Source organism: Hippopotamus amphibius, chromosome 10, assembly GCF_030028045.1.
Source record: "Hippopotamus amphibius kiboko isolate mHipAmp2 chromosome 10, mHipAmp2.hap2, whole genome shotgun sequence".
NCBI lineage: Eukaryota > Metazoa > Chordata > Mammalia > Artiodactyla > Hippopotamidae > Hippopotamus > Hippopotamus amphibius.
The window spans coordinates 81996577-82284934 of record NC_080195.1 but is presented as its reverse complement, the minus strand read 5'-3'; positions in this window follow the sequence as shown (position 1 = coordinate 82284934).

The window sequence follows — 288358 nt, the reverse complement described above, 5'->3', positions numbered from 1 at the left end:
AGCCTGTGAATATGTTACCTCAATGGTAAAAGGGACTTTGCAGGTGTGATTAAGGTGAGGCTCTGAGATGAGATTTGCCTCGATTATCCAGGTGGACGCAATGTAATCACTAGCATTCTTATAAGAAGGAGGCATGTGGGTCAGTTGGTAGTAGGAGCTGGGACTCACAGTTGGAGTGAAACTAGGAAGGAGCTAGAAGCGAAGGAACACAGGCAGCCTGGAAGAGCTGAAAAAGACAGTTTTTCCCTGAGGCCTCTAGAGAGAATGCAGCCCTATTGACACCATGATTGGAGACTTCTGACCTTCAGAACTGTAAGAAAACATATTTATGTTACTTTAAGTCATTAAGTTTGAGGTAGTTTGTTACAGTAGCACTGAGGAATCCAACGCAATATGTAAACTCGGTCATGCCCTGCATTACTTAGGAGTCTTTTCTTCCAGGAACCGTATAAATATTTTGGCTGCTGCTGTTGTCATAATTTTGTGGGTGATTAATTATGGAACTCATTTGTCATATTGTGTTCAATGTGGCAGAGCTTTCAATCTGAAAATTTAAATTTTAACTTTTGAGGGATATTTTTAATATGCCACTTGTATAAGCTATTTTATTTTTTCTCATCCATGTGTAAAACTCAGTGATACAATGCAGTTGCAAGGATGCGACATTATTTGAAATATGAAACCAAATAAATTAGATAGAAATGATTCATATTTGTTATTATGAAAGCCTGAGATCAGAATATAGTAATAGCAGCAAAACATTTGCTACTTTTGACAGGCTAAGAATTTAATTTTCAGCAAAAGTACATTCTCAAGTTTCACTTTTGTTTTGTAATAAAATCTCAATTTCAGGAGATAGTGAAAGGTAAACAGGAAATAGGTGTCAGCCTCAGGTGAGACCTATATCACACAGTATACTTATTTACACGAAGTATTTCACAGTTGTTATCTTTAAACTAAATAATCATCCCCCTGATTTCTTCTTAGGACTAGACACAACTTTTGTACGTGCAACACTTTTATAGTTCCTTTTAGGGATACTAAACACCAGTGAGGAGACATATGCCAAGAGTGATGGATGCTGGAAACAATCTTGAGCTAGGGAACAGCATGAGGAAATTGAAATGTTTGAAAGATAGGTTATATCGGATGAAGAGAGAAAAAAGGGATATATTGTATTTTAGTTAGCTATCTCCAGTCTCTCTACATTTTCTTTCCAATCAAATACTTGGTATCTTCTGAAGAAAACAAAAGAAACAGGCAACAGTGGCAGCAACAAAAATAGCAAAAGAGAAAAAAAAAGAGCCAGAAAAACGATTTTGATGTTAAACATTGTCACAAAATAAATTTTTGATAATTAAATGAATGAGAATTAAGATTGTATTTTACAGCTGTAAATAATTGTAACTGAGGAGACAAGCCATACCAGGAGCAGATTCTAAATTGTTATAGAAGAAAAAAAGAAAAAATTAGGTGAAAATATGAAACTCAACTCTAGAAAAAATAGATAAAAAATAGGAGGGGAAAAAAGCTACCTAATCAGACTACAAAAGTAAGGGCAGGCCAAACAATTGAGAGAACTAGGCCAAATAATTGATAAACAAGATGTTCTATATTGATATCTTTTCTTACATAAATTATCTAAATAATTTTTTATTTAATAATATTTATTATCAAATATGTGCTACAAAGTATTCTAAACATGGCTTTCATCTGGTGATGGATAAGTGTCCAGACACATGTAAACATGTAAATATTTTTGCTTCATAAAGGTAATGAAGTAGAAAAAATATATATAAAATGTGAAATTAGAGGAATGTAGTCATTTTAAAGAGAGTTGTCAGGAAAAGACTCTCAGATATGTTTATATTAGAACAGAAATATGAAAGAAGGTTAAGATGCATGGTATGGAGAACTGTGGGGAAAGAGCTAAAAGCAGATAGGACCATATGTGCAAAGGCCCTGAGGCAAAATCATGCTAGATGTGCTAAAATAATAGCTAATGTTACTGAACTAAATCTTTACCCATGCAATAAAGCTACCACTGACATGGGGTTTTGGTTAAGGAAAATGTAGCATTTATTGCAGGGTGCCAAACAAGTAGTCCCAGCAGCTAGTGCTTAAAAGACCCAACTCCCTGATGGCTTTAAGGGAAATATTTTTAAAGGTGAGGTGAAGGAGGGGGGTTGTGGGGTATGTGATCGGCTCGTGGACATTCTTCTGATTAATTGGTGCTGAGGTAATTGGGAATCAACATCATCAAACTTCTGGTTCCAGCTGGTCTGAGGTCTATGTCTTTGTGGGCAGCATACAGTTAACTTCTTCCACCTGGCAGGGGATTTCAGTATCTGCAAAACAGCTCAGAGGATTTGGCTCAGAACTTTGTCTATACCCCTTGAGGAGGAACTAAAGGTCCTAAACTATTATATTGTCTTGCTTGACTCATTTCCTTTATTTCTGCATTTTCTCCCTTCTCTGATTAAATTTGTTCTTTGGAACTCAGGGAAGGCCTAGGAAGCTAAAGTTTTTCTACAAACAAGAGGCAGGTAGAGGACTTGGGGAAGACCCCATAGGGTTCTGCTTGGTTACACTAGGGATCCACTGTGGTTAGCGTAGGGAGAGGAGGGGTGGGGTCCTGGAAGGAGCCTAGGCCAGAGAAGTAGCTCTGGAAAGATAATACAGGCCAGCAGTTCAAAGAAATAGATTGTGTATTTTATTCTGAATGAGATGGAAATACTTGGACTCCCTTGAGCTGAAAAGTCATGTATTAAAATTTGTTTTGAAAGAATAACTTTAGATATTGTGTGATGCGTGAGATAGTGTTCCAGTCAAATTGGAACCATCAGGCACAACTGCAACAATGTGGGTGGGAGATAATGGTGTCTGTATTAGTTTGCTAGGGCTGCTATAATAAGATACCACAGACTAGTTGGTTTACATGACAAAAATGTATTTTCTCACAGTTCCAAAGGCTAAAAGTCTAAGATCAAGGTGTTGTCAGATTTGGTTTCCTCTGAAGCCTTTCTTCTTCGTTTGCAGATGGCCACCTTCTAGCTGGGTCTTCCCATGGCTTTTCCTTTGTTCTCATACATCTCTGGTGTCTCTCTGTATGTTCCATCTTCTCTTCTTATAGGGACACCAGTCCAATGGAATTAGGGCCCACCCTAATGGTCTCAGTTTAATTTCACCAAATCTTTAAAGGCTCTATTTCCAAATAGAGTCACATTCTGAAGTACTGGGGGTTCAGGCTTCAACACGGGAATTTGGAGAGAACAGAGTTCAGCCCATAAAATATTGTAGACTCAGGAGGTGATAGTGGAAATGATGAGCAGTCAGATCTGTGATAAATATTAGAGCACATAAAAGATTTGCTGATTGAATAGGTATTCCGTGTCAAAAACATAATGTGATGTTTTTGATCCAATAACTGAAAAACAAAATTGCTAACAACTGGGATGTAGCAGAACAGGAAGGGATAAGTTTGCAATCTGAGTTGGGTACCAAGAATTTAATTATTATGATATAAAATTTGATACACCCTCTAAATATCCAAGTGAAGATGTTAACCAGATAACCAAATATACACGGCACCTTAGAAATATCCCTGCTGGAGACTATAATTTCATGAGCCCAGCTGTAATGGGAGCTTAGCATGGGAGTGAGGTAAGATTAAGCTACCTAATCAGGTCTAGAGTATAGACCAAGGAATTCACAATACACACCACAGGTTTCTCTTCCTGGAGCCTAATAGAACAATCTATATCTTTATCACCTTCTCTTCACATTTTCCTGAAAAGATGATGAGTTGCCCAAATAAAACAAGAAATGATACAGTATTTTCTGTAGGACATCTTATTTATATTTCTGCCAAATATTGCCTCTTCTGCACAGTTTTTATTTTACTTTGAAATTTAATTTTTCAACATTCATTCCAGAATAATTAATGTATTAACCTTTTGTATGTGTTAGACACTCCTTTTTACAAACCCTAGTGGGACCAGAGTTGCAGACACCAATAGGAAGGCTGATTTTTCAGAAACTGTAAGAACCCCTTAACATGCCAGAAAGGAAGAGGCTAGAGAGTATGAGGTATTGTGCTTTCTAGAAAACCAATCAAAAACAGGAACAAACAAATATAAACATATGTTAAGAGCCTGATGGTCTACCAAAAATATAAAATATGTTTGTAATTGTAAATATTAGAGGGGATTAATTTATTTAAACTAAAACTTCAGAAAGGCAGTATTTTAAAGTGGACCTTAAATAATAATATTTTATTTTTTTCTTGGAAATTTGTAATAATAGCATTTATTATTATCATCAATCACTAGGTGGGGCCTTAACAATTTTTGTTTTTTTTGTGTGTGTTTGCATTTACCTATGGTCATTTAAAAACCTCTGTCCATATATTTGAGTCACTGTAAAAATTATTTCAAAAGGTAGAAAGAGCATGTACTGTAAAAGGCAAACAGAATGTCAAAGTTTCTGAGTGAGGAAAATACTAGTCATAAACACTTTTCCTCCTTGAGGTCAGCATCTGTTGGACTAAAACAAAGTTAATTCTTGGAATTATAATTTAAGTTATTTTCAGGAAATTTATTCTAGTAATTCAAAAATACTTCTGGCAAGAAAACACGATATCTAGAAAGGCCAATTGTCCACAATGGTACCCAAGCAGTTAATCTTACAATGTCTATTTTAAAAAATAAGTTGAATGGCTTAAAAAGTTATCTTTTCACTTACTGTATAATTTCAAATTTAATTAAGACAACTGCATAAAATAAAGCATGTTAAAACTCTGAAGATCATTCAACTGGCAAATTTAAGTGATTTTGAATTTGGGTAGTAGAATAAATCTATTCGAAGTCTTTCATGTTACTTAAGTGGACAAGAAGTGTAGCAAACCTCAACCACAATGAAATAGTAACCTCTAAAGATTAGGTGAGTTTCAAAGTATCAAAAATATTAGAGTAAAACAAATGCAGATAATCATTTCAGGAGTAAGATCTACTTATTCTTTTAATACAGATGAGATACAAAATATATTTTGAAAAGTTAATCTTAAAGTGATTATTGTAAAATTTTCATATTTCCTAATAATGTCAATTATTAAAATAACACTTTAGCTGATTGCTCTTTTATGGTCTATCAGAATTATGATATGAGGAACCCTGGCATCAGTAACTAAAGTTAGAGAAAAATAGCTATCATCTGTAAATAAAAATATTGATTTATTTTTCTTTCTTCAGTCTTCATGTATGAAGACAGAGGACCACAGAATTATAAATATACACAAACCCATCTATATTGGAGTGGAGGGATATTTAACATAACGGTAACACACAATTTACCAAAAAATTGTAAATGCTAAATTTTCAGAATGAATAAGTAGTATAAACATTTTTGGGGGAAGAAAAAGAAATTTGTTCTTGGATCTCTTGTTATGTAAGTACCTGCATAAGAGATTCAATGTCACCTCCTGTCCTGCAATGCCTAAAGAATTTACTATTTGGCTCTTTATGGAAGATGTTTGCTGACCCTTGGTCTAGGGTTTTTCAGTATTTCTATATAACATATTACAGTATTTGTTATTCAGTTTTCTCCAGACAAAATAAATTCACCTTCCTACTAACCAGGAAAGTATTTAAAGTATCTAGATGTGATTACCTTTAATAATTTTGGATAAAACACCATCACTTTTTAGCATTCAGTTTTTCAACACACAAAAAGATACATTGGTTAATTTTACTTTACTTTAAATTTACTTTACAGGCAAAATAGAAGTTGGTTTTATGATAGATTTCTCAAATATAATCTAACATTTCCCGAATATTGATTTATGAGATGGTAGGATTAAATCCTTTAATTAGCTGAGTTACAGCTGTCACACATTACTGGATCTCTTCTTATTAAAGGTTGAAAGAAAATCAAGCATGTCCTAAAACTGTCAACATAAAAAGTTTCCCCCCTACAGAGTTCTTTGATTTTTATTTTGTTCTATGTAGGAAAGTAGCTAATTTGACTTTTTCTTCTTTGGCAAAGAATCAATGAATTGGAAATTTTTCTGACCATTGGTAAATTAGGTGATGTCAGTGTGACTCCTGGGGTATTTATTTTAAGTCAATCAATGTTGGAAGATGCAGCTCAATGGGGTTGATATCTGTTTGTACAGGATCTTACAAACACACACACACACAAACACACACGAACGAGGTATTTCCTTTGTGCACTTCCATTCTACTTAGAGTATTTTGCTTAAGTAACACAACTATTACAGCATTTAGCAGATGTAACTGTATACTCTAGATTTTTTTCAGATATATCACTCTCTGTAGGAAGCCAATTCACAAGCACTTTTCTTGTTTGTGCTTAAAAAGTCCAACTTCTGGTATGCTTTTAGGTCTTGGTTCAAATACATGCTTTTTCTTGAAAATAAAGTCTCCTTTAACATTAATTTCAAATGCCCATCTTTTATCAATCTTAAGAGTGCATTTTGAAGTAAGCACACCCTGTGCTTTGAAACAATTGTATGTGGGCAGAAATAATGTGCCAGAGGCTGCCACTGATCACATCCATTGCTACTTATATTCTACCTTCACTGTAAGAGGCACTTGGGACCAAATTACTGGATCACAGTGGGGACTATTTTAAGGAAGAATGAACATTAAGGCTGTCATTCCTTTGTTGTACCAAATATATTATGCCTTGGTTTCCCTTTTCCCACTCTTATCCATTTATATTTTCTGTGTTTAGTAAATCTGATGTCTGTAATATACATTCTCATGCTGTTTTATATCATTAAGCACCCTTTATCTTTTACCTGGTTCATCTCTTAGAAATACTTCTCTATTCATTAGAGATCATAGTAATTTAGGACAGTTATGGATTGTGTACTAATGCTAAATAGAAGAGGGAACCACAGTTTTCAGATTATTTTTATACATTTTTATGAGATTGTCACTTTTTATATTACATCAGTCAAACATACTAAAGCATGAGAAGGCTCTTGTGTCAAATAAAGATCATCAGTTACTTCATTAAAGATAAGAGAAATTTATACACATACATATATGGCACACACAATACTGAATTTGGTACAGTCTAAGTTTTGAAAACATTTTTGTTATTTGGAGTAGTATGAAACTTATAACCATAAGCAAAAACATTCAAATGTCATCAGACCTTATCTAGAGCTTTATTCCTTTTTCCTGCTGCAGTAAATCAAAGTCAAGTTAAGAGCATATAATGAACCCATATCTGATTTTCTTTTCTACTTATATTTAATTGCTACATGACATAATAGACTTCTTAAACACCAGGATCCATTTAGATGATGTCATAAGGTCTGTCAAATTAACTAAATGATTTTTCAAAATTTTGATGTCAGATAAACTGATTAGTATTCTGTACTTCCTAAACTTCTTTGAGTAGAGGGACATATAAAACTATGCATTTAAATGCTAGTATCAAATAGGCAACAGACCCCCATTACAAAATTTTTACTCATATCATAGCATAGATTTTTAACTCTATGTGTATAGTTAACTATAACTAAATCTGAGTAGCTGCAAACTTTCACACAGCCCTGAAAGCAACTTGTATATATATTTACCTTTTTCCTATTCAGATAGCATTATTATTTTTAAGTGTGTGAATTGCCCTAGGACAGAAGTAATGAAGAAAGGCATTTATGTTTATAATTATAAATTGTATGAATAAGCAACAAGGATATGAGAAGATCTGACAAATCTGCATGAATTAGTAGGATATTGTTGAAAAAGGGGGCCAGAGACTTGAATCCTTATACAAGGAGAATGTATGAGAAAAAGACTAATAAGTAAAATTTGTAACATGCCAATTTGGCTTTCAGTGTGATTAATAAAAATGAATTATTTTTGCTTACTTGATGAAAGGGATACCACCTATTCAAGAGACTATTTAGATCACCAGCATCTTGCTTTCCTCAAGCAATAAAGTAAATAAATCAAATGTGAAAAGACAAATGAAGCATGGACAAAATCCAATTCTTCACGTAGGCATATGGACTTTCCCTGGCAATTTAATAAGATTCGCACCTCCAGAAAGGACTTGGAAACCCAGGATCACTTGGGTAGTAGTAATTAACTGAAGTGGCTAAGGCCAGATCTTCTATGTTGAATCAGTTATGTGGCCAAGTATAATTCTGCTGAAACTACAATGGGAACCATAGGATTAAAACTTGGTTGCAGCAAGAAAGAATACAATAAAGGTGAAACATTAGCAGGATTAAGAATCTGGGAAGGCTATTTGGAAATTGAGTATTTTTTTTAGAATCTACATTCTCCCTTATTATATTCAAAATAGGTTGAGAGAAATAGAGATTGAGAGAGAGACAGACAGAGGGAGGATAGAAAGATTTAGACAGACAAAAATAAAGTCGAGAGATTGTAAAGAGAAAAATCTCTGGAAAGCACAGATATACACACATGCACACCCACACATATTCCACAGTTTATTATACTTATTGGCATATTTTATATAATACCTTGAGTTCCTTGAAGGAAAGGTGTTGCAAAAATGCAAAAACAAAAATCTTAGTGAAAAAAGTGGGTTAGTTCTAACAGGAAGAAAATATTTTATTTTTCTTAGAATTAGAAATTTAGCAAAAGAAAGAAATTGCAACACAAAGCAGAGTGCTCAAAATCTTTCAAGTTACTTATTACTTCCCTTCTCTTAGCCAATCATCCTTGGCAAGTCAAGGTAAGTAGCTTCTCTTTTATAAATGTATGTGAGAAAGTGGAGAAAAAGACAGTACAATTTCATTGAGAGTATCTCTGTATTTAGGAGATCTGCAGTCTCTTTGAAATGCAGTGTTTTCTAACATTTGCTACAGAAATTTAACACATCCCACTACCTTCTTCCCATGCTTTTTACACTATAAGATTTTGTAAACAGGCTTACTCTGTCCCTCAACTACTTTATTTATATAAGGCATGATTAATGAACCCTCTGTTAAGCAACTAAATCTGGTTAAAATGTTTAAAATAGAAATATTTTTTAAAAGGTCAGGATGCATAGGTTAGGAGCTTCTTTCATCAGATATGTTGGACCCATAGGTATTGTTAAGCTTTCATCTTGATCATTGTCAGGAATGGGGTATATGGTGAAAGAAAACAGCTGGCATAGGGCTCCTATATTCTTAGCAAAATAGAAGACACTGAATTTGACATTTTCAGAATCACTTTAAATCTAGTATATTTTACTTACTTGCTGAATATAAAAAAGAATTCCACTGACTGGGGTATGAGTAAGATGAATCAGGTAGGTTCCTTGGCCTCATATGCTGGTATGATATAGGGCAGCAAACAGACATGCATAAAACTGATACAGCCAGTTGGTTGAAAGAGAGTAAGGGAGAAATGAAAGTGTGGATTGAATGTGAGAGTGTTCAGATTCATGATTATAAACTTTGTGTGGCACCTAAGAAAACATTTTGTGTTCTGCAGTTCTTAAACTTGTTTGCCCTTAAGTCTTTATAGGGAAGAATAATCTTCCACTGTCAGTGTTTTTCAAAAATAACTTTGAAAATGGTAACAAGATATATACATATATATGTATACACACATATGTATGTGTTATTTCTTCTCCATCTCCTTCTCCTTTAATAATGACTACTCTTCCTCCTCTTTCTCCTCCTTCTCTTTCTCATTCTTATTCTCCTTTTGTATTTATTTATTTTTTTTCCCAAGCAGTGTGTTTCAAAGTAGATGCTCTTGTGCCGAAGGACAGAAGAGCATGTTGGATAAATGGGGCTAATTTTAAATTCCATCCTAGAGGCGTGACCAATGCAGAAGAGTCCTCAGTGGTTTAGAGAAATCTTATAAGGGATTTGAACACCTGGGTGGCCAGAGACTCATTTAACACAATATTTAAACAACTACCACATATAGTGAAGGCTTTAGATACTCAATTTAGGAAGCATTGATGCATAGAAATACACCCCAAAACACATACAAGATGGAAAATAAAAACACTACTTTTCTGAATGTTGTTTCATTGAAAATTTCCTGACTACTCTGTTTTGCCTTTTTTTTTTTTAAATACATTTGTCCAGAATCTCTCTGAATTGCAAAGACTGTGTGTACTGTTAGAACAATAGCTTCAGAAGGGGCTAGTGCAACTACCTAAAGGACACTAGAGTTTTGTGAGCATGTTTTTGATAATCGTTATTTGAAGGACATATTGCTGGACACCTTGCAGTGGTCATGGTGGGCTGTCTTGACAAATGATTATCAATCATGTGTGTGAAGTGTTGCTTAATAAGACTAGAAGATAATAACTTGTGCAAAAGTATTTGACTTTTAAGTATAATTTTAATAAATACATGGAATTTTCCAAGAATAGAACTAAAATCAAGGGCAGCTTGTATTTGATTTTTTTAGGTTTTCCTTTGAGTTTATCACTATTTTGTAGAGTCATGTCATTAATAGCAGCAATGTTCATGATATTTGAATCATGAGAACATCACGTCTTTCTGCATTGGTAGCTGTAGAATTAGGTGTAAGCATTTTACTCTGTCATTATATTTTCTACTGTACAATAACATTGACTATTTGCTTATTGGAATTTACATTGTTTTACTTTTAATTACCTTCTTTATTTTATTGGTAGAATAGTATATTGATGTGGATTTTTTTGAAATGATTTGTGCAGGTTGGTTGTAGTATCTATGACTTTCATTCCAACATAAGAAAGGAATGGTACAAAATATGTGTTATACAAAGGGAGTGAAAGGTATTACAAGGTTGAAAAGTGCTATGTATGGAGAGGTCAAAAGTTCTTACCTCTGTTGATTTCCATAGGTATAAGAGATTGCTAGACAGGATAAGAAGGGATCGCCTATTCCTAAAATGAGGACTGTGAGTCCTAAAATGATTAAATTTCCAAAGGTGACATAAAAATTAGAATAATGATGAGAGTAGAAAATATCTCTTAAAACAGTGGTCCCCAACCTTTTTGGCACCAGGGACTGGTTTCGTGGAAGACAATTTTTCCATGGACAGGGCGGGGGAATGATTTTATGATTCAAGTGCATTACATTTATTGTGCACTTTATTTCTATTATTATTACATCAGCTCCACCTCATATCATCAGGTGTTAGATCCCAGGGGGTGGAGACCCCTATAAAAGTAGAATTTTCAACTTAGACTGACATGCAAGCCATGTAGATCAGAAACTTGTTTCAACAATGAGGAACTGGGATGGGAAAACTTGCTTAGATGGAGTTATGTATAACATACACACTTGCCCCAGGTTCTGCAGTCAGATGTTTCACTACAGTAGGTCTTTATGCATTTGTATATTTTTTTCCTGCTTTATATTATGTGCTGGTAATGCCAAAAATACCGATGATTACTATGATAAGTCAAACACATAGTAATTGTTATTATAGTTATTAGCTTTAAAGACTTTGATTCACATTCAGAAGTATATAATAAACTCCACCAGTCACACATGAAACAAGTTGGAAATGATTTTCAAACGTGTGATCAAGTTAAACACACATTTCCATGTTCTGATCAAAGGACTGAAGTATCAAATAAATACCAAACAAAAGTGGAAATTATGTGTTCACACATAAAGGATAAAATAGCTTTCCATATATTATGGTTTCATTTGGATTTGATTTCTAAAACTTCAGTTTATCTTTCAATGTTGTTACAGTTATTATAAATTAAACCAAATTAGATGCACCTGTTATTTATATCATACTGCTGAATTAAAGCAATAGTAACTTTTTTTTTGTTAAAATGGCAGTGTTTTCCTTATTTCTTATTTCAAAAGGTGAAAGTCACTACACTTATAATTGAATAGTGGCAGCAGAAAGTAGAAGATTTATGCAGTCTCAGGCAAGAGAGAAACTATGAATAGAAAAATCTGGCTCAGTTCCATAATAGATTTCCAATTTTTTACCTGATTAGTTGTGAGATAATTCTAAATGGAAGTAAGGAGTGCTTCACCTTCTAAAATAGACCAGAAAATGCTGATGAAATTCTTTGTTCTCATTACCAATATCAATGCAAATAGGGGAGAAAAAGTATTTTCTTTTCTTCTCTCATGTGAAGTACATAGAGCCAATAAAGGAATTTAAAATATTCTATGAAGTTATATATATTTAACTTCATATATATGAATATATATATTTATATTTCTAAATATATATTATATATATTATATCAGAAATAAAATACTTCTGAAAATTGTTAGTTTTTACTATATTTATTTGGAACAACCCTAAAGACTATAGAGTCTTTCAAACATGTATGAAATGATATTGAATTTTTCATCCAAAAGAGTAAATTATTAAATTTAAATACAATCATACTGCATTCACAGTTTTGACTAAAAAAATACCATGTGTTGGCTCTTTCTTCCAGGAAGCTAGAGTAGATATATTTCTCCCTATTCTGCCTCTGTTAGGGAGTTAAAAAGAAAAAAAAAAAAAAGCAACAACAACTCTGCCTGTTAGTATAAAAACCTTGGGTATTATGTGTAAAACAACGATAAGAAGACTGAGAAAACTGGAAAGAAGAAGGTGGAAAAACTAGTGATCTCTATATAAAGACCAACGTGGTTTCGAATTTTCTAGCTTTTCTTTTTGTCTCAATTAACCCAAATCAGTGCTGGAGAATCCAATAACTTGGAAATACCAGTGGACAGACAGTAAGAGGCCCAACAAAAACCTGCACTTTATAGTAAAAGGACCAGGAAATGGGGAATTTAGCTAGACTGAAAACCTTTAGAAAACGACTATGCCATCACAGCCAAATACATATATATATATATATATAAAACAGCAACCGTGGGCCACCCAGTCCCAAATCACCAATAAGTGCGGAGCACAGACTTCTACTCTTGCTAGGCAATAAAGACAACCCCTACCCACTGTCAACCTCCCATCCCACTAGAGTAGAATCAGAGAAGATGAAATAAGGAACCTGGACTTTCACCCCTACCTGGCACACCTCTTCCTCCCATTGGTGTCGGAGAAGCCCATGTTGGGGAGTAGTAACAAGGAATTCCTAGCTCTCTTAACCAAGGAAGTACCAGTGGTTGGCTACATGGGAACTGAAACTATTATTCCCAGCCAGCAATGATAAGAAGTCCTCCCTCCTCTGACTGAGTGGAAAACTTGGGCTTCTGTCCCCACTGGGCTATACCTAGATATCATTCCTGTGCAGGGTCAGAAAAAGCTACCTAAAATAGAAGGTTTAAATAAGATCCAGAGTCATGACACTTTAAGGATTCAATAGAAAAATCACTCATCATACTATGAACCAGGAAGATTTCAAACTGAACACAAAAGACAATCAATAGTTGCTAAACCCCAGAGATGACAAAGATGTTAAAATTATCTGACAAAGATTTTTAAAAAGATACTATAATGATGCTTTGACCACCAATTATGAATATGCCAGAAATGAATGTAAAAATACCCAGTCTCAGAAAAAAAATAGAAAGTCTCAGCAAAGAGATAAAATATGTAACGAAGACCCAGGTGGAAATTTTAGAACTGAGCTTGAAAGCTGAGCTGCCAGGTGTAGGAACAGTCAATTATAACAACAAACTGAAATGAAAATAACCCTCCAGTTTTTAATCACTTACTCCCATGGTATAAGCAAGAGGCCAAACCTAAGAAATTGTTGGCTGTCCCAACATCCATTTTTCGCCACGGAACAGCTCCAGGTCTGTTCATCACAGACACAAGGATCTTTTCACTTCCAAGGGACATCTGATGGTCAATGGGGAAGAGCAGGGGCATGGATTAGGACTAGAAAAGTGCCAAATGCTGAATCAGAGTGGAGAAAAATGTCTTTAAGTTTCTCTCCAGTTCCCTCTATAAAATGTTCTCAGGAGAAGTGCCCAGGGAAGGAATGCAGATGTGTATAAAAGCATGGCCAGCTGAGGACCCTGAATCCTTGACTGCAGCTCACTTGGGAGACTGCAAGGCAAAGGCTGTGTGAGTCAGGTGCCCCATGAAGCCTGCCAGGTACAGGCTTTGTAATTGCCTCTGGTCAGGCCTGAAAAATCAGACACAGGCTATTTAGCCAGAAACCAGACTCCTCACTTACTAGCCCATGAAACTTTTTTTTTTCCCTTTTTCTTTTCACATATTATTGAATCATTACTGTTTCATTTATTTGATTAAATAGTTTATAACTTCTCATTTAATATGGACTATCCTGGCTCACTCAGATTTGAAGAAAGGGAAAGAGACAAAGCTTTCACATTTGCTTCTGGGCATGGAGGGATCGAATAGCAGATTGTGAATGTAAAGAAAGGGAAAACAAGCTCACTTCAAAAAATGGAAACTTTTATTCAAAATATTTAGGTTTAGAAGCTTCACCTTAAAGTGTAAATTGCCTCATTTAAGCAGAATACTTAAAAAAAAGTTAACTTTCTCAGTTGATATGGATTTATTTCAAAAATCTAAAACATATTCAAAAACATGTCTTTTCTTAAACATCTGACAGTGGTGGATCTAGAAAAAAATTCTCTCGACCGGCTTGGTTTCCAGCTCATATTTAGGGTGTTAGTAATTGTCACCAGTAGAAATCCTCATACTGGCTTTGGTCACAAATATACATAATGTAATTCAGATGATTATTTTTCCCCAAAGGGAATATGAACTCAACTGAAATGCATTTTCTTACAGCTGACAATCCTTTACATAATCCTGATATTTTGATTAGCATTTTGAAGACTTTATAAAAGGACAAAAAGCAGAAAATATCACACATATGGTATCTCGATATGGGATTCAGATTGCATATCAGATAATGTGAAGCACATGTCAATAAAAGGATTTGATTTTCTTTCTGTTGCTTAGTTTCTGGGTCATGGTGCATCAGTTCAGTGCTTCATACAGAGGTCTTGAGAACAATTTTGAGTTTTTTGCTTTTAATTCTTCAATAAATAACAGTCAACAGATGTAACGATGTACAAATAAAGTACAATGCAGAATAGGCAAAAAGATACACAAATCCATCTATTTTCTCTTGTCTTCTAAAATAATCCATTAATTCTATTTTGAGTATAAACTTTATTTTCATGTCCATAAACTTTGCCTTGCACTCAAGGAAACTATTTAAGTTTCATTATTTTCACTGTAAAACTTCAAAGATTTTGTGAATTTTAATGAAGACCTAAAACTAGGGCTACAATAAAATATTTACAGATATGAAGCAATTATTATTTTACTCAGACCTCTGAAGGAATTAGAAATTACGAAGGCACACACCCACAAACACATGTAATATTTAGTTATTTCAGTTTAGAATATCTCTCCTCTTCCTTAAAAATATTTCTGATGTCTCACACTCCGTTTAGAATTTCTGATCATACACAGTAATATTTTGTTGCCTCAAATAAAATGCCATTCATTGGATATGTTATAAAGAATACTATTAACATATTTGGAATTACAGAACTGAAAATGTTATACAGAAACAATAATAATGAGTATTTGAAGAAATGTACATGATATGTAGAGAAAAGAAAATTTGAGTTTAAACAATAGAAATCACACAGCTATTACAAAAGATATTTATTATGCATTGCCTTTTATAAGAACTACCTTCCAAAGTCACTAATTGTTAAATATTTTTTAAGCACAATTGAAGATGTCAATTTTCAACACAAAATGGTCCACTCCTCCCAATCCTACTGAGTATATAAACTTGGAAAGGATATGAAGCAAAAATAGTGATCCCTTTACGTAGAATGACAGAAACTGGCTATCCTGAAATGTGTTTATATTTGTGTATTATAATTATATTTGTATGTTAATTCCTATAAAAATATTTGTATTTAACAGAAATGTATGTGCATGTGTTTGTGTGTCTCTGTGTATATCTAAACTTTAAATGTGTGTTTTTTTCCTTTAGCGATGCTGTACTTTAATTTGCAAATAGTACTTTTGATTATGTACCTATGTTTCATACCTTTTTTATTATTGTTTAATAACAAATAATGGTAGCATCCTTGTTATCTTTGTCTAGGATATCTTAGCGCTTTATTGAATTTAACTCCATTTTGTCCATGGTATTATCTTAGGTATTAAAATTTAAACTCATAAACTTGCAATGAATCAATGAATTATGAAGAATATGTGTATATCTAATGATTGTTACTATTCTATTGATGGGTCAGTAAATTGAATACTTTCTCATGAAACTAGAAATCATTGATTTATATGTTTTATAATAGATGTTACAACCAAATTTTCATGCCCTTTCATTTATTATATTAAGATGCAGACACAAAAAGATAATTTATTCAAGATTGTATTTAAACAATGGAAATCATGCAGCTATTACAAAAGATATTTATTATACATTACCCTTTAAAAGAAAATACCTTCCAAGGTCACTAAAACAAAATTTTCATTTTTCCTTTTAGACCATGCAAAGGGTCAATTATTAATTATACTATGGTTCAGCATATATTATTTTAATATATTGATGAGACAAAATAAATCTTAAATCATAGAAGGATGATTGATATTAGCATATATAAATAATTTTGTATAAGATGAATTGAATAAATTTGTTGGGGAAAGTCAAACAGCAGTTTAAGTGATTCTTGCTTCAAGCAAGTGTTCAATTTATTAAGTGATATTTTATGAGGTATCATTAACATTTGATAAAAAGCATTATATTTAAATTGTACCAATTGATGAGTTTTGACATACATGATGAAACCATCATCACAATCAATAGAGGGAACTTACCTTCACCACCATAAGTTTTCTCATCCCCTTTGTAATCACTCCCATCTCCCCTGTTCCTCTTGCTAAACAAAAATTGATCTGCTCTCTGTCACTATAGGTTAATTTGCATTGTCAGATATTTGTATTAATGAAATCAAACCAAATATGCTTTTATTGGGATTGGCTTCTTATACTCAACATAATTCTTTTGAGGTCTTTCCATGTTGTTGAATGTTTCAGTAGCTGATTAATTTACATTACAGAGTAGTACTTCATTATATTGATTTACCAAACATTATTTTTCATTTACCCATTGATGGGCATTTAAGTTGTTTCCAGCTTTGTCTATCACAATGAAGTTACTATAGACATTTATGTACAACTATTTGTGAGGACATATATATTCCTTTCCCTTGAGAAGATACCCAGGAGTAGAACGGATCTCTTTTATGGTAGGTATATGTGTAATTTTTAAGAAACTGCCAAAGTTTCTTTGTTTTTGAAGATTTGAAAAACTTCAAAGTTTTTCAAGTTTGTGCCAGTGAACATTCCCACTAAGTGCTTGACAGTTCCAGTTCTTCCACATCCTTGGCAATTCTAGATATCTTCAATCTGTAATTTTAGTCATTTTAATAGATGTCCAAATATATATCATTTGTGGCATAATTTTTCATTTCTTTAATAAGTAGTGACATGGAACATATTTTTATGATTTTATGCCACCCATATATCTTCTTAGTAAAGGAATTTTTCAAATAATTACTAATATTTATGTATTTTGTTCTTCTTTCTTATTAACAAGTTTGGATAAGAAATACTAGATAAAATTTTTAATTAGATGCATGTTTTGTGAATATTTTCACCCACTTCGTGGCTTGTCTTTTACTGATAGTATGTTCTGAAGAACATAACTTTTTTTTTAGATTAATTGATTAATTTATTGACTAAAGTGGGTCTTCATTGCTGCCCCTGGGCTTTCTCTAGTTGCAGCTAGTGGGGGCTACTCATCATTTGTGGTGCGTGGGCTTCTCGTGGTGGCTTCTTGTGGTGCATGGCTCTAAGCGTGTGGGCTTCAGTAGTTGTGACACGTGGGCTCAATAGTTGTGGCTCACAGGCTCTAGAGCGCAGGCTTAGTAGTTGTGGTGCACAGGTTTAGTTGCTCTGTGGTAAGTGGGATCTTCCCAGACCAGAGCTCAAACACATGTCCCCTGCCTTGGCAGGCAGATTCTTAACCACTGTTGTCACCAAGGAAGTCGGGAACAAAATTATTAATTTTTATAAAGTTCACTTTGTAAGTGCAATGTTCTTCATCCTTGTGTGTAAGAAATAGGTCACAAAGAACCTACGTTCACAAAGAACCTAATGTCACAGATTTTCACTTATTTTTTTTCCTGGAAACTTTATAGTTTTAGGTTTCATTTTTAGGTCTACCATCCATTTTAGTTAGTTTTTGTATATGGTTCATTTATTTGTATAAAGTCACCCAATTGTTCTTACAATATTTGCTGAAAATAATTATTATTTTTCTCCACTAAATTACCTTTGTACTTTTGTCAAAAATTGTATAAAACTGATAAAAACTGAGTAAGATCTGTGTTCTAGTTAGCAGCATTGAATCAATGTCAGTTTTGTGGTTATGACATTGTACTACAGTTGTATAAGATGTCATCATTGTGGGGAGTTAGGTGAAGGATTCAAGGTACTCTATTTTTTGCAGTTTATTATAAGTTCCTAATAATGTCTAAATGAAAGGTTAAAAATTTTGTCCATATATTTTTGGATATACATCTAGATTCTCTATTCTGTTCCACTGATGAATTTTTTTCTCTTCATGCCAATACTACACAATCTTCATTGCTGCAGTTTTATAAGAGAACAAAATTATGTACAATTAACTCTCTGACTTTGTTCTTTTCCAGTTTTTGTTGTTGTTTTTATTCTGTTTTTGTTAGAATTAATCAGATTTCCTCTTTCTGCAAAGAGCCTACTGAAATTTTGATTGGGATATATATGAATCTATAAACCAATTTAAGCAGGAATTGAAATCCTAACAACTTTGAGTATTCTAATCAATAAGGCCAGTATATATCTCCTTTTATCTATGTCTTCTTCTCATATCAATATTTTATAGTTTTCATTATACAGACTGCAAGCCCTTTAATCTTGATTTCCCACAAATTATTTTATATTTTAGATGCTGTTATTAAAAGATTTCTATGCAGTTTTCAGCAACTCATTGAAATATGCTAATAAACACATAGAAATACAATGATTATTTTATGTTGGTCTATTATACTGCATCCATGCTAAATTCAGCTTTTTTGTTTATCCATTGACCATCTATGGATAGGGCAATTTTCTTCTTACTTTCAAACATATATGCTTTCACTTATTCTCTTGATTTATTGCACTGGTTAATATCAGCAATAAAGGTTAGACTTGAGTGATGAGAGCAGCAATTTTAGTTTTGTTATAAAACTTAGTCTTCATTAATTATACAATATGATGTTCTCTGTTATTATTTCATGAATATATTTTTTCAGTGTAAAGAAGTTCTTTCTTTCTATACCTATAAATGAGTGCATATGAGTAGTTCTTATTTAAGAGTTGATTTTTTTTTGAGCAGTTTTAGGTTCAGACCAAAATTGAGGAGAAAGCACAGAGATTCCCATATAGCCCCTGCTCCCACATATGTATAGCTTCCCCCATTATCAACATCCCCCACCGGAGAGGTACATTTGTTTCAACTGATGAACCTACATTGACACATCATACTCAACCAAAGTCCATAGTCTACATTAGGGTTCACTCTTGGTGCTGTACATTCTATAGGTTTGGACTAATGCATGATGACATGTATCACACTGATTATTTTCAATGACCTGAAAATCCTGTGTTCCACCTATTCATCCCACTTTGCTCCAACCTGTAACAACCACTGATCTTTTTATTTTCTCCATTGTTTTACCTTTCCCAAAATGTCGTATAGTTGGAATCCTACAGTATGCAGCCTTTTCAGATTGGTTTCATTCACTTAACAATATGAATTTAAGATTCTTCTATGTCTTTTCACGTCTTGATAGCTCATATCTTTTTAACTCTGAATAGTATTCCATTATCTGAACACACCACAGTTTATTTAACCATTAACCTACAGGAAGAATCTTGGTTGCTTCCAAGTTTGGGCAATTATGAATAAAGCTATTATAAACATTTTTGTGCTGGTTTTTGTGTGGACATATACTTTCAACTGCTTGGTAAATAACAAGGAGTGTGATAACTGGATTATATGCTAAGATTATGTTAGTTTTGTAAGAGAGTATCAAACTGTCTTCCAAAGAGGCTGTGCCACTTTGCATTATCACCAGCAATAAATGAGAATTTCTGTTTGCTCCACATCCTCATCATTATTTGATATTGTCAGAGTTTGGGATTTTGGCCATTCTAACAGGTATGTAATGTTCTCATCTTTGTTTTAATTTGCATTTCCCTGATGACATAAAATGTAGAAAAAATTTTAATATGTTTATTTCCCACTTGTATATCTTTGGCAAAGTGTCTATTCAAGTCGTTTGCCAACTTTTAATCCATATGTTTTTATATTTTTGAGTTTTAAGATTTCTTTGTGTATTTTGGATAATAGTCCTTTATCATGTATCTCTATTGCAAACATTCTCTCATTCTGTTGTTTATCTTTTCATTCCCTTGACATTATATTTTGCAGAACAGAAGTTTTTTATTTTAATAATGTCCAGATTATTAATTATTTCTTTCATGGAGCATACTTTTTTTGTTGTATCTAAAAACCCATCACCATACCCAAGGTCATCTAGGTTTTTTTCCTATGTTATCTTCTAGGAGTTTTATAGTTATTTTTAGTTATCTTCTAGAAGTTTTATAGTTAGTTTTACATTTAGTTTTACATTCAGTGTTTTCATCCATTTTGAGTTAATTTTTATGAAGGGTTTAAGATCTGTGTCTAGATACACTTTTTTTGCATGTAGATATCCAGTTGTTATAGCAACATTTGTTGGAAACACATTCTTTCCTCCATTGTATTGCCTTTGCTCCTATATCAAACATCAGTTGGCTACATTTATGGGGGTCTATTCCTGAACTCTCTATTTTGTTCCATTGGTCTATTTGCCTATTACCTCTCCAATACTACACTATCTTGATAACTGTAGCTCTACAGTCTTGAAGTCAGATAGTGTCTCTCCTCCAAATTTGCTCATCACCTTCAATATTGTCTTGGCTATTCTGAGTCTTTAGCCATTCCATATAAACTTTAGAAAAAAATTATAGGGATATCCATAAAATAACTTGCTGGGATTTTGATTAGGATTGCATTGAATCTATAGATCAAGTTGGGAAGAACTGACATCTTGATAATATTGAATCTTCCTATCCATGAATATGTAATATCTCTCCATTTATTTAGCTCTTTGATTTTGTTCATTGGAGTTTGTAGTTGTCCTTGTGGAGATCTGTACATAATTTGTTTATTAGCTTTGTGTCTTTCAACCTTGCTGCAATTGCTTATTAGTTCCAGGGGTGTTTATGTCAATTCTTTCTGATTTTCTACATAGAAAGTCATACCATCTGCAAGCAAAGATAGTTTTATTTGTTCCTTTACAACATATACACATTTTATTTCCTTCTTTTGCCTTATTACATTAGCTAGTACTCCAGTACAATATTGAAATGTAGTGTTGAGAGAATGTATCCTTGCCTTTTTCCTGATCTTAGTGGGAAAGCTTCCAGTTTCTCACAATTAAGTATGAGGATAGCTGTGGCATTTTTGTAATCTATGTTATCAAATTTGTGGGCATAGAATTATTCATACTATTCCAGTTTTATCCTTTTAGTGTCCATGGGATCTGTAATGATGACCTCTCATTTTCTGATATTAGCAATTTATAACCTCTTTTTTCTTAACTGAGCTAGAGGCTTATCAATTTTATTATCTTTTCAAAAATATACTTAAAATATACAATTGAGATATAAACAATGTTCTTGATGGTTGATTTTGATCTGTGTCAGTTCTGAAATGATTTCAATTTATTTTTTTTTCTGCCTCATGGCATCACATTTTCCTGCTTCTTTGAATTCTGCATATTATTTAATTGATTGCCTGATGTGATGGTTAATTTTATGTGTCAAATTAGCTAGGCAACAGTGTCAAGATATTTGGACATACATTATTTTGGATGCCTTTCTTTGGATGAGATTAACATTTAAATTAGTGGACTTGGGTAAGGTAGATTACCCTACGTAATACGGTTGAGTTGCATTCAATCAGTTGAAGGCCTTAATAGAACAAAGACTGACCTCCCTCAAGAAAGAAGGAATTCTGCCAGGAAAATGCCTCTGATTCTAGTTGCAATTCTTCCCTGGGATTCCAGCCTGCTAGCCCGCCTGGGAGATTTTGGACTTACCAAACCCTTCTACAATCACTTGAGCCAATTCCTTAAAATATCTCGATAGATAGATACATAAATGAATAAACAGATATACACATATCCTGTTCTGTTTCTCAGGAGAACCATAACTGATACACCAGACATTGTGCATTTTACTTTTTTTGTGCTGATATTTTGTAGTCCTACACCTATTATTGAGTGCTGTTCTGGAATATAATTATGCTTAATTATTTCTTGCTTTTAACAATTAGGTGGGGCAAGAAGAGAACTTAATCTAGTGTTAATTATCCCCCCATCCCCAACTGAGGCAAAATGATTCTGGGTAGTTTCCCCAATATCCTGTGAATTTTGAAGGCTTCTTTTCTGAGTGTCAGGTACTATTGCTTTTAATCCTTTTGGATAGTTCTTTCCATGTGTCTTAGTCAGTCTGGGCTGCAATGACAAACTACCAGAGAGTGGGTGGGTTATTAACAACAAACAAACAAGGAAACAAAAAACACAGACTTTTTTTCCTCATAGTTCTGAGGCTGGAAGCATGAAACCAGGGTGTCAGCATGGTCAGGTTCTAGTGAGAGCCCACTTCAACTTTGCAGATTACAAACTTTTGTATCTTCACATGGCAGAAAGGGAATAAGCTAGTTCGCTAGTCTTTCCTTATAAGAGCATTCATCCCATTCATGAGGACACTACCGTCATGATCTAATTACTTTTCAAAGGCTCCACTTCATAATACCGCCATGCTAGGGATTAAATTTCAATATATTAATTTTAAAGGGACATAAATATTCTGCCCATAACATTCTGTCCCTGGCCACCAAAATTCATATCCTTCTTACACGAAAGTTACATTTTTTCCAGCCTAACATCCCCAAAAGTCTTGACTCATTCCAGCATTAACTCTAAAATCTAAACTTTCATCTAAATATAATCTAAATTAGACATGGGTGAAACTCAAGGTATGATTCATCTGGAGGCAAAATTTCTCCCCAGCTGTCAACTTGTAAAACCAAACAAGTTATATGCTTCCAAAATACATTGATGGGACAGGAATAGGTTAGACATTCCCATTCCAAAGGGAGAAAAAGGGAAGAAGAAAATGATGATGGGTCCCAAACAAGTCCAAAATCTAGCAAGGCATGAGATCTTAAGTATTGAGAATAAACTCTTTGACCCCCTGCTCTGCCCTTCAGGCCCACTAGGGTAGTAGTCCTATTGCTACAGGAGAGCAGGAGAGGTTCCTGTCCCCAGGTCTCTGCTGGGTGATGGTCAAGGCCCCATGACTTTGGGTGGATGTTGACTGCCCTTTTGAAAATGAAGCAGCCCTGATAATCTTTGAATCATCTTAGAGGTCATTCTTCCCTTATATTAAAAACTAGAGTACATCCACAGCCAAATATCTCCATCGTCCCATCCTGTAAATCTGTGAAGTCTCACAGCCTTTCTTAATTCTGTCCTGTCTCTTTCCTCTTCAGTTAAAACTGTAGTTTTCTTGTTTGGGTAGTTGACTATGTCCAGGGTTCATAAGCATACTAATCTCCTTATCAAGTTGTTGCTTAGCCACACTCTTCATATTATCTTCTGAACATATGTCTTCATTTTTTGCAATATGGATAGGCTGAGAATTTTCCAAATTTAAGTTCTAGTTCCTTTTTGCTTAATAATTCAATCTTCTAGTCATTTTCCTCTTCTTATGTTTTACTATGAAAGCAGTCAGGTGGACCAAAGTATTCCTTCAGTAATTTTCTCCTCGCCTAAATGTCTAATCCCATTGCTTACAAGTTTTACCTTCCACTCAACATTAGAATGGGAACACAATTTAGCCAATTTCTTAGCTTCTTTGTAACAAGGATCGCCTTTACTTTACTGTCCAATAACAATTCCTCATTTCTGCCTGACACTTCATCAAAATAGCTTTTACTGTCTGTGTTTCCACCAACATTCTATACATGATTATATGTTCTCTAAGAAAACAAAAGCTTTCTTTACATTTCTGAAACCTCATCAGATTTGCCTTTAAAAATCCCTTCATAACAATCTTGGCTTTTTCTAGAATGCTTTGTAATACTTTCCAGCCTCTTCACACTACCCAGTTCCAAAGCTGCTTCCATATTTTTAGGTATTTGTTGCATCAACACCCTACTTCTCAGTACCAATTTCTGTCTTTGTTTGGACTGCAATAACAAGTTACCATAGACTGGGTGGCTTAAGCAATACATATTTATTTCTCACAGTTCTGGAGGCTGGAGGTCCAAAATCAGTGTGCTGGAATGGTATGATTTTGGTGATTTTCAATTTTAGACTGCAGACTCCTTATAGTCTTATATGGAGAAAAGAGAGCAAGCTAGCTCTTTGGCCTCTTCTTATAAGAGCACTAATCCCATTCATGAGGGCTCTACCCTCATGATCTAATTACCTCCAGTAGGTGCCTAATACCATCACACTGGGGATTAAATTTCAACATGAATATTTGGGAGACACAAATATTCATAATTACATATTTTCAGGTAGTTTCATTACATGCAATATGATGATCAACATTCTGCTGAGTACTCAAGAAATACATTCTGCTGAGTATCTGCAGATTTCTGGATTTCTTTCTCTGTACCACTTTTAATAATTGGTACTATATCCTGCAGCTCTGTGGTTTCCTGCACTCTTAACTCTGTCTCTTCAAATATTGTGATTTCTGGGTTCTGCTTAGATTATTTCTCCTGGTGTCATTTCTAAAACTGTCCCAAAACAGAAAGCAATATTAGGGCTCTCCTCATCTCTTTCCAGTACCCAAGGGCTCAATGCCTTCTGTTGTTTGATGTCTGTTGTCTTGAAAATCATTGAATTACATATTTTTATCTGTTTTATTGTCTGTGTTTTTGTTATAGGAAGAAGTGTTAATATAACTCATTACTCTATCTTCATTGGAATCAGAAGTCTATTTAACAGTATTTTTTAATTTTAAGAATTAAAGTAAATAATAGGGAAAAAGGATAAGGAAATATTTTATTTGCCACAGTCATGTATCTTCTTATGAGCTATTAGGTTGAGAACCATGATGCTCAGATGTGAAATATTTTGGCTACCGCTAAAGTTAGGGAAGTCAAGACATAACTTGAACTAATCTGAAGAAAGCCAAGACCGTTATAAGACTAAATTTCTAAACTTTAAAGATAGTGTAGTGTGTCAAAGGGTGAAATTCTAAACAGTGTGAAGCAGTGGCTTTAGCCATCTAAGCAGCATGGTATCCTGAAGATTGTCTTGTCATGCTGGAAGGTCAGGTTCAGAAGGCTCACTAGTGAGGTTTCTCCCCACAGAGAGAGAAAAAAAGAGTGGCAGAAGTTTTCTGCATACTGTGAAGGTGACTTTGTTCTCAGTGTGAGAACAGGGTGGTCACAGCTCTCTAGGTTGAACTTGCTGTAAGCCTATCTATAATGCCTATGCAGGGAGCAGAAAGGTCAGTTTGGCTCTAGCCTTTTTCCCCCCAACTCGTGACCCGATAGTATAAGTCTAGCTTCTTTTCCCAAAGAAAGATGAAGGACAGGGGACACCAAAAACCTACCCAGGATTGGTACATAATTTTACATAAGGTAAATAATTGGTACATAAGGAAAATAAAATCATGGCATGATTCTAAGCAATGGCATGAAATGCAAGGGGAAATGGAAATGAAGTAGAATGCAAGCACAAAAACTTGTAGAAAAGGGGCCATATTTTTAAAAGTCTATAATATTGGAGCCAATTCCTCTGAATTACTGCCTCTAAAACATGTTAAAGTTGAGGTCTGTGACTTTTTTCTGTCAATTTTATAGTTTAGACATTGTAAATATAATATATTGCCAAATACTGTTAGTACGACACCAATGTTTATGCAATCCATGTATGTGTTGAATGGCATTGGATGGCTTTCTCTTTGAAGTATTTTCAGTTATTGATCAGTCTTTAAGATGAATTTTGATCATATATATATATAGATACAGATTTATATAGATATTAATATGTGGATAAATATATAAAAATATGTGTGTATTAAAATAAATTTGAAATATGTTGACATCTTTCACTTTCACACTCTGCTTATGAACTATAGATACTTTGCTTCAAATTAGTGATGAATTTTATTGCTTAAAAATTTGTAATAGTAAGCTTGCCTACTTTCTTCCATTGCTTAAGCTTGTTTTACCTATTTAAACATTTAATCTGTTCATAAATTAAAGTTTAACTCTTCTTCTGTTAAAGATTACAAGAGTGCTTTCAGTGGTGTATGGTGACATTTATGTGTCAGCCATCTTGGAACCATACTGGAACAGCTGTTTTGGGATCATTCTCTTATAAGCTTTTCAACACTGTTAACTATGGCATTGTGAATTTATACTAGTCTTGCTTTGTCTCCCATTATGTATTAAGATTCATTTTTGTTCTAGTTGCCTGATAATTACACTTATGAGTTTTTCATTTGAAATTTATTTTCCCATATACAGTGCTTTTTATTTTTATTTTTGGAACATGCTTTAGCCAGTGACTTTTATCCAGTCACTGAAATTATATATAAATATATCATTGGCACATGATCCCCAATTTATATTACAAGCAAAAATCTTGGTCTAAAAGTATTTAACTAACAAACTAAAAATGAGTTTGAGTATGCTTCATTTCAAAAGCCTTAAAAATGAACCTTGAGAATTCACAATTTGATGTGTAACTTGCTTTTGTTGCACTGTATCTGAAATAATTTTAATTATGTTTATATATACAGTGGTTGTCAGGTCAGTTGATTTCCCCCTTTAATATAATAATAAGATGCTGTTTTGACTTTATTAAATAAACATTTGTTAAGTGGAGCACAGGGTGTCTGATGGTGAAACATCATTCAGCAAACAGACTGAAAGAAAATAGAGAAGTTTATTACCACAGTTCTTAAGTCCTGGAAGAATTAAAGACATGTCTTGAGGGGCTATATGGCAAATCAAGGGAGAGTGCAGACAGAAACAGGAATTTGGGGCACAAGTGTCTTATTAGTGTCCACAGATGGGGTGGAGGCTTTGGGTGGGGGCATAGCTATGGCCTGATTGGTCAATTTAAACCAAGAGAGTGGGGTTTTGGTAAATCCTGCAAGGGTCACATGGGGCATACAGGCACTGGGGAGGCAAGAGAGACTGTTGACAAAAGGGCTGTGAAGGAATTATCTCAGGTACTAATATTTGCTTGTATCTAAGGTATGAGCTTGCATGTGAGGGCAAATGTCAGTTTAAGATCCCTGCAAGCCCGTTGGTCAAACAAAATGGACACAAGGATCCAATCCCAAGGAGTAGCCTAGCTAAACACTCAACAGATGCATGCAATGGGATTTTAAGAAAGCAGAGTGAGAGAAAGGAGGGATCCAAGGCTTTGGGATCACCTGGTTCTTCCATTGTCAAGATTACCTGTGTGACCTCTGATAGGTCCTTTACCATTGCTGAAGCTTTACAGAATAGTGTTCAAAGTGCCTGGCACAAAGTTATAAGGCAATGGGATTTTTATGGTTCTTTTATATAAATTTATGATATTAGATTCTCTTTATCTTCCTTCAGTTGATTTGTTTTCATCCAGATCACAGTAGTCTTGGAGGGTTTAGATTCTCCCTAAGGTGACCTAGATAGCTTAGGCTACCAATCCAAGCTAAATGCCAGTGGCACACCAAACACCATGAAAACCTAATCTAAATTAACTTGAGCACATGGCTAATTCTTACAGATTTGGATCAATATTAAAATTACTTTTTGGTCACTTAGTACGTTTTCACAATTAGATACAGAAGCCTTTCTTTTTTCTTGTTGGACTAGTTTAGTCCTTGTTAATTTAAATCACCAATGAATTAATTTTGGTTCTTTGAGAAATGTAAAGCAATTAGTTGGCAAATAAGAGATTTTGTTTTGTGAATTTAAAATTTATAAATGTGAAAAATGTGTTTCTATAACATAAAACCTTTTATATATTATATTAAATTAAACCATATAAAAGTGCTGCTATTTGATTATTTTTGGAAAAGATCAAAAATGGTAATTTAATGTTTAAATATAATCAAAGATAATTATTCTACAAATATATAGCTTGTTGCAAAAGGAAAACATGGTCATCGAAAATTTCAGAAGGGATACTGCTAGTTACTTTCAGAATCATGGAAAAAAACATTTTATTCTAGTTGCATTTGAAAAAATAATATTCTGGCCTATCAGACAATTTAAAATATTTGGCTTTGTTACCTTGCTGCATAAATTGGCATATTTAAATATATGTTCATTTTTTAAAAAACACTTTTTTCCTGGAAAGCTCTTGACACTCAGTGGCATAACATTTCCAAGTTTCAGGCTGTCAGACAGTCACATTGGCACTGTCAGGCAAAAGGCTAATGAGTCTGAGATGGTCTAAAATAAGGACTAAAACATTTGGGAGGCCTGGCAGATAACATTAAATAAATGGGAAATAATCAGCTCTAGAACAGTTGATTAGGAAAGAGGGCAAATTTTACTTGCAAATAGGACATAGTTGGCAGGTTAACCTGAGCAGGTCTCAGTGCTATTGAAAGCTCATAATGGTGCTTTGTGAACACTAGCTCTTAAGCTTTAGCATTTTATAATTAAGTTATGTGGTGTATTGTTTCCTTTTGGGGTGATGGACTGTTTTGGGGGGGAACCTTTAAGAGTGACTAAAATGCTTTCAGTACATTAATATAAACAAGAATCATTAGGCTAAAATAAAATCAGCAAATAACCTTTTGGTTTTCTCTTTTCCAGTCTGTACCATGTCTACAAAGTTGCAGTTGTCTTTTTTCTTTCTCCTTTTCTTTCATTTAGTAGTCTGGGAGATAGTTTGAAAAAATGAATACCATTGGAAATCCCTCTTCAATTCCTCCTAAATATCAGAGCTTGAATGGAATTGCAGTAGGTTGCACTAAGCCATTTGTGTTATGACCTTATATTTTGAAATTTTAACTGATAGACTAAACACTGTATATGTTGGTGGAAAAAAAATGTATCTGGATGACTAGAAGAAAAGTTCTTATCCTTATGTCATATAAAACTGACTCCTTAAAATTTGAGGAACATTATTTAATATTTATTTTCTTGTATGTAAAATGAGTGTTCTAATTTCTTGCCTATGAGAAAAATTATATAATCAAAAATATCACAATTTAAAAATTCAAATATTCTTATATAGTTAAATTGAGATATGACATTATTTTAGGATTTCCTTTGATATGTTATGAGTAAAGTAACTTGGAAATAACTTGTGTCAGTTCCACACCTGTAATTATGTGGAATTATGTTAATTAGACTAACTAGAATGTGTTGAACATTCATGATTAATGATAAGAAAGAAAAGATCATAAAAAGTCTAATAGGATTCAAATCTGATCTAGATTGAATATTTTTACACAAAATGAATATTTTTACACAAAATGAAAGGAGTTATGCCAATAAATGGAACAATTAAATGCTAATAAAAACAGCAATAGGTTAAGTATAATGATCAAAGTTTAGATTCCACTGGAAATTTCAAGTCATTGATATCTCTCTACTAGACAAGATGAAGTCATACTATAGTACACTGTCCTTCAACTATTCACTTTATAGTTTTCATATGTATATTAGTCTCATTTGTTCTTAATGAGAACCCTGTGGCAATGCTAATTAAACCATAAACCACACCTCAAAGATGAGACACCAGATCCCCATGGTGCACAGTGATGGAATTGGAATTATGGGTTAGATGGTCTTCTAAATTAGTAATAGAGCTTCAAGTAACTTAAATGATACCAATATCATTTCTGTAAAATAATGATCTAAACAAAGTGATAGTCTAGATATGATTATAATATAAGATCTAATCCAGATATTGATCCTCTACTTTTTCAAAGGCAAATTCCTATTGTGTCTTTGGAAAAGGGAGTTATCTCAGTTCTAGGCTGCAACTTCTTCCTCTGGGACTCTGTTTCTTCTGATATCCACTCACTTTGTAGTTCCTCCACCCTGTAACTTGGTCTAAATGCCACCAGCTGATTATTTTTTTCTTTTGTATATATACCTAGGATGAAGGGAATTATGCTTTTCACCGAAGAACAAATTAATTAAAAATTGAAGTACAGTCTTATTGTTCTAAAAAAGTTAGGGTACTTTCCTGGGGAAATAATAATGCTTTGTGTCCTTGTCCAGATGAAAATATTTGCTTTTTATAATTTTTTTCCTGTATCTCAACCTCTGTTATCATTTATTAATAAGTGATCATTAGGAATTTATTGTGTGTTTTTTATGCCCAAACAGGAGAACTAAATGGTCAAAAACATGTACTCATATGAAACATAAACTACTTGATGAAGTTGTTTGGGTATGAAATCTCTGCATTATTGGGCAAAAAGGGAAAAGATACTAAATATATATCCATATCCTATTCTTTATTAACTACTCCTTTATCATTTGTCATCCAAATTTTTGAAAAGTACATACAAAATTGTCCTTTTTTCTTAATTTTAGAATCTAGATAAAACTCAACTTCATCACTTTTATTGATAATTGACTGAGAAAAATATTAAATAATTTTTTGTCAAGGGAAATATAAAATAAGAAAAATCCTTGAACAAACTTAGTCATAGTCCTATTCAAAACCATACATGTGTATGTCATTCAACAATGGAAAAAGTAGATATTTTACTTATTTATTTATTTTTATGTTTATTTATTGGCTACATTGAGTCTTTGTTGCTGTGCACAGGCTTTCTCTAGTTGTGGTGAGTGGGGGCTGCTCTTTGTTGCAGTGCATGGGCTTCTCATAGTGGTGGCTTCTTTTGTTGCTGAGCATGGATTCTAGACATGCAGGTTTCAGTAGTGGTGGTGCATGGGCTCAGTAGCTGTGGCTTGCAGGCTCTAGAGTGCATGCTCAGTAGTTGTGGAGCATGAGCTTAATTACTCTGCATGCGGCATGTGGGATCTTCCCAGATCAGGGCTCGAACCCATGTCCCCTGCATTGGCAGGTGGATTCTTAACCACTGTGCCACCAGGGAAGTCCTTATTTTAAAATTTATTATTAGGATTATCATTCCTGGGGTCTTAAATATATAATAGCAAATTATCTAATGTTTTTCTTTCATATAAAATTAAATTAGATATATATGTAAATCCATAGATTCTCCTTGAAGATGAGAAGGCATTTTTAAAAAGTACATAAAATATCACATATGAGAAAAAATGGATATTAGAGGATTGGCCAAATTAAACACAGATCAATAAACTAATCAACACCAATTTATCCCCAGTTATGTACAAGTTACTATTATATATGCTACAGTAAATAGTTAATGTATAAAATTAGAGGAGGTATGTTTATTTTTCTAGCAAAGCTAATAAACCAGTTGTGCCTTACCTGACATGGCTTCAAAATACTTGAGAAGATGATCCCACACAAATTGCTTTCTGAATAATAATAATGTAGTGTCAAAAAAAGTACAGCTACGTAATGCTACATATTTAGCACATAGACTAAATTCGCAGTCAGTACAGGAATGAAGAATACACTGTATAATTAAAAATGAAGAACTCTCTGGAAACCTTTAGCTTGGATTTGATTTTGAAGGAAGGGACTGACAATAGATCATCTAACTTTGTGGCATAGTTTCATATGAGTAAAATTGTGAGATACAAATGAGAAAATAGTTGAAGAAAGAATGTGCTTCTTTCCATGTGCTGATTCACCAAAAGGAAAGCTAGAATATGTCTATAAATGTATATTATGTCTGTGATATTTTAATCTGGCATAGAAGTTATTTCTAGGCACTTAAATTGTTTCTACCTCTACTACATATTTTCAAAATCAATTATGGGAGAAGATGAATTAAAACAAGACCTCCCAAATATTTGTGTAACAATATCACATAGCATTTCTTGCCAGACCTCAGTGTTTCTAGGTAGAACCAAGTCAAAGGCTATTGAGCCAGATAGTATCCATGTATGTGCTTTCTATTGAAATTCTAACATAAATTGAACATGAACAAAGTGAATATAAGAAATTCCAAGTGATGCTGTGAAATATCCAATGACTTCTAGGCAGCAGAATTTGTTTAGTCAGCAAGCATTGCCAGTGGAGTGACTTAGAAAAATGGGCAGTACACATTGAGAGACTGCCTACATCTACAGGCGTAAATGATAGAACATAACTACCCCTCATAACCAGGAAGGGTACATTGACAGATCACACACGTATATTTTCATTCACCTTAATGTGCCAAAGTTAAATAAATGGTAATTTTAACCATGTATGACTATTAAAAGCACATATATTCCTTAATTTATTTCCCTTATAAGGTTGGATAATATTTAAAATTGATCATTAATTCATGCTACTGTGAAAATATTTTTGGAAAAAAAGCACTTCCAGAATGAGTTTAATTTTTCAAAATATCAGATTAAAAATGTCTCATTTCTCTGAAATACTAAACAGTGATATATAAAATCATAACACTGCTAAATTAATTTCAATATTTAAATACTATGAATCATTCTCATTGGAATTTCAAGAAAAAATATCATCTCTTTTATATCAAATAGAAAAGAAAAATTTAGCATCATGAATTTTCTCAGGCTTTTGCCTCCACACATGCCTTTTGTAACTTCTTTCAGATTCTAATAAATCATAACAGTTTTGTATGATGTGAGGTAAGCATAAATTTCCTGTCTCAATATTATATGGATTTTAATAGGTATAGGTTAAAGTCACATAAACTAGATATTCTATAAACATCTTTCTATTATAAATATGGATTTCATTTCAGAGGGCCCCCTAACATATTTCAGGACAATTAAGAAAAACATTATGTAGTGACTTGCAAACCTCTTCAATTTAGGTCACCATTGATACAATACATATCACTAGAAGATATGTTCTAACAAATTAAAACATCAGTAGAATCTGACATTCATTAACTAAAATCTTTCAGTATATAAACACCATAACTGTGCTCAGTGGAACATAACACCTTAGATTCTGATTTTCTATCACCATAAATTTGAGGAATATTATTTGAAAATCAAGACTATTTTGTATATAATTGGTTTGTCAAAGAAGCATTAGATGATAAAACTCCGCAAATGGCAAATGATTGTAATTTTAATGAGTACTTTCTAAAGTTCTTTTTAAGTTTGTCAAACATATTGAAACCCAGAAAAGTAAAATGACTTGCCAAAGATACAAAATACACATGCTACTTATATCTTTCCATATGAGTTACAAAAAAAAAAAAATCACTTTATTTAGAGGCTGTAGGGTAAACAGTGACTTGTCCAAAATTCCAGAGACACATGTATTTGTTTTATATTTGCTAAATTTTTAACTCATTTATTCATCACATATTTATTGCACACTAAAATTTCCAAAGGCTAATGGCTTAACTTGGGATATAAAGAGAATACTGAATTATACTTACTCTGCATAAATAGAATGACAAATAAAGTGCAAGGTAGTTTGTACTGAGATGGAAGTGTTTTGAAAGCTCCAAAGAGAGATCTCTGAACCATACTAAAAGATAAGATGAAGAAACAGGCTTAATGATATGTAAATATGTGTGTATGTGTATTTTTTCCCTAAGATTTTTTTTTACATAATTCAGTCTACAATCCTCAAATGTTGTAGCTCTGTCTATTAGAAGATATATATCATGAGATGAAGGCCACTCATCTTCTGACCATTGCAGTCACTACCTTGCTGGTTTACACCTCCCTAGTCTGCATTTCCTGCTAGTACAACAAAAGCAATTTTCTGATTCCCTCTGGGGGCACATCCTCCACCTGAGATCTGGATTTCACATGGACTGGACTACAAACATTGTGTATAACCTGCTTCACCTTCTTTTGCTAACAGAAAATTCTCATCCACGTGGAAATGTGCATTAATCCTACTTACTTTGAAAAAAATAAACTTTCTTGATCCCATGATCCCCTGTGTTCCACTCTGACCCCATTCCCTTCCTCTTCAATTGTGGCCCAGTTTCACAACATGGTTAATATTCCTCTTATTCACCCCTCTTCCATCCTAAACCTACTTCAATTGGGGGTCATTCCTTATCGCTCCACTTAAACATCAATGGCCTCCTTTTGTGAAGTCTAGTAGTCTGCTTTCTGTTCTTATCTTACTAAATTTTCCCTCCCCATTTAGCTGTTGACCACTTTCCCTGGATATCTGTGAAACCACACCCTCAGGTTTTCTTCCGCCTTCTTGTTCTCTTGCGACCTTCTCCAGCATTTTTCAGGTATTCTCAGAACTTTAAATATCGCCTGTATGCAGATGACTAATGTATCTCCAACCCTCTTTTCTGTTTCGAGTTTTTTCTCAAGCATCTCCATTTGTATGTCTAATTAACTTCTCAAACTATCTTCAACATAGAATTAGATGTTCTCTCCCACACCACCCTAGCCCCATACCAATGCTCTTCACCAGTCTTCCCCTTCTAAGTCCATGGAACCTTCCTTTCCCTAGATGCCAAAAAGAATGTCAGGGATTTTAGGTTTGCCAGATAAAATTTAGGGTACCTAGACAAAATGTAATTTCAGATAAATAGTAGATAATGTGATATATGTATGTTCCAAATGTTGCATGGGACATATTCATGCTAAAAATGTTATTTGGAGCACTTTATTTTTGTTTGCTAAATGTTCCAACCTTACTCATGGTCATATTTGTCTCTATATCAAATGCTAATATCTTTAAACTTTATCAAGACTTTTACAACTTCTCATAAGCTCCACTGTGAAATACCCCAAAGCAAACCCTTAAAGCTCTCTCTTCCTCTTGGGCTTGTGTAACAAAGTCCAAACCCTAGACCAAAGCCTAAAATGCCTCACCTCATCTGATCCCTGTATATATCTCCAATGTCAGTTGCTATCATTCTTCTCCCTTGTTCATGAAATTCTAGCCAAACCCTTCTTGTGTCTGTGCCTTAAATATACTGCACATAAATCTACCTCAGGGTCTTTGAACTTGCTATTCTTTCTGCTAGAACAATTTGCACCTCTCATCTTTTGCCATTTAAGTTTCAGGTCTATTCAGACAGGAGCTTTGTTACTAGGCTCTGTAAATTAGTCCTCATCCTACAACTCCTAAATGGTCTAAAATTTATTTCTTTAACATCACTCTTATCATCTAAAATTGCCACATTTTTGCTTGTTTCTTTTATTCTCTATATGATCTTGGTAGAAAATTTACTCTATGTGTTTCCTGCTTTGTTAATCTCATTTATTCCTATATCTCCAGAGCCTTAGATGGTTACTGGTAAATATTATGTTTTCAATTAATATTTGTTAAAGAAGTGAGTGGTTTCTAAAAAGTAGTAGTTTAGCTAGGTGTCTTGATATCATCAAATCAGAAAAATATATTTAGTCATTAATAACAGAATCTTGAAAAATAAGCACCAGTATCACATCACAAATCTTTTATTGCAATTTATAAAATACAATAATAATTAGGTTAACCTTATTAATTATTTACTGATAGGCAACATATGTGTTTTCCCTATATAGTCACAACAATACACAAACAGTAGTTTTATAATATCATTTTCAAAGCTAAACATTCTTATGTGGTAAATATATTTCAATAGCAGTGATTTTTAGAAATATTACATATGTTCTCCTTAATATTAATATTAAAGTGAGAGTTCTCTCTTTTCAGACATTTGTTTTATAGTAACAGATAAGAAAATATTAGAAGTGTAGCCTCATAATTTAAGACAAAATGCTAAAATGAAGGAAAGAAACTCTACATCTCATATTAATGAGCTAGCTTGGTATATTTATAAAGTTTTATTTTAATCAAGTATTTTATCAGATACTAAATTAATATAATTCAATATTTTCTATGAAATTAAAAATAATTGATACTTCCATGTGAAAGATTTTTTCAAGACTAAAGTGTAAGTATATGGATTTTAACTGACAGCTGTAATCCAAAGACTCGAAATATTGGGTGGAAAGGTTGAATGATTTTTCATAATCATCTCTTTCTCTGTCTTTCACATCACTCCATAACAAGAAGCCATATAGAAAACTTTGAAAGAAAAAAAAAAAACTTAGAAAACTTTTTTCCCCCACATTGTTCTATTCCTTAATTAGAAAGCTGACTGACAGTATCAATCCTTTGTCAAACCTTTATACAGACACACACTCTCTGGCTACTGGATTATAGAACTCTTCTTATTTTCTCCAAGTTTTGGTTTGGTCAAAGGCTAATTTTATTTCATATTGGGGGATCAAACCAATGTAAAGTTTGATCAGAAAATATTGCTTTAGTAAATTACACAGCAGTCATTTGGAGAAGATATATAATTGGGAAGCCTTTATATGTATATACACCAGGAATGGGTAGCTCATTTTTATTTTCACATTACCCTTCAAGAAAAGTCATTAGCATACTTGAAATAATAACATTTCATCATGGGAAAGCCTTTTCAGTGTAGAAATTTGTGGTTTAATAGGCAGCCCTGAGGCAGAAACACCAGACAGGCAGGAACACAATACCTGCAACATATTCCTTAAAAAAATAATGCTATGTGAAAAAGATATTTCTATATATAGAGATTTGAGACCCATGGAGAAGAATATGAATGCCTATATGGAGGCTAACTATGGAATCCAGATGCAAAATTTCTGAAAAAAATCTAAAAATAAAAGTTTTCAAAAGTCCCTATAGCCTGAGGCACTGGTTGAACACAGCTTTTGATTTATTTGGTGGTATCTATTGTTCATCTCTTTTTCTGAAAATCTATTTTCTGATTGTTGTTATTAAGTTTATGGAACATTTAAGATTGTTGAGAATACTCTATATTAAAACTCCCAGAAAGTATGTCTAAAAATATATTTAATTAAACTAAAAACTGTATGGTTTGGTAAAAATGCATAGAGCCATACATACAGCAGCTGGATAATTATTGGCAAAGTCAAACCTAATGTTTTTATTCCCTCTAGACTGATGGAAAAGCTAGTTTGAAGTGAATTTCTGCTCAAAAAGTTTTTTTTAATAATGTAAAGTCACAAATTAAAAGCATTTGTTTACACAAATATCTGTTTTGAAGTTCTAAGGATTTGATTGTGTGAATAAGTTCTTAAAGAGACCTTAAAGACATAAAGAATATTTGTCTCCTCTGCCCCCTTTTATTATTTGCCCCAATATACAAAAATGTAAAATAACTTACCTTTAAATTACCTAGCATTGCTCCTTCATGTGTGGGATCAGAATCTAACATTCATTATTTAAATAAAAATTTTTTTTTCTCATCAGCTAAACAATTCACTTTCTAATAAATTCTCAAAGAAAATTGTCAAACATAGATACTTATTTAATATTAATTTTTATCATTTAATATTAATTACAGTATTGGTAGAATATAAAATGTAAGTATATTTTAAATATTCTTAATATTTCCAGTTATAAAATAGCTAATTACATTATAATACACATAAAACTTTGAACAATATATACCTATAAGAACAATATTAAAAGGTTAAATTACATAATACCTTGTTAAATTAACAGACTACAAAATTGCATGTACAATAATATATACATGTGTCTGTGTGTCTGCATATAATAAACATGTAATATATTATATATAACAGTATATATAATTTTATAGTATAATAATATATGGCTTATGTAAAATGTATAGAATTATATTTAACATTATTATTTAATAACATTATTATTTAATACTATTAAGCACATCTGACAAAATAGACCTATCTATACCAATTACACACATATACACAAGTATGTGTGTATAGTACATTTAGAAAAAAAAATTTTTAATTTAAAAAGTAAAAACAGAATCCAGTAATTTAGCAATAAATATTTTCTTTAAATTATTTTCAAAATATGTATCAAATTATTAGGGTGTATGAAGTATGAAGTTAACTTTGAAAGATTGATTATTACATTTTGTTCTAAATTTTTTTCTTAAAAAGTGTGTCATCTGGTGTTTAAGCACCAGATGCCATTTCTGGCTAAGTTTGACATAAAACTTAAAAAAAGAGAAAAGAAAAGGAAAAAAATTAATAAAAAGTAAAAAATGGCCCAAAGAATTCAAAAACATGTTACAAACAATGATTCTTAGTAAAGGGACTATAGTTAGCAGGAAATATTTCTAGGAAACTCCCACATGAATTAAACAAACTCATCATTTTGCAGCCTTATGTATCTGGAAGATTCCAATTCTCAGGGTCAAGATACATTGATTGTTCTTGCCCATGTCATGTGCCCATCATTTTGCCAGAGTGGGATGGGTACCTCTACTGGCATTCTCAACAGGCCTGTGTGTGATGGAGCATGTTTATAATAATAGCTTCTGAAGGAATATTATGGTACAGATAGCAAGAAAAAGGTAAAGGCATACTGATCGGGCTGGCAAAATGATGCTTGTCCTCTACATGGAAACTGATGAATAAATGCTCTCATTTCTGTTTCATTTTACAAGCATATCTACAAAGATGGGTGCCTTTGCTCATTAAATTACACTATAATTCTCGATCTTGAGAGGCAGAATACTCACATTCCAGGCACAGATAAGCAATTCAACTTCCCAGCAGAATTATTCACAAAATAAATCGGCACAGAACATGGGAATAATATTAAGTGTGGACTTATGCAGTAAAAGTTAAAGGTTGTCTTTTGAATGCTGATAAACAGTGTATAAAAGGAGGAAGTTTAATATTATTTGCACGTTGTGTGACTTTATGTCTAAAAAAATCTATAATAAATGAAATATGAACCTGATTAATAAGATAAATTCGAAAATAATAAACACAAAGCAAATGATTTTTACATACATTGTGTTATCAATGAGAATATACTATATTTAAACATTGTTTTCAAAAGAGCAATAGGCTATATAATCTAGTGTAAGGAAAAATAAAAATGCATGCTACATATATTAACTCAGCTAGAAATTTTATTGACATATATAGTTAAATACATTTCACATGCATTTACTAATTATTTTATATTATCACAAAAATAAGACAAATATAATTGAATAGAGTGGAATTTCCAGCAGTAAAAGTGGTACAAAATATAAGAAAAAAATCAAATTTTTTTATTACAAAAGAAGTGGACACATTGCTGGACATCGAGTAAGGCTAGGAAAATGTTTGTAGCATGCATAGCAAAATTACTATAAAATTTTTAAAATAGGCACTAATAGAAATGTGCAATAACATGGAAAAATAATACATTTCATGTGAGATGTACCCACTTACACATTTACCCAGCTATATTTTAAAAAAATCTATATATGGAAGGAAAGTAGAGCAAATATGTTGAATACACAAATTTTTTCCTTACTACTTTTCTTCATTATTCTCATATTCTATAATGAATAAATATTCTGTAATAAAAGTTAAAAAGTCGCAATAACCCACATAGATCATTCAACTCCTTTACAAAACAATGTTTTCTTTATGAGGCCATTCTTTTTTTTTAATATTTCTCAAATTATTCAGAGAATAGCTTTCTGAGGAAGAACTGTTGTAGAAATATTAAACAGAAATGTGAATGCTAAGTTCATGGTGAACAAATATAGTATTAAAACAGCATTGATAAAAGGAAATTAGGCTCTATCTAGGACTCTTGTCTATGGAAATAGCCACAATGAGATGGATTTATCCCAGGAATTTGGGACAGGAAGGCTGTAAATACCAAGGAACAGAGGATGCATAGGTTTCCTAAAGTACATTTATTCTGTTCAAGTCAGCTTTTCTGAGAAATTATGATTCATCAGTCATCTTGGTTTATCATGAAGCAGTGAGGTTTTGGACTCATATTTTTCATGCCAAAGAAATGACTACCTCAGTATTTTGTATGTAAAACTTACATCCAAGTACATCATGAAGCATTTACAGCCATGCCCAGGGAATCAGTTGTCCAAGGAGCACATCTGGTGAGTTGCTACAAATACAACAGAAGAATGAGCTGAAAAGGTCAAACAAGCTTCTTCCAACAGGTGTTGGCTCATAATGGTGTCCCGCAGGTAATAGAAAAAATGATTCAATTAAAAAACTGAGATGCAAATTTTTCTACCACCTTAGAGCTAGAAAAACTAACTTTGTGTATCATTAACAACATTTTCCTTGCCTCACGTTAGTGTATATGTGGGAGCCCTGAAGACCAATTTCAGTAACTCAACATATATTTAAAGAATAAGGTCCAAGTAATTATACTTGTTGTTTGCTCGGTCCTTTGTTTTCAAGAATTCTTAAAAATAGGTAAACTATGTGTATGAAATTTGAATGAGTAGTTGTTGGAGCAGTGATTTTAACTTTAAGAGTACCAGAGATAACAGAACTCTGAAAAGAATACACCTTTTCTGTTATGGAAATTAATAAACTAATGATTTTTTAAAACTTAGGTTTAAAGGCAAGTGCACAGTTGCAGCTTGAAAAGATGAAAGTATTAAAAATATTAAGAATTTAGCCTAATTAGTGGCTCATGTGGGTCTTTTCAAAATGTAGGTCTTGGTAATTCATTCATTTATTTGTTCATTCACGTAGCAATCATTAATTAAGTACTCACTACGTGCTAACAACATCTGCATTAGACACTCAAGATCAAATGTTAAGCAAAACATTGAATTTTAACCTTCATACAGTTTATAAGAAAACACTCCATTAGTCTCTTTTTATTCAATTTCAAACTCTTATATTTATCCATTTTAATTGTTCTTACATATTTTTCTTTTTGACTCCTCTCTCCAAAATCCACACTATGATATAAAGTATTTCTTCAAAATTTTGAACAACTCTTGATTCTAGTGTATAGATTCTGGACTTAAAATAAATATGTGTGAGAGTAAATATCTCTGGGAAAGGTTTCATTAATAAGTGGTGAACTATAGTGACATACCTCACAAATGCTAATAGCCTACTGCAGGATGGGAGAGTCCCCATTTATTCATCCCAATTATTATATTAGTGTGAGTATCCCCTAAGTTATTTACAATCAAGTTACCTTGCAAATGGAGACCTTCTAGCTTTTGAAGACCACTTGAGCAATAATAGTCTCAGAAAGAACTAGCTTAGTGGGATGAAGTGTCATGTACAGCATTGGATACGCCTTCATATTATCTTTTCCAATGATGTCCAAAACTACTAGGCTGTCCATGAGTGCTGTGTGTGACTTGACATGTGCTCAGTGAGCATGGCTAATGGTTTATTTCTAACATCCAGGATGATTGGTTCTATGGGTATGTTGGTCTATGCTATTTTTTTCCTCAGAAAATGATTATACTAGATATACATACTTTTTAACATAAAGAAAAAAATATATATATTCAGATACCATTTTACAAAAGAACTATTAGATTTCAATTTCTAAACTGTTAAAGGGAATAAATATATTAGTTTTAAGAAGCGCTTTTTCTCATTTCACTGACATGCAAAAGAGAATTTGTCATTTTCATATAGGGTCTTCCTTAAAAAAAAATAAGACAGATTTTCTTCTTGATTCCTCTTCCTAGGTTATTGTTTTTGACTATTTTATTTCCTATTGCCCATAAGTTATAATTTCTTCAAGCATTTCAGAAAAGGACAAGCAAAGTATATGGCAATCTACTTGTCTCCATGATATAGAAAGATGATACATTTTTCCCTGTGTACATTGAATAAATGAGAAATAATAATAAAAACAGAGAGGAAGAGTGGCTATTCACCATTACTTGGATTACCATCTCTGCATGTGAGAAGTGTTATTTTCAGTAAGGCTCTAAGGCCATGGAAATAAAAGAAGTGGGAAGACAATATTGATATGGCAAATTTCTCTTTATTTAAAGATGCTTTTTAATATGAATATGGCTTTGTAATCTGTCAAATAAAGATGGCACACAGAGATAAAAATAAAACATCAGAACAAAAATGTTCTTTTCTGTGAATAAATTTACATGTCAGTCAAGTATCTGTCAGTGCATCTGCTGAATGAGTGGCATGTCTTAAGTAAGTAAAAGCAGGAGGAGAGTAACTAACAAGAATAACTAAAAGGAGAAGTGGTGAAATTGACAGTCTTGATGAGTGAGGATTCTTCTCTACATGCAGAATGTATTCAGTTAGAATAATGCCTCCAAGCAAGTGAAGAAATAGTGACAAACTAGCAATTATGATGGAAGGAAATGTAAACAGAAATGGAAATTCTCATGTTTTGGCCAATCTGATGCAGGATTTAAGAGTATGTGGTGGGATTACCTTTTCACCCATGGGCTAGTGATTTATTAATGTTTAAATAATATTCATTGATATTACCATTTTCATGACACTACTTTTCTTTTGCTACGATCAGAGAGTGCCTTAATTTCACTTGCTTAAGCAAGATTTCGGAAAAACATTTTGAAGTAGGATAATATATTGTTTATTCAAAGCAGGGCTCCTGGGAGTAACCACAGATACATGGGTTCTTTTGTAAAGGCATAGAGTTCTATAATATTCAATTCTTGGAACTTCATGTAGTAGCACAGTACCACTACCCTAATTTAAGAAGTTGTACATTTTTATTACAGTGCTTAAGTTTTAAATAGTTGGGTATTTTCAAGTGCAGTTTCAAGTGACATTTTTTTTTCTTTCAAAAGCAGCATTTGATTTGAAATAAATATTAAACAATTATTTACAGTTTTACATAACTTTTCCTTACATTAAAAAAAGCTTATTACAATTAAGAATATGTCATTATATTACAAAGCTTTGTTCTACTAATATTTATATTTAAATATTACTACTATTAGTTAAATCATTAGGGCTTACCATTTGCCAAGATCTGTCTGGAATTTTGCAGGATTATCTCGTTTGATTCTTCTTAGAACTAGTGAAGACAATGTGCATTTAATGTTGTATTTGTTCATTGAAGTGTGTGTGTGGGTTGATTTTTAATGCGTACTCATTTTTTTCTTTAAGTATTTTAAATTATTATGAAAATCAACTGATGGTTAGAGGCATGCCTTGATCTAAATGCATACTTAGCACCCAGCACAGTGATTTGCATTTACAGTAAATGCTCAAAATATTTTTTTAGTGAATAATGTTACTTATGTCTTTACTTTCCCATCAAAGCACCTAAAATAGGATTGCTGGGGCTGCAGTTAATGTAAATACAAACTATAAATGACTTAATAAGGCTATGTTACTTCTCATATAAGAACAAGTTTGCAATTCCAGGATTGATTAATTGAATAGTTTTACAATGTTATCAAGTATTCAGATTTCTTTTCTTTTCTTTTTTTTCTTCTAATCTTTCCTTTCTATCATCCTTAGTGTGTGGATTTTATGATCTAGCTTGCTCTCATCATCATAAAAATTTCAGCACCAGAGGTAGGGTCATAATCAAACATTATTCCTTCTGTCTGTTTTCTAGAAGGCCTTAGCAGATGTCTTCTCCTGACCCACCATTGAGAAATGCACCATATCCTCATTCTTGTGGCATACTCTTATCCCTGATTTATCTGTTTTAGTTTAGAGTGATAAACTTTACTTCCTGGGGCCAGAAAGTTGTCTTGAAAGATAAGGCCACATGGCATATAAAATAAATTTTTGCTAACAAGGAAGAAAGAGGATGCAGGATGCTTAGAAAGATACCGACAATGTATGCTACAGAATATCCTCAAGTAACCATTGAAAAATTTATGTGAAACTCTAACATTTTGATAAATTTTACAATAACTTCTACTGCATGTGATTCAACAGAGAGTTGTCATTTTTCTTCAGTGGGATTCTATAGTAAAAGCTACCATAATAATCATATGTTCCATTTATTAAATAAAGCTTTTCATCTGAAACAAAATAGATTCTCCTGTATAAATTAAATGCAGTGAAATAAAAATATTGTATTATCTAAACCATAATGAAGAGGTACAGTGAATTTGTTAATTTTAGTTGAGATAATAAAAATGACTTCTTGAGAATGGAATGCATTTCTCTTATCTCCCAACAATGTACATATTCTATATATTTTTTCTTTGAGATCTAAAATTGAGCTCAGCTGCATGTTTTTCAACTTTATTACTTTAAGCCGCTATTCTATTACTTTTGAAATAATAGTTATACTTTCAGTATTTTTATAATAGATAATGAGAATACTTGTGTACCATCTCTTTTTTTTCTAAAGTGCCAAAGTGAAAATTAAAGTGAGGGAAGATATTGAATGTTACCACCTTTCATGGCTGGAAGATATTTATCATGAGAATTTGAAAATGTAACAGCATGAAGTATGGAACAAGTTGCATATTTTGGTGTATTTCAACAAGTCAAGTCCAGCAGAAGCCTTTATTTTTAAGTAAGGGTCAGTAGACTCTGCTCAAGACATGTACATTTTCCAACTTGAATGATCAAGGCCAAGGATGCCACAACTAATGTGAGCTTTACCAGACAATCAATTTTCAGGTCACTTTGCCTTCTCTGGATTCCAATAGAAATTCACACCAACTTCTTCTAATTATTTTTGGTAATTGATCAGAGATCACAATATATAGCTAACCTATAACCAATAACCTTGAACACTTGCTCTTCCCATGCCCATATATATTTTTTAATCTAAAGCAACCAAGGAAGGTAAAAAATATTATCTTCACATTTCAGGAGACAAGATAAAACTCAGAATAAATAGCAAAACAAAATTCTAAGCACAGATCTGCCTGAAGTCAAAGCCAATTTTCCTTCTCCTTTCCTCTCTCCTTTTCCTCCTTCCTTCTCTCACTTTTTTTTTAATTTCACACTATTATCCTAAAAAATATATTTGTTGTAGCTTACCTTTACATGCACTTTGGGAAAAAGCAGGTAAGACTTTAGGGAGAGTGATAAAGGAAAAGTGGCAAAACATACATAAATATTCTATGTGAAAAGATGTTTACATTTAGCTTTATATCTGTAGAAATCTGGCACTATCTTACCCCAGCAATCAGTGGTGACATCACCAGAAATGAAACAAAACAATTTCACAGGCCTCCTGAGAGAAAAGCACAATAAATGATGTTTCTAAGTGTTCCTGGTAAAACTGTATGCCCTGAATTTAATCATGATAAAATATAAGATAAACCCAAACTGAGAAATACTATAAAATGTATGGACTATGAACTTTAAAAAAGATCAATGCATGAAACAGAATTAAAAACCGAGGAACTATTACAGATGAAAAGACTAAAGAGATATGACAATTGATGGCAATACATGGTCCCTCATCATATTTTGCTCTAAAGGGCATTAGTGGCACAATTGGTGAAATGTGAATAATGTCTGTATATTAGATAATAGCCCCATATTGAGGTTAACTTCCCGAAATTGTTGCTTGTTCTGTGATAATGGAAAAGAGCTTTGTGTTATTAGCCCAGGTTTTTAGGAAACATACTGAAACATTTAGGAGTACAGGAACACTATACCTGCAACATTATTCTCAAGTATATTAAAATGTTAACATTTGGGGAAGAAAATTAATGGAATGCTTTGTACTATTCTTGCAACTTTTCTATGAATTTGAAATTATGTCAAAATAATACTGAAGAGAAAAAAAAAACAAATTTATAGCAACTGCTTTTTTTCCTTCCCAAAAGGATAAACACTTCTTTCTCTCCTCAAATTATTGACTGTCAAACACAAAGAGAAATCAATTATAAACTGCAAGACTTTGCATTAATTTTTAATATTTATCATTATTTCCTCTGAAATTTATGAAACCTGCAGCATTCAAAACAATTGCTAATTCTAGTGTCTATCACCATATGAAGCTCTTTGCACTTTTTTTTTTCGCTCTCTTCCTTCCCTAATTTGTGTACATGCTTCTGACATCTGTAGGCACATTTTAACCTCATTGGAAAGTCTCAGGAGGCTGAAGAGATTGCTGTCCTTATCCAAGCAACATGGCAACTGATTTTACACGAAGCCGTATCACTTTGTTCCAAGTAATCAGGACCCATTGCTCTGAAAGGCAACCAGGGGAATAACAAAATGTCATGTACTATCTCTGGAAAATGTGGGTCAAAATGTAACCTAAAAATATGCAGATCCATAAACTTTCCTCTCTCAGATGTATTTTTAAAATTTCATTTTACACTTAGAAAGATTGACATTAAAACCATTACAAGACAAAACATTTATTGTAAATGACTGAAAAGAGAAAATAAAATTCTGTCATGCATGATTTAAAAAAGCACCGTCCACTCTACTAAGGCAAGTAATTCATGTGAAAAATTAGATTTTAAGCTAACATATTTTATCTTTCCAACACATTCAGTATCTCCATGTAGTTATACATGTGCCAACTAAGTCATATTCCCATGAAAATAAAATATACTTACCAAAGGCATAGAACTTTATATAAATTTAGGAGGAGGAGACCAAAAAGCTTAACTAATTCTTGCCTTACAGGAGGTGTTTCAAGCACACACATTGTGCTTAGTAGCCTTTGATCTCCTATGAAATTTATATTCATGGCAGTCTAACACAGAGAAGAGTGAATAAAGTGAAAACATAAAGGACAATGGCCCAGGGGAAGCGAAAAGATACAGTTGTATTTTAATATCATTTTTCTACATAACAACAGTAATAATGTTCTGGATTTCAATTTCTTTTTTGCATTCAAGTGCCTCAAAGACTTTAGTAAAGTCAAAGAAGCCTGCTGGCCATGCAAGTTAGTCAAGTATTATTATCTATTATAAGGAAGGTAAATCAATATGTAGGAAAATTTGAAGATTATTCCAAAGCAAAATATCCTTTACCAGTTGCAGATATTTTAGCCATATCAGGTTATGTCCAAAGGGAAAATGACTAGGAAAATAATGTGATGAGAAACTGAAAGAGGGAGGAACTAAATTCTTTGAGGTTGGAAAATAAAGTGACTTCATGTCATTTATTGCTAGATGAAGTAATAGGGAAAAAATATAAAGGACACACTATAGATTTTGTTTCTACAGTATTTTAATCATTGGAGCATCCTGGTTACAGGGCTTACACCATGGTTGAAAGTTGGTCATAGAGAAATTATTTTTTTAACATAAAATAGGGAGATGGCAGCTAAGATGATGTGAAGGGAAATATATTGACATTACTTTGTGCCACATCTAAAAAGCAAGTGTGCTTAAAATGCAAAGATGAAAGTATCAAATGTTGACATAAAAGTTAATAAAAAAATTGAATGCTGTAACCAGAGTTAAATGTCAGAAAGAAGTATCATACTACAAGCCAGGTTTACTGAGAATTGATAGGTTTAGAACTGAAAGAAAATGACAATAATTAAAATGGAACTTACAGCTCAACCAAACTGATTAAAGTCAAGTAATTCCAATGTGATTCTCACTCCATACAAAGTTTTGTTGCATGGAAAATTCCTCAGTCCACTGAAAAGATTAGTCATGCATCCAAAAAAAACAAAATACCATGGTAGGAAGTACAAAAACAAGAACAGTAACAGGTTTATAGAGAATAATGAGGTATGAGATGTATGAGCTTGCATATGTAAAATATTTAAGGAACAATGTGATATTGTAAATTAACAGGAAGAATGTAGATATGCCAGGCCTAGTTGAAACATATTTATTAGCAATGTAATGTCCAACTATAAGCAGTTGAATTGCAAAAACATTAATGTTGATAACATAAAATAATTTAGGCTTGGAAGAACTAAATAAATTCTAATAAATCACTACATGAATCTTCTATTTAGAATGTTATTTATCTATAACATATTCTTCTAAATGTCATTTATAATTATCATTTTCTGAAGATCTATACTGATAAACTTTTATTTATGCTTGTTGCTTATTTTATCAGAAAACTGCTCTCTTTACAAGATATGTCTTGTATCTTCCTTCTTGCTCCTTTAGTCATTGTAGTTTACAGTGGTAGAGCACAAACTTTGGAGTAAGACCAACCTAGACTATGTCCTTGCTGTGATATTGCTATGGGACTTGGAGTTAACTCCATACCCCCATGTGTATCCTCAAAATAGATAAGATATATTTTTTACATTCTATCTTATAGGTTTGGAAATAGATATTCAAAGAGGGAATATGAATTCTCCAGGCTCATACAGTGAATACGCAGTGAACAGAAACTCAAACTCAGATTTTCTTGTTTCTTAACTTGCGTTCTTTCTATACCACCCACCTCTGTTCTATTACTTTGACTTGTTCTATTTTCTGTCTTCTATTTTTGTAACCATGGTTCATTAACCCCCTTGCATTTATTTAACATCCATTCACTGCAATGTCTACTAGAAAATGATAGCAATTCCATATATTTCTTCTCTCTCAATTATTTTATATATTAATGCATTTCACACACTTCCTGCAAATTTTTACCTTCTATAGGCATTTCACTATACTATATTTTGTTAGATGGACACTATTTAAGAAATATTGATGTAGAATTTATTACACAAATTGAGTTCCATTTAATTCCTCAGTTTGTGTGTGTGTCTTTGATGTTTGTAAATTGGTTTTATTTTCTTTTGTTTTGTTCATTGAGGTTTTATTCTTTGCACATGTTCTTGCTTTGATGATTGACTGGCTTTTCTCCATGCTTCACCACTATCTGCCATCCAAGGAAGTGACTAGATTTAGGTTAATCAATATGTACTACAAGATTGCAGTTGATAATAGCAAGGGAAATTTACCTATGTGGTTGGGTTTCTTAACCATAATTTTTTGGTCAATGGCCATATCTTTCTCATTGTTACTTTCTATTGAAGGAAAGGGCTAAATATCTCCTTCAGCAATATTATTGTTAACCATTATTATTAAAATTATTATTCTCAAAGGGAATAAATACACCAAAGAATATTTCTTTTCGATGCTTCTTGGTTCCTCCCTTTACAACACACATGTTATAATGAAGAATGCATTATTTAAGCATTGTGAATTTTTTGAAATATTGTTCTCTGAACAGAATGAATTTGCTGGATAAGGGACATTTTAGAGAGATTAAGAAAAGCTTAAATTACTTGTAATTATCCATCATTTTAAAATACCTAGATTTGGTGGCAGGATTCATAATGGAAACTAAGGGATGGATTCAAGATATGTCTTAAATTAAATAAATATTCTGCAAAAACTGGTGGCAGGAAATAAATTAAGATCACAGAAAATAACTAGAGGACTCGCATTTTCTGCTTAAGGAAAAGATAGCAATGTAATCAGTCCAGGTCCTATGGGGCTTTCTCCAGACAGATCCCTCCCCCATGTACTCTGCCTGCCTCTTGTTTGTAGAAAAGCTGTAGTCTCCCAGGCCTCCCATGAGTCACAAAAGCCTGGCTCAAGAATTAATTATTAAAAGGATATGAACATGTAGTGACAAAAATAATAGTTTGGCTAGGTGAACTGGTAACAATTTAAACAGTAAATCAGCCATATGGCAGTCACAGAATCTTTAGTTCCTCCCTGAAGTACATATATAACAGTATCTGATGCATATTCCTGAGTGGTTTTACTAAAACCCCCACTAAATGAAGGAAGCTAACTACATGATGACTGTGAGCACATAGCCTCAAGATGGGCTGAAACCTGAGAATTGATAATGTTAACTCCTGTGACACCAACCTGTTACATCAACCAATCATAGAAATGTGCATGATCTGATCACACCCTGTCACTCCCCTCCCCCATCTTGCCCTTAGAAATCTCATCCCTGGAACTCATCAGAGAGTTCAGTTTTTTTGAGCATTAGCAGTGCTGCACTATTTTTCTGGCACCTGCAGTAAAGACTACACTTTCCTTCACCATAACCCAGTGTCAGCAGATTGGCTTTACTGCTAGTGGGTGAATGGGTCCAAGTTTGGTTCACTAACAGCAACACTATAACCAAAAGGATAAAAGAAGATTCAAGAACTAATACTATAGAAGCATCGCTGATATATTCAGAATATTGTGTTGGAGGAGAATATTATTTTCCCTATAATCTTTATAACTCTAGATATTATTTATTGAAGACAATAATTTTTAAGTTTTACATATGTAAATCTTCACATTTTTGTTTCTAGGAAAGTCAAAGATTTTTTTGGCTATGTATTGTTTACACTTGTATTTCACATTTGTAATTTACATTGTCATCTCCTCCCAAATTTTGTAGTTATTCATATATTCCCAATTGAGTAAACACATGATAATTTACATAGTAATCTTTGGTATTATATATATATATTTTTATAACACATTTTAAGTATGCATATTACTTTTATTTATGTGTGTTATAATGCAAGGATTATGAACATGGGCAATGAAGAATTAGAATGGTGGTTGTACATCTCCATATGCAGCTGTAAACTTAAATTTTGTTCTTATGTGTTTTAAAGGAAACTTTATACTAAAGTTCCTCATCATATTTACAACTACCTTCCAGGTAGTTATATATCCAATGAACACATGGAGCTTTAACATTTATATTTAAACTCATTCCTTAACCATATCATTATGATTAATGATGTCCCTTTTATGATCACAAAACTACCTTCACACTCCCAGTCATCCAGGCTTGAAATCTGGAAATAATTATTTTACTCACAATTCTGTCACCACTCAAATCCAATCAACTTCCTAGTCTTCCTTATTTCACCTTCACACTTTATGTATTTAATGCATAATTATATTCTGATTCCTGCTGATTTAAACCCTCATTCAGGCTCATCAGTAATTCTACCTTGAACAATTGTATTTATTTTCAAATTGTTCATCTTATATATATTCTTTCTCTCTGTTCATTCACCATAACGATAACAGCTAGTCCTTATTATAAATGTGAGCATAATGCCACGTGCTTATGTGTATTCTCTCATTTAATTCTTACAACTGTACACAAGAGGTAATGTATTTTATCATCTTTTATTTGCATTTTAGTGTTAAACCACTTGTAGGCCAGAGAGATAAAAGGCTTTCCCAAATTCACAAAACAAGGGAATAACGCTGCTGGGATTGAAGCCCAGGAATCTGACCTGAGTCCACACTCTCAAAAAACTACAGTAATGCCAATTTACAGTTTTTACAAATTAATCTTCTTCAAATAGCCATCTGACACTGACAAAGTTCTGCTTAAAAGCAGTCAGTGATATCCTATTGCATAGTGATGAAATTGTGGCCCTAGGCCTGATTTTCATCCTGATTCTTCCTTTCCTGTACTGTGTCCCTAGATCATTCAAAAACGTGTTTGCATTCCCTTCTATGGCTTTGGTGAATCTATTCTCTCCAAATTCACTTCTTTTATGGACAAATAGGTGAAATCCTCCACTCCCAATTTCCAGCCCTGCCTTCCTCTTCTGACACCATTCTGTATCCTTTTGCCACTTGTATGCTGTTATGTGCTATTTTTTTATCCACCATGATAGACTATTAACACCTCTAGGCAGATACAGTAACATTTATTTTTGAACTCTCAGCACCTATTACAGTATCTTGTGAAGAAATAGTAATTGAGGGATTTTCTAGGTGGTGCAGTGGTTAAGAATCTGACTGCCGGCTCAGGGGACACAAGTTCGAGCCCTGCCCCAGGAAGATACCACATGCCGTGGAGCAACTAAGCCCATGCACGAGAATGATTGAGCCCATGCTCTAGAGCCCATGAGCCACAACTCTTGAGCCTATGTGCTGCAACTGCTGAAGCCCACAGGCCTAGAACCCATGCTCTGCAACAAGAGACGCCATCACAATGAGGAGCCCACACACCACAATGAGCAGTAGCCCCTGCTCACCACAACTAGAGAAAGCCTGTGTGCAGCAACAAAGGCTCAACACAGCCAATAAAAAAAATAATAAAATCCAATAAATAAATACATAAATAAATAAATTTATTTTAAAAAGTAATTGATAATTTTATCTATTGGCTCAAATAATTAAATGCTTTTTAAAGTTGGAAATAATGATTCATTTATATAAAGTGAATATCAACAAAACTCAAAACATGTTTTTTTTGTAGAATGTTCCTAATATTGATAGCTAAGTGGTTGAATCCACACATTCTTAAAGGCAAAAATGTTATGCACTTTGATATTTTTATAATTTCTATGAAATCAAAATGATTATGATTATTTAAATTAATAGTATTTGCTAATTAAAAATTAAAGAAATCTAACCTAAATTTAATTTAAAATATTCCCCTAAACCCATGGCTTTTTTTATATTACCCTTAACCTACTGTGATTTAACTTTAAAACAACCATGCAAATTTAATTATGCATTGGGTCCTAAGGGATGCACTCATGTATCAGTTTTCATCTCTCATGGACAGATCATTTGCAGTTAAGCTACAAACCACTGAAAATCAATTTTTAATGGAAATACTCATACAACCTTAGCTGTAAAAGAGCAAAAATTCAGGTATAATACCAAGTGGCAGGTTATTAACTATAACTTCAATTTTATGTTCTTTTGACACAAGACTATGTCAACCATGAGTAAGTGTGCTTTTGCCACACAAGTCACACTTAGCAGAAGGTTATTTGTCAAAGAAAGTTTTAGTGGGTCCAGCATTGAGCCCATAGGGACCTTGGTGGAAATTCTGAGCTGCTTAGCAAGAAGGTACTGAACCAAAACCATAGTGCTGAAATGATGTTAAAGGTCTAAATGGAAACCTGAGAAGCAAGGAAATGTACAGTTAAGTCTAAACTCCATCATTAACCATACCAGCCAACTTAGAAAGACTTTTAGGTATAGTGTATAAATGATCTCAAAATCAGTATCTACATTGGAGCAGTAATTTTGCAGCAATACTTTTGCAATATTTGGCTCATTCATTATTTGTCTATTTCTATAGTTTAAAATTATTTTTAAATATTCACTTGATTATTTTAATAAACTTAGATTCAAGTGAACATGACCTATTAGCAATTGGAAGATAATAATGACAGTTGCAAATAATATGGTTTTTCTTCTCATGAACTGAATGCTTCATATTCCTTACCCAAGTAAAGTCCTATGAAAGTCCAGTTTACAAACTCAAATATTGGAGAGTTACCTAGAATGGAAAATTATCCTAAGGTCTATAAATAAACTTTACTATCACTCTGAGGTTTAATTATTTTTTTGAAAAAAGAAATCTATACATCCGGCAGTGAAAGAATTTAATCATCAGTTTTACTATTACTCATAGACAATCTGCTATGTGAATGGAATCTTTTAAAGTTGCTGATTTTTAGTCCTAATTTAGATGATTTACATGGAACATAGCAGTTGATTGTTCAGAAAATTAAGTTTATAGCACTTTATAATAAAAAATATTATATTGGGAAAATAAAAATGAAATGATTACCTCAAAATATTCATTAGATGATACAGGAATTTTGAACTATATATTGCTCTTATTGAATTCCTTTTTAGTTTTACATTTTATACTAATTTTTTAAAACATTAAGTTGTAATTTAGTCAATTACACAGAAACACACACACGCACACACAAATGATATAACACTTCCAAGGGAATTTTATTTTTTGAGTGGTACCTAATTATGTTTAGACATGAGGGATTTTTTTGGCTTTAAAATAAAAAATAAAAGTTATATTTTCACCACAGCCTAGGGAATATGTTTTAAAGTTATCCAAATTTAAGTATAAATATTTGAAAGATAGTATATGAAGTACTTTACACTGGAAATTTTTATATCTTAACTTAGAGGTTGACTTACTAAAATATAAGCTTCATAATATAAAGGTTTTGTTTTTGTTTACTGCTGTAAGTCTAGAACCCAGAACTGTTCTTGGCATATAATAAAGCCTTATTAGTATTTATTGAACAAAAGCTACTTTCCAATATCAACTACCATTCTTTAACAATAAAGTATGTTTGAAAATTCAGTCTTGTCCATGTTACCCGGAGGAAAGCCTGAACTATTTAATCTTACTGACACATTTCTAACTAGAACTTCTAGTTGCTTGAGGCTCAAGTTGAAATCCCTTGCCTTTCTAGTGTAATGTGAGTTTAATCCTTACTGCCAATTTTGCTCTAGCTTGAACATGAATTATTTTTGCAGCATTTATCATCAGGGAACCTAACTCTTTTACAAAAAGCAATATACTATGTATGACTATAAAATGAATATCAGTATTTATTAGCAATTTTAGAATATATTTTTGTACTTAATTTAAGAAGTAGAGACTTTTATTTTAGTAGCTTTTTTTTTTCAGTAACTAAGAAGGCATGTTTTTCAACCAAAAAAAAAGATGCTTAAATGGAAACAAAGTTAATTCTTATAAAACAAAAAAGATCTTCAAAACATTTTTTACAAATTGCAAACTTACTTTTGACAAAGTGTAAAAAGGGCCAGTACTAAGCTGACTAGTGATATGTCCCTTGTTGCTATTAATAGTGCTTCATTGTTGTCTTGCTTCTAAACTCCTTTTTCTACTTTAAGTTCCTTCCTGTTCAGTAAAGATCGCTTTTTTGCTCTCTCCAGGCCTCTGCTTTTTTCTAAGCTGTAAATCTTTATAATGACTTATGGTGCTTTGACTTCCAGTTTACTTCTTATATAAAGAAAAAGGATCCTTAAACAAAAATAATAAAACTCTAAAACTCAAGTGTCAATATGAACTGGCAAGAAAAACTCTTGAATAAATTTCTCTCCAGAATTATTAAATATTTATACCAATCAACTGCTTATCATATGTAATTTATTGTATGTTAATTACAACAATAAAATTATTTTTAAAAGGAAAAAATTAAAATTAAATAAAGGCATAACTTGGTAAAAAAAAAACTGCTTATCTAATATTTACATATATAGCTGGCTTTGGACATTGGTTCCCAGTGATTACCTATTTAGGGATTCGTTGTCCCTTACAATAGTAACCATCAATGGAGGAAAAAAAGCAAGACAAAATAGTCTAGCTTTTAAAAGCCAAGTGAGAAAAAAAATATAGCTTGATCATTTAAAATTAATTGTCATAATATTCTTTCAGGCATTATTGTTCCCCAAAAAATGTCATTTATTTACTTAGTCACTACTTTCACTGAAGGAAATATCTCAATGGAATAATTCTTAACTATCAAGTGCACTGGGGGAAAGGTATACTTTCCTAGTTTGTTGGAGAGTAGTAAGCAGGTCTATCAGAATCTGAAGTGTTGGAAATTACAGGACATGCATAATTTTAGAGAAACATATTCAAAAATATAAATTATTATAAAAAGTCAAAACTATAGAGAGCAAATCTAATCATGGTCTTCTGGCCAGATAAATGAACCAGTTACAAAACCTCATTTTACAAACTGTTTCTTGGGCCACTGTCCTTAGCATCTATGTCAGTTTGAGTCCTCTGAGAAGCACATACCAAGTGGGATTCAATGTGCAAGCGATTTACTGGGGAAATGCCTGTGAAGACTAAGAAGATAGAGAAGTCACAAGCAGGGTGAGTAGGAAGAGTTGCAAATGACTACAACTACAATTTTGTTTGTGGCCAGGCCAGGGTAGATAACCCCCAGAAGTTGGGGGGGAGTCTCATAGCCTCCAGGAAGGGGCCAGCATTAGTGCTTCTGCAGTGCTTAATCCTTTGCTAGGTGTAGACTGCTGGAAGCATAGTCTTATCATGAATGCATTATGGATCTAGAGGAGGCAGACATGAATGCATTTGTAGATCCAGAGACAAGATAACCATGCTCCCTGTAATATGGTCTCTTGAAGGAGCTGAGCAGTGTAATTCTCTGTCACCACACAGGGATTGACTGGGATGAGACATAAAGGAACTTTTGGATTAACGACAATAATTTGCCTTGATTGTTCTGGTGATTACAAACCATTGGAAAATTTTCAATATGTAAACATTATTTTTTAAAAGCAGACTTGGCTTACGGCTTTAAATTTTTTGATATTTAATTTTAGCAATGAATACTTATTTAGCACATTATGTTATCAATTTTTGTTTATCATAATTTTTTAAAAATCATGATCCTTTCTGTATTACTTTTCTTCTTTCTGAAGTTAGTATTGTGGCAGTTTTCTTAGTAAAGGCCTATAAGTAGTAACATAATTTTGGTCTAAAAAAAGGTTTTAATTCCTCTCATTCTTGAATGGTTGGTAAAATGAAAATCAAATTCTAGATTGACAGTTATTTTGAATATATTATTTTGAAAACATTATTCTACTGTCTCTGGAATCTATTGTTACAAATGAGAAATCTGTCAGTCTTTCAGTCTTTTTAAAGAAGTCTTTATATTTTTTTGTGTTTGATATTCTGCAAGTTCAGTCTGATGAGTCTCAGGTGAAATTGTTTTTGTATTTCCTGCTTGAAACTTGATGTGATCTTTTAATTTGAGGACTCATGTCTGTCTCCTATTCTAGACAATGTTCAGACATTATTTGTACAAAGATTTTCTCCTCCCCCTTTCTGTTTATTATATCTCTGAGACTCCTTACAGTTAGTGTTCTTAATTGCAAGCAAAGCAAACTGCATGATTTAAGGAGAAAACAAATCCTGACTTAAGAAGGAGGAAGAATGGAAATCAATAAATGAGCAGAAGTACAGGAAAGCAAAGCAATCATCACTAACAAGAGCATGCCACAAAAGGAGGCCAGAGAGAACACTGCCACTGCTGCTGAGCATGACAGTTTGTTAGCTGCTTGGCCAGCAACACTAATGCAGGACACTGGATACTGGCTTTACAACCACTTCCACTGAATTCTAGAGACTAAATGTTGCTATGTCCATCTGAAAAGATGCTTCACTCTTCCTTCTTAGTGGAAACATAGTACCCCATATTGCCCAGTGTGCAAGAAAGGATAAGCAATATCTGTCCTTTTCCATTCTATAGTGGGATATAGACTCTACCTTCCACAAATTCAGATGGTGTGAAACATTTCTTAATAAAAAGTAGTTTCAGACCTTCAGGTCTGTGAGTAATAAAAGATTCACTATAATTCAACATTTTAGACATTTTTCTTCTAGAAATATTTCTAAATATAATATACTATTATCAGTACAAACAAAAAGGCACTCTCTCTCTTCAACTCTAAAGTTTATTAGATATTTTCTCCACAATTCTTCATTTTCCCTCATGTCACTTTATGATCGCATATCAACATACTGTAATCTATGCTCTAAGATATAAATTTAACCATCACCTAAATTGTGTAAAAATTAGTGAAGAGAATAGAGAATAGTTTAACATAAATGTAAAATTTGTTAAAATATAGTTATAATGATAACACACCATAGAAAAAAATATGGTAGCTATCGTTGTGCTTCCTACTTTTTTTTTTTAAGGCAATGGTGAATATTTATGAGCTTAATTCACTTCACTTCATTTTTCAATGATTTTAACTCATGGTTTATGTTACTGTCCCCAGTTCTACTCCAATACTAATTTTTAGCAATGCCAGTATACACCTAGATGGTAAGTTCAATGCCTTGGCTTCTCAGTTCTTTGAAATACTCTTGACTAATGACTTTGTCCTTCAATCACTCTAATGTCCACTCAATCCCATGGTCATACTCTAGACCTTGTCATTACCAATATTCATAAGGTTTACATAATTTCAGTTACAAGTATTCTATTCCCAAACACCACCTATTATTTTTTGGTCATTTCCTCATGCAGCAAATCTATCCCTACTACTGGCCTGTACAGGGAGCTACCAACATAGTTCCAGATAGCAGTTGCTCTAGTAACTTGGATCTCAGAGTAAGGACTAGTAGTTAAGTCCCTGACAACCCACTGATGTACGTGCATGTACCCTCCTTATTTTGATATATGGTAGGCAAATTCCTACTCTAAGGCCATTGTACTAATTGAAAAGTTAGTAAGATATAATTTTGTGATGTTTAAAATAATTGATATTTGGGGAGTTATTTGTTACATTGAGTAACCTAGACTATTTTGACTGAAAAAAAAAAATTGTCTCCTAGAAGTGCAATGTGATGTAAAAAAAATCTTAGCATGGCTGTGACTTAAAGTCCTGGTGACAGGAAAAGAAGATACTAGAGGCTTTCAGGATGTTAGTCAGTAGTTAAATATTTCACTTAATGAAATGCAGCTTTAGGTAAAGTTTTTTTTTTTAATTTTTATTAGAGTATAGTTTATTTACAATGTTGTGTTAGTTTCAGGTGTAAAGCAAAGTGAATCAGTTATGCATATACATATAGCCACTCTTTTTTAGATTCTGTTCCCATTACAGAGTATTGAATAGAGCTCCTTGTGCACTACAGTAGGTTCTTATTAGTTACCTATTTTATATATAGTAGTGTGTATATGTCAATCCCAATCTCCCAATTTATCCCTCCCCCTGCTTTCCCCCTTGGTAACTATAAGTCTGTTTTCTACATCTGTGACTGTATTTTTGCTTTGTAAATAGGATCATTAGTACCATTTTTTACATTCCACATATAAGCAATATCATATGATATTTGTCTTTCTCTGCCTGCCTTCACTCATTATGAAAATCTCTAGGTTGATCCATTTTGCTGCAAATGGCATTGTTTTGTTCTTTTTTATGGCTGAGTAATATTCCATTGTATATATGTACCATATCTTTATACATTCATCCATTGATGATCATTTAGGTTATTTCCATGTCCTGGCTATTGTAAATAGTGCTGCAGTGAACATTGTGGTACATGTATCTTTTTGAATTATGGTTTTCTCAAGGTATATGCCCAGGAATGGGATTGCTGGATCATATGGTAGTTCTATATTTAGTTTTCTAAGTAACCTCCATAGTGTTCTCCACAGTGGCTGTACCAGCTTACATTGCCACTAAAAGTGCAGGAGGGTTCCCTTTTCTCCACATCCTCTATTGTTTGTAGATTTTTTGATAATGGTCATTCTGACTGGTGTGAGGTGATACCTCATTGTAGTTTTTGATTTGCATTTCTCTAATAATTAGCAATGTTGAGCATTTATTCATATGACTCTTGCCCATTTGTATGTCTTTGGAGAAATGTATATTTAGGTCTTCTGCCCATTTTTTGATTGGGTTGTTTGTTTTCTGCATATTGAGCCACATGGGCTATTTGTAAATTTTGGAGATTAATTCCTTGTCAGTTGCATCATTTGCAAATATTTTCTCCCATTCTATGGGTTGTTTTTTTCATTTTGTTTATGGTTTCCTTTGGTGTGCAATAGGTTTTAAGCTTAATTAGGTGCCATTTGTTTATTTTTGTTTTTATTTTCATTACTCTAGGAGATGGATCAAAAAAACCTCGCTGCAATTCATATCAGAGAGTGTACTACCTATGTTTTCCTCTAAGAGTTTTATAGTGTTCAGTCTTACATTTAGGTCTTTAATCCATTTTGAGTTTATAAATGGAACAGGATAGAAAGTCCAGAGATAAACCTATGGTCACCTAATCTATGTGATAAAGCAGGCAAGAATATACAATGGAGAAAAGACAGTCTCTTCAATAAATGGTGCTGGGAAAACTGGACATCTACATTGAAAAGAATGAAATTATAACATTCTCTAACACCATACACAAAAATAAGCTCAAAAGGGATTATAGACCTAAATGTAGGTGAGGATTTAAAAAAATAGAATATTAATAGTGTATATTGGTTACTTTTGGCACTGACAAGAGAAAGATGACTTTAGAAAATGATTAGCTCATTCACTACTAAGTATAAAGGGGACAAGCACACTGAGAAATGGCCATTTTTTCCTCCCCACCTTTTCACCCCCACCCAACTAGAAAAAGATAAAACTGTAGAACCCTGTTTGTAAAGATCAAATGAAGGTATAGACTTCACATTTATCACTATGAAATATGATAACCTGCCTATTTTCAAAGTGTATATGAAGATCAGGTTTGACATATGTATACAGTCCAAGAAACCACAGCCACAAACAAGAATGGGAACAATGCTACCACCCCCTAAAGTTTTCTTGTGCTTTTTATAATCCAGCCCTCCTCTACAGCTTTGCCAGGCAACTGTTGACCTGCTTTCTGTCACTTTTAAAACCAATGAATGGATTAAAGTGTCTCAGAGCAAAGATCAAGTTAAGAATGTAGAGCCTACTTGAATTTATATCCTTTCAAATGTACAAAATGCCTCAGGGAAAAAAGAGTAGGTATGTGACTTTCTCACTAAAGCATAAGAGTTTCAAGATAACTGGAAAGAAATAGAGAAAAAGACATGAGTTAGCCATAAGAGAAACAGAGAGATGTGAGATCTGTATCTCAAAAATAATATTGTATTTTGTTTCCAGCACATTGAATATATTGGCATTAAAGAAGTACAATACTTTTGGATTTTTTAAAGCACTGTGCTTTCAGAAGGACCAATGGTCTGGACAGTTTGAGGCCAAAAATGACCATTTGTGCCTCTAACCTTGAATGTCCAAAAAGCAGGCTGAGTAATCTACTGTGTAGGAGAGCTTGGTTTTCTCTAATTTCCAGAAGCAGAATCAAAGATTAACAAATGATCATTCCCACCCCCCAGGGTAACAAACCTTCCCAACATCTTTCCTGTTAAATTTAAAAAATGACTTTGGTATGCCTCAATTTTTTATTGGTAAATATGTAACAAAAAGTTCCCTGGGAAAAATAATCCTGATTTCTAGTATTTGCTGATTTCCTGGGTAGAAGTATCCTCTCCAGGACCAATTTCAAACTACCAATATAATGTTAACTGACAAATTTCCTGAAAATTTAAAAGTTGGGACTTGCAACCCAGTATATTCTGACACTAGCACATCATTGGCTGTCTTTCCCTCCTCCTTATGTAGTGTGACTATATTGTCCTTGTTCCACCAATGTGTTTGGGATGTATTGGGGCATAATTTGTCCTTTCAATTCATGGTCACAGGATCAAACAGAGCTGCACCTAAACTGGGTAGTAAGACTACCATAAAGCACACATAGGTCATGGACTTTGAGACTGATGCCATAGCTAGCTCTAACTTCTAGGATTTTTCCTTTGTGAGGGGGTAAGAGTATGTAATGTGGAAGAGAAGAGTGAGTCAAGTATTGGGAGAACAGAAGACCACATAGTGGTAGTCATCAGTACTGCCTGCTGAATATTTCTGGCATCCAATGTTTCAGGAATATAGTAGGAATACAGGTCCCTGACATATGCTTATTTTATCTCTCTGACATCCCATTACTATCTCCCTTATCTCCTAACCCTCACCCCATCATGTTGGCCTCCTTGTCATTCATATTCATTGCACAGACTACGTGCAGAATTTCCTTTGCTCAAAACAATGTTTTCCCAGTTATCCACCTGACCCAGTACCAGTCTCCTTCAAATCTTTATTCAAATATGATCTCAGAGTGGACTACCCCAACTACCCTACCTCAGCAACCTCTGGATTCTGCAACTCAATTTTTGTCCTCCATCATATTTTTTTAGCTTATAATATATATTATATAATTTTCTTATGATATTTATTGCTTATTTTTGTCTTGCTCCCAGTGAGAATGTAAGTTCTATGAATGAAAGACTTTTGGTTATTTTTATTGTGTTTCTTTTTTTTTTTTCTGTAATGTATCCCAAACCAGAACTACCTTTTACACATAATAGGGACTTAATAAATATTTACTGAATAAATAAATGAATTTCATGTGTGATTTGAAAAATGGGTCAGATATATTCACCTGTCACCAAATTCTGGGTTATGTTCCATTGGAGGGACTTGAAAATGAGGTATGTTGTGCTTTCAACAGTGGATGTGATCAGTCTTGGTGAGGTGAAGTCTCTTTTGATTAGTTCCTGAATAGCCTCCATTGTACCATAAGACTCACTTTGTTTTATATATCTCAAATCCTCAGCAAGCCCGAGGCTGTAGGGGAAGTTGGATGACTGACATCCTTATACAAGTCATTATATTCTAAGGAATATTACATAACTGCTCCACATGGCAGGACTTTTATTTCAAAAAGGACAAAACTATTCCCCTTTTGTTTTGCCATGCAAACTGCTGAATTTCTGTAGGTCTCTTTGCAGATGTGGAATAGGTTGAAATGCATTATATATACCGATGATATCATTTAAGGTTTCTTTTTCGATACTTCGTTCCCCTTTCATTTGAATGACCCTGGGGTTGTGAAATTACTCAGATCTGGAATTTGGGTAAAATCATTTTAAAAACCTTGGTAATGCAAGCCTGACCTCTTTGATCATCAGACTCTAGAGTATTCTTTTTGCTATAGAAATTAAAATGAGAACTTAAAGGGGATATCCATATATTTTGGTCCTAGGGGCACACTGGTCAGTTTCCTCATACCATGTATCCTTATAGGTTAGACTCTTTGATCATTATTTTGATCTTTCTGTCCAATAGCTTAACTCTGTCAGATAAATGTTCTATTATATCTCTGCCATTCTGGTATTGAGCCATTTCCATTGAAATATTTTCCATTTCTATTGCCACATCTACCTATGTTCTTATCCTGTGAGAAATTGCCACAACACTTTTAATTTCTCAATGCCTTGGTGGTAAGACAATCTTCTCAGTCTCTAACGTGAACAATAGAGTAGTAGAATAGTTATGTCATATATTATAATCCATTTCAATAGTCTTTACTGATATTTACCACATCATTCTAAGGGTTTTATGATAACTCAATCTTTCATCTCCTCACATTGAACCAACCAAATACACAATTAGAACTAGCTGCTTAGGTTAATATATTAAATCTATACTGTGTGGTAAATACATCTATATCATGGTTCCATAATCTGGCCTCATTTGACACTTGGGACTAGAAAATTCTTTATTGTAGGGGATTATCCTTGCCCATTGTGAGATGTTTAGCAGCTTGGCTTCTACCCATTGGATGCCAGTATACCCTCCCCAAGACAAAAATGCTTGCAGCATTTACTAAACATCTCCTTAAGGGCAAAATCACCTCTGAATGAGAACTACTGAATGAAATCTATACATTCAGCCAAGACATTTTGTTTTTTTACCTTGTGGCCAAGCATTGTCAGAATACATATCCACATATATTCTTCATAAATGAGCTCATCTAAATTGGTCATGTCTTGCAATTTTTTTGGTGGTCTATATCTCCTCAGGCTTTATTGGCCTCCTGAAGCATGCTAGAATGTTACTCTAGCCTAAGGAATAATGAGGGTGGGGCTTGAGGTTTGGCTTTCTCTTGATATGCAAATTCCTGAGGTAAGATTGGTTAGAAACATTAATTCAGATAAAGAATGTCTTATTATCTATAAATGGCAGGTAGGGAAGTTTTGGTTAGCAAGGGAAGCATAAGTATCTATTCACTTGTATATGTCTTAACTTATCCAGTGACTTTTAATATCAATGAATATATACATATATGTGTATATATTATGTATAGGCATAATCTTATATGTGCACATATATAGTAGTATATACATTTTTTCTATGGTAAAATACACAAACATAAAATTTACAACCTTAAACATTTTTAAGCATATACTTCAGTAGTATTAAACAAATTCAAAATGTTGTGTAACCATTACCACCATTCATCCCCATAATTCTTTTCATATTGTAAAGCATTCATATTGTAAAACTGAAATTATTAAATAGTAACTCTCTTTTGCTCCCTCATTGCAAACTCTAGCAACCACCATTCTACTTTGTCTCTTTGATTTTTGACCACTCTAAATACTTCATATAGACAGAATTGTACAGTATTTATCCTTTTGTGATGGTCTTATTTCACTTAGTGCTCTTATTTCACTTAGCATGTCCTCAAGGTTCATCCATGTAATAGCATATGCCTGGATTTTCTTTCTTGTTAAGACTGGCTAATATTCCATTGTATGTATATACCACATTCTGCTTATCCATTCATCCACCAATGAACACTGGCTTACTGCCACATTGTAGTCATTGTGAATACTAATGCTATGAATATGAGTCCACAAATATCTCTTTGAGACCCTGCTTCCAATTCTTTTGATTATATACCCAGAAGTGGAATATTGGATCATTTGTTAGTTCCATTTTAATTAAAATTTTTTTCCTGAGGAACAGCGATACTGTTTTCCACAGTAGTTGTATCATTTTGCATTTCCACCAACAGTGCACAAGTGTTCCAATTTCTCTACATCTTCACCAGCACTTGTAAGTTCCTTTTTTTAAATAGTACTCATCCTAATAGGAGTGAAATGGTATGTCACTATAGTTTTAATTTTCATTTCCCTAATGATTAGCAATGTTAAAGAGCTCTTCACATGCTTATGGTCATTTGTATTTCTTCCTTCGAGAAATGTCTATTCATGTCCATTGCTCACATTTGAATTTGGTTTTTGTTGTTGTTGAGTTTTAGGGGTTCTCAATATTTGCTTAATATTTACAAATTATATATCTGGTAGAATTCACCAATGAATCATATCTAGGGCTTACTTGGGGAGATTTTTGATTACTCAATCAATATTTTTATTATGTCAGTTCAGATTTTCTACTTTTTTGTGATTTAGTCTTGTTAGGTTTTGTGTTTCTAGATAAGTGCCCATTTCATCTAGGTTATCCAATTGATTTTCATATAATTGTTAATAGCATATTCTTCTAATCCTTTTTATTTCTGCAGCATCAGTAGTAATGTTTCCACTTTAATTTCTGACTTTAGTAACTTGACTCTTCTGTCTTTTTCTTAGTCCATTAGCTAAAAGTTTGTTGATTTTTGACCTTTTCAAAGAATGAATTTTAAAAAAATTTTGTTGGCATTTAGTTGATTTACAATGTTGTATTAGTTTCAGGTGTTCAGCAAAATGAATCAGTTATACATATAAAGAGTGAATTTTAGATTCCCTTGATTTTGTCATTTGTGTTTCTATTATCTATTTCATTTATTTCTGCTCTAGTCTTTATTATTTTCTTCTGTTTGCTAGCTCTGGGTTTAATTTGTTCTTATTTTTCTAGTTCCTTTATTTGTAATGTCAGGTTGTTATTTTGAGATGTTTCTTCTCTTTCAATATGAGTCTTTACAGCTGTAAATTTTCCCCTTACAATTGTTCTCATTATATCTCACATGCTTTGGTATGTCGTATTTCATTTTTGTTTGTCTCTAAGTAATTCTTATTTTCCTTGTGATTCCTTCCTTGATCTATTGGCTGTTTACCAATATGTGGCTTAGTTTCCACACTTTTTGAATTTTCTAGTTTTACTTGTGTTATGAGTTTCTAACTTTATCCTACTGTTGTTATATAAGACATAATATCTAAGTATTTTTAATCTATTTAGATTTCATTGTGACCTAACATATAATCTATCCTGGAAAATGTCCCATGTGTACTTGAGAAGAATGTATATCTTGTTGTAGTTGGGTAGAGTGTTCTATATATGTCTATTAGACCTAGTTTATTTATTGTGTTAAATCCTCTCTTTCCTTATGTATCTTCTGTCTATATATTCTGTCCATTACTGACAGGGGAGTATTAAAATATCCAACTATTATTATAGAACTGACTTTTTCACTCTTCAATTCTGTCAAATTTTGTTTTGTATATTTTGATGATTTCTTTTAGGTGCAAAAATATTTATAATTACTGTATCATTTCACTGGTTTGAATCTTTTATTAATATTTAATGTCCTTTGTCTCAAAGCAGTCTTTTTTTTACACACATTTTTTGTTAAATGATCAAGTAGTCTTTTTCACTTAGTCTATTTCATCTAAAATTAGTATAGCTACCCCTTAGTTATCATTTAGTTATCATGAATAACTAAATTTAGCTTTCTTTTAGTTATCATTTGCATGGAATAACTTTTTTTCATCCTTTCAGTTTCAATATATTTATGTCTTGGGATCTAAAATGAGCCTCTTGTAGATAGCATATAATTGGATGTTCTTTTCTTATCCATTCTGCTAATATCTGTCTTCTGATGGGAGAGTTTAATCTCTTTATAGTTGAAGATAATTACAGAAAAAGAACTCACTTCTGTCATTTTGCTATTTGTTTTCTATATACTGTATAATTATTTGTACCTCATTTCCTGCATTACTGTCTTTTTGGTGTATTTTTTTGTAGTGAAATGTTTAAATTATTTTCTCTTTTTTTTTTTTTTTTGCATATTTCTATAGCTATTTTCTTTGTTAATATTATGGGATACATTTAACGTCCTAAAGTTTTTATAATCTAATTTAAATTATAGCAGCTTAACTTTAATAACATATAAAAGTCTACTCTTTTAACAGCTCTATAGCTACTCCTTTTGGTTGTTGATGTCACAAAACTACATCTTTCTACATGTGTGGCCGAAAACATAAACTAATAATTATTTTAAATTCATTAGGCTTTTACATTATGTAGAAAACAAAATATGGAATTACCAGACACATTTATAGTAATACTAGTTTTTAGAGTAATAATTGTTTTTTAAGATGTTTTCATCTGTTAAATCATGTAGAAAACAAATAGTGGAGTTACAAACTCTTCTTATGATAATACTGATGTTTAATTACCCATCTATTTACCTTTATTGAGATATTCATTTTTCCATACTGCTTCACATTACTACTAGTGTCCTTTCGTTTCATACTGCAGTACTCCCTTGAGCAATTTTTGCTGGGCAGGTATAATAACAAACTCACACAGATTTTGTTTATCTGGGAATATCTTAATTTCTTCCTCACTTTTGAAGAATAGTTTTGCTGGATATAGGATTTATGTTTGACAGTTTATTTATTTATTTTTTTTTTCTTTTAACACTTTGAATACATTGGCCCACTGTCTTCTGGCCTTCAAATTTGCTGATGAGAAATCTTCTGATGCTCTTATCGTGGAGGCTGTGCATGTGTTTTGATGAGTTGCTTCTCTCTTGCTGCTTTCAAGATTCCCTATTTCTCTTTGGATTTCAAAAGTTTGATTATACTGTGTCTCAATGTGTGTCCCTGAGTTCATCTTACCTGGAGTTTATTGAACTTCTCGAATGTTTATATTCATGTCCTTCATCAAATTTAGGAAGTTTTCAGCCACTATTTTTTCTGAAATTTTCTCTGCTTCTTTCTTTCTCTTGTCTCCTGGTACTCCCACAATGCACATGCTTATCTTCTTGCTGGAGTTCCACAGATACCTTAGAATCTGTTCACTTCTCCTCAATCTTTTTGTTGTTGTTTTCCCTGTTTCTCAGACTCAATAATTTCCATTGTCCTATCTTCAAGTTTGTGAATTCTTTCTTATTCTTGCTCAACTCAGTCATTGAATTCTTCTAGTAATTTTAAAATTTCCTTTATTGTAATTTTCAGTTCCAGAATTTTTCTTTTTCTTTTTTTTTTGTTTTCTATTACTTTATTGATATTTTCATTTTGTTCACACATTGATTTCTTGAATTTCTCTTCATGTTCCTTTAGTTCTTTCAGCATCTTTAAGATAGTCATTTTAAAGTTTTTGTTTAGTACATCTGTTATCAGATCTTTTCCAGGGGCAGTTTCTGTTGATTTATTTTTTTCTTTTGAATGGACCATGCTTTCTCATTTCTTTGTATTCCTTGTGATTTTTTGTGTTGTTATTGATGTTAAAAAATGGACATTAAAATCTAATAATGCGACAACTGGAAAACAGACTCTCCCCCTTCCCCAGGTTTTTCTGTTTTTATTAGTATTATTTTATTGTTATAGACTGTCTCTAGTCTAAGAATCAACCTGAGGTGTAAACTTAAGGTTTTCTCTGGTCTTTGCTGAGTCTTCACCTTTTCCTGGGCATGTATGGTCACTTTTTGTTTTCCCAGTGTATGCAGTTGCTTTTGAATCTCTGGCTCCCTAAAAGAAGAAAAGAAAAAAAAAAAATGAAGGGAGGGAAAGAGCACTGACCATTTAAATCCCCTGAAATCACTTCAGCTAGAGGAAAAGAAACCTGTCACAATGTGGGGAAGCATAACAATGACTGCTGGGCTTTTTGTCTGTAACTCTGTGATCAGAAGCAGTAATCAGTTATTAGAGCCCTGATTCTTGATATTTAGAGGACAAGGTCCTTTTTTTTTCCTACTTTGACTCTTGGAAGCTGTGTGCTGATTGCTCCAGGAACCAGTGACCAGCTGCCTGTCACAGGGCTGGGCGTGGGGCACATATAATTGCTACTATGTTAAGAGCTAAAATTGAACAAAATTAACTGCAGTCTCCCATCCAAGCCTTTTCCTGGAACTTGTAAACCTTCAGTAGACTCCAGAATTCGAAAATAGTTACACCAGATTTTGCCATTGCAATTGTTGTCTAGTGGGGAGACAGTTCCCTCATGCTTACTGCTTTGCCATCTTCTCAGAATTCTCCTTTCAATGAATACATATTTAACTTCTGTAATTTTGGTCTTATTCAAATATACTTCTTCAAAAATTATAGATCATTTTTCATAATCAGTTCTTGACTAATAAGTGATACTATATCTGTGAATATTTTGAACTAAGGTTTTTTCTAAAATTATATATTAATTGCTATATCATTTTTTAATAAATTTATTTACTTATTGGCTGTGTTGGGTCTTCATTGCTGTGCGTTGGCTTTCTCTAGTTGTGGAGAGTGGGGGCTACCCTTCATTGTGCATGGGCTTCCCATTGAAGTGGCTTCTTTTGTTGTGGAGCACAGGCTCTAGGCTCATGGGCTTCAGTAGTTGTGGCATGTGGGATCAATAGTTGTGGCTCACAGGCCCTAGAGCTAGGCTCAGTAGTTGTGGTGCACGGGCTTAGTTGCTCCACAGCATGTGGGATCTTCTCAGACAAAGGCTCTAACCCATGTCCCCTGCATTGGCAGGTGGATTCTTAACCAGTGCATCATCAGGTAAGCCCAATTGCTATATCTTTTGAGAGGCAGAATAAGGAGTCTCTCACACAAACTTAAATCTGCTGTATTGAATAGAAGTCAGCATTAGCAATGCTCCAGTTATAATATGTATTATATTTAAATTTTTCTGAGATGCCAAAAGTGCAGAATATTAGTTATATCCCAGAGAGAATTGATATAAACTTGAACAATTCAAAATATTAGTCTCCCAATTCTAGTGCTTCAATAAGCTTGTCATATTTTCTCTTTGATTTTTGTTCTCAAAGGGTGTAAAATGGGTAGTATAGATTAACAGATGGCAAACTGTAGTTACAAAGTATTCTTTAAATATATTTTCCTTTATTCAAGAAATGTTTTTGGAGCACCTACCATGTACCAAGCACTGTTTAAATTACTGACAATAGGTTGATAAATAATGTAGAATTATTTTTTAGCTTCAATGAGTTTATATTCTAATTTGGGACTCAGAAAAATTTATATATACACACATGTAGACACAGTACTATACAAAAAATACAATGTAATGATTGATAGATACTGATAGATACAGGTTATATATATAAATAATAAAGGTGGTTAACTGGAAAAAGATTGAACGAGTCAAAGCAAATTATGAGTAGAATGATGAAGGAAAACTTCTTGAGGTGTGAATTTGGAAAGAATCTGAATAAAAAAAGTCATTTGAAAACATGTGAGAAGACTATTCCAAGTAGAAAGAGCTGACATTTATATTTCTTGACATGAGAAAAAACTTGATATGTTGGAAGAAAATCAAGATCACTAATATTAATATGTGAAATAAAGCAGTAACAGTATTTTATTTTATTTATTTATTATAAATTTTATTTATTTATTTATTTATTTACTTATTTATTTATTTATTGGCTGTGTTGGGTCTTCATTGCTGCACACAGGCTTTCTCTAGTTGTGGCAAGCAGGGGCTACTCTTTGTTGTGGTGCACGGGCTTCTCAGTGCAGTGGCTTCTCGTTGCAGTGCATGGGTTCTAATAGTTGCGGCACATGGACTCAATAGTTGTGGCTCATGAGCTCTAAAGCACAGGCTAAGTAGTTGTGGCGCACAGGCTTAGTTGCTCCAAGGCATATGGGATCTTCCTAGAGCAGGGATCAAACCCGTGTTCCCTGCATTGGCAGGCAGATTCTTAACCACTGCGCCACCAGGAAAGCCCTGATAACAGTATTTTAGAACAGAAGGATAAAGATGTAGCCAAGGGCCATGGACTAGTCAGAATAATGACCCCACAAAATTGTCCACATCCTAATTCCTGTAATCTGTGAATATGTTATATTAAATACAGAAGCAGAATATAGATTACAGATGAAATTATGGTTACCTTGTAGCTAATTTTGAGATGAGATAATTTTGCTAGATTATTAGTTTGGCCCACTGTAATCACGAAAACCCTTATAAGTAAAAGAGTGAGGCAGGAATGCCAGTGTCAGAGTGTTACAAATAAGAAATATTCAGTTAGCCATTGTTGGCTTTAAAGATGGAAGGAGGCTATAAGCCAAGGAATGTGGGCAGTTGAGAGAAAGTAGAAAAACTGAAAATATGAATTCTCATCTAGAGCCTCCAGAAGGAACACAACATTCCAGACACCTTGATTTTAGCTCAGTGCAACCCATTCTGGACTTTCAATCTCCAGGAGTATAAAATAATAAATGTGTATTGTTTTAAGCCACTAAGTTTGTGGAACTTTGTTACAGCAGTAATAGGAAACTGTGAGGCCGTATCATTTAGGTCCCGATAGTACTTTGAATTTTGTTCTAACTTTGTAGGAACACACTAGAACACATTAAACAGGAAAATAATACAATATGCTTTACTGATTTATGATATTCTAGCTGATTACTGGAGAATAGACTACATGGAGTTATCAGTGCAAGCAAGGAGACTAGGAGGATATTGAATACATGAAAGGAGATAAGGACTTTAGATGAAAGGAGATGAGGGATTGGTCAAGGATTATACCTATGCATAGTGACGTGTAGTTACATTCAAGTTATATTTTAAGTGTAGATCCATCTGTGTTATTAATATAAACTGTGTTTCATAGGCAATTACACAAACACACCTAAAACTGGTAACTGAGGGTTGAGTAAAAGATTTAGGAATTAGTGAATACATGCTAATTAAAGCCATGGGACTTGAAGTGAATACTTCAGTACACTATAGATGAAAAGGAAAAGTGCTAGAAAGATAAGCTATGAAATATTCTAACATTCAGGATTTGAGACAAGAAAGAAGATTCAGAAAATTAGAAACATAGGGATGACCAGTGAAGTAAAAGGAAATCTAGTGGAGTATATGTACTAGAAGCCAAGTGAAAAGACATTTAAAGAAACTAGGAGTGATCAACTGTTTCAAAAATCTAGAATTGATCATTGTCACTTAGCGATATTTTGACACCTTGACATAAATAGACTTAGAGAGACTCATGGGAACAAATTTCTTTGGCCAGATTTAAGAGAGAAGGAAAAACAAAACACAAAGCTGGTGAGTTGTCAATCATTTGTTGTTTACTTACATATAAAGTATGTTCATTTCCTGGTAATTTCATAAAAATATTTGGAGGAAATAAAAGAAACATATCACTTAAAGATAAAATATTTTGGTGAAAAAGATAACCTTTACTAGAAGATTCACACTCTGTACTCCAATCCACTATTTGATGACATCTTGAGAAGTTTAGGAGAATCACTTAAAATTTTTGTGCCCAGAGAAAATTGGACTATAGTTTTAAAGGTCACTTCTAACTCTTAACAACTACTGTCCAGTCTTCCACTTCTCTATAATTAACAACACCTCATCTCTGCCATCTAAGAAAAAGAAAAACTATTATGATTCAGTTTCATAATTAACTCAATTTAGTATCTGAATTAATTTTAATAGTATTCATAAAGTTCAGCCAACATAAAAATGGTATTCTCTGTTTATCTGTACAATTTTAAGCAACCATTTATTTAACAAATGTTTCAGATAGAAATAGAGGTATTATATGTATTAATGAGAACTTGATTAATTTGAATTATTTTAGTTTTAAATGCCAAATGTGTGGTATTGCATATAAAACTAAATATTAAAAGATTTGTGCTTTTGTATTTATTTGACTCAAATGTTTATGTCTAGAATATAGAAAGCATCTAATTTTAGAACTTCAAAATATGCAAAAATAGATGAGAGTAGTAGCATGCAGTATAGTTTGCTCATTTATCTAAAGTCTATTTGCATTTCAAGAGTGTATGAATTATGTTTGTATTTGTCTGTTTTACCTTTTAAAAAGTTTTGTAGCATTTTAAATGCACAGAGAGCTGAAAAAGACACAGAGTATATTCATGCAAAATGTAATAAAACTATTCAACATATTTTCTCTTCTGTCTGATAGAATTATAGCTTGCTTACAGGAAGAAATGTAGCTAAGAAAAAATTAAAATGACAATGTTGATCATAATATTTCTTCCCATTGCTAGGAAGTTCTCAGAAAATATACCTATAGAAATCATACTATTCTAAATAAATTTCTACCCATCTTCTTTCCAGCTTCTTGCCCACTAAAAAAAGTGCTTTTGTATCTTCTTTCATTGTAATTTCTTGTTAAAGGTATACAAGTAGAAGTTAAAAATTGAGGACTATGTTTACCAGTGTTTGGCATCAACATGGCTTCTAGATCATACTACATTAATGTTGTTCTACTATCATAGAGAGTAATATTAGGTGTTCTAACATGATATTAAGTTTTGGTCCAAAATACTGTGTAGTAAAAACCCATACTTTGGAAGCAATCAATTTTAAAATATGGATCTTTTAGTCTGTAGCCACATAAAGATAACAATAGCAATTTCAAATTATTGAACAATTGAAATATATTATGCACCAAACTTGAAATTCATTTTAAGAATCATGGCATTAATATAACAATCCTATGAAATATACATAAAGAAAAATCCCAGTATTACACAGATAGTAACAGCAAGTTGACGTTAGAAAAAAATTGCTTTAACTATTTGTACCTCCAACTTTTCTTCATCTGAGAATTGAAAGGTTAAAAAAACTAGTAATGTTGGTACAGATTCTGAAATAAATAAGTGATCATTAGTATTAATTCATTGAAATAATTTTCAACATTTGCTGAGAAACAAACCATATTAAGAAGTTCTAAGTTTCCAGAGTTACATTAGCAAAATGGTGGATTAGGAAGCTCTAAGCCCTCACATCCACAGAAATATTAAAAACCAAATTCAAACAAGTAAACAAACACTACTAAATTAGAGACTAGCTAAAATAACTTTATAAAAGCTCTGGAAAACAATCAAAGGTTTACAACAACCAAGTGAACACCCACTCAAAAAAAAGCTACATTCAAAATAGTAAGAAATGTCATTTTGACTCACCCTTGCCCCAACCCCCCTTCCCAGCATGGTGCAGTCTTGTTCTAGAGGAAGCAATAGCTCAGTTCAAAACACACTTTTTGAATGGGAGGGGCCAGAAAATACCTCATTGAATCTTTATCCATTTTTTTCTTGTCATTACATTGACTACATACTCCAGTAAAATTTTGAATAAATTTTGAAGTGCTAAAAGTTAACATACTCTCCATTTCCAATTATAAGGGCAAGTGTTCAATAGTTCATCTCTAGGTGTGTTGTTAGTTGTAGTTTATATTATGCCCTTTATTACATTGAGAAACTTCCATCCTGTTATAAGAAAAGTCATCAAAATGAGTTAATAATTAGTAACTCTAAATAAAGAAATATTTTTAAAATGTTAGCATTTGTTTTCCTTGTATGCTTATGGTAGATATATAAATATATACAATTTTTTTGTGTCAAATAATTTGACAGAAAAATTTTATACAATTTTACCCAATAATCTCCATAAAGTGGAGAAAGATAATGCAGAGAAAATATTCCTATGGAATGGTTAAAAGTCAAATTAAAATATTTTAAAAATAGGTAAGAAATGATATAATGAAGGGAACAGATAATGAACACCCCTGTGAGATTTCTTAAAAAAAAAAAAAAGATAATAATGCAGTCTCAGTGTTTCAAACTACTCATTAAGACTTCAGTTCATGATACTGCCAATGTCTTGAATCCTCTGCCCCTGCAAAATTTAAAACTGGTGAAATTCTACCTTCAGCTCAAATGTCTGCTCTCAAATCTAAATAAATAATTCACATTTGCATGTAGCCTTCAAGGATTTTGCTATGCAGAGCAAAGTGGCTAAAAGTATGTTTTCTGGAGGCTTACTATCTGAATTAAAATTTTGATCCCACAGTGATTAAAAAGTTGTATAACCTTAGCCAAGCTATGGGAACTTTCTGGGCTTTATTTTATCATCTGGGAAATGAGATTTAAAAAACAAAGGTACCAATGGCACAGTGGGTGTGAGGATTAAATTAGATAATGCTTTTGAATCTTTTAACCGAGATCACTCACTAAGCAGTCTTACTATTTATTGTCATTGTTCATTAGTATTTCTGCCTCCCACATTGGATTGTTGAGGTCCTTGGGGACAATAATTGTTTTTTTTTAATTTTTTAGAAGCTTGGAATAACACTTCATGATTTAAACAGGTCAGTTATATATTTGTTATATGTGACATGTACCCAGATTAAAATATAATAATGGTGGAAATATTTGAATATAGTTAATATATTTAATTTTTGGATGTTATGGCCATTGTTGGTGGTGCTTTTAGATGTTTCCTTAGAAATTTGTCATTTTGAAATAAATGCATTGTTTATGAATGATCCATGAGCTTAATTCAAATTTAGGGAATAATTTGGAATTATTTAGTTTTTACAATAAGCTCTGACTTGATGTAAACATAGTTCCAGAAGAAATTTAAACTAGGAAGGATTTCAGTTTTACAAAGGCTTGTATATGCCTTTCCAAAATATCAAATAATATTCCTAATGCTTACGTATGCAATAGGTATATTTAATGGGTCCACGGTCTCACTCAGAAACCTGATATTCCAATTGCATAAACCACCTTTGAAAGTGATTTAATGCTTCAGCAGGCTTTGAATGTTTTTAAAGCATTCTCCAAATTTGGCAAGACCTACTTGTCCATCTGTAGATTGATTCCTATGTGCACTGTTCACATGTGGGCCATAATGTGCACACAAATATTAAACTTAATTAGAACACTTCAGAATCTTTGAAATTAGAAAGAGATACTGGGAAATCCTCAGAGTCGAATGAGATTGAGAAAATCTAGTGTTACTTCGCACTGTTTCTGTTGTTACCACATAAATCATCCTAAGTGAGTTAACCTGCAACTGCTGAGACCATCATCTCATTAAGGGTGACTGGAAAACTTTGTGCTGATCCCTAGTCTCCACTCTCAGAAATTCTAATTTGATTGTCCTGGGGAAGAGCCCAAGCCTGAGCAGTGATTTGATTCTAATGTGTACTCCAGGTTGAGACTGTTGGTGTAGATGAGTGATACTAGTTCAGCCTCCAAACCCAGTTCCTACCTTCCTCGAAGACAGGCAGAATTTGTAAAATGTCTCCCAAAGTTATCAAACCCTAATCCCTAGAAACTGATAATATGAGGAGATATTACTTCAGTGATTAAGGTCATATGGCACAGCTGACCTTGAGAAAAGCAGAGTATCTGGTAGGCTTGACCTAGTCACATGAGCTCTTAAAAGCAGAGAACTATTGCCACCTGTTGGCAGAAGGAAAGGTTAAATAGATTCAAGGCAGGAGAATGATTTATTGCACTATTGATGGCTTTAAAGATGGAGGAGGCTTCCCGAAAAAGAGCTGGGACCAATAGCCTTTAGAAGCTAAGAGCACCCCCTGACTAAGAGCCACTAAGAGAATGGGGCCCTCAGTCAACTCCAAAGAACTGGATCCTACCAACAACTTGAATGAGTTTGGAAGCAAATTCTCCAATACTCCAGATAAGAACCCAGCCTGGTTGAGACCCCGATTTTAGTCTTATGAGATTCTAAGCAGAAAACTCTCTAGCCCACCCAGACTTCTGACCTATAAAAATGTGAGTTTAGTGGGTATTGTTTTAAGTCACTGAGTTAGTGGTAATTTGTTACTCAAGAATAGAAAACTAATACAGACCTCAAAAATTCTTTAAACCAGATCCCCAGGCCTCTCATGTTTGTTTTCATATATTAATAAACAAAACTTAAGTTCCTAGGCCAAATCTCTCCAACTGTCCTAAATCTCAATTGTGGCCTCAGTTCATCCACTATCTCTTAAATAATACTCTGCTTATAGGAATTTACACAACACTTTCGGTGACTTTATCACCGCCTCATGAATGAATTTCCTGTTCCTTCTCTTGTGACTGAAATCTTTTGCCTCCCTAAAGACACCATTTTCTCTTCAGTTCCCTCCCCCACCCTAGTTGATACCACTTATTATTGCTTCTAGCCCAATTCTTTACCACCTTTTGAGAACACCAGTCAACAAACAACACCACAAAAGTAAAATACATACAAGGCTTTGTGATCCCTGTCATTGTTTAAACCATCTCCCCACCAATCTTTCCCTCACTCCTAGTAGTTGACATCTGTTAAATTCTTAAAAGCTGTTACTCTTTCACAAAAAGAAATAGGTCAATTCTTTGAATAGATTCATACACTGTATGGATTTTTTTTTTTTTTTTCCTGATGACTTTGCCCCACAGTTTCTTACCCTCCTCATTTACAGGCTGGTTTTTCTTTTGAGACATTTAAGAAAATGCCTTCCCAACAACAGAAACTTTTGATTCTCTGATTCTAATCTCTAAAATTACCAATTGAAACATATGTCTCTCTAGGAAAAAAACTGACTTCCTTAATCAAAAGGAAAATTAACAATAATTTTTTTCTTCTCATTAGGACACTCAGTTCCTCGATCCTTCTTTGTTCTGTCAATTCTTTCTTCATTTCATTTCTTATCCAGCAAAAAGTTCACAGCACATTCATCCTAAATTACCTTACATTGCACAGCAAAAACACTCACAGGGAAAGACTCTATAAGTGTTTTGGTGTTTTGTTAGATAGTCATAATAAAGGGCATGTTGCAGATGTGATAAATGCAGGAACAAGAACCTTAAATATGACTGCAATGGAGTTTGACACTTTATTTCTATAGATGTATACTACTTAAATTCTTTGTTCAAATTCAGTGCCCTAGTTGCTAAAACAATGCCTTTAAAAACTTTCCCATTATGTATAAATACCTGCCCTTCTTCCACTGAATCTTCTCCATCCAGAAGGTTTAAGGTGGGAATGCCTTCTACCAATCTTTCTATGTCTACAGTTTATCTTCTGGTGGAAAATGCAGGAGGTGTTCTTCCAAATATTTTAGGTGACTGCTTTAAACTGTGCAGTAGATTACAATTCTTATTGCCATCTCAAGAAGTGAAAATTCAACTACTTTCCCTTATATGTTCATATCTCCATGTTGCTCACATTACAGTACCCCTATCTTAAGGGAAAGTACTAAACACACATTATTGACCACACATCATCCTTCTGTTGCCTAACCTACCAGTCTCCTTCCCATTATAGATGACTTTCTTCTTTCATTAACTTTCCTGACACTTTCATTCAATTTCAACCTTAAACTCTGTCTTACTAAGATTCCCAAGGACTAAGATTCCAAATTTCTAGTACCTCTATGTCTTTAAACTTAATGGATATTTTATGTTTTATCTTGCTTAACTTCTTAGGAGTATTTGTGCTAAAAAAAAAAAAAAAAAAAAAAAAAAAAAAAAAAAACTCTATTGGGTTCCCTGACAAAACTTTGCTGGTTTTTCTCCTACCACTTTGGTCACTCTGTCTTTTTTTTTTTTTTTTTTTTTTTTTTTACGCCATCAAATCTTCATTTACTCAAGCATTAGTGTTGGGGTTCTTTGACACTTTGTCTTGAAATTTCTTTTTCTCAATCTTAATTTTCCCTAGGTTGACTGGGTAAATGCCTATATCTAAATGACTTCCAAATTTATATGTCTATCTCTGATATCTTCTCTTAGTCCTAAACATGTAGTAACTCCAAACTCAATATTAGAAACTAAACCCAGGCACCTCTACCCCTTAAAATGGCCTTCCTTTAGAGTTCCTTATCCCAGTGCATCACAACATTCCCAAACAGTCCCAATGGGTCAGACACCTAGAAATTACAGTTTAACCTTCCTACCCCTTAAACTTTATATCTAATCCATCACTTGGACTATTGATTTTCTTCCTAATGGTCTCTCAGATTTATTAACCTCTCTAATTCTGCACTTTTTCTGCCCTAATTTCATCTGCCATTACCTCCATTCTACTTGAGTCTTTCCTCGTTTAATAACATTCATTGACCTAGAAATTGTTTGGTCCTACGTCAATGTGTTGTTAATATATAGAAGAAATAAATAAAATACATATTTTTTCCCTTTGGAAATGCATTGTTTTCACATAATCAGTGGCCGATTTTATTGTGAGATTTTTATAATTCTTAGGTTAACTTTCTGCACAGATTAGAATTAAAGCTATTCAAGTTTTAAATTGATAACTTTTAAAACAACTTCAGAATCTAGTAGTCTTTTTTTTTTTTTTTTGGTAAATTTATTTATTTACTTATTTACTGGCAGTGTTGGGTCTTCATTGCTGCACACGGGCTTTCTCTAGTTGTGGTAAGCTGGGGCTGCTCATCGTTGTGGTGTGCGGGCTTCTCATTGTGGTGGCTTTTCTTGTTGCAGAGCATGGGCTCTAGGTGCATGGGCTTCAGAAGTTGTGGCACTCAGGCTCAATAGTTGTGGCTCACAGGCTCTAGAACACAGGCTCAGTAGTTGTGGCTTACAGCTTAACTGCTCCATGGCATGTGGGATCTTCCTAGAGCAGGGATCAAACCCATGTCCCCTGCATTGGCAAGCAGATTCTTAACCACTGCACCACCAGGGAAGTCCCCCTAGTGTTCTTAAAGCATTTAAATTCAGCTTATAAATAATACTATTATATTTATAAATCTAATAAAGAAAATTACATTTTGTTTTATTCATGTTTGTTTACCTCAAGTTAAGCAGATTAAATTCCTTTATATAATCGTTTTCAATTTACAACTTAAATTTTCTCATATTTAAACTTTAAAATTCCATTTTCTTTCAAACAGTTTAATTTTGTATATGACATAGTAAGAATAATTTTTTAGTGATTAAACATCTTTTAAATTTAATATATTGAATGTATAAATACAGTGAACTTAAAGTTTGCTCAAACAGCCCAATACTGTTTATGGACTAAATCAAAGAAAATTATCATATACATTCCTAATTCAAATCTTAAAAAAATTATAGAATTCCATGTTACATTAAAATTTGAACCCTATTATATCAGGTCCTCCAAATTTACTAAGTTACTAAAATGTTATGTAACAAATTTAAACAGATTTCTCTTAATACAAAATTGCTAACACCATGGACATAATTTATTTTGTTATCCTACTATTTAATCATAAAATTTCTTGAGATTAAAAATACTTAAGATCTTAATCATTTCAAGGGAGTAGAGATTGTCATCATAAACAAAGCAGTCCTAATTAACTAACTGGCCAGAAAGCTGAGATACACATATTGGACCTCAAAAATACATATTTTCTCAGTTATTCTAATTTGTTCTAGATATGTATGGATATTTCAAGCAGATATTTTCAAAAAGGATTGGTTTCAAAATCTACTTTCTGAATTTGGTTTGTGTCATCAACCTGTTTCTTCTGACTGATTTATCTAAAACCTCACTCCCAAATCATGATGAATTCCTTCCCTTAATTACCAGTTTAATTATTTTACAAAGCTATTTAATGTGAACATTACTTTTTTAAATAAATTTATTTACTTATTTTTGGCTGTGTTGTCTTTGTTGCTGTGCACAGGCATTCTCTAGTTGCAGTGCTTGGGCTAATTGTGGTGGCTTCTCTGGTTGCAGAGCACGGGCTCTAGGCGCATGGGCTTCAATATCTGTGGCATGTGGCCTCATTAGTTGTGGCACACAGGCTTAGTGGCTCTGCGGCATGTGGAATCTTCCTAGCCCAGGGCTTGAACCCATGTTCCCTGCATTGCCAGGTGGACTCCCAACCACTGCACCACCAGGGAAGTCCTGAACATTACTTTTAAATATCATCTGTGAATCACCCAGTTTCTACTGTAAATATATTTCTATTCTTGTTTTATCTACATTCCATTACTATGTCCCCAATGTTTGTCCTATATTATTTTGCTGATTTCTTTTAAAAATATATTTTAAACAGAATACTTCCTGATTGAATTGGATTATTTTCTTATCTCTCTCTCTCCCCATCTCTTTTTCTCCAGGGCTCTTAAAGATATTTAAATTATGTCTAAATATGTTGTGAATTTTCCCTTGTATATTGTTTTGGTGCTGGGGTTAAATCCGCAAAGTCATAGCAATGATACACCACTCCAACCCACTAAGCTTACCTTAGGCTTCTATTCTCCAGTTAACCATATCCCCATAAAGTGCTCAATCTTGTTTTATTTTATTGCTTATTTGGTTTACAACTTGCCAAAGTCTTTGTGGTCAGATAAGTTTCAAAGGTCATGGAAGCAGTGGAAATTCAAAGGCTAGTGAAATCTATTTCTGTTCTTTTGTGGTGGTGATGCAAAAGAAAGCAAAACTCTAATCCTAAACTGACTCATGAAAAGCTTTCAGATAGTAGCAATTCTTTCCCAGCCTCTTCTAACTCCTTTCTAGATACTGGAAACACCTGAGGCTATACTGCAGCACTCCTCCAGGCAAGCACTGATAGGATTTCTATCAGTAAATGTTAGAAATTTATATAAATGGAATAAAAATGTGTACTCATCTCTTTTTCACTAACAAAATTATTTCGAAATTCTTCCACATTGCAGTATATATCAGTGATTCATGACATTATTTATGAGTAGTAATACATTCTATGGGTTCACCACATTTCATTTATTCATTTACTTGATGAAAGACATCTGATTTTTTTTCCAGATTTTATAAACAAGCTGCTATGAACATTCATGTTTGAGATTTTGTATGGACATACGCCTTCATTTTCAATGGAGAATACCTAGGAGTGGATTGTCTGGATCATAAGTAAGTGTAGAACTTTTAAGGCACTATCAAAAATTTTTTCAAATTGGTTGCATTATTTTACATTTCTACCAGTCCACACAGGAATTCCAATTCTTCCATGTTATGCCATATTTTATTAGATTATTTGTTTTTTTAATTAAATTTGGAGTATACTTTAATATTTTGAATACAAGACCTTCTTCAGATATGTGCTTTGCAAATATTTACTCTCACTGTGTGGTTTATCCTTATGTAGTCTTATCAGTGTCTTTTACATAGCTGAGTTTTTTCATTTGAGGTCCAATTTGATACTGTGTTCATGTATGAATAATGCTTTTGGTGTCAGAATATTTAAAAATCTCTGTAAATCATGGTCACAAAGATATTCTCATGTTTACTTCTAGAAATTGTATAATTTTAGTTTTATTTTTAGGTCTATGATATTTTGAATTAATTTTTTCATGTTGTGAAGTATAGATACAAGTTTACTTTTCTGCAAATGGTTATCCAAATGTATCAGACAATTTGTTGAAGATTGACATTTCTTCTTTGAATTGCCTTTGTACCTCTGTCAGAAATCAATTTCCATATGTGTGGGACTATTTCTGGACACTGAATTCTGTTTCATTATTTTATTTGCTTAACTTTATACCATATTCTGTTGACTATTGTAGCTTTATAATAAATCTTGAAATCAGGTAGTTCTCCAAATTTGTTCTCTTTCAAAGTTGTTTTAGATGTGCTACATCACTTGAATTTTCTTATTAATTTTAGAATAACTATAAATTTCTTTTAAAAATGCCTGCTTGGATTTTAAGTAGAATTGCATTAAATCTAACTGCTAATTTGGGGAGATTTAAATATTGTAAAAATATTGAATATTCTGACTAATAAGCATATACCTCTCTCCTTTTATTTAGCTCTAATTTAATTTCTCTAAGCAGTGTTTTATAGTTTACACTGTAGAGGTTTGCACATCTTTTGTAATATTTTTTCTTATTTCCTATTAATGCTGTTGAAATGGTGCTTTTTAAAATTTTAATTTCCAACTGATTGTTGTTAGCATATAGAAATGCAACTGATTTTTGCATACTGATCTTATACCCAACAACTGTTTTAGATGCACTTACTCTATTACCTTTTTGCAGATTTCAGTGGATGGATTTTCTACTGAGATAATCATGTCATTTGTGAATGAGGGCAATATTACTTTTCCCTTTTCAATCTGGATAAATTTAACATTTCTTTTTCTTTCAATGCCCTTTCTAGAGCTTCTGGTACAGTGTTAAATAGAACTAAGGAGAGTAAACATATTAGTCATTTTCATGATCTGAGAGAGAAAATAATCAGTTTTTCATGGTTAAACATGATACTAGTAGCTGTAGGTTTTCCTATATTAGGGAACTTCCTTCTAATTTAGTTTGCTGAGAGGTTTTATGAGCACTGAAACTTGAATTCTGACATCTTTTTCTGTCCATTGATATGATAATGTGGTGCTTTTTTTATTGTAAACATGGAGTTATGGACTGAAGTTTTTTCCCTTCAAAAGTCATAGGTAGGGGTCCTATCTCTCAGTACCTTCAAATGTGGCTTTAGTCAGTGATAGAGCCTTTTATAGAGGTGATTAAGTTATAATGAAGTTATTAGGACAGGCCCTCACCCAATCTGATTAGTGTCCTTATAAGAAAGGGAGAACAGATACCAGAGAAAACACTAGAGTACATAGCAGAGAAGAAAGACCATGGGAACACACAGTGAGAAGGCAGCCATCTGCAAGCCAAGGAGAAAGACCTCAGAGGAAGCCAAATCAGCTGACACTTTGATCTTGGATATCCATTCATCAGAACTGGGGGAGGAAACAAATTTCTGTATTTAAACCAACCAGTCTCTGGTATTTTGATATGGCAGCCCTAGCAAACTAATACAGATAGTGAATTACAAGATTAATTTTTAAGACTTTATTTTTAGAGCAGTTTTAGATTTACAACAAAATTGAGAGGGAGTTACAGCTATTTCCCATATACACTTGCCACACACAGTTGTAGTTTCTCCCATTATCAACATCACTCATCAAAATGGCACTTTTTTAAAAACCAAAGATGAGCCTGTATTGACACATCATAATTACCCAAAGTCCATAGTTTCCCTTAGGATTCACTCTTGATATTCTATATTCTACAGTTTTGGACAAATGTAAATGACATATATCCATCATCATAACATAAAGGGTATTTTCACTGCCTTGAAAAGACTCTGTACTTTGTATATTCATCTTTTCCACACTCTAATCCCTGGCAACCACTGATCTTTTTTACTCTCTTCTTAGTTTTGCATTTTACAGAATGTCATATAGTTAGACTCATGTGTATGTAGATCTTTTAAAATTGGCTTCTTTCACTTATTAATACGCATTTAACGTTTCTTCATGTCTTTTCATGGTTTGAAAGCTCATTTGTTTTTTACTGCTGAATAATATTCCATTGCTGGGATGGACCACAGTTTATCCATTCACCTATGGAAGGACATCTTGTTTGCTTCCAAGTTTTGGCAATTATTAACAGAGCTATTACATACATCTACATGGGGATATTTTGTGTGGACATGTTTTCAATTCCTTTGGATAAATGTCAAGGAGTGTGATTGCTGGATTGTATGATGAGTATATTTAGCTTTTTAGAAACTGCCAAACTGTCTTTCAAAGAATCTGCACCTTTAGCATTCCCATGAGCAATGAATAAGAGTTTTTGTTGTAGCATATCCTTGTCAGCATTTGGTTTTGTCAGTCTTCTGGATTTTGACAATTCTAATAGATGTGTAGTGGCATCTCATTGGTTTAGTCTGCATTTCTCTGATTGCGTATAATGTGGAACACCTTTTCACATGTTTACTTGCCAACTATTCATCTATACATCTTTTTTGGTTAGGTGCCAATTAAAGTCTTTGGCCCATTTTTTAATGAAATTATTAATTTTTTTTTTATTAATAGTTTGTTTTGGTTTGGTGTGTGTGTGTATGTATTTTGGATAACATTCCATAATCAGATATGTCTTTTGCAAATATTTTCTCCTAGTTCTTGGCTTATCTTCTCATTTAATTGATGTTCAGAGAGCAGACATTTTTAATTTTAATAAATTCTAGTTTATCAATTATTTCTTTCATTAATTTTATCCTTGGTATTTTATCTAAAAAGGTATCACCATATCCACAAGCATCTAGGTTTTCTTTTATAGTACATTCTAAGAGTTTTATAGTTTAGCATTTTACATTTAGAAGTCTAATCCACTTTGTGTTAATTTTTGTGAAGGGTGTAAGGTCTGTGTCTAGACCTGTTCACTTGTGGATGTCCAGTTGTTCCAGTAGCAGTTGTTGAAGGGAATGTATTTACTCCGTTGTACTGCTTTTGCTTCTTTGTCAAAGATCAGATGACTATATTTATTGGGTCTTTTCTGGGGTCTCTATTTTCCATTGCTTACTTTGTTTTATACTACCCTGTCTTGATTACTATAGCTTTGTAGGAAGTCTTTGTGTCTTATTCTTATCCTTCAATATTGTGTTGTCCATTCTGGTCTTTTGCATCTCCATGTAAACTTTAGAATTACCATATCCATGAAATAGCTTGCTGGGATTTTGATTGAGATTGCATTGAATCTGTAGATCAAGTTGTGAAGAAGTAACTTTTTGATAATATTGAGTCTTTCTATCAATAAACATGGAATATCTCACTATTTATACTTTTATTTCATTCATCAGATTTATGTGGTTTTTCTCATACAGTTTTTTTCCATATTTTGTTAGATTTATACCTGTTTATTTTGAGGGGTGCTCACATAAATGATGCTTTTTATTTCAAATTCAACTTTGCCATTATATAGAAATGTGATTCACTTTACTATATTAACTTTGTATTCTGCAGCCTTGCTATAATCACTTATTAATTCCAGGAGGGTTTTTTGTTTTGTTTTGTTTTTTTGTTTGTTTTGTTTTTTTGCCAATTCTTTCAAATTTTTTACACAGATGAGCATATCATCTTCAAAAAAATGTTTTATGTCTCCCTTTCCAACCTCTATATCTTTTATTTCCCTTTATTGGCTCATTGCAATAGTAAGGAGTTCCACTATGATGTTGAAAAGGAGCCTTGAGAGGTGACAACCTCACCTTGTACCTGATCTTAGTGGATATGCCTCAAGTTTCTCACCATTAACTACAGTGTTAGCTGCAGGGTTTTCTTAGACTGTCTTTAACAAGTTGAGAAAGTTTCTATTTCTAGTTTTCTAAGAGTTTTTACCATAAACTGGTGTTGGGTTTTTTCAAATGCTTTTTTTATTTTTTTTTGCATCTATAGATATAATACTGTGAATTTTTTTTAAGTCTGTTGATATGATGTATTACATTAACTAATTTTTGAATGTTGAACCATCCTAGCATAAATGGCATAAATCCCACTTGGTCATGGTGTATAAGTACTTTTGTACTTTCTTGGATTCAATTTGCCAATATTTTGTTGAATTTTTTTTTTGCATCTATGTTCATAGGAAATATTGATTTGTGATTTTCTTGTAGCATCTTCCTGGTTTTGGCACTAGAATAATGTTTGCCTTATTAAATGAGTCAGGAAATATTCCCTTGCTTTTATGCTCTGAAAGTGATTGTAGTTAATTGTTACATTTCTTCCTTAAATGTTTGGAATTGTTTGGTGAACCCATCTGGGCCTGGTGCTCTATGTTTGGGGGAAGTTATTAATTACTGATTCAATTTCTTTAGTAGATAGAGGCCTGTTCAGCTCATCTATTTCTTCTTGTGAAAATCTTGGTAGAATGTGTTTTTCAAAGAATTGGTTTATTTCACCTAGGCTATTAAATTTGAGAGTGTAGAATTGTTGATAGTATTTCCTTATTATACTTCTAAAGTCCTTGAGATATATAGTTATGTCTTTCCATTTCTGCCATTAGTAATTTGCATCTTTTTGGTCATCATCCATTTGGTCAGAATCCATTAACCATTTTTAAAATATTTTTGCACTTGATTTATTATTTTAAGTTATTGCATTTATGTTTATGAAAAATCACTTGTCTGTGATTTTCTTGTGCAGTTTCTATATGGTTTTGGTATCATGATAATGGTAAATTGGTTGGAAATTATTTGTCATTTATATTCTGGAAGAGTTTTTGTGGAAATTGTATCATTACTATATTTTCTTTAAACATATGGTAGATTTTGGGAGTAAAACTATCTAAGCCTGACATTTTCTATGTGAGAATTGTTTTATCTACATACTCAAATGGTTTTGTAGATATGGGGCTATTCAAGATAATTGTTCTTTTTTTTAGATTTTTATTGGAGTATAGTTGCTTTACACTGTTGTGCCAGTCTCTGCTGTACGACAAAGTGAATCAGCTGTATTTATACATATATCCCCACATCCCACCCTCTTGAGCCTCCCTCCCACCCTGCCTATCCCACCTCTCTAGATCTTCACTAATCATTGAGTTGATCTCCCTGTGTTATGCATCATCTTCCTACTAGGATAATTGTTCTTGAATGAGCTTTGGTAATTTGGTATCTTTCAAGAAATTTGTATGTTTAGTCTAAGTTGTTAAATTTATTGGCATTAATTTACTCATAATACGTCTTTACTATCCTTTTAGTACCTATATATTTTTCAGTGATGTAAACTGTTTTATTCCTTATAGTTTGACCTGTCTTCTTTTTTCCCCCCTCTAATAGTCTGTTGAGATGTGTAAGAATTGCTTGGGTATTTCCAACAAACTAGGTCTTGATTTTATTTTTTAATTGCTATTCTGGGCTCCATTTCATTTTTGACTCTGATCTTTATTATTTTCTTTCTTCTTTCTTTAAATTGAATTTTCTTTCTTATTCATATTCTTAAAATATAATTCATTGATTCAAAACCTTTATTCTTTTCATCGTTATTTTGTGTTACACATATTTGCTATATAATGTTCTAAAAATATCTAAATTGTGGTATCTTTAATTTCATGTTTTAAAAAATGTTCTTCTTTGACCCATGTGTGACTTCAAATTATATTGCTTAGTTTCCAAATATATGGTCAAACTCAAAATATAGTACGTCTATTGTTGATGTCTAATTTAATACCATTGTGGCCAAAGAGCATTCTTTATATGAGCTGAATCCTTTTCAATTTACAAAATATAGTATTTTTTAAAAAAGAATGTTATTGTGCTGTTATTGAGTGTACTATTAATGTCATTTAGCTCAATTTGATAGTGTTGTTCAACATTCTATATCTTCTATAATTTCATTGATTTATGCTATACTTTAGTTTACAAAGAGAGGGCTACTGAAATGTCCAGCTATAGCATGCATTTGTCTATTTCTCCTTGCCATTTTATCAGTTTTGCTTCATGTATTTTGAAGATGTTATTAGGTTGATAAATATTTAGGATTATTATTTGCACTAAATAAATTGATCCCTTTATGCTTATGAAATGACCTTGAATACCAGTGGCAATATTCTTAGAGATCAACTCTGTCTGTTATTAGTATAGTTATTCTAGCTTTCTTTTGATTAGTATGATATTTGCTTTCCCATCCTTTCATTTCCAAGTTATTTGCATCTTCCCTTGGGTAGCATATTTGGATCTTGCTTTCTAAAAGAATCAAATCTGGCATTCTCTGCCATTTAATTGGGGGTTTAGACTGTTATATTAAATGAGATTATTCAAATGCTTATATTTTATTATAACATTTTTTTCTCTTGTTTTCTGTCAGGCCTCTATGTATTTTACAATTCCTATTTTCTGCCTAATTTATGAATTATGTAAAATTAATAATATAAAATTAATAACATTTATTCTGTTGGCTTATTAGCTACTTTTTTATTTTAATGATGGTTTTATGGTTTGTGGTATACAGTATACAGCATTAACTTACCTTAGTCTCCATTCACATTATATTATTTCACTCCATGTGCTGTGTAAAAACAACAGTGTATTTGCAATAGTATACTTCCATTTCTATCACTTAATTTTTGAGCTATTGCTGTCATCTGCTTAATATTTATTTTATAGGCTTACAGTACATTATTATTTGAATTTAAACTATCTATTTTATTTAATGTGGTTTAAATTATTTTTTAAAAAGCTCATAGGTTTGTCTGTTTAATTACTATTGCCTATGTTCTTCTTTTCTTTGTATTCATCCAGATTCTTTTCTGTGATGAATTTTCTTCTCCCTAAAGAACGTCCTTTACTATTATAGTGTGAGTCCTCTTTATATATATATATATATATATATATATATATATATATATATACACACAAATATATATGTATAAATGTGTGTATATATGAGATATATATATTAGCTTTTGTGTATCTAAAATGTCTATTTTTTTTAACCTTCAGATTGGAAAGATATTTTTGCTGCATATAGAATTCTAGATTGTCTTTTCTTTTCTTTCAGTGTTTAAATTTTTTAATCTGCTTTTCTCTTACGTTTTTTTTTCCAATGGAAAATCTGTCATTCCTATATTTCTTCTTTGGCATATAACATCTATCTTTTTATACTCCTTGTCTCTATCACTATATTTAAGCAATTTGATTAAGATGTATCATGTAGTTTTCTTCTTGATTATAGTAATTTGCATACACTGAAATTTAGAATGTACTCAAATTACAAATAATCTATTTTTTTCAATTTTTTTTCTTTTTACTTCCACCTCTCTTTCTATTTCTTCATGGATTTCAATTATACATACATTAGATGCCTTCAATAGTCCCACAGCTCACTGGTGCTTTTTTTTTGAGTCTTTTTATCTCTGTTTTTCAATTGGAAAAATATTTCTATGTCTTTGAGTTTATTAGTTTTTTCAATAATTTATTCTAATTAGTTAATTATCTTCTTCAGAGTATTCTTTATTGTAAGCAGTGTACTTTTTATCTCAAGAAGTTTAATTTGGGCCCTTTATATATTTTATGTCTCTCAACTGTTTAAACACATAGAATACAGTTACAGTAACTTTTAATGTTACTCTGAAAATTCTATTACCTTTTTCAGTTTTGAACAGGTTCATCTAAGTGATATATCTCTTCAATAAGTTTTGTATTTCTATGATCCATGATATACCTGTGAAAATATTATTAGGCTGCAGAGAGTGAATTTTGCCTTGTTAGATGCTGGTTGCTTTTATATTTTTATAATGTATTTTTCTTTATTTCTGGACAATTTAAGTTTCTTGGAATGTTTGATCCTGTGAGATCTTGCTGTAAGAAAACTTAGGAAGGACTAGAACAATTCTCTTTTTAGTTTACTTATTCCCTAATACTAAGACAACCTCTTTTGTGTATTCTACCCCATGCCTGATGAATCATTAGGTTTTCCAGACTGGCTGATGGAGCAGGAACTACTCCCAGCCTTGTGTGAGTGTTGACACTTTATCTCAATTATTCATGTGAATCTTTACTTGGTATTTTTTCACACATTTATTGATTACTACTCAGACAGTTATGTGAAGGTGATTCTTTGCCAATCTGCAGAGTTCTGTATATATGCAGCTCTTTTTTTTCCCTTATAGTTTGTTATATCAGTATTATCCACTGTAATTGTCTACTAGGATCAAAATTTTGTTTGTTTGCTCATTCTGGTGGTTTCAGGCCAGAGGATTGTTTTCTTAAAGAAATTTTATAGATCTATTATAAGAAAAGATTCAGTGAAGAAGAGTACCTAACTGGTAAAACATAAGTGAAACAAGAGCATGATATTTATTTCCTATAACATTTACTTATTAAACATAAATCTCACGGTTTAAATACCTTACATATTCTTAAATGATTTTAATAATGAGAAGCTTTTAAGTGATATAGCAATGATATTTTCCATGAAATCACTGATAGAGTGGAAGTGAAGGTAATTTAATTCAACTTCTCACTCTGTATTACTATCCACTACTTTATCCCTTACATGTGGCCAACCAGCTTTTGCTTAAATACTTTCAATGTCTACAAGCTTATTTTTTCACTAGGCAGGTTGTAATTCTGCAAAACTCCTTAAAATAAGGAGAAATATATCTGTCTATAACTTCTGCCCACTGGTCTTAGATCTGACATGGAATTCCAGTGAAGTCCAATCCATTTCTACTAAACAAATGTTCTAATAGTCAAAAAGTTACCACTGAAGTTAATGGTTAAAAAGATATTTGAGGGGTAATTGAGGGGTTTAAGGTGTTCTTAAAGCCTGAACACTGACCTAGTTTTAACAAAAGTGTGTACATGATTTGAGAATCTTTATATATATGTGTGTGTGTATATATACATAAATACATATGTAGTCAATATCATAGTAATGTAGTCATATTAATAATTCAAACCAATAATATTTTTAAAAAGCACAAAACTATTAGCTATACAGAACCAAGATAGATAACATTTGTATGTTTCTCACTCTAAGAAATAGAACTTGATTTATTTTCTATTTCCTAGGGCTGTATGTAACTCAACATCATAGGAAAACAACCATGTATTCTTTGAGGGTGAAATATCTGTTTCAATTCAATAAAATCTATTTTACCATAACACTGAAGTAGCAAAATAAAATCATTGCCTGTTTCATGGAACTGTGTTTCTGAAAGGTGGTTCCCTTAGATCTTTAGTACAAAATTATAATGATTATTTTAATTATATGGGAAAAAACAATAATTAATTTCTAAATATTTATCTTTTGCTAGATACCCAACTCAGAACTTTCTTTTTTTTCTGAGTGTTTATGATAGCACTACTCTAGTTAAAGTTTCACCTGAGGCACTAGGACAGAGAGGGTAATTATTAGCATAATAACATTTTAATATTAGCATATTAAAGTGAAGTGAGATATTTATCAAACTAAAATTGTTAAAAAGTAAAGAGTTTCACCACACTCTAAATATTGTTTTTCTCATATCACACTGCTTAAACTTTTAGGTTTTTAATTTTGATAAGAGGCTAAAGTTCACCAAGACTATATATAGGCATTTCTTGCAAAAAAAAAAAAAAAAAAAGGTGTGATGGGAATCCTTCCGTCTTATCTCAAGCCTAGGGAAGAGTCTTCAAAAAAACCACTCAATGAGTGTGACATTGCTTCTTGGATCTTGGGCTAACGACTGGTGTCAGACATGTTTAAAAACCTGTATACTTGTGACAGCATACCTTCTTTGAGATAAAGTATTTGGGGTGGCATTTCCTCTAAGAGCTTGTTTCAATAAAAATATATGAGTACTTCTGATGTACCATATGTGGGATGTGTGTGTGAAAGAGAACTGGCCTGGGATTGTCCTATATTCCTTCCAAGAGGACTACTTGCAGGGAAGATGTTATCCAAAAATGATGTAGTCTTTTTGACTTTCAGATGTGAAAGAGATCTATGTGGCTGTTCTCCTGAATTAGTGGAACAGCTTGTGAGAGACCACCAGTGATAATAGGGAAGGATTCATGATGGTACCTCACAAGCAAAAGAATCATCTTTAACCATCTGCCAAGCACAAGCAATGTCAATAGCATCTCACAATATTGCTAATTAACTATTGACTTTGTTGCTCCTTAAGTTTTAATTTTCCCCACTTCAATATTAAAGACACATGAATCATCCCAGAATTAGGAAAAATGCAAGGTGGGAATATAGAGAAAAAACATTCATATGTTCCCCACAGAAGGCAACTTACTTGGAGTAGTCTAAGTAGGGGAAGGAGAGAAATTTTACTTGAAATGAAGATTGAAATTTTAATTATTTACTAGGTAGATACATTAACTATTGAACTAAGGTGTTTTTTAAGACTCAAGGAACTAAGTAACTACCTGAGTTATGAGAAGTCATCACCTATCCTAGTTTTTATGCAAAGGAGCATATGGAATAAAAATTGAAAGAAAAGTGGAGAGAACACCTTGTTTTCTATACATATCCAATAAGCTTCATTTTCTATGAAATATTTTTTTTTCTTCTTCTAACTACACATCCAGCTTAAATGGGTAAATATAACAATCTCTCTTTCATAAATGAAGAAATTGAGGGCCAGAATAATTAATTAAATTAAGGGTATGCAATTGACAGAGATCAAAGCAAAGATTCTATCCACTCTCCAATACAAACATACATAGTTTTGGATATTTTATTTGATAGATTTACATATACATTTTGCATTTGAAATCTCTTCTTTATTACTATAACGAAAATTGTAGAGGGCAAGTGAAGGGAAACACTGTAGACACTGATGTGTCATACCAAGCATTATTAAACAGAGGTAGTTAAGAAGTAGATATATCCTACTATCTATCTACTATATGTACAGTTATTATCTATTACTTTCCTTGCTCTAAAAGTCATTTAGACAAATAGACAATATTCCATTCAAAAATATAATTCTACATAATTTGTGGAATTCTATAGTCATCAATTTTTTAATCAGAAGAAATTCATTTAAAATGTGATATTTCTCATAAAAATTAGGAATAAAGCAAAATAAAATGTAATTAAAATCAGTTGCATTTTAGATTGAAACACTTAATACAATTTCTCAGAATGGCATCTCTGTTTTTACTTTTGGGTGGGGGGTAGAACACTAATCCTTCAATGTAGACTTTTTTTTCACTTTTCTCATCCTTGTAAACATTCAGTGTGGTGTGCGATATCCTAATTTTGCAAACTGTGTGCATCTTTGTGAGGTTTTTAATTCAAAATGGGGAGATACTCTACAGAATGAATTTTTACTACATTATGAATCTAATTTGACATTAAAATAAATAACCTGAGAGAACAGGGGGTTTAACACTAATACTCATAAGTACTAGTGGATATAGTTTTTAAGAGTCATCAAGGGATTATTTCATTCTGACTGTTGCAGTTTGGAGATACTTGGAGGTACCTGTGTTTAAGTCAAAATTCCAACTGCCTGAATACATAAGAGAAGCAGTCTTGGGGATGCAACTGCTATACCAAGGAGTTGCTGTATCAGTGTTGATTTTGAAAGCACCAAATTAGCTGTATGTGATAAATCTCATGGAAGGGAACATCTGGTGTGAAAAAATGTTTTGTTTCTTCATCTGGGTGGTAGTTTAATGAATTTGTAGATATATATCAGATTCTACATGTTTGTTCCATGTGCTTTTGATAAAGATGTTATGTATCACAACTGAAAATATATGTATATTTTAGGATATGAAGAAAAATATGTACCTCTGAAAGCAATTTAAAAGGACATTGTAGAAAATAATGAAAAATGATAACGATAAACTCAACAAAAACTAATTTAAAAATGCTATTCCCACATAACAGCATCATGCCTTTTATTTTATTTTATTTTTGTTTTAAGCTCTTTATTGGAATATAATTGCTTTACACTCTTGTACCAGTTTTTGAGGTACAACAAAATGAATCAGCTGTATTTAGACATATATCCCCATATCACCTCCCTCCTGTGACTCCCTCCCACCTTCCCTGTCCTGGGCCTCTGAAGCATCACCCATCATCGAGTTAATCTCCCTTTGTTATACAGCAACTTCCCACTAGCTATCTATTTTACATGTGGCAGTGTAAATATGTCTATGCTACTCTCACTTTGTCCCAGCTTCCCCTTTGCCCCCTGCCCCTCAGCCCCATGTCCTCAAGTCCATTCTCTACATCTGCATCTTTATTTTTGCCCTGTCACTGGGTTCATCAGTACCATTATTTTAGATTCCAATATATATGAGTTAGCATATGGTATTTGTTTTTCTCTTTCTGGCTTACTTCACTCTGTATGACAGTCTCTAGGTCTATCCACCTCATGACATATAGTTTAATTTCATTCCTTTTTATGGCTGAGTAATATTCCATTGTATACATGTGCCACATCTTTTTTATCCATTTGTCTGTTGACGGGCATTTAGGTTGCTTCCATGTCCTGGCTATTGTAAATAGTGCTGCAATGACATTATTATGGTACATGTTTCTTTTTGGATTATGGTTTTCTCTGGGTATATACCAAGTAGTGGGATTACTGGATCATATGGTAGTTTCAATTTTAGTTTTTTAAGGAACCCCCAAACTGTTTTGCATAGTGGCTGTACCAGCTTACATTCCCACCAACAGTGCAGGAGAGTTCCCTTTTCTCCACACCCTCTCCAACATTTGCATGGATTGTTTTAATGTTTCTTTTTCTTTTTTTAATTTATTTATTTTATTGGCCGTGTTGGGTCTTTTTTGCTGTGCACGGGCTTTCTTTTAGTTGTGATGAATGGGGGCTACCCTTTGTTGTGGTGCGCGGTCTCCTCATTGCCCTGGCTTCTCTTGTTGTGGAGCACGGGCTCTAGGCACATGGGCTTTAGTAGTTGCAACACATGGGCTCAATAGTTGTGGCTCATGGGCTCTAAAGTGGCAGGCTCAATAGTTGTGGTGCACAGGCTTAGTTTCTTCACAGTGGGATCTTCCTGGAGCAGGGATCAAACCCGTGTCCCCTGCATTGGCAGGCGGATTCTTAACCACTGCGCCACCTAGGAAGCCCCTGCACTGATTGTTTTAAATTGAAGGTCTCAACCATTTACCAGCATGGACTGCAGGATGCAAGGTTTTCACACGCCCCCCTAATATTTCAGGAAATCCAGTTACCTTAGAGACATCTCTGACTGCCAGACCAGCATCTCTGAGAGCTTTTGCTGTCCCTCCAGAAGCGATCAGATTCAAGCCAACGGAAGCTAAGTTCCTGGCAAATTCCACAAGGCCGGTTTTGTCAGAGACACTAAATAAGGCGAGCTGGCCGGGTGCCATGGCGGCCGGCGGCAGGGTCCGGGGATCGCTGGGGACAAAAGCCAAGACGCTACGTGCAGGGAGAGGCAGTGCCGCATCATGCCTTTTAAATCTCTTAACAAGAATAAGATGAATATATTCAAGGTTTATTATACAGTTATGCATATGTTACCATTAGAAATGTCAGGTATAAAGACCCAAAACATGTACTTTTTCTGGTAGTATCTGTACAATATAATTTAAGATGTAACACTTCTCTATTTGTTAGTAAAATGAAATACTTATACCTGTAAGATGCTACAATGTATTTTCCTCATCAAAATATACATGTATTTTTTAAATACAGCTTTACATATTTAATGCTTTATATATAAGAACACAAGCCAGTATTCATGGTCAAATTATGTGCCTGTTTCTCATAAATTATTTCTAATTTTTTCATAATTTTATAGTGAGTTTAGATATATTATGTACAATTATACAATGAAATTTACAATATTGTCAGATGTTTTTGAAGTATAGTTGAATTACAATGTATTTTCTTTTTTTTTTTAAGAACTTTTATTGAGATACAGTTAACATACAATAAACTGCATATATTTAGAGTGTACAATTTGGTATCCCAAACTCCCAATTAATTCCCCACCCAACCCTCCCTGCTTTCCCCACTTTGTGTCCATATGTTTGTTCTCTACATCTGGGTCTCTATTGCTGCCTTGCAAACTGGTTGACTTGTACCATTTTTCTATATTCCGCATATATGTGTTAATATACAATATTTGTTTTTCTGACTCACTTCACTCTGTATGACAGTCTCTAGGTCCATCCATGTCTCTACAAATGTCCCAGTTTCATTGCTTTTTACAGCTGAGTAATATTCCATTGCATATGTACATGTACCACATCTTTTTTATCCATTCATCTGTTGATGGACATTTAGGTTGCTTCCCTGTCCTGGCTATTGTAAATACTGCTGCAGTGAACATTGGAGTGCATGTGTCTTTTTGAATGATGGTGTTCTCTGGGTAGATGCCCAGCAGTGGGATTGCTGGGTCATATGGTAACTCTGTTTTTAATTTTCAAGGAACCTCCATACTATTCTCCATAGTGGCTGTATCAATTTACATTCCCACCAACAGTGCAAGAGCGTTCCCTTTTCTCCACACCCTCTGCAGCATTTACTGTTTGTAGATATTCTGATGATGCCCATTCTGACCAGTGTGAGGTGATACCTCATTGTCATTTTGATTTACATTTCTCTAATAATTAGTGATGTTGAACTGCTTTTCATGTGCCTCTTGGCCATTCATATGTCTTCTTTGGAGAAATGCCTATTTAGGTCTCTGCCCATGTTTTGATTGGGTTGTTTGTTTTTTGATATTGAGCTGCATGAACTTTTCATATATTTTGGAGATTAATCCTTTGTCTGTTGATTCATTTGCAAATATTTTCTCCCATTCTGAGCATTGTCTTTTTGTCTTGCTTATAGTTTCCTTTGCTGTGCAGAAGCTTTGAAGTTTCATTAGGTCCCACTTATTTATTTTTGTTTTTATTTCCATTATTCTAGGGGGTGGATCAAAAAAGATCTTGCTGTTATTTACGTCGAAGAGTGTTCTTCCTATGTTTTCCTCTAGGAGTTTTATAGTGTCTGGCCTTAACATTTAGGTCTTTAATCCATTTGGAGTTTATTTTTGTGTATGGTGTTAACGAGTGTTCTAATTTCATTCTTTTACATGTAGCTGTCCAGTTTTCCCAGCACCACTTATGGAAGAGGCTGCCTTTTCTCCATTGTATATTCTTGCTTCCTTTGTCATAAATCAGTTGACCATAGTTTATCTCTAGGCTTTCTATCCTGTTCCATTGATCTATATTTCTGTTTTTGTGCTAGTACCATATTGACTTGATCACTGTAACCTTGTAATATAGCCTGAAGTCTGGAAGCCTGATTCCACCAACTCCGTCTTTCCTTCTCAAGATTGCTTTGGCTATTCAGGGTCTTTGCATTTCTATACAAATTGTAAAATTTCTTGTTCTCGTTCTGTGAAAAATGCCATTGGTAATTTGATAGGGATTGCATTGAATCTGTAAATTGCTTTGGGTAGTATAGTCATTTTCACAATGTTAATTCTTCCAACCCAAGAACATGGTATGTCCCTCAATCTGTTTGTGTCATCTTTGATTTCTTTCATGAATGTCTTACAGTTTTCTGAGTACAGGTCTTTTACCTCCTTGTTTAGGTTTATTCCTAGTATTTTATTCTTTTTGTTGCAATGGTGAATGGGATTGTTTCCTTAATTTCTCTTTCTGATCTTTCATTGTTAATGTATAGAAATGCAAGAGATTTCTGTGTGTTAATTTTGTATCCTGTAAGTTTACCAGATTCATTGATTAGCTCAAGTAGTTTTCTGGTGGCATGTTTAGGATTTTCTATGTATGGTATCATGTCATCTGCAAACAGTGACAGTTTTACTTCTTTTCCAATTTGAATTCATTTTATTTCATTTTTTTCTCTGATTGCTGTGGCAAGGACTTCCAAAACTATGTTGAATAGTGGTGGTGAGAGTGGATATTGTTGTCTTGTTCCTGATCTTAGAGGGAATGCTTTCAGTTTTTCCCCACTGAGAATGATGTTGGCTGTGTGTTTGTCATATATGGCCTTTAAACAATATTATGTTATTTTCTGATGAACAGCAAAGTGATTCAGTTTTATTTATACATACACAAACAGATTCTTTTTCAGATTCTTTTATGTTATAGTATATTACAAGATATTGAATATAGTTCCTTTAGTTATAGAGTGAGATCCTGTTGTTTATTTTATATATACTAGTTTATGTATGCTAATCCCAAACTCATAATTTATCCACACCCTTTCCCCTTTGATAACTATAAATTTGTTTTCTAAGTCTGTGAGTGTGTTTCACACTGTAAATAAGTTCATTTGTATCATTTTTCAAGATTCCACATATAAGTAATATCATATGGTGTTTGTCTTTCTCTGTCTGGCTTAATTCACTTAAGATGACAATCTCTAGTTCCATCCTTGTTGCAGTAAATAGCACTATTTCATTTTTTATAGCTGAGTAATATTCCATTGAATATACATACCATATCATCTTTATCCCTTCATCCATTGATGGACATTTAGGTTGTTTCTGTGTCTTCAAACAAGGTTTAAATAGTATCAATGTTTTACAAATAGATGTATTATGCCTATATTATTTTACTGGTGCTGTGTAACTTGAAGTTATTTCTTAAAGTCAAAACAGTAAGAGACATTTTATTGGAATAGTATCAGGCCAGAAATTAAATCTCACAGCCAATTTAGGTAATTGGGGTAAACATAAGCTTAAAGTATGCAATATATTAAAAGTAGTATTGTTTCCTTATTTCAAATAGCAAGAGCAAACAAATGGCTGACAACTTCTAACTTAAGGATATTCTGCCAGATATCCAACTTTAGTGAAGGCTAAATAGTTATGTAAAATAACACATTACTCATATACAAAAGAACATCACCAAGAACTAGAAAACTATGTCTCTTTCCTGGTTTAATCATTTCTCCTGCTATATCACATACATTAATTTTTAAAGCATACTTTATTTTTTAATTATGCATTTTGAAACTGTTTATATTATCACCTATCTTTAATTTATGGAATCCAAATCAGTTGGGGATTTATCTTAGTCCTATAATTTTAGTTCAGTGTAACTTTTAATGAAATCACTCTTCTCATCAAATTATACAAATTGATCCAGAGATTGATAGCTAGGTGAAAATAAATCTAAATAAATTTTCAATAAGATTAAGTAATTCCTAATTCATAATGAGGTTTATAATTGTTTGTAGGAAATAGTTTTGACTACAAAGTTCAGTTTCCATTTAAACCAGAAAAATGATCTTTATTTTCTTCATTTTTAGTAATTTAAAAATATATTGGGAGCTTGAGATTAGCAGATGCAAACTATTATACATAGGATGGATAAACAACAAGGTCCTAGTGTATATCACAGGGAACTAAATATATCCAAAATCCTGTGATAAACTATAATGGAAAAGAATATAAAGAAGAATGTATGTGTGTATATATATATATATATATATATATATATATGTATATATATAACCGAATCACTTTGCTGTGTCCATAATAAAGATTTCCAGCTTCATTTCCAAAGTAGAAGCATCATCATTCCTCAGGCTATTCAAGAACATATTGTTTTTTCCTTGGTGTTTCTATTCTGCTCAAGGGCCAGAGCAAGATGAATGGGATTAAACACCATAGGGACATTTTATAGGAATTAAATGATCATAAAAATGCAAGTGGGCTTTAGAAACCCCATAGTGCCCATCCTTGAGAAGCTGCATCAAGGAAAAAGTGGAGAAAGTAATTTACCTAGGCTTGATGAGTTCCTGGCCCTTGCAGTAAATCAACTATGCTTCAATAAAATACATTTTTAAAGACTAAAATGAATAAAAATATGTCCATATCTGTATATGTCTGTCTTACACATATATGCTATCCCAAAGTAATTATTATCTACCAGCCATTATAATCTTTACATGTCAATGTTTTGAGGGCAAATATGCTTCTGAAACCAAGATAATTTATTAAAAAAAGTTTTATTAGATAACACTAATTTTTTAAAAAATATTCTATATGAAGTAAAATTCTTATTTTTGTTATATCACCAGTTCTAAAGTCAATGGAAATGTTGATACATTTTTCTCTATTGACAAATGAAAATAGATGACAATAGGTCTGAAAATTCCCCTCCTCCTTCTTTTTCTTTCCTTTTGCATCACTTTTAAATTTTCCATAGGTATTAGTATGTATACTGACATTCAGTTTGCCTCCTGGAGGCAGATATATTTCTAACAACTGTCAAGTGTCTAGAGGGAGAAATATCTGTAATATCCCTATGCTTGAGGGTTTAGTCAGAAGGATTGGAAGCATAGTCACTCAATTTATTCAAAAGCAACCAGGAGTAATGCATTAAGTAGTGAGGTTAGAGTTCATTTTAGGCCCTCAAAAGATTTTGGAGTTGCTACTAAAAAAAGCAGGTCAATCATTAAGTGATTTTAAATGTGATGATATTTTGAATTTATGAGGTATTAAAATAGTATACTTCAGCTATATGAAGAACTGATTTTGTGTTGAAATGATCAAAAATGGAAATGAGAAAACTAGTTAAATCCAACTAAGAGACCATTAATATATTCCAGATCAAGGTAGAGATCACCTGGACTAGGCTGGTGACACTGGAGATGGGGTACTTCTCCCAAATCCAGGCACATAAATTATACAAGGCCTGATATTATGGACTATTTTTCATTAATATTAACATCTCTGGAAAATATTTTTTTCTGTTATGATCACAGCTATCTAATACCAAAGCCTCAACCACGGAACACTTGAATGTGTTGTGAGGGAGAGGGGAGTCAAAGCAGAAGGCATAAGGACTGCTGAGAAGAGCCAAGTGGGATACAAATTATGGTCCACTGAAATTGATTGGGATCCCACTGGACTCAGAAAACCACTTACACCTAGCTTGATGGATGTGCTGAACAGGGTATGCCTTCAAGCATTTAGAAATCAAGGAGTTAGTGAATAAGTGAGAAAATTCTGGTTCCATTAGTATTATTCACTCAAAAGCAGGAAATTAGTGAGCATCTGCAGAACACAGGAGCCATCAGGACCTCCAGGAAAAATGGTTAAAAGGTAGACATAGGATTTGAAGCCCAGTGCTGAGCTTAGCACAGGGTTTTTTGCATTGATGAAATAGGAGTACATATTAGCAACCAGAAGGAAAAACTAGCCATAGGGCAAAGCTGCCATGTCATGCATTACCCAAAACACTGAAAAATTAAGTATCATAAAATTCATTATATTCTCCAGGGAAGTTTTTATGTTAAGAAAATTATTTAGAGTTTATTTAGTTTTCAAAAACCAATATTCAATTTATTAAATTTACAAATCCCCAAATTAGTTCTTCCTTAAGCTTTTAAGCTCTCCATATGAAAATTATATTTCTAAGTCTAGTAAAATTTTACCACCTATTTTAATGGGTCTTTGAATAGTTTGGCCCCATTTACAAACCTCGTTAAATAATACCTTCAACAATTTAAACAGTATTCATAAATTTAATATATTCAATTTCTTTTAAGTATTCCAATTGTCTAATTAACAAACAAAACCTTCCTGGATGCTTACATAACTCATATAAATTTAATATAGTAAGCTAAACCATAAATTCTCTTAAATGTTATAATACTGAACATAAAATTAGGAAATCTATATTTATTTCTCAATTATACTTATTAGTATTAGAATTACAAGATTAATCATTTTGACTGCTAAAATGTCACATTTTAAAATAAATTGCAAGTGCTTAAGTAGCAAATATACATGATTTCTAAACAACACAAAAAATACTAACATTATAGGTTTGTTTTACTGCATTTCTATGCTAAATTCTAAATCTCCCAGAAGTTAATAATACTGATTAATTTAAAAATAATGATCCTAAAAACTGTTGGCCTCCTCAAGCAGATTTTGGGGGCTCCTGAGATTGTTTATTGTTCAGAGATTCAATCGGTACCATAATTTGTAATTGTGAATATCAACACAATTTTTCTCATGACCCCAACTGCCATGGTGAGCATGGTACATTCATCATATCATGGACTAAAATATATAAAGAATTATGTGGTCATATCCCTGTATCTGAGTCATCATTACTTAATTTTCAAATCAAATTAGGGTCTTTAAATCCAACCCTATGGTCTCTAATACTTAATTAGATTTAAATAATCTGTTTATGCTTCATTCTTTTTTTGTCATTTTACCTTTAAAAGTCCTATGAAGGTTAAGATGGTATGAAATTGAATTCTGTATATTTTCCAAACCTTTGTCTAGCTTGGGATTATAACTCTTAAGGTCATCCTCCTGAGGGGGAAAAAATCCCCTGTTCAGAATCTATACTACACACTGATAATCTATGATTTGGGAAACACCTTGACATCCAAAGCCTCTGTTACTGAGGATCCTACTGTATCATCAGGCTTTCTGTGGTACTGCCATAAAGACCAGATGACTGAAGCTGTAGGTTGAAAATTTCCAAATTTCCAGTGCCTATTCCTGCCCTGACCAGAGAGGAAAGTGAAAGCTCTTTACTTAGAGCCATACTACTAAATGTTCAAATTGTCTAGGCCTTGATTTTTAAGAAGTAGTGCTATCAAAAAAGCTAATAATTTTGAGATAAACATTTCTGATCAGGAAAGAGTAGTGGCTCTGGAATCAGGTTACCTATGTTCAAATCCTGAAGCTCACATGTACTAGTTCTATGATGGGGGATATTCTATAATGAACTAGTACACCTAGATTACATTGATTAGCTCATTCTGTTTCAGTTTTCACATCTTTAAAATGGAATATAATTGCCCCTCCTGAATAAAGTATGATGAGGATTAATTTAGATGACTGCAAGTTAGAATCACCTGGGTTGATTTTTAAAAACAATCAGTCTTTCAGACCCCATTCCACAACAACCAGATCAGACTCTATAAAGGTGGGGGCCTAGACGTTGCTAATAAAGAGATGAGAATAGTGACTGGTAAGTGCTTTATAACATGCTATTATTATTTGTGTATTCCTAGACCATGAACTTCAGCATGATAACATCAGTAATACCTGCAAGCAGAAAATAACTACAACTAGTAGTTATTTCTTTCAGACCTTGCCAAGTAGGTTTTGGAGGAGAACCTGATACTCTACTTTAAATTGTCCTGCAACCCTCTTTCTTTTTCTACTCCCCTGCCCATCCTCTGGATTATTTCCTCCATTTTGTGTGCCCTGTATAATTAAACCAGAAGGGATAATCATTCACATGCTTTATCCCACAGGAGCATATTTTAACTCTTAAAGGATCTCTAGGATGGAGATAAAAAGTTCCCTTGAGTATTTGGATTAAAATTTGTGGAATCAGAATAAGAATTATAACTGTGTCATAAACCAGGTATTACCTGGGTAAAAGAAGGTGTCCTAGAACACTCAGCATAGTTTTATTCATTGTCGTAATAGTGGATTCTCTGTGTAGCCCTTGCCTTTGCTTTTCTGCCTCCAACTTTATAGTTTCTACTTACTCAGAAATATTCATTCCTATTTTTATGACACTCTGTTCTCCTCACAGTTTCTGAACTTGCAAATCCTGAGGCCTCTGGATTAAGGAATTTAAGAGGGAACTCTGCTTCCCAGTGCTAAGATAGTGTCCCAAACCCTCCATAGACACATTTAGCACTTCCTTCCATGTCATTACCCTTTGCCAGTGTGAGGGAGAGGCTTCTCTCTGGGCTATTGAAGTGCTACCTGGTAGTCAGATCATGATGCTTACTGTGCTGCTCTTGTGTGGATCCCCCATTTCCTTATCTGTTCTTCAATGGATAAATAGCACTTACTTTTATTTGTCTTAAAACAGGTTCCTATCATTAGCCTACAACTTTTGTTACCTTATTAGACAATCACTATGTGCTAAATTGTTGCAATAATCCGTGCCTTTGGAAGATCCTGACCCATACTTACTCTTGGTCTGGCTATTTGTCTGGTTTTTGATCCATAAAACTGTAGCAAACTTGATGAAAGCAAAGACTTATAAGTGCTTTAGCTTTGAAATTTACTCCTTCCCTGAAACCCTGTGATCCTGAGCATATGAACAATCCCAGGTTAACCTGCAGAAGGATAAGAGCATGCATCCCTGTTAACCCAGTCATCCCAGATAACCATCAGACACAGGGTGAGGCTGTTGACTGTCACTCATCCACAGACACATGGATGAGAGCTGCAGGATTGTCTACCTGAGCCTAGTGCAAATTGCAAAAACAAATCATGATTAAAATTAATGGTTGCAATTTTTAAGCCACTAAGTTCGGAATTAGTTTGTCGTATAGCTATTGACAGCAGATTCAAAATGGTATGTTACACTGTTCTTACTACATGCTGATGTAGATGTTACCTGCTGACTGGCTATTACTCCTTAATTTAGCTGTGTGAGGTAATATGCTCCCAATCTGCTTCCTTGTGTCCCATCCCGAATAGGTCAAGAACAGCTGAGATTCCATTCTAGTCATTAAAAATTAAGAAGTAAAACCATACTAGCCTTAGCAACATCTTATGCCTAGACCAAGAAGCCCACATTAGAGATCCATTGCCTTTTGGATTAAGTAACTCATGACTATTAAATCTTTTTGCAGTTTGAGCTTTGTCTTTGGACCCTTAACCTATTGCTTGACCCTAGCATCTTACATATGAGTTGGCAAACTTTTTCTGTAAAAAGATAGATAATAAATATTTTGAATTTTTGGATCTATGCAGTTCTGTCCCAACTATTCAACATTACATTGCAGCACAAATGCATCCATAGACAATATATAATAATAAAGCATAGCTATGTTCTAATATAATTTTACTTCCAAAAACATGTAGTGGGCCAGATTTACTCCACAAGCCAAAATCTGCCAAACTTGACCTGTACTCTGAATATTTCTGTATCTACCTAAGAGCCTTTCTTAATTTTAACCAGATGTTATTCCCAGGATGAGGTGCACATAGGTCTGTGTGTGTATGGGGAAGAGGAGGATATTGTATGGGTCTTAGGATTAACATAAGATATTTGCCTAGAGTAGGTAGGTCCAGTAGTGTTTGTTTGATATTCTCCTAAGCTATTCCAATGATTCTTCTCTAGTATCCATAATAAAGATTCCCAGCTTAATTTCCAAAATAGAAGCATCATCATTCCTCAGGCTATTCAAGAACATATTGTTTTTTCCTTGGTGTTTCTATTCTGCTCAAGGGCCAAGAACTCATCAAGCCCAGGTATATTGCTTTCTCTACTTTTTGCTTGATGCAGTTTCTCAAGGATGGGCACTATAGAGTTTCTAAAGCCCACCTGCATTTTTTATGATCATTTAATTCCTGTAACATATCCCTATGTTGTTTAATCCCATTCATCTTCCTCTGGACTTTATTTGACACCCCTGTGAATGTCTTGTACTTATATTCAGCAGTAGTGTCCAGCCCAGGCTGCATTGCTTGTCCTGTTATTTATCCAAGACCTTAAATAAAAGTTGCAAAGTAAGTGGAACTGAAACTTGTGTGTGTCCTCCCCTACATTCCATCTATTTCTTACCAGACTTCCTTTCTTTTGAAATAAACATTCAAACTTTCTTTAGTAACTCCACAGAAGTGCATAGAGTTATACACAAACTTGTTCCAGCTCACAAGAGTAAGGGCATAATATCTCCACCAGGAAAGGATAGTTCTAGGCTTCTGATGAAAGAACCTTCTTGAAGGTTTTACTGTCCTAGTATCTCCAGCACTGTCTATCTCCTGATAAATGTACTTTATACTATGATTGCTGGTTTTGGATCTAATTCTATTCCTCTGTATTTTTCTGCTAAGCTTATGTGATATAGTAGAGAAACACTACCTTATTTTCATTCAGGCCTGGTCAGTCTCCTTGTGGGATAGGATTATACTCTACACATATAACTCAGTTCTTGTGCCCTGAATCATCTTGAGGGCATATGAGGGCATAAAAGTAGAGTCATTTACCATAAATTCCACTTCTAACTTGTAGCTGAAAATGAACATAATTGAAGATGATTTACTTATCCATTAGGAGGACTTTAGTTTTTAGTGGCTTTGGAAGTTTGTCCTAAATATCTTTCCATTCTAGAGTTCTTCTCTGTTCTTACCTTCTACCTTCATTTGACTTGAGCTCCATTTTACTAGGGTTCTTTGTGTTTCTATCACAGCATTCTACATGACCATATCTTGGAACTCTGCTCCAGCCTTCCTTTCGAATATGTTAGCAGGAAGGCAGTTTTCCAATTCTTATAGTCCTCTAAGGCATAACATTTAAATTTTTTAGGTACTTCAAAATAGGATGTTGTGAAGATAACATTAGTATTGATAATCATTTTGTGTTACAGAAACATACATTCCTATATCCAATTTTATCTCACTTTCTTTTATGTTCTCCACAGAAAAGAAAATAAAGGTGAAATGAATAGAAAATTCTGTATCCTAAAATATGTTCTTATAATTTACTTATTTTCTACTTTCTAATTTCTCTTCTTTTCTGATTATTTCTCAGAGAAAATCAGTAGGAATTTCCAGAGCTTAATAAAATAGATATCTATTTATTGCAGATCCTTTTCTTATGCATGTAAAACGTTCAAATAGACTATGCTTTAATGAAATGCTAAACTCTTGACCTAATTGCTTTTTATATTTCTAAAGTAAATGTTGAACTGTCTGAGATTCTTTGAGTTATCAATCTGAATCAGACCTTGTAATACAGCCACCACTCCAGGCTATATTTGCACCAAATGAACTGAGCTGTCATATCTACAGCTGAATAAGACTTCAAGAAAATTCATCCAATTATTTTTATTAATGTCTTAGCTATTTATTTCCTTGCTCAGTGATCCAAATCTGTAAAGTGTAAATTACCCAGGAGTACAGACTATCTGTCCAAATATTAAAATATATTTTCCCTTTCAGTTAAAATATCTCCAAAGTACATAGAGAAAAACAAGATTAAAAACAAAATAAAACCAAAACAAGACTTTTGTTTTATTGCAGCAGTGTTAAGTGAAATGCAAGAAAATGCCAGTAATAAGTATCTGAGTTAGAATTGTCCTTCTTTGATACCATCATTTGTGTATTGTCACCAAGATAAATGATACATCTTCATAAGATAATTAGTTTCCACCTCTGATAATCGAGTATGTTTTGTAAAAGTTTATTTGACCTGATGTGTTTTCCCTATTTTCACTGTTTGAACAATGTATAATGCTGTTTAGGTTTGAGAAAAGATTTATTTTTCTGTGAGACTTTACACTTCTCTGTGTTTACACTGTTTATGAGTGAAAGAAACTTGTGTGATGATGTGCAGAAATGCATTCACAATTAACTTGTCTTATAAAACCCCAACCATTATCATATTAGAAATGTTTTTCCTGCTGAATGAATGACATGAATTACTTATATGCATTTTCTTGAAGTGTGATCACTGGGTTACAAAATTCTTGAGTACATCAAGCACACTGTTATTCTGTTCTTTAACATTCCTGGAAGACTGACATTTGATCAATAAAATAAAATACAATTTTTAAATATTTTTTCAGCACAAATTTTTAGAAAACTTGGGAAACAATTTAAAATATGAGAAAATATCTTAAATGACATAATATACCACATAGACTTAAGACATAGCTACAGGATATTACAAACAAAACTGGCAGAATACACATTTTTTTTTTCAAGTGCATAGAACAATCTCCAGGATAGAACACATGCTAGGCCACAGAACAAACCTCAACAAATTTAAGAGGCTAGAAATTATATCAAGCTTTTTTTTGAGACAATAAAAGTATGAAACCAGAAATCAATTAAAGAAAAGTAAACAGGAAAAGAACAAGCATATGAAGAATAAACAACATGCTACTAAAAACCCAAGGGTCAATGAAGAAATCAAAGAGGAAATCAGAAAACACCTCAAGACAAATGAAAATCAAAACACAATACTCCAAAATCATGGGATACAGCAAAAGCAGTTCTAAGTGGGAAGTTTACAGTAATACAGTCCTTCCTCAAGAAGCAAGAAAAATCTCAAGTAAACAACCTAGCATACCACCTAAAATAATTAGAAAAAGAAAAGCAAAGTCCAAAGTGAGCAGAAAACAGAAAATAATAAAGGTCAGAAAGAAAATAAATAAGAGATCAATAAAAACAATCAAAAAGATCAATGAAACCAAGAGCTGATTTTTAGAAAAGATAAACAAAATTAACCTTTAGCTAGGCCCATCAAGAAAAGAGAGAGGATCCAAATAAGCAAAGGAAAAAATGAAAGAAGAGAAATAACAACTTATACCACATAGATACAAAAAAGTCAAAAGAGAATACTATGATGAGTTATGTCAAAAAATCAGATAACCTGGAAGAAATGGACACAGATCTAAAAATATATAACCTGCCAAGACTAAATCAAGAAGAAACAGACAATTTGAAAAGACCAATCACTAGTAGTGAAATTGAATTTGTAATATTAAAAACAAAACAAACCAAACAAAAAATGAATAAAACAAACAAAAAAACCTCCCAGCTAACAAAATCCAGGACTTGATGGCTTCACAGAGGAATTCTACCAAACATACAAAGAAAAACTAATACCTGTCCTTCTCAAATTATTCCATAAAAATTGAGGAGGACAAAACAGTCCCAAATTCATTCTGCAAGGCCATTACCCCAATACCAAAGCCAGACAAATACACTACAAAAAACAAAATTATAGGCCTATATATTTGATGAATATAGATGAAAAAAGCTTCAACAAAATGTTAGCAAACTGAATCCAACAACACATAAAAAGGATCATACACCATGTATAAGTTGCTTTTATTTCAGGATCACAAGGATGGTTCAACATTTCCAAATCAATGTGATACACCACATTAACAAAAGGAAAGATGAAAATCACTCAATCATCTCAATAGGCAAAGAAAAAATCATTTAACAAAATTCAACATCCATTCATGATAAAAACTCTCAACAAAGTGGGTATAGAGGGAACTTATTTCAACATAATAAATGACATTTGTGACAAACCCATAACTAACATTGTACTCAAATGTGAAAAACTGATAGCCTTTCCTCTAAAATCAGGAACAAGACAAGCATACCCACTCTTGCCAGTTCTATTTAATATAGTATTGGAAGTTCTAGACACAGCAATCAGACAAGAAAAATAAATAAAAGGCATCCAAATTGGAAGGCAAGAAGTAAAACTGTCACTATTTGCAAATGACTTGATACTTTGTATAGAAAACCCTAAATTCTCCACCCAAAAACTACTAGAACTAATAAATGAATTCAGCAAAGTTGCAGGATACAAAATTAATACACAGAAATCTATTGCTTTTAAATACATTAATAATGAATTATCATAAACAGAAAGTTTAAAGAATCTCATTTAAAGTCACATCAAAAAGAATAAAATATCTAGGAATAAACTTAACCCAGGAGGTGAAAGACCTATACTCTGAAAAAGGGGAACATATCTTAATCCCATCAACAGTGATTACTACTGTTTTAATATTTTACATATTTTAAATAATATAACTAATCAAGGTTTTAGTTCAATTTTTCAGCAAAAATTACATTTATGTGTCATGAAATTTTTTATAATTTCAATGGCTATATAATAGTTCATATACTATGATTTTCTTAAACATTTCCCTCATTCAGATAGAACACAGGTTAGAAAAGGAAGTGATAGCCATATCATGAAGAGTTTGGATTTAAAAATGGCCTCAGTTCTAAGCCATTGGTTTCAAACTATAGTCCCTGTCTACCTGTATGTCTACAATTATATTCTTATTTTGAATTGTCTATGAAATTATTCTACCCTTAAAATATACTAATAGAGTCTGAATAATCTGAACAGAATTTAGGTGCCATTTTTTTTTATCAGCATCCATAGTCATATTGGTTTTTTATGGTAGTTTAATTTTGACAAGTTACTAAGGAAATAGCAAAGACTGTTTCCTCAAAATAAATACCTGAGGAAGAAATTATATAATTGTGAAAGATCAGAGGAGTAAGGCTATCTTAGTTCACTGCAAGTATGCCAAGCATCTTCCTTTTTTATTAATTAGGTTTCAGGAACTGGTCAATTTCCTGTAAATTTCATTCACTGCCAAACTGAGATTTTTTTTCTGTAATTGTCCTAACTTTTTTCTAAAATTAAACAAATACATAGCAGTGTGAGAATTTTACTGTCAATATTTTGGAAATGTAAACAAAATTTAAAACATTTTACCTTGTACTTAGTCACTTCATAAATTTTCTCCTTTATAGTCTACTTTTTCTTTTTTTTCTTTTCTGTATGTGGGTGATGAGACAGGAAAAAGAGTTAACACAAGAAATGAAATGTACCTATTGGGGGAATTTTCCCAGGATGGCTGCTATAGATTAAGATCTATATTAATTTGAATCCTTCAAGAAACAGACACCAAGGAAGGGGTTAGCTGTGCAAGGTATGAATTAGAGACAATAGGGTGAAATCCAGGTTAGGCTATGAGAGCCATTAGACTATGATGCAGGTCTAATTCTGTATAAAGGAGAATGGAAAGGAAGGGGGGAGGGGATGCCGATACCTTAACCTGCAGTGTAGGTATAAAAAAATTCATCAAATTCATTAGAGAATACTCAAATCAAAGCTGCCCATCAGCAAAGTCCTGTGTTTCCTAAGAATGGGACTGCCTTAATACCTCTTCTGTGCTCAGTCATCAGCTAAGAGTTGGCCATAGGAGGCATGGCTTTTGTGTGAACATTGTTGTGGTGGTTATTAAAGTGCATTAGCTGGGGCCATCACTTAATTACACATCCTGAACTAGGAAACATGATACATGTATTCTTATGACTTCCACAAGATATTTTGAGGAAAGAGAAGTATAAGCTCTACAAATATAGTATGTGAAGAGGGCTAGGGACACTTGTGAAAAGATTGCCAATAGACTTGCAAAAGGGATAGTGGTGAAGGGGAGGCATCATTAGAGAAGAAAGCCTAAATATTTTATTTCCTTATTTTTTCCTACTTATCAATATATGCTTTCTTCAATATAACATCTTTCTCTGAAGATCTTGAGTTGTCAGCAGCAACAGGTATAAGTTAATATTTCTAGACTCCACCTTGCAGAAACACAGGGAAAAGAGTGGATACCTCCACATTATAAATATAGGGAAGCTCTCATGGCCTTCCAGTTGCAGTGTGTCTCTTTCAGGCATGTACTAGGTTTCACATAATGTGTAAATTAATTTTTTATCAGTAAATTTTAACAATAAATTCTTCTAGGACATAACCATTTTCCCCTCTCCATTTCCAGAAGACTACTATTAAGCAAACATTATCCTAATATTTGCTAAATCAATATAAATGAGGATTTTAAAAAATTATTGGCCTAAAAATTTATATGGAGAACTTCTAGTAACATTGATAGCGTGCCTCCTCCCACATATAAAACTTAAAAAAAAAAAAAAAGAAAAGAAAGGAAAGAAAGGAGTCAAAAGAAAAATAGAGTTAACGGAGAGTTTATTCTTTAAAATACTGGGTGAGAATTGCAAGTCTGTGGCTTTCTGGCCTGAGTGCTTTCCCCAACCCCCAAGGCTATTAAAAATAATAAGCATAAATAACTTCATTTTTATCAACTGAAGATGCCAGTAAACAGGGGTTTACTGGATAAAAGAATAATGGAGAAGTTGAAGGACAGAGTGTGGCAGCTAGAGAATGGCTGAAAGAGTAAGATCCAAAATTGGTATATAAGTTTGCCCATATTCCTGGCTGTCATCTAAACTTCAGAATCATGGGAAAGTCAACAGGAGAGACAGCAAATTTTAGCCTAAGGAAAATAAGGACAGTATGCTTTAAAGACAGAGGTGCTTGGGATAAAATCTGAGATTTTGTTGCTTTTTCTTGTTTTTTTAACTGAGTGTAGTTCCCAACTGTGCACAACCCCGGCAATTGTCGGTAGAAGCTTTACTAATTTGAGATGTCAGAAGACAGATCCTGAGGTTGGTAGAACAACTGAGAATCAAGGGTAAATCCCCTAAGAACAGGAAAATCACAGAGAGCATAAAACAGAACCTAAAGCCACAACAATACATGACCTAAAATGTCCAATTTTCAATCAAAAATATCCACATCAAAGAAAAGGGAAAGTGTCACTCATAATAAGGAAGAAAGACAACCAATAGAAACTGAATGGACCTAGATTGAATTCATTTCAAGACAAAAAATTTAGAACAACTATTACATAAATATGTTCAATTATTTATGGAGGGATATTACAAAATTAATGGAAGCTGCTCTTAATGTGTGAACAGATGGGAAATATCAACAGAGAAGTAGAAACTATACAGAAATAAATTCAGTGCTAAAACGTAATTGTAGTTGTAAAGGAAAAGAGTAACAAGATTGGCTTAATATCAAATTTGAGTTAATAGAATAAAGAATCAGCAAACTTAAAAATAGATCAGGAAAAATTATACCATCTAAAGAATAGAGAAAAAAAGTCTAAAGAAAAAATTGAAAGAGCCTCAGAGACATGTGAAGAAATATCAAGTATCTAATTTATATAATTAGAGTCCCAGAAAGGGAGGAGAGTTTAAAAAGGCATAGAGAAAAGTAACTGAATAAACAATGGCCAAAATATTTGCAAATTTGCCAGAGTACAAGATATACTGATTTACAGATAAAAAAATCTCAATAAATCACAAGTAGGATAAAAACACAAAAATGCAATTCTAACCCATGATAATAAATCTAAAAGCCTAAGATAAAGAGAAAATCTTAAACAGTTATGGAAAAATAAACAATAAGCTTTTTCTATGTAAATTGGGGAATCATTAAAATTACTGATTGAGTTTTTAGCAGAAACTATTGAGTCCAGAAGATGTAAGAATGACATATTCAATATGCTGAAAAGAACAATAGGTAATAATAATAGAATAATGATTACTGTCAATTATTACTGGTAAAATTATCCACTAAAGTAAAAGCAGAAGGATGATATTTTTACATAAACAAAAATTTAGAGAATTTGCTGTCAGCAGTCCGGGCTGCACTACAAGAAAAGCTAGTTTTCTCTGGCTAAAGAGATACGACGTGGATTGCAAATTGCAGTAAAAAGAAAGGTGTGAAGTTATGGAAGTAATAGATTTATTAAATAAAAGAGATATAAGTATAAACACAAATTTTAAAAATTGATTTACAATAATATAAAAAATGGGACACAGCTAAAAATTTGAAAAAATATGGAAGTGTGTTTCCTCCATTTCAAAAACTACAAAACACTATTAAGAAAAAGAACTTAATAAATGAAGAAATGTATCTTGTAATGACATGGGAGACTCAGTGTTATTAAAATGTCAGTTCTCCACAAGACAATGTATAGATTCAATATAATCCAATCAAAATTCAAACATTTAATGCAAATTCAATCCACCTAGAAAAAGAAAAAAACAGTTTTTCAAAAGAAGAGCAAAATTGCAGAAAAGTGTACAATTGAATTTCAAATTTTACTTTAAATTTTAAGTAAGATAGGATATCATTAGCAATAGTATACCCATACAGATCAATGGAACAGAATAGAGGGTATAGGAATAGACCCATGCCTGTGTAGTCAACAGGTTTTTCAATAAATGTTCCAAACAACTTAATGAGGAAAGGATAATCATTACAACAGATGGTATTGGACAAACTGTGTAGTTGCCACAGTTTTACAAGAGTAGCTATAGCATTTTACATTCCCAACAGCAGTGTATAAGTAATCCAGTTTCTCCACATCTTTCTCAGTATTTGATACTGTCACTGTTTTTCATTTGGGCCATTCTAATAAGTGTGTAGTAGTATTCCATTGTGGTTTACATCAAATTTCCCTAACAATGAATGTTGTTGAACATGTTTCCATGTGCTTATCTGCCATCTATACATCTTCTTCTGTAAAAAAAAAAAAGAAAGAAAGAAAGAAAGAAAACCCTTCATATTGTTTACTCATTTTCTAATAGGATTCTTTTATTTATTTCTAACATTAAGCTTGATAGTCATTGATCTACTCAAGATTCTTGTCTATTGTTAGATATGTGGTATGAAAACTCAATAAGTAGCTTGTATTTTTGTCCTATTTAAAGGGTCTTTCACAGAGCAAAACTATTTTCTTTAATTTTGAGAAAGTCTAAGTTATCAAATTTTTCTTGTATTAATCATGTTTTTGGTTCATATCTAAGAATTCTTAGCTTAGTCCTATATATGGAAGATTTTCTCCTATAATTTTTCTCAGTTTTAATTTTACATTTTATTTAATCACATGATTGTCTCCATCTGTTTGAGCTGCTATATCAGAAATGCCATAAACTGGGTGGCTTATAACAACAGAAATTATTTCTCACAGTTCTGGAATCTAGAAATCCAAGATCAGAGACCAGCAATGTCTAGTTCTGATGAAGGCTCTCTGCCAGGTTGTAAACTGCTAACTTTGTAACTTTCATTATATTCTCACATGGCAGAGAGCAGAGGGCAATAAGCTTTCTCATGATTCTTATTAAGGCACTAATTGCATTCACTAGAGATTTGCTCTTGTGATCTCATCTAATCCAACTGCCTCCCAAAGACTACTTCCTAATAGCATCACATTGTTGGGTGGGATTTCAAAATATGAATTTTGGAGGGACAAAAAATAATTTATTTTTATATATGGTGTGAGACTTAAGTTTAGGTTTACTAGTTGCTCCATCAACATTTGTTAAAAGGGTCATCTTTCCTCCCATGAATTAATTTTGCACATTTGTCAAAAGTCGGTTGTGAGTGGAAAGTGATGTCAGTGAGATGGTGGGACAGGAAGACCCAGAGCTCATTCCCCCACAGAGACACTCACTCAATGATATATGACCCAAAGGGCATTATAAGAACTACAGAAAACGTCTAAGAAGTAACAATGCCTCAGGCAAGCTCAAAGCCAAGAACATCCACAATTAAAGGGGTAAATAAAGGTGTTTAATTTCAATCATGTTAGCCCTTCTTCCACACTGGCATAGCTCAGAGCAATCAGCAGAAAACATCCAGCCTGTAGCTTCTCCCTTGGGAGACAAAGATAAGTGTGGAACGTATATCAAACATTCTGGCTTTTCTGTGAGCTGCCAGAATGGCTGGTTTCTGTCTTGCCTGACTCAGACCACTGACAGGGAATCAGTGTATTTTGGATGCCTGGGGGCTGCTGAGAACAAAAAATGTACCTTGGTGGCTTATTACAGCCCAGAGACTTTGCTTATTAGAGCAAGAGATGACAAGCACATGGGAAAAAACAAAAACAAACTGGCAGATTTCCCTACTTGGGAAATTACAAACATAAGCCCAGAAATACCTGAATAAAAGGTTTGAGAAGCTCCAGAATCATCTCTAGATGAGATGGTTGTTGAAGTTCTTTCTTTGTATGAAGACAGTCTGTAGAGCCAGGGAGAGATGACTGTCTGTTTTGTTTGTTTGATTTATTTATTTATTTTCAAATGCACAAATCACTGCAAATATACAAGACAGAGGCAGACTGGAAATCATGGCTCAATCAAAACAACAACAACAATCTGTAGAAGGCAGCCCTATAGAAATTAACATCTATGAGTTACATGATTAAGAATACAAAATAATCATGTTAAAGATGCTTAATGTGCCACTAGAGAACACAGATACACAATTAAATAAAATCTGGAAAATTAGCATGAAGAAAATGAGAATATCAAAAAAAATAAAATTAAAAATAAAAAAAGGAAGAAACTATAACCAAAGAGAAATTCCAAAGCTGAAAATTACAATAACAGAAATGAAAAATTCATTGGAGGGTTTCAGCAACAGAAATGATCAAGGAGAAGAAAAAAATATCAGTGAACTCAAAGATAAGTCATTTGAAATTGTAGAATTGGAGGAAGATAAAGAAAAAAGAATGAAGGAAATGAAGAAACCCTAAGGGACTTGTAGAACCTCATCATGTAGACCAATATAAGCATTGTGGAAATCCAAAAAGGAAAAGGGAGAGAGAAAAAGGCCAAGAGAATATTTGAAGAACTATTGGTCAAAAAAAAATCCCAAATCTTAGAAAGGAAATAGACATACATATTCAAGAATCTTAAAAGATTCCAAACAGTATAAACTCAAAGAGGCCCATACTGAGACACATTGTAACCAAACTGCCAAAAATCAAAGGCAAAGAGAAAATCCTGTCACATAGAAGGGAATTCTCATAAAAGTATCCACAAATTTATTAGCAAAAATAGTACAAAGCAAGGAGTGAGCTTATGTATTCAAAGTGCTGAAAGAAGAAAACTGCCAACCAAGAATGTGTATCTGTAAAAACTGTACTTCAAAAATGGAGAAATAATGACCTTCCCAGATAAACAAAAGGTGATGGAGTACATTACCACTAGACCTGCCTTATAAGAATTGTTAAAGGAAGTTCTTCACTTTGAAACAAAAGAACACATAAAGCAATACAAAAGCATATAAAAATAGAAATCTCTTTGGTAAAGGTAAAAATAATAACCAAATACAAAATCCTGTAATGCCATACTGGTGGGATATAAATCACTTTTAATTCAGGTATAGAATTTAAAAGTTAAAAGCATAAAAACAACTGTAAAAATATGTTAACTGATACAAAATATCAATGGCACAAATTACCTCTTTTTATAATGTAAAGTGAGGAGAAATGTAAAGGGGTAGAATTTTTGTATGCAATTGAAGTTACCAGTTTATAACAGATGGTATATCACTATAAGATGTTTTAGTTAATCCCCATTGTAGCCACAAAGAAAATACCTGAAGATAACGCACAAAAGAAAATGAGAAAAAAACCAAAGTATGTAAATACAAAAATTAATGAAACACAAAGTAAGGCAAGAGGAGAGAAAAAGAGAGACAAAATATCTACAAGATGTAGTGGATACAATTAATAAAATGTCAATAATAATTCTTTCTGTAACAGTAATTAATTTAAACATAAATGGATTAAATCCCACATTCAAAAGACATACAGTGACTGAATGGGCAAAAAACAACAAAGATATGATGTCTACCAAAGATACATTTAGATACAAGGATTTACATAAAATGAAAGTGATGGAATAGAAAGAGATAACCTATGCAAATGATAACCAAAGTACAGATGGTCATACCTAGATAAAATAAGCTTTAAGTCAAAAATTGTCACAGGAGACAAATAATGGAATTATATTATGATATAAGGGCTAATTCAACTGGAGGATATAAAAATTATAAATATATATGCATCTAATATCAGAGTTCCAAAATATATGAAGCAAACTTGACAGACTAGAAGAGAAAAACAGTAACAAAACCAGACTTTCAATAATGGGTAGATCAACCAGATGGATAAAAATGATCTGAACAACACTACAGACCAATTGGAGCTAACAGACATATATAGAACACTACATCCAACAGCAGCAGACTACATATTCTTCTCAACAGTACATGAAACATTCTCCAGGATACATCATATCTTAGGCAACAAAAACAAGCTCTTAACAAATTTAAGAGAATTGAAATCATGCCAAGTATCCTTCTTGACCTTAATGAAATAAAGCTAGAAATCAATAGCAAAATGGAAATTGGAAAATTCATAAGTATGTGAAAATTAAACAAGACATGCTTAACAACCAATGGGCGAAAGAAGAAGTCACAAGGTCAAATAGAAAATATCTCGAGACAAATGAAAATGTAAATATAACATACCAAAACTCATGGGATGCAGCAAAAGCAATACTGATGGAAGTTTATAATATAGGTAAATGCCTACATTATAAAATAGGAATCTTATATCAATGATCTAACTTTATACCTCAAGGAACTAAAAGAATAACAAAATAAATGTAAAGTTAGCAGGAAAAGGGAAATACTAAATATTGGACCAGAAATGTGAAATAGAGAATAGAAAAACAATAGAAAATATGAACAAAATAATAATCACTTTAAAACATCAATAAAATTGACAAATTCTTAACTAAGAATAAAGGGAGAAGACAGTAAAAATTAGAAATAAAGCAAGAGACATTACAATAGATTCCACAGAGGTGAAAAGGATTATAATATACTATCATGAAAAATTATCAACAAATTAGATAACATGCAAGAAAAAAATAAATTACTAGAAACACATAATCTACCAAGACTGGATTCTGAAGAAATAAAAAATTATAAGTAGACTTATAACTAGTAAGGAGATTAAATAAGTAACCCCCAAAAAAAAAAAAAAAAAAAGAGAAAAAAAAAGTCCCCACCCCCAAAAAGCCCAGTGCCAGATGATCTCACTTGGGGAAGTCTACCAAACATTTAAAGAATTAGCACCAAACTTTCTCAAATTCTTTCAAAAATTAAAGGGAATACTTTCAAACTCTTTTTGTTAGGTCAACATTACCCCAGTGCCAAAACTAGATAAAAATATTACAAGAATACCACAAATCAATATTCCTGATGAATATTCATGTAAAAATCCTCAAAAAAACACTAGAAAATGAAATTCAATAATACATTTAAAAGACTATACATCATGACCAAGTGAGATTTGTTATTTTGGAATGCAAGGATTTTCAACATCTGAAAATCAATTACTGTAATATATAACTTTAACAGAATGGGCAAAAACCACAAGATCATCTCAAGTAATACAGAAAAAGTACTTGAAAAATTCAACATCCTTTCCTGATTAAAAAACAAACTAGAAGTAGAAGGAAAGTAATTCAACATAATAGAAAAGATGCTCAACATTGCTAATTATTGGAGAAATGCAAATAAAAACTACAATGAAGCATCACCTTACAGCAGTCAGAATGGCCATCATCAAAAAATCTACGAACAATAAATGCTGGTGAGGCTGTGGAGAAAAGGGAACCCTCATAAACCGTTGATGAGAATGCAAATTGGTACAGCCACTATGGAGAGCATAGTGGAGGTTCCTTAAAAAGGTAAAAATAGAACTACCGTATCACCCAGCAATCCTACTCCTAGGTGTATACCTGGAGAAAACCATAATTTGAAAAGACATGCACCCCAATGTTCATTGAGGCACTATTTACAATAGCCAGACCATGGAAGAAACCTAAATGTCCATCAATAGAGGAAGAGATAAAGAAAATGTGGTACATATGTACAATGGAATATTAGCCATAAAAAAGAACAAAGAATGCTATTTGCAGCAACATGGATGGACCTAGAGATTGTCATACTGAGTGAAGTAAGTCAGACACAAATATAATGCGATATAGCTTATATGTGGAATCTGAAATAAAGGGTACAAATTAACTTATTTACAAAAAAGTAGCATCACAGATGTAGAAAACAAACTTATGGTTACCAGGGGGAAGGGGAAGGAGGGATAAATTGGAAGATTGGAATTGACATACAAACTACTATATATAAAATAGAAAACTAGTAAGAACCTACTGTATAGCACAAGGAACTCTACTCAACACTGTATAATGGCCTATATGGATAAAGAATTCTAAAAAAGAGTGGATATATGTGTATGTATAACTGATTCACTTTGCTGCACACCTGAAATTCAACGTTGTTGATCAACTATATGCCAATAAAAATTTTTTTAAAAAGTCACCAAAAAAAAAAAAAAAAAAGCCTACAGCTAACATCACATTCAATGGGTGAAAATTTGAAAGCTTACTCTCTAAAATCAGGAGCAAGGAAAGAATGCCCACTCTCAGTACTTCTCACTATAGTATTGGAAGTCCTAGCTAGAGCAATTAGGCAAGGAAAAAAAAAAGATATCTAAATTGGAAACAAAGAAATAAAATTATCTCTGTCTAAAGATGACATACTCTTACATGTAGAAAACCCTAAAGATTCCCCCCAAAACTGGTAGAACTAATATACAAATTCAGTGAAGTTGCAGCATATAAAATCAACACACATAAATCAGTTCTGTTTCTACATAGTAACAATGAACCATCTAAAAATAAATAAATAAAACAATCCCCTTTATGATCAATCAAAAAGAAGAAAATACTTAGGACTAAACTTAACCAAGGACGATTTTTGGCTATGACACCAGAAACACGGTCAGTGAAGGAAAAAATAGACTAATGGGAACACATTAAACTTAAAAACTTCTGTGCAATGAATGAAACAATCAACAGAGTGAAAAGGCAACCAATGAAATGGGAGAAAATATTTGCAAACCATAAATTTAAGCATTCTATATCCACAATGTATAAAGAACACCTACCACTTAACAAGGACAAAACAAAAATCTGATTAAAAAATGAGCAAAGAACTTGAATAGAAGTTTTTCCAGAGATATACAACTGACCAACAAAGAAATGAAAACTTTCTTAAATGGAAACTTGATCTTAAATGGCAGAAACTTAAATGTAAAAGTAATAACTAATTTATCTGAAAGCATGAGAAATATATTAAGACCTTTTAAAATGACATTTTTATTACAATCAGAATCAATAATGGTATAGTAGATTATTTAAAATATTTTTAAATGTCTTGCATCATTTACCTCAGAGAAACTGTGGTTATAAGTTAAATACTGATTCCATAAGTCTCCCAAATATCAGTCTTATCTTAAAACTACAAATACCAACGTTGCTTTACAAGTGGATTATTGTAAAGTGGATTGTTATTGGTAGTCATCACGAAAATGCAAATCAAGGCCATAAAAAGATCTTGTCTCTTTGCTAGGATCTCCATTTTAGGTCCTTTGGCTTGAGAGAGCAGACTTTTACTGTGGCTTCTTTGGGTCTGTGCTAATTGGCATTTACATGTTCCTGGCTCCTCCAGTATGCTTTCTGGGATAAATGCAGCATAAAGTAAATGTAGGGAACTCAAAAAAACAAAACAAAACATGCTTTGCTTTGTGTTTTAAAGTTCCTAGTCATTCTAGAAGTACTCTTGTGTATGCATATGTGTATATTGTAATTTTCAGAGTGTTAAGTTGTACTTGGTATAAGGAATAGGGAAAATTTAGTATATACTGTCTTTACAGAAGTCAAAATCCATTCATATATCATTTTATAATACTTTGTTGGATGCTACCTGCCAGAGTAATTCTTGAGGCTTTCTCTTTAATCTTAGTCATTTTTCTGTCCCAAGTCCCTAGTGCTTTTTTTCATTAGGTACTCAAAAACTGTTAAGTTTCTTTAATGAATTTCTAATATGGGTTTCTGTCTTGGTTCTATAATTGACTAGCTGTGATTTTAGGTAGTTTTTTTTTTTTTTTTCTCTCTTATTCTCAGATTTTTCTATCTGTAGACTCTAACTCTAAAGTTATTAAAAACTGTATACTAATTCTAAGTACATCATGTTTCAATAGTTAATTCCATTTCCCTATAATTTCTTTGCTCTAAAAGCTAAACATCCTGTAAGTTTGTGTTATTCTTAGTTTTTTAAATAAAAGGCTATGCACATATTTCCTTTGGTAATGATTAGTTTCTTAAGCCCTTACTTTGGCATTAATGATACTTAAACATAATGGTTTCTGCATTGGGGAATTAGTTTTTAAGATTTTACTCGTTTATTATTAACATTTCTATAACACATTCCTTCTTATTTATTTTGACAGCATCAATAAATGTTCCTTGAGATCTTCACTATGGGTTTAATGAATAGATATCTACTTTCTTGACCTTTTTATGGTGTCATTTTTTAACATTATTCCCCAAAGGAATAATGGACAATATTACCCTTGGCCTGCATTTATGAACAGTAATTACATGAACTGCTCCCTGGGATATGTTCTATTGTTTGCACCTATTCATTTTTATTTCACTTCATCTGCTCTATAGACATCTGAACAGCTTAATTAACCATCTTCACCCTTGACATTCGAATAAAACACTGCCCATTGTTCTTATTATTCCTTGTTATCAAAATACCAGGGTCTTGAATGTTTAATAACAACTGTCATGCATGCTGAATAAGTCTACCAGGTGCAACTAATTTTCTTTTTGTTATAAATAAGATCCTTCACCTTCTAGATCACTTACTTTTCTAGATTATTTTCTACTGTGATCTTAAATGGCAGAAGCTTAAATATAAAAGTAATAACTAATTTATCTGAAAGCATGAGCAATATATTAAGACCTTTTAAAATCACATTTTTATTACAATCAGAATCAATAATCTACAGTAGATTATGTGAAATATTTTTAAATGGCATGCATCATTTACCTCAGAGAAACTGTGATTATAAGTTAAATACTGATTCCATAAGTCTCCCAAATATGAGTCTTACCTTAAAACTACAAATTCCAATGTTGCTTTACAAGTGGATTATATTCAGAGAAAGGACCTTATCCAAGTAGGTTATAATCAATCAAATGTATAATATTACATATTTTTTTTCTGCAGAATGTCAAGAACCCATATATTTAACTACATGCTTTTTAGTTTTACCTGTAAGTCAGAGGCTACTCTGGCCATATTCCTTGGCCAAAAATTCATTTGTTAGCATGGAAGAAAAAATTCTGAGGAATAATGAGTTTATCTCTATCTTTAACTCTATCATCTATATTTATATTATCCTGCAATTATAAATGGTTATTTAAAAATATTAAAATTATTAACAGTGTTTTTACCAATTTATTATACATGTGGTAATCAGTTATAAATCATCATGTTATCTTCTTACAACAGAGAAATACTATTGGGATGCAAAGATTAACAGAGATGAGAATATAAGGCAGAGGTGGATTCAGTCCATTAATGTAGTGACTTAGATTTTTTTAATTCTGCTAACAATAACTCTTATTAAAAACAAATCCTTCAAATTTCATATTACAGGTACATTTGCTAAGATAACATTGTGTCACTTGTCGAGAAAAAATTGTCAGTTGAACATTATAACATATCTGTAGAAGAGTAAATATAAATTTTGAGAGCAACTTTTCTTTTTTTGCATTTTTACTTTTGTGACATTTGAAGTTTTATCTTGCTACTTCTGGGAATATCTTAAGATAAAAATAAAATGTCTATATTTGCATTTCATTTATACCCCCAATCATTAAAAACAGATGCAATACCAAAATATATCTAGACACAACTAAATATTTAAATGCTGTTTTGTAAAATCTAATACGGGACAAAAATCATTAACAGTTCTCTTTTTATATTCCCTGAAGATACCACTTATCACAAAATCATGTTTTGAACGACAACAAAAAATACATTTATTTTAAATATAATTTTTCATTTTGTTCCAATTACACATCAAAAATATTCTAAAAGTGTTTACACAAACAATATTGTTTATTTTCATTCCCTTAGCAGTAGATTTTTTAAGGTTGCATCCTGTCAACCAATATGAGAAAAGGAAAATTCATCTCTTTTCATTATAGGCACAGTCCTAATGTTACACAGGTTATTGATATAAATGTGGGCTATATGAACACCTTTGGTTATTCTTAAGCCTCACATGAAAATTTGTTACTACAGTTACCAAAGTTATATAATTGCTTTATAAATTCTGAATCTCTCTTCCAGAACATCAATTATTCTGATAGGGTATAATGACTAGTGAGATGATTAGAAAAACATACACTAAAGGAGCAAAGAGCCTGAAAATCCTAATCATGGATTATCATACCCAGATAAAAGCTTAAGCAGAACTATATATAGACCACTTCCTAAATGTATAAATAAAATATAAAATCTTTGAAAATTAGTATTTATGACACACTTTCTAGTTAACGATGACCTTATACTGCTACTGTAATGTTATAATTCTATTGGAAAATAATTGCCTACATCTTTATCTCATAGATAGCTGAGATTTGGAAATATACAATAGCCAACACATAGGCAAATACTGAGTAAGAGGACTACTCTGCTTACCTACATCTTTTTACTTCAAATCTCTTTTTCCTCCAAAGCTGCATCCACATTCTACTACATGCATGCCTGCACTTTGAATTCAGATCTCAACATAATTCTGAATACTTCATTTTTTAAAAAATCTCTAAACACAGGAATAAATGAATAAAATACCAAATATTTTACTTTATGACATTTGGCTACTACCATGTTATCCAATGTCTGAAAATACTATTTTTTAAATTCTAAATATGCCATGCCATGACTATATAATTTTAGAAATATTTTGGCAAACAAGCTATTTCCTTACAGGGCATAAGTTTTTTTAAAAATGTGGCTTTCTTATGCTTAATATATTCAAATATACAGATATTGAAAAAGATGGAATTTGAGATTGATTTACTGAGATTATTTTCACAAATATTTTCAGAGAAATGCTTGGATATTTCTTCAAATAAAGTGTCCAGAATTTTCCCCAAGTTTTTTTTAAGGCTTTTTTTTCCCTATACTATTTCAATTTACCAATGCTCCCTACCGAGAGAGTAATTTTCCCAATTGTTCATCATACCCTCTGTTCATAGAAACAAGCCCCTTGCTGTTCAAGTCTAATCTTTGAACAGTGGGGAAAAATAAGTTAAATGTAATTGATTTGTGGTCATCAGCTAGAGCCTTTCAACCAGAAAAATCAACTGAAATTGCTAGTAGCTTTGAGTATTGCTGTATGTTTTTCTAGTAACCCCATCAAACCCCAAGTTCTAAGTCTATTATCTCTCAAGAGTTCAGTCTTTCAATTTGAATGGCCTAGTCCTCTTGTCAGTCCAGATTTCCATACTGAGTAATTAGTCAGCAGATTGATTAAAAGAAGGATCAGTTCCTTTTTTCTAGATTTGTAGATGTGCACTATTAGGTAGGCTTTAAACATTTCCTAATTTCATCCCTATTGACATTTCTTAAGTAGCCAGAGTAAGATTTACACTAAGTCTTTTACTTCTAAGGAGATGACAAATTTGGAGACATTTAAATAGCTTTTTGAACAAAATCCTGATTTACAGGTAATACAGTTATTTCAGTATTTTACTGCTTATATTTTGAATTTACATACAAATTTAAAGCAATTTTGTTGGCATGTTACATTTAATCTTTTATAGATGAAAAATCAAGGCTCCAGTGAATTTAAAATACTTATCCAAAGTTATAGTGCTAATAACTGACTGATACTGAGACAGAAAGCAAACCTTATGACAATTAATCTCCTGCCTTTTTTAGTATTCCTTGCTGTCTCTTTGAATAATACAGACTCGGTGGGTTTTAAGCTCAGTTTAGAATACCACATGAATTAGAATATCCCCGAAGGGAATCTTTTGTTTTGATGAAAATAAAACTCAATAAGAGAGTTATTGATTCGTTATTGAGAAGAAATTACCCCAATTTTGTTTTAAGGCCTAGAATGGCACATACTTGTGAAAATTTCTTACATCAAAATGTTTGAAATTTAGTACCAAAGAAGAAAAACAAAGGCAAATTAAAGTCTTAAAATTCTAGTAGATCATTGCAGAAGCATAAGGGGATAACTTTCCAAAGATTTGGAAACCTAAAAATCCATATAGTTGTACAATTTGCAAACTGATACTACTCATAGAATATATCTCCCTAAGTAGATTAATAATTGTAATACTTCTCAGTAATATTCCTGGCATCTATTATTTTCAATATGGTTATCGTGTGCTCACACTGAAATGTGCATTTCCGTTGCTAATTTTCTTAAATCATTTTAAAAGTAGGTAGACTATAAATAGATTACGGAGCCTAAATTTATTAGAAAATTCCCAATGCCTGCTTTGTCCAACTCTGAGCACCTCCAGGACCTAAAAATAGGCAGGCACATAAAGAAAACTTATCAATGTTTTTTGAAAGAAGGAAAGGAATGAAATTAGGAATGAAAGTACACAGAAGAGAAGAGAGAAACAGTATAGCACTGTCTATGTTCATTTTCTATTCCTTCATAATAAATTACCATACATTTAGTAGTTTAAAATAAACACAAGGATTTTTTCCCAATCCTGGGTAAGGACTCTGGCACCTCTTGGCTGGGTCCTTACTCAGCCTCATGGGACTACCATCAAGATGTTGGCCAAACTACTTTCTCACTGGGAGGCTCGATTTTGGAAGGATCCACTTACAAGCTCACTCAAGTTATTGGCAGAATTAATTTCTTTCCTGGATTTCAACCAGAAACTGCCCCACATCTTACAGGCTTCTCACAGTCTCTTGCTGGGTTGTCCACTTACACCATTAAATTCACAAATTATCATCTCTAGATGAAAATGGAGCCTGACTGATACATTTTTTGCACCCTTGTGAGATCTATGCAAATTACCCAGGTTAGCATGCCCAGACTCCCGATTCACAGATATCATAAGCAAGTAAGCAATAAAAGGTTATAGAAAGTGAGCTTTGAGAGATGGAGAAGAGTCATATCAAGTATGGTATTGTAGACCATGATAAAGAGTTTGAATTTTATTTTTGGTGTTACTCTTAGTCCAAGGCAAAGAGGCCCCATGTACTTTCTCTGTTATTTAGAAAGGTCCCACCTGCCTCCCCTAGCTGTGCTACTCACTAGAAGGTGAGAAATACATTTGATCAAAGGTGTGAGTCCTCCCCCTGAAATGTACCTCAGACTCCAGCATTTTCTGTCCATGTAGTTGGATTCAAAGGCCTTCTTAGGCCCATTCTTTAGAAGGTGTACCATATAGACAGTATGCTTACTCCAGTCTCAAATAGTGGCCAAAATATTGCCCCTTGGCTACTTTCAAAGAGTATGGACAAAGCTTGGATGTAAGAGTTGGAATGTCCAAATTCATGCACAAGACATACCTTGAGAGGTGAAACAAAATAAGGGTATGGGGGAGAAGTGGAACAGAATTTGGGTCAGGGTCCTTTTGAGACCACATTCAGAATTCTGAGGAAACCCTAAGCTCCAAAATCAAACTTTTACAATGACATACTGTCAAGCCAGGCAAACAATGTAATTTATTTAACAGTTTTTAGCATTACATATAACTTTAAATATTCAGGCAAATTTCAGTACATGGTATATTTGCCACCATTTGTAATTTTGCTCTAGACCTTACCCTACCACTCTTCATGTTGGTCCTGGTAGAAACCATGACCAGGGAGTGATAGTATCTAATTGTTTTGAAGATCACACTGGCTGCTGTGTGGAGAATGGACTTTAGAAATTTATAAGTAGCAGTGGGGTTCTCCATCAGAGGCTATTGTAGCAGTTCAAGGGAGAGATAGTGGTAGTTTGACCTAGGGAGGTAATGGTGAAGCTGATGTGAAGGGGGCAGTTTTGTGGTTTCTTTTGCAGGTAGAGATAATCAAAGTTGTTGATGGATTGGATAGAGACAGTTAGGAAAGGTTAGCTCTAAGCCACGACTGCTACTTCTATGGCTTGAACAGTTTGCTGAATGGTAATGAGTTTAATCTCATGTGCTCTCCTTTTGGAGCTTTGACTAAGAGAAAACTTGTGAGGTAGCCAAAAGAAAGAGACATTACTGTCATCTAACTTTTCACAAATCCAATCTTTTTATCTCTACACTTGGCTTTATCTAAGTAGAAATTTATGTCACATATGCTGATGCCCTTGATTGATTTATTTTAAAATTTGTCTCTGTGTATATTTATTTGAGATATGCACATTCTCTTTTCATCAAATGCCAAAAGCCAGGGAGAAATATTTATTTTTCAGGGATTGCCTTTTTCACCCATTTGAGTTAAACTTAGTTTAAAGATATGCAAGTAGATTTATATCAAATCTTTGAGTATTTGATACTGTCTGAAGAAATGCAAAACCCACAATAAGAAATGTCAAGCTTGTCAAAAAATATGACTTTTCAGGGATAGAAAAGTAGCATTTTTGCAGCAGTATTCACATCTGCCAAAAACTGACTGCCCTAACCATGAAATCAATTTGACATATTTCTTAATTCACTATGTTTTAGGTAAGAGGCAAAAATTTGTACAAAGGCCAAAGTAATGTGAATAGATTTTCACCAATTAATGGTATATTCTGTACTATAGAATTGTTTTGCTTATGGAAATTTACAGTATATGCATTCCTATCTTGCAAATACAATACTAAAAGTCAAGTTTTACTTCCTATTTTGTAATTCACTAAATTTTATTTTCATCTGAATCTTTTATAGGTTGTATATAATACCAAATATATAGATGAATATTATAACAGTAATTCATTGAGAGCTATACAACTATTAAAAGGATGTTTCAAGATTTCTGGATGATATATATCTGCTACAATAAATATGCATGTAATAATATCATCTCAGTTTTCATAGGTTGGGATTAGGTAGATGGCAGTATAATCCAACAAGTCAGAGAGAACAGAGTAGGCTTTATCAGGACAAATATGAAATTCAATTTCAAATATGATATTGAGTGTCCTTTTGGCCATGTAGTAGATCTATGTAAGGGAAAGACAAATACATGTATATGGGTTCCAGTGAGATACTCTCCACTGGCCATAAAAAAATTAAGTTACTATAATATAAATTATTAATTATGGCCTTGTTAGGAATATTTCACTGCTGGAAGTGCCAGGACTGAGCAGAGAAATGTAGGGAACGTTAACCACTTAAACATTTGACATTAAAGAATGTAGTCCACAAGGGAGACGTTGTTGGAAATTCAGATTGAGAACCAAGAGAAGTATTATAGAAGCATCAGAAGGGGTATTTGTTTTCCTTAACAAAGAGGGAATGGCCAAAGTATTAAAATTCAACAATGAGGTCAAGTAACTTAAAAGCTGAAAAAATAATTTTTCTGTTGGGTGGTCGGTGTTTGAGCAGCTAAATAACTTCAATACAAATAGTTTCAGAGGGGTGATTGGGCAAATCTAGATCACAGTGGTTTGGAGTGTGAACTAGGGGTTGAGAAGGGAGGACATCAAATGGAGGCTGATTTGTTAGATGTTTATTGATAAGATCTAGCAAAGAGGTGGAGCAATGCAAGCTCTCAGTCTTACCTTTTGTGTGCAAATTTCTTGAATCTCATTGTGCCCCTTATTGACTGAATAATTAGCTAAACAATTTTATTTTCTCACCCACAAAATTGTCATGATAATATAATCTGAGAGGATGTTTACTCATGTTTATAAAGTAGGCAACTTATGCATATACAGGTAAAATGCCTCCTCAGCCTATAAACAATAACTTATGTCACACTAATCAATTTGACATTTATTATTGTAAATTGGTACTCACAAAACAATCTTTAAAATAGTCAGAATATGTTTAACCATTTTTCCATGAAAAGAATTTTTCATTATTTAAATATACTATATGTAATATAGTGATATATTTAGTGAGGTATATATTCCACTGATCTTGCAGAATGTATTTTTTTAAATTCTTGTGAATTAAATCCTTAATACACCATTAACAAAGTGTGTGTGAGCAAATGAATATTCTTTAATTAGCAGAAGGTTGATTAGAGATTCTAACTTTCTTTTCTTTCTTTCTTCATGTTTTGCAGATATTCTCTTCTTTCTTTGTAGAAATCCTTAATCTACTTTTTTGAATAAACATGAAAAGGTTAACAGTTCACAAGGAAAATCCTTCAAAACAGTGGAATATATATAATCAAATAATCTATACTATGGTTTAGACTGGAAGTCAATCTTAATTGTTCTAATACATTCTAATATGTTATATTAGACTATCATGGAAAAATAAAGTTGAGATAAATTTAAATAAATACATTTAAATACACAGATGGTATTACACTTTTTTTTTTTCCAACATGCATTTTGTTCTTCTAGGTATGGCTCTCTTAGGAATGCAACTCACTGAATTACTCGCATGAAATTTTTCTCTCTCCACCTCAGGAATGCAAATTTAAATTCTATTACTAATTGCTTCCTCATAATCAAGAAGCTGGCATCTAGGGATTTTTTTCAGTCCTCAGGCTGCACTGGATGGGAATAGAGCTCTAATGTAATGTACTAAAAGAGTAAGCCAATGTAAACCAGCATACAACTAAGTCTCCCAAAAGAATTCTGAAGCGTAATCAGGATTTACTCACACAGTCATCTTAAAATCAAATAAAACACAATACAGATTTTATTCTTTTAATTTTGCAGAAATGCTTTGAGATAATTATAACAATATTGAATTTTCTGATGATCTTTTGTAAATATGCTAAATTAACTAGTTTAAGTTCTGTTTAATAAAGAATGGAACAGGGGTGGTTTACATCCTGAAAGTTTTGCTTGCTAAAGAAAGGTCAGTTCCAAGTTTCAGTAATTTAGTTTGATTCTACTCCTTTCTGTACTTAAAATTCAGATTATCAACTGTAACATCGATGCCTTATTTGTAACAAGGTACATTATGGATGGATGGATGGATGGATGGATGGATGGATGGATGGATAGATGGATAGAAAGACAGATGTTTCCAAAAACACTCCCAAGCTATGACCTTTGAAGTGGATGGCCACAGTGTTCTTAGAGATGTGAAATCAAAAGTATAGTTGAACTTAGTAGTTGTGGAAGTTAAGATGAAATATATTTATATAATATAAAATTTTTACAGAATAGAATCTGTATTTCTAGCTAAAAATCATCAACTCTATGCTCAGAATATCATTTTAACAAAGAATGATATTATCTTGAATACCACAGAGCAATTTGGTCATATTGTTGTGCTTTCTTGAGAACTTATTAATACATGTCTAAAATAGCTTCTGTAACTATAATGATTTCAGTTAACAATCACATGCCACATTTACAGTTTTTTTAGAGTTAAACAATTATGAGGATCAAAGTGTATTAGATTCTAGTCATCTTATAATATGGTTATTAGTCACAAAGTACAAAGCTTGACTTAAGATACTGATTTTTATAAGGATGTGTTTAAACATTTTAAATGTATTTTTTCATCTAATTTTTTGTAAGATTCATAAGAAGACTCTACATAAATTAATTTACATCAAATTTCCCTTTGTTAATATATGCCACAAGTTTTCAATTCTCCTAAAGGAATTGTTTAGTCTTAATTGAATAAACAGACATTTATGCACCCTATTTTGAAATGCATCATATTTATAAATAAAATGCTCATTTCCATGATATGGGGATCAAAGAAACAAAAAATAAAATGACAGATACACTGGAAATTATCAATAACAACCTTGATTCTAGAAAAATAATTTTAAAATGCTACAAAATAACCTTTAGGAAAGCAAGCAAAAGCATGCCAATATTTAGGGAAGCATAGATTTGAAATATGACACACTTTAAAAAATAGTTTGAAGTTGGCCCTGTCTTGGGATTAAATTATACTCATCTTCAGAAGTAGAGGCTTAACTTTATAGAAGGCAGGATATAATGAAATGTCGTAGCAGGTGAAAGGTTGTACTACCTCCTCAAAACAACCAATCTCTGTGCTGCCAAAAGTGGTATATCAAAGCTTGATAATGAAGGGGTTTCATCACATAAGATGTTATAAAAATTTATTTTGGGCTAGCTATCAAGTGTTATCCCAGGGCATACATATATGGAGAGTAATAAATCATGTGTTAAAATTTATTTTAGATTTATCTTCTCTATATTTTTTTGTTGCAATTGCTCTATTCCTTTCTCATAAAATGCATTTTTTTCAATATATTTTCCCTAGCATCACCTACTCTTACATCATTGCTCAAAATTTTATGAATTTCAATTGTTTCATTATGACAATAATATATTTAAAAACACTTCAAGATAGTGTGTGACTATGTGTATGGGTATTACTTAAAGTTATGCCCAGGAGCAGTTAATATCTTATCACAAATTCATATTTGAACATCAGAGAATGCCATCTAGCATTTTATCAAAAAGAATAGAGTTTAGACACTGGTACTATAAACACTTCAGCTTCTTTTAATTCTAATCAAATGAGGTGATTGTTAATTAATTTTGTGAATGTCTATAATGTGTGAGAATTGATGAAATTAAAATTAACGATTCATTGATTATTATAATGAATATTAAATATAGTACTCATTGAGATTGACTATTCATAATATGTGGGTTGGCCAAAGAGTTTTAGAGAGTGTCTGAATTTTCATGAATATGAAATAAGAATCTAGCCAAGACTGTACTCCATACCTTTATTAATGGTGTCCAAGGCTTACTTCCTAAATGAACTCGTGTCCAATCTATCCTTTCATTTGAAAGACTTCTTGTGACAGTGTTATCTCTAAGACTAATGGTCTCCTGCCTCTGATCTATCAGTGCATTTTCTTTGAGTGCATCTTTCAAGCAAAGAGTGTTTGGAGCTCCTAAAGAAAAAACAGCTCAAACTTCATTGCTGTTACAAAAAATATTATGACTTGCTTTGTACTTTCCTTGGAAAAGAGTATTTTCTTAAGTAAATGTTGTCATAAGGTGGCAGAGGATTTGACTGAATAGTGTTCTGTTGGATGGAAAGTAAGATTTGTAAGTGATGAACTTACATATCTAGCTGAGAAGATTTCTAAGCAAAATGTTAAAAGGTGGAGCCCTATTTCCCCATGATACTTATAGTAAAATACTAGAGGACAGAGATAAATTGAAGAAGAAACTGTTAAGCAGAAAGAAAGAACCTGATGATTTGGAAATTCTCAGCCTATCCAGATTGCAAAACATGGGAGAGAATGTATTTGGAGGAGACTGCCAAAGGTGTGGTTGGATGATTTTGCTAGAGATTTGGTGCCTGATTGTGGATCTAATCAACCATCTTAGCAGAAATGCTTCTAGCTTAGACTGAAGGGAAACAAGGTGGAACAAAATGAAAGAAGGGCATTGAATTTCTGGCACTCTATAGGCAGAAATTGGATTAATGGAGTTATTCAGCTATAGACACGTGCTATCCTTCAAGAAAAGGAAAGAATGACCCCAAAGGTAATTCAGAAACCAGAGTAGGGAGAGGTTACCTGGAGACAGGCCTGGAGGACTGGGCCATTTCCCTCTAAGTTCAAGTGAGCTTAGGCCACTTGATTGCCATGCTGTTGGATTTGGAGAATAGAGCATTAAGCCATAAAGGATCAGTTTCAAGCCTTATAATCAAATGAAATGTGCCTGCTAGAATTTAAATTTGCTTAGGGCCCATGATCCCATTCTTTTTTCTGAATTCTCCTTTTTGAAATTGGAATGTCTATCCTATGCCTGTCTCACCTTTGCATTTTCAAAGCAAATAACTTGTCTGTTTCATAGGTTCACAGCTAAAGTGGAATTTAGCCTCAAGATGATTCATATCTGGGGTCTCATGCACACCTGATTTACGTGCTACTTAGATGAGGTTTTGGACTTAGAGCTCATCTAGAATGGGTTAAGACTTTGGGGAATATTGGGATGAGGTGAATGCAGTTTGCATGTTAGAAGGGCATGACTGGGGCCAAGAAGGCATAGTGCTGTAGGTTGAACAGTGTCTTGCCCCAAATTCTTAAGACAAAGTCTTAATCCCTGATACCTTGGAACGTGACATTATTTGGAAATGGGTCATTGCAAATGTAACTAAGATGAGGTAATTAGGGTGGATCCTGATCCAATATTATATCCTTGTAAAAGAGGAAGTTCGGATTCAGATACAGGCATACATAGAAGGAAGATGGTATGAAGATAAAGAGTCCTATCTATGAGCGAAGGAAAGAGGCTTAAAACAGATCTTTCCCTCATAACATTTAGAATAAACCAATGGTACTAATACCTTGACTTTGGACTTCCAACCTCCAGATTTACGAGATAATTTCTGTTCTTTTAAATCATCCAATTTTTGGCAACTAATACAATATGAAACATTTCTCTTTTTATCATATAAATTTTCTTTGTTTTAAAGAATTTGGGATATTTAAAATAGTTCAAAATTCAATTCTTTATTTTAATTTTTAGAATATCTGGAAATAGGAAGAAACTATTACAAAAATTCTAACATATTAACATATATTATGCCTGTATCTTCCAATCTGAGTCTATATGTCAATTCATATTTACAGAAAGTTCTGTTTTCTCAGTTAACATATTATTTCTGCAGATTATTTATACTTAAAATTAAGTATGTATATTGTAACAGTATTTTAAAGAAAATATATATTCTATATATTCTCTTTCTTGTATATCTTCTACTCTCTCAAAATATGGTTTTAAAATTAGATTAGAATACATATGTATATATAATAAAGATTTTATGTATATTATTAAAATTATGACAAACATTTATGCATTTTTTCATTATTGTCCAATGACAAATTACTAGAAATGTGTACAAATATTATCAACTTTATGGATACATATTTTCATATTGCTTTCTAAGGATTTCTACTGCTTAGTCCTAATACTAGTAATATGACAGTTTTTTCATCAGTCTTGAAAATACATATCCTTTTAAAACTGTTTATTTAAATGTTTAAAGTGTTTTTATTTTTCCAGTTAGCATATAGTTGATTACTAAAACTCAGGGACATTATGATTCAGAAAGTATGTAGGTCAATAGCACTTACTGATACTTCATGGTCAGGCTTACACCTGTACAATGATCACCATTAAGAGAGATTTAATTTTGTATAACACTATCCCACCGGAAAAATGTATGTCATCCTGACAGTAGTAAAGCTGAATATATTACACTTTAGGTCACATGAATATGTGCTGTCTCTGATGAGGGTAAAGAAAATTTCACTGAAAAAAATAAATATGTATGAGAATTAATTGCCTAGTGGTTAGTATAAAATTGGGAATCTGAGGCAGTGTTTATCAGCTATATATTTAAAAGAAGGCTTACAAATCAAAACTTAGATTGTGAACCACAGGAAAATATTGGAAGCAGCCATTATTTTAAATGAGACAATGATGTTTTTGATATCTCTGAGGTTTTAGAGATATCTGAGTTTATTTTATAATACTGCATTACAATTTTTAACATGGCCATTTGGAACACATTCTAAACATAAATTTAATTTCAGCTTCTCTTCCCTCTGATTCATTGCCTATAATGGATATTTTTCTCTTCATTTTACCTTGACACAATCTATTCCTCTCAGTGTTCCATTCTAGTTACAAAATTCAGAATATTTCCTGAAGGTTTTCTAAGAATGTTTTGTAGAGAAGGCAGTTTCTGTAGAAGGCATGTGAAATACAACAATATTTTGTATCATATTATATATCATATCATATCATATTGCACATCAAAAAGAGGAAAATATTAACTTCACAATTCTACCCTTAATTAACAAATAACTTACTATCACTTGGGTGGAAAGAGTCAAGAGTAGCTAAGTGAGTGCCTTATCTGTATATAGTGCCAGATACTCCCTTGACATCTGGGGCATGGAGCAGTGACAGGCTGAAATCTAGGAGCTAGCTTCCTCTTGGCTATCCTGAGCAACATGAGCAAATTTTCCCTTTACTTCTCAGCACTAGTCTTTTGTTTGCTTGTTTTGTTATTCCAGTTACATGTATATACAGCTTACTTTAGCATTAATTCCATGATTAACCCAAGAATTGGTCAGTGAAACACACTTGGCCATGAAGAGTAATTTATCTGACATTTCTCTCAAATATATCATATATAAGCAATTCATACAAGTGGGCAAGAACACCAATGGGACCTAAATAATTACCCCAAAGTATGACTTATAATTTATTTATCCAATATATTTTATTTATTATTTTATTATTTTGTTTATTTATTTAGGCTGTGCCAGATCTTAGCTTCTTCATATGGGATCTTTGTATGGCATGTGGGATTTTTAGTTGTGGCATGGGAACTCCGTTTTGGCATGCATGAGGGATGTTGTTCTCCAACAAAGGATCAACCCAGGCCCCCTGCAATGGGAACGTGGAGTCTTACCCACTGGACTACCAGAGAAGTCCCAATTTACTGACTATATTTTTAATTAAGAATATATATCTTGAAGATCATGTATTATTAAAAATTATTGAAAAAAGTAATCTATACATGAGTTGAGCTGTTTAGGCATTTACTATATATTTTAAATGTAATACTGATTTAGGTTGGAGTCCCTGAAATTTATCATTGGAAATGAATCTTTCCTTTTGCCTTTCTTTTACACTATAGCAAACTTTTTGAGAACAATTACATAGTATTATTTATACTTAGTATCCCACTGCCTAATATATCCTAATTCCTAATATTTTTTGTTAAGATCTTTTATATATTTAAAAATATGTAAAATACATAAAAATATTGATTTCTAAAAATTTATATTTCTAAAACATGTGGATCAGTATAGAACAAAAAACTAAGGTAAAATTCTAAATGATGTATTTTGATAGTTTTAGAAACAAATAGAAATTATAGAACTGTGACATAAAATTTATATAGATGTAAAATACATAGAAATTTAATGGATTTTTAAAGCAATGATATAGACATAGTTGAGAGGAAATTAATAAACTGACATAAAGTTGAGAAGAAATTATGCAGAGCTCAATAAAGAGGAATAAAATGGTGGAATACATAAAAGAGAAGCTCAGAGATGTGGAGGAGAGAGCCATATGTTTTAATCAATAAGTTTTGAGAGTTCAGAATTTTAAGAGAGACAAAGACAGGAAAAGACAGAGAACATAACACAGGAAATAATAGAAGCTATAATGGCTAAGAATGTTTATTCCTCCAGAAACAGTAAATGTATGGGTTGACATCAACAGACATTGACATTTAAGAACAATTACAATGAGTTTTTGAATGCTAAAAATTATAACTATATAGGTATATGTGGGTTTTTGTATGTGAAAGAAATGGTAAGTAGAATCAAATTGCTTTAAGATTTTCTTGAAAGAAAAATTAAAATATAAATTTTAAGCTTGGATTAGATGTATATCTAAAATGATTATTAAAATAAAGATAACAGGAATAATTTCAAACTAATGAGACATTTCTCTATCAGTTACTATTTTTGTTTAATGTCACCCCCAAATTAAGTGACATTTAAGTTGGTTAAAACAATAGTAATTGCCATCTTTCATAGTATCTGTGGATCAAGAATTGAAGTGGCTCAGCTGGGCCATTCTAGTTTAGGGTCCATCACCTCTTATATACGATACTGTCTGGGGCTTGGGTTATCTCAAAGGTTTCTACATTTATATGTTTGGCAATTGGGTTGGGAAGACTTGAACAACTCAGAGCTGGAACATCTGAAGCTCTTCAGGAATCTCTTTCTCTCCTTTTGATCTAGCCATCATGGTTAGGGTGGCCAGAATTCTCATATTTAGGATTAGGGCTTCCAAAGCTTGTATTCTGAGAGCAAGCCAAGTGGAATTTATATCACTTTCTGTTGCTCATCATCCACCACATTCTGTTGATCAAAACATTACACATTTCATTGAGGTTTCAGAGGAAGGAACATCATCTCTCAATGGGGGGTGTCCCAATTTTAAAAATTTTTTTTTGGTATTTTAAAAATTTTCTGTACATTGGTACCCTCAAAAAATAGAGATATTATGAAGTCTTTGCAACTTCTTTTTTTAAACAGAGTTTATTTTTTAAAGCAGTTTAAGATTACAGCAATCAATATTGAGCATAAGGTACAGAGATTTCCCATATACCCCCTAGCCCCATATATGCATAACCTCCCCAATTATCAATCAGCATTCCCACCAGAGTGGTACATTTACTGTAATTGGTGAATCTACCTTGACACATGATTATCACTCAAAATTTATAGTTTACATTAGGGTTCACTCTAAGTGTTGTACAGTTTATGGCTTTGGACAAACATATCACATGTGACTACTGTTATAGTATCATACAGAGTAGTTTCATTGTCCAAAAAACCCTCTGTGCTCTGCCTGTTTATTTCTCTATTCCCTATAACACCTGGAAACCACTGATATTTTTATTGTCTATATAGTTTTGCCTTTTCCAAAATGTATAATTGGAATCATATAGTATGTAGCCTTTTCAGATTGGCTCCTTTCACTTATTAACATGCATTTAATGTTTCTCTGTAGTTTTTCATGATTTGATAGCTCATTTATTTTTAATGCTGAGTGATATGCCACTGTTTGAATGTAGTGCAGTTTATCCATTTATCTGCTGAAGAACATCTTGGTTGCTTCCACATTTTAGCAACAATGACTGAAACCACTGTAGACTTCTGTATGTAGGTTTTTGTATGCAAGTACATTTTCAACTCCTTTGGGAAAATACCAATGAGCAAGATTGCTGAATCATATGTTAAGATTATTTTAATTTTGTAAGAAACCTCCAAATACTCTTCCAAAGAAGCTATTCCATTTTGCATTCCCACTGTAAATGAATAAAAGTTTCTGTTAGATTATATCCTTGCCAGTATTTAATGTCAGTGTTCTGGGTTTTGGCCATTCTAATAGGTGTGTAGTAGTATTTCATTGTTGTCTTAATTTTCATTTATCTGATGACATATAATGTAGAGAATCCTTTAATATACTTATTTCCCATCTGTATATCTTATTTGATGTGGTGACAGTTAAGGTCTTTGGACTTTTTTAAAAAAAATCTTGTTGTTTTCTTATTTTGGGGTTTTAAGAGTTCTTTTTACATTTTGGATGGCAGTATTCGATCAGATAAGTGAAAATTTTGTAGATAGTTTCTCTTAGTCTATGATTTGTTTTTCCATCCTTTTAAGTGTCTTTTATAGAATAGAATTTTTAATATTAATGAGTTCTAGCTTATCAATTATTTCCTTCATGGATTGTGCTTTTATGTTATATCTAAAAGTCATCATCATACCCAAGGACATCTATATTTTCTCATATGTTATCTCCTGGGAGTTTTATAGTTATTCATTTTACATTTAGGTTGTGATCCAATTTGTTTATTTTTGAGAAGGGTTTGAGTTTTGCATTGAGATTCATGCTTTTGCATGTGGATGCATAGTTTTTCCAGCATTTGTTGAAAGACTATCTTTCCTCCATTGTATTGCCTTTGCTCTTTTGTCAAAGATTGGTTGATTATATTTATGAGAATCTATTTCTGAGCTCTCTATTTTGTCCCATTGATATATTTGTCTATTCTTTCTCTAATACCACACTGTCTTGATAGCTTTAGAGTAAGTCTTAAAGTCAGGTAGTAACCATCCTCTAATTTTGTTCTCTTGAATACTGTGTCTTTGCAACTTCTAAAAGGCACTGATGTGTATGTGTCTGTGTCTGACAAACAACAAATGTTTCAATTATGCCCATACACATATAAGAATATTCATCAGTTTGCAATAGCCTCAAAATAGAAATAATCTAACTGTATGAGAATAGAGAATAAAATGTTGGATATTTTCACAAAGGAATGCAGCACAACAAAGATAATGAATGAGCCACACATACAACTACACAAATCTATCTCTCTACAGATGTTATGCAAGAAAAGCCAATGACCAAAGAGTACACAAAGATTCTTTTAAGATAAAAAACAAATGAAACAGAACTGGATTGTTAAGTAACACATCTACAGTTGTAAAACATAAGGAAAGCCAGAATGTTATTTTCACCAGTGTCAGGACCATGGTTACCAATGAGGTGTAAGAGAGAACTAAATTATCCAGGAGGGATACACAATAAGGTGGTTTGACAAGACATTCCCTGTTGTGTTGGGAGGTAACTGTCTGCACCTTGAGGCTCTCCAGAACCCTGGTGACAGAAAATGTGTACTAAATATTTCTATGTTGATCGGGTTTTCATATATTGTCACTGGCTCTGAAATGCCTCAGTTTCAGTGGTGAGAGAGGTATGATTTGGTGTTCAAGAATTTTGTCTTTACTGAATAATGTAACTGGGTACTCTGCCTCAGTTACTTTGGGATCCATATTGCATAAAAGTAGAGCCTTGGTGGGTAGTGTAACAGATGATTTCATATTTTATATATGTCTATATGTATGGTGTAGATGTAAATTAACATGTAAAAAATGTTGTCACCAGTATATGTTTAGGTATGTTTATTCTAAAATTTCCTTAATTAAGAAATTCCTTTCCTTTTAGCTCTCCTCCATCTTCCTCCTTCAAAATTATATTTTTAGTCCTCCATGTATTAAAATCTTTTCTGGTATCCCATATGGGCCTTCCTTAATTTGCACCATATCACAGACTAATTGACACTTTTTTTGCTTAATTTCAATCCCAATTGTTTCAATTCTTAGAATATTTTTCAAAAATAAAATTGAGTTTTCCTTCCTTGTGCATACATGCAACACATTTCCTGCTATTTTTGTATTTATTTCATAATTTTGAGGGAGTATATGAAAGGGGGACTTAATTGAAGGCTACTGAAAATAAAAACATTTTGAAAACTGTAGCCATGAACAATATAAATTTGTAACATCTACCTTATTTAAAAGCTTAAAGCATTTTATGTCCTTTTATATTTTGAGATATAGGAAAATGTCACAACGAAAAATTAATATTTTGAACCTGTAAGTAGAACTGGTTCAATTTAACTCCATATTTTAAATAAGTTTGTATTGTTTGATGACCCATAGTAAATGAGAATCATTAATGTGACATCTTTATTTTATTGTAATGAGGTCTCTTTTGTAGACATCGAAGTTGAAATCTTACTATGATGCATTTATAGAAAATAAGAAAAAAGATTAGAAGTGTTGAGAGAGTCTCTGAGTGTCAACAAATATTTCTGATAGCCTTCTAACATTTTTTTCATGTCCTTGACTTGTAGATTTCTGTTCCCTAAACCAAGATGTATTTTTTAAAAATATTTTTGGGTACTTTTCCCCTGGATATAAAACTAAGTCTGGATGTCTTGAACCATTAGATTTTGATTGCCATCAATTTCTCCTCTTCCAGTATTCCATACTCTGATCCCAAGAGTATAGCTAAGGTTCATAATTGGCCTGGGTAAATGTTATTCAAAAGCAAGCATAGCAGGGTAGTTAGAAGAAACAGAAAGCATGTGTCTTCAAGGTGCTTTAAATATTTTCAAAGGGGAAATTATTCAAAACAAGACAGGAAGGAAAATGGAAGATAATTTACAAGCTAAATTAACATGAGACCAATTAGATTATGCAATATGACTGGAACTTCCACAGAGTTTGAGATTTGAGATGAAATCATCCATGGAACCAATGACTTTAGAAATAAGCCAATTATATTATTCACTGAATGTGTTTATGATCTAAGAATTTTTATGCTCTTACACTAATGAAATTGCAGCAGTATGCTATAATATGTAGGCCACTAGCTTAAAATTAATTGGGTAAAATAATAAAACAATAAAAATATATCTTATTTCATATTTTAATAATATTTTAACTTTATAGATTATTTAGTAGTTAAATGTATAGGCATTTTCAACATTAATGTCATTCATTGCAGAAACATTACCACAGTCTTTTCAATAATTAGGAAAATAAATTAACCCATACCAAGAGCATTTACTTAAAGAAAAAAAAAAGTATCTTAGTTAACAGTAAAATAAATTGGCTCACTAAACAACGTTTGGCTGTTTAAGAAGAGTTAATTAAAAGAATCAATACAATAGAGATTATAAGCTTTTTTTTAGGTGGTTAGCAAATATCAATAAACATTCATGGAATATTGAATGATTATCATCTACCTTTTTTCAACTGTATTTTTATGACAATAGATCTAATTAAAAGTATTTCAATCATATTCCTCAATGGCCCATATACTCCTAGAAAATAAATATTTCAAGTGTATTTCCTTGTTGTTATTTATCTTTTCATGCCCCATGTCCTTTTTACTCTTTTAAAGTTGTTAACTCAATTTTAGTAATACTATCTTATATATCCTCACAAACCTCAAATTTCTATCTGATGTCTCTCTAGAGATTAGATATTTAATAAATATATCTGAGGCTAATATATGAATAAATGAATTAAAAAATTAAGGGTTGGGAAGAAATACTATGAACATTTTTGGGAAGAAATACTATTATGGAAAATGAAAAATATGTTTTATCACCCATGATTCAATTCAATTCAATTCCACATATATTTATCAAAAGCCTTGTATATTTTTGGTAGTAGCTATAAGTATTATAGGCATTCATCATGAAATTAATTTAATTTGTCATAGTAGTATGTTATAAAATGCAATATCTGAGGGTACAGAAACAAAATGTTATGCGTTCTATGTAGTAATAATAACAATTTTTGGAAGGTTTTGGGTAATTTCTACATCTCTAAAATAAATATGTTGAAAATATTGAATTAATTATTGAAAGCACTGGGAAATATTATAACGGAGTTTAAGTTATACATCACATGCTTATCATTTTTTTAAATTGATATTTAATAAATTACCTAAGGTAATATTTCTATACAAGAATTTAGGCTATCAAGGCACAACATTTCTCTAAACTACACTTTTTCCATAAATGTCATGAAAAATAACTATCGGTATACTTTCCCCAGGCCTACTCTGTCTGCATTTAAAGTGAAAATTTAACAAATTGTAGTCAATGAGGGATTTGACAAAGTGCAATAACTGGAAATTGCCAATAATCTGTTTCTAATTTGTATTAGAAAAGAAAAATGAGCTGAGTCATTGAATGTATTTAAAAATGAATTGCAGTCGGTATATATTGTGGCTAACCAGCTTTCAGACACTGAATTATACAAAGGTTAATAATACATGTTTAAGAAGATGAAGAAAATCCTTATGAATTTTATAGGAAGATTTCCAAATACCAGTAATAATGTAGCAAGTTGTTTCAGTCAATTTATCACATCTTGAATCTGAAATAAATTCTTATTATGTAAAGATTTTAAGGAAGAAAAGGATAATGCCATCACCAGAGCTTTTATATAACTTTATATCAAATGCTACTGAAGCAGTCTTGAAATTATTACAAAAAAATAGAAAGGACTTTTCTCATATTTTTATAGGAAAACACTATATAAATTAGAAAAAATATGGCTACAGCAAAATATAGTGGAAATATTTAGCAATTGTTCCCTTGAACTATTCATTATTTAGAAGTAATTGATTTGTTCATATTACATCTTCAAAAAACGTTTTTTTTAGCATATTTCATTTATGACAAATAATAATTTGTATGACATTTCTTCTTACTAAATAAATGATCTTAGAATCCCACTTTACATTTCAATAAAGCTACTACCAAATCCCTAAACACAAACTAAAACCAAACAAATTTACATGCATTATTTTCTGCCCCCCTCAATTAAACTGATAGTTTCTCAGGATGTAATTTTTTCTGTAAGTAATATTTAATATTTTACATTAAAGTAGAAATGTCAGAAGTGAAAATATAAAAGAAGTGAGAGACAGCTCATGTATGGATACATTCTATATCCTTTGTATATAAAATTCTTAGGTATCATATATTCTAAATTGTAATCAAGCACTCAGTACAGTGACTACATTTAAATGAGGTTATTAAATGTATTCAAGAAAATTCCTTTTCTACACCAGTAACAGTGTATACATTATTTTTGTTTTGTTTGTTTTTTTGCTGAAGCAGAGAGAGATCCCATTTTAACAACAAATCCTAATCATATTCTCAGTGCCTATTACAGAGCCTTGAGCAGAGGAGGTACTCAATAAACAATTTTTTGATAAGTGAATGTATTTACAGTGTAAGCTTTGAAACCATCTTCCCTACTTACTAGCTGAAATACAAATTTTTCTTGTTGTACTAATTCATAAAGTGAGAACAATATAAGTACCAACTTACAAGTTTTTTAGGAAGGTTAAATAAGACCACAGGATTGTATAACTAAAGGTACCATTCTCATGTATCTATGTAAATGATGTCCCCTGGAGTTTTAAAATATGGTGATGTGAGACTAATTGATTCATACATAAAGTACTTAAAACAGCCACTGTCACAGAGCAAACTTTCAATTATTCAGTTATTATGGTGCTTCATACTTGAAGACATGTTGTGGTATTTGGCTTGATCATGGATGTTATCAACTAGGACATTGTTGATTCTATTGTTTACTTTCTATTTGTTTAATTTCAGAATAACTGTTAATCACCTTAATAAAAATTTTGTTAAGATTTTCAGAACTGGAACAGATCTTAATGATATCCTATCATACCTCCATACAAAACAAGGATCTACTTGAACACTAATGTGCCTAGAAAGTCTTGGTCGTCTTGAATTATAGTAATCAAGGGAGCTTACCAGAAAGAATGCTGATATGAATTTTAAAGGTCGAGGAAGAACTAGGAAGCAGAAAAGATAAAGTGTGTTTCTTTAGTAAAACAGTAATATTATTAATGTTGGTAGCAAAATATATCATTGCCACTATTAGAGCTGATTGTAAGTTTGATTACAGGTAAAGTGGACAGACATACCAGTTCCCCCTGAATAGCCTGGGTTTATGCCTATTTCCAAGTATAAATTATCAATAGCATTCCCTTTCATTATCACAAGTGTCTCAGCCTAGATGATAAATTATATTGTTACCTTAAATATAAAGGGACTTTCACATGTTGTATAGCCACTCGACTAAGAAGAGCTTTGCTTGCAAATAAACTTAACTTGAATTAGCTTAGGAAAAAATTCTGGGGCTCTTGTTTGAACCATAGGAAACTAAAGAGTACAACTGCTTTCAAGGACTGATCCATATTGTACTATTTTTACACTTGTGTTCCAAGTGTAAACTGAAATTTCATTGTCAGATTTTTTTCAACTTTTGTCAGTTATCTTACAAATCATAATTATGGTATTGTTTTACTCGATGTATAAATGTACTCACATATTATAAAATGCAGTTTGGTAGTTTAATTCATTAAATGGTGTGACATCTAGACTTGGTTATCTGGAAAGTGAAAGCCATGTAAGTAACATAATAATCTTTCATGTATAAAAATTTACCTGATTGTTGGGTTATGATGGAAATCTCTCCCAATCTCTGTCTCCTCTTTGCGTCTGTAGTTGAATATGTATATATGTGTATAGACATATGTAGAGAATGATTATCTAAACAGACACCAAATAATTACAAAATTTTTCCATGTACTGTTACAAAAAGCTAGTCTCAACAAATATAAAAGCACTGAAATGCCTGGGGGAATTAAGCCAGAAACAACAACAGAAATCCAAATATAATTTGAAAAATCCTCATCTATTTGGGAATTAAATAACAATTACCTAAATAGCTTGATCATGGGTAATAACAAATAGCAGTAAAAATGAGAGAATATTTTGCACTAAATTTTAATGAAAAATGTGTAGAATTCTGCTTCAAAAAAAAAACAGTATTGTATCTATTCTAATAATGAGAAAAAAAATCCAAATAATCTACAAAATAGTAACTTCTTCAAACCCATAAGAGAGTTAAGGCCACCATGCAACCAAGAGGATTGAATTCCAAGGAATATTCAACACCTCTGCTAGAGCACACAAACTGTTTCTGGTCTGACAGAGCATAAGAGGAAGAGGTAGTTAACCAAAAACAGATATCTAACTCTACGTATATCTATCTATCTATCTATCTATCTATCTATCTATCTATCTATCTATGTATATATGTGTGTGTATATATATATATTTAGAGAGAGAGTTAAATAAAATAGATAAAATTTATATATATATTTACTTGACTACTGCATGATTGTATGGGTAAACAGTAGTAAATGTAAATGTATATAAAGAGCAGTACTAAGCTACAAAGTTAAAGGGAAAAGAATGACACAGCATCATGATATGCAATCGGTAACATCTTTTGATACAGTGTACTAAAGCTTCTCTTCTGATTTTTTTAGTAGAATAAAATATTATGTCCTTAAACTTAGTATGTTTTGCCAAAAATCATTTTAATCTTCTCAATTTAAATCGAGTCAGGCAAACATAGCCATCATTATTAGTATTATTATTTATTTATTAATTATTATTATTTTTTATAAATTTACTTATTTATTTATTTTATTGGCTTTCTTTTTAGTTGCAGTGAGTAGGGGCTGCTCTTCGCTGTGGTGCACAGGCTCTTCATTGCCGTGGTTTCTCTTGTTGTGAAGCACGGGCTCTAGGCATGTGGGCTTAAGTAGTTGCAGCACTTGGGCTCAATAGTTGTGGCTCACGGACTTAGTTGCTCCGTGGCATGTGGGATCTTCCTGCAGCAGGGATCGAACCCATGTCCTCTGCATTGGCAGGTGGATTCTCAACCACTGTGCCACTTAGGAAGCCCAGTATTATTTTTATTTAACAAAAATTATTAGGAAATTTTTAGCCTTAGTAATCAAGAATACAAAGAAATAAAATAACTATTCTTGTGGAAAAACGGTATTTCACAAAAATGTGAATATTTTCCTTATAAACCAAATATATTCAATGGAAATATAAAAGAGTAGACATAAAATAACCAAACAAAAGATTTTGTAGTTGTCCTGTATATGCTGGTAGGAAAAAAAAATCAACTTCTCTGTGTTAATTAGTTAAAAAAATAATAAGATCTTGTTCATTGAGAAGAATAATAAGTGACATAAAAGTAATAGAATCTGTACAACAGCTATTACCACTTCCTGAGAAACAAAATAATGTTTATTTATATATTAAATCTTGTAGGAAATTCAGTTTTCCAAGAACCAGTTAAAAGCTTTAAAGACATATCAAGCAAAAATTCTGTTACACATTATTAAAAGTATATTACAATTCATATTATTCTAAGGTTTTTTGAAAGTATGAAATGTGAAAACTAAAAAGAAATGTTGGGGAAAAAAGAACAATGTGATAATTTTAACACTAGATATTAAAATAAAGTGGAAAATTTAGCAATCAAAAGATTTGATACTAATCAAAAGTACAGAAAAAAATGAAGCAGAAATGAAAACCTTAAAGTTGTATGCTTAAATACAGAAAACTGTGCCAGTAGTTTCCTCTCCTCCATCAGTGAAGCGTTTGGATAATCCATCTCAGTACTCTCTGCCACTAAGTCTTAACATGAACTCTAATTACTCTCATCATATTGCATATACACAGTCATTTGATCAAAATTGGCACTCAAAATAAAGCCCAATAGCATTGCCTGATATAATTTTTAAAACAGTGATTTAATTAAATAAATACTCTAAATGAAAACTAAATTATGAATCCTGGGAAATGAATTAATTACTGGGGAAAATATAAATTTTTCACTTCACATTTTACACAACAGTAAATATCAGTAATGTAAAAATATTATTAAAATAGCTAAAGTTTGCAATTTTTAACATATGAAAGAGGAAAATCTGTTGGTGACTAACTGAAATTTGTGTAAGGACTTCAAAATGTAACTTTACAGGAAGAATTAACAGAATTGTTAAAATATTTTTCCTAAGTATTTTTGGTGAATATCTGTATGCAAAAATATTATTCTAAAATTGTAACACATATTGAAGTAATATAACTATATAATAATAAGAATGAGAAATGGCTATTGATGTAAAATAGGGTAATTATGAGTGAATTAGGCAAAGATAACAAAATTTAAATTATCAGGGTTTAAAATATTCCTATTTTAATAAAAATCCTAGAAATATATTTAAAAATATATCAATCATGTTTAAAATAATCAAAAGAAAATAAAAGAGGATACAAATTTTCTGAAAAACTTTATTACTGGGTTTCATGAACTATAAAATTATGTGTATTTTTGTGCTCATTTTATGAGAACATTGTAAAAGATGTATTTATTCAAATATTAGAACATGTATAATGTATCTTTGTATATCTATATATGAAGTATATTTAAAACAGGAACACATACATATAGTGACCGACAAGTATGGGAAAGTACAATTTAGAAGGAAAAAACACCATTTCCAGTTTCTCAAAACAAGTCCACAACTACTTACTTAGAACCCTTGAGTCCAGTTATACTCCAGAATTAAACATCTTTCACTTTTTAAAGGCAATGCAATGTATAGACTGGATATTGTGTAACACTCTCAGAGGGGCCTATAGCAGCACACTCTAATAAAAAATATCAATATGCTATTTACCACAAGGACTGTAGACTAAAGACTATAACATACTCCCATCATTCACATCAGGTTTGGCTGCCAGATAAGACTGCAACAAACTTAAAAAAAACACTTTTGTGGGTTAGGGATTTTGGATTTGTACTTGAGCAGGCTCAGAGAAGGAATCTATTCTCTTCCAGTGGACCCTCTGCATGCCATAGGCCTTTCTCTCCACTGTTGGGAAATTTATTAGTTGTCTTGGCATCCCATTTGAACAAGAGACAGATTACAACTTTACAACCTCAGAAGTATCATCATCAATCATTTCATGCACTAGAGGCTTTGTATTCAAAAGGCTTTATAGTGTTATAGCAGCTAAAATGTGTAATGTCCTTTGGCTTAGAAGAAAATATTGGATTAGGAATTTATGCTGTTCTTATTCAGTTACTATCTTTTGAAAATTTGAGAATGAAAACCAAATAGACCTCGTTGATATTAATAACTACTCCTCTTAAAAATCACACAGCAAACAATTATCATGTTAGATATTTTCACTTATGATCTGTACTTCCTCATGAAATTTTATTAGTTCTAACAGTGTTTATGACACAGGAGATACTTAATAATTATTTGTGTTGTTGAAAGAATAACACATTTTACTAGATTTTCTTTTGGATTAATATGCTTTTTTAGGATAATAAAAAATATGCCAGTTCATCTGTTTACAGGCTACATAAATATAAGTAATTTATAGCAAACACTGATTGAGTACATACTAATGCCAGGCAGTATGCTGATAATTTCACACATATTATTCAGTTGATCATAAAAGAAATCCCTGGATGTAGTAGGAGCCTTTAAGATGCTTGCCTTATATATGAGAAATGGAGGCTTTAATAGGTGAAACAGATTGCGTAAAATCACAAATATGGCATGAGACAGAGGTAAGGTTCTGACTCTAGAAACTGGTGCTCTTAACCACTACAGTATTACAACTATTCTTGAAAAGGTATACTTTAAGAATTTTCCTCCTACTGGAGACAAAATGAGGGCATATGCATGACATGCACCATAAGGGATTTGACTTAAAGTAAAACTTTCAAACAGAGAGTATTGCCGAGAGATTCCCTGCAGTCACCTTTTCTGAGTTGTCATCAGAAGAACTAGGTAGTAGACAGGCAGAAAGGATGTCCTTTTAGGATTTTATATACCCTGGCAAAATAACCAATAGGAAGAAAAGATAGAATAACTCACTGAAATACATGATAATTATTCAGGATTGTACTAGGAATGCATCTTTATAAATCTTGCTCAGATTTCTTTTTTACCCCTAGCAGTTTCTAGAACTGCTGCTCTTGTTTCTACAGCTAGAGACTGGGTTTTTTTGTTTGTTTTTTTGTTTTTTGTTTTGTTTTGGCTTTCTGATTTCTGGAATACTTTAAAATAATATAATTTCCTAACTCTTTTAAATTAGAAAATCTTATACCTCTTTTTGTAAAAAGATATATTTTACACTGGAAGTTAAATAAACTATCTTGGTCAGTTCTTCAAAGACAATGATAAATTCTTAAGCAAATGAATAGCAAGTGTTCTATCATGTATGGCAAATAAACTGAGTGACCATGATTATGTTGGAACATAATAAAAAATGAGATGTTGATTTTTGTTATATAACCTACCACTATTCCATAGCATAGAAGTCTCATTCTATCTATAGATATTCTAATTATAAAAAAGATTTCTTGAGAAAAGATTTACAACACTCATACCCTAAAGGTGGACATATGTATTCATTTTATTTTATTCATTTTATTTCATTATATTTTATTTTATTTTACTTTTAAGATCTCAATAGGAATATAATTGCTTTACACTCTAGTACCAGCTTTTGAGGTATGCCAAAATGAATCAGCTGTATTTAGACATATATCCCCAAATCCCTTCCCTCCCACGACTCCCTGCCACCCTCCCTGTCCTGGCCCTCTAAGACATCACCCATCATCGAGTTGATCTCCCTTTGTTATACAGCAACTTCTCACTAGCTATCTATTCTACAGTTGGTAGTGTATATATGTCTATGCTACTCTCTCACTTCATCCCAGCTTCCCCTTCGCCCCCTGCCCTCCCAACCCCATGTCCTCCAGTCCACTCTCTGCATCTGCATACTTATTCTTACCCTGTCACTGGGTTCATCAGTATCATTTTTTTTTTTTAGATTCCGTATATATGAGTTAGCATACACTATTTGTTTTTCTCTTTCTGGTTTACTTCATTCTGTATGACAGACTCTAGGTCTATCCACCTCATTACATATAGCTCCATTTCATTCCTTTTTTATGACTGAGTAATATTCCATTGCATATATATGCCATGTCTTCTTTATCCATTCATCTGTTGATGGGCATTTAGGTTGCTTCCATGTCCTGGCTATTGTAAATAGTGCTGCAGTGAAAACTATGGTACATGGTTCTTTTTGGATTATGGTTTTCTTTGGGTATATGCTCAGTAGTGGGATTACTGGATCATATGGTAGTTCTATTTGTAGTTTTTGAAGGAACCTCCAAACTGTTTTCCATAGTGGCTGTACCAACTTACATTCCCACCAACAGTGCAGGAGAGTTCCCTTTTCTCCACACCCTCTCCAACATTTGTTGCTTCCAGATTTTGTGATGATGGCCATTCTGATCGGTGTGAGGTGATACCTCATTGTGGCTTTGACTTGCATTTCTCTAATGATTAGTGATGTTGAGCATCTTTTCATGTGTTTGTTGGCCATCTGGATGTCTTCTTTGGAGAAATATCTACTTAGGTCTTCTTCCCATTTGTGGATTGGGTTATTTACTATATTGGTATTAAGCTGAATGAGCTGCTTGTATATTTTAGAGATTAATCCTATGTCTGTTGCTTCAATGGCAAGTATTTTCTCCCCTTCTGAGGGGTGTCTTCTTGTCTTGTTTATGGTTTCTTTCACTGTGTAAAAGCTTTTAATTTCATTAGGCCCCATTTGTTTATTCTTGATTTTATTTCCATGATTCTAGGAGGAGGGTCCAAAAGAATCTTGCTTTGATGGATGTCCTAGAGTGTTCTGCCTATGTTTTCCTCTAGGAGTTTTAGAGTGTCTGGCCTTACATGTAGGTCTTTAATCCATTTGGAGTTTATTTTTGTGTATGGTGTTAGGAAGTGTTCTAATTTCATTCTTTTACATGTAGCTTTTCAATTTTACCAGCATCACTTATTGAAGAGGCTGTCTTGTTTTCATGGTATATTTGTGCCTCCTTTGTCAAAGATAAGATGTCCATATGTGCTTGGGATTACCTCTGGGTTCTCTGTTCTATTCCATTGATCTTCCTTTCTATTTTTGTGCCAGTACCATACTGTCTTGATCACTATGGCCTTGTAGTATAGTTTGAAGTCAGGAAACCGAATTCCACCAACTCCGTCTTTCCTTCTCAAGATTGCTGTGGCTATTCAGGGTCTTATGTGTTTCCATACAAATCGTAAGATTTCTTGTTCTAGTTCTGTGAAAAATGCCTTTGGTAATTTGATAGGGATTGCATTGAACCTGTAAATTGCTTTGGGTAGTACAGTCATTTTCACTATGTTGATTCTTCCAATCCAAGAACATGGTATGTCCCTCCATCTATTTGTATCATCTTTGATTTCTTTCATCAATGTCTTATAGTTTTCTGCATACAGGTCTTTTGCTTCCTTAGGCAGGTTTATTCCTAAGTATTTTATTCTTTTTGTTGCAGTGGTAAATGGAGAGTTTCCTTAATTTCTCTTTCTGCTTTTTCATTATTAGTGTATAGAAATGCAAGAGATTTCTGTGCATTAATTTTGTATCCTGCTACTTTGCTAAGTTTAACAATTAGTGCTAGCAGTTTTCTGGTAGAATCTTTAGGGTTTTCTGTGCATAATATCATGTCATCTGCAAAGAGGGAGAACTTTACTTCTTTTCCAATTTGTATTCCTTTTATTTCATTTTCATCTCTGATTGCTGTGGCTAAAACTTCCCAAACTATATTGAATAATAATGGTGAGTGTGGGCACCCCTGTCTTGTTCCTGTTCTTAGAGGGAATGTTTTCAGTTTTTCAGCATTTAGAATGATGTTGGCTGTTGGTTTCTCATATATGGCTTTTATTATGTTGAGGTAATTTCCTTCTATGCCCATTTTCTGGAGAGTTTTTATCATAAATGGTTGTTGAATTTTGTCAAAAGCTTTTTCTGTGTCTATTGAGATGATCATATGGTTTTTATCCTTCAACTTGTTGATATATATCACATTGATTGATTTACATATATTGAAGAATCCTTGCATCCCTGGGATAAACCCCACTTGATCATGGAGTATGATCTTTTTAATGTGCTGTTGGATTCTGTTGGCTAGTATTCTGTTGAGGATTTTTGCATCTATATTCATCAGTGATATTGGCCTGTGATTTTCTTTTTTTGTGACATCTTTGCCTGGTTTTGGTATCAGGGTGATGGTGGCCTCGTAGAATGAGTTTGGGAGTGTTCCTCCTGCTATATTTTGGAAGAGTTTGAGAAGGGTAGGTGTTAGCTCTTCTCTAAATGTTTGATAGAATTTGCCTGTGAATCCATCTGGCCCTGAGCTTTTGTTCGTTGGGAGATTTTTAATCACAGTCTCAATTTCCATACTTGTGATTGGTCTATTCATATTTTCTATTTCTTTCTGGTTCAGTCTTTGAAGATTGTACTTTTCTAAGAATGTATCCATTTCATCCAGGTTGTCCATTTTATAGGCATATATTTGCTTGTAGTAGTCTTCCATGATCTTTTGTGTTTCTGCAGTGTCAGTTGTTACTTCTTCTTTTTCATTTCTAATTCTGTTGATTTGCATCTTTTCCCTTTTTTTTCCTGATGAGTCTGTCTAATGGTTTATCATTTTTTTTTATCTTCTCAAAGAACCAGCTTTTAGTTTCATGGATCTTTGCTATTGTTTTCTTCCTTTTTTTTTTCATTTATTTCTGATCTGATCTTTATGATTTCTTTCCTTCTGCTCACATTGGTTTTTTTTTGTTCTTTCTCTAATTGTTTTAGGTGTAAGTTTAAGTTGTTTATTTGATGTTTTTCTTGTTTATTGATGTAAGACTGTATTGCTATAAACTTCCCTCTTAGATCTGATTTTGCTGCATCCCATAGGTTTTGGGTTGTTGTGTTTTCAGTGTCATTTGTTTCTAGATATTTTTTGATTCCCTATTTGATTTCTTTAGTGATTTCTTAGTTGTTTAATAATGTATTGTTTAGCCTCCATGTGTTTGTATTCTTTGCAGTTTTTTTTTCCTGTACTTGATATCTAGTTTCATGGCATTGTGGTCAGAGAAGATGCTTCATATGATTTCAATTTTTTTGAATTTACTGAGGTTTGATTTGTGACCCAAGATGTGATCTATCCTGGAAAATGTTCCATGTGAACTTGAGAAGAAAGTGTATTCTGTCATTTTTGGATGGAATGTCCTATAAATATCAATTAAGTCAAGATGGTCTAATGTGTCATTTAAAGCTTGTGTGTCCTTATTTATTTTCTGTTTGGATGATCTGTCCATTGATGCAAGTGGGGTGTTAAAGTCTCATACTGTTTTTGAGTCACTGTTGATGTCCCCTTTTATGGTTATTAGCATTTGCCTTATATATTGAGGTGATCCTAAATTTGGTGCATAGATATTTACAATTGTTATATGTTCTTTTTGGATTGATCCCTTGATCATTATGTAGTATCCTTCCTTCTCTCTTGTAATAGTCTTTAAAGTCTAATTTTTCGGATATGAGTATTGCTACTCCAGCTTTCTTTGGATTTCAATTTGCATGGAATATCTTTTTCCATCCCTTTACTTATAGTCTATATGTGTCTCTTGGTTTGAAGTGGGTTTCTTGTAGGCAGCATATAGAAGGGTCTTGTTTTTGTATCCATTCAGCCAGTCTGTGTCTTTTGGTTGGAGCATTTAATCCATTAACACTTAAGGTGATTATCAACATGTGTGTTCCTATTACCATTTTCTTAATTGTTTTGGGTTTGTTTTTGTAGGTGTTTTCCTTTTCTTGTGTGTCCTACTTAGAGAAGTTCCTTTAGCATTTGTTGTAATGCTGGTTTGATGGTGCTGAATTCTCTTAATTTTTGCTTGTCTGTAAAGCTTTTGATTTCTCCCTCAAATCTGAATGAGATTCTTGCTGGGTAGAGTATTCTTGGCTGTAGGTTTTTCTCTTTCAGGACTTTCAGTATATCCTTCCATTCCCTTCTGACCTGCAGAGTTTCTGCAGAAAGATCAGCTGTTATCTTTATGGTTTTTCCCTTCTGTGTTATTTGTTGCTTTTCTCTTGCTTCTTTTAATTTTTTTTCTTTGTGTTTAACTTTCATTATTTTGATTAATATGTGCCTTGGTTTATTTCTCCTTGGGTTTATTCCATATGAGTCTCTCTGTGCTTCTTGGAGTTGAGAAATTATTTCCTTTCCCATGTTGGGGAAGTTTTCCACTATAAGCTCTTCCAATATGTTCTCAGACCCTTTCTTTTTTTTTCTTCTTCTTCTGGAATGCCTATGATTCAAATGTTGGTGTGCTTAATATTGTCACCAAAGTCTCTGAGACTGTCTTCCATTCTTTTTATCCTTTTTTCTCTTTCCTGCTTTGTGGCAGTTATTTCCCCCATTCTATTTTCCAACTCTTATTTGTTCTTCTGCCTCAGTTATTCTTCTATTTATACCATCTAGAGTACTTTTAATTTCAGTTATTTTGTTGTCCATTACTGTTTGTTTGCTCTTTATTTCTTCTGATTCCTTATTAACTGTTTCTTGTATTTTCTGTATTTTGTTGTAGAGATTTTGGATCACCTTTACTATCATTACTCTGAATTCCTTTTGAGGCAGTTTTCCTATTTCCTCTTCATTTATTTGTTCTTGTGGGTTTTTTCCTGCTCCTTTGGCTGCATGGTGTTTCCTTGTTTTCTCATTTTGTCTAATTTATAGGATTTGCTGTCTCATTTCCATATGGTGCCTAGTAGTAATTCCTTTTATTTCTGCCCTGTCACCCCTGTGGTCTGTCCAGCATCTTGAGTAGACTTCCTATTGGGGGGGGGGGGTCTGGTGTCTGCTTTCTGGTGTGTGCTATGGGTCTTTTCTCTCTGATCAGCAGGGCTGTGTCAAGTGGTATGTTTTACGATATCTGTGAGGTTAATATGGCTTTAGGTAGTCTGTGTGCTGATGGGTGTGTTTGTTTTCTTATCTTGTTTGTAGTTTGGTGTGAGGTGTCCAGCACTGGCAGTTGCAGCCAGTCGGATGAAGCCGGGTCTTAAACTCTGATACAGGGCTCTGTGAGAGTTCTCTGCAGTTAATCTTCCTTGTGTCTGAGGACTCTCTAGTAGTCTAGCATTCTGGATTCAGTGCTCCCTCCACAGAGCCTCCTACTTGACTTCTGATGGAGTAGTCCAGACTACAGAGGTTGCTTGTCCTGGCAATAGCAGGGTTTAAAGAAGACTGTCCAAGCCCCAGACTAATTGCAGAGTGTTGAGTTAAACAATTACTAAGTCAAGGAAACACATATATGTATAAGACACAAAAATACTGAATCCAATAGAACATAAGGCAGTAGAAAGACCTGTCAGAAGAACCCAGTATGCAATCAGACAATCAAAGAGAAAACCAACAGAAATTCAAAACCAAAAAAACAAAACAAACAAACAAAAAAAAAACAAAAACAAAACAACCCACACAAACACAAATCCAGGGAGATTTTGAAAGCTAGGGTCAAATATAATAAAGAGCATGAGTACCACCAGACAGATTGAAGATTCTCAGAATGAAATCAGACAGTTATACTTAGAACTAAGATAAAGACTAAACATAATAATAAAAACTAAAGCAGTGTGTCATCTGTAGAATAAAGCAAGGAAACAGAGCAGACTGATAATATTGATTATAAGTATATTAAGATAAAAGAAACTAAAAAAGGATAGAAGACAGGGCAACAGAAGAGTGTAGTGTGACTGGAAACATGAAAAGAAAAAGAAAAGAGAGAAAAAAATAGAGATGTATGAAAGATAGAGAAGGAAAGAACGTAGGAGAGAAAGTTAGCACTACAAAAACTTAGCTGGAAATAGAAATATGTAAAAAGTATAAAAATAGAAGAAAAAATAGAATAAAAGAATAAAAAATGTTATAATATGTGTAGATCCTTTGAGACTAAGATTGTAATTAATTTAAAAAAAACACACACAGACACACATAAACACATATCCAAGGAAATTCTGAAAGCTAGGATCAAATATAATAAAGAGCGAGAGTACAGTCAGACAGACTGAAAATTCCCAAAACAAAATCAGACAATTATAACCAGAACTAAGATAAAGACCAAACCTAATAATAAAAACCAAAGCAGTGTGTCATCTGGAGAATAAAGCAAGAAATCAGAGCTGAGTGATAATATTGATTATAAGTATATTAAGATAAAAGAAACTAAAAAAGGATAGAAGACAGGGCAACAGAATAGTGTAGCATGATTGGAAATATGAAAAGAAAAAGAAAAAAATAGAAATGTATAAAAGATAGAGATGAAAAAAAGGTAGGAGAGATACAGTCAGCACTACAGAAAACTTAGCTAGTAGTAGAAATATATAAAAAGGCTAAAAATAAAAATAGAAGAAAAAATAAATAAAAAATCTTATAAAACATGTAGGTCCCTTAGAACTAATATTGTATTTAATTAATAATAAAGAAAATCTAGAACTGACTCCAGAATGGACCATATCAGTGGCATTAATAATAATATTTCTGTTTCCTTGGGATCTCAGCTGTAAGTGTCCTTCTACCTGCCTTGGGCTTTTTGTATTACTCTGCGACCAGCAGAGCTTCCGTTATTGTTTGTTTGTAAGGCCAGTGTGTGGTGAGAGAGAGGATACAATAGTGGCTCCTTCCCCTGGGAGTGAGTAAGCAGTGGCACCCTGCCTGTGTTGCAGCAGCTCTGGCAGTGCCTGTTGCAGAGGGATGCCAGTGGCTCAGGCTGAGAGAGTGACTACATCCACGGCTCCTCCCCTTTGCTTGTGAGTCAGCAGCATTTAGGCATTGCCATGGCCGCCCAGCTTTCCATGGTAGGCATTCTCCGCTGTGGATTCCTTCCCTCCTGTCCTCTCACTCCATCTCCCCACTGCCAACAATGTTTCTCACCCTGAACCAGTTCTCCAGTTCCCACGTTCCAGCTCCCACACCCCCTGTTCAGCTGTGAACCCATGTCTCAGTGCGGACATGCTCAGGTGTGGTGCGGACCCTCCGTGTGTTTCTAACTCTTTCCCATCTGACATAGATCAGCTGCTTCACCCTCTTTGAACAGTCCCAAATGTCTCCCTTCTGACTCAGGGAAATTCTGCATTGAAGAAGGGGTTTCCCTCTCAGATAAGGGATGTTTCCCCTAATTAGGCAATCTCCCCTCTGCTTCAGATCCCCCCCGCCCAAGGGTGTGGAATTTATCCCTTTCCTTTCTTCTCCTCCTCTTTCTCCTTTTTTTCCCCCCTCTGTCCTACCCAGTTATGTCAGGATCTTTGCAGTCCTTTCTTGTGTCCGAGGTCATCTGCTGGTGTTCAGCTGATTCTCTGTGGGAATTATTGCATCTTTTGATGTATTCCTGATGCATCTGTGGAGAGGGATGCATTCCACATCCTTCTACTTCACTGCCATCTTTCTTCCCCCCTGTATTCATTTTACATGGTATCAAAAATGTATATAACCATCCAGTCAGAGACCCTAGTTTCACTCAGATTATTTGGTTGTTAGAAAGACTGGGACTCTAATTAACTTATGCAATAGGGAAATCTATTAAAGGTGATGGTGGTCATGGTAGGGGAGGGTCACAGAAGAAAAGAAAAGGGTAAAACCTAGATTTAGACATGAGAGGAATCAGACCACAACATAGTCTGTATAAGCTGAATTGGATGCCACCCCTAGAATCAGTGGACTCTAACCATTTTTCTTCCATCCTTGCTTCACTCTATTTAAAATTGAAGCAAAAGAACAAAACACACACACACACACACACACACACACACACACACACACACACACACACACACACACACAGAGACAGAAGGGATGGAAGGAGAGAGAAAAGGAAGGAGACAGAGAATATATAAAGAAATTAGCCTGAAAACTGTTATTGTGAGAAATAATTACAAGCAATGTATATACATTTTTGTTTCAATATATCATTTCTTTAAGAACTCACAACTCCAAAGTATTAAATGTTTAGAAAAATACATTTATTGAGATTTCACTCATATTTTTAAAATCTGATTTTCAAGCTAATAATTACTCACCAAACTTTTTTACCCACCAATCCCATAAGAACTGCCATTGCCTCATATAATTTACCCTAGATCCTAGCTCCAGTGAATAATGATACAGTGTGTCATAATCACCTTCCTCCTGACTCCTTAAAATCAAAGTCTGCTCAGAAAAGTTTGGCCCATCAGTTGTGTAAGTTCAGGGTACCAGTTCTATCTAATGGCTGAATAAATGCATTAGAATACCTTGGGTGGTTTTCCTATGGGGCTATTAAGGATGACCTGCATACACATTTTCCTTTTTCAAGCTGAGAAGTGATATGCCTTGTATAGAGAGCAGCTTTTTGTGACTAAAATATCAAGCTGAAGAGGTGGCTATCTGCAATAGGGAAATTTTCTAAGACAACTCTCTCATTGGTATTCTAATTACAAGCCAGTTAAATGACTCATCCCTAATAATTACCACTGGAACTTGGGCTAATGTAAATCAAATCTAGGGAAACTGCCTTTGATGAAGCCTACATTTCAGTGTGCTAATTTTTCAAATGTATTCAAGGTAAAAAATAACTTGTTAGAAAACATGATGTTTTAAAAAGCTTCATGAGTGCCTCTGTGAGCTTTTATCTCTTTAAGGTTATTGGTATTCTAAACATGCTAAGTAAAACAACTGTGAGTTCAACTAGGTTCATGATGAATTTGATAGTTCATATATGAGTGACATTATAATATTGAATATGCTTGGTAATACCCATGAAGTCTTTTCTAAATTGGAGTATACTTGTTGTATAATATTATATGTTACAGGTATACAATATAGTGATTCATAATTTTTAAAGATTATGCTCCATGTATAGTAGTTATAAAATATTGGCTGTATTCCATGTTTTGTACAATATATCTTTGTTGCTTATTTTATACATAATAATCTGTACCTCTTGATCCCCTACACCTATATTGCCCTGCCTCTTCCCTCTCTCCACTAGTAACCACTAGTTTGTTCTCTATATCTGTGAGTCTGCTTCTTTTTTTATATTCACTAGTTTGTTGTATTTTTCAGATTCCGTGCATAAGTGATATCCAATATGTTTTTCTCTGTCTGACTTATTTCGCTTAGCATAATACCCTCAAAGTCTGTCCATGTTTCTGCAAATGGCAAAAGTTTCATTCTTTTTTTAATGGCTGAGTAGTTATTCCATTATATGTGTGGAATACATATGGAATATATATGTAATATAGCACCTTTGTGCATTCATCTATTGATGGACCCTCAGGTTGATTCCCTAAGTGTCCATCAGCCTTGTCAATTGTAAATAATGTTGCTATGAACATTAGGGTCCATGTATCTTTTCAAATTAGTTGTTTTGTTTTTTTCAGATATATACCCAGGAGTGGGATTACTGGGTCATACAACAGCTAACTACAGTTTTCCACAGTGGCTGCACCAATTTACATTCCTACTAGCAGTGTATGAGGGTTCCCTTTTCTTCTCATCCTTGCCAACATTTGTTATTTGTGTTCTTTTTGACAATAGCTGCTCTGATAGGTTTGAGGTGGCATCTCATTGTAGTTTTGATTTGCATTTCCCTAATGTTTAGTGATGTTGATCATCTTTTCATGTGCCAATTACATAAAGTCTTTATTAAGTAAGGTATGTGGATGAATCATACTTTCTCTAATTCTGAACTTGAGCTTATATTAGATATATATGTGGTTTTGTCTCTATAGAGTGGCAATATTACAAGGCAGAAAATTTGTGGAATACTTTCATCATCATATAAAATGTGATCTCCATTCAAGGAATGGTAGTTCACAAACCCAGGTTGCTAGACCAGCAGCAAGTTGACTGAAACTGAACCAATGTAAATCATTGGTTCAGAGTGCAATGTCCATATCTTAAAGATTTGACAGAGCTTAGGTAAATGTGATATGGTGAGAGGTGGAGACAAAATTCATTTAGATCATTACAATAGTACACTCTCTCTTGGACTTTAATCTTCTTAATTCTATTACTTCATTTTTTTGTTGTTATTTCTGTCAAACTATCAATGTTTGATTTTATTTTCTCCCCAGTTAAGATTGAATTTCATGGGTCAAACAGCAGAGTATGTTTTTTTTTTTTTTTTTTTTTTTACCAATGCTATACAGTGCTTAAATTTTGTAATTCTTGTCATATTTTTTCCAGTCCACATACCCCAGGTAGTCACAACAATTTGTTTGATTTTTTTTCCATTCTCAGACCACCAAACATTATGGATAACTAGTACATAGCATTGCCAATTAACTCCACTATGTAAATTTATTCTTTAATCCCAGTGCACCCCTAAACATCAGAAATTTACTTCCAAATCACATTTCTCACAAATTATATGAAATATGTTTTTTTCTTCAGTCCCTGAATTTGTGCCCATCTATTCTTCCTCCCCTCCTGTTGGTCTGTATGAACTGTTTCTTTGTAAGGACATAACTTCCAATTATTTACACCCTCCATTTCATCAACTTTCACCCACTCAGAACGTTGTTCGTGAACTTGCCTTTTTTTTTTTTTTTTTCTGCGTTTTTACTTTCCTCACTCTCTAACAGTGGGATAGATTGAAGGCAATGATTGTGGTTTTGCCAGACAAGTGTGATACAATTGATGAGGTCATAAATTTTGAGGGCATATTCATCAGATGAGAGCAATCTAACCTGACTAAGAAGAAAGCAAGAGCATTAAAGGAATGAGAAAAATGGAACAGTGTTATGGTCAATAAATTAGAAGTCACAACTTGTTGGGGTTGACAACATTAATGAAAAAGAGACAGTAAAGTGGATATCAAAATGTGGAATCATAATTGACATTAGAAATGATGTGTAACACTTAGTGGCAAAGTCAGGAATCTGAAAAAGGATGAAGTTTATGGTTGAAGAGGGGTGAAGACTAGAGCATTGTAAGATAAATATATCAAAGAAATGAAAGGCCATGACACTTAAGGGACTGAACAAGGGTATATTGAAATTACCAAGACTTAGATCAGGATAATGTTAGAGACAAGGATGACTCTTCAAGGAATGGCAAAGTGTTTTATAGATGATAACAATTGGAAGGAGTAAGATATTATACTCTAATATTACAAACTTCATGGGAAGAGTGGTATTTTGCTAGGAAGAGTGAATATCAATCTGGAAGCATCCATAAGAAATAAAAGTATCTTTCTTACCTACACATCAAAGGTAGACAAATATGACAAAGAAAATAGTCACAATTGAAATAGATACAGAAGAAAGTCCTCAGGTAGTCAGGTTTCAGATAAAGCTTATAGGGAATTTTGCAGATAACAGATGGTGAGTCCCTGATTAGACCATATAAAGACTTTTAAAATAATAATAATAGCATAAGAATGAAAAAACATATAAAGGAGCTCTCCAAAGATAGAGAAAATTGTGGGATTGTGTTATGGTTATACATTGGCATAAGAAGCTGATGAAACTGTAGATATACCCTGCTAGTGTCACTACTGGTTTTACTTAGACAAGCTCATATGTAATTTGATTATCATATTTTACCTTAGATAATGCAATCCATTTTATGACTATTGATGGCAACACTAATTTCTTTAAAAAGATACCTGTGACTTCTGATTTTCATTCCAACATGGAGAGATTAGAACTCATCACTAGGTCTTTAAATAACAACATTCTGAACACACTGAAAATCAATGACTTTTCTTGGGCTCCTCAGAGAAATTCTATTTCAAGGCAAGCCAAAATTCTGAGTAAAAAGTAAACTCAACCAAACCAGAATCTATATCCAGCAGTATTATTCTTCAAAAGTGAAGGGAAATAAAGGTGTTTTCAAACACTGAGGGAATTCAACACAAGTGGCTCTTTTCTACAAGAAATGTTAAAGTTCTTCAGGTAGGAGGTAAGTGATACAGAGATATAGGTCAGAAACATATTTACATAAAAAAGAACATTAGTAGCAAAATGCCTTTTATTATTATTTATTTACAATTGAAGTAAAAGAAAAAAGTCTTTTCCAGGTAGTAATATTAAAATCATATTGGGTAAGTGAAATGAGTGGTGTCAAGGTCAAAAAGAATGGAAGAAGAAATTTGGAAGGCTGTTATAAGTCCTGTGCTACATATAAAGTAAAATAATGTTATGTGAAAGTAGACCTGTATTAGTTAAAAATTCATATTGAAAATACTAGGGCAAACAGCACAAAAGCATAAAAATGGGTATAATTCATGTGCTAAGAGAGAAGATAAAACAAAATCACATAAAGTGTTCATTTGAAACCATTTAAGGCAGAAAAAAGGGAGCAAAAAAGAAAATCACTTCACAAATTGAAAATATTTACAAACATGGTAGACATTAATCCAACTATATTAACAACCACTTTAAATGTGACCTACCTACATACAGCAAATAAAAAACAGTGATTGTCAGCATAGATGAAAGAGCAAACTAAAGGTACCCACTTACTTCTTTTGTTTTTAATTTATTATTATAGTATAGTTGATTTATAATATTAGTTTCAGGTGTATAACATAATAATTTAATTTTTTAATAGATTATACTTCATTTAAAGGTTTTATAAAATATTGGCTATATTCCCTGTGCTGTATAATATGTGATGGTGTCTTATTTGCTCTATACATAGTAACTTTGCCTCTTAATTTCTTACCTTTATCTTGCCCCTTCAAACATCCTGCTCCCAACTGGTAACCACTACATTGTTCTGTGAGTCAGTTTTGTAATATTCATTCATTTTATTGTTTAGATTCCACATTTAAGTGATATGTACAATATTTGTCTTTCTTTGTGTGACTTATTTCACTAAGCATAATACCCTTCAGAGCCACCCATGATGTTGCAAAGAGGAAAATTTTGTTCTTCTTTATGACTAATATTCTATTGTGTGTGCATGTGCAAATCTGTGTGTATGTGTGAGTGCATGTATACCAATTCTTTATCCATTCATCTGTTGATGGACATTTAGGTTGCTTCCATATCTTGGCTATTATAAATAATACTGCTATGAACATTGGGGTACATGTATGTTTCCGAATTAGTGTTTACATTTTCTTCATATGTATTTCCAGGAGTGGAATTGCTGGATCATATGGCTGTTCTATTTTTAGTCTTTTTAGGAAGCTCTGTACTGTTTTCTGTGATGGATGTATCAATTCATCTTTCCACCAAAAGTGTACTAGGGTACCCTCTTCTCCGCATACTCCTAAAAGTTTGTTATTTATAGTCTTTTTGACAGTAGCCCTTTTGACAGATGTGAGGTTATATCTCATTGTGGTTTTGATTTGCATTTGTCTGATGATTAGAGATGCTGAGCATCTTTTCATGTGCCTGTTGGCCATCTGTATGCCTTCTTTGGAAAAATGTCTATTCCAGTCTTTTGCCTATTTTTAATTGGGTTGTTTTTGTATAATGAATTGTATGAGCTATTCATATACTTTGGATATTAACCCTTTATTGGATACATCACTTGCAAATATTTTCTCTCCTTTAATTTGTTTTCTTTTCATTTTGTCAATGATTTCCTTTGTCATGCAAGGACTTTTGAGTTAAATTATGTCCCATTTGTTTATTTTTGCTTTTGTTACCATAGCCTGAACAGACAAGTAACCCCCCTCACCCCCTGTTAAATTGCTATGACTTACATCAAAGAGTGTTCTGCCTATGTTTTCTTCTAGGATTTTTATAGTTTTAGGTCTTACATATAGTTCTTTAATACATTTTGAGTTCATTTCTGTATGTGATGGGAGAAAATATTCTAATGTCATTATTTTATATGTAGCTTTTCAGTTTTCCAAGCACTGCTTATTGAAGAGACTCTCTTTTTCCTGTTGTATATTTTTGCCTCCATTGGCACAGATTAATTGACCATATGTACCTACATTTATTTCTGGGCTCTCTATTCTGTTCCATTGATCCCTTTGTCTCCTTTTGTGCTAGTACCATACTGTTTTGATGACTATAGCTTTTCAGTACATTCTGAAGTAAGGGAGTGTGATACCACTAGCTTTGTTCTTTTTTTCTCAAGAATGCTTTGGCTATATGGGGTCTTTTTTGGTTCCATATAAATGTGAAGGTTATTTGTTCTAGTTCTGTGAAAAAAATAATGGGAAATTTGATGGGGATTGCATTAAAACTGTATATTGCTTTGGGTAGTACATACATTTTTAAAATATTAATTCTTCCAATCCATGAAAACAAGACATCTTTCCATTTTTCTGTATCATCTTCAGTTTCCTTCATCAATGATTCATATTTTTCAAAGTCAAGGTCTTTCATCTCTTTAGTTAGGTTTATTCCTGGTATTTCATTCTTTTCAATTTGATTTTAAATGGGACTGTTTTCTCACTTTCTCTTTCTGATAGTTCATTATTTGTCTATAGAAAAGCCACATATTTCTATATATTAATCTTATATCCTGCAACTTTGTTGAATTCATTTATTAGTTCTAATAGTTTTTGTGTGGACACTGAAATTTTTTGTATATAGTATCATGTCATCTGCAAATAGTGACAGTTTTACTTCTTTCATTCCAATTTGGTTGCTTTTTTATTATTTTTTTCCTGGTCTGATTGCTGTGGTTTTGACATTGAATATTATGCTAAATAGATGTATTGAGAGTAGGCATCCTTGTCTTTTTCCTGAGTTTAGAGGAAAAGCTTTCAGTTTTTTTACCATTGGATTTGAGATTAGTTGTGCGTTTGTCTTAAATGGCCTATTATTTTGAGATATTTTCCCTCTGTACCAACTTTGATGATATATTTTTATAATCAGTGGATGTTGCATTTTGTCACCTTTTTTCTGCATCTATTGAGATGATCATGATTTCTATTTTTCTATTTCATTTTGTTAATATGGTGTATCACATTGATTGATCTGCAGGCATTGAACCATCCTTGCATCCCAGGAATAAATCCCACTGATCATAGTGTATGATACTTTTTTACATACAGTTGTATTCTGTTTGCTAATATTTTGTTAAAGATTTTTGCTTGTATATTCATCAGAGATATTGGTGTGTAATTTTCTTTTTATTTTTCTGTAGTATCTGTGTCTAGTTTTGCTATCAGGGCAATGGTGGCTTCATAAAATAAATTTGGAGTGTTCTGTCCTCTTCCATTTTTTTGAAATAGTTTAAAAAGGATGATGGGTAATAGCTCTTCTTTATATGTTTGGTAGAATTTTCCTGTGAAGTCATCTAGTCCTGGACTTTGGTTTGCTGGGAGTATTTTGATGACTGATTCAATTTTACCACTGATTGGTCTGTTAAGATTATCTTTTTTTCCTGATTCAGTTTCAGAAGGTTGTATGTTTCTAGGAATTTATCCATTCTTTAATTTTTTTATTTATTTATCTTTTTTCATTTTATTGCTTTACACACTTGTACCAGCTTATGAGGTATTTATACACATTTCCCATATCCCCTCTCTCCCGTGACTCCCCCCATCCTCCCCATGATGGCCCTCTAAGGCATCACACATCATCAAGTTGATCTCCCTTTGTTATACAGCAACTTCCCACTAGCTATCTACTTTACAGTTGGTAGTATATATATGTATATGCAGATGCAGAGAATGGACTGGAGGATACAGGGTTGGGGGGGCAGGGGGCAAAGGGGAAGATGGGATGATGTGAAAGAGTAGCATAGACATATATATCCATTCTTTTAGGTTGTCCAATTTATTGGCATATAACCCTTCACCATATTCCTTTATGATTTTTTTGTATCTCTGTGATATTAGTTGTAATTTCTCCTCTTCCATTTCTTATTCTGTTTCTTGGTGTCTTCTCTTTTTATATCTTAAAGACCAGAGCTAAAGGCTTAACAATTTTGTTTATCTTTTATAAAAACATCTCTTGGTTTCATTGATCTTTCCTATTGTTTTTTCAGTCTCTATTTTATTTATTTCCACACTGATCTTTTTTTCCCTTCCTTCAGCTGACTTTGGGCTTTGTTTGTACTTCCTTTTCTAATTCCTTTCAATGATAGTTTAGATTGTTTGAGATTTTTGGTTTCTTGAGGTTGGCCTGTATCACTGTTAATTTCCCTCTTAGAACAGCTTTTGCTGCATCCCATAGATTTTGAAAAGTTTTGTTTTCATTTTCAACTGTCTCATAGTATTTTCGGATTTCCTCTTTGATTTCTTCATTGACCCACTGGTTTCTTAGTAGCATGTTGTTTAAGCTCCACATGTTTGTATTTTTCCCATTTTCTTTCTGTAATTGATTTCTAGTTTCATACCATTATGGTTGGTAAAGATGCTTCATGTAACTTCTATCCTCTTAAATTTGTTGAGACTTGTTTTGTGGCCTACTATGTGATATATCCTGGAGAACATTCCATGTGCACTTGAAAAGACAACTCTGCTGTTTTGGGATGGAATATTCTGCAGATATTTATTAAGTCCTACTGCTTAATGCATCTTTTAAGGCCACTTTTTCCTTGATTTTCTGTGTGAGTAATCTTTACATTGATGTAAGTGATTTGTTAATGTTAATAGAAGAACATTTATGTGCTCCTATTTTAGGCCCATATATATTAATGTTATATCTTCTTTTGTATTGATCCTTTTATCATTATATAATGCCCTTCTTTGTCTTTTACTGTAAACTTTGTTTTAATGTCTGTTTGTCATTATGAGTATTGCTGCCCTGGTTTTCTTTTTTCATTTGCTTGGAATGTCTTTTTCTGTCCACTAACTTTCAGTCTGTGTGTGTCTTTAGCTCTGAATTAAGTCTCTTGTAGGCAGCACATATATATATTTTTAAAAACTAATTAACAACCCTACATCTTTTGATTGGAACATTTAGTCCATTGACATTTAAGTGATTATTGATAGGTATGTACTTATTGCCATTTTATAACTCATTTTCTGGTTCATTTTATAGCTCTTCTCTGTTAATTTCTTCTTTTGGTTTCTTCCCCTATGGTTTGATGATTTTCTTTAATATTACACATGTGTTCTTTCAGTTTTTGTGCATCTGTTGTAGGTTTTTGATTTGTGTTTACCATATTGTTTGTATATGTCAACCTATAAATGTATCTACTTATTTTAAACTGATAGTCATTTAAGTTCAAACAAATTCTAAAAGATCCACATTTTTTACTTTCTTCCCCATGTTTTGTGGTTTTGTTATTGTATTTTACATCTTTGTGTTTTTCTATTAACTGTTTATTGTAGTTATAGTTGATTTTATGCTTTTTTGTCTTTTAATTGTTGCACTAGCTTATTTAAGTGGTTGATCCACAGCCTTTACTATATACTTGCCTTTACTAGTGAAATTTTTCCTTTTTTGTAAATTCTTACTTTTTGTGTTAGTCTTTTAGTTTCCACTTAAGTAAGACATTTTAACACTTCTTGTAAGGTCAGTTTAGTATTGATGAACTCTCTTAGTTTTTGCTTGACAAAGAAGTCTTTTATCTCTTTAATTCTGAGTGATAACCTTGCTTTATCCTAGGTCATATGTTTTCCCTTTCAGCACTTTAAAAATGTCATGCCACTCTCTTTTGGCCTGTACATTTTCTGCAGAAAAATGAGCTAAGAGCCTTATGAGGGTTCCCTTGTATGAGACTCTGTTTTTCTCTTGCTGCCATTAAAATCCTTTCTTTATCTTTAGCTTTTTCCATTTTAATTATGATATGTCTTGGTGTGAATCTCTTTGGGTACATCTTGATTGGGACTCTGTGATTCCTGTACCTGGAAATTTGTTTCTTTCTTCAGCTTAAGGTAGTTTTCAGCTGTAAGTTCATCAAATATATTTCCAATACGTTTTTGTACCTCTTCTCTTTCTTCTCTTTCTGGGACCCCGATAATGCAAGTTAGTACATTTGATGTTTCATTTTTTTTTAAATTTGTTTTCTTTTTGGCATTCTGATTGGATGATTTTCATTATTCTATTTTCCAGATCACTTATTCATTCTTCTGAGTCACCTTCTGAGTCTGCTGTTAATAGCCTCTAATGTATTTTTCATTTCAATTATTGTATTCTTCAGCTCTCAGTCTCTAGTTCTTCCTTCTCCTTGTTAAAATTCTCACTGTGTTCATCTATTCTTTTCCCAAGTTCAGTTAGTATTCTTATTACTATTGCTTTGAACTCTTTATCTGATAAATTATTTATCTCTGTTTTATTAGGGTTTTTTTCAGGGTTTTTCTTTTGTTGTTGTTCTTTCATTTGAAACATATTCCTCTATTATCTCTTATTAAATTTATCTGTCTCTATGAAATCAGGTGAAACAGTTACCTATACTAGTCTTGAAGGAACGTCCTTGGGTGGGATCATCCTTATGCAGTCAGTATGTGCCCAGTGGTCTTGGTAGGAAAGCTGGAACTGAAGTAAACATGAGTCACATCTTCCCCTGGGGTGTGCTGGCAGGTATTATCCTTAGTCAGAGGTGAACTGGGGATGGAGGATCTAGAGCCAGAGCCAGGTGTGATCTAGGGCTTCTCCAGTGCTCAACACCAGTCATCACCCGATTGGGTATGAGTTCAGTGCCCAATGTGCTGAAGAAAAATCTCTTAGATTTTGGCTTAAGCTGGTTTTGTTTCTTCTAAGTGTATGCACTCTTGTTGACAACAGCAGCCTCCACCCTAGTGGAGAGCAGAACTGGAGCAAGAGGGGCTGAAGCAGTGTCCTGTGCAGGCTGGGGTTGTGTGCTAGGATGGTTCATCAAGCCAGTCAGAGCCACAGGCAGTTTTCAAACTGCTGCCTCTGTGCATGCTGATAATGTTTTCCTTCACCTTGTCCAGAGGCAGGGTTTGGTCCAAGCAAGCTCAGTTCCCTTTAAGGGTGCACACTCTCCTTGACAACAGCACTCCTATCTCAGAGGAGAGTAGTGCCAGAGAATAGGGGCTAGACAGGCACCCAGTGCCAGCTAGGGTGCTTGATGGGATTGTCGCAGGAAACTGGCCAGAGCCCCCTGCACTTTTCAATATGTTTCCTCCATCCTGTTCCTGGGAGGAAGTAAACATGTACATGCACTCTTCACAGAGTCTTGGTTTCTTACAGACTTTTGGTAAGTTCCACTAGTTTTCAAACCACCTCTGGGGATTCATCTTCCTGGTATTAGACCCCAGGGCTGGGGTAACCAATATGTGACTCAACCCCTCACTTTTCAGAGAAGATCCTCAAACGCATGATAGTCCCCTTGTCATCTGTGTCCCCTACTACGGCCACAGGTCCTGACCCTATTGCTTTTCTTCCCTTCCTACCTGACTCCATGTGAATATTTGTTTACAGTCTTGGTTATACAAAAGCCTTTATGCCAGTATCCAAGTTGATTTTAGCAAGAGTTGTTTTACTGTAGATATATTTTGATGTGTTTATGGGGGGAGGTGAGCTCAGTGTCCCCATACTCAACTCTAAAAAAATAATTAAAAATGAAAAACTATCTTAACAGACACCTCACCAAAGGAGATGAACAAATGACAAATAAGCACATAAAAAGATGCTCAGGATAATGTCATTATGCAAATACCAGTACACAACTATTAGAATGACTAAAATCCAAGTCATCTGACAATACCAAACATTGTTAAGAAAATTTCATTCATTGCTGGTGGGATACAATATAGTACTATTACTTTGAAAGACAACTTTGCAGTTTCTTATAAAAGTAAAGATAATCTTTACTATAAGATTCAGCAATCACAATTCTAAGTATTTACCCAACTGATTAAAAATTATCTGTACATAAATATGTACACAAATATTCACAGCAGGTTATTAATAATTGCTCAAAGCTGGAAACAATTAAAATTTCCTTCAGTAGGTGAATGGATAAACTATGGAATATTTAGAGATTAAAATATTATGAAGCGATAAAAAGAGACAAATTATCAAGCCACAAAAATGCATGGATGAATTTAAAATGCATATTTCTAAGTAAGAGAATAAATTATGAAATATCTACATACTGTGTGATTCCCAGCATATACCATTCTGCAAAGTTAATAACTATATAGATATTATATCAGTGGTTTTCAGGCGTGTGTGCCTGCGTGTATGCACATGTAGTGAGGGTTGCAATGATAGAGACCAGGAGGATGGAACAGGTGAAATACGGGGAAATTTATAAGGGTAATCGGATTGTTCTTTTTGATAGTGGTAATGGTGAATACAAGACATAGATTTGTAAAAATCCCTAGAACTCTTTACTCCACAAAGAGTAATCATTCATAAATGAAAATTTAATAAAAATCATTTATGAGGTCAGAATATCCAAGAGTGGAATTCAGAATATGACAAAGGATCTAAATGTTTTAAAATTATATGAAACACCCTTAGTGAAGGGAGCAGGGAAATAAGGTGCTGACCTTTTTGACTTGGGAAATGAATGGAGTCTGTTAGACTAATCACAAAAGGAACTGTGCATAAGCACTGTATTCTAGTTGACAAAGTTGTGTCCCATAGGGCACAGGTTAACAATTCTGAAACTCCTACACATGTATACTGGAATTGAATACTTAATTAAATGACTCATGAATGGCTGGAGCCAGGAGTATCACTGTAGATGTGGGAAATTACAGATAAGCAAGGGAAGGAGGTTAGAATGATCCACATGGTAACAGATCAGAGTTAGAGGTATCAGTATGAACCTATGTGTAGCTTAACATAGGCACAGATGATTACATATTGAAATGTTTATATATATGTGTCTGTACACAGGTTAGATTTCATACATGTGTCTTCCTGCTGGCCAGCTGAGAGGACATAAAGACAGTGGCACCCCAGTAGTAATGAGCACAATGAACATTCAGCTATTGGTTTCTAGTGCCATTCTCTCATTAAAGGAACCAGAGATCCTTGGAACATTGGCAAATTCTAGGACTGGGGCAACAAATAAGCAAGATGAATCTAGATCATCTTGTGCCAGAAAGTAAGAAAGTGTTCAGATAAAAAGAAGGGAGGAGATAATGTTATAAGCATACTTCAGGCACATGGAAGAGTTTGAACTGCTAAGGATGGAACAATTTGAACAAAATAGAGGGGGGGGAGAGAAGAGAAAAACTAAGTTTGATTATAACCCATAGCATAAAATGAATACTCCCTACTGATATAAATAAATCATTGAATAAATAAATAAATGGAAGGGAATTTATTCCCTTCCATTTATCTCCTGTGCAAAAGACTTCCAAATGATTTATGTAGACATCTCACTCTTACAGAGATGAAGCATAACCCTCCATTCCTTAAGTGTGAGATGCTCATTGTGCCTTCTTTCCAAAGAGTACAATATGAAAAAATGGAAAGTTTAGGGTGGAGAAATCTAAAACTAATACTACCTCAGCTAGGTGACCAAATTTAATATCAATAGTGATAGTTCACATAGACAGTATGTACCTTGGTAGGATGTCACAAGAACAGCAGTTTATCTTTCTACAGCCATCCTCACAAAAACCCAGCTTAATCATGAAAAATATGAGATAAATCCCAGTAAAGAGACATTCTAAAAATCTGACCAAAATACCTCAAGATTCAAGGACATCAGAACAAGGAATGTCTGAGAAATTGTCCCAGTCGAAAGGAAATTAAGGAGACAATATAACTAAATGTAATATGGGATCATGCATGAGATTCTGGAACAGATAAAATATAATAGATAGAAACTAAGGAAATCTGAATAAACCATGGACTTTAAAAATAATAAGGTACAAATATTGGTTCATCAGTTGTGAAAAATACATATTATTGTGAGATGTTAACAATAAGAAAAACTGGGTATGGAGTATATGGAAATTCTCTGTATTAGCCACACAATTTTTCTTAAAATTTAAAGATACTCTAAAATAAAAAGTTTATATAAATGCATATGTACAACACAATAACTTATAAATAAAATACATAAATAAGAAAAAAAAACAGTAAAATGAAGCCTGGGATTTTGTAGATAGATTGTAGGTAGAAAATACATGCTACAAAGAGTCCTGGGAAATTATTGCATATGATGGTCTTGAACTTACTAAAGGCCAATGCAAAGTAGAGAAACTAATTATGTGATAATAAGAATTATAGCTACTATTAATCTTAAGGAAAAAAAGTAAACAGTTTTCTCTAGAGAAGCAAGAGTTTCTTTATGATTCCATACTTGAGTCATATATTTTCTAGGCTGCAAGGAATTTTTAGCAAAAATTTATTGAGCAAAATTCTGTCCATTTAAAAATCAAAAGAAAAGACAGTGAATGAAACACATAACCATTTAAGTATAAAATATGGCATCTATTTCTGTCACATGTTTTTGCCATTCTCCAAACCCTTTCCCGTTAGGCACTGCATTTCATGAAGAGGTAACCATGCACATATATTCTTCATGACATGTGTCCAGTGCCCAGCAAAGTTTTTGGCATGCAATCAGCCCTTCATAAATATTTGCTGAACAAATACATTAATGAATGAATGAATGAGGTGTGACCCAAGGGCTCCTTATTTCACATTTCATTCCTTAATCTCTAATATTTTCCACTATTACCTTTATTATACTATACTAAGTTCCCACTTTAGACATATTTCTATTTGTAAACATTTTTATTCTAGCTTGCAACATAGGCCATTGGTCAGTTATATTTGATTTTAAATAGTCTCCCTAGGACTTTCAGATATTATTTATGATGAATTTAATACCTTTCTATGCAGATATAGTTTTGGCATATTCACATCATGATTCGAATTTAATTGGTAGTTAAAATGCAAAAACTTGAGTTTAGAAAGAAAAATCTTGACTCACACTTTAAATAATGAATTTTCAAATCTTAGAATTTTCAAAAATTTAGAGAGCATTCATGTCTACATTACAAAACTGCCCAAGTGTTTCATATGGCAAGATACACAGGATAGAACCAGAATCTTTCTTATTCCCAATGCTGAGAACAATGCATTATATACAGAAGTTATCTAAAACAATAATTGGGTAATTTTAATAAATTTCTAAAATTTAGATTCCAAAAGTTCCTCATTTGTAGAAAAGCAGGTTAATAATTTTAAAATAATAATTTTCTTTGAAAAATATAAATGTAAATCTACAAAATGATAGATTTTCAAATGCCAAATATAATAATTTTGGAAGTCTATTTTGAGTTTACACTCATGTCTTTAAAACTTTCAACATAGAAATTCAACCAGCTTTCAAATGGCTAAAAAATTTCAAACCAGAAAAAAATATTTCATTAGTTAAATTGACCTTCCATCAACGCAGTAGTTCTTTGTTGTGACTGAGGGACAAATATCTTCAAAATCCAAATTGATGTTTATACTACATTTCCAATCTCCATTTTATGAATAATATTTAATAGTGAGTCTCTTAAATCAGAAATAAAACTGTGTATTCCTCAGGTTTTGCTCAGTACAATATTTTCAATCAACTTTTGAAATTTTTGACTCTGCACATCCTCAAAATGCTGCATGACTATTTTTGACTACCTAAAGAAGTCGGAAAAAAACCAAAAACAAACAACTAGGCACAAAATACTCTCTTGAATTTAGTACTTTGATCCGTACAGTCTTTTACATATTCTTTCACATAATTTCTTGTGCGTCATTGCCAAACAAGCTCTTTTGTTGATTTGGTTTGTTTTTGGTGACTTCAATTTATGGCAAACAAGATGTAGCCTTGAAGCTTTAAGTCCAACTGTTTCCAGACATTGTTATCTGGGCATACAGCCACTGTAATGCCAGAGTTCCTGAATGAATACAGAAGTATTGACTAGCTTTCCATACCCACAAACACATCCACAGGGTCCTATCTGATAGTGTTGAAAGGTAGTCCCTTTTTCCCTCACATTTCTTTGGTACAGTATTTTCAATTTTCTGAATTCTATTATTCAGAATCTACTGAATTAAGCTATCTCAATTGTCAAATTTAAGGGTGTTATTTATTTATTTTTTTAAAAAGAGCACACTAGGGAACAGAGACTTTTGTATATAAAAACAGAATAGAATCATCAAATATTTAGTCAGTGTTATGTGCTTTAAGCAAGTAATTAATGTAAATAGTAATTGCTCATTGGAGATTTTGTAAAAACTCTGGGCACATTCAAGGGTTAAATGGGCAAACAAGACAGCTAATGCTATTTTCATATTTGTCATACAAATATGAAAACATGTTGTAAACATATTAATTTCATTAATATGAAAACATATTAAGTAAACATAGGAATGTTTACTTAATAATAGGAATAACACCACTTACCAGTCTATGTGTTTTCTAAATATTCAACAAAAACCTACATAACTTTTTGAAGAGAATATGTTACTATTATTTTAAAGATAGATAGGGAAATTGAGCACAATGTAAGTTGCCTCGTATCAAACTGATACTAATTCACAGATCTAAGCTTAAAATCCAGATAGTTCTGCTCCAGGGACCATGCTCTAAACACTACATTATATTGTTCCTCCACAGTGAACAAGCCATTAGCTGACTTTGAAAAAAAAAATATGCAACTATTGTTTGTTTATATTGAAATTATGGCCAACTGATGTAAATTCTGTCATGAAACTAATTTGAAATATGCTACTCTAACATGGCAGTCATATGAAGAAATCAGCCAGAATTTATATGGATTTTGAAGAAGATATAATTTTACTGGGCAGTTACAAGAAAAGTTTTTTTTAAGGGTTTGGGGAGAAGGGAAATAAAAGTTGGGATTGAACTTATGGCTTGGCACCAAAACCATGTGCAAATCAATTTGTGACCTTGACAAAATTAAAACTTCTTTGATTGTCACTTTGTTCTTAGGGATAAACCCATTAAAATCAAATAAAAAGGCATTAAACCCAGCTGTCAACATTATTTGCATGCTTCTAATTATGAGCAGAGGAATTGTTATAATAAATGTAACCCTTTTTATGGTGTTCCAGACTAACTAAAAAATGTCATCCAAGTCTTATGTAAAAAAATGCATGTATATATAGTCCTATACAACTGAGATAGTAAGCCTAAGTTTTGCAAATATTAACAAAATGTTGATTCAAATAGTTAAAATGGTACAAAACAATTATATTCTTCTTTCTATTAATGGCTAGTTGTTTTAGTTTGGACATTGACTTTAGATATCACTTTAGGATTTATTTTAGCACAGGTAAGTTTCCTGGATCAAACATAAAATATTTACCAACTTCAGTTTAAAAATACAGGTATCATCTGTTTGTTTAAACACCACATGTCTTCTGATTTTCTCATTAGTTTATTTTCCATTCACACTGTGAATACTTAAACACTAAGGGTCTTCTCTAAATTTGGACATATGTAAATTTTAGAAACTTCAGCAGGTTTCAAATAAGCATATCTCCTTTAGGGACCAATAACATTCCCACAGAATTGTTTAAAATAAGAGTATTTTCTGAAGCCAAAGGCACCATGTGTAGTTACAATAAACTTCCCATTTAATTATAATGTGACTCACTGTAAAATATATTAATGTGTCAAGTCAATTTCATGCTCCCCTCTTCTCAGGCTATTTAGCACAACAAATTTCACACTAATCAATTTGAGCATTTAATGTCAAAGATAGGAATATGGCATTTCCGCACATCTTATGAAACATATGTGAACATATATATATTTATGGTAAATGAAGTAATACACTGCAGTTGAAATTAATGTTGATATTGAAGCATAATTTGATATTTGCTATTATTCATTTAAAAGGAAAACAGGGTATTCATACTATTAAAATGATATTACAGTAAATAGAAAATATAAGACATAACTCATAAGAAAAACTAGAAAGTTGAATTAAATACCAAAATCTCAAAATTGTTACCTTCATGGGTATTGATGATTAATGACCATTATCTCTTCTTTTTACATATGGTATTTTACTTTTTCTACAATATGAATGTATTATCATTTAATTTTATACACATTAAAACCTTGTGAGCTATAGTTTAACTACATAAAGCTAACTAATAGCCTACAACATGGATTTCAAAAATGCAGAAAATATTATATGAGGATGGTTCTGTTTCTCCGTCTGACAGACTAAGACTCTACTATTAGACCACCTGCAGGGCAAAAGCTGTCTAAAGGTACTGGAGAGTGAATAAAAGCAGACAGACTCTAGAGGGAGTGAATACTTGTTTGGAGGAAGGGAGACATGGAACTATAGTTCCCACGTCCTTGGCTTTTAGCATGTGACCATGGACAGTACACATATCTCACACAGCTTCAAATGAGGGCACATGTCAAAATCTTACAAGTTTTCTGGCTTGGGGAATAAGGGGGAGAAAAACCAGTGTGACACTAAAGAAGGGGAAAATAAGAGAAAAACACAAAGGAAAGATCCACAAGCTCTGTTCACCCACATCTCTGTGTAACCCAGTAACCATGTAGTTTTCCAACAGACCCAAGTAGCCCAACTAAAGACAAAAGGTATGCATGATAGAAAAGATGGAATATAAGAAAAAGAGTGCACAGTTCAAACCAAGTCTACAAGATTACATGTTAAAATAAAGAATATTCATTGAATAAAATGTAATGATAATAAATAAAATCTCTACAACTAAAAAGAAGAAATAATGGTCATTAAAAATTGCTCAAGATATAAAGAGCCAAGACTACAGAACACATACTAAGATAAAATGAAGAGCAATCAAGACTGGCCATGAGGAGAGTCAGACATTAGAACTAAGAGATTCAAGTGGCTATTATAGCTATATTCAGTTAATCAAAGCAACATATGTATTTTAATGCATGAGATCTCAGTAAAAAAAGAGGGAACTTTCAACAAAGATAGAAACAATAAAAAGAAATGAACAGATTCTAGAGCTGGAAATTGAAATTTTTGAAAATTACATACCCTGGATGGACTTAGTTAAATGAATATGATGATAGAAAGTGTTAACAGAACATACATCAGTAGACATAATCCAAGGTGAAGAATATAGATAACAATAGTGAAAAATATTAACAGAATATCAGATGATAGCAAAAGATCAGGCATATTTGTAACTGGAAAAATAGAGGGGAAGACAAGAATTGGGAAAAAAATGGTCATGATTTCTCCAAGTTTGTCAAAAGAAAAATTTCAGATTCAAGATTAACATCAAGCAGAATAAATATAAATAAGCACAGGCTGAGATATATCATATTCAAACTGTTAAAAGCCAAAAATGTATAACAAAGCTTAGAAGAAACAAGAGAAAAATAACATGTTACATACAGGGCAACAAAGATCCAATTGATGGCTGAAGATCCAACATGGAGGCAGAAGAGAGTGGAAAAACAACTTCCAAAAAAAAAAAAAATGAACAAGAAAAACATCCAGAAAAAAATGTCATTCACGAATGAAGTTGAAATAGATAAAAGGAAACTAATTAGTCAGGGGTAGACCTTCACTACAAGTAAGGTAAGGCAATTCTTCCCATTCACATGTGACAGATAAAACCTCACATCCTTAGAAAAGAGTGAAGAACATCAGAAATGATATCTGTATTAGTACAAAAATACTTTTTTTTTTGCTTTTCCCCTTTATTAACTATATTTAAAAGGAGTAATTACAGTATTGTACAGTTTATAATGTGTATAGATCTATTATAAATAATTATACTGGATGAGAGGTGAGAAATGACAAGTAAAATTAGAATATATTTTGAACTGAATATATCAAAATATTTAGGAAGCAGCCAAATTCATGCACCGAGGTCAGTGTATAGTTATAAAAGCTTATACTGGAAACAAAGCTCTCTATACATGTCTGAAATAAAAATTTAAAATAAAAATGACATTAAAAAAGGGAGAAAAATGCAAAGTTGGGGCAGAAATGAATAAAACAGAATATCAATAGAAAAATAAAATAAAACCTGGATCTTTGGAAACAAATAATAAAAATACCGAGAGCTCTTTTCAGACTTACTAAGAAAAAAGGAAAGCAACAAATTACCAAAATAAGAAATGACAGAACATCACTACAGACTTTCAGAAAATAGAATAATAAAAAGACATTTGTGAAGTATTTTATGCCAATAAATTTGACAACCTTGATGAAATAGAATTTTTTTAGAAAAACACAAATTACTTCTCCTCTCCCTGGAGGGAGGGAAAGAGAAAACAATTATACATCACATAATGAAATTATATTTAAAATTAAAAGCCTTTCTACCAAAAAAAACCAAAAAAACAAAAGTAGGCTAGATGTCAATTATTTCTGTTGGAAACATTTTAGGAAAAAAAATATTTCACTGTCTTTCAGAAAATACTGAAGTGCATGTTACCCTAATTGCAAAATCTGACAAAGTCATCATAAGAATAAAAACTACAAACTAATATTTCACGTTAATATAGAGGCAAAACTGAATCTAACAACATATAAAAATGATAATATATATCATTACAGATTGGGAGTTTATATCAGGAATTCAATATCTATTAACATCTTTAAATCAATAAGTATAATAAGTCATCTAATTACAGTAGTATTATGATGGTTTAGGCTGCACAGAGAATGTATTGTTAGGTTTTAATATTGTAGACAAATTTATGTACATCCAATCTTGATTGAAACTAAATATTTCTAGTCATCAATCTCTACACATGGGTAAGAGAAAGAATAATTTTAGCTTATGAGTGCTTCTATAATAATTGCTTCATCTTAAAAATTTTAAAAATGTTAAAATTTAGAACAAATATTTTATAGATAGAAATAGTCCCATATGAGTGAAATTATAATATTGAAATTCTCTCAGAATATTCATATTAAACATAAATATATCACACTAATTTCCACATGAAATGTATGTCAGATTAACTACATCTTTGCATTCATTTTGCAAAATAAGTAGCCTAATGTCTATGTCAAGATGAATGATTAGACCTGGTAGATGACTCTGTCTCTATTACACTTTCTTCTGATCCCACTAGCCGAATTGTATGTTTACCAAGAGTTATTTGTTTTTATTTCCAAATCTCTTTATTCCTCATACAGTTATTATTATATAGTTCTAGTATATTATATAAATAAATAAAATATGTGACCATATTTATAGAAATCACATAGAATGCTTTGGAATGATAAAAATCATAGATTTTCTAGAAATCACAGAGTGCTTTGAAATATGAAAGATAGTTTTTAAGAAGCTATTAAATTAGGAATGAGATATGAAAACAACTTTAAGTGATATTTGAACATTAAAAATATAAACTAGAATTGCATTCAAAAGGCTCACACATTTCTGTTGTTCTCTACATGAATTAGACATGTCTGTGTGTTGATAATGGTCTAGGCAAAAACACAAAATTAATATATAAATAGGACATCCACATTTTTAAAAGGTATCCTTGCACTAACATTGGAAAAGTCATTAATAAATGCAAATTTTAAGGTAAAATTAGGTGTTTAAATATGCACATGCCATTTGTCATGATTATTTACTTTGATTCATTGCAAATCATGTCAGATTAGGACTTCTAAAATATTTAGTTTGGACAATTGACTAAAACAAAGTATTATTTATGATCACTGCTAATTACAATAAAGAACTTTAATATAATGTCAACAAACCACAAAGTACTTAAATTTAGAATTTTGGAGGTTTACCATGTATTGTGTTCCTTGTGAAAAGTATGATAAAAGTTATTTTTCAGAGGCAGTGGGTTTAGATAAAATTATTTGGAAATAAAATGTTTACAAAATGTATTTTCACAATTAACTATGTCTTGTAAAGATAGTTAATGGTTTTACTGATGTAAATTAATATGATTTTATTTCTTTTTATGAATACATTTTTGTAGGAAATAATTATTATACATTTCAAAGAATAAAATTGGCATAAAGATATTTAAGATTGCCTTGAAACCCCTCAAAACTATGTAAGTTTCTCAGGAATTAGATGCCTTTTTTTGTCAAAAGTCAGTAAACATATTGTAATGTGTAGGCTTTCTGCAACATTTGTATTAACACACAGTTTTCTAAATTGTTGCAGCCATAGAGTTACAGAGCTTCAAAAGGAGAAAAATGAAAAACCACCAAACAAAACAAAACAAAATTCTATGAATAGAAAAATTATTTCTTTATTTCCCGTATCTATTTAAATGCAAAGAAAATCATTTTTCAAAGATATTTGAGTTATGCCAGTGGGTACTGAAATAATAGTAGGGTCATATTTACTAGTTCAAATAATTTTCAATGAGCTCTAAAGAGGCACGTCTCATGGCTCTATATTTGTCATGTGCTATAAAATAATTTTCTTCGTATTTATTCGGATGGAATTATGAGAGTGAATCTATATTTGGGTAACAATCCTCAACCTCATTTCTTTAATTTTAAATTTTAGGGAATAAAGCTTGGTTTAGTCTTGTAATTTCTAGCATTGGTTAGCATATTTGGTAAAAATAAGTGACAGATAAATCAATCTTAGAACTTATTTCTCAACACAGAGATACATAGACCTACCTAGGCACTTTAAAATGAATTAATATATCTAATCACCACAGCATATACCTAAAAGTTAAGAAATTTACTCCAGTTTAAAGGTGAGGAAACTGAACCCCCCCAAAAAAAAGGCCAATGTTGGATGTCTGAAGCCACAAAAGGAAGAATGATGAAGTCAGATTCCAAATCTAGTCAGTTTGATTACAATGCCTGCATTTTTTAAACCACATGGAAGTGACTGTCATTAAATCTAAGTAAGAAATTAATGGCAAGCTCACTTCATTTATAAATTTAAAAAAGTGAATATTGTTGCTAATCATGAGTAATGTGCTGAAAACTAAAAAAATTCTAGTCATGTTGTCTAGTCACCATCAGTAATCTGTTTAGGATGTTATTTCACTGGGCATAGATTTTCCTCCTGACAGGATAGATGAGGCTTCTTTCAACAATACCTTTAAACCCCGCAGAAGTAAATAGGAAATCCAAACTCATTGTCTAAAATAATAGTGCCAGGCAAAGCATGTGCTGAAAATAACTAGTTCAGGGCTGCAAATTGCTGCAGTTAGATGAAAGTAAGAGCACTACAAATCATTTGGGGAAGACTGTAAGAATTCTTAACTAAAAATCATTTGTAAAGACAATATAAGGTTTTCATCAAGCCTCCCTGCATAAGGCCCACAGCCAGTGGCAAATTATACTGAAGAGCTCCACATGTGGTATAGTCCTTCAACATTTTTGCAGTATGATAAATATCCCTAGAAATCAAATGAGCCTGTCTAAACTTTCATGTAAGCAACTTTCCTCTTAGTTGAAGTTGCTTGGTCAAATAGTGTAATTACAAGAAAAGGCGATGCTAGCTTCTCATAAACAGCATATTTTAGACATTTTACTAAAGTTGATTGGGTTAAAATAGGTTTAACTCCTTAGAGAAAAAAAGTTTTACTGACCAAATTCAATTTACATATTAATAAATAGCAAGAGTGAGGAATATTTATCAGTAGTAGCATCCTTTAATTTTTCTCTTCAATGTAGACTTAAAACTTCTCAAAATATAAATGTATTTATTTCAGGGAGCTGAATAAGTTCATTTGTTTGTAATTCCAGAGCAGGTAAAAATAAAGTACCATCTAAGCCAAGATGTTGAACAGCATGGGATGCTAAGCATATGAGGAGTGGTTGCAGAAATATTTGTTAGCACAGTCTCATCGCAGCTATTTCTTCTTGCTGCTTACTGTGTTTGCTTAATGCATTTTTCCTCTGAGTGACATTTTCTAAAAACACATTTCCCATTTAGCGAGGAATTACTATGTGTGTAACAGGAATATTGACACATGCTATTCCATATACTAAGCAGAAAGTAACCCTTCTCTGCCAGGCATGCACCATTGGCAATAAAAATTGTGTTTGAGAATGAATATATTTAATGTTTTTCTTTTTGTGATTTAATATGTAATCATTTTCATAATACCATAATTTTAATAACTAACATAAAAGCAATAAAAAAGATGAAAATTATTTTGTGAAAAAAATTTAATCTCCACAATATCACCATTCAGGTGTAAATATTTTATCATCATAAAAACATCATTGCAGATTCATATATATATACACATATATCTTTTTCTAGTTGAATAGATATACAGCTAGAAAATTAATACAAGGGTGGATGAATGAGTGAAAATGATAGAAAAAGAGATGTACAAAGATGGATGGATATGTATATATATAGAGAGAGAAAGAGGAATAGACAGCAGACAGATGAAATGGTCTTATATACATACTATGCATATATACTGGGATACAGAAATATAATTTAACTTAAATTTAAAAAATAAAATCACATATTAAAATACTCTATATTAACATATTAAAGCATTTCAAAATAATTATGAAAATATTACATGATAGAGTATTTTTTACACTGTAATCTTCAACTGAATTTATTCTCTCTTTCTCTAAAAAAAGGCACTTAAACTCTCATCACACCATGTCCTACATGTTTTATCTCCAATATTGTTCATGTGTTTATTGCTTTTTTATTTTTCTTTTTTACTTTTTTCCTTCTTTGGAATGTATCATTTCTTATGATAAATAGCTGTTATCCTTATCTTTTGATTCCTTATTGTAAGGTAATCAAAGAGCTCCCCACCCTGTTTTTTTTTTTTTTTTTTTTCCTTTCTTTAGTTTACTTATCTTCAGTAATTTTATCATTATAGGTCTTGATGTCATGTTTCTTATGGTTATCTTCCTTGGTCTTTATTGAACTTCCTGGATTTCTGGGCTTACAGTTTTTATGAAACTGGCAAAAAATTCTGTCATTATTTATTCACATTTTTTTTACTCCCCCTTTCTGCCACTCCAACTATATGTACTTCTCTAAGGTCGCTGAGACATTTTTTCTGGTTATTTTTTTCATATGTGCTTCAGTTTATATAATGTATTCATCCCTTCTGCAGTGCCTAATCTAGCATTAGGCCCATTTACTTATTTTTTTAAAGTAGTACATATTCAATTTTCACTTCTAGAATTTCTATTTTTATATCTTCCACTTCTCTCCACATTTTGTTCATGTTTTCTGAAATCTTTCAGCTACATATAATAGTGGCTTTAAAAAGTTTTGTCAGAAAAAAAATGTTTCCTGTCATTTCTAGGTCTGTCTTTTCCTAATGATGGATATTTCTACAGTCTGTGGATGAGTTTTTTCAGTTTCTCTGCATGTCGAGTAATCTTTGACTTTTAGTTGAATATCAAGGAAATTTCATTGTTGAGTATTGGATTTTGTTATTTTCCTTTAATGAAATGTTGGAATTTGTTTTGAAGCAGGTATACAAGAAGCTTGCACATCAGCTTTATTTGCAATTTCCTTTTAAATGTTTTCTTAAGGTGGCATTTTATTTTCCTCTACAGTCCAATTATTGATGCATGAACATTCTGGAGTTTCTGTTGAATACCCTGGATATTAAATCAGGACTCTTGACTCTGGCTGGATGGAATTTGAATTTTTATTGTAATGTGTGAAATTTGGAAATTGTGTAGTTTATAACTTCCTAGTACATCCATATGAAGTCTTATGGAGTTTCACCAAGCCCATGATCAGTTTGCATTCAGCAAAGGCACTAGGATATCTCATGCTTATTTCTGGAGATCTCTTTCTGCATAATTTCTTGTTGAATCTTTGTTCCATCAATTCCAGCTAACTAAGTCTTAACACATTCTGTTCCCTTCCTTCTCATCTCAGCATGACCACTATTCTTTTCTTGGGTTCCCTTCTCCTGTGCTTAATTCTGGAAGATGTCTCCAGAAAAATACTGAGGCAATCATTGGGCACAGGTCATTTGCGTTCCTTCTTCTGTGCTTCACATTCACATACTGCCTGCAGTCCAAGTAAGAAAATAATAGTTTTGTGTATCTCAGCCAATCTTTTAGCAGAGAAAATAATTAATAAAAGTTACAGCAATATTGCCAGAACTTGAAGTAATAATTTTTGTTTTTAAACTCTTCTTTTTCATATAAATATTTAAACTCATAAGTTTACTTTTCCCTGTTAAATCTGTCTCACAAATTTTGATATATGATGTTGTAATACCATTCAATTTACAATATATGTCTACTGTGATTTATGTTTTGACCTTTGGTTATTTAGGAGTACATTTTCTTAACTTCCAAATATTTGAGAGCTTTAAAAAATACCGTAATGTTACTGGATTGGATTATCTGTGTTAGATACTATGCTTTGCATAATTTCAATCTTCTAAAATTTGTATTGATGCATTTTTATGGTTGTGAAAATGATCTATCTTGGTGAAAATTCCATGTGCACTTGAAAAGAATGGATATTCTGAAGTTGCATGTACTATTATTCTGTCAATTACATAAAAATCATGTGATGCCATTACTTGCATTCTATATAGCAATTACTTATTTGGTCATTTACTCTCAGTGTTATCAAAATGTACAATTATAATTTTGTCTATTTTTCTTTTCTGTTTGCTCAGTTTGGGTTTGTGTATTTTAAATTTTCAACACTCTAGCACCTTTTTTTCCCCTCAGGCCCATGACATCTACGTCTGATTTGCCTCATGATGTCTTGCCATTTGCATTCATAACTAAACCATTAGCCAGAGACCCATAAGGTGCTGTCACACAGACTTCTACAGCCTGAATTTATGAGTTTTCCTCTTCTCTAATGGCTTGCCTCACAAATTCCAGTTGATTCAGAACTCCCACATTCTATCTGACTCTTCACTTAAAAACAAACAAAAAACCAGCAGTGCTTTACTTGTACACCACTTCCTTCTACTGCAGTTGGAAAATTGTCCCAGAGTGCTGATGTGTCTTAGGGCATTTATTTTAGAGATGCCAGTCTTGTATTAACAGCCAACGTCCAGGAAATGTTGTCTCATATAATTATTATTATCGTGTATACAAAAAAGTCTATCATTTACTCTTGTGTTATTTACTCTGCCATGACTGAAATCAAAGTTCCCTTTTATTATGTTTGATGTTGAAAAATTTTGCCTGGTATTAATTTTATCAATTCTTTCAATTTGAAGATAATTTCTTCTTTTGGTTAAGAAATGATTTCTCTGTTTAAAAAAGAATAATCTGTTCTATTTCCAAGTTCCCTAACACAGTAAAAGTCTACTTTTCATTTACTGAATTATTTGTGTTACCTTTTATAGCTACAAACTTCTCTATTTTTTTCTCTAAATTTATAAGGAATTTGAATATTTTCTCTGTTATTAATTTTATTTTCAGCTATGTTTGGTTAATTTTTACTATTTATGTTTTCTTTAATAATTCTACATTGTTGCCCTTTGGATGCCTTTTTTCTTCGACCTTGAAATCATAGAATATCTATTCAGTTATCTTAACATTTATATTTTAGTTTATTTATATATTGTGTCACTTAAAAATTTCCGTGGTGAAGAAGAGTTTTGGAAAATGTTCTTTGTGTACGTGTGTGTGTATTCACATGATTTGCCAATGTCTCTTATACTAAGTAGTTCATGTTTACAATATTTATTTTTACTTTTACTCATATTTAAAAAGAAGCCCTCTTTCTTGACTACCATTGACTTAAATTGGAGAATTCCTTTAGAACAAATGTCCATCATATCTAAAAATTTGCTATTTTCCCCTTCAGCTCTTTACTTCAGAGCAGAGTATTGAAATTCTGATTTGTTTTTCTATTGTCTGACAGCAGAGAAGCAAAAAAGAGCAAATATACTGGAATCTTGATATGTAAATATTTTTGACATGGGAGAAAATATGTGGATAGTAATTTTTGTTGGATAGGAACGTTATCCTCTTTTATGCAGTTTTGATTAAATTCCTATACCATGTTTCACTCCATCTATGCAAGGATATTTTTTATTTATATTCAGTTATATTATTTTCCTACTTCACTGGGAATCCTTAGTTTCTCTGGTTTAGAAATACTGTCAATTTCAATGAATTAATTTTCCTTTATCACTAGGTCTCTCCCTAGAAACTACACCCTACTTAAAATCACAGCAGATAAATGATGCCTAACACTCTGGTTTTGGGCCATTGTTTATTAAGCCATAATGGAGCAAGGAAATGATAGCTTTCTTTTTCCTCAGGCTACCACCTTCCCTATTAGATCCATCATATTTATTTTTCCTTCAGATTTTAGTTCTTGTAAATTTATTCATTATTGAAAGTAATAGAAGTTTGATTCATAAGGATAAATTGGTACATTGGCCTTTAAAAAATCTTTGTTTCTAAAAGAATAGAAAATTATACTACAAGTGTTGCATTATTGTGATAGTATCTAATATATTGTAGTCGTATGTGATAATAAGAATTATATTTTAGTTCTTGTTATGTTCATGGTGACAAGGAGAAAATTTGGGGGTACTATTTGTCTGTATACATATTTTTTTCCTTTGTCCAAATTGGTGATAATGTGAGATACTCAGAATTTTGTACAGCTTCATTTTTCTATATAACCATATTTTGTGGGTATTAAGACCTGCATTTGTTTTCCTAGAATGTTCTATTTTTAGCTAGCAACCATTTTCGGAACATAAGGCATCAAAGTATTTTGCCACTTTCTTTCTTTAATAGCTCTATTCTTGTTTGTTTATACATATGTGTGATTTCTTTTTGCTTCTATTTTTATTTTTTTCTTTTATCTTATTAAGAGGTCTACTATCTAGCTTTGCTTTGATATTTTAACAACTCAAAGTATCATCTTTATAAATATATGCCTAGAGTCAGTTTACAAATATTAAAAACTCATAATTCAGAGCATTTATTTAATTCCTTTTGAAATTTTCATTCAAGTAACAAAAATATTTAAAATGATATGAATTCACCTATTTCTAACCTAGTTAATTGAGTTTCCTCTTTGAAATCACAAGACATATTTCATAGAATGTTTTCCAATTACCAGTTCAAAGTCTTTTTCAAACATATTTTTAATATATTGGAAATGTCCAAGACCCAAAACTTATTTTTACTTATGTAATAATAATAAAACATTGAAAATTCTATTATTATTCTAATACCATACTGTAGGTCATCCAACAAAAATAAAATTACTTGTTTGTGATTTTATAATTGTCTCATTATATAGGCCTCATATAGGATGCAGAAGACTTCTCTTATTTACTGAAATAATTTGATTTCTTTGCTCATGATTCATTATCTTGACTTGTCTTTTCAGAGAAATCAGAAAAGAAAGGATGAAAGAATACTATGTTTCTCCTGTGATAGACAGAATGCTAAGATGAACCCCTAACCCTGTTATCCTTGTGTAATCCTTCCCCTTTGGTGAATGTGGAATTTATGCATATGATGGGATATCACTATTATGATGGGATATCACTATTATGATTATGTTACATTATATGGTAACACAGTATTTTTCAGATGTAGTTAAATTCCCTAATCAGTGGGCTTTGTGTTAATCAAAAGGGAGATAATCCTAGGTAGGCTTGACTTAATCAGATAAACCCTTAAAGTGAAAAGCAGCAGCAGTGTATCTCTGCTTTTGTCCTTGAAGAAACAAATTCCCACATTGTAAAGAGGCTCATGGGGCAGGGCAACCTCTAGTTACAGAGATTCGCAGTTCTATAGATTTAAGGATTGAAATTCAACAGACAACCACTAAGCATGGGATAGGACTCCAACCTCAGTTCCGACTGAAGCTCTGGCCAATAACTTTAGTTCAATGTGGTTATACGCTGAGCATAGGACTCAACTAACCCATACTCAGAATCCTGATCCAGGAAACCTTGAGATAATAAATGAGTATTTTTTAATACCATAAAGTTTGTGGAAATTTATTCCATAGCAATAGAAAACAAGTAAAGGTTTTAGCAAATATATTCTAGTTATACACTGATGCCTTAAAATCCATCTCTAATCTCAACCTCTCCAAGAAGCTCCAATCATATTTTGCAATCATCTCAGGTTAAAGTTCCTTTAAATGATATATCTGTGCCCCTGTATTTTATTTTATTATTTTTATTTGTATTGAAATATAGTTGATTTATAATGTGTTAGTTTCTTGTGTACAGCAGTGATTCAGTTATACATATGTATATACATATTATTTTTCATATTCTTATCCATCATGGTTTATTACAGGATATTGAATATAGTCCCCGATGCTATGCAGTAGGACCTTGTTGTTTATCTATTTTACATATAGTAGTTTTTAATCTGCTAATTCCAAACTACTAATTTATCCTTACCTTACCCTTCTTCTTTGGTAACCATAAGTTTGTTTTCTCTGTCTGTGAGTTTGTTTCTGTCTCATAAATATAAATTTTAGGATTATTTGTTCTAGTTTTGTGAAAAATGTCATGGGTAATTTGACAGGGTTCACATTAAATCTATAGGTTGCTTTGGATAGTATGGCCATCTTAACAATATTAATTCTTCCAATCCAAGATCATGTAATATGTTTCCATTTCTTTCAATCATCTTCAGTTTCCTTTATTGATGTTTTATAGTTCTAAGCAAATAAGTCTTTCACTTCCTTGGTCAGGTTTATCTCTACATAGATATATATTTTTGATATGATTTTAAAAGGAATTTTTGTTTTTATTTCCCCTTCTGATATTTCATTTTCAGTGTAAAAAAAAAGGCAACAGATTTCTGTATGTTAATCATGTATCCTGCTACCTTGCTGAATTAATTGATCAGTTCTAGTAGTTTTTGTGTGGTGTCCTTAGGGTTTTCTGTGTATAGTATCATGTCATCTGCATATAATGACAATTTTATCTCTTTTCTTCCAATTTGGATACCTTTCTTTCTTTATCTTGTCTTAGCTGTGGCTAGGACTTCCAGTACTATATTTAATAGGAGTGATAAGAGTGGGCATCATTGTCTTGTTTCAGATTTTAGTGGGAAGACTTTCAGCTTTCACCATTGAGTATTATGTTGGCTGTGGGTTTGTCATGAATAGCTTGTATTATATTGAGTTATGTTCCCTCTATACACACTTTGGTAAAAGCTTTTATCATAAGTGGATGTTGAATTTTATCAAATGCTTTTTTAGTATCTATTGAGATGATGATTTGGTTTTTGTCTTTTCTCATGTTGAAGTGGTATATCACATTGATTGATTTGCATATGTTGAACCATTCTGATGACCCTGGGATGAATCCAACTTGATTGTGGTATATGATTTTTTTTATGTGTTGTTGGATTCAGTGTGTTTATATTTTTTTTGAGAATTTTTGCATCTATATTCATCAAAGATATTGGCCTGTAATTTTCTTTTTTGGTATTGTCTTTATCTTATTTTGGTATCAGGGTGATGGTGGCTTCACAGTATGATTTTGGGAGTGTTCCCTTCTGTTCAATCTTTTGGAAAAGTTTGAAAAGGATTGGTATAAGTTCTCCTTTTGCACTATGTTTTAAATTGTCCAATATATTAGCTCTTCATATTGCTCAAAAAATGACTTTTTTTCCCTTTTACTTTTCTCTTTCTGTTAGTGGCACACAATTTTTTCCTATCTACTGAGCTAAAACTATATATTTTCTCTGCTTCAACACAATCCTTATAATCATTTATTAAGATTATATCTTTGAAACAATGTGGCACAACCTAGGGTGATCTAAAGAAAACATGACTGTTTTGCTAAAACTTTGCTTTTTATGAAACACTTTACACTTATATCATCACATGTTGATTCTCAAGAGACCAAGTCTTGTTCCTAGTGTACAGATTAAGAAAACTGAAGCAGAGAGATTAAGAGATCTGTTAAAGATCAAGAGAGAGTAATTAGCAGAATTAAGAACAGAAATTAAGTGTTTTAACTCTAGGTTCAGTGATCTTTCTGTCACACCATGTTCTATGTCAAGGAGGAGATATAGACTAAAGGTTTTAAAAGACAGACTTGGGAAGCAGGGGATCTAATTTTGAACTCACACTGAATGATTTGCCACCTCTGTTTAGCTGATCAATTTATTGAATTTCCTTGTGCCTCAATGTCTTCTGCTGAAGGTGACTAATAAAAATTGATTTATAGATTTTTTATGAATATTAAATTAACTCTATATGCAAAGCTCTCATATGTAACCTGTTACAAGTGATTCAATATTAGCTCCTTTATCATTGCAATGTCTCCAGGAGTCATTTTTAAACCTGTATGAACCCCTTGGGGGATCTGAGACTTGTTGAAATCACTCAGACTTGCAAAATTGCACTTCATGCTAAGGAATGCCATTTGTTTCTATTTATTTTTATCCAAATAATACTCAGAAAAACACAGGTAAGAGATTTTGAGCAACCCCTGCTTTGAGATCAATTGTCAGGTATTATTTCTTGCATGGTTAATGGAACAACTCAATTGTTCTGTTTATTAATCACTGTTCTCATCTTCACTGTAAAATGTATTCACTGTCTGTACTTTTGAATTAAATTCGATTGTATTCTCCTGACTAATTGGATGGACTTATGAATATTAAATTATTCTACACTCTGCATGTAGGATAAATTCATTTTAATCCTCAAATGAAGACAAACCAGACATATTTTCTCTGTACTAATTCAAAGTTTGAATAAAGATTCTTTTGGTTGGAAGTATGATAAGCCCACTGCAAATAAAGTGGGTCCAAAGCTCAAGCAGAGATGAACATTTATCAAAGGGTATCTGTCTTAAGGATCCAAATTAAGAAAGAGGAGGAAATTTAGATAGACATTGAAAAGACTGAAACTAGGGACAGGAAGATTGTTAGGACTCAGGCAGCCCCTTTTCTTCAGTTTCAATCAGATCTGCTTCTCTCCACACAGGAGAATTTCAGCTTCTGAAATCTGTGTTCACTGGCTGTTTGTTGTTGTTGTTGCTATTATGGGTTTGTATGCACATGGTTACAATAGAGTTTATGACTTGGACCTTTGTCCAAGCATGCTGGGTACGTGGGTTCATATCACTCTTGTAATCGTAGGTTGGTGAAGGTAATGGCCTTGTGGTGGGTACACTTAAAAGATGTCACTGTATTTTTGTACCAGTCAAGATTGCTAATTGTTCACATTTTGGTCACCGGTATAGTTTGTGTGTGTGTGTGTGTGTGTGTGTGTGTGTGTGTATTAATGCTAAATTTGTGGCTACAAAGACCCAAATTCTCTTTAGCACTGCCAAAACTCTATTCCTTTATCTCTGTCTACAGTAAACCAAAACCTTTAAAAATGTTGCTTGCTCCTCTGGTTTTCAGATCCATCACACCTTATAGCAACTCCTAATCATTTCTGTTATAGCCAGAGCAACCTACTTTATACAAATATATACATTTTAATTGACATTTTCCTAAACAGTCTAATATGCCTTTCTTTCACTGATTTTGCTAATTTGGTATTATTTGCTAAACTAATTATCCCCTATTATTTCTTAGCATATGAGTCCCTATTAAGAATATTTCCTTATGGAAAACATTATCTTTTTACCAAATGGAAGTTCTTTGTTATACCTTTTTTACCAATCCATTTTATCTGCTTCAAATTCTAGTGCAAAGCCATTTTCTTTCATAAAATATAAACATTTTATATTAATTATCTTAGAAAAGTTATTTCTAGATACTCATGAAAAATCGAAAATAAACTAAATGATTAATGACATTTAAATACATGGTGAAATGCTCACTGCATGTTATTAAGTTTAAAAGATCAGAAATAAACCTGTACACAACTTATTTATATTTTTAAGTCTCTCAGTTTTCCCTATGTAATTCTGTATATAAAATAAGAAATAAACCATACCACAAAAATCTACATATTAATATAACAGCAGTATGTTTACGTACAAATGATTTTTTTTTATAATTTTGTAGTAAGAAATAAAGAAATTTTATTACATTGTAAATTCCCTTTCCTGTGAAATTGAGTGTTGTGCCAGTTACTTGATGAGAAACACAGGTACACATTATGTAAAATATTTGAAACTAACAAACAGGAATCATTGGTGAATCATAATTCATGCGTAAATGGTGTCTTGTTAAAGTAATGTATTATAATCAAAGTTTATATTCAGACTTTCTTTCAAAATACTGTTTTGTATTTGTTTCCAAAGTCAAAAGATAGGCATTATTTTAGTTTTACTAATGCCCCATATAAAATAATTTAAATATATTTTACTATTAATTTTTATTTACCTCATCTATTTTCCTCATCCCCTCATTCACCTCCCCTCTGGGAACCATCTTTAAGTTCCCTATATCTATGACTCTGTTTCTGTTTTGTTCTGTTTGTTTTTAACTGAGGTATAATTGATCAACAATATTATATTAAGTTTAAGGTGTACAACATAAGCATTCAATATTTTTATAGATTATATTCCATTTAAAGTTCCTATAAAATATTGGCTATATTTCCTATGCTGTACGATATATAGTTATTTATTTTATACATAGTAGTTTGTATCTCTTAATCCCCTACTTCTATCCCCCCTAGTAACTAACCACTAGTTTGTTCTGAGTCTGTTTCTGACAAGCAATTAATCTCCAAACTTACAAACAGCTCATGCAGCTCAATATAAAAAAAAAATCCCAATCAAAAAATGGATGGAAGATCTAAATAGACATTTCTCCAAAGAAGACATACAGATGGCCAAAAAAACACATGAAAAGATGCTCAACATCACTAATTATTGGAGAAATGCAAATAAAAAATAAAGGAGGTATCACCTCACACTGGTCAGAATGGCCATCTTCAAAAAATCTATAAACAATAAATGTTGGAGAGGCTTTGGAGAAAAGGGAATCCTCCTCCACTGTTGGTGGGAATGTTAATTGGTAGAACCACTATAGAGAACCATATGGAAGTTCCTTAAAAAACTAAAAATACAGCTACCACATGATCCAGCAATCTTATTCCTGGGCATGTATCCAGAGAAAGTGTAATTTTTACATTTTGTTACATTCATTCATTTTTCTTTTTGGATTCCACATAAAAGTGATATCATAACATTATCTTTCTCTGTCTGACTTATTTCACTAAGTATTGTACCCTCCAGATCCATCCATGTTTTTGCAAATGACAGAATTTCATTCTTTTTCTAAGATGAAAAACTATTTCATTGTGTGTTTGTGTGTGTGTATGTATACAGCACATCTTCTTTATCCATTCATCTGTTTGTGAACACAGTTGCTTTCCTATCTTGGCGATTGTAAATAAGGCTGCTGTGAATATTGTGGTGCATGTATTTGTTCAAGTTAGTATTTTTGTTTTCTTCAGATCTATACCCAGGAATTGAACTGCTGGATCATATTTCTATTTTTAATCTTTTAAGGAACCTCCATATTGTTTCTCTTGAGTGCACTGATTTACATTCACACCAACAATGTGCAAGGATTCCCTTTTTCCACATCCTTGACAATATTTTTTATTTGTAGTCTTTTTGATGATAGCCATTTTGACAGATGTGAGGTGATATTTCATTGTGGTTTTAATTTGCATTTCTCTAATGATTAGTGGTGTTGAGAATTTATCATGTGCTTGTTGGCCATCTGTATATCTTCTTAAGAAAAATGTATTTTTATATCTTCTACCCATTTTTAACCTGTGTTTTTGGATGTGTTGTATGAAATCTATGTATATTTTGAATTTTAACCTCTTATTGGGCAGGTCATTTGCAAATATTTTCTCCCATTCAGTAGGTTATCTTTTCATTTGATGATGGATTTCTTTGTTGTGCCTTTTAAATCCCGTTTGTTCATTTCTTCTTTTGTTTCCTTTGCCTTTGGAGACAGATACAAAAAAATACTGCAAACATGTCTGTCAAAGAGTGTTCTGCCTATGTTTTCTTCTAGGAGTTTTATGATTTTTTGGTCTTATAATTAGGTCTTTAGACCATTTTGGGTTTACTTTTGTATATGGTGTGAGAAAATGTTCTAATTTCATCCTTTTACATGTAGCTGTCCAGTTTTCCCAGCACCACTTATTGAAGAAATTTCCTTTTCCTTATTGTATATTCTTGCTCCCTTTGTCATAGTTAATTTAGCAAAAGTGCATGAATTTATTTCTGGGATCCCTATTCTATTCCATTAATATGTGTCTGTTTTGGTGCCAGTACCATACTGTTTTTTTTTTTTTGTTTTCTTTTGTTTTTTACTTTTATATTTATTTCATTAATTTTTTAAAGTACAATAAACTGCATATATTTAGAGTGTACTATTCAGTATCCCAATCTCCCATTTCATTCCCTCCCAACCCTCCCCACTTTCCCCACTTGGTGTCCATATGTTTGTTCTCTACATCTCTGTCTCTATTTCTGCTTTGCAAACCGGTTGAGTTGTACCATTATTTTATAGTCCACATATATGTGTTAATACACAATATTTGTTTTTCTCTTTCTAACTCACTTCACTCTGTATGACAGTCTCTAGGTCCATCCATGTCTCTACAAATGTCCCAGTTTCATTGCATTTTACAGCTGAGTAATAGTCCATTGTATACATGTACCACATCTTTTTTATCCACTCATCTGTTGATGGACATTTAGGTTGCTTCCCTGTCCTGGCTATTGTAAAGAGTGCTGCAATGAACATTGGAGTGCATGTGTCTTTTTGAATGATGGTGTTCTCTGGGTTGATGCCCAGCAGTGGGATTGCTGGGTCATATGGTAACTCTATTTTTAGTTTTGCTATGAACACCACACTGTTCTCCATAGTGGCTGTATCAATTTACATTCCCACCAACAGCACAAGAGCATTCCCCTTTCTCCACACCCTATGCAGCATTTACTGTTTGTACATTTTCTGATGATGCCCATTCTAACTGGTGTGAGGTGATACCTCATTGTCGTTTTGATTTGCATTTCTCTAATAATTAGTGATGTTGACCAGCTTTTCATGTGCCTCTTGGCCATCTGTATATCTTCTTTGGAGATATGCCTATTTAGGTCTTTTGCCCATTTTTTGATCGGGTGGCTTGTTTTTTTGATATTGAGCTGGATGAACTGTTTACATATTTTGGAGATTAATCCTTTGTCTGTTGATTCATTTGCAAATATTTTCTCCCATTATGAGTCTTGTCTTTTCATCTTGCTTATAGTTTGCTTTGCTGTGCAGAAGCTTTGAAGTTTCATTCGGTTTCACTTATTTATTTCTGTTTTTATTTCCATTACTCTAGGGGGTGGATCAAAAAATCTTGCTGTTATATACCTCGAAGTGTGTTCTTCCTATGTTTTCCTCTAGGAGTTTTATAGTGTCTGGCCTTACATTAGGTCTTTAATCCATTTGGAGTTTATTTTTGTGTATGGTGCTAATGAGTGTTCTAATTTCATTCTTTTACATGTAGCTGCCCAGTTTTCCCAGCACCACTTATGGAAGAGGCTGCCTTTTCTCCATTGTATATCCTTGCTTCCTTTGTCATAGATTAGTTGACCATAGTTTATCTCTGGGCTTTCTATCCTGTTCCATTGATCTATATTTCTGTTTTTGTGCCAGTACCATACTGCCCTGATCACTGTAGCCTTGCAGTATAGCCTGAAATCAGGAAGCCTGATTTCACCAACTCCGTCTTTCCTTCTCAAGATTGCTTTGACTATTCGGGGTCTTTTGCATTTATATACAAATCATAGAATTTCTTGTTCTAGCTCTGTGAAAAATACCATTGGTAACTTGATAGGGATTGCATTGAATCTGTAAATTGCTTTGGGTAGTATAGTCATTTTCACAATGTTAATTCTTCCAACCCAAGAACATGATATGTCCCTCCATTTGTTTGTGTCCTCTTTGATTTCTTTCATTAGTGTCTTATAGTTTTCTGAGTACAGGTCTTTTACCTCCTTGGTTAAATTTATTCCTGGGTGTTTTATTCTTTTTGTTGCAATGGTGAATGGCATTGTTTCCTTAATTTCTCTTTCTGATCTTTCATTGTTAGTGTATAGAAATGCAAGAGATTTCTGTGTGTTAATTTTGTATCCTGCAAGTTTACCAGATCCATTGAGTAGTTCAAGTAGTTTTCTGGTGGCATCTTTAGGTATTTCTATGTATAGTATGATGTCATCTGCAAGCAGTGACAGTTTTCCTTCTTCTTTTCCAATTTGGATTCCTTTTATTTCTTTTTCTTCTCTGATTGCTGTGGCAAGGACTTCCAAAACTATGTTGAATACTAGTGGCGAGAGTGGACATCCTTCACTGGTTCCTGATCTTAGGGGGAATGCTGTCAGTTTTTCACTGTTGAGAATGATGTTTGCTGTGGGTTTGTCATATACAGCCTTTATTATGTTGGGGTAGGTTCCCTCTATGCCCACCTTCTGAAGAGTTTTTATCATAAATGTGTGTTGAATTTTGACAAACGTTTTTTCTGCATCTATTGAGATGATCATGTGGTTTTTATCATTCAGTTTTTTAATATGGTGTATCACATTGATTGATTTGTGTGTATTGAAGAATCCTTGCTTTCCAGGGATAAACCCCATTTGATCACGATGTGTGATCCTTTTAATGTGTTGTTGGATTCTGTTGGCTAGTATTTTGTTGAGAATTTCTGCATCTAAATTCATCAGTGATTTTGGTCTGTAATGTTTCTTTTTTGCAGCATCTTTATCTGGTTGTGGTATGAGGGTGATGCTGGCCTCATAAAATGAGTTTGGGAGTGTTCCTTCTGCAATTTTTTGGAAGAGCTTGAAAAGGATGAGTGTTAGCTCTTCTCTAAATCTTTGATAAAATTCACCTGTGAATCCATCTGGTCCTGGACAATTATTTCTTGGGAGATTTTAAATCACAGTTTCAATCTCATTACTTGTGATTGGTCTGTTCATATTTTCTTTTTCTTCCTGATTCTGTCTTGGAAGGTTATAACTTTCTAAGAATAAGTCCATTTCATCCAGGTTGTCCATTTTATTGGCATATAGTTGCTTGTAGTAGTCTCTTATGGTGCTTTTTATTTCTATGGCATCCGTTGTAACTTCTCCTGTTTCATTTGTAATCTTATTGATTTGAGTCCTCTCCCTCTTTTTCTTGATGAGTCTTGCTAGAGGTTTATCAATTTTATTTATCTTCTCAAAGATCCAGCTTTCAGGTTTATTGATTGTTGCTATTGTTTTCTTTGTTTCTATTTCATTTATTTCTACTCTGATCTTTATGATTTCTCTCCATCTACAAATTTTGGTTTTGTTTGCTCTTCTTTCTCTAGTTTCTTTAGCTGTAAGTTTAGATTGTTTATTTGGGATTTTGTTTCTTGAGGTAGGATTGTATTGCTATGAACTTCCCTCTTAGAACTGCCTTTGCTGCATCCCATATGTGTTGTATTGTGCTTTCATTGCCATTTTTTCTCTAAGTATTTTTTGATTTCCTCTTTGATTTCTTCAGTGATCTCTTGGTTATATAGTAGTGTATTGTTTAGCATCCATGTGTTTGTGTTTTTTACAGTTCTTTTTTCTGTAATTGATTTCTAATCTTGTCGCATTATGGTCAGAAAAGATGCTTGATATGATCTCAATTTTCTTAAATTTACCAAGGCTTCATTTGTGACACAAAATGTGATCTATCCTGGAGAATGTTCCATGTGCACTTGAGAAGAACCTGTAATCTGCTGTTTTTGGATGTAATGACCTATAGATACCTATTAAATCAAGCTGATTTATTGTGTCATTTAATGCTTGTGTTTCCTTATTAATTTTCTGTGTGGATGATCTGTCCATTGGTGTAAGTGGGGTGTTAAAGTCCCCCACTATTATTGTCCTCCTGTCAATTTCTTCTTTCATAGTCATTTGTATTTGCCTTATATATTGAGGTGCTTCTATATAGGGTGCATATATATTTATAATTGTTATCTCTTCTTCTTGGATTGATCCCTTTATCTTTTTGTAGTGTCCTTTCTTGTCTCTTGTAACATTTTTTATTTTAAAGTCTATTTTATCTGATATGAGTCTTGCTACTCCAGCTTTCTTTTGATTTTCATTTGCATGGGATATCTTTTTCCATCCCCTCACTTTCTGACTGTATGTGTGCCTAGGTCTGAAGTGGGTCTCTTGTAGACAGAATATATATAGGTCTTGTTTTTGTATCCATTCAGCCAGTCTGTGTCTTTTGGTTGGTGCATTTAGTCCATTTCCATTCAAGGTAATTATTGATATGTATGTTCCTATTACCATTTTCTTAATTGTTTTGTTTTTGTTTCTGTAGGTCCTTTTCTTCTCCTATGTTTCCTGCTTAGAAAAGTTCCTTTAGTATTTGTTGTAGGGCTGGTTTGGTGGTGCTGAATTCTCTTAGCTGTTGCTTGTCTGTAAAGCTTTTGATTTCTCCATTGAATCTGAAGGAGATCCTTGCTGGGTAGAGTATTCTTGGTTGTAGGTTCTTCCCTTTCATCATTTTAAATATATCATGCCACTCCCTTCTGGCTTGTAGAGTTTCTGCTGAGAAGTCAGCTGTTACCCTGATGGGAGTTTCCTTGTATGTTATTTGTTGTTTTTCCCTTGTTGCTTTTAATAACTTTTCTCTGTCTTTAATTTTTGTCAGTTTGACTACTATATGTCTTGGTGTGTTTCTCCTTGAGTTTATCCTTCCTGGGACTCTACACTTTCTGGACTTGGGTAGCTGTTTACTTTCCCATGTTAGGGAAGTTTTCAACTATAATTTCTTCCAATATTTTTTCAGGTCTTTTCCCACTCTCTTCTCCTTTTGGGATCCCTATAATGTGAATGTTGGTGCGTTTAACGTTGTCCCAGAGGTTTCTTAGGCTGTCTTCAGTTCTTTTCATTCTTTTTTCTTTTTTCTTTTCCACATCAGTGACCATCAACATTCTGTCTTCCAGGTCACTTATTCACCCTTTTGCCTCAGTTATTCTGCTATTGGTTCCTTCTAATGTATTTTTCATTTCAATTATTGTGTTGTATATCTCTGTTTGTTTGTTCTTTAATTCTTCTAGGTCTTTGGTAAACTTTTCTTGCAATTTTTCAATCTTTGCATCCAGTCTTTTTTCAAAGTCCTGGATCATCTTGACCATTATTATTCTGAATTCCTTTTCTGGAAGGGTGCCTATCTCCTCTTCATTTAGTTGTTTTTCTGGAGTTTTATTTTGTGCCTTCATCTGGTACAAAGTCTTCTGACTTTTTATTTTCTCTTTCTGTAGCTGTGGTTTTCAGTTCCACAAGATGAAATACTGCTGATACTGCTTGATACTGCTGTCTGTCCTCTTGTGGAGGAAGCTATTTTGGTGGCTCATGAGTGCTTCCTTATGGGAGGGACTGATGTTTGGTTGGGCTGGGTGGGCTCAGTAAGACTTTAATCCAATTTGATGGGCAGAGATCAGTAAAACGTTAATCTGCCTGTCTGCTAATGGGTGGGGCTGTGTTCCCACCTTGTTTGTTGTTTGGCCTGAGGCTACCCAGCACTGGAGCTTTCAGGCTCTTTTGTGGGGCTAATCTTGGACTCTGGGAGGGCTCATGCCAATGAACACTTCCCAGAACTGCTGCCGCCCATGCCCCTGTCTTCTTGGTGAGACACAGCTTCCCCCCACCTCTGCAAACAACCCTCCAACACCAGTAGGTAGGTCTGGTTCAGTCTCCTAAGGAGTCATTGCTCCTTCCCCCTGGTCCTGGTGAGCACACTTTCCTGTGTTCCCTCCAAGAGTGGAGTCTCTGTTTCCCCCAATCCTGTGGAGGTCCTGCAATCATATCCCACTGGCTTTCAAAGTCTGATTTTCTGAGTATTCCTCATCCCATTGCTGGACCCCCAGGTTAGGAAGCCTGATGTGGGGCTCAGAACTCTCACTTTTGTGGGTGGACTTCTGCAGTATAACTGTTCTCCAGTTTGTGAGTCACCCACCCAGCATTTATGGGATTTGATTTTAACATGATTGCACCCCTCCTACTGTCTCATTTCAGCTTCTCCTTTGTCTCTGGATGTGGGGTGTCTTTTTTGGTGTATTCCAGTGTCTTTCTGTTGATGATTGTTCAGCTGTTAGTTGTAATTCCAGTGCTCTTGCAAGAGGGAGTGAACACACATCCTCCTCCTCTGCCATCTTGATTCCTCTCAATACCATACTGTTTTGATTACTTTAGCTTTGTAATGTAAAGTCAGGGAGTGTGATACCTCCAGCTCTGTGTTTCTTTCTCAAGGTTGCCTTGATTATTCATGGTATTTTGTGTTTCCAAACAAATTTTAGAACTATTTATTCTAGTTGTGAGAGATATACATTCAGTATTTTGATAGGAATTGCATTGAATCTGTAGATCATCTTGAGTAATATGGTCATTTTAACAATATTAATTCTTCCAGTCCAGGAATGTGATATATCTTTCTGTATGTTAGTGTCATCTCCAATTTCTTTCAGCATTTTCTTATATTTTTCCAAGTTTGGATCTTTTACCTCCTTAAATTAAATTTATTCCCAGATATTTTAATCTTTTTGATGAGAAAAGTGGGATTGTTTTCTTAGTTACTTTTTCTCATAGTTTGTTATTAGTGTATAGAAATGAAACACCTCTTTATATTGATTTTGTATTCTGCAACTTTTCCAAATTCATTGATGAACTCTAGTAGTTTTTTGGTGGCATCTTTAGGATTTTCTGTGTATAGTAGCATGTCATCTGCAAACAATGACAGTTTTACTTATTCCTTTCCAATTTGAATTCCTTTTATTTATTTTTGTTGTCTGATTGCCATGGCTAGGACTACCAATATTATGTCACAGAAAGTGATGAGAGTGTCTTGTTCCTGATCCTACAGTAAATGCTTTCAGGTTTTCACCACTGAGTATGTTGTTAGTTGTGGGTTTGTCATATATAGCCTTTATTATGCTAAGGTATGTTCCTCTATGCCCACTTTCTGAAGAGTTTTTAATTGTAAATGGACGTTGAATTTTGTGAAAAACTTCTTTTTCATCTATTGAGATGCTCATATGATTTTTGTCACTTTGTTGAGGTGGTATATCACATTGATTAATTTGAAAATATTGAAAAATCCTTGCATCCCTGGGATAAATTCCATTTCTTCATGGTGTATGATCCTTTAAATATATTGTTGAATTCAGTTTGCTTGTATTTTGTTGCAGATTTTTGCACCTATGTTTGTCAGTGATAATGGCCTCTAATTTTCTCTTTTTGTAGTATTTTTGTCTGGTATATGAATCAGGGTGATGCTGGCCTTGTAAAATGAGTTCTGAAATGTTTCTTCCTCTACAATGTTTTTTGGAATCATTAGAGAAGAATAGGTGTTACCTCCCTCTAAATGCTTGGTAGAATTCACCTGTGATGCCACCTATTCCCAAATATTTGTTTGTTGGGAAATTTTAAAATTATTGTTTAAATTTTATTACTGATAATTGGCCTATTTATTTTTTTCTAATTCTTCCTGGTTCAGTCTTAGAAGAATGTACCTATCTATATTTTTATGGATTTGTCCATTTCTTCTAGGTTGTCTGTTTTATATTGCTATGTAACTGTTCATAGTAGTTTCTTATGGTACTTTGCAATTTTATAGTGTCAATTGTAACTTCTTCATTGCTGATATTATTGGATTAAGCCCTCTCTTTTTTTCCTTCTGGAGTCTTTTTGATTCTAAAGGATTATCACTTTTGTTATATTTTCAAAGAAACAGCTCAATTTCAGTGATGTTTTCTATTGTTTCTTTTCATCTCTAACTTATTTATGCTCTGATCTTTATGACTTATTTTCTTCTACAAACTTTGGGCTTTGTTCTTTTTCTAATTCGTTGAGACATTAGGTTAGGTTGTTTGAGATTTATATGGCTATAAATTTATCTCTTAGAATGGCTTTAGCTGTTTGCCCATAGATTTTTGATCATTGTGTGTTCATTTTCATTTGCCTCTGGGTATTTTTTGACTTTTTTCTTTGATTTCTTAAGTGATGCATTAGTTCTTTGGTAGCATATTGTTTAGCCTCCACATGTTTTGTTTTTTGCAGCTTTTTTTCCTGTAGATGATTTCTAGCCTCATAGCATTATGGTTGGTAAAAACAAGTGATATGATTTCACTTTTCTTAAATTTCCTGAGACTTGTTTTGTGGCCTAGCATTTGATCTTTGCTAGAGAATGGTCATGTGCACTTGAACAGAATGTGTATTCTGCTGCTTTTGGATGAAATATTCTTTATATTTGTATTAAGTCCATTTGTTTCAATGTGTTTCTTTGACCAGTGATTCCTTTTTGATTTACTATTTGAATGATCTGTTTATTAATGTAAGTCATGTGTTAAAGTTTGCTACTATTTGTGTGTTACTCAGTTTCTCCCTTTATGGTTTTCAATATTTGCTTTATGTTCTTAGGTGCTTCTATATATGTATATATATATATATATACACACACACTTGTTATATCTTCTTTGATTGATCACTTGAACATTATGTAACATTATTTGTCTCTTGTTGCAGTCTTTGTTTTAAAGTCTACTTTCTGATATGAGTATTACTACCCCATCTTTCTTTGATTTCCTTTTGTGTGTAATACATTTTCCATCCCTCACTTTCAGTGTGTGTGTGTCTTTAGATCTGAAGTGAGTCTCTTATAAACCACATCCAAATGGGTCTTATTTTTGTATTCATTCAGCCACTCTATTTTTTGATTGCTCATTTAGGCCATTTACATTTGAAGTAATTATTGATAGGTATGTACTTACTGCTATTTTGTTAAATTTTTGGGGGTTTCTTTTTGTAATTCTTTTTTGTTCCTTTCTTCTTTTGTTCTCCTCTTGTGGAATTTTATGACTTTCTTCAGTGTTCTGTTTGGATTCCTTTCTCTTTTTTTTGTGTGTGTATATCTAGAATAGATTTCCCTTTGTGGTTACCATGAGGTTTGTATTTAGCAATATATATCTGTGAGTATGTATACACATGACTATTTTAAGTTGCTGATTCCTTTATTTCAAATACATTTTAATAACCCTGATTTTTACTCACCTCCCCCACAATAACTGTTTTTAATATCATATTTTACATATTTTTATATGTCCCTTAACTACCTATTTCTCATATAGATAAGTTAGTCTATTAATTTTTCTGCAAGTTTGTACATGGTTGACTTACTACCTTTACTGTATAGTTGCCTTTACCTATCAGCTTCCCCCCCTCCCCCCCACACACACTTTTTATGTTTCTAGTTGTGGCCTTTTCTTTTTTGCTTCAAGACTTCCCTTTAACATTTCTTGTAAAGCTAGTGTGGTGCTACTGAATTCATTTATTGTTTGCTTGTCTAAATCTTGTGCTCTTTCCACAAAATCTTAGTGAAAGCTTTCCTAAGAAGTGTATTCTTGGTTGTAGGTTTTTCTCTTTCATCATCTTAAGTTTATTTTTCTACTCCCTTCTCACCTGTAGAATTTCTACTGAAAAGTCAGTTGATGGCCTTATGGGAGTTCCCTTGTGTGTAATTTGTTTTTATCTTGCTGCTTTTAATAGTCTTATTTTGTTATCTTTATCTTTTTTCATTAGAATGTGTTTTAGTGTGATCCTCTTTGGGTTGATCGTGTTTGGCACTCTCTCTGATTTCTGTACCTGTATATCTGTTTCCTTTCCGAGGTTAGGGAAATTTTCAGCTATTATGTCTTCAAATATATTTTCTGCCCCTTTATCTGTCTCTCTTCTCCTTCTGGGACCTCTATAATACAAATAGAGTATGCTTGATATAGTCACAGAGATCTCTCAAACTGTCTTCATTTCTTTCTTTCTTTCTTTTTTTTTTTTTTTTTTCTTTTATCTGTTTGGCTTCAGTGATTTCCACTACTCTTTTCTTTTTTTCAGCTCATTGAACTGTTTCTCTGTATCTTTTAAACTACTGTTGTTTCCTACCAGTGTATTTTTCATTTCAGTTATTTAATTCTTCATCTCTATTTGGTTTTTCTTCATATTTTTCAATTCTTTGTTAAACATGTCTAACTTCTCACTCTCTTCATCCTTTCTTCTCCTGAGTCCTTCAGTCATCTTTATGATCATTACCTTGAACTCCTTTTTGGGTAGATTGCCTATCTCCACTTCATTAGTTCTTTTGGGTTTTTATCTTTTACCTTCATTTGGAGTACGTCCCTCTGTTGCCTCATTTTGCCCAATTTGCTGTTTTTATTTCTATGAATCAGGTAGGGTGGTTAAGTTTCCCAATTTTAGAGAAATGGCCTTTTGCAAGAGATGTCCAATGTGTCCAAATTTGCATACTCCCCTCTAATTGCCAGAAATACATGCTCTAGGGGTGTCCCATATATGGGCTGCATGGGTCCTTTTATTGTGATTGGCTGATTACTGTACACAGTCTGATAGGCATGACTGGCCCCTGGTCTGGTTGGTTGCCAGGCCCTGCCTTTTGTGAAGGTTGGTGGGTGTTGCTTGCTAGGGCTGGATCATGAGACAACTAGCTGTGGAACCCCAGTGGGCCCCATGACCTGTTCCAGCTCAGTGGTGGGCAAAGCCTCATCCTGGGGTCTCTGGCTGCAGGGTCTTGGGGATTCTGAATCTGGAGTTAGCCTGCTGGTGGATGGGACTGTATACCATGGCCACTGGCTAAGGGGCCTATGTTGTCTGCAAGCTGGCATGGCCTGCTGGTTGACCTGGGCCCAGGTAGTTCCAGGTCAGATGCCAGCCTACTGATGTGTTATCTGGGTTCTGACAATGCAGTCTTTGGGGCTGCAGTGGTCCTGGTGCTGAAGTCCATCTGCTGGTGGTGGAGTCAGGGTCCAGTATTCCTGGGGCTTGTGCCTTCCCACTGGTGCAGATGCTGGGCTTTAGGCATAGTGCCAGCTTTCTGGCAGTCAGAGTCATGTCCTGGGACCTCTGGCTACAGGACCCAAAATTCCCAGAGCTGGTATCTTACTGCTGGAGGATGGGGCCAAGGCCCAGGAGGTCCTGGGGCTAGTGCCAGCTCATCAATGGGCAGAGTCATGTGCCAGAGTCTCTGATTGCTGTGCTCTAGGTGATCTGGAGTTGGTGTATCTGCCCCCTAGTAGGTAAGTCTGGGGCCCAAGTCTTCCTTGGACTGGTACCTGCCCAATGGTAAGAAGAGCAGGGCCACAGGGTCTCTGGCTGCAGGGGTTTGGGGGTCCTAGGGCTAGTGTCTGCTTACTGGTATGTGGGGCTGAGACCTGGGCCCCCTTGTGGACAGTGCCATATCCTAGGGAAGCTGTGGGCTCAGGGTCAGCATACCTCCTTGTGGATGGGGATATGTCATAATCCAGATTGTTGCTTGGCCTGAGATGTCTAAGTGCTGGTGCAGATAAGGTAGAGGTTGGGGATGAATTAAGTTGCTAATAAGCTAGAGGGAAGATTCCAAAATGGCACTCTCTATCACCAGTGTTCTTGTGGTAGAATGAATTCCCCAAAAAGGCTGCCACCAGTGTATGTGTCCCCAGGATGAGCTCCAGTTCCTTCCTGCCTCTCCAGTGACTCTCCAAGATCAACAGGTGTGTCTGAATCAGGCTCCTGTCAAATTACTGCTTCTGCCCTGGGTTCCAGAGCATGTGAAATTTTGTGTGTCCTTTAAAGATGGAGTCTCTATCTCCTGAAGCCCCTAGGGCTTCCAAAAGTAAGCTCCACTGGCTTTTAAATCCAAATGTTCTGGGATCTCAACTTCCCATGAAGGACTCCCAGGCTTGGGAGCCTGATAGAAGACTTAGACACGTTGATCCTTAGGGAGAATGTTTTGTTCTTTAGATCCCACATATAAGTGAAATAATTTTTTTCTATTTGCCTTTTTATGACTACTTTCATTTAACATACTATATAACAGGTCCATCTATGTTGTTCCAAATGGCAGAGTTTCACTCTTTTCATTGTATGTGTGTGTGATATATGTAGGCCACATCTTTATTCATTCTTCTATCAGTTGGTACTTAGATTGCTTCCATATCTTGGCTATTGTGAATAATTCTGAAATGAACAAATCAGTGCATATATCTTTCAAATTAGTATTTTGGGTTCTTTTTTGGGAAAACACCCAGAAGTAGAATTGCTCAATCATGTGGTAGTGCTATTTTTAAATTTTGAGGTAACTCCATAGGGGCTGTACCAAATTTCATTCTCACCAACAGTGAATCTTTTCATGTATTGAGTTGGCCAAAAAGTTCATTCAGGTTTTTCTATAACATCTTACAGTAAAACCTGAATGAACTTTATGGAAAACACAATATTTGTTGGCCATCTCTATCTCTTCTTTGGAAAAATGTCTATTCAGGTTGTCTGCTCATTTTTTAATCAGGTTGTTTATTTTTTTGATGTTGAGTGGCATGAATTATTTGCATATTTTGGATACTATCCCCTTCCCAGATATATTGTTTGCAAATAACTTTTCCCATCCAGTAGGCAGCCTTTTTGTTTTGTTAGTTTGGCATCTTCTTTGTTTATTTTTGCTTTTGTTTCTGTTTTTCTTGTTTGCTTGAGGAAATATATCCAAAAAATATTGCTAAGTCCTATATTTTCTTCTAGAAGTTGTACAGTTTCAAGTCCTACCTTTAATCCATTTTGAGTTTATTTCTGTATATGGTATGAGAAATTAGTCCAGTTTGATTCTTTTGCATGTAGCTCTCCAGTTTTCCCAACACCATTTATAGAAGAAGCTGTTTTTTACCCAGTGAATATTCTTGCCTCCTTTATTGTACAATAATCAACCATAAAATGTTCGTACATTTCTGGGCTCTCTCTTCTTTTTCATTGATCTATGTATCTGCTTTTGTGCCAGTACCATGCTGTTTTGATTACTGTTGCTTTGTAGTATCATTTGAAATTAGGGGTCATGTAATCTCCATCTTTATTTTTCATCAAGATTGTTTTATTTTATTTATTTTAAAGAAATTTTAAGACATATAAAAACTTCATACCCAGAGAACTATTTTTCAATTATTCCAATAACTGTTTATTTAGAGTTATTAATTGTTTCACTAAATATTACTTTAGAATTTTAACTTAAATCCTTTTGGAACACTCAATACAACATATTTTCATGTTTTATTGTTTGGCTACTGCTATTACTTTTTAAAATGGCTTTCTTTATATCAACTTTCCCATAATAAAAATGGTTGCTTCCTTCTTGGTTTTTGTTTTTGAGCTTTAATTTTCTTTAAAAAAGTAAACAACAAATGTTGCCTCTTTAGGTAGGTTTATTCCTAGGTAATTTATTTTTTGTTGCAATGGTAAATAGGATTATTTCATTAATCTCTCTTTCTGATCTTTTGTTGTTAGTATATGGGAATGCAGGAGATTTCTGTGAATTAATTTTGTATCCTACAACTTTACCAAATTCACTGATGAGCTCTAGGTGTTTTCTGGTGGCATCTTCAGAATTTTCTATATATAATATCATGTCATCTGCAAACAGTAGTGCCAGTTTTACTTCTTCTTTTCCAATCTGGATTCTTTTTATTTCTTTTTCTTTGATTGCTGTGATTAGGACTTCCAAACCTGTGTTGAATAATAGTGGTGAGAGTGACCATCCTTGTCTTCTTCCTGATCTTAGAGGGAATGCTTTCAGTTTTTTGCTGTTGAGAATGATGTTTGCTGTGGGTTTTTCACATATGGCCTTTATTATGTTGAGGTAGATTACCTCTGTGGCCACTTTCTGGAGAATTTTAATCATAAATGGGTGTTGAATTTTGTCAAAAGCTTTTTCTGCATCTATTGAGATGATCACATGGTTTTTACTTTTCAATTTGTTAATATGGTGTATCACATTGATTGATTTGCATATACTGAAGAATCCTTGCATCACTGGGGTAAATCTCACTTGATCATGGTGTATGATTCTTTTAATGTGTTGTTGGATTCTGTTTGCTAGTATTTTGTTGATTCTATTTGCAAGCTATAAGATACTGATGAAAGAAATCAAAGATGATGCAAACAGATGGAGAGATATACCATGTTCTTGAATAGGAAGAATCAATATTTGGAAAATGGCTATACTACTCAAAGCAGCCTACAGATTCACTGCAATCCCTGTCAAATTACCAATTGCTTTTTTCACAGAATTAGAACAAAAAAGTTCACAATTTGTATGGAAACATAAAGGACCCCGAATAGCCAAAGCAATCTTGAGAAAGAAAAATAGATCTGAGGAATCAGGATCCCTGACTTCAGACTATATTACAAACCTACAGTAATCATGACAGTATGGTACTGGCACAAAAACAGAAATATAGCTCAATGGAATAGGATAGAAAGCCCAGAGATAAATCCATGCACCTATGGTCAACTAATCTTTGACAAAGGAGGCAAGAATGTACAATGGAGAAAAGACAGCCTCTTCATTAATGGTGCTGGGAAAACTGGACAGCTACATATAAAATAATGAAATTAGAAGACTTCCTAACACCACACACACACACACACACACAAATGTATTGAAGACCTAAATGTAAGGCCAGACACTATAAAGCTCTTAGAGGAAAACATAGGCAGAACACTCTTGGACATAAATTGCAGCAAGATCTTTTTTGATCCATCTCCTAGAGTGATGAAAATTAAAACAAAAATAAACAAATGTAACCTAATGAAACTTAAAAACTTTTGCACAGAAAAGGAAACCATAAACAAGATGAAAAGACAACCCTCAAAATGTGAGAAAATATGTGCAAATGAAGGAACTGGAAAATGGTTAATCTCCAAAACATACAAAGAGCTCATGAAGTTCAATATAAAAAAAAAAAACTATCAAAAAATGGGCAGAAGATATAAATAGACATTTCCCCAAATAAAACATACAGATGGCCAACAAATACATGATCATATGTTCAACATCACTAATTATTAGAGAAATGAAGATCAAAACTACAATGAGGTATCACCTCACACCCATCTGAATAGCCATCATTAAAAAAATCTACAAATAATAAATGTTGGAGAGGGTGTAGAAAAAAGAGAACCCTCTTGCACTATTGGTGGGAATGTAAATTGATACAGCAGCTATGAAGAAGAGGATGGAGGTCCCTTAAAAAACTAAAAATAGAACTATCATATGACCTAGCAATCTCACTACTGGGCATATACCCAGAGGAAACCATTATTCAAAAAAATACATGCACCCAGTGTTCATTGCAGCACTATTTATAATAGCTAGGACATGGAAACAACCTAAATGTCCATCAACAGAGGAAGGGATAAAGAAAATATAGTACATATATTTAATGGAATATTACTCAGCCATAAAAATGAACAACATTGGGTCATTTGTAGAGACATGCATGGACCTAGAGACTGTCGTACAGTGTGAAGTAAGTCAGAAAGAGAAAACCAAACATTGTATTTTAAAGCATATTATGTGGAATCTAGGAAAATGGTTTAGATGAATTTATTTGCAAAGCAGAAATAGAGACACAGGCATAGAGAACAAACATATGGATACTAAGGGGAGAAGGGGTGTGGGATGGACTAGGAGATTGAGATTGACGTATATACACTACTATGTATAAAATAGGTAACTAATGAGAACAGACTGTGTAGCACAGGGAACTCTATTTATTGCTCTGTGATTACCTAAATGGGAAGGAAATTAAAGGAAGAGGGAATATATATACATGCTTGCCTGATTCACTTTTCTGTGCAGCAGAAATGAACACAACATTGTAAAGCAACTGTATTCCAATAAGAAAAATTAAATAAATAAGTAAACAATAAATGTTTCATTCCAAGTGATATTGACATGTGACCTAAGAGTCTAAGTTCTTTTCTTTTCAAACTTTCTTCAAACAGTTCCTAAGGTCTTAATTCAGGAATTGTCACCTTCTAGTTCTTTTTGTGCTTAAACAGTCTTCCATTTATGTATAAAGTCCAATGAAGTAGATTTTTTTCCTACAGATATTTTGAGCTAGGTAATCCCAGAATTGTCTAATTGTCTAATTTAAGTAACATTCTCATTATTATCTATCATTTAAAGAGTTGTGAATACAACATATAGCAGCCAGGAAAAAAATAACTAATCAAGGTTAAAATTAGACAATGATATGTTGATTTCTTTTGTTTCTTGGCATTTTATTTTCACAGCCAGTAAATTTATTGCCTCTCAAAAGTATGGTTGAATACTTCAAGACTGATTATAACTAAAAATCTTACCAATTCATTTTGAAGTATAAGCTTCAAAAATCTAGGATTACAATTTAATATTAGACCTATAAGACCTAAAATGTTGCTTTACAGAGAGGGTAGTTATATATTTGTAAATTTTTGTAATTATATGTAATTTTTTCAACTTTATTTTCTTTGAGTGATTTAACTTAGTGTCTTTTTTATCCAGCTATTCCAAAAATTATCATAGCATTACTTGTATTTCGTGGGATTTCAATGTTAGCAATTGGACTATACTTTTTTTCAAGGAACCAGCTCAGTCACCCTCAACAATAAAAATTTCTAATACAATTTCTATTGCTCTAAGAATGTGAAGTATAATGTATGTATATTTGTACTCACTTGCATACACATACACAAAAACACATATATTCGCCCACATTACACCTAAGTATCTTCCTTATTATTTGTCTTTCCATTTCATTGTCAATTTCTCACATATGATACATTGAGAATTAAAAGAAAGAGGTAAAATGGTAACAGTATCCCATATCAACCTCTAGAAAATGTAATTTTAAAGGGATACTTTCTAAAGACTATTAGTATAGAAATAACAGCAGATTATATTACAGTAGTTGTGATAGTGAGCAAAGAGTTACTGCTTTGAGGTTCTGATGAGTCCTCAGAGGTACATCTGAAAAACAATGCCAGATGGCTCTAGAGGAGATCATTGCAGTGATACTTAATATAGTCAACCCTTCATTGTTCATTAACATGGCAATGCCCATCTGCAGTCTATAAACTCTGTGACCTGGACTGGCCCCATACCCTCATTTTTATTTGTAAGAATCAACTTTGTTTTGCCAGGGCAAGTCCAGAAAAAGACCAGTTCATGTGCAAATAAGCAAAACTTTGGTGCAAATAATTATCTAAAATTCATTTTGATTGTCCTGGTGATTCCTCTGTAAGTACACATGATCTTGAGAATGGTCATTTTTGTCAACCGTAGGTACTTTGTTTAAACCACACAATTCTCACTTGGGCAACTTTCTCCAAGTGTCTTTTTCAAGGCGTCTTTTCCTCATAATCATTCACATTTATGAGATCAGTTAATAAATTTCAATCCACATTTTAATTCAGCTCAAGTAACATTCATATTAGCCAAAATTACAGTCTAGAAATTACATATAAATGAACATTCCCTTTCATTTATGCTGCCATTACAACTCTGTCCATTATAATCTATTAAACTAAAGTATGAACATTTTCTAAATATTGAAATATTGCCCTGAAAATGCAGTATAAATTCATTTCATTATTGCACTAAAATTCTTTTCTTATCACATATGCCACATAGAGGTCAACTATTAACATCACCAGTGACCTTTGATTTGTCTGTATAACATTATATATTAAATAATTTTTTGCAAGTATATTTTCTCATAGTGATATTCTTACTTAATTTTGTACTTTGAAAAGAGCTTTTGAAGTAACCATGTGGAGAATTCATAACAAATCATACGTTCAAATATTGCTTTGTGTCCTATACTCTGTTACATTTCTCTTATTCATTTAACTGATTTCCAAACAAATATAAACTTTTGTAATTTGAACCAATACTTAAAATTATGCAAATTAGGTCTTATATCCTTAAGAATTTCTGGAGAACATAAAGAGTTATGGAAAAAGAAAATCCATCTCTTGTTTTCCATACATTTGAGATGTGTTAATTTTTTTTTTCATCCAACCCTTTCCTCCATGCCAACTGAAAATTTCATATTACCTATCAACATTTTCTTGATTTTACCCATTAGGGAAATCTCTCACTGTATTGAACTCCTAGGGCATTTAAAAAAAAACCTTTGCCTTGTTTTTGTAGCATATTGATTTTTATTTTTAACTACAGTTACTTGTGTATCTAGTTCTTTACTTTGAAAATCTAAAATACTTTAAGCTTAGAGTCTGGGACTTCTTATCTTTGTATCTTTCATAATATTTGTCATGTTTGTTTGACATTTATTATAGGACCAATAAATGACTCCTGAAGTAATAAATACACTTGTAAAACAGTTTTTAAGAGATGAAGAGTTGTAGGGTATTAGGTATGAGGATGAAAGAGGCAAGATATGGAATTTTTTTTGGTTATGGTAAGGGATTTAGATTTTACTCATTGGGAAATAGAAGCCATTGGAAAATAAAGGAAAAGAGTGATATGTGATATGCTTTAGAAGAGCATTAAATGTAGTCTTGGGAATACATAATAGTGGGATAGGAGAACAGAAGGAAGTTCATTTAGTGGGATATTGTCATAGCCAACATGAAGGTGATAATAGTTTGATCCAGGTAATAATTGTGAAGTTGCTGAGAAATAGTTAGTAGTAGTTAGAATATAGGTATTTGGGGGAAAAAACACATGACCATCTCAATAAATGCAAAAGCACAGCACTATTACTTGATAAAGACACCCAACATACTAGAAATAAAATGAAAGTTCTTCAACCTGAAAAAGGGCATCCAAGAAATCCTCACAGGTAAGATATACTTAATAATGCAAGACTGAGGCTTTTTCTTTAAGTCAGGAACAAGACAAGGAAGTTATCTCTGTTACTAAGTGTTTTGTTTTTGTTTATTTTGCTGTTGAAAATATTCTGTAATTAGGTAGTGATGATGGTTGTACAGCTTTTGAATATACTAAAAACCACTAAATTGTATAACTTGAAAAATAAATTTTATGGTATGTGGATTATATTTCAATTTTTTAACATGGATATTTTTGAAAGTTAAAATTTCTGGAACTTACTGTTAGGATATGATAGAGATAGAAGCAAGTAATATTTTAAGATTTTGACTTGAACAACTGGCAAATATACTTGTCATTTACTAAATTTAGAAAAACTGGAAGGAGTATTAGTGTTATTATTATTATTTATATATTTATTTTTGCAGACAAAATAGTTTCATAAAGTAGATTTAATGTGCCTATTAAGTGGATGACAAGTAGGTGAATTTGATAGTTATTTATCATTTTTAAATTGAGATATATTGTATACTATAAAAATCACTTTTATAAACCTATGATTCAATGATTTTTATTATTTTCACAAAGTTGTGCCATCACCACTGTTATGTAACTCCCAGCACAATTTTCCCAGCAAAGTAAAGAGACCCAATACCCACTAACAATTACTGTCCATTTCGACTTCCCTTCCCCAGCCTTTTTCCACCATTAATCTACTATCTGTCCCTCCAGATTTGCCTGTTCTGGACATTTCATGTTAATGTAATCATACAATATATGGTCTTTTGTGCTTGGATTTTTCACTTAGTATAATGTTTTCAAGATTCATCCGTGTTCCAGTAGGTATTTGTTCCTTTTTATAGCTAAAATATATATTCTGTTGTATATTATATATAAACATGTATTTATCAATTTTTACTTTTTTGGCCATTATTAATAATGCTGCTGTAAATATTTGTGTACAAGTTTTTGCATGCACTTACATTTTCAATTCTTCCGGGTATATACCTAGAAATAGAATTGCTGGGCCATATGGTACTTTATGTTTATCTTTTTCAAGAACTGCTCAACTGTTTTCCAAAGCAGCTGAATCATTTTACATTCCTACCAGCAATATCTGAGGGTTCCAATTCCCAAATGTTTTCAAACACTTTCTATTTTCTCTCTTTTTAAATAAAGCCATCCTAGTGGGTGTGAACCTTTATCTCGTTGTGGTTTTAACTTGCATTTTTCTAATGACACTTGTGTTGAACAACTTTTTGTGCCATTTGTCCATTTACATCTATATTAACATAATTATATTAATATGCATAATATACATATTTAGACATGTATAAATGTGCTTTCAATTTATTTGAAATACATAGACAATATGTGACATTATGTTTAAGGTATACAACATGTTTGATACATTTATATATTGTAATATTGTTGCCAATGTAGTGATTTATCACATTAGATAATTAGAATACAGTATTATTATCTACATTCATTGCATTGTGCCTTAGATCTCTACTGCTTATTTACTACGTTACAAGTTTGTATCCTTAAACATCATCACCCTTATCCATTCCCTTCCATCTCCTGGTGACCACCATTTTACTCTGTTTTTTCCAACTTTAACTTTTTTCAGATTCCACATATAAGTGATATCATACAGTATTTATCTTTCTCTGTGTGACTTACCTTGTTTAGCATAAGATGCTCAAGGTCCATCCATGTTGTCACAAATGGAACAATAGCCTCCTTTCTCATAACTGAATAATATTTATTGTGAATATGTACTTCATCTTTTTATCCATTCATATGTTGCTGGGTATGTGGGTTGTTTCTATACTTTGGCAATTGTGAGTAACACTGCAATAAATGTGGGAGTGCAAATATCTCCCCCAAATCCTGTTTTAATTTCCTTTGATTATATATGCAGAAGTGAAATTGTGAGATCATATGGTAAACTGATTTGTATTTTTTTTGTGAAAACTCCATATTGTTTACTAGAATGATTGACCAATTTACATTCTTACCTACAGTGTATAAGGGTTTCACTGTTGTGAAATATCTTACTGTGGTTTTGATTTGCATTTCTCTCATGGTTACTAATTTTGAGTATCTTTTCACGTGTCTATTGGCCATTTTGATGTCCTCTTTGGAAAAATATCTATTTACTTCTATTTTTTAACTGAATTATTTCATTTTGTTGTTGTTGTTACTAAGTTGAGGAGTTCTTTATATGTTTTCAATATTAACTTCTTATCCTATATATGGTTAGCAAATTTTTCTCCCATTCTGTAGGTTGTCTTTTTATTTCATTAATTGTTATTTTGTTGTGCAGAAAATTTGTCATAGTTTTATTTGTTGTTTTTTGCTTTCATTGTTTATGCTTTTGGCACCATGTTCAAAAAATTATTGCCACAACAAATATCAAAGAGCTTCTTCCCTATGTTTTTCTCTAGGGAATTTATGGTATCAGGTTTTATTTTTAAATCTTTGATTCATTTTGAGTTAATTTTTGTGAATGATTTTAGATAGGAGTCCAATTTCATTATTCTCCAAGTATTTCTCCAATTTTCCAAGCATCATTTGTTGAAGAGACTATCCTCTCCCTGCATGGGTATTCTTGCCTCCCTTGTCAAGTATTGTTAACTGTATGTGCTGGAATTTAGTCCTGAATTATCTATTCTGTTCTATTGGTCTATGTGTCTACTTTTTTCTATTACCATACTACTTTGATTACTATGGCTTTTTAGTATAGTTTGAAATCTTGAAGCATAATATTTCTGAATTTTTTTTCTTCTCAGGATTGCTTTGGCTATTCATGATCTTTTGTGCCTTCACAGAAGTTTTAAAATTATTTCCTGTGAAGAATGCTTTTGGTATTCTGATGGGAATTACATTGAAACTGTAGATGGCTTTGGGTAGTATGACATTTTAATAATAATAATTATTATAATCCAAGAACATAGGATGCCCCTATCAATATCTTTCAGCAAAGGCTTGTAGTTTTCTTTGTAAGATCTTTCACTTCCTTGGTTAAATTTATTTCTAAGTATTATATATTTTATTGATGCTATTGTGAATGGGATAGTTTTCTTATTTTTTTTCCAATTGCTTCATCATTAGTGTAAAGGAATGCAATTGGTTTGTGTATCTTGATTTTTTATCCTGCCACTTTACAGAAAATGTTGATTATTTTTTTGACTGACTCTGGGATTTTCTATGTATAAGATCATATTATCAGCAAATAGCAATAATTTTACATTGTCTTTTCTGATTTGGATGCATTTTATTTCTTTATCTTGCTTATTTGCCCTAGCTAAAGCTAGTCAATACTATATTGAATAGGAGTCATGAGAATGGACATTCTTGTTTTGTTTCTTACAGGAAACCTTTTCTATTTTTCTCCATTTAGTATAATGTTAGCTGTAGGTTGGTTATATATGGCCATTATTATGTCAAAGTATGTTCCTTCTATACCCAATCTATTAAGTGTTTTTTATCATGAAAAGATGTTATATTTTGTCAAATATTTTTTCTGCATTTACTAAAATGATCATGTAATTTTTATCTTTAATTTTATTGATGTGATGTATTATATTTATTGATTTGCTTATGATAAACATCCTTGTATCTCAGGGATAAATCTGACTTGGTTGTGGTCTACAATCTTTTTAACGTGTTCTTAGATTTGGTGCACAAGAATTTTGTTGAGAAGTTTTGTATCTATACTTAGGGATATTTGTCTATAGTTTCTTTTCTTTTTCTTTTCCATTTTTTAAGGGTATGTCTGCAACTTTTTTTTTAAAGCTCTGTATTGGAATATAATTGCTTTACACTGTTGTGCCAGTTTCTGCTGTACAACAAAGTGAATCAGCTGTATTTATACATATATCCCCATATCCCCTCCCTCCCACAACTCCTTCTCACCCTCCCAATCTCACCCCTCTGTCATCACCAATCATCCAGTTGATCTCCCTGGGTTATCCAACAGCTCCACGCTAGCTATCTATTTTACATTTGGTGGGATATATATGTCAATGCTACTCTCTCACTTCATTTCAGCTTCCCCTTGCCCCCCAGCCCCACCCCGTGCCCTCAAGTCCATTCTCTGCATCTGCATCTTTATTCTTCCCTGTCACTGGGTTCATCAGTACCATTTTTTTAGATTCCATATATATGCATTAGCATATGGTATTTGTTTTTCTTTTTCTGGTTTACTCAATTGTGGCAACTTTATCTAGTTTTATTATCAAGTTAATCTTAACTTTGTAAAATGAGTTTGAAAGTGTCCATTTTTCAATACTTTGGAAGAGTTTGGGGAAGATTGGTCTTAATTCTTCTTTAAATGTTTGGTAGAATTTTCCAGTGAAGCCATTCAGTCCTGGAGTTTTCTGTGTTGGGAGATTTTTGACTACGGGTTCAATCTTTTTACTCATTATTGGTCATTATTGATTTTCTGTTTATTCCTGATTCAGTCTGGTAGGTTGTGTGTTTCTAAAAATGTACACATTTATTCTAGGTCATGTAATTTGTTGACATATAACCATTCATAGGCTATATGATCCTATGTCTTTCTCTGGTATCAGTTATACTGTGTCCTCTTTCACTTCTAATTCCATTTGAGTCTTCTCTCTTTTTTTCCTTAATTAGTCTAAAGATTTGAAAATGTTGTCTTATCTTTTCAAAGAAACTGTTCTTAATTATGTTGAAACTTTCTATTGTTTTTCTGTTATCTGTTTTCCTCTTTCTCTCTCTGAATTTTGTCATTTCTGTCCTTTTGTTAATTTGCAATTAATTTGTTCTTTTTCTAGATCATTGAAGTGTAAAGTTATGTTATTTGATATCCTTCTAATTTCTTAATATATCAAGTTATTGTTATAAACTTTCCTCTCAGAATTGCATTTGCTGTATCCCACAATGTTTGATATGTTGTATTTCTATTTTCATTTCATTTCATTGTCTTGATATTTTAAAAATTTTATTGAATTTCTTTTTTGACTGAACAGTTGTCTAGAAGTGTTATTTTTTTCCAAATATTTGTAGATCTGACTTTACTCTTGTTGATTTCTAGTTTCACACCAGTGTGGTCAGAAAAGATAGTTGGTATGATTTCAATCTTCTTAAAATTGCTAAGATTTGTTTTGTGGCTTATCATATGATGTATCCTGGAGAATGTCCCATGCACACTTGAGAAGAATGTGTATTCTGCTGCTGTTGGCTGATATGTTCTCTGTATGTCTACTAAGTTTATTTGTTCTAAAGTGTGATTCAGTTCCAACCTTGCCTTGCTGATTTTCTGTCTGGTCAAACTATTCATTGCTGACAGTGGCATACTGAAGTCTCCTATAATTATTGTATTGTTGTCTATTTCTCTTTTAAGATCTTTCATTGTTTGAGTAATATATTTCAATGTTCAAGTTTGGGGAGCATATATATTTACAATTGCTATATTTTCTTGATGAACTGACCCCTTTATCAGTATATAATGTCCTGCTTTCCCTCTTTTTACATTTTGCCTTGAAATCTATTTGGTCTGACATAAGTATGACTACTCCTGCCTTCTTTTGTTTTCTGTTTGCTTGGAATTTTATCTTTCATACTTTCCCTTTGTGCCTATGTGTGTCCTTAGGTCTTAAATGAGTCCCCTGTAGGCAGCATATACCTGGGACTTGTTTTTTTATCCATCCCATCAGTCTGTGCCTTTTGATTGGTGAGAACAAACCATTTACATTTAGGGAGATTATTATTATGTAAGAATTTACTACCATTTTATCTTTTGCCTTCTGATTATTTTGTCTGTCCATTGTTTCTTTTTCCTTCTGTTTCTACCTTTGTAAGTTGGTGGGTTTTCATGATGATTTGGTCATTCTTCCTTTTTTTGTTTGTTTTTTTGTTTTGTCTCTGCTCTAGAATTTCACTGTGTGGTTATCATGAGGTTTACATAAAAAAACTCATAGATAAAATAGTCATTTTTCTGCTGATGGCAATTTACCTTCATTTGTCTACAAAGTTTCCATTCTTTTATTCTTCCCCTTTTATGTGTTGGATGTCACCAATTTTCTCTTCATGCTATGATTTTATTGTTGATTTGTAGCAGCTATAGATATTTTTAATGTTCTTTTCCTTTAAAATTTATGCTATAATTAAGAGTTTAATATACTATTCTAAGAAAAGTTACATTTAAAAATTCTGACTATGTATAACTTTAATCAGAGATTTGTGTAATTTCATCTTTTTGTTTTAGCTTGAAAAGCTCCTTTAAACATTTCTTGTAAGGCAGGTCTACTGATGATGAACTCCCTCCGTATTTGTCTGTCTGAGAAAACCTTTAATTCTTCTTCACACCTGAAGGATAACTTTGCCTGATAGAGTACTCTTGGCTGGCATTTTTTCTCCTGGCCTGTAGAGTTTCTGATGAGAAATATGCTGATACCCTAAGGGGGATTCCTTTGTAAGTTACTATCCTTTTCTACCTGGCTGCCTTTAAGTTTTTTTTTTTTTTATTTGATTGATTTTTGACAGTTGTTTTTTAATATGTCTTGGAGAAGGTCTTTCCTATTGAGATAATAATGTATTCTATTGCTTTGTGCATTTATATATCGAGTTCCTTCTTCAGGTTTGGGGAGTTCTCAGCTATTATTTCTTTAAATATGCTCTCTTTTTTCTTATCTCCCTCTTCTCCTTCTAGTAAACCCATTAATTTATGTTGGCTTTCCAAATGGAGTCAGATCTTGTAGGATTTCTTAGCTTTTTAAAATCTTATCTGTCTCTCCTCTTAAAACTGAATCATTTTTATAATCCTATCCTTGAGTTTAGTTATTCTCTCTTCCATCTGATCTGCTCCACTTCTAATGCATTCTAATGCAGTCTTCATCTCATTTATTTATATGAGTTCTTCAGTTCCACAATTTCTGCTCAGTTCCTTTTTATAATTTCAATATCTTTGGTAAAGTACTCATTCTCTTTGTTAATTTTATTCATGAGATAATTATTTTGCCTTTCTGAATTGCTTCCTGAATTTCTTTATAGCAGCTATTTTTAATTCTTTGTCAGTTAGATCACAGTATTCAGTGTCTTTGGGTTTGGTTGCTGGAAAATTGTTTTTTTTTTTTTTTTTTTTTCTTTTTTTTTTTTTGGTATTCTATTACCATGATTTTTTTTTTTTATGGTGTTTAATAAAAATTGCCTTTACTGCCACATTTGAAGTAACAAAACCCTTTCTTATTTAGGCAAGACTTTCTTTACTTTGATTCTAACAGTTCAACAGGTTGGTAATTAGGAGCCTTTCCAGGAGGTGGTCTTATACACAAGTTTTTGGTTTCTCTTGCTGTAGCTGACTTGCTGTAGGGTTAGAGTGTGTGCATAAAAAAGAAAAAGCTGGAGGAGGGAAAAAAGAAAGTGGGGGTAGTGGTAGAGAGGGGATAAATGTGTACTTAGCACTTGGAACTTTGGGTGTGCCAATGACCTAGTAAGGGTATCCTCCAGTGGGGGAGACTCCAGAGTTTAATGGGTGGTCCTCATGCCAAAATTTGAGTCCAAACAGCAGAAAAGATTTCCTTCACTTTTCTTGGTCTAATTCTCTTTACTTTTCTTCCTCCCAGTCACTGTGGTTTTTCTTCAGGAAGAGCAATAGATCCCTCCAGCTGCAGACATTTGACCAAATAAACCCCCTATTTCCTCTTTCACTCTCCATCTCCTCTGTCAGAAAGTTCTGGGCAGGTGCCAGACCTGCCACTACCTTCTCTGCTGAGGCTGCTTCTGCTACCACTTTCCTCACTCAACAGCCTCCTCTGGGTTCTAATCTATGCAGTTTCAGGTAAATAGATGGGTGAATATGTCTAATAGCTATGCAATTAGTTGTAAATTCAAGGGGAGAAAAAAAGAAACTCATGCCCCCTGTTGCTCACATTTCACTGCCCATTTTTAATTGACTTATTTGATTTTTTCTTATTTTTGTTGTGAGGGTTCTTTATATATACTGAATATTATTTCTTTATCAGATAAATGATTTTCAAATATTTTCTCCTCTGCCAGCATCCACTTTTTCTTTGAGGAATAGTTTTAATTTGGATGAAGACCAATTTGTCTATTTCTGATTTTTTTTTCAGTTTCATTAAAGCTTTCTTATTTTAAGTCATTAAATTGTTTTCATAACCCACTAATGTAAAGGGATATGCATTTTGACAAAAACAGTTTAATAGAACACATTTAGAACCCCAGTATTCATTAAGACCATCATAGAAGTGTGTACATAAAGGGTACACAGGAATAAGTCCTTAAACTTTCAAAATTCAATGGTCATGAGATGTGGAAGAATAATTAAAGAAGACCTACAAGTGTCCTAAGCACTCAGGTTGGTGATAACCAAGAGAAAATATCTGGGAACCAAGTACTAAAAGAGTTTCAATATAAATGCATTTATCAATTCTGTCAAAATTTTGTCAAATAGAATGAGAACTTAGAAATAATTATCTTGCCTCATGATCTCTAGAATTAGCATTATTCCCTTAGTTGACTAGAGGCAAAAGGAAAACAAAATATTAGTCAGAGTCAGATTTGTTATTTTGTAGCTTCCCATAATATACTGTTAACTCTTTCACCATGAATCCTCCTTGTAATTTATTTCTATATTTAATTTTGCTAAACTAATATTTTTTTCTTTTCCTTTTTTTGCTGTGTGGTAGAAGGAATTATTTTCAAGCTTGGTGGGCATCTGTTTTTTTTATTAGATTTTTTTAGAAGGTTAGATAACTGGCAGCTTGCTTTATGGCTTCTTTATTGTGATTAGAAATGGTGACAAAAATATAAACCTAATAGTATCATTTGTCAAATTCCAGCTTTCTTTAACTATCTTTCACAGATTCCATTTTCATCATGCAGAAGACTTATGAATTGCACTTAATAATAAGCAAGATTTATTTATCTTTTAAATAAATCAAACAAATAATATTTTGTAGGGAAAGGGGGTGCTTTACCCAGGCAAAAATTATATTAAAAAAAAAAAAAAAACAACAACAACAAAGCAGAGGAAATCTGGTTGGTATTCTTGGGTCATATTCCTGTCTGTGGCACTGATCTATGTTCCTCTGCAGTGACTCTCACTATGGAAGTTAGGGACTCGACAGAAATATTGGACTGTAAAAATAATAAATGGGTAGTGAAACTTCTTCCCTATCTTTGGTACATAGTGCCTGTGTCAAGTTGAACACCGAAGGAATTGAGTTCCACAAAGCTTGTGTATAAAATTAAAGGTTGGTTCAAGCTGATGGAGTTTAATTCATATATCATTTCTTATTTCCATACATCTTATTCAGCTGCTTTTAAGAGTAAAACTAATGGACAAATCACAAACTAATTCTGTTATATCTTATTTTTAGGACTATTTTATTTTAGAGAAGAAGATACAGCTTTTGCTGTTTGTATCAATGAAATAAAATAATTCTACTTACGTTATATTTAGGCCTTTTAATATTTAGATTTAAAGACTACTGGCAATGAGAGTTTTCTTTTTTAGTGTTACTTGCCAAAATTAATGAGGCCATTTGCTTAAATGCTCAAGAAAACTACAATATAGGTTAAAAATGGTAAAGCTTATTGGAGGATTGGGAGGTGTACATTTTTTTTCCATTGTGAACGTGAGCTAATGTGATATTGGAAGCAGCAGTTGGAGGCAAGGTCAGCAAGACTGGAGTATTATAGGCCAACTCTCCCTAGCAATGAGATGCAGCATAGTTGTAATTTTCATATAAAATTTTGTGCCAAGCATAAATAAAAGAGGTGAGCTAGATGTGAGAAATCTACTAATAACTACTGTAAGCACTTCATTGGCAGCACTTTTCTTTAAGAAGAGCATGGCCTGGTGAGATGGGGTGTTATATGACATAAGAACAAATCTGGGCAAAAACACTCATGTTTCATCCTCAGTCTTTTTACATGGTGGTAATCTGGTCTAGATCCCTCCAAACTAAAGACCTCTGTTAGTTTAATATTGGTGATAGATACATTTAAGATTGATTGGATTAATTGCCTGATGCATTTTAACAATAATTTTTTAAGACTGTAATATGACAAAAATGGAAATTCTAAAGAAGCTGTTAAAGATTCAAGTTGGATCACCAGAGAACATGCAATTATGCAAGCAATTTTGGTTTATAAGAGCAGTAACTATACATATTACCAAGTTTATATGTGTGATTCTTTATTTGCAATGTTTATTTTAAGCAGAGTTATAACATCTATAGTTTATTATTTAAATACTATGTGGTTTCCATGTTCCTGGATTGGAAGAATCAACATAGTGAAAATGACTGTACTACCCAAAGCAATTTACAGATTCAATGCAATCCTGATCAAATTACCAATGGCATTTTTCACAGAACTAGAACAAGAAATCTTACAAATTGTATGGAAATGCAAAAGACCCCAAATAGCCAAAGCAATCTTGAGAAGGAAATACAGAGTTGGTGGAATTAGGCTTCCTGACTTCAAACTATACTACAAGGCCATAGTGATCAAGACAGTATGGTACTGGCACAAAAATAGAAAGGAAGATCAATGGAATAGAATAGAGAACTCAGAAGTAAGCCCAAACACATATGGGCACCTTATCTTTGACAAAGGGGGCACGAATATACAATGGAAAAAAGACAGCCTCTTCAATAAGTGGTGCTGGGAAAATTGGACAGCAGCATGTAAAAGAATGAAAGTAGAACATCTCCTAACACCATCCACAAAAATAAACTCCAAATGGATTAAAGACCTACATGTAAGGCCAGACACTATAAAACTCCTAGAGGAAAACATAGGCAGAACACTCTATGACATCCATCAAAGCAAGATCCTTTTGGACCAACCTCCTAGAATCAGGGAAATAAAATCAAGAATAAACAAATGGGACCTCATGAAACTTAAAAGCTTTTGCACAGTGAAAGAAACCATAAACAAGACTAGAAGGCAACCCTCAGAATGGGAAAAAATAATTGCCTATGAAACAACGGACAAAGGATTAGCCTCCAAAATATACAAGCAGCTCACGAAGCTTAATACCAATATAATAAATAACCCAATCCACAAATGGGCGGAAGACCTAAACAGACATTTCTCCAAAGAAGACATACAGATGGCCAACAAACACATGAAAAGATGCTCAACATCACTCATCATCAGAGAAATGCAAGTCAAAGCCACAATGAGGTATCACCTCACACTGATCAGAATGGCCATCGTCACAAAATCTGGAAACAACAAGTGTTGGAGAGGGTGTGGAGAAAAGGAAACTCTCCTGCACTGTTGGTGGGAATGTAAGTTGGTACAGCCACTATGGAAAACAATTTGAAGGTTCCTTAAAAAATAAAACTACCATATGATCCAGTAATCCCACTCCTGGGCATATACCCAAAGAGAGCCATAATCCCAAAAGAAACTTGTACCATAATGTTTATTGCAGCACTATTTACAATAGGCAGGACATGGAAGCAACCGAAATGCCCATCAACAAATGAATGGATACAGAAGATGTGGCATATATATACAATGGAATATTACTCAGCTATAAAAAGGGATAAGATGGAGCTATATGTCATGAGGTGGGTAGACCTAGAGTCTGTCATACAGAGTGAAGTAAGTCAGAAAGAGAAAGATAAATATTGTATGCTAACTCACATATACGGAATCTAAAAATGGTACTGATGAACTCAGTGACAAGAACAAGGACGCAGGTGCAGAGAATGGACTGGAGAACTCGAGGTTTGGGAGGGGGCAGGGGGCGAAGGGGAAGCTGAGAAGAAGCGAGAGAGTAGCACAGACATATATATACTACCAACTGTAAAATAGATAGCCAGTGGGAAGTTGTTGTATAACAAAGGGAGTCCAACTCGAGGATGGAAGATGCCTTAGAGTACTGGGACGGGGAGGGTGGAGGAGACTCGAGGGAGGGTGGGGGGGAGTCAAGGAAGGGAGGGAATATGGGGATATGTGTATAAAAACAGATGATTGAACTTGGTGTACCGCCCCAAAAATAATAAATGAAAAAAAAAATTTTACTACCATGTTAAAAAAATAAAAAATAATAAAAAAAAACAATAAGGGCTAATTGACTGCAAATTTATATTACTCAGAATAACCTAGGAGACTCTGTTATTGTGGTAATATGTTAATAATACATTATTTCAGTAGATGAACATAAATTCATGTCACCATTACATCAAAATCAGATGTGGGTCAAGATTTTCTCTCAGAGTTTACTCAGTTGTCCAGGTTTTATCTTATGACACTTGCATTAAAAACAATAAGGACAATTTTGCATAGGGTTTTGTGGTGAAACCTGAGGGTAATATGTGTCACTTCCTCCAGTCACACTGGCCAGAGCCCAGACACATGACTTTAGTCTTAACGTAAGTGAGGCTGGAAAATATCTTCTTGTGTGTCCAGAAAGAAAAATATAACACAGATTTGAGACACAGCATTTCCATTGCCACTTAATGTTTTGGTAACATTAAGTACCTTAAATTTTTAAAAATTTCTTGTACACACATTGTTATAGTAACAAAGGAATAATTATTTCACATACCTCCAATTATGTGATGTTTGTATCCTCAACCAATTTGAAATACTGGTGACTCTACAAATATTAGTGACTCAAGTATGCAATGCAAACATAGCTGAAATATGGGGAAAAAAACTGGTCATAGATAGCATAGATATAAAGACCCTTCTGAAAATCCACTTATTAGGCAAAGCACTAATCTAGCCATATATATCAAAGTCAAAGTTTTCCAAGGTATTATGGTCTTATTTGAGAAGAATGAATGAACCAGAACAATACAACTCTAAAGGAAGTGTCAGCTATTCTTTGCAATGTGATCTTCATTGGATCTGGAGCATATATATATTGTATACGAATCATTGTTTGCTTTGGTTGTTATTGCTTTCAACCGTAATTGTATTGTCACAGTGATTCATTACATATGAACTTTAATGGAATCCTCCCATATGTTCACTTCAAAGTGCTTCTTTCCTCTTTAATATATGTATGTGTCAAGAAATATCTAGTAAAATAACTGAGTGTAAAAACATTTTCAGATATTATATATATAAGTATGTCAGTAAAATATTCCAGATTCAAGTACATGAGATGACTTAGATATTGGCTATTGATGTTTATAGTACTTGCTCAGCAGCCAAGAAACCCCAAATTTTACTCAGTTAAAAATTGAACAGAATTTACTGACCTTTTCATTAGTAATTTCCTTAAATACATTTTAGGAAATTAGTGGCCATCCCTCACTGAATGGATAACTGAAATGTTATTTTCATATTTGCTTCATTCATATTTATATTTGTTAATATTATGCATTACCACATTGGAGATAAAACTTATGGCTTAAATTTATATATGTCAACATGGAAACATCTTACTAATACAAAATTTACTGAAAAGCAGTTGCTGAATGATTCATGAAAAAACATGCTATTTTGCACCTTTTAAAAATAGCTAATTACAATGTTTATATACATAAAATAAATATTATCCTGGTTACCTGACTTTTGTAGATGAATTTGGGAATGGTGCTGGGATGAATGCCAAAGCAAACTTTTTTCCTCCAATTTATTTATTTTTATTTATTTACTTTTGGCCACACCACACAACTGCAGGATCTTAGTTCCCTGACTAGGGTTCAAACCCATGCCCCTTGCAGTGGAAGCCTGGAGTCCTAACCACTGGACAACCAGGGAATTCCCCCAAAGCAAGCTTTAAATTTAACTGAATGTTTTATTTCATAGGTATAAAGGAAATAGTAGATAATAAGTATAAATAGTAGATAAATACTATAAATTATAAATAATGAATAAACATTTTTTGGTTATTTTTTGTATTTTTCTGTATTTAAAAAAATGTATCTTTTCAAGAAAGAACATTGAAAAATTTTTCCCAAACTGTTTACTTGTGAATTTATGAAAATGTTTTTATGTAATATGTGTTGGGGCCAAGGGAACTTTAGTTAAAATTCTCTATGTAATTTAGGCAAAAAAAATGACCTTTTTTTAAAGTGAAAAGTGTTAACATATTAGATAAATCCATTTCTAAATTTCTGGTCAATAAGTTGAAGTTTCAAGGTATCTCTGCCTAATACCACAGGAGATGGCAATCAGGAGGAGGAGAAATGTATACTGAGTTTTGTATATTTCAGGAGATTAAGGCTATTGAAGTTGTAGCAATAAGACTGGGATGAGCAAATAAGCTGATTTATTCTTACCATTAGATGAAAGAATCTAATTTAGCATGAATAGACTCTGTAGATTGAAGAGTAATGGAAGGAAAATATTTGGGAAACTTTTTATCTTTTAAAGTAGGTTAGAGTGAGAGTACATTAACTGAGGTCAAAGAAAAGAGGAATTGTCAGCCTTGCTAATTTTGTAGACAGGTCTTTGCTCCCTGAGAGAACAGCCATCTGGTGAGGAGATTCTTTTTATCATATTACAATCCTTTAATTTAGTACCTTTCTCAGGAGTTGAAGTTATTACTCACATTATGATTAATAATATTTCTAAACATGTATGAAGATATGGGCATTGATGTATCAAGCAAAATACATTTAGGTAGGATTGAGCAAAGGAAACTATTATCATTTTCCTTGAAGACCTGAGGTATGTGTAGGTGCATATGTGTGTTAAACACTTATTTTAATTTCTATTTTTCAGATACATGAACTGAGGTTCTAAGATATTAAGGAACTTGATCATAGTCACATATAGTAACCTGCAGAGCTGAATAGAATTGCAGACCATTGACTGACCAAGAAACCCATCCTCAGATTCAAAGGTAATCAGGTTTTGCTTAAACACACTTTAAAAATAACTGAAGTGAGAAATGATACTATAAGTAAGTGGATTAATATCAATGAAGAGGTGTTTTTCTTTTTTTTTCTTTTTTAAGGTGCACTTTAGGTATAGCAGGACTTAATGGAAAAATATGGTCACTGGTATAAAAAGAGATTCACTTTAGAATTTCTAAAAATTAATTTTCAGTCTAAATCTCAAATCTTAGTTTTCTATTTACTAAAATGGAGGATGTAAAAATTACCTCATAGGATTTTAGTGAGGGTAAAATGAATAAACAGATGTCACTCAACCTACATACAAATGAAATTTAGCAAAACAGAAGAAATGGAAATGAAATATGGGTTCAGACACTTATACATCAGTTAACTTTCTCTCAAGGTATTCTTGACCCCTGACCTGCCTTAATATTCTTCTTTTTGAGAATATTACCCCTGGTGTGAGGTCTGAGTCTTTACACTTCTCTAAATTTATCTGAAAATATAAGCCATTTTTAACCTAGCTATTGTCCCTAAATCAGTGATATGACAAAGTCTGGGAACAAGAAAAGCTAGGATTAGAAGAATTATGTTGTTAAGTAAATGTGTACATTGAAACTCAGTCTCACATGTACTATTAAATAAGAACTTTATAAAGCTGTTCACAGATACTGTAGGAATCAGAAAACCATGGTCAAATTCCTGCTTTACCACTAATTCACTGTACAGGCACAAGCTACTACATTATCTTTTCTCTATTTTTGATTTTTGCTACATATTAAAAAAAAGAAACAAACAAAAATTTTCAACACACCTTAACTCTGTTGGATTGATCCTTTCCCTCTTCCACAGAAATTACATTGATTTTCATACACATGAAATCATTCATTTAAAGCTTTTAAAAATTCATTTGTCAACATATATAATTTTTAATGTTTATTATTTCCTTTTACTTATTGATGTACAGGAATGATAAATACACAAACTTGTACATTGCTCTGAAATGAAGAAAGATGATTTGATTGTTTAATTTTTTTAAAAACTATTTCCAGAATTGTTCTTTTTAATGGTCTCTTTTAAAATCTTTTTAGAGGAAGTAGATGTCTTCATCTTAAGACATGATGAAACAAATGTCACTAGAGTCCTAAAGTCAAGGGCATAATAGTGCTAGGGACATTGACAGAGCAACATGAGTTAAAATGAGACAGAACAGCTGGGCCACCCAGGCAGTGTCTGAGCTGGTAGAGCAGACTTCTTACATATTCTGCATGTATCCAGGTGGATGGGACAGATTATAAAGAATTCTGATGGCAAATGTTATTCCAGATGGTTTGACCAAATAGGCATTTTTCAGGGGATGTTTTGCATTCTTTAGAAAGAGAGCTAATAAGGGATAAGAAGGCTACCAGTAGTCAAACACATACAATGAGATCAAAGCAGATTCAGAATGGGGGAAAAAACAACCCCCTTTATATTGTTAAATTAGAAAATGTTGTATGTGTTATATCAACACTTAAATATGATAGAAATTACTGAATGGGTGCTTGAGGTAATCTTTTGAAGTTCTATATTTAGGATTAAGTTGTCAGCTAAAGTGAGAGGGTCTTGGCTAAGTCCAGGAATCCTGAGTAACTGCAAATCCTTGGTATGGGAGGACAACTTGCTTATAGGTATAACTGAATATAGGGCTAGAAGCAAAAGAAATTATTTTATATTCTCAAATATCTTCACAATGAACACTTTTGTATTCTTATCTCTAACAAAGCCATTGCTTTACTTAAAATTCCTTGAAGTGGAGGTTTCTCATTCTTCCCCACCCTGCACAAGTCCTGTTTTATACATATCTTTATTCCCTATTATCATTTCCAGATAGTTGCTTGTACTATTTCACATAGATTTTTCTTTTGTCAAAGTTCATGAAATTTCACTCTAACATTCTCTTCTTTGTGGCGGTCATATGCTTCTTCACACATTCATTGAGGATTTTGACAACATACTCCTCTGTGTTACTAAAAGTCCCATCATCATTTTAATAACAATGGCTTAATAAAAATATTAGCTTCAAAACATCTTGGTCTCAACAGTTCTCCAGTTAATACAAGCATTTTCCAAAACTAGATCCAGAAACTTGTCATCATTCTCAGAAATATTATATAAAGATTAACTAATATCCATGAGAACCCTCCTATAACTAAAATAACAATTTAACAACTTAATACATATATCGATATTCTATAACTAACATACAATAAACTGCATATATTTGATGTACAATATGTGATAAATTTTGATATATGTATACATCATAAAAATATCACCACAATCAAAATAATGAACATGTCCATCACCCTCAAAACTTTCCTCCTGCCTCTTTGTAATCTCTCTCTGTTGACTTTCCCCATACCTTAGTCTCCAAGCAATCATTTATCTGCTTTCTGTCCCTATATATTAGGTTGCATATTATAGAGTTTTATGTAAATACAATATTTATTCTTTATTTGGTCTGGCTTCTTTCATTCAGAATAATTATTTTGAGATTCAACATGTTATTTTGTGTATAGATCGTATATTCCTTTTTATCGTTAAGCAGTATTCCATTGTAAAATGTACAGAAATTCCTTTATTCTTCACATCTTGATGGACTTTGCTTTCTTTATAGTTTTGGCTATTATATAAAGTTGTTATTTCAGTTATGTGAGATGACTGAGAATGTTGTTCAGGTCTTCTGTATCCTTCCTGTGTTTTTGTTTATTTGTCATATCAATTATTCAGAGAATAGTATTGAAATCTCAACTATATTTGTGGATTTTTCTATTTGAAGTACTAATAGTTTTTGGTATATGTATTTTGAAGCCCTATTAATAGATGCATTACATATTTTGGATTATTATGTTCTCATCATGAAATTATCTTTTTTTATTGTTATAAAGTGACCTGTCATCATTATTCTTTGCTCTAAAATCTAATTTTTCTAATATAAGTGTAGCTACTCTAGCTTTCTTTTGATTAGTGTTTAGTTTATCTTTCTTCACTATTTTACTTTGAATTTATTTTATTCTTTACATATAAACAGATAATTGGGTTTTGTTCTTTATTTTTTTGTCTGATAATTTCTGGTATTTAATGTTGTTTTTATATCACATATATTAAAGTCATTATTGATATAATTATGTTTAAATATTAAATACTTCTATCTGGTCTCTATTAATTACATTTATTCTTTGTCCCCTTTTCCATGTTTTTCTGACTTCTTTTAGGTTAATTTGCTACATTTTAAAATTTAACTTTTTAATTGCCTTATTAATTAAAACATGTTGCTGTTTTTATCTTAGTAGTTGCTTTTGGGTGATAGTATAGGTTCTTCACTTATCACAGTCTATGTCAAGCATTGTGTAAGTATCTTGAAGTAGTATTCATTTAATTATCTCCTCTAGGCTTTCATGCTTTTGTTATACATTTTACTTCTACCTATGGTATAAATGCCAAACTTCTTATTTTGCAGACATTTTATTTACATGAGAAAGCATTTTAAAATGTTACATGCTCTTCTTGTAATTTGGAATATGAAAATCATAGTGTCTGAGTACACACAGCAGGAAAAAAGAAGAGGTAGTACAACTGTGGCTCTGATTGGCTCTCCAATATTCAGAATTGAGTGAGGGATCTGGTATATTATTCTCTTCCAAGAGCTAGAAACAGATAAGGACACTGACTCAAAGTTCCCCTTCTGTGATTATTTAATTTAGAATTCTCAGTTTTATTGTTATTGAAGTATAACTTTTACACATTTTTAGATTGTTTTAATCATGTATGCATGTGTATATAGGAATATATACGTAGGAATGATAGTACAAGTGAAAGAAATAGGTTTGAACAAACCTCAAACTTTTAAAAGTCTGAGGTCTCAGTTTGTCAGATCACTTTTCTGCTCAGAGTTATCAATGTGTATCATTAAAAGAGTTGTGTATCTTCAAGGATATTAGTGATGATTGATTTCAAGTTATTAAAATATGAAAGAAAACACACAGTTCATAATTAAGTAAACTCAGTCAGTTACATAATTCAAAATATTTTATTGAATATCTCATTCATACCAGGCCATGTACTAAAAATAAGAGCTATGTCAGTGAACAAGAAAAATTTAGTCACTCCTCTCATGGACTTGTAGGCTGGTGATATTTGCCTATTTTATTCATCTTTTTATTTGTAGAACTTGGTATACTATATTACACTGGCTCTTCATAAGGATTAAAATGCTAGAGTTTACACAAAACTTTGGATAGCACTGAAATTTGAGATCATCTGTGAAATTATTTGCTTAGTTCTAGGGAAGTTATAAACAAAGGCTGATAATTAGCACATTCTCAGTTAATGTAATCTAGTATTTTTCTAACAATTTATAATTTTATTATTTACATGAACACTGATATTATTTTGCTTGATGGAATAGATAACACTGTTTATGAAGAAGATATGGTCAATCAAGGAAATATATCTGTAAACTTAATCACATACTTTCTCAATATCAATACAAATAAGGAAATTATCAATGAAATATCAGTAACGTTCCTTCTGTTTTTTGTATTTGAAAATAAGTTAATATGTGGAATCTAAAAAAGTGATACTACTGAATCTATATACAAAACAGAAACAGACTCGCAGACATAGAAAACAAACTTATGATTACCAAAGGGAAAAGGGAGGACAGGAGGGATAAATTAGAAAGTTGGGATTAACAGATACAAGCTACTATGCAAAAAATAGATTAGCAGCAAGGACTTACTGTATAGCAAAGAAAACTATATTCATAATCTTATAATAAGCTATGATGGAAAATAATCAAAATCTACATATATATAACTAAATCATTTTGATGTATACCTGAAACTAATACAATATTGTAAACCAATTATACTTCAATTTAAAAAAAAAGAGAAAAGAAAGTAAATGAGGAAGTTCAAAAAAGTTCTTTCTATTTGTCACGTAGTTAAAAAAGCAAAAACTTAAAGGGATGTTGAAAACTATCTTTTCTTTTTCAATATTAAATTACTGTGGAGGACCTTCAATTGATAAATTTCCCCATGTATATCCTGCTCAATTTGTAGTTCAGGGAAATGTATTAAGAACAGGAGATATAATATGCTATGATTATATACTTGGAAGAAAAATGTTACTTTTTTATCTCCCATGGAATCTATAAGCTCTTCTATGAATACAACTCTATTTTTCCATTGATCTCCCTAAACTCTCCCTAGAACCACTCTTGTGTTAATTCTGAGAAGGCAATTTCACCTCTGGTTTTTCAGAGTTCTCAAGAAGAGTAATATTTATGCTTCATATTATATTGTTTCCTTCTCAGTGAAGGGTTTGGTTAAATAATTTAATGTTTGATAGGAGATAAACATTGAAATGCATGGAGACCATTGCATACCTATCCTGGAAAAGAAAGATTTCCAGCTGTCTTTGAGGACTAGGCCATTCTCTTAACTGACCCACTAGTATTGCTTCTTCATATTTGTGTAAATAAACCATTAAAAAGAGATAAAAAGTAGAATAGAAGACTCATTTAGCATAAGCAAAGGCATCAAAAATACATGGGAATAAACTATTGTATACAATTTCAAATCACATATTCAGATGTAAAATAAATTTTTTCCGTAATTTATCTTGGTTTCTGAATTTATTCTGAGCTCTCCTTTGCCTATTGACAGTAAATATTCTTATGAGCAACTCTCTAGTTTCCTCAGCCATTTCAGATTTAAATTATAAATTCAGAATTTACCCCTAGGCATGAATGCAAGACCCCTTTGGGTCTTCTGTCCTTATATCTCTGTCATGTTTCACAAGATATTACAGGGCCACTGGAAGCATGGCTTTTCTGTCCCTGATGCTACCCCTCAGCTATGCTTATTCTCCTGCTTCTATGCCATACCATTGTGGGAAATTCTGAAAGCAAACACTTCTCAGAGTAACAGATGGGAAATCCATTACAGATTATATCATTCTCAAATTGCTAATCGTATCCAGATGTTTAATATCACCACACTTTTGGATGTCATTTAGTATAGGTATACAGACAAGGTAGAGAAACACTTTTAAAGACCCTTCTCAATATTTAATTTTGTCTCTTCCTCCAACAAAACAGTCAGTATCTATCAATAGGATGGAGAAAAACACAAGTGTTTACTTAAGTAAAATGGACTGGGAAAGGGAGAAATGGGTTTTCTTAATAAGACATTCTACCTAAATCTCTTTGTCTTATACCTAGATTATGGGTTTTATCTTAAAACCAAGAATGACATTACTGTTTTGTTTAATGGAAAACTCATTTTAAGGGAAATTACAGCCTTATGTATTACTGTTCAGAGGAGTGGCATGGGTTTAAAGGACATGTGGAAAGATGGTATGAGGAACTATCCAGTAATAATTCACAATTTTATCCTGATAATAATTTTTTTTTAAAGTTGAACTAATTCACAGTATTTGAGTTTATTGTAATTTGAGGTTCCAGCAGACTATATAAGAGAAAACTCCTGATAGTTAAGGGCTAAATATCTAGATATTCAATGCTTGGTTTAATATTTTTAAGTAGGAAAAGATAGTGCAGTGCCAATTAATCAATCTGTGGCTTGACATGGTAGACTTGGTGCTTCCCATTGGATGCCATGGGATTATGATCAATGTCTTTCCCTGACTTTGCAGCTCCTTTGAAACTTTACATATCCTTCTGCTCTTATCTCTTCTTTTGCCAGAGCCCATTATGCTTTAATGTATCTTAGACTATGCCTGGGAATTTTCTTTCATTTTCTATCTTTAAAGAATATGGCATTTTGCCCCCATGTTGCTTGAATGCTCTCAGCTTCTGCATTTTCTAATAGAGTTACAATAAATCATAACACTTTACTCAAATCTGTTTCATTATAACTCCAACAGAATCAGCTAATCAATGCAGGGACCAAGTAGAACTAATGGCAATATTTTCAATGTTTCAGGTTAAGAACCATGAAGATCAATGTTATTTAATATAAGGAACACCTACGTGGGAGTCTTTACATTTCTCTAAATTTTCTTTTATCAAACCCCTCTTTGTCTCTAGAAAGAAAAATAATTGAAGACTTCCACAAACTGCTTTATATTTCATTCATTACCATGAATTTCAATTTGTCCAATTTTGCTGGATTTGAGGAATGCCCTTTAAGACTTCTTTATTCATGAAATTTGAGTACTGCAGCATGAAAAGATGGCAGGAATGAATAGCAGCAGAGAAATGCAGAACGTTAAGTGATTGCTTATCTAAAACTGAACATCTCCATGCTCAGCTACTATCATTTAAGTTTGAGATTTTTACCCTAATAATGTACAGTTGGAGGTTTAACCAGTCATGAACTTGACAGCAGGCTTCTTTAAAGGGCCAGGATTTCAACATGTAGTTAACATTTTTGTCTACTTTTGCATCTCCTTTATTCCTGTGTGTGTGTGTGCACGTGTGTGTGTGTGGATTTTTTTTTTCTGATTCTAAGCCATCTGTTCCTCTATCAGAAGCCAAGAGGCTAAAGAAGATTTTATTGCTGAATGACAGACCCCAAATGGTATGACACTGCAGAATTGCATGTATGATTTCTGCATATATCAGGAAATTGTGGTCTAGGGAAATAATAAATAATTAGAAAACATAAAGAAGCTTGAGAAATAATATCCAAATAAAAAATCTTAAATTAGTAAGAAATAAGGTACAGATCAGTGCTGTCACAACATAAATTACCTGGTTATTCAATAAAAGTGACAGTTGGATGCTTCCTGTATAGTGAAGTGTGACTTTTGCTTCCTAGTCTGTATAAGCTGGAAGCAATAACCAGCCACATCTTGGAAATGTATAAAGTATCTTTACCAGATTTTCAGGGCACAGAGATCTATCTGCTAATGTGTAAAATAGGTGGCATAAATGTAAGACTTCAGTTTTTTATGCAGAAATATTTTTAGGACCACAATTTTGACTCCTGACAAGCAAAGGCCCATATGACATAAGACTGGGCTTGAGCCAACAAGGTAACACACACTTGGCTCATAGTAAAGAGCAATGTCTGTTACACACTAGCTTTCATTAAAAAGATGCTCTTGCAGCAGAACAGATGGTATGCCATGACTCAACTTTTTGCGCATTTACTTCACAGATTTTTTTTTACACTTTGTGTGTGTATGTGTTTATTGATTGGTTAATAGATTGATTGGGCAAAGGCATCATGTAACCATCTGTGTGACTCTGTGATGGTCTACTTGTATACCAAGGTAGCAGACACTTACATAGAATTAGCTCTGGTCATCCCAGATTTATTTTTTCCTAATGCCAGATAAATCACATTATATGACTTGAACTTCCTGTCCAAAGCTTGTTAGTTATTGTGTTTCATGTAGCTAACCTATTACATTTCCTTACTAACAAACACTTATTTATTGGAACACATGAAAATATTCATTTTAATTTAAAAATTTTAACTGTCAAAAGCCATTAAATCTTTTGAAGGATCACCATGGTTTCTACATCAACTCAGCACATGTGCCATGTTCTGGTGGGCTTATCAAACTCATTAACTTTTATAAAACAAAAACAATAAAAATAAAATCTTTTTTTCAACTCAAATGGTTTGATAAAGATACATTCTAAGTGTAGGCATGTAGTAATTGATGTCTTTTTCCGGAAAAAAGATGTCTTTCTGGTCATTAACCTGCAAAAGTAAATCAAATGTGCAAATATTTTACTTCTCAAACCCCTCTATTTCATCTTTCTATGGTAACTATTAGATTTTATAAGATGAATTTACTATTATATTTAATAATTATTAGTTTCTAAATAGCTGTTATTTTTTTAGTTTTTGTATGATAGTACCCTTAGTCCATATAAATATAATGAATAGTATTAAAATAATTTAATCTTTAGGCAATAACCTCTAATTTGTTAATAAAATTTGAATTTTAATTGGTTTATGGTGGTAAAATATTTTGAGTTTTTATTATATTTAATTATATCAATATAAAATTGATAGTTGTAGAGGAAGATAAATTTACATTGTGAAAATTGAGTAAAACGTTTTTTTCTGTTATAACTAATTTTTTTTAAAGTACAATAATCGTCAAGAGCATAAAATGGTTCATATTTATTTTGAGAGGCTTTTGTGTAGTTCATTTTACATAAAGTGTGGGTCACTTGGTTGTTGAAATAGCATTTTGGAAGGTCTAGCACTCTCTAATAAATGATTTACTTGAACAAAAAAAGACAGTCTCTTTTCCTCAAAGATATATCTAAATCAAATTCATTTTCCAAAACAACCAATTAACACAATACTATTATTGCTGTAGGTAATTTTTTCTTGTCACTGTCTTACAGATACAAATTGATCCTCCTTGCCTTTTTCTGCCTTCATTTTCTTGACTAAACTGCAGTTACCATATATACTCTATTTAAAGCTAGGAAAATAATTCTTAGTTATCATCATTATAAAATCAGTCTTTAAAAAGGAATACTGATTATCCACCATCTGCAAATATAATCAAGCTGTCAAAAAATCTGTGGATGATTCCACTATACAGTATTTCAATTATTGTGGAAAAGAAAATTTGGTCAATGTATTCTATATACTTAGACATTTAAAAATTAATTTAAGATGTAAGTAATCTCTCTATATAATATGTTAGAGAAAACAAAATTCAATGTGAATGAAGGTTTTATTTTAAGATATTTTAGTAGGTTGAAGATTGACTACAGTGTGCGAAGTAACATAGAACAATAGAAATGATAGAATTGATTAGAAAACACCCAGCAGAGCAGTAAAATGCTTCATGTAACTATGATAATAAAGAGAAAACAATCAAAGGCTGCATAGATGGGAACAGACAAACATGTAACATAAACTTTTTGGAGCAATTAAAGATGTGGAGAGTTCCACTGAAAGCAACGGTACCCATTCTGTGCCTGTTGTGCTACACTTGGCTCTGTGTTTCCTGACAACGAGGTCTTTTTAGACCCCTGTTGGGGACAAAACTGGTATTAAGAAATCTTCCATGTCAATAACCTGGCTCTGTTTCTAGTGGTTGAACTAAAAAACACAAACACATTCACTTGCCCACAAAGCTAGGAATAGGAAGATGTAGTTATTTTTCTTTCTGTTACCACTTGCTACATACAAGTAAATACTTCTGAAAGATGAAAGACACATTTTCTGTGTGTATGTGGAAGGAAAGTAAATATTAGATAGAAAGGTGTACATTACAAATGTAAATGTATTTTATAAATGGTCAGGGTACTTAAGATGTACATAAAATATTTAGCACTTTAATAGTATAGTAACTGGACATGTACATTAGTGCCACAGGGACAATATTTTCTAAGACAAGTATTTCTTTTCAAAGACATTAATACAGTATTTAAAAAAATATTTGTTAAATAGATCAGCAGTGTGTATTTCCCTCACCTTGGGTTTGCAAAAAGAACATAACTTTTCTTTGTTAATAAATTTTCATTAAATTGCAATCGTAAAAAATAATATCCATGATGGTAACCTGAAATCTGTGCATTCTATCCATTCTGAATTTTATAATTTGATATATCCAGAAATCAAGATATTTCTATATTTAAACCAAATTAATTTCTAACAGAATCAATTGTATTTACTATTGCTTTGTATCACATCATGACTTACATTTGCATTAAAGCTTATAACAGCATTAAGCAGTAAGAAATCACTATTGCATTTGTAATAAGGATAATTTTGAGACCACTGCTCACATTAGTATAGAATGACCTATTTAAAAGGGCTCACAGGAGACCCTTCTCACTCTTCATTACCAGAAAATTTGTGCTTTTCCTAATAAAATTGATGGATATTATAAATCCTTCTGTCAATCATATAACATTCCATAATTTATCTTCATTCTGGCTACTGAGAAGTTCAAAACAAATCCATGGCTTATCTTGATACAGTACTTAACATATATATGTTTAATAAACTTACCATATGACTTAAATTAATTTTTCTATTTTTAGTGGCCCTTTATCTCCTTTTCCTCATGTTTATTTTTAACATATTTTCGCATGTGCATAGCTGCCTCAAATCCTTTACCAGAATAATACACAATATAAATAGTAAATAAATTAATACACAAACATAAATCATACATAATATATTAAACATGGTAAGATCTCAGTAAATATTGAGTTGAATTGAATAATAGAGCAAGTATCTAAAATTATCTATGGTATCTTAAAGGGTAAACCTTATTCATTAGAGACTTTGGAAATAGGTAAAGACTTTGGAATAAGACATATTGAAACAAAGTTCACTTAAGAGAATTTTTTTCTCACCCAGACACACAATATTATATTAATATGTATATTATTATGTTTTTCTAAATACTGTTATATTAAAATATTCTCAGACATTAAAGTATACAACCATGGATAAAATATGTAAGCAATGCATTTTGAGAAAAAATAAATGTAGTTTACAAAACAACTAGCAATGTAAATTTTGCTCAATCAATGCATTAATTTTTTAGAGAATATTTATTTTTCATTTACATCGTATTGTTATAATTAGGTAACTTTGCTCAAGCAATGAATGTAATAAAATTGAAGAAGTCTTTATTGAACTCCTACCATGTTCCAAATTATTCTACATATTTTGCATCATTTAATTATTATACCAATAATGCTGCTTAACTAACCATCTCAAAACTTAGTGGCCAAAAAATGAAAAGGGCAAAGATTATTCTCCTTCATGCATGTACAGCCTGTCAGGGTTGGTAAATTTTAGTTAGAATTGGCTAGGATGGCTCCAAGCTATAGCTTCAGTCTAGGTCTTCTCGTGTCTTTCATGCTCTTTAGACCAGTGGGCCAGGCAGAACAATTTTCTTGGTTTTCTTCAGTGTGATGATAAAAGTGCAAGATAATGAGCCCCATCATACATGCATATTTCAAGCCTCTGCTTAAAATACATGTTTACATGTTTTATATATGTAGATATATATAAATATATTCTATGTCTATATATATGATAAGTGTATTATATATATTACATTGTGTATCTCTCTGGGTGAGAAAAAAAATTTCTTGAGTACATCTTGTCCCATTTCGTAATCAGTGCTCTCAAGTTCATCTTATTCCGAAGTCCCTATTCATGAGCAAAGTCCACTTATCACTCATCTTCCAAATAAAATCATATGGCCAACATGAAAGTCAGTCATGGGGAAATACACTTTGCCTCTAATGAGAGAAATCGTAAACTCACATGGCAAAGAGTGTAGATAAGTGACAAATGAATATTTGAGGACAATCATTTTATTTTCCACAATCTGCCCTCTTTGTTACACTTAGTCACATCTCTCATATATACAAAAATGCATCACCCCCTTCTCAATAACCCTTAGAGTAGTCATCCAATCAAAATATTGTCTTTTGTTTATTGAGATAATTGACATATAATATTAGTTTCAGGAGTACAACATAGTGATTTGATATTTGTATATATTCTGAAATGATCACCACAGTAAGTCTAGTTAACAACCTCACCATGTATAGTTACAAAATTTTTTTCTTGTGATAAAAACTTTTAAGACCTACTCTCTTAGCAACTTTCAAATATACACACACAGTATCATTAACTGTAGACACCATGCTGTATATTACATCCCTATGACATTTGTTTTATAACTGGAAGTTTGTGCTTTTTAACCCCCTTTACCAGTTTTGCCCATTTCAGACTGAATCTGTGAGCTCAATGTGTGTGTGTGTTTATTTCTTTTCAGATTTCACATATAAGTGAGATCATTCAGTATTTGTCTTTCTCTGACTTATTTTACTCAGCATAATGCCCTCAAAGTCCACCCATGTTGTGATTTCCTTCTTTTTTAGGACTGAATAATATTTCACTGTGTATACCACAATTTCTCTATTCATCCATCAATGGGCACTTAGCTTACTTTCATACCTTCACCATTATAAAATAATGCTGCTATAAACATGGGGGGCATTTATCTTTTCGAGTTAGTGTTTTCATTTTCTTGGGGTAAATACCCAGAAGAGGAATGGCTGACCATGTGGTAATTCTATTTCTAATATTTTCAGAAACATTCACACTGTTTTCCATAGTGGTTGTGCTAATTTACATTGTCACCAATGGTACACAAGGGTTCCCTTTACTCCACATCTTCACCAACACTTAAATTTCTTTTCTTTTTGAAAATAGCCATTCTAATAAGTGTGAGGTGATATCTATTGTGTTTTTGATTTGCATTTCCATGATGATTTGTGATGTTGAACATCCTTTCATATACCCATTGGCCATCTGTATGTTTTCTTTGGAAATGTGTATTCAGATTCTCTACAAGTTTTTTATTTTTAATTGAATTATTTAGGTTCTTTTTCTTTGCTATTGAGTTGTGTGAGTTCTCTATATATTTTAGATATTAACCCCTTATCAGATAAATGATTTGCAAATATTTTCTCCCATTTAGTAGGTTGCCTTTTAATGTTTTGATAGTTTTCTTTGCCATGCAAAATCTTCTTAATTTAGTGCAGTCCCACTTGTTTATTTTTGTTTATCTTCTATGATCTTTTTAATGTATTGTTGAGTTTGGTTTGCTAATATTGTTTTGAGGATCTTTTGTCTATGTTCATCAGGGATATTGGCCTGTAGTTTTCTTTTCTTGTGGCATCATTGTCTGGTTTTGAAGTCAGGGTAATGCTGGCCTCATAAAATGAGTTTGGAAGATTTCTTTCCTCTTCAATTTTTTGAAGAGTTTGGATAGGATTGGTATTCTTTAAATGTCGGATAGAATTCACAGTGAAGCCATCCGGTCCTAGACTTTGATTTGTTGGGAGGTTTATGATTACTGATTCAAAACCCTTGCTAGTAATTTAACTGTTCAGATTTTCTATTTCTTCATAATTCAGTCTTGATAGGTTGAATGTGCCTAGGAGATTATCAATTTCTTATAGGTTGTCCAATTTGTTGGTGTATAATTTTTCATAGTATTCTCTTATGATCCTTCATATCTTAGTTTTATTGATCTTTTCAGTTCTTTTTTAGTCTCTGTTTTGTTAATTTTTGTTCTGATCTTTGTTATTTCCTTTCTTCTATTAATTTAGGGTTTTGTTCTTCTTTTTCTAGTTCCTTCAGATGTAAAGTTAGGTTGTTTGAGATTTTTCTTCTTTCTTAAATTAAGCTTTATCACTATTAATATCCCTCTTATAACTGTTTTGCCACATCCCATAAGTTTTGATATATTGTATTTCCATTTTCATTTGTCTTAACATATTTTCTCTCTCTTTTGCTTTCTTCTTTGACCCATTGGTTTTTCAGTAGCATGTGGCTCAATCTCCACATAAATGTGATTTTTCCAATTTTCTTCTTGTAATTTATTTCTCATTTCATATTGTTGTGATTAGAAAGAGACACCTGATAGGATTTCAATCCTGTAAATATATTGAGTTGTTTTGTGGTCTAAAGCATGATGTAGCCCAGAGGATATTGTATATGCAGTTGAGAAGAATGTGTATTTTGTTGATTTTGAACAAAATAGTCTGTGTGTATCTGTTAAATCTATCTGACTGAATGTGTTAATAAGGGCAATGTTTACTTATTGATTTTATGTCTGGATGATCTATCCGTTGATGAAAGTGGGCTATTAAAGTCTCCTACTATTATTTTATTGTTGTCTACTTCTCCCTTTAGGTCTGCTAATATTTGCTTTGTATATTTAGGTGCTCTTATGTTGGGTGTATTAATATTTACAAATATTATATACTCTTGTTGGATTGACCTCTTTGTTATTATGTAATGATCTTCTTTGTCTCATTAAATCTTCGTTTTAAAGTCTATTTTGTCTGATGTAAGTATAACCACCTAGCTCCATTTTGGTTTCTATTTTGCTTTGACTATTTTTTTTTTTCAATTTTTTTCATTTTCAGTCTGTGAGTGCCCTTACCTATGAAGTGAGTCTCTTGTAGTCAGCATATAAATGGATCTTGGGTGCTTTTTTCCCCATTAAGCCACACTATGTCTTTTGATTGAAGAATGTAGTCTATTTACACTTAAAGGAATTATTGATAAGTATGTACATATTTCTGTTTTGTCAGTTATTTTCTGGACATTTAATAGTCCTTCTGTTTCTTTTCTTTTTCTCTTCCTTTCTGATTTTATTATTTTTTGTAGTGATGTGCTTTGATTTCTTTCTCTCCATATTTTGTGTATCTACTATAGGCTTTTGCTTTGTGGTTACCATGAGGCTTACATATAACAACTTGTATTTAAAACAACCTGTTTTAGTTGATAATTGCTTAAGTTTGATCACTTTCGAAAGCTCTACATTTTTACTCTCCCCCCTCCGCCCCAATGTTTTGTTTTTCTGATGTCACAATTTAGATCTTTTCATCTTGTATATCCTTTAGCAAAGTGGTGTACAGTTGCAGTTAGAGTTGTGTTTGCCCCTTTTGTCTTTTGATCTTCATGCTAGCTTTCTAAGTGAGTAATCCACCTCCTTTATCATATTAGATTATTTTGAATTTTATTGCATATTTACCTCTACCATTAAGATTTATATTTTCATGTTTTTCTGTTATTAATTAGTGTCCTATCATTTCAGCTTAAACAAGCTCCTTTAAAGTTTCTTATAAGGCCAGTCTAGTGGTGAGGAACTTTGTTAGCTTTTGTTTATTTGGAAAATTCTATCCCTCTTTCAATTCTGAATGACAACTTTGAAGGGTAGAATATCCTTGGTTGGAAGGTTTTTTCTTTCAGAATTTGAGTGTATCATGCCACTTCCTTCTGGCCTGCTGTGGTTCTGCTTAAAAATCTGCTGATAGTCTTATGGGGGATCCTTTGTACATAACAAGTTGGGTATTTTTTTTTTTCTTGCTGCTTTTAAGATTCTCTATTTGTTTTTATATTTTTACATTTTAATTGTAATGTGTCTTGATTTGTGTCTTTTTCAATTCCTCTTATATGGAGCATTCTGGGTTTCTTAGATCAAAATATCTGTTTCCTTTCCTGGGTTAGGGGAGTTTTCAGCCATTAGTATATTCAAATAATTTGCTGTCCCTTTCTCTTTCTCTTCTTCTGAGACCTCTGTTAAGTTAATGTTGGTCCACTTGATGTTGTCCTATAAGACTCTTCAGCTATATTCACTTTTTCTTTAATTCTTTTTCTTTCACTCTTTTTTTTATCCTCTCTGATTGGGTGAATTCTGCCATTCTGTCTTCAAGTTCACTGATCCTTTCTTCTGTTTGATCTTTTATTGAAGAGGGTTTATTGCTGAACCCCTCCAGTGTATTTTTCAGTTCACATATTGTACACTGTAGCTCTGCAACTTCTATTTGGTACTTTCTTATATTTTATCTCTCTTTGTTTGTTTTTTTTTTTTTGTTTGTTTGTTTTTTTTTTGGGGGGGGTACACCAGGTTCAATCATCTGTTTTTATACACATATCCCCATATTCCCTCCCTTCCTTGACTCCCTGCCCCGAGTCCCCCCCACCCTCCCTGCCCCAGTCCTCTAAGGCATCTTCCATCCTCGAGTTGGTCTCTCTTTGTTAATGTTCTCACTGTGTGCATCCATTCTTCTCCCAAGCTGGATCAGCTCTTTGTACCTTTTTTCCCCCATCTCTTTATCAGTTAAATTACTTATCTCCATTTCATTACAGACTCTTCCTGAGGTTTTATCTTGTTTTATCTTGTTCTTTGGTTTGGAGCATATTCTTATGTTTCTTCATTTTTCCTTGACTCTTTGTGTTGATTTGTTTACATAAGATAGAAGAGTCACCTCTCCCAGTCTTGAGGATGTGGCTATGTGTAGGAGATAAACCTTATCATTCACCCTGCCCTAGCTCTTGATTGTCTCTTAAACCTTTGTGATTGTCCAAGGAATATATTTTATTTTTAGTGGCTCCTCTGATGCTCTGCAACTTCTATTTGGTACTTTCTTATATTTTATCTCTCTTTGTTAATGTTCTCACTCTGTTTACCCAGTGAGAACACTAGTTGAGGGTATGCTATAACCTTTCAGTGTCCCAAAGAGGAAGATCTCAATCAGCACCTAGATTCAGGCTGATGGGAAGCCAGTTCCTTAGGCAGCTGCTTTTAAATCATGCAAATATATACAATCCTGCGTGGCTGTGAGCATAAGTCCCACTGGCCAGTAGATCCAGGTGACCTAGAAGTGTCCTGTACATGTCAGTCATAAAAATTAGGGCACCTGACAAGTGTATACACTTCTTCCCAGGAGATACTGGTGACGTGTAGTGAGTAAGATGGAGAGTGTAAATATGGTGTCTACCCACCTTCATCCCAAGAGAGCATTTAAGTAGTCCCCATCTACATGTGTGTCAAACCAAAAGCATGCCCCTCAGCCTGAAATTCCAGGACAAGCAAATACACCTACTTTCATAGAAAGACTTGTGCTTCAGTCTGCTGTCTGTGCTATGTCCTGGGTTGGTAACCAGCTAAGAACTGTCTGTCCATTTGTTACAGTCCCATGGGACCCAGGCTCACAAGCCCAGCTAGCCACCAGAGCCAGGTGGTCAAGGGGTCTCCCCTGGGAGGCAGGCATAAAAAAAAGAGCATAAGACATAAAAACCAGGACACCAGATACGTGTAAATGATTCCCTCTGAGAGATCTTGGCACTCTTGAGTGCAGCATAGGAGACTGGAAAGATAGCACTTGTCTTCTGAGGTGTCTGAAACTGATTACAGTCAGCACTGTGTTTTATTAGAAGTTTACCCCTAAGACTGCAGCTATGTGTAAGAAGCTAATAACCTCTTACACAGAAAGACTGGCCTCTTTAGACTGTCACCTCTTGCTGGTCCCTGGAGGTGATAGTCAGTTAAGAACACTTCTGTTGGTTATAGTCCCATGGGATCCATGAGCATATGCCTCACTGGCCACCATAGCCAGGCAATCTAGAGGTGTCCCCTGGCAGCAGCTACAATAATCAAGGTACCTGACAAAGGTATACATTTTATTATGGTATATAACAGCAAGCTAGAGCAAGGCAAATAAAGAACAGAGAGTTGATGTCTACTGACCTCCGTTCCCTGAGAGCCCCACTGTAGGCTCCTTGGTCTGGGTCAAACCCAAAGTCTATGCCTCAGGCAAAAGGTCCAGAACAAGCCAATAGGCCTTTTTCACAGAGAGACTGGAAGTGTGTTTTAGTCAGCTGTCTGTGCAGTGCCCTGGTTTTGATAACCAGCCAAGAATTGTCTCTCCTATTGTTATAGTCTCATGGGACCCAGGATTTCAAGTCAGGCTGGCCACTATAGCCAGCTGATCAAGGGTTCTCCCCTAGGTGGCAGCCACAAGAAGTGAGGCACTAGACATATGTAAAAGCAGCCCTAGGGAGATATTGGCACTCTGGAGCACAGCAGAGGGAGAGTGTAAAGATGGCACTCCTGAGGGTGAAAAAGCCTATGGTTTAAAAAAAAAAAAAAAGAAGGAAAGAAAAAAAGAAAAAGAAAAAGGAACCCACTGCTGGAGTGAGGCAGAATGTGCAAAAATGGCTCCTGCCAGCCTCTGTTCCTGGATATTATCTAGCAGTCTTCGAGATGTGTAAGTTAGATGCCTGCCCCTTGGGTCAATATTTTAAGGTAGGCAAATAAACCTCTTTTTACAGAGTATCTGGGTGCTTTCCAAATGTTTGCTTCTGCACTGGGGCCTGGGGTAAGTTAAGAACTACATTTCAGTTCACTATAGCCTGTGGGTCTCATATATGTGAGCCCCATTGATTTTCAAAGGTAGATGTTTTAAGTGCTCTTTCTCAGGGGCAGGTCTTAAAAGTTGGAGTGCCTGATATAGGGTTCAAACCCTTAGCTGCTCAGGGAGGAGCTCCAGGTTTTGAGTTCCTTCCAGATTGTGGGTTGCCAAGTTGGGGGCAGGGTTTATGATGATGTTATGTCTTAGCCTTTCCTTATCATTTCAATGTAGAGTTTTCTTGTACTCTAAATGTGTAGCAATAGTTCAGCTAGTTTTTGCTTTGTTTTTTGTTTGTTTGTTTGTTTTGTTTCATTTTTCCAGAGGAAATTCTTCCATATGTAGTAGAAGATTCAATGTGTCTGTGGGAGGAGGTGAGTTCAAGATCTTTTTATGCTGCCATCTTGAACTTGCCCGCAAATATGACTTTCTCATAATTCTGTCTTGAAGTCCAGGATCACATGATCAACACTATGTTTGTATGTAATTTCTTGTAACAGAAAAACAGTTTACCCTGGATTTTGATGGCCTATACATTTTTCTTTCAACCCCAGAATTGGGAAGGCAGAAAATTTTATTTGACTTCCAATGTTCAGAGACAGGTAGAATGATGACTCTCAAGGGAAATTGCTTTATAATACATGCTTTAGAGTATGCATCTACCAAAGTGCCTTGAATATTTGTTAATTACATATTAATACACACATGTTAGTTTCCAGAAAATTTATTGAATGAATTTATTGAATGGATTGGAACATAGTCTAAGATATTTATATAAAAGTCAGGGGACATGAAAAAAGAATATGTCAGTCAGCAAACTGGAAATTTTTGTATAGCATATTTTCATATTTTTTCTTTAGAAGAGGAAAAGGCAAATAGAAAGCTTTAAGAATTTAATGTATTTAAATTTAAGATATACATTAAATCAGAGATAATGTTGTCTTGAGTAGCAGGACCTGACTTAGGAGAATGAGTCTGATTTAACAAACTTGTCTTGCTGTGTAAAATAAAGAAATTGTGCCACTACTAATTAGACTCTTGCAGTGGGCATAAAGACAAAATAATTCAAGAAAAAGACAGCATTTTAAAGAAAATGTGTAAGAACTTTGTCATGCATTAACAGAATTGGAAGTGCATTCCAATGCACTGGTGAATGGGGGTAATGGTTGCCATAAAGGATCTGAGAAACTAGTCAGAGACTAACGCAGCTTTAGTGTTCACATCCATTCTCTTTAGAAAATTATCTGAGAACATACATAAGTTCTCTGACTCAAGTTCTCTGACTTTCCTCTGACAAGCCTTAGTAAATATTCAGTGGAGGCTGACCTTTGCCCAGAAAGTTCATTTCTGTTGCAACGTACCATCAGGCATATACCTCTGTAAAAATCATCTTTGTGTACTCATCATGTATTACCACAAATATTCCTAGTTTTATTTATACCCTGGAAATACTTTTCCAGAAAATAAAACATAAAGATGGAAAATTGTCTTTATTATCCTTCCACAACTTTTTTTTTTTTTTTTAACTTTACTTCTGCCTGGAAAGCTCTTGGCCTACATACCTGTGCATCTCACTCCTTTCTGACTTTTGCTTACATCTCACTTGCTAAAACAGACCTTCTCTTTTTTATAGGAAAGGACATTCTCCCATCACTGTCACTTTCTATTTTTTTACCCTTCTTTGTTCTTCCTCATGCCACTTATCCCCACTTGACATAGGCATATTTCTTGTTTATGGTGTCTGCCCCACTTGGACATAAGCTCCGTAAAAACAAAGTATTTGTCTGTTTTGATTCATGGTTGTTCTGCTGTACTAGCACAGTGTCTGACCTTTGTTGAACAAATGAATGGATTTCCTCTCCTCTGTGCTCAGAGGAAATTTTTGCCTAAGGGTTCCTTGTAATAAACTTGAGGTATTACTTATTCCATTAAATTGGTCCAGTACCAATGTGTATTTTGTTAGAATTTCTAAATGAATATCAATACCAACAAATGTCTTAATACCTAAGGCAGAGGCTTAAATGAGAGAATTTCAAAAGGTAGAGAAAAATGTATTTTGAGTATTTTCGGTACAAACCAAAATTCAATCTTTTTTTTTTGGCCAGTTTTTTCTGTACACCAAAGTGAATCAGCTGTATTTATACACATATCCCCATATGCCCTTCCTCCTGTGACTCCCTCCCACCCTCCCTATCATAGCCTTCTAAGTTATCACCCATCATGGAGTTGATCTCCCTATGTTATGCAGCAACTTCCCACTAGCTATCTATTTTACGTTTGGTAGTGTATGTATGTCAATGCTACTCTCTCACTTCATCTCAGCTTCCCCTTCACCCCCACACCCCCTCCGAGTCCTCAAGTCCATTCTCTACATCTCCATCTTTATTCTTGCCCTGTCACTGTGTTCATCTGTACCATTTTTTTTTTAGCTTCCATATATATATGTTAGCATATGGTATTTCTTTTTCTCTTTCTGGCTTACTTCACTCTGTGTGAGTTTTTTTTTTTTTTTTAATTGGTTAATCACAAAGTGACAGCCTGAGTATTATATACTAAAAATTGGAAAATTTGACATGTGATTATTAGCATATCACCTTATTCTCCTTAATACAAAAGCAAAATTACAGGAAATGAAATTAAAAGATACATAAAAAAGTGAAGTGTTTACAAATATATGAATTATTATTGCATTTATAATAAGATTTTTTGAATTGCTTGTGTATGTGTAACAATCTTCCTAAAAGAATGGCCAGATTATCTTTACTGGAAAAGATATAATTTACTACTCCTCCCCTGTAAGGTTAAGTAACCAGTAGTACAAAGAAAAAGTGGGATCTGTACAACACCAATACTGACAATTTATACTATCCCATTTAAATTACTGTTTGGCTAATTATTTTTAACATTACCATAAAAGTTAAGATTTATTGGTTAGCCTAGGTAAAAACCATTTTTTTGCATTAATGGTTTAAAATTGGAGGTAAATTAATCCTCTGAATAGGCTAAAATCTATCTGAAAAGGATTAAATCATCTTATCAGCTGACCTCTTTATTGTTTATGAAATGGAAATCTAGAATCAATGATAAATAAATGTTTAGAATATGAAATGATAGTTCAAAAGAATTGTGTTTGTGTGTGAGTTTAGTTACATTTACCCTTCTGTCATTCCTTTATTTCATATATGTGTATTTCATATATATATGTACAGACACATACACACACCTAGGAAATATATGTAAAATATAATCTCATCAAATCACTGACTATCTATATGTGTAAAACTAATTTTATATAGTAGCAAAACATGCCAGAAAATGTTTTAGGCATTGGTTACACAAAGTTCCAGTTATAATAAACTCATAATCGTAATCTTCTAGGTAAAAAATAAATATTTTTATTTATATATGTGCATATTATAATAGAATAATAGCCACTGAAAGATGTACATGTCCTAAACCTTGGCTTAACATATTAACATATTAAAATAACTATTTTAAACTACTATGCTTGTGGTAATGTTACAGCATGAATAAAAAAACTAATATACATGTATACATGTATACATATTCCTAGAAATTCATATTTATTTACATATATGTGAATACACACATATATAATCTTAATAAATATATCTTTAAATGAGTAAAATAATGTTAGATAAGGGAAACAGGGATTATAGAAGGGAAAGGGATTGCTATATTTTAAAAGGCTAATGATAAAACAAAAGGTGATTTTTAAAAGCTCTTTGATAAGGTGACATTTGAGCAGAGACTTAAGTGAGGTGAAAGACTAAGCCTTAAGGGTATCTGGGACAAGACTATTTCAGGCAGGGGTACCAGAGATGGGCATGCCCTTAGGAAGTTTGAAGACTGTCCAGGAGCCGGTAAGCCTGGAATAGAGCAAGTGAGGAACAGGGTGGTAGGAAATCTGAGAGCTTCTCAAACTCTCTGTGGTTAAAAAATTCTTCAATTGGAGTTTTTTTAGGGTACATTTTGTCACAAGCTGATAATATTTTTTTATAAAATATAATTAAAATGATTTGCTAGAAACACAATTTTAAAGTAAGTGTAGATCTATAAAATGCAACCCAAATTTTGGAGTCAACACAAAAAACAAACTTTAATAACTATAAGCATAACAAACATAGGAAAAAAGAAAAAAGTTACAAAATCCATATTCTATTAATGAAAATGGCATGAGCAGGAAATAATAATTTGTGGACCATAGACCCTACTTTGAATTCTTCTGATGCTTATGGACCATTTAAGGAAACTTTTTTCCTGAGTGATACTGGAAGCCATTGAAAGGTTTTGAACAGAAATATTTTTCAATTTACATTTTATAAGTATTATTCTGACTATCTGTGGAGAATAGATTTTGGTGAGCACATATGAAAGCAGCCAAACAAGTTTGGAAATTACTGAAAAATATACAAAGGAATGAAGGCCTCAGTAAATCCAAGTGGTGGTCAAAGTGGTGAGATATGTTGGAATTACAAACATATTTAGAAGACAGAGCCAATAAGATTTACAGATGGACTTTTTAAAATATGATATATTAAGTGAAGTCAAATTCGAATAAAGATCTGGGAAACTTAGTATGTTGAAATATGGAGTTACTTGAGGAAAAGTTGGGGAGGAGCAGATTTGGTATTTAAGGGTGGATAGTCAGGAGTTTATGTTCAAGTTTTTACATATTTTTATATTTTTAGCTCTGTGTAACAAATTGCTGCAGACTTAGCATCTAAGAACACCAACCATTCATTATCCTACAGCTGCTATAAGTCAGAACTTTGGGCTTGACTTGACAGGATTCTCTGCTCAGGGTCTCACAAGGCTGAAATCAAAGTGTCTGCCACTCTGGGATTCTCATCTAGAGCACAGCATACTCTTAAAAGTTTAAGGCAGAATTCAGTTCCTTGAACTCTAGGCCTCATGTGCTGTTCTTGTTGTCTGTGGACCCAAGGTCATTCTCAGCTCCTAGAATTCTGTGCCAGGTGGTATTCTCCTTGATAAGGCAGTTGCTTGCTCAAGACCAGCAGGAGAATTTTCCTAGTCAGCTACCAAGCAATCCTCTGTGAAGTAACATAATCATGGAGTGACTACCTCATCATCTTGATGAGGTTATGATGAGGTTATATCATCTTGATGATATATCATAACCTAATCAGTGGAGCAACTATCACCTCATTTCCTAGGACCCTCCACAGTCAAAAGGAGGGAATTATTCAGATCAAATATACCAGAAAGCAGGAAACTTGGGGACCATCTTAGAATTCTGCATACCACAGAGACCTATTTGATATCTGAGTGGAAGCATCAAGTAAACAGTTAAATATAGAGGTCTGAAATTCAGAGGGGTGATCTGAGTTGGAGATACATGTTGGAACATTACATTGACTGTTTTACACTTACACTCTCTCCTCCTATTTGTATTTTCATCTTCACTGTCTTGATCTGTACCACAGGAGACTGACATTTATAGACAACATTTCCTGGGCTCCTGACTCAGACTCCAAGGTTCCTTCAGCCAATGGATAGCAGAGGCTTTCAGAGAGTCTGGACATTTCTCAGACAATGGCTTCCTGCCTCTACTGCCAAAGCTTCTTTTTGGGTGCTTCTCCTCTGCTGTGCCAGTTATCCAATAATCTGATGACACCATTTTTTTTTTTCCATTTTCCTCTTCAGCCTAGGATTAATAATAGCTCTCTACTCTTTTTAGTCCTTTGCATACTTCCCCATTCCCTCACCATCTCCTTAAGACTTTGGTAAATAGTCCTTTTGCTAAACTACATTTTGCTATTCCTTTGAATTTTTGCTCTTCCCCACCAATATCACAATAGCATAGGTATCACCAGACAAAGAAAAATAAAACAACTGTCTGAAATAATTTAGTTCACTAGTGGGAGAAATAACCTAGTTCCTAAGTGAGCATCTTTTCAGATAGCTGAGATTCATGTGGTCAAGCTGAAATTAGAGCTCATTACCAAGCTGAAGGATTTTCAAAAGGGCTCATTATCATGGTTTAGTTAAAAGGCTGTATTATATCTGTGATATAAAATATACTCAAAAAGCAATTGAAAAACAGATAAACCACTCTATTGAAGACTTAGAAAAGAAAAACAGATCTGTAAACCTTCTATATCTTTAGCACAGACCCTGGATTAAAAGGTGTTGAATGGGGAAAATAGAGATGATCTTAAGAGGCTACAAGAAGACTTAGCCAAGGGGGAATGACAAAAGAGGAAGTGACAGTAGGAGTATGTTAAGTACATGTTTCCCTGACCAGTTCTGAGAATGGCATCAAGTAAAAATGCATTTGGATTTAAAGGCTGCTCTCAACAGTACCTAAATAACTTGAAGTTGCTGTCTTAAGTATCAATGTGAAAATATCTAGGTCAAACTCATAGATTACTATTAATAAATTGACTTTTTACTTCAACCAAGACAAATATTTCCCAACTGCTACAAGAACATCCCCATCCCCTTGAGAAGGAAAGGTTTAATGGCATTGATTGAGCAATGGCAGTGTGTGTGAATGGTACAGTTTGACATGGTAGTTATAACAGACTGCTGTCAGTTTGAATTCCAAGGCTCACATGTAATCACTACAAATATACATATTGTTTAATATCTGTGAGCCTCTATTTACTGACATGCAAAATAAAAAATAGCATTACCCACCTCAATATTATGTTATGAAGATTATATAAGATAATGCATGTCAAGTGTCAGGCAGAAGGTAGACATTCAATAAATTTCTTCAGTTTTTTGAATTAAATCATAATAAAACTAACTCAAACTATGATATAAAAATATTCTTAGATATATTGGATGGGTGCCACTGCCAATACATTCTATAAAAAGAGAGACAATTATATATGCAATCTTTCATGCAAATGTATTGAATTCAAAACAGATATTAGAAGCTTTTGCCTGTGTGTAGCACAGGGATACTAAAAAATAAGCACTTAATATAAATCTATATGTAAAATAATTTTCTCCACCCATTGACATTTCAGACTTTAGAAATAACTTAAATGGATTCACCTTTCCTCAGTTTATGGCCAGTGTTTATAGAAACACAGATTAGAGTAGAAATCACACCAAACTCATGGCAGCAACTAGAGACATGTGGCACACATGTTATTAAATCATCCTGCTCCCCAAATGTATACAATTAACTCCAAGCCTTTATTCAGACTATAAATAACCAGAATAAACCTATGGGGGAATTTCATGAGTTACATTTTACAATGCAGAATTAGAGTCTTCTGAAAATTCTCCTATAAACATACTGAGCACTGGTATTAGAAAAACTGCTAATCTAGAAAGTGCTAGTGTACAAAGTGTACTAGTGCAGAAAATTATCGTCACTGATGGCAAGTCTGACCACAGAAAGTCCTGCACCACAGTAAATGAGGATATATATATATTTTTTTTTATTAACCCATATGTCCCCTACTATAGAACAAACCAATACAATGGGAAGAAATAGGAATATATTCATGCCTTTTAAGAGCTGGAATTTAAAATGCTTTTCCAAATTCAAATTATAGCCTCATTTTTTCTATATTTTGAAATATGAGCAAAGTAAACTTCCACTAGCCTTTTGAAAGTCCCTCTGGCCTTTTCACAGTGGTTTTGTCCCCTGTATTGTGAACTGGTTTCCCCAACAATGATAGAAATGTCTTTTCCCCTCAGAGATGGAGGAAACAGGCAGAGTTCTTCACTAAGTGGAAGAGACATCACTGATACTGAGCCAAATTTGGAAAACAGTATTGAGAAATAAGGAGCTTAATGAAGGATGGAAAAAGCTGGCTATCTATTGCCTGGGGCTAGGTCCCCAGAGACCTGAATTAATATATAGGAAGATACAAAAAAAAAAAAAAAAGGTATAGGAAACAATAAGAATTGAGTAAAGATAATGTATTTATAAATAAATTCTCTTGGGTGTGAAATTTATCTTTTTGACTCAGATAGCTATATATTACTGAGTAAATTTGTCATTCAGATGTGATCTGACTTTAAATATAATCTGTAAAATTGTGAGAAGTACTCATGTACACATACATAGACTTGGTTTTATTATGTAATTATTGAATACTACATAAGAGTAGGCTAAATAATATCCAATCAAGTAATTTACTTTCTTTGACGTATGATAGTTGTCTCACGCAAGGATTCAAGTATATTTGGAAGGAAGCATTATTTTGGTAATTATGTAAGAACCAGTGGGAATTTCTCTGTAGCCATGTTACACTTTTAAAATATGTAAACTAAATTGAACCTACACTGCAACTGCAGCTATAGCATATTTGCCAAGGACAAAGGGCACAAAGAAATTCAAGTTTTTATTTATTCATAAGCATGTGGAATTAAATAATATTTCTGCAGCTGTTCTTTTATCATTTCTACTTTACATTATTACCTGATTATCTCCTGAAAAAATGCTTGATTATCCTTTGGGACAGTTTTATATTATTTTCTGATTTTATTACTAATGGTTAAATATTAATTTAATTTAGTCATAATACTGCCCTTATCATCATTACTGTTAAGGCAAATTTTGAATGTCTCTTTTGCAACATTATAAAAATACTAAATACTTAGTATACCTTCACTAATATACTTAAGTAAGAATTTTCTTAATTCTCTAATCTCTCCTTGCTTACAAAATCACCCCTAATTGAGGGAGCTATTTTGCCTTAGAAATAAAAATGTTATAAATGGGATGTATGATAAGATTTTATTTTTTTAATCTCACTGTTGAGATTCAGAAGTGTTGGGCCATATAAATTTTGATGGTAACGTCCTCTCTTTTCTACCACATGAACTCCTAGACAGAAAACTGATCTTTTCAGGGGATTCATTATACTGTCTTGGGTTACTTTTCATTTTATATTGCCTTCGGATATTTTTCATTTAAGGAATGGGGTTTGGACTCAAAGTTATATATCTGCCCTCTTCTCTCTCCCTACATACACTGCTATGTATCTGCCATTCCTGCTTTCAGGCACTGCTTATGTATAAAATATATGGAAAATATTCACTAGCAAGTATATTCCCCCTGGTTGTCTTTTGCAATCCTAACCTAAAGGGAGAGGTAGCCTAGTTAATTTTTGTACTGATTATCAATGCTTGACAATCTTTGTTTCACATTCTCTAAAATCATTAAAACCTCAGACCACTATCTACACTGACATCTGGGAGATTATTAATTATGCATATACTTTACTGTCATTAAAGTTTCCTTGGAAGCTGTTTGTTTCATTAAGCTAGGCATTGCACGGAATAACTTTATCTCACATTTTACAGTCTCCAAGAATATTTAAGAATACAGATATTAGCTAGACTTTTCATATTTTGTGTTCAAGAATTTCTGCTTCAAGTAAGGCAAATACTTTTGTCATTACCTTTGATTTTTATATCCTAACAAAGGCCTGCTCTTACCTGTCAGTTTTTCACTTGAAGTGCTTAAGTGAGGAATGAGAGTGCCCTAAGTGTAACATATTTGATTTCTGTCACTTTATACAGGCTTTTCCTAGTTATACTCTATTTGTGCTTCTTCCCATAAAAACCTACAAGAAAGGGGTAGCTTAGAGACATTATTGTTTCCTAGGGAAAGCTGAAAGAACCCATGGCAAACGTGTTGCTTTATCTCTCTTCTGGGCTTGAAAACTTGCTTTTCTCTTGTTCCCTATGGCTGTAACAAAACTGTATCCCTACCTTTTTTTTTTTCTGATGAATTTGTCATTTGGAATTGTTTTGGGGGCTTCTGGATTTTAGACTTGATTCATTGCTAAAGTTGGCTTCTTGCTACAAAATTACAGATCCTAAACCTTAATGTTGAGGGGACCTGAGAACAAACACATAGCAATATAATCCTTAACAATCCACATGCCAGATTTGGAAATTTTTACTTTCCTGTTTTACAAATATTGAAAGTGAGATGATCCTGATATCTTTTATATAATAAACTTTATATTTAAATCATTTTAATGAGAAATGTGTCCAAAGAGAGTAGTTTATAGATTGTTTGGATATGTAAAATATACTTTATACGATCCTTTGTAAAATACACATATAGCTTTGGGTTTCAGATGATGTCTGTTTTATGAAATGAAAGAATGATGATCAAGATAACAAAGTTTTATTTTTCTTTTCATTACGAGTGGCATCTTTAGCTCTGAAACTGATGAGTATGTGACATAACCCTTCATTTGATAAAGGGTGTCTTAAAGTATAAGAATTGAGTCATGATTTTAGTAAGAAATGAATCCAAAACTATAATTATTTAAATCAGCAATTGTAGGAAGTATTTTAGTGATAAGTATTTAGTGACAAATAATATTTATTCATTCCTTTAATATAAAGTAAAGACAGATGCTTTCTGTCCCCCACACCCAGGGTTAACATTTCTCTGGTACTTCTTGTTTATAATTTGCTTCAAAATAATTAAAAACTATAATTTCTACTATCAACAATGGTGTGGGTGCCAAAGGTGAAGAAGTAAATTTTACAAGAATAAAATGCCTCTGTTTTCACAGAAAAACATTTTATTTTTGAAGCAGGGAAATATTTAAATATCTGCATGTGAATTTAGGGGAAAATTTTCAGCAAATAATAAAATTACTGAAAAATTGTAGAGAGTCAAATTGTATATTAAATGTCATTAATGTGGAGAAATATTCTTTAATAATGGAATTATTAATACATCAATATTTCCATAAATAAGTTCTTGGTGATTCAGGTATTGGACTTCTCTAGCAATATACATAATGTACGAGAAAGTGTGAAAGTTTTATTTTCTCAAATTAAAAACTTACTGAACCATTGGTCAGGCTCTTAGTAAATATGACACCACATTAATCAAATGTCATTCTCAGCTCCCCATCAACACTAAATAAATCCCTCATGAATTAAATTTCTCTAAATACACATGAAGAAAAAAGGAGTGTGGTTAAACGACAATGAAACGTATTTCAGGGAAGGAAAGTCAAGAGGCTATAACTGATTGGAAGGGCAGAGGGGCTAAAACATAAAGTACTTGCTGAAATAAGAAGTCTGTGGAGTCACCACACAGAGCCATGAGAGTCTGAAATCACCAATCATCATGGAAAATTGGGATGACTCATGGGGCTAAAACAATGAGTTTGAGTAAGAATAGACATGTAAAATGACTGTAACACCACGTTTCCTCCTTCTGTATGTGAAGCCACAAAATTGAAGCTTCCCATTCTCCTCAAGAAAACTTGATGTATCTCTTCATTAACAGAGACCCAGAGAGACTCTTGAGTGAGACAGCCAGGCAGAGCAGAGGTCAGGTGTGGGAGTTAGAAGAGCAAATAAAAAATGAATGCTGAAGAGCCAAAGTTTCAGTTTCTTGTGCTCAACTGCTAATGTATCGACATCCAGATCTATGCTGTTCCAAGTGGAGGATTGCTGACCTAAAAACTGGAAGGCCACAATGAAATGCTCTGACATACTAGTGTCCTCTTATAAAAAGAGGAAAGATCATTGCTGACCAGATCACCACAAAGTACCCCAGTCACAAGCTTCTGGGCATGTCTCAATCTTCAATATAAATTGAAAGCCAAGGATCACCATCATGAAATACTATAGTACAAAATTGGAAATCAGAAGCTAGAACAAACCCAGACAAAGATTACAGGAATAAGAATGGAGAAAGAGAAATGGAACCATATTCCAAGTTCCTCAATCAGATGTCAATAATTGACAGCATATGGGGGGGGAGCCGAGGGAGGAAGGAAATACGGGGATATGTGTATAAAAACAGATGATTGAACTTGGTGTACCCCCAAAAATAATAAATAAATAAATAAAATTAAAAAAAATAATTGACAGCATAAAATAGTAAGAAGGGGATAATAGAAATAGAACAATCATTTCTAAAGAAGGGTATTTGAAAAGACAACAGAAGATATGATCTAGAAATGTCACTGGGGAGCAATGAGGTCATTGAGCTAAGAGCCTAATCCTAACATATAAAAACTATTTCCACACACACACACACACACACACACACACACACACACACACACACACACACACACCCTGAAAAAATATCTGAGAAGCCTGTAGGGAAAGCTATACCTGAAGGAATTGGCCACATCTGAAGGGGAATTTTTTCTGAAAAAATCTACAGATTCACTTACAAATTACAAACCTCTGTCATTCTACTAACTTGTGGGAAGTAAGTATAATGAATAATTTTACCACATGGAAGCAAGATAATTGGGAAAGAAATAAAAGAACATCTATTTGCATTTTTCATTCATATTTCATATCCTACTTAAGGTTGCCCAATGGCCTGTTACCCAAGACAAAATTATTTTCTTTGCTTTTTTCCAATTTAAATTCTTCTCTAAGGCATAATTGCTGTGGGTTCAAAATTGCAAAGAGAGCTTGTGACATTTAGCATGATAGCATTTGCAAGACTCAGCAAATCAATAGTTGTTGAGTCTAATAGTCTCCTATGTGTCCTACTATTGCCTGCTAGTGTTATCAGTATCAACCCAGTCATCAGACAGGTATTCCCTAATGAGTAAAGATAGCTGGGAGAAAAGAAACATAAATGTTAGCAACGTAAAGCATTTGTGTAATGAATTTGGAACCTAGAGAAGGTTTGTGATTTTTAGCAATATTTTTCAGTAAGGCAAAGTAACCCATAAGAATTTTATATTTTGAGTTGTTACAGACATCGTTCAATCTGCACTTATTTCAAGTGAAATAAAATACTAGTCAACCACACATCTACACTTTTGACAAAATTTCACAGCCTTTTATATTTCTACATATTTTCTTCTGAAAAGTGCAAAAAGTGCTACCATACTAATTTGAATACTGGTATATTTTTTGCTAAGAACAAATATACAGGGAAAGGTTTTGGGTGTGCTTGTGTAAGGGTGTGTTTTAGTGTCTAATGCAAAAGACTTCTTTCCATTGGTATTGATTATCTAGGATAATAGGAAAACTTTGTCATCATTTCAATGTGCTTTATACTTTGAGGAGATATATGTCAAAAGTTGTTGTACTTACCTCTGTGTATACTGTGTAGCATATATATGTAATTTCAACAAATGAATCAGAAGACTGGTTGCAAAAAGCACTTGTAATATTTCCTAAAAATGAAGTATTGAACAAAAGCAAAAAGAAAATGATAAAACCAAAATCCACTTAGTAAAGCTATCCTGGTTTAAGTGTATATTATCTCAGGACAATTAAGTAAAAATGCCAGCAAATAAAAAGAAAAGATAGTTATATGACTTGAAAAATGACAGATGATCACCAGATACTGTCTTATATACATTTATATTTCACATGCAGTAATTGCTTTTGAAGAATAAAGCAAAAAAACTTGGTATAAATTATGATAGAGATATTATTTGATCAAAATTATTTTGAATAAATATTACTGTTTTAATCACTAATTTGCCTAAATCAACAAATACTTGTAAGTATAACAATGGTTTATCTTTTACCACTGTTCTAATGCACATCCTTACATTTGAGAACTGAAAGCTCATTCATATGAAAGCCCAACTGGCTGATAATCATTTTTATCCTTGGAAGAGTGTTGGATCCATCCAAATATCAATCCTTATGTTAAATGAATAGAGGATTGTCAGTGGCATTTCAGGCATCAGAAATTTATCACAATTTGCTTTATGCTGTTTTATTTATATTTAACAGAGGGGGTGTTTATTTTCTAGTAATTAAAAGCAATCTGTAAAAATGATTCTATGTTTTTATTGATAAAAATATATGTATTAGTAATTTTTGTTTTATTTTATTGCTGTAATTGGCTAGTTTAGCCAATCCCAGAAAATGGTTTTGAAGGCAAATTGTAGTTGTTTGCTTTTAAAAATTCAATGTTTTATCTTTAGGCATCAACCATAAAAATGATATCATGAGGATTTATTTCCATGTTACTTCTTGGATTGGTGTATATGGAGATTTATGTTTATTTAAATAGTCTACTAATATTGATGGGACTTATTTAAAATTATACTGGAGATATTTTTTTCTTCCAGTTTTATTGAGATATGATTGTCATACAGCCCTATATAATTTTAAGGTATAGAACATAATGTTTTGACTTACATATATTATCAGATGATTACCACAATAAGTTTAGTGAACATCCATCCTCTCATACAGTTAGAAAATAGCAGAGAAAGAAAAACTTTTTCCTTGTGATAAGAACTCTTAGGATTTACTCTCTTAAAAACTTTCATGTATAACATATAGCAGTATTAATTATATGAATCATGTTGTACTTTGTATCCCTAGAAATTGTTTTTCTTATAACTGAAAGTTTGTGCTTTTTGACCACCTTCATGAAATTCCTCCTCCACCTTTCTTTCAATCAGGGGATTGTGGGACAGAGGAGCCAAAAAGCTTGTATAAATAGATAAAGAACAGTGTGTAACCTAATTTCCCTTTTGAAGGCCAAAGACTAATATATAGGTTGAAAGGAATAACGAGGTCATGGGGTCTTTGCCTAACTTTCTATTTGGGTCTGTAAAGAGCATTCAATCAGAGAAAAATCAGCAATATGATATGGTTAGATCAAAGGATTGGGGTAAGGAAGGGGTTGAAAATTTATTGTGTATTCCTATAGGAGGCTGAGAAGCTAGCTGAATGTTGTCAGGAGACCATGGTAAAGGGGTCAGTCTAGCCAATGACCTTGTGTTGGAAATCTGTATGGTGGACTTTCCATCTTTGCCTGAGACAAGGACAATAAATCATAATATGATTGTTGGCAGACTTTAGCTACCAACATATCTCCTATAAACTAGACAGACAGGGAGAGTCCTGCTGCAGATAGCAGAAGAATATCAGAGGTGGAGTCAAAGCCTCTCTCCTCTGCTGCCATTAGAATTGGTTCAGCTTTCTTTTATCCTGTCAACATCTGGAAGTGAGAGGGAGAAATGAGACAAATACAAAAGAGACAATTTAAAATTATAAGAAAAGATTCTCTAAAAAGACTATTCATGCAAATTATTGAATTGGTCTGAATTTACCAAAGTGGACTAAATCCACCCCCTCTACTCTGTGTCTTTAGCTTGATTGAAGTTTCATTAGGCAGATCACATCACCTATTAAAAATTTTTATACACCCAAATATAGTGTGTAAATTCAGCTGCAATATAAAAATTCCTACAGAAGAGAAACAAGTCAGTTTAATTTGCCTAATAAAAACAAGAACTAGGTGTTCAATACATATTATATACTGCCACATGAATCTTGCTGATTTGTATGTATGATTTCTGATTGTTCTTATTACAAAGTAATGTGACCTGTAACTTCTAATTACCTACTTACATCCTTGATTTTTACATAAAAATTATACTTTAAAAATTAAAAATGCTTCAGAGTTAAAACAATTTGGACATGGTGCATGTGGGATAGGAATACTGTACATTTTGCAAGGTTTCAAATTTATAATCCTGAAACTGAGTTTGAAATACAATAGCATATCCATTGACAGATGAACACATAAACCAAATGTAGTAAATAGCTACAATAGAATATTATTCAACTTTAAAGAGGAAAGAAATTCCAACAAATGCTGTGACATGAATGAAACTTGAAGATATTCTACTAAGTGTAGCAAGACAGTCACAAAAGGACAAATACTGTATGACTCTGCTTATGTGAATCACCTAGAGTAGCCCAATTCATAGAGACAAAAAGAGAATGGTGATTGCCAGGTTCTAGTGGAAGGGAGTCATAGGGGATTTATTTTTTAATGGATACAAAGTTTCAGTTTAAGAAGATGAAAAAAGTTCTGAAGATGGACCATGGTTATGGTTGTACAACAGTATAAATGTACTTAATGCCACTGAACTGTACAGTTAAAAAATGTTGAATAGTAAGTTATATGTTATGTATATTTTACCACAATGCAAATTGATTAAAAAATATTTAAAAGCATCTCAAGATTAGTTAATTCTCCACTCTGTGTTTGATACTTTATAGGAGATCATGGACTGGCATCAGAGCCAAGGAAAGTTATTTACCACCAGCTTTTTTGATTGCAAAGTTAAGCTAAGAAAATTCTTTCCTGAATTAGTTCCCCTTGAAAAATGAGTTAAGCTATTTCAATAATTTGAGAAAACTGAATAATTTCAACCTGAGCAAAAGTTACAGAATTAGTTAAAATTCCCTTAAACTAGTTTAGCCTTTCTATTTATTTTGCCCTTGGCAATACAGCATACAACCTGCTTTTGGAGAAAGGATTATTTGCATATTTTAGAAAGGATCATGTACAGGTAAAACCCAGGAAATGGGTCTAAATTACTTGCTAAAAGAAGGGAAAGGGAGAGAATGTGATTCTATTAATCTATTGGGAAATACTCCAGTGGCCCCCATTATTATTTTTAAAAGTGCTAAATCTACTATGACAAATGACCAGAGAGGAATAAGAGAACTAGGACCCAATCTATGCAGGGGAATCTGAAGACTTCATTAATAGTCATATTTTTAAAGACTTATCTCTCTTGTAACCATTAAAACAAGACAGGATTTTATCAGCCTGTCCAATGGCTCTGTGTGTGTGTGTGTGTTGAGAAACAGAGAGAGAGAGAGAAACTCTATAAAAGGAGAAAAAAAGGTATATGAATTTATTCACTTAAAAGATAATCTTGACAGTGACTGGATAGAGAAGTGCAGCTCATAGACAACTAGATTTGAGTACAAACAAGATGAAAATATGTCACTCATATTAATTGAAGAAATAGATAGTATTATGTTCTTTTTCTCTTCCTTTAATTTCAGGATTTTTCCTCTATTAGTCTAAGTAAATTTTTTTGTGCCTTGCCACTCGGAACCTGTGCTTTCTGCTCAGTTTGCAGAGCACATGGCTAAAGTGAGGAAACTCAAATGCACTCTGCACATGCTCTTTCCAAATTATCCTAAATTTTATTATACTTAAGCAGAAATAATTGCTGTAGATATCCGCCTATCCCCTTTTGTACTGCACAGTGGGTCCTGTACAGTGATCGACATTGCAGTGCCCCTATTATAAGTAGCTATCACTTTTTAAAAAATGGAACAGGTATTTGATGATCTGCCAAAAGCATCTTTGTGGGTCTTAAAGATACTCACACTGTGAAAAATATTCATATAACAAAAGGTATATGGACAAGTGGATAAGTAATTGGTTACATGCCTGGGACTGCCCACAGGGTTTTGTTTTGTTTAAAAAGCAAAACCTCTCACTCTGTTCTACTGAATAATGTTTCTCATAGTGACAGTTTTAAAATGTACTTTGCTTTTTTAATACCTTACATGGAAAAATATCATAAAGATAGCAAGTTATTGAAATAAAGAGAGATAATTAAAAATAAAACAAACCAAAACCAAAAATAATCAACGGCTTAACTTAAAAATGTGAAAATATCTTTTTTTTTGGAAATATATAACATTTGTGTAACTTACTCCATTGCAGTCAATTTTTTAATTTTCTCAAACATGATAACAGGGGTATAGTGACACTGGTGTTATTTGTTTAGATTACCTGAGCAGTCTGCTTAAATACTTTATATGTGTCCCAATTAGTCTGTTTGAAATTTTCTAGATCAAGAGCAGACTAGAAAATGCACTTTAAGTGAATCCTACTAAATCTTGTCACTCAGCCACTGAAAATCCAAACACTCTGCTTTTCTACTTTGAGTATGCCATTTTGATTTTTAAAAATTTTTATAATTCTTCTAGTTCACTTTACTTTGTGCTTTTCATAAAGAATGTTCTGCTGAGTGTGGTATCTTACTTTCATAATTTCCATAAACACCTCTGTAAAGTGTAAAGTCAATAGAAAGTTTGAAACCAATTATAATAACAAAGGACTGTTATTCTTAGAGACCCTCTACCCTAAAATTACTTGTTGTTGTTAATATATTTGGGCTGCCAGAAGTACTCTTTCATTGGCCACATTTTTTGTAATATTATATTTATGTTTATGAAAATACTTATTGAAATCTTATAGTACCTCCCAATTAAGCTATAAGGTAGGTTTTTGAAGTAGGAACAGTAATGTTCAAAAGCATAGTTACTTGTTCAAGATAATAAAATTAGTAATGTGAAGACAAATTCAAAGAAAGATTTATCTGATTCCAAAGTCTATCAACTTCTCACTACGCTGGAATAGGAAACCATTCCTCATCTATGTTTTCTAATGTATTCCATGCCCCAAATTTTTACGCTGAGAGCAGGAGACTCAGATACATGAGCAGTTACATGTGTAAAAGAGTGGAAATGGTCTTTACCATTTCAAATGATAAATGTCATAGGAGTTTGCTTCTTGTAGAAAAATACACACAAAATATTCTAACACTTTTGCCTCTTACGTGGTGGATATGCTGCCTGACTCTTAGAAAAGCTATTTTCTCTCTTATCTAACAACAAGATCATTTTTTAAATAGGAATGATTTCAAGTCAATCAAACTTTGGATAATGGAAGCAGGTCCAATGCAATAATTCATTCAGTCTGCAGATTTTTACAGAGTAATATCTACTATGTACCCAGCATTCAGTTAATTCCTTCTTTACTGAGATGGGAAGCACAGGAAGGAAGAGTATTCAGGGGAAACAATTTATCAATGCATTTAGTTTTGAATGTGGATGAAGAGGAAGTGCCTGTAAAACTTCTGGGTAGACATGTTAGGAAGGTAATAGGATATACAATAATGGAGCTAAAAGAAGCCTGAGTCAGAGATTAAAATTTGGGAGTGGTGATCATATGCATGGTAATTGAGGTTAATGGAATGAATGAAAACCCTTACAGAGGGGATGTAGGGGAAAGAAAAATGGAGGCCCAAGACTGAAAGTCTCCTATGTTTATAATGAGAGTAGATAAAAAGTCAGCAAAGGAGGTTAATACAAGGTGAGAGAAGGGAGAAGATAATAGTTCATAAAGAAATAAAGCAGATGGCATCTTTGTCCATATTTTTAATGTGTCTGAGTATAAACATTGATCTTGTGTGTTTTATGATTAATTTTGATGTTATAATTTATAATTTCAAAATAAAATATTTTCAATATTTTAGCCATATTCTCACATGTACATTATGTGGAGATATTCAGCACAAGGTTCTGAAAAGAGACATAAAATTATAGAGAAATTAGATAGTAACTTTGATGTAAACATTTTCAATAATCACTATTATCTCATGAGAGTAAACATGACTACACAGGTAAATATGTGACAACTATTATTTAAATATACTGTGGTAAATCTGCCTTATATAATGAAGTAACAGTGAAGGCTCCTGTACTTCATAATTACCACAATTTCAAAAGGACTTACTGCATAATAACTGGGCAATTTCTTTCAAATTACAAGTAGCATAACACATTACATAACATCACTGTATCTAGGATACAAGGTGGCATTTTTTTTTTCTTTTTAGACATTTGATGCAGTTAGTGAGATAAATAAAAACACCTGCCTAGAACAATTTACCCATTTGCATTTCAGCAGCTTCTTTTGTGGTTTGAAGTTTTGTTTAACAAAAGGAAGGAGAGAGACAGGTGCGTAGAGAAGCAAAAATTAGAAAGTAAAAAGCAGCTGAACAGAGAGAAAAAGTGAATATCTTAATAAGCAGTCAAAACAGAAAAAGAAAAGGTAAGGAATTTATTCTAAAAATGTTCTTAAGATATTTTATCTTAAAAATGGTATATCAAATGCTCTAAGATTGTATCTTATAAGTTTAAAAATCAAGTTTATCCCCAAATTCTGTATTTATTTCTTTGATTAGAATGAATTAAGTGATATCTTCTTTTAAGCCTAAAACTAATTGCAAGTGATAATCATGTTATTTTACTTGAGTCAGAATAAAAGCTACATGAAACTGCTGCAGGGGTCATTTCCGAGAACCATGAAAATGTTCTACCAGGTTAAGTCACTGCATTTGTCTTCTCTACTTAATGAACTCTTTCTTCTTTCTCTTAAATTATTCCTGTTCTTCCACTTTCTATACCATGTCTTTACAGACTAATCAGAGAGAGGAACTGATGGACCTCCTTCATTTCTTCTATTTGGATGGGAGAAGGATGTTTTCTTGTTTAAATTTGATTCCTAAATAATTTTACTGTCTCTTTATAAAGCTGAACATTTCTATGGCATTTAACCTGCGTGGGTTAAAAGAGAAAAGATAATATGTTCAAAGCTAAATTGGTTGAAGTCAGAAATTGTATCAGACACTTGTTAAAAGTGGCAAGATAGATTTTGTTTGAGATACTGCAGTGGGAGAGAGAAACTTCAGTATGGAATGGAGTTCAATTCTGAATATGGCCAGGACAGGTGGGGATTTGTGTAAATGGGCAGAAAGAGGCGGTCGGTGGATGAAAAATTACAAGGGGAACTTGATTAGATACAAAGGTAGGGTGGGTGGTAAGGAGATTGATTTTATATTAAGGGTGAGGTGATACTCCCTAAACTGGTTGAGCAGGATTCTTGCTGAAACAGAACTCACAAGCCAAGGACAAACTCTAGTGCAGAAGAGGGTTCAGAGGAGCCTGATTAAAGTTTGATCAAGGAAAGAGTCCCTGTCAGTAGGAAAAATCCTTTATGTATAACAGGAACAGTATAACATAAAGAGGTAAACATTTTGAGCTTTAGTTTTTTGCTCAGAGTTTTAAAAGGAGTTAGTATTTTTATCCATTAGCAAAAAAAAATTTAGCAATAAAACAGTTGATATACTACAAAATGTAATTTGTTCCTCCTTTCTCTGTCACTTAACGTTCAAGATAAAAATCCAACGTAAGGTGAAAAAATCACTATTATTATTTATAATTTTTTTAATTTGAAAAATTCATGAAGATTTCACAAATATCACATATATTTATCACAATTTAATTTTTTTTTTGGCCACACTGAACCCATGGCCCGTGCAGTGGAAGCATGGAGTCTTAACTGGACCACCACGGAAGCCCTGAAATTGGTTTTTAAAAAGCAGTTTTGCTTTCAGTTTTTATGATTCCAGGTATACATCTGTTTATTCTTAGGTTAATAATTATCATATGTAATTTATAAATGGCAGAATTATATACTCAAGTGTATAATAGATTTTAAAAATGTATGTTAACAATAATTTTCATTTGGCTGGCTTTCAATATTTTCCTCTATATAATGATGACTAAAACAGGCCCTTCTAAATGTGTAAGCCAGATTTTAAATACTTGAAATTCAATATAGCCTAAATGCTTAATGTTAACTTTCTACGGTTCACAATAATTTTGAAGATACGTTGAGAATTCCCTCCTCGCCACCCTATGTCCAATAACACTAAAATATTATTTATATAGGCATCTCTCACTGGAAGAAATATAGTACAATGTAAAATTTGACAAAAGATTTTGCTAGCTTGAATTTTATATTTTTTCTAATAATTTAAATTATTTAAATTTAAAATATTTAAATTATTTAAAATTGTTTCTTATTTAAAGGACAGTAAGTGGACAATACATATAAAATATTAAAATCAAAATGTCTTTGTTTTAAAATTGCAGAATAATAATTTCTGTGATTCCAATCAAGAGAAAATATTCCAGTGGTCTAATTCTTAGATTCAGTCAATCAAGGTCAGAAAAAGAGAACAGAAAATGTCAAAAAACCCTGGCAATGCATAACATTTTAAATCAGGCATAGGCCATATAAGTCATTTAAGTGTTGAATTTGAATGCTTCATGCAGTTTCTCCCAACTAAACAAATTTCTTCAGCAGATTAATTCAGCTACATGAATTTAAGTTAGATACTGTCCTATTATTCCAAAGGTTTTAGTTTTCTCTCTGCAGTCACTGAGTCACTAGTTGATCCTTTCAAGGCATGGAAGAGAAGAATGTTAGCTCTGACACTCTCCATTATAAACTCTCTCCCCACTACCACTGTTAGTGATATTTAATTGTGGTCCTAGAAGAGGTAAGAAGGAATTAATTTACAAAGTGGATATTTGGTAATCTCTCTCCTTGACCATACTGCCTCTAGTATGAGTTTTTCTCCTGCCTCTACACCATATCACCTCAATCAGAACCAAATACATAACCTTGGAACTTGGTGATAAAATGACAATTTAAATTTTTATATACGTACTGATGATTGTTTTCTTAAATAGCTTCCTTAGTCTTCATAGGTCATGTTATGTTTGGTTAAAGTTCAATAACTCAGTCACTGAATCAAGAGCTGAAATCTTCTATCCATCTATACCTTCTTGATAGATAGTAGGCTGAGGAATTAAAGACAAATAAATTCAAAATAAATTCATTTTTACTTAGCTTCTGTCTAATCAATAGCCCTCAAGTTATCCAGAAATGATCAGAGGGTGGGAGGAATCAGTATAAAAATTATGCAAGTCAACATACACTTAATTGAAAAATTGTATGCTGTTCCTTCTTTCATCAAGCATTTATAGAATACCATCATGCATTAGACACTCTGCTATGTGTTGTAATAATATTGGTGAACAAGATACATTGCAACCCTGAAAAAGCTCATAGTTTTATGGAACTACTACAAATTAAAATAGTTGATCCCATGTGCTGCTTTGGGAAAAGGGACAGCAACCTACCACAGCCTTCATAAAGAATATGTGAGTGGCTGTGTCTGTGTATATCTGTGTATGTGCATGTGTGTGGCGGGGCGTGCAGGGGTAGGATAAGGTGGTTGACAGTGGGAGTAAAGATAATACATGCAGATGTAATACAGACTGCATTGCAAGGGATGTGATATGGACTACAAATTCTTTAGAACTTCAGAGAAAGAAAAGATTAAATTGACTGGTCTGAATAGGATTGATCTGATCAATGCGATTTCTGGTTCAGTATCTAGATTCTGGCCTGTCCTTGCAGACATACATGCTTTTCTTGTGCTTCCTACTTAAATAATTTTTATCTTTCTGTAATTTTTAGTTCAAATTCCACTACCTTAAGAAATTTTGCTTGAAAACAGACAAATAATTTTTAAAGTTCCGTATCCATGCCTATCACTTGTCAGCTTTGTAAGAGCACAGATTGTTCTGACTGTGTAGAGTGGGATCATAAATGTTCATTTCTAAAAGCTTTCATTCAATACTGCTGTTGTTGGTCCAGGGAACCTACTTTGAAAATCAGCATCTTAGAAAAAAGTCTCTTAAATTTCCCTGAAGATAAGAAGTACCTGCAGTCTTGTGAAACACACAGGTTTTTTGGTTTTAGACTAAACCTAGTAAGTCAGGATGTCTCCATAATTTGGCTGAAAAGTACAATCTATATATATCTATGTATATAGATGTATATATATATATATATATATATATATATATATATATATACTTTTTTTTTGTTGGCTGTGTTGGTTTTTTTTTTTTTTTTTTTTTTTTTTTACTATGCACGGGCTTTCTTTTTTTAGTTGTGGTGAGTGGGGGCTACTCTTTGCTGTGTTGTATGGGCTCCTCATTGCCGTGGCTTCTCTTGTTGTGAAGCATGGGATCTAGGCGCATGGGCCTCAGTAGTTACAGCACATGGGCTCAATAGTTGTGGCACACAGGCTTAGTTGCTCTGGGGCATGTGGGATCTTCCTGGAGCAGGGATCAAACCTGTGTCCCCTGCATTGGCAGGCAGATTCTTAACCACTGTGCCAACAAGGAAGCCCCACAATCTATATATTTAACAAATATTCTAGTAGGACACTCTTGAGAAATCCTAAAATTATTTCCTTTTACTATTTTCTTGCCTCTTATCCTCTCAGTAGTATTTGATATTTTATTCTCTTGGTCTGAGCATCATCACATTCTTCACTGTCTGTTTGCTTCTCCTTGTCTTTTTTTTTTTTTTTTTGTAATTTTTTTGGTATGTGTGAATCCTCATCCTTTCCTTCAATCTTAAATTTCAGGAAAGTAAGAACAGCCCAGGGTTTGGTCCTGATCACTCCCCTTGAGTAACCTCATTCATCCTGTGGTATATTAATTTTAGAGATTCTGGATATTATTTTTTCCAAAATTCATCTTTTTCAAAAATATAGGTAATTGAAATTTAAAAATGGTAAAACAAACACTAATAAATGCAATGATTGTTAATATTTGCCATTTTTCCTTTTTTTCTGTTTTTCTGAATTATTTGAAAATAGAGTTATAGAACAGATGATTGAACTTGGTGTATCCCCCAAAAAATAATAAATAAATAAAAAAAAAAGAAAATGTTATAGAAATCATGATAATCTACCACTAGATAATGTAGCACACACCCCCTATGAACAAGAATACATACCTACCGTGATATTTTCACACCTAAGAAAATTTAAAATAATTATACAATATCATGTAACATCCATTTCATATTTACATTTCAGCAATTGTTTTTCCCAAAAGTGTATGTAGTGTTTATTGCCCCTAATTCAGGACTTGGTCAAGGTTCATGAGTTGAATTTTTGGGGGTGTAGTGTCTCCATAGTTGCTTTTAATCTAGAACATTCCCATCCCTTATATATTTTATTTCACTGACACTTTAAGAATCAAGGCCAATTTTCTTGTAGAATATTCCACTTTCTGAAATTTTTCTCATTCTATCTTGTAACTTAGTTTTGGCAAGGATACTTTATAGGTGATGTTGCAAGTTTCATGTTAATCAGGATGCACATAATGCCAGGATGCTCTGATATTGGTAATTCTCAGTTTGATCATGTGGTTAAATGATGACTACCAACTCTCCAGTATAAAAGTACTCTTTCTCACTTTGTGAAGAGTATAATAATCTATTTAGTAGTACTTTGAAACTTTCTGAATATCTTGTTATTCAACAGCCTGTCACCCATTTTATTTTAGCACCTATTAACACTCCCTGCTTGAATTAATTCTTATAATGGGGATTTCAAAATTAATGACTTTATGATTATATCAGAAATACATAATGAATAGTACCAGATACTATGGTCCTCTTCACCTTAATGTGGATGCAACCCCTGTTATTTCTTCAGCCCCCATTACTAGTAATTTTCTAATATGATCTATTCACACCTTAATATACTCTAGGCTAGACTTCAACACAATACTTTCAGAGCTTATTTTACTGAAATACTTTCAATGCTTATTTCACTGAAATAAGTCTTGCTACAAATGCCAAACTAAGACCTATTCAAAGAACTTGATTTTGATAAATTTGACACTGTTTACCATATCCTACTCTTTAAAAATTTACTTTTTGAACTATATTATAGCAGATAGCATTTTGGAGTCCCAATGCACTCTGCTAAGCATTTGAAATACATGATTTCAATTTTTTTTTCCTTAAAATGACCCAATAAATATTAATAAAATTTCCATCTTATAGATGAGAAAATGGAGGCTATAGAAAAGCAGTAACTTATTCTAGGTCACATAGCCATGAAGTGAATGTAAGCAGAATTTAATTTCAAATAATCCTCGCTCTAGTGACCCCATCCTTACCCATCATGATTTACTGTTCTACTTGGCCTCTCTACTTTGATATCATACAAATATCTTTATAAGATGATATTCAGAATTGAACAAGTACCTTCTCCAAATATGTTTCTCCTATATTTATGGCAAAAACATATAGAATCTCATTTTCCCTTTCCTTCCACCAGCAGTAAGTCAAATAAACCCCCAAATTTTTGCCTATCTATTAATGCCCTGCATCACTCTCCTATTGTCACTCTTGCCTCTTTTTTTTTAACCACCTACCCCAGTCGTGTTTATGTGTGTATTATTTTTTCTCTCCCCTTTTTAAAAAATTATTTGATCCACATTTGAATCTGAAAAGATTGAGTTTGAAATATTTAACCATCTTATCTCCCTCAAATTTGTAAATGGTGCTGTACTGCCTAACAAACATTAGAATCTCTGTTTTCTAGGAAGTTTGGAAGGTAACAGTTGTTTCAGAATTTGGAGACTGTGAGATAACTCCTATTGCATGATAGGATGTTTCTGGAATATCTAAGCCTTTGTGAGTCTTCCTGTGAAAAGTATAAAATAAACAGAAAACACAATGTTAATCATAAGGAAGAAAAATGTAGAAGCCCCATTAATTAGCCCTCTTTTATGAAAGTCAAAGCTTATGGTCTACGATGGTTTTCACGGCAACATGAATTGAGACCTACATAACATTTTATTATTTTTTGCTGTTCCTCCTCCATTGTCTCTATTCTCCATTCATGAACAGAAACACTTTATCTCCATCCAAATTACTTTCAGTTCATTGGAATTGCTCTGAATAAAACTACTGAATTCTTACTCATATCAAATATTGCCTATATAAGCCCTGTATAAGATAAAATCCTTTAGTTTATGTCATCCATATAATGGGATCTCTGCTTCTCAAAATTTAGTTTGTAGATGGTGTAATAAACAACTTGCCTGGCCTTTGTCTCTGGTTTCTAGATGATAACCTCCAAACCTTTTGAATTTACAGAGTAGTGTGTTTATTAGTCATGGTGGGCCACCTTGGACCAAACACACAAGATGATTTACACCAAAGAGGTGGTCATGGTGGGCACCTAGATAGTTTATGCTAAAGACATAACTCAGGATGGGGCAGGCCACAGCAGAAAGAACATTCATGATAATAGAGGATTGGAGCTTTGAGCCTTGTGGGGGCACTAGCTACAGACTGAGTTAAACCACATAGTGAAGATTCAATCAATCATGCCTAGTGATGAAGCCCCAATAAAAATTCTGGATTCTGAAACTTGGATGAATTTCCTATTGGCAATCCTGTATATTGTCACAAATCAATGTACTGGGAAGATAACACATCTCTTAGGAGGATGGGAACTTCACATTTAAACCTCAGACTTCACCCTGTATCTCCCACTTTGATGGGATTTGATTTGTATCTTTTGCTATAATATAACTATAGCCATAATTATAACCACCTTCCTGGGTTCTATGAGTTCTAGTGAATTGCTAAACCTGATATAGTCCATGAGGACCCTCAGATTTGTAGCCAGCTGGTCAGAAGTGACAGTGGCCCTAGGGACAATCAAACCTATGGCTGGCATTTGAAATGAGGGCACACTTATGGAAGACTATGCCCTTAACCTTAAGTTTGGCAAATTCATTTTTGGAACCAATTACATCAGATTAACATGGGATATTTGAAAAAATGATGATTCCTGTCCCCACAACATGTGTGCTAAATCCAGATTACTTGGATTCGACCCAGCAATATTTAAATTAGCCATGATCCCTCAGGCCCCTAAGGTATGAGATCAATTGCCCCAGTATATATCTCCAGTTAATTATCAAACACTTTTAACAATATATCAAAAGTTTTTATTAAATATCCATAATCCATAACATCAGTTTTTTAATGACAGGGTATATGTCTTATGCATATCCATATTCCAATTATCTAGTAATGTGTCCAGCACATTGTTATATTTTATACTTATATTTATGTATATTTTATATATGTATATGTATAATTTCTCTATAATTAGAAAATTAGCCAATTTGTATAAATTATGCCATACTTATTTTGCTCTCAGACACCTAGTATATTTATTAAACAAATGATAATATGTCATAGCATTGCTGAACTTTGAATTTATTACAATAGTGTTTCATTTAAATGATAGATATTGACAAACAAGATTCAGAATTTCAATTTTTATCTCAACACAAACACAAATGGTACTTTGGGAATAAAATTTCTCAGGTACACATAAATACTTCTAGGACTCTGACATTTCATTTCACTTAAACATTTCAGAAATCCCTGACCTGATCCTATAGATCCCTCTGTAACAATTGTCCTTTAGTGACAGTTCTTTCAGCAGTCTTTGGTGCTCCCATGACTTTGATTGCATGTCAGGAGTTTCAGTCTGGAGAGAAGTTTTTTTTTTAAGATGATGTCCCTGAGTCCGAGACAATAAAATCCATCAGCAATCACTTCCATGAGGACTGACAGAATTGATTGTGTATCAACATCATCATGGTACTCATCAGAAATAGAATGTACAGTCAGGTCAGCATCTGTCATAGTAGGAATTTCAATGGTTGTTTTCTTCAGTTTTTGTTGACCTATTTATATGAACTATTGTCAGCCTTCTCATCAATCTGTGTTTTCAAAATGCATATTTGAAAGTTAACTTGTACTTTGTTCTTATTAATTACACACCGTACAACATAGGTAAAATATTTTATATATGGTGTTTACAAAATAATTTTGATTATATTTCTATATATATTTTAATATTTTCTGCATATGTCTATCACACATGGAGCACTTTGGCTCTTTTTTTGGGGGGTGTCAAAAGACATTTTTCAAAATAAAATCTAAAGTTTTTTTGTTGTTGTTTAGTCAATAATACTGGCATTAATGTGATTATATTTATATATAATAATGAAGAGTGAATCTAAATTTCTTAAAGTAGCAAATTCCTTTTTTCAGATATAATCTCTCAACACTTTTCATAGTTACCTAATTGATGTGAACACTGTATGCTTACATAATACCTTTCCTCTGGAGGTTTAAATTCATTCTATGTTAAGAGAGTCATGGCCTGAACTAGGTATTCCTTTTGCATTTCATTTGGTGGACAAAGTCATCTTTTTCTTACTGTAAGCTATTGTCAGAAAACGTTTCTTTTCCAATCATCTTGTTTTTGTAGGAAAGTGATATTTTAGCTCCAAAGTAGTAATCAAAACACATTCACTTGCAGTTATTTCTACCTTTTGAAGCAGGCTTTGATGCCAGTGATTTTTTACTCATGAGTCAGCATATTTCAATGTAAGAAGCAAATCTGGGCACTGTTCTTGGGGATTATAAATATGATTAATTCTTGCATAGAAGATGATTAAAAATCAGTCTCAAACATATTCCCTTTGTAGTGATTTTATGGGCAAATTTTAAATTCATCTTATTGTATGTGTTTTATGGTATATTAGAGCAGAGTTTCATAGGTGACATCATTGTGAGTCAGCTTATTAAGTAACATGACCCTGAAAGACATCATGGAAGTCCCATATTTTAGAGTAATACTTCTTACATTAACATGAACTAATCATGTGGTACTTGGATAAATTAAAAAATTAGACTATGCAGGGGTCATTTATCACACCTAGAAAGACCAAAAGTTAATATACATAAAATACAAATGGTTAATGTCAAATTGAGATGCTCATTTATGTATTGTATGCCTTGTGTCTCTTACTAAAGGAACAAAACTAATGTCAAGTTGAGGATTTTTACTGCCCCAGGCAATGTGAAAAATGTCTCCTCCTTCTAGCAAGTAATCATTCACATAATAAACAGTCACAAAACACTTTACCCTTCTAATATTTTGCTGCCCCAGGCAACCAGCTGTTCTACCTATGTGATACAGCCAGTCATAACTACTGTGGCTGTGCAGTTACAGTGGTTTAATGTAATAGTAATAAAGACACATAATATATTCTGACTCACAGCCTTGAAGAATTTCCAAGTATAGGGCAAGATTCTCATTATTTGAATTTTGACTTTATAGCTATTGAAAATGCCTTGGTAAGGGAAATGGATTATATTATCCAGAGTAGTTGTTTGAGGTATAAGGTAATTTGATTTTAATTTTTTCTGATAGTTTTGGGATTAAAAAATAGGTAACTTATACAAACTGTGCTTTGTTAATGAAAATAATTATTTACTGATTTTGGACATAAGGCAATATTTATTTGCTGATTTGGAGAATTTATCATCAGTATTTCTCATTACCATGAATAACAGTATTTTTGAGTTATGAGAAAAACAGATAAGTAATAATTTATGAACTTAAGCTATTTGTGAAAAAACAAATTTAGACAATTAAAATATGATTGTAAGTGAATTATAAAATAGAAATATATTCTTATATTTCTATTATGTATTTCAATATTTACTATATGCTGTAATTGATCTTCTTTTTAATACGTCTTTCTTGGAGTATAACTGCTTTACAATCTTGTGTTAGTTTCTGCTGTACAACAAAGTGAATCAGCTATATGTATACATATATCGCCATATCCCCTCCCTCTTGAGTCTCCCAACCACCCTCCCTATCCCACACCTCTAGGTTGTTACAAAGCACTGAGCTGATCTCCCTGTGCTATGCAGCAGCTTCCCACTAGCTATCTGTTTTACACTTGGTAGTGTATATATGTCAATGCTACTCTCTAACTATGTCCCAGGGTACCCCCCCTGCCATCGTGTCCTCAAGAACATTCTCTACAACTGTATCTTTATTCTTGTCCTGCCCCTATGTTCATCAGTACAATTTCTTTTTGGGTTTTGTTTCTTTGTTTTCTACATTCCATATATATGTGTTAGCATACGGTATTTGTTTTTCTGGCTTACTTCACACTGTATGACACACTCAATTCCATCCACCTCACTACAAATATTTCAGTTTCATTTCTTTTTATGGCTGAGTAATATTCCATTGTATATATGTACCTCATTTTCTTTATCCATTCATCTGTTGATAGTCATTTAGGTTGCTTCCATGTCCTGGTTATTGTTGCTACTGCTGCAATGAGCATTATGATACATATATCTTTTTTTTATTATTATTATTTTTGGGGGGGTACACCAAGTTCAATCATCTGTTTTTATACACATATTCCCATATTCCCTCCCTTCCTTGACTCCCCCTCCTCGAGTCCCCCCCACCCTCCCCGTCCCAGTCCTCTAAGGCATCTTCCATCCTCGAGTTGGACTCCCTTTGTTATAAAACAGCTTCCCACTGACTATCTATTATACAGTTGGTAGTATATATATGTCTGTGCTACTCTCTCGCTTCGTCTTAGCTTCCCTTTCACCCCCCACCCCCACCCATACCTCGAGTTCTCCAGTCCATTCTCTGTATCTGCATCCTTGTTCTTGTCACTGAGTTCATCAGTACCATTTTTAGATTCCGTATATGTGAGTTAGCATATAATATTTGTCCTTCTCTTTCTAACTTACTTCACTCTGTATGACAGATTGTAGTTCTATCCACCTCATTACATATAGCTCCATCTCATTCCTTTTTATAGCTGAGTAATATTCCATTGTGTATATATGCCACATCTTCTTTATCCATTCATTTGTTGATGGGCATTTAGGTTGCTTCCATGTCCTGCCTATTGTAAATAGTGCTGCAATAAACATGATGGTACAAGTTTCTTTTGGGATTATGGTTTTCTTTGGGTATATGCCCAGGAGTGGGATTACTGGATCATATGGTAGTTCTATTTGTAGTTTTTTAAGGAACCTCCAAATTGTTTTCCATAGTGGCTGGACCAACTTCCATTCCCACCAACAGTGCAGGAGAGTTCCCTTTTCTCCACACCCTCTCCAACACTTGTTGTTTCCAGATTTTGTGATGATGGCCATTCTGATCAGTGTGAGGTGATACCTCATTGTGGCTTTGACTTGCATTTCTCTGATGATTAGTGATGTTGAGCATCTTTTCATGTGTTTGTTAGCCATCTGTATTTCTTCTTTGGAGAAATGTCTATTTAGGTCTTCCACCCGTTTGTGGATTGGGTTATTTGCTTTTTTGGTATTAAGCTTCATGAGCTGCTTGTATATTTTGGAGGCTAATCCTTTGTCCATTGTTTCACAGGCAATTATTTTTTCCCATTCTGAGGGTTGCCTTCTAGTCTTGTTTATGGTTTCTTTCACTGTGCAAAAGCTTTTAAGTTTCATGAGGTTCCATTTGTTTATTCTTGATTTTATTTCCATGATTCTAGGAGGTGGGTCCAAAAGAATCTTGCTTTGATGGATGTCATAGAGTGTTCTGCCTAGGTTTTCCTCTAGGAGTTTGATAGTGTCTGGCCTTACATGTAGGTCTTTAATAAGTTTGGAGTTTATTTTTGTGTATGGTGTTAGGAAGTGTTCTAATTTCATTCTTTGACATGTTGCTGTCCAATTTTCCCAGCACCACCTATTGAAGAGGCTGTCTTTTTTCCATTGTATATTCGTGCCTCCTTTGTCAAAGATAAGGTGCCCATATGTGTTTGGGCTTACTTCTGAGTTCTCTATTCTATTCCATTGATCTTCCTTTCTATTTTTGTGCCAGTACCATACTGTCTTGATCATTATGGCCTTGTAGTATAGTTTGAAGTCAGGAAGCCTGATTCCGCCAACTCCATTTTTCCTTCTCAAGATTGCTTTGGCTATTCGGGGTCTTTTGCATTTCCATACAAATCATAAGATTTCTTGCTCTAGTTCTGTGAAAAATGCCATTGGTAATTTGATCGGGATTGCATTGAATCTGTAAATTGCTTTGGGTAGGACAGTCATTGTCATGATGTTGATTCTTTCAATCCAGGAACATGGTATGTGCCTCCATCTGTTTGTGTCGTCTTTGATTTCTTTCATCAATGTCTTAAAGTTTTCTGCATACAGATCTTTTGCCTCCTTAGGCAGGTTTATTCCTAGGTATTTGATTATTTTGGTTGCAATGGTGAATGGGAGAGTTTCCTTCATTTCTCTTTCTGCTCTTCCGTTGTTCGTGTATAGGAATGCAAGAGATTTCTGTGCATTAATTTTGTATCCTGCTACTTTACTAAACTCATCAATTAGTGCTAGCAGTTTTCTGGTAGAGTCTTTAGGGTTTTCTATATATAATATCATGTCATCTGCAAAGAGTGACAATTTTACTTCTTCTTTTACAATTTGGATTCCTTTGATTTCCTTTTCTTCTCTGATTGCTGTGGCTAAAACTTCCAAAACTATGTTGAATAATAGTGTTGAGAGTGGACACCCTTGTCTTGTTCCTGTTCTTAGAGGGAATTCTTCCAGTTTTTCCCCATTGAGAACGATGTTGGCTTTTGGTTTTTCATATATGGCTTTTATTATGTTGAGGTAATTTCCTTCTATGCCCATTTTCTGGAGAGCTTTTATCATAAATGGATGTTGAACTTTGTCAAAAGCTTTTTCTGCATCTATTGAAATGATCATATGGTTTTTATCCTTCAAGTTGTTGATATGATGTATCACGTTGATTGATTTGCGTATATTGAAGAATCCTTGCATCCCAGGGATAAACCCCACTTGATCATGGTGTATGATTTTTTTCATGTGCTGTTGGAGTCTGTTAGCTAGTATTTTGTTGAGGATTTTTGCATCTATATTCATCAGTGATATTGGTCTGTAGTTTTCTTTTTGTGTGACATCTTTGCCTGGTTTTGGTATCAGGGTGATGGTGGCCTTGTAGAATGAGTTTGGGAGTGCTCCGCCTTCTGCAATATTTTGGAAGAGTTTGAGAAGGATAGGTGTTAACTCTTCTCAAAATGTTTGATAGAATTCGCCCGTGAACCCATCTGGTCCTGGGCTTTTGTGTGTTGGGAGAGTTTTAATCACTGCCTCAATTTCCGTACTTGTGATTGGTCTGTTCATGGTTTCTATTTCTTCCTGGTTCAGTCTTGGAAGATTGTATTTTTCTAAGAATGTATCCATTTCTTCCAGGTAATCCAATTGATTGGCATATAGTTGCTTGTAGTAGTCTCTCATGATGTTTTGTATTTCTGAGATGTCCGTTGTTCCTTCTCCTTTTTCATTTCTAATTCTGTTGATTTGCATCTTCTCCCTTTTGTTCTTGATGAGTCTGGCTAATGGTTTATCAATTTTGTTGATCTTCTCAAAGAACCAACTTTTAGTTTTATTTATTTTTCTTATGGTTTCTTTCCTTTCTTTTTCATTTATTTCTGCTCTGATCTTTATGATTTCTTTCCTTCTGCTCGCTTTGGGGTTTCTTTCTTCTTCTTTCTCTAGTTGTTTTAGGTGTAAGGTTAGGTTGTTTATTCGATCATTTTCTTGTTTCTTAAGGTAGGACTGTATTGCTATAAACTTCCCTCTTAGAACTGCTTCTGCTGCATCCCATAGGTTTTGGGTTGTTGTGTTTTCGTTGTCATTTGTTTCTAGATATTTTTTGATTTCCTCTTTGATTTCTTTAGTGATTCCTTGGTTGTTTAAGAGTGAATTGTTTAGCCTCCATGTGTTTGTATTTTTTGCAGTTTTTTTCCTGTAATTGATATCTAGTCTCATGGCGTTGTGGTCTGAGAAGATGCTTGATATGATTTCCATTTTCTTGAATTTGCTGAGGTTTGATTTGTGACCCAAGATGTGATCTATCCTGGAAAATGTTCTGTGTGCACTTGAGAAGAACGTGTAGTCTGTCATTTTTGGATGGAATGTCCATAAATATCAATTAAGTTGAGATGGTCTAATGTGTCATTTAAAGCTTGTGTATCTTTATTGATTTTCTGTTTGGATGATCTGTCCATTGATGTAAGTGGGGTGTTCAAGTCTCCCACTCTTATTGTGTTACTGTCGATGTCCCCTTTTATAGCTGTTAGCATTTGCCTTATGTATTGAGGTGCTCCTATATTGGGGGCATAGATATTTACCATTGTTTTATGTTCTTCTTGGGTGGATCCCTTGATCATTAGGTAGTGTCCTTCCTTGTCTCTTGTAATAGTCTTTACTTTCAAGTCTAATTTGTCTGATAGGAGTATTGCTCCTCTAGCTTTCTTTTGACTTCCATTTGCATGGAATATCTTTTTCCATCCCTTTCCTTTCAATCTATATGTATCCCTTGGTCTGAAGTGGGTTTCTTGTAGGCAGCATATAGAAGGGTCTTGTTTTTGTATCCATTCAGCCAGTCTGTGTCTTTTGGTTGGAGCATTTAATCCAGTTACATTTAAAGTGATTATTGACATGTGTGTTCCAGTTACCATTTTCTGAATTGTTTTGGGTTTGTATTTGTAGGTGTTTTCCTTTTCTTGTGTGTCCTACTTAGAGAAGTTCCTGTAGCACTTGTTATAAGGCTGGTTTGGTGATGCCGAATTCTCTGAACTTTTGCTTGTCTGGAAAGCTTTTGATTTCTCCCTCAAATCTGAATGAAATTCTTGCTGGGTAGAGTATTCTTGGCTGTAGGTTTCTCTCTTTCAGGACTTTCAGTATATTCTGCCATTCCCTTCTGGCCTGCAGAGTTTCTGTAGAAAGGTCAGCTGTTATCCTTATGGGTTTTCCATTATATGTTGTTTGTTGCTTTTCTCTTGCTGCTTTTAATAGTTTTTCTTTGTGTTTAATTGTCATTAGTTTGATTAATATGTGTCTTGGTGTATTTCTCCTTGGGTTTATTCTGTATGGGACTCTCTGTGCTTCTTGGACTGGGTTAATTATTTCCTTTCCCATGTTGGGGATGTTTTCCACTAGAACCTCTTCAAATATTTTCTCAGACCCTTTCTTGTTTTCTTCTTCTTCTGGGATGCCTATAATTCGAATGTTGGTGTGCTTAATGTTATCACTGAGGTCTCTGAGACTGTCTTCTGTTCTTTTTATTCTTTTTTCTTTTTCCTGCTCTGTGGCATTTATTTCCCCCATTCTATCTTCCAACTCACTTATTCGTTCTTCTGCTTCAGTCATTCTGCTGGTTATAGCATCTAGAGTATTTTTAATTTCAGTTATTTTGTTATCCATTGCTGTTTGTTTTTCTGAGTTCTTATGAACTGTTTCTTGTACTTTCTCTATTTTGTTATCGAGATTTTGTATCATTTTTACTATCATTACTCTGAATTCTTTTTCAGGCATTTTTCCTATTTCCTCATCATTTATTTGGTCTTGTGGGTTTTTTTCCTGCTCCTTTGCCTGCATGGTGTTTCTTTGTTTCCTCATGATTGTCCAAACTTTTGGGGTTGCTTGTCCTGGCGATAGAGGTGTTTATAGAAGACTGTCGAAGCCTCAGACTAATGTCCAAGTATTGGATTAAACAAATATTAAGACTAGGAAACACATACATGTATAAGACACACGATTACTGAATCCATTAGGACATAAGGCTCTAGAAAGACCTGACAGAACCCCAGTGTGCTATCAGATATTCAAAGAGAAACCCAACAGAAATTGACAACTGAAACAGAACAAATCAGAGACAAAAGCAAAAGCAAACAAACAAACAAATAACACCTTACACATACAAACATTAATCCAGGGAGATTTTATAAGGTAGGATCAAATATAGAAAAGAGTCAAAGTACCACCAGAGAGAATGGAGATTCTCAGAATGTATTTAGACAACTGTACTAAGAAGTAAGATAAAGACAAAAGCCTAATATTAAATACCAAGGCAGTGCGTCATCTGGAGAATAGAGCAAGGAGTCTGAGCAGACTGATAGTGTTGCTTATAAGTATGTTAAGATAAAATAAACTTAAAAAGGCTGGAAGAAAGGGGAACAGAAGAGCATAATGTGGTTGGAAATATTCAAATAAAAAGAAAGGAATAGAAATGTATAAAAGATAGGGATGAAAGGAAAGTATGAGAGATATATTGTCTGTACTACCAAAAACTTAGCTAGATATAGAGGTATATAAAAAGACAAAAAAAAAAAAAAGAATAAAAAGTATCATTAAAAAATTATGTTATAAAACTTGTAGATCCCTTAGGGCTAAGATTGTATTTAATAAGGGAAAAAAAAAAAGAGAGAGAGAGAAAAAAAAAAATCCAGAACTGATCCCAGAATGGACCAGTTCAATAGGTATTGATACTACTATTTCTGTTTTCTTAGCGTCTCAGCTGTAAGTGTCCTTCTCCTTGCTTTGGGTTTTTTTTGCATTATTCTGTGACCAGCAGAGTTCCTTTATTGTTCGTCTGTAAGCATTGGTGTGTGGGGAGGGAGAGGGTACAATAGTGGCTCCTTCTCCTGGGAGTGAGTGAGCAGTGGCACACTGTTGTTTCAGTTGAGCTTGGAGGTGCCTGTTGCAGAGGGACACTGGTGGCTCGGGCGTAAACAGAAAGTCTTAGAGTTGGGCCTCTCTCGGGGTTTTTTTTGTTGTTGCTGTTGTTTTTTTTTTTTTTTTTTTTTTTTTTTTCTCTCAGCAGCCTTCCTGCTGCTGGCATTGCAAGGGGTTTTAATCTAGCCCCGTCCGAGTGCCTGAGGGTGCTTGTTATCCCTGAGCGCCTTAGGTGGCCCACAGATGTCTCTCCACTGCCTGTTGCAGAGGTGCCAAAAGAGAGAGAAAGGCTATGTGCATGGCTCTTCCCCCCCTGCCCATGAGCCTGCAGCCTCCAGCCACCATCATGGCCCGGCAGCTCTCAGGGGTGGGCACTCCTCTCAGCGGACCTCCTCCCTCCTGTCCTCTTGGTCCGTCACCCTACCAGTAACAATGTTTCTCACCCTGAACCAGCTCTCTGGTTCCCACGCTCCTGCTCCCGGACCCTCCGTTCAGCCATGGATCGATGTCTCGGTCCGGGAACGCTGAGCTGCAGGGCGGACCCTCTGTATGTTTCTCACTCCCTCCCATCTGCCACAGCTCTGCTGCTTCACCCTCTTTGAGCCCTCATAGATGCCTCCCTACTGGCTATGTCGGGCTCCCCATGGTCCTTTCTGGTGTCCGAGGCCATCTGCTGGTGTTCAGCTGGTTCTCTGTGGGAATTACTGCATCCTTCCATGCATTCCCAATGCATCTGTGGAGAGGGATGCACTCCACGTCCCTCTACTTCTCTGCCATCTTTTCTCTTCCTCCATATATCTTTTTGAATTATGGTTTTCTCAGGTTATATGCCCAGTAGTGGGATTGCTGGATCATATGGTAGTTCTATTTTTAGTTTTTTAAGGAACTTCCATACTGTTTTCCATAGTGCCTATATCAATTTACATTCCCACAAACAGTGCAGGAGATTTCCCTTTTCTCCACACCCTCTGCAGCATTTATTGTTTGCAGATTTTTTTTGATGGTGGCCATTCTGACCAAAGTGAGGTGATACCTCATTGTGGCTTTGATTTGCATTTCAGTATGATTAGTGATGTTGAGTATCTTTCCATGTGTTTGTTAGCCATCTATATGTTTTCTTTGGAGAAATGTTTATTTAGGTCTTCTGCACATTTTGGGATTGGGTTTGTTCTTTTTAATATTGAGCTGCATGAGCTGCTTGCATATTTTGGAGATGAATCTTTTGTCAGTTGCTTCATTGGTAAATATTTTCTTCAATTCTGAAGGTTGTCTTTTTGTCTTGTTTATGGTTTCTTTTGTGCAAAAGCTTTTAAGTTTCATTACTTCCCATTCCATTTGTTTATTTTTGTTTTTCTTTCCATTATTCTAGGAGGTGTGTCAAAAGGATCTTGCTTTGATTTATGTCATAGAGTATTCTGCCTATGTTTTCCTCTAGGAGTTTTACAGTGTCTGTCCTTATATTTAGATCTTTAATCCATTTTGAGTTTATTTTTGTGTGTGGTGTTAGAGAATGTTCTAATTTCATTCTTTTACATGTAGCTGTCCAATTTTCCCAGGACCACTTATTGAAGAGGCTGTCTTTTCTTTGTTGTATTTGATGATGGCCATGTAGTTGATCTTTTTTTTTTTTTTTAATTTTTTCCTGGTTGTGTTATTAGATTGTAAGTGCTTGCAAGTCATGGCCCTGCATTTCATTACTTATACCTAAGTTCCACAAAGTATGCAGTCAGTAAGTGATGTTGATAAAATTATTATTGATAATTGTGATTGTATTACTAATAGGTTGCTGAATTTAGAACTTTAGCATATTATGAAATTTTACCCAAACTATCCATGTGAAAAGAGGGCTTCTTCTACTTGAAAAAGTGGATATTTCATTGGAATAAAACATAATAATAATTAAGGTAGGACCATAATAATGACTAGTCCAGATATAATCTACAGCCAGAGTTGTATGAGGTGATCAGAATACAGAGAATGTTCCTTTGGTTTTTTGTTAATCTCAATAGAAAGAATAAAAGAACAATTTAATTGCTGTAAATACAATTGTTATCTGAGGCATAAATAAGTTTCAGAGATTTCATGGAAGTAAAATTATCTTGGAAGAAGACCATTTCTGAGTAAAACTTGAGATTATATCCACACCCTCATCAATAAATAGGTTGGCATTGTAGAAATGATTTTAGTGTGTGGTGAATCATGTATAAATTTAATTATGTCCATCTTACAAACTTGCTTTTCCTGTTTCAAAAAGTGTGAAAGAGAGAAAAAGGACTTATAATGTTATGACACAGGGCCTCAAGAGATGTATCAGAGTTAAAATTTCTAGGAACATATGGAGATATCTGTCATCTATTTTCAAACTTTGGGGTCCACTGTTTTGAGATTTCCAGAACTCATTAAAATGTCAGATTTCAAAGTAAGTGCCATTACTTCCAAAATCTCTATACTTGCTGAAGATCAGTTACTCAATTACTTAACTTTTTCAAAAGCAATGTTTTATTTTAAAAGCAAAGTAATGAACTCTTTTTCATTCATAGAGATATTTCCAATAGCTACCTCTCTACTTCCTCCCTACCTCATCTCTCTCTCTCTCTCTCCCTCTCCTGAGATATGAGAACTACTACTATGTTTGGCTTCATCTCCCATTCTTTACAAATCCCTAGGCAGATAAACACACAAATCTCTCTCTCTCTTTTTTTTTTTTTTTCACTACCTAGGAAGACTGAAAGGTACTCAGTAAGGGAGAAAGCTAGTTAATATTCTTTAGTATAGAGTACTGCATATCTTTACCAATTATAATTGCATTGTTTGCCTGGAAATTCTATTGCATTTATTTTTCCTGTGATTTGTAAATTTTATTTCAGTTTTACACAATTTAAAGTTTACACTCCATTTACAGGTATTACAAAATATTGGCTATAGTCCCCATGTTGTAAAATAATTCTTGTAGCCTATCTTACACACAAAAGTTTGTAACTTCCACTACTCCACTCGTATATTCCTACCCCCTTCTCTATTGGTAACCACTAGTTTGTTCTCTGTATATTTGAGTCTGCTTCTTCTTTGATATATTCACTAGTTTGTTGTATTTTTTGGATTCCATATATAAGTAATATCATACAGTTTTTGTATTTCTCTGTCATGTTTTACTTAGCATAACACCTTCTAAGTCCATCAATGTTGATGCAAATAGCAAAATTTCATTCCTTTTTTGTTTGAGTAGCATTCCATTTTTTTGTGTGTGTATATGTATATACATCTTCTTTATCTGTCTTTCTGTTGATGGACATTTTGGTTGCTCTCATACCTTGGAGGTTGTAAATAATGCTACTATGAATGCTGGGGTGCATGTATCTTTTCAAATTAGTACTTTTGCTTTTTTTTTTTTTTTTCTGGATATATACCCAATTTCTGAGTCATATGGCAGTTCTAATGTTAGTTTTTTGTGGCATCTCCATACTGTTTTCCACAGTGGCTGCACCAATTTACATTCCCACCAACAGTATAAGAAAGTTCTCTTTTCTCCACATCCTTGCCAATAGTTGTTATTTGTGTTCTTTTTGAAGATAGCCATTCTGAAAGGTGCGCGGTGGAATCTCATTGTGGTTTTGATTTTTATTTCCCTGATGATTAGTGATATTGAGCACCTTTTCATGTGTCTGTTGGCCATCTGCATGCCTTCTTTAGAAGAATTCCCAATCATTTCTTATGCCAATTTTTAATTTGGAATGTTTGATTTTTTTGATGTTGAGCTGTATGAGCTGTTTATATATGTTGGATATCAATCCCTTTTTTGTCATATCGTGATAATATTTTCTTCTATTCAGTATGTTGTCTCTCTATTTTGTCAATGACTTCCTTTGCTATGCAAAAGCTTTCAAGTTTAATTAGGTACCATTTATTTATTTTTGCTTTTATTTCCTTTACTTTAGGAGATGGATCCAAAGAAATAATGTTGTGTTTTATGTCAGAGTGTTCTGCCCATATTTTCCTCTAGGACTGTTACATTATCTGATCTTACATGTTTTTTTAATCCATTTTGAGTTTATTTTTGTATATGATGTTAGACAGTATTCTAATTTCATTATTCTTCATAGAGCTGTCCAGTTTTCCCAGCACCACTTATTGAAGAGATTGCTTTCTCCCTTGTGTATTCTTTCCACCTTTGTTGTAGATTAATTTACCATAAGTGCATGAATTTATTTCTGGGCTCTCAATCCTGTTTCACTAATTTATGTGTCTGTTTTTGTGCCAGTAACATACTCTTTTGATTACTGTAGCTTTGTAGTATAGTCTGAAGTCAGGGAGCATGATTCCTCCAGCTTTATTCTTTTTTTTTTTTTCAACTTATTTTGGCTTTGTGTTTCCATACAAATTTTAAAATTATTCTAAAATTTGTTCTAATTCTGTGAAAAATGCCATTGGTAATTTGATAGGGATTGAATTGAACCTGTAGATTGCCTTCGTCGCTATGGTCATTTTAACAACATTGATTCTTCCAATCAAAGAACACAGTGTATCTTTCCATCTGTTTGTGTCATCTTCAATTACTTTCATCAGAGTATTATAGATTTTGGAGTATAGGTCTTTTGCCTCCTTAGGTAGGTTTATTCCTGGGTGTTTTATTCTTTTTGACACAATGGTAAATAGGATTGTTTCCTTAATTACTCCTTTTGATGCCTCATTGTAAGTGTATAGAAAAGCAACAAATTTCTTTGTACTAATGATATATATAGAGAGAGCAGTCCAACAGAAAACAGCAGAATGCACATTATTTTCAAGTGCACAGAGAATATTCTCCAGGTTAGATTAAATGGTAGGCCACAAAACAAGCATTGTAAATTTAAGAAAACTGAAATCACATCAAGTATTTTTTTCCAGCCACAAAGCTATGAGACTAGAAATCAACTACAAGAAAATTGAAAAAAAAAAAAAAAAAAAAAAAACTGCAAAAGACAAAAACATGTGTAGGCTAAATAATATGCTAATAAGTAACCAATGGATCACTGAAGGAATCAAAAGGCATATAAAAATACCTAAAGACAAATGAAAGTGAAAAGAAAATAATCCAAAACTTATGGGATGCAGCAAGAGCAGTTCTAAGAGGGAAGTTTATAGTGCCACAAGCTTACCTCAGGAAACAAAAAAAAAGCACAAATAAACAACCTAACCTTAGACCTAAAGCAATTAGGGAAAGAAGAACAAACTAAACTCAAAATTAGTAGAAGAAAAGAAATCATAAATATTATAGCAGAAATAAATGAAATAGAGGCTAAGGAAGTAATAGAATAGATCAATGAAACTGAAAGCTGACTCTTTGAAAATATAAACAAAACTGATAAACCTTTAGCCAGACTCTTCAAGGAAGAAAAGGAAGAGGGCCCAAATCAATAAAATCAAAAATGAAAAAGGAGAAGTTAGAACTGACACCACAGAAATACAAAGGATCATAAGAGACTACTACAAAAAACTATATGCCAATAAAATGGACAATCTAGAAGAATTAGACAAATTTTTAAAAAGTACAATGTCCCATGACTGAACCAGGAAGAAATGGAAATATGAACATATCAATTACTGTAATGAAAGAATCAGTGATTTTAAAACTCTCAAGAAACAAAAGTCCAGGACCAGATGACTTCACAGATGAATTCTATCAAACATTTAGAAAAGTGTTAACACCTATCCTGTGAAACTATTCCAAAAAATTGCAGAGGAAGAAATACTTCCAAACTCATTCTAATTGGCCAGCATCACCCTGATATTAAAACTAGACAAAGATATCATACAAAAAAAGAAAATTACAATCAATATCACTGATGAACATAGATGCAAAAATTCTGAACAGAATACAAGCAAACCAAATCCAAAAATACATTAAAAGGATCATTCACCATGATAAAGTGGGATTTATCCCAGGGATGCAAAGATTTTTCAATATCCACAAATCAATCAATGCAATACACACATTCATAAATTGAAGAATAAAAATCATATGAACATTTCAACAGATGCAGATAAAACTCTTGACAAAATTCAACATCCATTTATGGTTGAAACTCTCTAGAAAGTGGGCATAGACAGAACATAACTGGACATAATAAAGGCCATATATGACAAAACCACAGCTATCATACTCAATGGTGAAAAGCTGGAATCATTTCCTCTAAGATCAGGAACAAGTTAAGTATGTCTACTCTTGCTACTTTCATTCAACATAGTTTTGGAAGGCCTAGCCACAACAATCAGAGAAGAAAAAGAAATAAAAGGAATCCAAATTGGAAAGGAAGTGTTAAATCTGTCACTGTTTGCCAAAAACATGACACTGTACATAGAAAATCCTAAAGATGCTACAGAAAACTACTGGAGCTCATCAGTGAATTCAGTAAAGTTTCAGGATCAGTTCTTTATTTTTTTAATGAGGAAAAAACAAGAAAATATATTTATATATTTTTATATGTAATTTTACTGTCAAATTTGCCACTGTATGTCAAGAAGGTTGAAAAATGGTTTTACTTCTGAGG